This window comes from Lucilia sericata, unplaced genomic scaffold, assembly GCF_015586225.1.
Source record: "Lucilia sericata isolate MDLA Ls3-8-SP2 unplaced genomic scaffold, ASM1558622v1 Contig000360F_arrow, whole genome shotgun sequence".
In the NCBI taxonomy this organism is placed as follows: domain Eukaryota; kingdom Metazoa; phylum Arthropoda; class Insecta; order Diptera; family Calliphoridae; genus Lucilia; species Lucilia sericata.
The window spans coordinates 1-230000 of NW_023994379.1; the positions used below are offsets into that span (position 1 = coordinate 1).

The 230000-nt window shown below is 30.3% G+C and overlaps 6 protein-coding genes across 26 annotated transcripts in view; 1 reads left to right on the top strand and 5 right to left on the bottom strand.

The window, feature by feature from the left end:
- Positions 1-8416: 8416 nt before the first annotated feature.
- LOC119604095 (G1/S-specific cyclin-D) lies at positions 8417-98572 on the bottom strand. 3 transcript variants are annotated; one of them, XM_037956548.1, is made up of 4 exons: positions 98409-98570; positions 96812-97968; positions 47271-47492; positions 8417-8656 (listed from the first exon to the last, which is right to left on the bottom strand). In XM_037956548.1, the coding sequence occupies exons 2-4, from the start codon at positions 97580-97582 to the stop codon at positions 8432-8434; spliced, it is 1218 nt and encodes a 405-aa protein (XP_037812476.1). In that variant the 5' UTR covers positions 97583-97968; positions 98409-98570; the 3' UTR covers positions 8417-8431. The 3 variants fall into 3 exon arrangements, with proteins under 3 accessions (XP_037812476.1, XP_037812475.1, XP_037812474.1); XM_037956547.1 differs by having other exon boundaries at positions 96812-97973; XM_037956546.1 differs by having other exon boundaries at positions 96812-98572.
- A 1740-nt stretch (positions 98573-100312) lies between these two features.
- Positions 100313-112473, bottom strand: LOC119604088 (protein lava lamp). Its single transcript, XM_037956533.1, has 6 exons — positions 112400-112473; positions 111752-112063; positions 101364-111546; positions 101190-101298; positions 100979-101127; positions 100313-100915 (listed from the first exon to the last, which is right to left on the bottom strand). The coding sequence occupies exons 2-6, from the start codon at positions 111809-111811 to the stop codon at positions 100824-100826; spliced, it is 10593 nt and encodes a 3530-aa protein (XP_037812461.1). The 5' UTR covers positions 111812-112063; positions 112400-112473; the 3' UTR covers positions 100313-100823.
- A 1803-nt stretch (positions 112474-114276) lies between these two features.
- On the top strand, positions 114277-116808 carry LOC119604086 (anaphase-promoting complex subunit 1-like). 2 transcript variants are annotated; one of them, XM_037956531.1, is made up of 4 exons: positions 114277-114752; positions 114821-115247; positions 115326-115533; positions 116143-116808. In XM_037956531.1, the coding sequence occupies exons 2-4, from the start codon at positions 115158-115160 to the stop codon at positions 116388-116390; spliced, it is 546 nt and encodes a 181-aa protein (XP_037812459.1). In that variant the 5' UTR covers positions 114277-114752; positions 114821-115157; the 3' UTR covers positions 116391-116808. The 2 variants fall into 2 exon arrangements, with proteins under 2 accessions (XP_037812459.1, XP_037812460.1); XM_037956532.1 differs by having other exon boundaries at positions 116218-116808.
- On the bottom strand, positions 116629-126354 carry LOC119604085 (L-asparaginase). 3 transcript variants are annotated; one of them, XM_037956529.1, is made up of 6 exons: positions 125984-126354; positions 119187-119475; positions 118890-119125; positions 118080-118829; positions 117829-118014; positions 116629-117759 (listed from the first exon to the last, which is right to left on the bottom strand). In XM_037956529.1, the coding sequence occupies exons 2-6, from the start codon at positions 119473-119475 to the stop codon at positions 117232-117234; spliced, it is 1989 nt and encodes a 662-aa protein (XP_037812457.1). In that variant the 5' UTR covers positions 125984-126354; the 3' UTR covers positions 116629-117231. The 3 variants fall into 3 exon arrangements, with proteins under 3 accessions (XP_037812457.1, XP_037812456.1, XP_037812458.1); XM_037956528.1 differs by lacking the exon at positions 125984-126354 and adding an exon at positions 125025-125578; XM_037956530.1 differs by lacking the exon at positions 125984-126354 and adding an exon at positions 119661-119777.
- Positions 126355-130863: 4509 nt separating this feature from the next.
- On the bottom strand, positions 130864-174142 carry LOC119604083 (protein retinal degeneration B). Of its 13 annotated transcripts, none has more exons than XR_005231457.1 (17): positions 155688-156410; positions 140090-140462; positions 139071-139215; positions 138814-139005; positions 138324-138752; positions 138015-138265; positions 137533-137562; positions 137335-137410; positions 136966-137256; positions 136249-136905; positions 136017-136184; positions 135808-135945; positions 135542-135690; positions 134664-135482; positions 134429-134601; positions 131546-132189; positions 130864-131080 (listed from the first exon to the last, which is right to left on the bottom strand). XR_005231457.1 is itself a non-coding variant. In XM_037956519.1 (17 exons), exons 3-17 carry the CDS (start codon positions 140165-140167, stop codon positions 133712-133714), a joined length of 3687 nt encoding a protein of 1228 aa, XP_037812447.1. In that variant the 5' UTR covers positions 140168-140462; positions 141750-141973; positions 155688-156410; the 3' UTR covers positions 133603-133711. The 13 variants fall into 13 exon arrangements, 10 of the variants coding, with proteins under 10 accessions (XP_037812455.1, XP_037812451.1, XP_037812447.1 ...); XR_005231456.1 differs by having other exon boundaries at positions 136966-137274; XR_005231458.1 differs by having other exon boundaries at positions 131546-132574; positions 136966-137274.
- A 3177-nt stretch (positions 174143-177319) lies between these two features.
- LOC119604092 (integrin alpha-PS2) overlaps positions 177320-230000 on the bottom strand; it is a 90935-nt gene continuing 38254 nt past the window's right edge. For 3 of the 4 annotated variants that reach the window (XM_037956542.1, XM_037956541.1, XM_037956540.1), the window contains exons 3-12: positions 224411-224535; positions 211194-211291; positions 197091-197217; positions 188025-188086; positions 187518-187566; positions 183712-183786; positions 181564-181958; positions 180620-181503; positions 178364-180554; positions 177320-178299 (exon numbers count right to left, since the gene is read on the bottom strand). In XM_037956542.1, coding sequence (XP_037812470.1) covers positions 178210-178299; positions 178364-180554; positions 180620-181503; positions 181564-181958; positions 183712-183786; positions 187518-187566; positions 188025-188086; positions 197091-197217; positions 211194-211291; positions 224411-224535 — 4096 coding nt within the window. In that variant the 3' untranslated portion in view covers positions 177320-178209. The remainder of the gene's footprint in view (positions 178300-178363; positions 180555-180619; positions 181504-181563; positions 181959-183711; positions 183787-187517; positions 187567-188024; positions 188087-197090; positions 197218-211193; positions 211292-224410; positions 224536-230000) is intronic. The other variant, XM_037956543.1, reaches the window with a different exon arrangement.

The following is a 230000-nucleotide window of genomic DNA, read 5'->3' on the forward strand; positions in this document are numbered from 1 at the left end:
AAGAAAAAGTCCTCAGATTCTGGCAAACTTCTCTGGAGTAAAACACTTGGATTCGTACCAACTTTTGCAACAAAAATAGAGCCTTAAAAAATCCCTAAAGGAAAAGTACTTAAATTTTGACAAATTTTCTTTAAGAAAAGCTAAACAGATTCTGACAAATTTTCTTAAAGAAAATGTACTTTTTTACAAAAAGTACTCGTATTCTAACAAAATATAATATTTTGACGAATTTTGGTACTAAGATTTTATCCAATTTTCTTATAGGAAAAGTATACAGATATTGAGAATTTTTTTAAGAAAAGTACTTCGATTCGGACCAATTTTCTTATAGAAAAAGTACTCACATTCTAACAAAAATTCCTATAAGAAAGGTACCAAAATTCGGACAAGTTTTCCTATTGGAAAAGTACCCGGATTCTAATAATTTTATTAGTGGGAAAAGTACTCAGATTCTAATAAATTTTCCTACAAGAAAAGTGCTCAAATTTGGTCCAATTTTCCTATAGGAAAAGTACTCAAATTCTAAAAATTTTTCCTAAAAGAAAAGTACTCAAAAATACCCAAGTTCAGACTAATTTTCCTATTGGAAAAGTACCCTCATAAATTTTTAGTAAGAAAAGTACTCAGATTCAGAGCAACTTTTCCTACAAGGAAAGTACTTAAATTTTAAAGAATTTTCCTATAGGAAAAGTACTCACATTCTGAATAATTTTCCTCAAATAAAAGTACTCTTATAATAAATTATTTTCTTAAGGAAAATTTTGGAAATTTTGAATAGTTTTGGCATCAAAAAATTGCTTAGGAGAAAGCAATTCATTCAATCATAATAACTTTAAACAAAATACCGACTTTAGATATTGATATTGATGTTTTGAATAAAATTTACATATTGCATGATTTCAGAAACAAAAGATTAAGATTTTCTAAAGTGTTGTAATCATTGTAACAAATTATCACTTACATTTTTTTTCGCCTAAAATCAAACAGATCATTCTTACTTCAGATAACTGGTAGCAAATTAGAGCCTCAAGAAAAATATTTAATTACAGTTAGTTATTAAGACAGCAAGAAAATCAGAACATGTTAATTTCTTTGGCAAATTATTGAAGCTTAAAAGTCTCAAATTTCAAATGCATAAAATATAAATTAACGAAAAAGAAAAAAATCGAGAGCACAAGAACTAATTCATAAAAACAGCACCCTCATTATGAATTAAAAAATATGACAATAAACTAAATAAAAAATTAAGCAAAAGGACACCTATTAAAAAAAAAAAAACAGTGATATCTGAGAACTACAAGTAGTAGAATCAATGTTGGAAAAAAAATAAATTTTTTCAATTCACTAACTTGAAATAAAAAATAAAATTTAAAAAAACACACCGCTTAGATTTTAGTATTCAAAGGAGTTTTGTTGTGTCTTGTGCTTTTTTTGTTTTTGTGTTTTTTTTTTAATTTATGGCGTTGAAAGGCATAAATTTGTACAATTTACGTCTTAATTGAGAAACTTCAAATGAAACCTTTAAAATCACTTCAGTTTATTTTTTCACTCTGATATTTTTCCTTTTTTTTCGAAATGGAACTTAATCGTTGCATTTCATTTCAATGTTTCGGTGTTTTTTTTTATATTTAAAAGAGTCTACAAAACAACAAAGAAATACTCTTTACAAGAGGCAGGCCACTATCTACAAAGCAATTCCTTCTACTCATTCCATAACGCATTTTTTCTCCTTTCTGTTGTAGTTTGCAACAACGTAAAAGTAATTTACATAAAGTTGAACTTTTAATAATATTTTGTATCGTAACGATGCGTCGACATGGTTAAAGGAAAAAAATAAATAAATTTCAGAGCAAAACTAAAGAAAAAAAAGGAATATAAGAAGCCCTTTTTAGGTGGCGCAAAAGGAATCCGGTTTTCAACTTTGGTATGTGCGTACCTTTAAAAACTACATACCTATAAATAAAGAAAAAATATATATTTTTACTAAAAATTGAGTTTGTTGTTAGTGGTGGTGGTGGTGTTGGTGTCTCAGCATGATCTTCCAAATAAATAAATTTCCAATGAAATTTTAGACATTTTTGTTGAATCTCAACAAAAACGTATTCATACAAACTCACATACACTTAGACTTTCATTGCAGAGTTCATTGAAAACCAACAAAAGCAAAAGCAACAACAACAACAAAAAAAGGAGGTGGTGGTAAAGGAGGGCATTTTGTTGTTATAGAATAATGGTATGAAAGATATGAAGGAGATTTTTTAATAGCATTGTTAATAATGTTAAATAATTCATTGTCGACCACCGCAATGTTTGTTGTATGGTGTAAGACAACTAAACTACAACAACAATAATAACAACAAAAGTCCTTAGCAAACAAATCTGAAAAAAAATAACATATGAAAACCCAGCGAATATTCTCATCATTCGGTTTCCTCCGATTAATTTTGCTTCAAACAAAAACCTAGTTTCGTACTAGGTTTCTTAAGAAAAAGTACTCCGATTCAGATCACAATTCCTTAGAAAAAGTACTCAAATTCTGACTACTTTTGTTATAGAAAAAGTACTCAGATTCTGACTACTTTTATTATGGAAAAAATACTCAGATTCTTACTACTTTTGTTATAGAAAAAGTACTCAGATTCTGACTACTTTTGTTTAAGAAAAAGTTCTTATATTCTGACTACTTTTCTTATAGAAAAAGTTCTCAGATTCTGACTACTTTTGTTATAGAAAAAGTACTCAGATTCTGACTACTTTAGTTAAAGAAAAAGTACTTAGATTCTCACTACTTTTTCATAGAAAAAGTACTCAGATTCGCACTACTTTTGTTATAGGAAAAGTACTTATATTCTGACTACTTTTGTTATAGAAAAAGTACTCTGATTCTGACTACTTTTGTTAAAGAAATTTTTCTTATAGAAAAAGTACTCAGATTCTGACTACTTTTGTTAAAGAAAAAGTACTTAGATTCTCACTACTTTTTCATAGAAAAAGTGCTCAGATTCGCACTACTTTTGTTATAGGAAAAGTGCTTATATTCTGACTACTTTTGTTATAGAAAAAGTACTCTGATTCTGACTACTTTTGTTAAAGAAAAAGTACTTAGATTCTGACTATTTTTCTTATAGAAAAAGTACTTATATTCTGACTATTTTTGTTATAGAAAAAGTACTCAGATTACGACTATTCTGACTACTTTTCTTATAGAAATGGTAGTCTGTTTCTGACAACTTTTCTTATAGAAAGAGTACTCAGATTACTACTATTCTGACTACTTTTCCTATAGGAATAATAGTCTGTTTCTGACTACTTTTCTTTTAGAAAAGGTACTCAGATTTTGACTACATTTCTTATAGAAAACGTACTCAGATAGTGACTAAAGAAAAAGTACTCAGGTTATGATTATTTTTTCTATTAGAAAGAGTACTCAGATTCTGACTACTTTTCAGTAGAAAAAGTACCCAAATTTTGACTACTTTTCTGATAGAAAAAGTACCCAAATTCTGACAACTTTCTCTATGGAAAATATACTCAGATTTATGGAAATTTTTCTTATAGAAAAAGTACTCAAATTATGACGACCTTTCTTGTAGAAAAAATACTCTGATTCTGAATATTATTTCAATCTGACTATTTTTCTTATAGAGAAAGTTCTCAGTCTCTGACTTGGAAAGTAGTCAGATTCTTTCAACTTTTTCTTCAGAGAATATACTCTGAACGGAACGAAAACTTACACGACTTCTGACCAATTTTCCTCAGAAAAACTACTTAGTTAAAGACTAGTAAAAATGATTACTCACATTTCCATTATAAATGTTTGCTGGGTTATGTAATTCTCAACAAAGTTACGATTATTTTTATGGTTTTCACAATTCTCTTCAAACCAAAAACCAAAAATATATAAAAGAAGCGGTTAGTTTTGTTACAAAACAACACAAAAAAAAACATAAAAAGGAGACAAATAAACCAAATATTAAAAGAGCAACTACCACAGCAGAAAAAAAACTTAATAAACGACCAAACATTTAACAACAGACTAAAATATCTTTAAGCATTTTCAAAAAGAAAACACAAAATCAAAGTGAGAAAAAAATGTTGGCAGACTAAAAGGAATTTTTGGATAATTGCTTTACATACATACGACTAAATAAATGTACGTTAGGCCGGGTCTGAGCCACCGCCGCCATGCCATACCCTTTTTACTTCTACTTTTTCATCATCGTCATCATTATGAATTCTTACGCATATTTTTTTTTTTATTTTTTTTTTTTTTGTATTTAATTTTATTTTTACACAGTGATCTCTTAATGTGACTCGGTGGTGTGTACATTGAGGAGATTTGCCCAAAAAGTAAAGTAGAAAAAAAGTTCTCAAAAGAAGAGGAGATTTTGAATGTGTGTAAAAAAAGGATTGCAATGGGCTTCAAGATATTCTTTTCTTAAAAAAATTGCACTTGAAATAAACAAGTTTTTTTTTCCTCCTTTATTAACCCTTGTAAGGGCAAAAGGGTTTGATGGGGATTAAAAAGTATAGAAAATGGGGTCTGAAAAATAGCTAAAAGAATTTGGTAATCAAGACAAGTTTTGGTTAAAAAGGGAGCCGATATCGTTAATGTCCTTTGAACTGAAGCGATTAAAAGAAAAGTAGTTTAGGTTGGGAATAAGAAAAGTTTCGATAGTTTGATCAATTGTAAGGAAATTGTCATATTTTTTTTAAAAGGAAGAGGAAACGTTCATCAGTTTCCTTATTGAAATCATGCTAATTGTGATCATTAATGAAAGTTTAAAGGATAATTTAATTATTTGTCATTTAAAGGTTAAACAAAATCTGCAGGTTTTAACGATTTTTTTTTGAAACAAACACTTCATGATAAAAGCAAACAAACACTTAATTCATGACATGTTTGAGTATGTATCATGTACATTTGTGTCGTTTCATTTTATTATTTTATATTTCTGTTTTTTTTTTTTTTTTTTTGTTTTTTTTTTTATTTTGTGTTTTTTCCTTTCACATATTTTTCCCACGACACTTTTTTTTACAAATATAAAAAAGGATATGGATCGTGATAATGTCGAGACTCTCATACAAAGTACTTTTTCATTTCTTAATTTTTTGCTTTTTTTTTGAAAAATTATAAAAAATAAAGAAGAAAAAATTGTCATGACAAACAATAAATGAAAAGATTTTTTAACTGTAAAACGAAACAGAAAAATCTTCAACAATTTTAATTTTCGAGAAAAGCAAACTATATAATTTTTTCATCTTCTACAGACGAATGGAGCAATGGAGTGGAGTATGTATGGTTTTTTTTATGCTGATGCTAATTAAAATAGTGTATGGAATGGTTATGTGTAATACAATCTGTGTGGCTGTGGATGGTGTTGATGTAATGTAAGTGTAAGCAACACAATGGACGGATGGATATGCAACATGTAACAATTCAAGCATTCAACTGCCAGCAACACACAACAAACGGCCCACACGAAGAAGACGCCAGCCAGACATAACAAACCATCACACCATCATCATCATCAACAACATCGATAGCAACCAACTACTTACTAGCTGGATGACTGCCACAGTAGAATAATGTTGTAATTGTAGTCGTATGCAGCAGTCATCATAAAAGTCTACCACGAATTTTATGAGCGATAAATTCCTTAACAAACAACACAAACACACACTTTCACACTTGCTACACATACAAAAGAATTAAAACTTATTTTTTTTTCTATAATTTAATAACCTTTGGTTAACCCTTTCATGGATTTCATAGTTTTCCATTTGCTTGCTTCTTCTAATCCGAGCCTAGATCAACATCTACAATACAAACAACCAATACAATCATAAAATGTCTTTATGTGTATAGATGTCGTGATAGTTTTATGCGCATGTGTCTTGTATATGGTAACCGCCTGTTTCCGGTGGCGAAATCGTCATAAAATAACACTTACAGTTAAGCCTAACTATGTATGTATGTGCAATTATGTATTTAATATTGAATGAGAATTTGTTGCACATTTTGTTTGTATTTTTTTTTCTTTTTTTTTTTTTGCATCAAGAAAATAACTTCACACGTTCAAATAAAGTTCAATTAAATCAACAATATTCTTAAATAAATTTTAATCTTTTTCTCATTCTTGTAGGCTCTTTTTATACATAAGTATAAGGAACATGTTACATTTTATTTACATAAAAGGGTTGTTCTTTTTTGTGTGAAATCAAGCATTTAACAGATGTTTAACGTATTTATTAACATTTCTTTTGCTATTTCGAATGTTAATAATTATAACAATAGGTTTTTTTGGATTAGCATTTGAATTGAGTATTTAAGGTGTCATTTTAATGAGATATTATAAGGGTCCACCCTTTTAATTGTCAGGAAGTGAAAATGTGTTTGTTGATTTAATGAGGGTATAAGTATTACTGTTGTAAATTGCATGTGAGTAGAGTAGTCTACTTATTAGAGAGATTCTAATTATTTTTCCCACAAAAATGTACTAAGGTTCTAAATACATATTCCAAAGTACTTTTTTAGACGTCAGTCCAATAGAAAAAGTGGTCAGAATTGTGATCACTTTTCTGAGTATCCGAGTTTTTTTTTCTGTAGGAAATTAGTCAGGATCTGAGTATTATTTCGATAGGAAAAGTTGGCAGAATTTGATTACTTTTTCTATAAAAACGTTTTCGGAATGTGAGTACTTTTTTTATAGGAAAAGTAGTCAGTATTTTTTTATAAGAAAAGTTGTCATAATCTGAATACTTTTTCTAGGAAAAGTTGTCAGAATCTGAGTAATTTTTCTTTAGGAAAAGTTGTCAGAATCGGAGTACCTTTTCTATAGGAAAAGTTGTCAGAATCTGAGTACATTTTCTATAGGAAAAGTTGTCAGAATTTGAGTACTCTTTCTGTAGGAAAAATTGTCAGAATCTTAGTACTTTTTCTATAGGAAAAGTTATCAGAATCTAAGTACGTTTTCTATAGGAGAAGTAGTCAGAAACAGACTACCTTTTCTATAGGATCAGTAGTCGGAATCTGAGTGCTTTTTCTATAGGATCAGTACTCAGAATCTAAGTACTTTTTCTAAAGGAAAAGTTGTCAGAATCTGGGCACTTTTTCTATAGGAAAAGTTGTCAGAATCTGAGCACTTTTTCTATAGGAAAAGTTGTCAGAATCTGAGCACTTTTTCTATAGGAAAAGTTGTCACAATCTGAGTACTTTTTCTATAGGAAAAGTTGTCACAATCTGAGTACTTTTTCTATAGGAAAAGTTGTCACAATCTGATTACTTTTTCTATAGGAAAAGTTGTCAAAATCAGAATACTTTCTCTATAGGAAAAGTAGTTGGAATCTGAGTACATTTTCTATAGGAAAAGTTGTCAGAATCAGAATTTTCTATAGGAAAAGTTGTCACAATTTGAGTACTTTTTCTATAGGAAAAGTTGTCAGAATCTGAGTAATTTTTTTAAAGGAAAAGTTGTCAAAATCTGAGCACTTTTTCTATAGGAAAAGTTGTCACAATCTGAACACTTTTTCTATAGGAAAAGTTGTCAGAATCTGAGAACTTTTTCCATGGCGAAAGTTGTCAAAATCTGAGTACTTTTTCTATAGGAAAAGTTGTCATAATCTGAGCACTTTTTCTATTGGAAAAGTTGTCACAATCTGAGTACTTTATTTGTAGTAAAATCGGACAAAAACTAATAACTTTTTCTATAGTTAAATTGTGAAAACTTTGCCCATAGCAATGTATTAAAAAATCCAGAAATTTATAACTACCGTACTCAAGGTTGGATTTATTAATTATACACCATACTAAGTAAGTAACATTTGTAAAGTGACCAAATGAAAACTAAGTCCAAAGGCTCGTGAAAAAAAAACTGTATAAAAAAGCTAATATTGATTTAAAAAAGAAAAAAAGAGGAGGAAGAGAAAAAAACACAGTATAAAGCAGAAGAAATGATCTAAAGTCAATGCTAAATACAAGTAATTGACATACATTTATTGACAAACAACCAAGGAATGTGGAGTTTTTTTTTATTATTAGTTTTATGTATTTTCCTTTCCTTTTGCACTCTATCACTTAAATTCTTTAAATACAAAGTAAACAGTAAGTGTGTATGTACTACAAAAGATTACTTACTCACTCACTTACTGGCATAAGGCCCAGTCAAGGAGAATAGATGCAAAAATGTATGACAAATTTTCAAAAGAAGAGTTACTACTAGTAAGACGAAGAACGTACTTCAAAGCAAGACAAAATTGATTATTTAAGCAGTTAATCAAGATCATAAAAGATTCTATTTATCTTTTGTTCAGTATGTGTGTCTTTGGTTTTTTTTTTTAGTTTAACAAGTATGACAGAGAACGTTAAGTAAATAATTGTAGTTAGTATATTTTTTCCTGGTCTTTGTAAGGTATTGTTTAAATAATTAAGTTAAGCAGAGTGAGTGTAGTGTTGAGTTTTAATATGTGGTATCGTCTTACCTTTGGCTGCTAATGATATGAAAGCTTGTGCATGCTGTCGCACTTTATCCAAATCTAAATCGGGAAATTTTGAACTTCTTATAGGCAGGCGTATTAATAATAATTCCAAAAAATCCAATGGTGTTACACTCGATAAATCCCAGCCCAAACGACTAAGGACATAAAGTTCCCATTTCTGTAAAAATAAAGAAAATGAATTAGAATTAATAAATGAGTAAAATTTTTCAGGCTCGAGTTCGAAACCAAGATACTTAATGATAAAAGTAGAGATTTTTATTGCAATATATTACTTTCAAATAGGGGATCATTGTATTGGAAATTTTCATCGGGGTTTTTCCACCACTTCACTTCATCATGAAGTCATAATTACAAAAGTCTTATGTATTCTTGTACATAAGGGTAGTTTAATTATTTACTCCCTCCCTCTTTAATAAACAAAATTTGTCATAGCAAAAGGTGACAAAATTTTGTTTTTCAGTTTACTTTAAAAATTATTTATGGGTAGAGCCATAAATACCCTGATTTGCGATAAGAGTGCTAATAATAAATAAAATTTTTTTTAAATAAATATCATGAATTTGTTGGGTTTTAGTAAAACTACTACAAAAAAAATTCTAAAAATTATTTGCAATTGTAAATTCTTTGCAGGAAAAGTAATACAAAATAATAAAACCACATTCACACACATATTCGAAAACGAAAACAAGGTTCGCACATTTTTCTTATATTATTATAGGGGTCTGCTATAAATAATAAAAATATTGCACTTTATGCCAATTATTAGTTCTGGTTATCGCTGTATATGATTTATAATTAGAAAACTTAAACATTAAAATGTGTTATAACAAAAAAAATTTGAACCGCACCTCCTGCTTAAATGATGGTTTTTACTTTTAAGTCAAAAAACAACAACATGAACATGATGGAATGAAGTCATACTCATCTAATGTGTGTTCACATTAATATAAAATGTATATTAATAACTTCATTTAAATGTATAAATTATAAAAAAATTAAGTTGTTGTGCTCTTATGGAAAATGTTTATTAGAAAAACGCACTTTTATTTTCAAAAATGCTGGAGATGTTTAAAATTGTGCTTTAAATAAATTATGAGTTCAAAAATGTTACACGTTAACCCAATTTAATCATAATGGAAATGAAAATAAACATGTAAGTGGGTAAAGGAAAATTTAAAATGCGTTTTAAACAGGGGCTGAAAAATTACTTTTTCATTTGAACATTTTGCAATTATTATAGGGGTATCAAAGGTTTATCAAACAAAAGTGGCATTAAAATAGAAGAAAAATTGTTATGAATTTATAATTGGAAAACTTATTTATGTAAATAATAGAAATATTTGAAATAATAAAAATTTTTAGTGACAACAAAATTTTTGAACTATAGACTAGACTATGGACTAGTTCATAGACTAGACTATAGACTAGACTGTAGACTAGACTATAGACTAGACTATAGACTAGACTATAGACTAGACTATAGACTAGACTATAGACTAGACTATAGACTAGACTATAGACTAGACTATAGACTAGACCAGCGGTTCCCACCGTTTTTTACTTCGCGGACCCCTTGAGGAATTTATTTAATTTCACGGACCCCCATACATATTTTGATATCTTATTGTTATAAATAATTGTTCATCCGAAAATTGTCTTAGTCCTGGTCCATCAACCCTATAAAATATTCCCGTACATTGAGAATATTTAGTATTTCGGAAATGTTTTCAATTGCATGTTTTTAAATATAGAATGACTTCTAACATGATGTTTAATTTTATGATCGTGAAGGCTTTCATGTTCATTTCTCGTCAAGGCAGCGAAAAGGTTTCCTTATCAAGTATTGTCGACATGTGCTTAAAGAGTCATGTTTCTAATTTTTTTTGCGATTGCATAGGAGTGAGCTGAGTATGTAAGCAAAGTTTTCGGGAAAATATGTGAAAGTTAGACTTCTGCGATGTTGTTGCGGAATGCGTTACCCACATAAAATATGACCTGAACTCTTTGCGAATGTACTGTGAATTTGGATCTTAAATTTGAATTTTAAAATACCTACGAATTATTTTATTGCGTGGTTTTGACTATTTACGCAAAACGCTATGAATTTTCTGATGTTGATTTAATAATATTGGACAACAAAATGATGTTAAAATCTGTGTATCACGTCGGAATGGAATATTTATATTTAAAATTAACTAGATTAACACTTTTGCTTACAATTTAAAAAAATATTGTGAAATGTGACCTAACTTCATATTCCAGGATACCAGTATCAGTATTTAATTCTAAGGCAAATCATTATCCGTCTGATATAAAAACATTTATTTCGATACATATACATTTATAAAAATTACAAATCACGTAATACTTTACTTTATAAAAGTGAAACAATAATTTTGTAGGGCCTAGCTTCATCCTGATAAACGACCGAAACAATAAAATTCAAAAAGTCACCAACAAATCTGGGATTATTGAATAAAAATTGTGTATTTTAGTATTTATGAAAAATTTGGAGATATTTTTAATATTTTCTAACATATAGAGAATATTTTTTATTCATGATTTTTTTCGTTCGTCTTCGCGGAACCCCCTACGATTTGCTACGGACCACTAGGGGTCCGCGGACCCCCTTTTGGGAACCGTTGGACTAGACTGACTAGATATAGACTAGACTATAGACTAGACTATAGACTAGCTATAGACTAGACTATAGACTAGACTATAGACTAGACTATAGACTAGACTATAGACTAGACTATAGACTAGACTATAGACTAGACTATAGACTAGACTATAGACTAGACTATAGACTAGACTATAGACTAGACTATAGACTAGACTATAGACTAGACTATAGACTAGACTATAGACTAACTATAGACTAGACTATAGACTAGACTATAGACTAGACTATAGACTAGACTATAGACTAGACTATAGACTAGACTATAGACTAGACTATTAGACTAGACTATAGACTAGACTATAGACTAGACTATAGACTAGACTATAGACTAGACTATAGACTAGACTATAGACTAGACTATAGACTAGACTATAGACTAGACTATAGACTAGACTATAGACTAGACTATAGACTAGACTATAGACTAGACTATAGACTAGACTATAGACTAGACTATAGACTAGACTATAGACTAGACTATAGACTAGACTATAGACTAGACTATAGACTATACTATAGACTAGACTATAGACTAGACTATGACTGACTATAGACTACTATGACTAGACTATAGACTAGACTATAGACTAGACTATAGACTAGACTATAGACTAGACTATAGACTAGACTATAGACTAGACTATAGACTAGACTATAGACTAGACTATAGACTAGACTATAGACTAGACTATAGACTAGACTATAGACTAGACTATAGACTAGACTATAGACTAGACTATAGACTAGACTATAGACTAGACTATAGACTAGACTATAGACTAGACTATAGACTAGACTATAGACTAGACTATAGACTAGACTATAGACTAGACTATAGACTATAGACTATAGACTAGACTATAGACTAGACTATAGACTAGACTATAGACTAGACTATAGACTAGACTATAGACTAGACTAGACTAGACTATAGACTAGACTATAGACTAGACTATAGACTAGACTATAGACTAGACTATAGACTAGACTATAGACTAGACTATAGACTAGACTATAGACTAGACTATAGACTAGACTATAGACTAGACTATAGACTAGACTATAGACTAGACTATAGACTAGACTATAGACTAGACTATAGACTAGACTATACTAGACTATAGACTAACTATAGACTAGACTATAGCTAGACTGACTATAGACTGACTATAGCTAGACTATAGACTAGACTATAGACTAGACTATAGACTAGACTATAGACTAGACTATAGACTAGACTAGACTATAGACTAGACTATAGACTAGACTATAGACTAGACTATAGACTAGACTATAGACTAGACTATAGACTAGACTATAGACTAGACTATAGACTGACTATAGACTAGACTATAGACTAGACTATAGCTAGACTATAGACTAGACTATAGACTAGACTATAGACTAGACTATAGACTAGACTTAGACTAGACTATAGACTAGACTATAGACTAGACTATAGACTAGACTATAGACTAGACTATAGACTAGACTATAGACTAGACTATAGACTAGACTATAGACTAGACTATAGACTAGACTATAGACTAGACTATAGACTAGACTATAGACTAGACTATAGACTAGACTATAGACTAGACTATAGACTAGACTATAGACTAGACTATAGACTAGACTATAGACTAGACTAGACTATAGACTAGACTATAGACTTCTAGACTATAGACTAGACTATAGACTAGACTATAGACTAGACTATAGACTAGACTATAGAGCTAGACTATAGACTAGACTATAGACTAGACTAGTAGACTAGACTATAGACTAGACTATAGACTAAGACTATAGACGTAGAAACTATAGACTAGACTATAGACTAGACTATAGACTAGACTATAGACTAGACTATAGACTAGACTATAGACTAGACTATAGACTAGACTATAGACTAGACTATAGACTAGGACTATAGACTAGACTATAGACTAGACTGTAGACTAGACTATAGACTAGACTATAGACTAGACTATAGACTAGACTATAGACTAGACTATAGACTAGACTATAGACTAGACTATAGACTAGACTATAGACTAGACTATAGACTAGACTATAGACTAGACTATAGACTAGACTATAGACTGTAGACTATAGACTAGACTATAGACTAGACTAGTAGACTAGACTATAGACTAGACTATAGACTAGACATAGATAGACTAGACTATAGACTAGACTATAGACTAGACTATAGACTAGACTATAGACTAGACTATAGACTAGACTAGACTATAGACTAGACTATAGACTAGACTATAGACTAGACTATAGACTAGACTATAGACTAGACTATAGACTAGACTATAGACTAGACTATAGACTAGACTATAGACTAGACTATAGACTAGACTATAGACTAGACTATAGACTAGACTATAGACTAGACTATAGACTAGACTATAGACTAGACTATAGACTAGACTATAGACTAGACTATAGACTAGACTATAGACTAGACTATAGACTAGACTATAGACTAGACTATAGACTAGACTATAGACTAGACTATAGACTAGACTATAGACTAGACTGTAGACTAGACTATAGACTAGACTATAGACTAGACTATAGACTAGACTATAGACTAGACTATAGACTAGACTGTAGACTAGACTATAGACTAGACTATAGACTAGACTGTAGACTAGACTATAGACTAGACTATAGACTAGACTATAGACTAGACTATAGACTAGACTATAGACTAGACTATAGACTAGACTATAGACTAGACTATAGACTAGACTATAGACTAGACTATAGACTAGACTATAGACTAGACTATAGACTAGACTATAGACTAGACTATAGACTAGACTATAGACTAGACTATAGACTAGACTATAGACTAGACTATAGACTAGACTATAGACTAGACTATAGACTAGACTATAGACTAGACTATAGACTAGACTATAGACTAGACTATAGACTAGACTATAGACTAGACTATAGACTAGACTATAGACTAGACTATAGACTAGACTTAGACTATAGACTAGTCTATTGTCTTGTCTATATTCTAGTCCATAGTATGTATAATATTGAATATAATTTTTACACTTGTTGGAAATTTGCTTAAAACCTTCAAAATTTACAACGCTGATGTCAGATTCGATATATGTTTTAACACAAAACTATAACTATTTTTTTGTTCTCCCCTCAAGAAGCGTGTTTTTCAAATTTTTTATCGTTTAAATGCAAAAAAAAACTAAAACAATATTTATTTTTTCTCTACAAAGTTGCAAGCGCCACTGATAATAAAATAACAACAACAAAAAAGAACATATAGAAAAAGAAAATAAATATTAAAACGTATTTTTTGTACTTGTAAAAATATACTGACAAGATATATTGTTGTTTTAACATGCTTGAAAGTTAAATTATTACCGGCAATATACTTAACTTACTACTCAGCTAGTAAGTCAGCAAAGCAAGCAAGCATATAGACGAAAAGAAGATATGGTGTTTTTTTTTATATTTTAAACATTATACTAAGTATAAATAGTTGTTTTATAATGAACAGAGAGCAAATAATTAAATAATAAAGTATAATTGGCTGGTTATGGAAGTTGGAACAAAATATTACACATTTAAAGAGGCGGAATGAATGTTTAGAAGCATTTAGACATGTGTGAACTCTTTAATAATGATACAGATTTATAATTTAATTAGTTGCAGAAAAAAAATTAATTTTTTAAACGTATTTGCATTAGATATTTTGTATAATGTGAGCAGAATTTACGAACTTATATAACGTATGTAGTAAAATGTTCACGTAAAAACTTCAGCCCTTGAAATTCCTTCCCATCAATATATTTTAATTCCTGTTTATTTATATTATATCGTTCTAATTGAAAACCTTATTAGAAGTACCTATATACTTGTTATAGAAATTTTAAAATTTACGCATTCCTTTACCCTCTAATTACCTGCAATTCGTTGCACCTGAGCCATTGAAATTGTAGCGTAGCAGACAAGTAATCGTTAAATAAACTTTGAAAAATAAATAAATGAAAAAAATACTAAAGAATTTATGTTCAATATAACAATTGTATTTGTGTTAACCTTGAATAGTTCTAAACACTTGAAAAACTACAATAATTTGCAATTATGTGGCGCGTCGTTAAATATTAGTTTTTATTAGTTATATTAAGTAATTCAATTATAAATGATATGAAAAATTAAAAAAAAAAATAATAATAATAAATTTGTAAAAAATTTGTAGGTCTCTTTGCTCTCCAAATCGGTGATCTAACCCATCAAATTTTAATTTTAAAAAAATGCCAAGTAATTTGAAATCCCTTTTTATAGGAACAGATTTAATTAGTTAGAAATACACCTTGAACTCCACCAGACCTCTTGTGCCTTTACGAGTGTCTCTGGTGGGAATCGAACCCACGACCTCCGGTCTAACAGACTAGAACTCTAAGCCACTGAATGAACAGACTTAGGTTATGATAAAATTCAAAAGTAATCCATTCGGAACAACTTCTTTCTATAGAAAAAGTTCTCAAATTGTGATAACTTTTTCAATTGCCATATTGTGACAACATTTTCTATAGAAAAAGTTCTCAAATCGTTATAACTTTTCTATAGAAAAGTTTCTGAAAGTTCTCTCTTTTTCTATAAAAAAGGTTCCCAAATCGTGAACGTGAAAATTGAAACAATTTTTTCTACAGAGAGAGTTCATAGATTGTGACAACTTTTTCTACAGAGAAAGTTCTCAAATAGTGACAACATTTTCTATGGAAATAGTTCCTAAATCCTGGATAGTTTTTCTATAGAAAATGTTCTCAAATCGTGACAACTTTTTCTATAGAAAAGGTTCTGAAAGGCCTCTCCTTTTCTATAAAGAAGGTTCCCAAATCGTGACATGTTTTTCTATAGAAAACAGTTCCCAAATTGTGACAACTTTTTCTACAGAGAAAGTTCTCAAATAGTGACAACTTTTTCTATGGAAATAATTCCGAAAAAGGTGGAAAGTTTTTCTATAGAAAAAGTTCTCAAATCGTGACAACTTTTTCTATAGAAAAAGTTCTCAATTCGTGACAAGTTTTTCTGTAGAAAAAGTCCTCAAATTGTGACAAATTTTTCCATAGAAAAAGTCCCAAATGTGACAACTTCTTCCGTAGAAAAAGTTCTCAAAAAAATTTTCTTAAATTATGACAAGTTTTTCTATAGAAAAGTTCTCATATCATGACAAGTTTTTCTATTGAAAAGTTGTCAAATCGTGACAAAATTTAATATAGAAAAAGTTGACAAAAGTTGTCAAGTGGTGACAACTTCTTCTGAAAAAATTCTCCAATGGTGAGAACGTTTTCTAATGAAAAAGTTTCAAATTGTAACAACTTTTTCTATAGAAAAAGTTTTCAAATCGTGACAAGTTTTTCTATAGAAAAAGTTCTCAATTCGTAACAAGTTTTTCTGTAGAAAAAGTTCTCAAATTGTGACAAATTTTTCAATAGAAAAAGTTCCAAATGCAACAACTTCTTCCATAGAAAAAGTTCTGAAATTGTGACAAGTTTTTCTATAGAAAAGGTTCTAAAGAAAAAGTTCTGACTAGTTTATATCACTTTAAACTAACTACATTGAATATAATGACTCATGCTAAAGAAATTTTTTAAACTTTACAACTTCAAGTTAAAAAAAGAAAAAATTAACACTAGTATTAGAAATATGACGTAACTGGAAACTATCTATTAAAAACTAATAATAATTTACAACATTGTGGTAATAAAAAAAGAAATTCTTTGAAATATAAAAATTTTGTTTATTTCTGTTTCTCTCTTCTAATTCAATTGAAACCGGAAATGAACATCACTTAATTCATTGATCTTTATAAGCCGCATTTACCACATAGTATAGTATAAGCTGGTGCAGCATAATAATTTTTTGTGAATTACAAAAAACAAACGAAAAAACAAACGCTTGTTTGTTTTAATACGTAAAAATATTTAGCATTTTAAACACATGTCATACGATTGTCATAAATTCAAATACAATTCATTGCCACGATCATCAACAACGTCATCATGTTGATGACGATCATCATCATAATCCTGCGTCTACTACTACGACTACTTCTACTCCTTTCAACAACGCTGTTATCAAGTCATAAACATACAATTTGTTAACAGACCACAGCAGGCCGGCCGGCCGGCCTTTGTCTGGTAGTAGCTTTAGAGGATTTTCAAGTGTGTGTTTTGTTTTTAATATTATATTTTAGTTTCTTTATGATATTTTTCTGTGTAGACTTTTGTTTGAAAAACGTTTTTGCCATAAAAAACAGCCATAAATTTAAAGACTTTGTATATTTTATTAGATTTGTTTAATGGAGTTATTAATTTTGTATATATTTAAATAAAATGTTTAAAATAATATTTAAATGACCATTTAAAATTAACTATTGTGGTGATAAATTTTAATAAGGTTTTTTTTATTAAATATATGTTGAAGTGTTAATAATAAAATGTTGTTAAATTATTTAGTTATAGGTAGTTAATTTGTAAAACAAACTGATATTTCTAACAATTTAAATAGATTTATTTCAAAAAATGGCAAAGGTCCCAAGACATGTAAAGAACTCAAAATCTAGGAACAATCCCTAACAACCACATTCTAGAATTCGCCTATTGAAAGTCTGTAAAACTAGACTTTTAGGAAGGAAACAGACTAATCAAAGATTAGGATATACATTTGAAAACATTAGCATACTTTTGGGATTTGTAGTCTAACTAATGCAAGCCCTTTAAATGCTGAATACTGAGCTCATTTCATGTCTATTTTAAAAGTATCTTGTCAAGCCTAGATCCAATACTTACGATTTTCAAAGATCATTGGCTCCAAGATCCAACTATTAAATGTCATTAAGCGGTATTTTGCAAACTTAACTAGATCGAATGGTAACGATCATTAATTTTAAATTTTAAAAATATAAAACTACATAAATCGAAAAATACCGATCATAATCTTCAACTTCAAAATAAAACAGATCAAAGATCCATCATTTAAACGTCATTAAACTGTAACTTTGTACTTAAACGTGATCCATCATTTAAACGTCATTAAACTGTAACTTTGTACTTAAACGTGTTCTTTAGATTAATATCAGGATCATCAAAGATCATTGGCTCCAAAATCCAACTACATATTAAATGTCAATAGTAACGATCATTAATTTGAATAAAAATGTAAAACTAAATCGGAAAATACCGATCATGATCTTCAACTTCAAAAGAAATGAGATCAAAGATCCAACTTTTAAACGTCATTTAACTTTAACTGTGTACTTAAACATAATCTTCAGATTAATATCAGATTTAAACTAGATCGAACATTATTGATCATCAAAGATCATTGGCTCCAAGATCTAACTATGTATTAACTATCATTTAACTATCAAAGATCCTACTTTTAAACGTCATTAAACTGTAACTTTGTACTTAAACATGATCGTTAGATTAATATCAGTTTTAAACTAGATCGAACATTATGGATCATTAAAGATCATTGGCTCCAAGATCCAACTATTAAATGTCATATAAATATCTTAATACTTGTAAAAGTCAAATCTAGATCGAATACTTACGATCGTCAATGTAAAACTAAATCGAAAAATACCGATCATGATCTTCAACTTCAAAAGAAATGAGATCAAAGATCCAACTTTTAAACGTCATTTAACTTTAACTGTGTACTTAAACATAATCTTCAGATTAATATCAGATTTAAACTAGATCGAACATTATTGATCATCAAAGATCATTGGCTCCAAGATCTAACTATCATTTAACGGTATCTTGAAAACTTAAACTAGATCGAACAGTACCGATCATTAATTTTAATAAAAATTAAAAATACCGATCATTATCTTTAACAAAAAAGAAATGAGATCAAAGATCCAACTTTTAAACGTCATTAAACTGTAACATTGTACTTAAACATGATCATTAGATTAATATCAGATTTAAACTAGATCGAATCCTTACAATCATCAAAGATCATTTCTCCAAGATCCAACTAATAAATGTCATTTAACGGTATCTTTAAAACTTAAGCTAGATCGAACAGTACCGATTATTAATTACAATAAAAATGTAAAAATAAATCGAACATTTCATGTTTATTTTAAAAGTATTTTGTCATTATTCTCACTTCAAATCTAGCATAATTATTATAATATCTTTTTAATTTAGAGATTCTTTAAATATCTATGGGCAAAACTTTTCACACAGGTTTTCAACCCCTTAAACCAAAATACTGGTTTAGTTTGCAGCTTTACACAATCATATTTAAATTATATACCTACGGACAGACAGACATATGTAACAACTTGTTAAGAAGCCGTCATGTATTTTGCACTCTGCTTAGATTTAACATTATGATTGTTATTATCAGTAAAATATGCCTGAATGTCATAAAAATATTGATTAAAAAGGAGACCACAATTAAGTTTGCTAAAGACTTAATGACATGAAATGCTGGGACTATTTAAGTTTATATTTCAAATATATTAAGTTGTTGCCTCATAACTTCTTTTTTTTTTTTTTTGTTGTTGTTTAATATTGAAAAATACCGCCCAAAAAATTACTATACTTTAGATCCTTTGATTATTGGCCATAACACCAAACATATAGCTTTTACATCTTTTTCCTTTTTTAACACTTTGAATGGAGACAAACAAAACAAATCAAAAAAGAAAAAAAGCCGAGAAGAAACAGCTCTTTAAAAATATTTTCCCATAAAAATATCCTCCTTCGAAGGCAGCTAAATGGATATAAGTGTGCATGTGTATGTGTAAGTAAGAGTGCATATCTTATCATGTGGACTAGTCACAGGCTCTACATGCAAACCAGACCAGTCTGACAAAGAACATCGGCAGTAACAGCAATAACTACAACAGAAACTTTGAAAATTTTAACGACAGACATTTTTGCATGTTCAGTTCAAGGCAGAGTAATAGTGGCAATGAATCCAAAGTTACGTCGTAGCCATTGTACAATAAAAAAAATAAAAAGAAAGAAAGAAGGCAGACGGACGGACAATATACACAAGTGACGTGTTTGGAATTCTTAAACGGTTTTAAGCGACGAAATTGTACATATACATAGTTTGCTTTCGTTGTCGTTTTATTCCGTTTCTATTAGTTAATTTTCAGTTTTTTTTGTTTTTCATTTCATACATGAATTTATGAATGAATGTCAGAGTCAAAACCACTACCACAACCACTGGCACCACATCATTATCATCTTCATCACAAAATACAACATGATGATCATCTGCCACTCTAGCCAAAGAGAGAGAGAAAACCATCACCATCATCATCATAATGATGAAATTTACATTCATTTAAGTAGTAGATTTTTTTTTCCTGCATGCAGTAAAATATTTATATGTTGCATGTTGTACATACAATATTGTATCAAGTCCGAAGGGCATCTTTCGTGTCGCTGTTCTCAACAAGTCTAAATTTATTTCGCATAACAAGCTTGTTGCAATATTTGTTCATACCAGTGAGTAAATGAGTGTGTGTTTTGTTTCTATAAGTTTAAGTTTACATAAGTTCGTTACATGTTAAAATTATTCCTCATGTTTGTTTATTTGTTTTTTAATTCTTGTCTTCATTCTTTCTTGCCATCACTAGCACCACCGCCACCAACCACCGCCGCCGCCGCCTTAGCTTTCTTAAGTCAACCACCACCATGATGATCGCTATGATCATCAGCACCACTTCACATACATACATATGTGCCAAGCAAGACAAATCAACAGCAGAATAATATTTTCGCCAAAGTCCTACTTCTCCTCCTCGGTCTCTCCTTTTTTTTCGCATATTCACAGACTCTGTGTGGCGGCCAGTTTCTGTCAGTCGTCATCGCTGTCTTCATCGTTTGGCAATTCATGCCTAAATTGTAGAAGAGACGTATGAATGGTGTATATATTTGTGATTTGCATTTAACAACATCCCAACTGCACTATGGGACTAAGAGAGAGGCTTAACATTCCAAAGAAGAGTCAATTTTCATATGTATATCTAAAAGTCAATTAACAAAATCCGGAAAATTAGATCTACATTGATTACTTATGATCACCAAAGATCATTGACTCCAAGTTTCAATTGTTAAATGTTATTAAACGGTATTTTGGTAACTTAAACTAGATCGAACAGTACCGATCAATAGTTGCAATAAAAATGATCTTTAATTTCAAAAGAAATGAGATCATAGATCTAACTTTCATCACATTTAAACTACATCGAATATTATTGAACATCAAAGATCATTGGTTCCAAGTTCTACCTATTAAATGTCTTTAAAAGTTATCTTGGAAACCTAAACTAGATCAAACAGTACCGATCAGTAGTTTCAATAAAAATGTAAAACTAAATCGCAAACTACCGATCATGATCTTCAACTTCTAAAGAAATGAGATCAAAGATCCTAGTTTTAAACGTCATTACACTATAACTTGGTACTTAATCATGATCTTCAAAAAATAATACCCAGATTAATATCAGATTTAAACTAAATTGAACTTTATTGATCATCAAAGCACATTGGCTCCAAGATCCAACTATTAAATGTCATTAAACGATATATTGAAAACTTAAACTAGATCAAACAGTATATCGAAAATAACCGATCATTATCTTCAACTTCAAAAGAAATGAAATCGAAGATTAAACTTTAAAACGTCATTAAACTATAACTTGGTACTTAATCATGATCCTAAAAAATAATAATAATAAAAACGTAGATTTATACTAGATCGAACGTTATTGATCATCAAAGATCATTGGCTCCAAGATCCAACTATTAAATGTCATTTAACGCTATCTTGAAAACTTAAACTAGATCAAACAGTACCGATCATAAAAATGTAAAACTAAATCGAAAACTACCGATCATGATCTTCAACTTCAAAAGAAATGAGATCAAAGATCCTTGTTTTAAACGTCATTACACTATAACTTGGTACCTAATCATGATCGTCAAAAAATAATACTCAGATTAATATCAGATTTAAACTAAATTGAACATTATTGATCATCAAAGATCATTGGTTTCAAGTTTCTACTATTAAATATCATTAAACGATATCTTGAAAAATTAAACTAGATCAAAGAGTACCGATCAGTAATTTTAATAAAAATTTAAAACTATCGAAAATAAGCGATCATGATCTTCAACTTAAAAAAGAAATGAGATCAAAGATCCTTGTTTTAAACGTCATTACACTATAACTTGGTACTTAATGATGATCTTCAAAAAATAATACTCAGACTAATATCAGATTTAAACTAAATAGAACATTATTGTTCATCAAAGATCATTGGGTTCAAGTTTCAGCTATTAAATATCATTAAACGATATCTTGAAAACTTAAACTAGATCGAACAGTACCGATCAGTAGTTTCAATAAAAATGTAACACTAAATCGAAAAATACCGATCATGATCTTCAACTTCAAAAGAAATTATATCAAGAATTCAACTTTTAAATGTCATTAAACTATAACTTGGTACCTAATCATGATCTTCAAAAAATAATATGTACTCAAATTAATATGAGATTTAAACTAGCTCGAACATTATTGATCATCAAAGATCATTGGCTTCAAGTTTCAACTGTTAAATGTCATTTAACGATATCTAGGAAACTTAAACCTAAACGATCAGTAGTTTGAAAAAAAATTTAAATCTTAATCGAAAATTACCGATTATGATCATCAACTTCAAAAGAAATCACATCAAAGATCCAACTTATAAACGTCATAAAACTGTTATTTGGTACATAATCATGATCTTCAAAAAATATTAAAAAGTTATATAAAGTTCAACATCAGACTTAAACTAGATCGACTTTGACGATCATCAAAGATCATGAATATCAACAAAAATAAAAGGAAATTCCAGATAAAGTAATACAAATCAATATGTATCTTCAACATTAAAACTGGATCGAACTGCATTATAAATAAATGATCTCATTGTTGATCATTGTTGAGAGGTATCCGAAACGAACGAAACTGAGGATCGGAAAACCAAAGGTTAGCGAAGAACCAATTGAGATGAAAAATTTTCATAATTTTTTATATTTGCTGCAAAAAACCTTCATCACCGCCCCACTATGCAACCACATGACAATTGTCATATAAACTTTTCTTAGCAAAATAAAAAGAGAGGACAGCAACTCAAAAAAAACTGCTTAATAATAATGAAGTAGATAGAATATTAAGTATTCAAAACTGAGTATGATTTGCGGTGCAAATTAACATATGTTTCTTTTTTTTGCAAATTTTTTGTTGCTTTCTTCGTTTTTGGAACTTGCAACGATTCGTTTTTTTATGATTAAAAACAATTTTGCACAACAAAAGTTAAAGTGAAGGCAAAAGACGACGGACGACACAGGATGTGGAAACAACATATATTCGTAGATTTTTTAAAAACCAAACTTAAATGTATATTGAATGAAATGGTTTTCAAACTGGCGGAATTCTCAATGTAACCATAATTTAACAATAAAAAAACACAAACACGGCAAAGATGATGTTGATGAGTTGTGTGGCTGGAGATGATATTGAAATAAAATAGTAAAGAAAAAAAATTTAAAAAATAAGTGTGTAAATCTTAATTCATGCGGACACAACAAAACTCAACCACCACCACCACCACCGCCATCACCAACATCATTCTTCGCCACCACAATGCCTGTAAGGAAGGGAAAAAAAGTTAATATTACATACCGTACCCAATACAATTATTTTCAGAAGCTATAAAGAGTAACCAACCACCAGCATCCCATCATATGTGTACGAATGTTTGAATGATCTGTGAATAGTCATGTTAAGTTTGCCTTTTTTCATACATTTAATTCATTTTAGTTTTTTTTTATTATTATTTTTTGGTTTTTATTTCTCCTAAGAAGGATTGTCTGGGAGGGAGTTTTGGCTGGCGGTGGTTTGAGACACAGAGAAATTTATTTTTTATTTTATTTTTCAAAATGCATATTCATCATCATTTTATGTTTAAATTCTTTTTGTAAATGATGTGTGCATAATCTTTGTGAGAGACTAGAGTTATAGATCAGATACTGTGTGTTAGCTCAACAGACGGACGCTGGAGCAGACTGTCTGTTATAGTACCTTGTTTGGCAATTGAATTTTCAAAACCATATAAAATTTACACTTGTGGTAAATGGTATTTTTTTTTATATATCTGTTTTTAATTTTATGTTTTTCGCTGCTAAAAAAAAAAATTTACCTCATTCATGGAATAATTTAAGATCAATTACAATATAGTTTTGCTTGTAAATGTCAAATACAGCAGACAATCCAGGTTTCCAGACTAAAATATTTTGTGTTTTTTTAGAAGATTTCTTAAAAATCGTTTAATTAAGATAGTGTGCTGAATTGGTAATTTGAAGGTCGTTTTTGTTTGATTAGTTATTGAGTGTAAGATACAAAAAAACATTAAATCTGTAATAAAATTTTAAGTCTTTACAAAACTATAATCCAGCGAAAAGTGTAAAAACCTACGATTTCGTTTTGTAAAATGTCAAAATTTTAATAAATAAAAATCTATATAGAGACGCTACTAGTCGATTGAAAAAAAAGAATGGCGTACTTACGCAATCAGATCAGAAGTATGGTAAGTACGATTTTTGATTGAAGTACGGAACCGTTAAGTACAAAAAACCTTATTTAAGCCCTTAGGGATAGTACAATGTATGAACTTATTTTGAGAATTTTTGGTTGAATTTAATTTCAAATGCATATATTTAATTTGAGATTGAATTAATCCCGTAATGGGCATGATTTGTACAAGATTCGTACTTGATTTTAGAAATAACAGTGGCTCAATGTGAAGTGTCATAAAAAGCTGTACAAAAGCTGTACATAAGTAGACTTCGCCTATCAAAAGGGTTACACAACTTCAAATTTGATGTTTTGTATTAAACTTTGCTTTCAAAGAGGCAGAAACGAGAGAAAGAAGCTTACGGGATATTTAAATACACCTATTAATTGGCGTTTAGCTATATGTCATAGGAGATCGAATATCAGATATTCAATCCTCTTTCTTCGTCCGATTGAAAGTCTTAAAACAAGTGGATCGCACGATGTTCTACAACATCATACTTAGAGATGGATTTAATTTGAGATCGATTTAAGAATTAATCCCGTAATGGGCATGATTTGAGCAAGATTCGTACTTGATTTTAGAAATAACAGTGGCTCAATGTGAAGTGTCATAAACAGCTGTACACTTCGCCTATCAAAAGGGTTACAAGACTTCAAATTTGATGTTTTATATTAGACTTTGCTTTCAAAGAGGCAGAAAAGAGAGAGAGACGAGAGAAAGAAGTTTACGGGATGTTTAAATATTCAAATACACCTATTAATTGCTGTTAAGCTATATGTCATAGGAGATCGAATATCAGATATTCAATCCTCTTTCTTCGTCCGATTGAAAGTCTTAAAACAAGTGGATCGCACGATGTTCTACAACATCATACTTAGAGATTGATTTTTTGGCTTGGGAAAGAATAGAACTTCTGGTAAAAGAGCAACAGCATACCGAACTTGCATATCAAAGCAGTTCGGTCGGACAGTCCCGAACTACCTTTTTAACCTACCACTTAGGGTTACACCTAGTCACTGCGCCGAGGAAGTCAATCGTCACCCCATCGATTACAAAGAGACAAACAAAAAGCTTTAGTTTGTTTTTTAAGTGTCCACTCTTTCGCTTACAAAGGTTACACTAAAGTAACGATTATCTTCACCCTCTTTTACAAAGAGAATGCATACCGAACTTGCATATCAAAGCAGTTCGGTCGGACAGTCCCGAACTACCTATTTAACCTACCACTTAGGGTTACACCTAGTCACTGTGTCGAGGAAGTCAATCGTCACTCCGTAGATTACAAAGAGACAAACAAGAAGTTTGTTTTTTAAGTGTTTACTCTCTCGCTTACAAAGGTTACACTAAAGTGACAATTATCTTCACCCTCGTTTACATAGTGAATGCATACCGAACTTGCATATCAAAGCATTTCGTTCAGACAGTCCCGAACTACCTATTTAGCCTATCACTTAGGGTACCACTAGCCACTGTGCCGAGGAAGTCATCCCATAGATTACAAAGAGACAAAAAACAGCTTTAGTTTGTTTTTAAAGTGTCCACTCTGTCGCTTACAAAGGTTACACTAAAGTTTACAAAGAGTACATCCGTGACGAAAGACTTAGAGCCAGCCAGGTGGTTAGACGTTAGTGGAAATCACTGTCTTTTTCGAATGCATTGACTCTTGATCGAACCGCAGGGATACATTTTCAAAGCTTGTGCTCAAAGTCCTCGAGAAAATGCCACTTCTTATAGCAGTTTTATGAAATTAGAAGAAAAAAACTGTCTAGTTCTTTGAGGCCGATTCTCTATCTAACACTCCATTCAAAAAAGAGCTACGGCCAGGAATCTGAGTTTCTGACTGCCGTATTCTTTCCTTAGTATATTTCCTTTTTGAACCTGTCTACCTTGGTATTTTACAACTGGATCTTGATACTAGTTCCATTTTGAATATGTATTAAAAACCCGTTTCTACAAATTCCAACAAAATCAAACGATTGTTCTAAAACCAAATATATGACTCATGCAAAATATGAAAGAAACATTAAAAAAACGATTGAATCAATTTATTAAAATAAACTGTAATAGAATCCTAACAACAACTCTCCCCCAGACATAAGAAATCTGTAATAATACAAGGAATTTTATTTTCATTTAAACAACAAACAACATGTTGCTGGCAAAAACACAACAAATGGAATTTCATTGATGAAAAAAACAACAACGAACAAGAGCAACATACATAAATAAACTACAATTATAAGTTCCTCTGTTATATGTGTCTGTTAAAGCTAAAGGACCTCACAAGAGTATAATGTGTGGGCCAGCACACATACTACATTAATACATATACTTCACTGGAACAACAAGACTCTCAAGATTCTCAAAACTCCACAGCAGACAAAGCTTTAGAAATTGTGTAGATTCACATTCTGTCTGTGCCACCACAAATAAAATCTACACCATAATCATCAGACATTGAATGGGTCTGGGAGGAAAAACGAAAAATGTTTATAATCAGTAAAAATATGAAGCAGTTTAATCAAAACCAACGAAACAAAACTAAAAATCTCCTCGAAAATCCTCATATTTAATGTAAACAATGCAACAAACAACAGCAACAAAACACTAGTTATTATAGTTATATGATCATGATGATGTTGTTCGTTCTTCTTATGTAATCTACAAAATTTTTATGGATTCAACAAACTTTAAAACATTGTTCAACACTATATACAAACTCCACCAGATACTCTTACTGAATCAGGGAAAAAAACATTATATCTCGTATATTGTCAAATACTTAAATAAACATTGAAAAATTTAAAGAGAAATACAAAATCGAATCTTCAGCAAAAATCTTCAAAGGGAAAGGTTGTTGTTGGTGGTGGATTCATGTTTTTTTTTTCTTCTTCAAAATCACTGGTAAATCTAAACGCCAGTTAGTATTAAAAAAAAAAATAAATAAATAAAATATCTTGTGAATATTGTACATTTCACAGCATACAACAAGTAAACAAAAATTTACAACAAAAATATGAGTGTTCAATTTCGAAATACGATTAATCGGTTAGGAATAAAACCGATTAAATTTTATTATAAAAGATTTAAAGGTAAAGGTTTTAAAGATCCCCTCTGCGATCTATCGATCATGTTGGATCGGTGAACCATAAACATGCAAACGATAACGGAAAAAGTATTTACATTATGATCACCTCTAGCAAGATCGATCGCTCACTGAGTGACTGCAAGATAGACATTATCGATCAATAGCTTAATGGTTGATCGAACCTGGATTCATTACAATTGATCGTGCTTTCAAAGCAACGGTTTTAGAGATCTTCTTTGCGAGCCATCGATCATGTTAGATCGGTGAACCATTAACAAACTACAACGGAAAATGTATTTACATAATGATCACCTCTTGCAACAACGATAGCTCACTGAGCAAGATAGACATTATCGATCGATAGACCACTTGTTGATCGATTGTGGATTCTTACAATTAATCGTGCTAGATGATCGATAGAGGAAAAGCTTGCTGATTGGCTGATCGAAAATAATTTGTCAAAAATCTTTCGAACTAATTACACACTTCAAAACTAATGGACCTAAACTTTAAAAAAATCAAGCCAAATCGAATAACAGTTTTTATGAGATGAGATCCGCCTGCAGGATCTATCTATCAATCGGTCCCTTGTTTTTGTTAACGGAAAAATTATTAATATGATGATATGATTGACCTTTTGTAAGATCGATTGCTCACTGAGTGAGGGCAAGATAGACATCAGCAATCGATAGCTTGCTAGTTGACTAGTTGAACGGTGATTTCATAAGACTTTAACCCCGATCTTGGTGGTCTTTTAAACATCAAAAGCACAACGGTTAACGTTTTTATCAGCTCTTTTAACAAGTTAGATCGCACGCTTAGAGAATAAAAACAAGATGGACCGAAATTGATGGTGCTAGATGTTCGAACGATAAAAGAGCTTGTTGACTGACTAATCGGATAAGGATTGGTCAAAAATCTTTAGAACCGTTTACGCTTTTCAACTCAAATGGAAAGATCAAGATCAGCTCCCCTTGCAGGATCTGTCTATCAATCGCTAACTTGCTGTAACTGTTGTTAATGTGTCGGTAATCTTTAGAACCGAATACCCTTCTTAAACTTAATCGATTTAAATACTTACAAACGACAACGGTGAAAATGTTAACGAAATATACCCCGCGCTTACTCGATCAATCCAACGATCACTCGTTTGTTTGCTGGTTATACTTGGCTTGAGAAGATTTAAAAATTTTAAATTGTATTTACTTCAAGATTCTTTAAAGTAAAAACCCTACAAATGCCGACAAATTCATTGGAAAACGAGTAAAAACAGAAAGAGGTACCATGTCGAAACTAACATGATCAAAAAATATGAGAAACAATAAACAACAGCGAAACTTAAATACCCCAACAAACACTCGCACACACAGAAAATGAGTAACGCAAAACAAAAAGTAATAAATGGTAATGAAAAAGAAATCAGCAGGGCTAGTCCACCAGGAGTGTAGAGCCAACAGCATCCCACAATTAAACAATAAATGAGAAGAATGTATGAAAAAATACGAAAAAATTTCAACACAATTTAACACTCGATGTAATAGCTAAGAGAAGGAAATACGAGTGAAAATGAATTATTTGCGCTAAATTAATTCTGAAATGTAATAAGAATTCTTGGGCCATAAAACAGAAATTTCTTAAAGGGAAGAGAATCTCAAAATTCTAGCAAATATTTTGTCTTAGGCAGATAAAAATTGCATTTGCCCTAGTTTTTATTAATTGTTATGAAGTAAAACTACAATTACAAATTGGAAAGATCGAGTTTTCGTTTCGACACATCCAAAGTATAGATTTGGTCATCCTTAGGTTAAAATGTTAGCAAGTCAAAATCATCAAACTTGCAGTAGTATTGAGTCAAAATTTACTAGGAGTATGGGAAGAGTTCTTGAACTTTCATAAAGTTGATCCTAAAAATGTAAAACAATTACGAACCCATAAACCTAAAACACTCACCTACCTCCCTCTTCATTAAGAAACTAATGGGAGGAAAGGACTGACTGACACACAGACAAATATGCAAACTGCTGTATTTTTTTGTTTAGCTGTTCATTTCGTTTAATTCAGTCGGTCACCATGTCCATAAGCGATGTAGTACAAAACAAAATATAAACAACAAGTAAGTTCCAGGAATTTGATCATCATCAAAACACTGGTATGTATATTGCTAGCACGATGGACGACAATACGACGGTCACTACGGCAACAACAAGTTAAGATACTTAAAAAACGCTTTAAAAGCTACATCAGCAGCAGCAAAAGCGACAGACAAACCAAAAAAAAATCAAGTAAAAAAATCTTTTCGGTTTTCGTATAAAACGTAATATTACCTAAGAATAATGTACGACGACAAACTTAAGAAGAATCACAAGAATACGATACGAATACGATCGACAGAAGCAGCGTAAACAGCAACAACAAATATAACACAAGTTATATAGCAACTACAACATGTCGAAGAACAACGAGCGAACGAATGTATGAACGAAAGAAAAAAAATGAACTTCATCAACAATAAATGAACGTATAATCAATTTAACGAGTGTAAAGTTACGCGCTTGGATTAGAGTGACCAGGAGAGCGAAAGTTGGAAATTGATCGTGTGTTATATTTTGCAACATTTTCATTTACGAACTAAAGGCCTCTCTGACTGCTGAAATTAAGGCCGCAAATATCATTCGAACCCTAATTGATTCATTAATGAAGTCAAGATAATATTTACTACTGCAACGTTAAACTCGTGAATTAGAGGGATCAAAAGAGTATAATATGATCAATTGATCATAGTAATAACTTTGAAATCTTAATAAAGAAATAGACTTATCGATGTTCAGGTATATTCATATCAGATCTTCAAAAGCCCCTGATATCATACCAAATCTTGAAGTTGGAAATTGATCATGTATTTTGCAACATTTTCATTTACAAACTGAATGTCTCTCTGAGTAATGAAATCAACGACCGAGATCAATTTTACTACTGTAACGTTAAACTCTTGGACTAAAGGGATCAAAAGAGTACAATTAGAAAGTAGATCATAGTAATAGTTTTGAGATCTTAATAAAGAAATAGATTTGGCGATGTCGAGGCATATTATCAATATCAGTTCTTCAAAATTCCCCAGATATCATACAATATCAAATCTAGAAGTAAGAAATTGATCATGTGTTATATGTATTTTGCAACAGTTTCATTTACGAACTGAATGTTTCTCCGAATGCTGAAATTAACTACCAAAATATCATATAAACCCAAATCGATCCATTAATGAACTCAAGATAAATTTTACTACTGTAACGTTGAACTCTTGGATTAGAGGAATCAAAAAAGCGCAATTAGAACGTTGATCATAGTAACAGTTTTTAGATCTTAATAAAGAAATAGATTTAGCAATGTCGAGGCATATTATCAATATCTGTTCTTCAAAAGCCCCAGATATCATACGACACCAAATCTTGAAGTTAGATATTGATCTTGGGCTATTAGAAAATTTATCATAGTAATAGTTTTTAGATCTTAATTAATCATTATTAAGCTCAAGAACAATTTTACTTCTGTAACAATAAACTCTTGGAATAGAAGGATCAAAAGTTCACAATTATAATGTGGACCATAGTAATAGTTTTGAGATCTTATTAAAGAAATAGATTGAGCGATGTCCAGACATATTCTTAATATCATACGGCACCATACATATATTGAATGTTTTCAAGTAAACATTAGTGAGTTGCTCTAACAAAATTCATCAAAATCGATCTATTAAGGATCGCATAATGATCTAAAATACACGACAACCTCAGTTTTCGATATATGTATATAAATTTCTTGGGTGCTAAGTTCCTTACGTGGACAACATGTATATCAAATGAAAGCTATTTAAAAGGGCATTCTAATGAAAAGTCTTATAAAGTTATGATTATAACTCCTTTTCCACGAGGAATCAATCATGTAAGTAGTTCTTTGTCCTTATGACTTTGAATAGCCAGTTCTAAAACTCAAAGCATCAAGGCTTTGTGATCTATTTGGTAAAAAAAAATAACAGATCCTTTGATCTGGTCACCTTAATATTTTCTGCATAAGTACATATGATCAATATACAACGATTATACTTAATGAATAACAATGAATGGATTCAAAAACCTAAAAAAATATATAAAACAGCAAAATAATTCAAAATGCACACAATACAAAAGCAATCAGATGTTGTGGGAAACCGTTTAATTTGTACGAAAAAAAAAAATAATGATAATAAAAATCCAACACAAAGATTTGGGAGGATGTGGACATTTATAAAAAAATAAAAAATTGTATATTAAAGTTAATACAACGAAAGCTTTATAAAAATGCAACAGAAGCATATTAATGATAAAAATTTTTAAAAAATTTTAAATATTATAAATTAAGTAACGGTTATTAACTAAGAAAAATTTTAAATAAATAAAACATTTTAAAACTAGAAAAAGTTTTTTACAATACTTCAAAATTAATAAAATTTTATTTGTATTAATACAACATCTTTCAAATTAATCTTTAGCAGCAATTTGACGTGTAAACACGAAAAGTACCCCCAAAATTATTGACATGCCATTTTATATTTCTTCTCTTTTTCTCTCGGTTTATCGATTTACTGATTAAACAACCAAGCAACCCCCAATCCATTCTGATTAAAATTAAATTTGCAACAAATTCGTTACCTTATCGCGTGTGTTTCGGTTACAAACATTAAATTATCGTAAGAATTTATTAAATGAATCCAAAAAAAAATAACTAAAAAAACTCCAGAGTGTGGACGAAAAGGAAGTTATAAAAATATATATTTATAAAACAATAACAACAACAACAACAAAAATCAAAAACCAAGTTTTTAACACAAGACTACAAAGTCAATAGCTAACAGTGGGTAGCGTTGGTGAAAAAAATAGGAAAATTAATCTTGATAAGATGTTGAAATTCCAGGAACTAGTTACCTGATTGTTTACTAGGTATAGAAAAAGGTTTACATTATTTACATTTAAGAGAAATAAACAGATCATGCTAGTTACCCGAATGTTTACTTGGGTATAGAAACAACAAAACTAAGATGTTACTGTTCGCGTGCATTAAACTACATCGAAACCCCAGAAGGTTTCAAAAAGGTTTCTATTGATTTCTTTTGAATATGGACTAATTTCAGATCTAAACATTCATATACAAGACCCTAAGGATTAAAAGTTCATTTTGGATTTCTATAAATTTTCTTCTCTCCAACCCACTGTACAACGACAGTCTTTAAGTCAGACTTTTGAGATTTTTTTTTTATATTTTATTTCTTTTAATGATGGTCAATGTTTGCCATGATCACAACATGCTAAAAGTTTGCACGATTTATGTGAGGCGGTATATTACACAGAGAGACAGAGACGCTGCTCAATTGAAACAAAACAGCAACAACAGTAGAATCAGCAGCCACCAGCCAGCCAACAACTACAAAAATCTTAGCAAGATTCCAAAAAAAAAAAATACATAAAAAAATGTGTGATTTACAAAACCAAAAAAAAAACGTTCTTTAACTACATACGTGCCCTTCAAAAAATGTTTAAAGATTAACAACAACTAAAAAGTTATTTTTTCTTACAAAAAAAAAAAAAATATTTCCAAAAATACGAAGAAACAAGAGTAAATGACTAAAGATGTAGAAGTACAAACTATAAACGACTGGGCCGGCCGTACCTTTATTTTCATGCACATACCCTCCAGATATCATTTTTAAGTTTTAGCTTAAAAAAAATCATCTCTTAGCAAAGTGTGTACACGAAGAAATTTGAGCATTTTATGAGAAATAAGTTCCTTTCCCCAAAAGCTTTAAAAAGTACCTTTTTAGCACTGAAATAAGTTACGGATTTAGAATTCAAATCAACCATTATATGTATAATTATTATCTAAACATCAATATTATGGTTATTGCAATTATATTTCTAGTTCACGCAACCATGCCATCATAAATAAATATTGCAATCATATGTATGATTACAACAAATATGTTGTATGTGTTTGTCGCAATCATATTGCTCTTAAAGAAAGTTATCACAATTTAAGAACAACATCTAATAGCATTCGCAATCATTAAAATGATTGTCACAAATATATAAACGTTTGCTGTAATCTTAAATGATTGCAACAATCTATATATGATTGTAGTTACAATAATATTGTTTAATTTCTTATAAGAATGATTGTAGAAACCACTATATTTTTCTCTGAAATAATAAATATTTATAAAATGTACCACAACAATTTCCCTCAATATTTCATTGTAATTAAAATGTCATACATTCAATTAAACTATAAAACTACTCTATTTAATTTTATGATTCGTTAAGTATTTTATGGGAATAGGCAGATAAACAACATTAGCAAAATACCCACACCATATAAAATATTGTATTAAATCCCAATTTGCATATTTTTAAAATTAGTTTGTTTGAATAATTTGACAGTATTTTTCCAGAATTTTGTGTTTTTTTTTTGCGTTACCAAACTATTTAACTAAATGCTAAATTTCCACCGTAAACTAAAGAGTTCATTAACCGTTTTTTGGTATTAAATTTTTTTCTTTCTACTTTTTATTTTTTGAATAAACATTAATAAGTGTTTGAGCATTTCAAAATAAACGTCCATGCATGTGTAGTTGGCAAAAATAATAAAAAGAAGTTAAAAAAAAAATATAAATGAAATAAAAGCTAATAGAATATTTAACGAAAAAGAATTTACCACAAACTATACGGAAGTGTAAATTATTTAACAGTTAAAAGAGAAGTTGTAAATTAGAAAGTACTCTTTTTCGTTTTAATTGTTTGCATAAGTTTAAACAAAAATTTATGGGAATAAGCAGCGCTAATAATAGGAAGTTTTAAGGGGATAGAAGGGGTTGTGAGGGGGTTTTATCTTTTTTAACAGCTTTTTTTACGTTTTGATAGTAGATTTTAGTTTAATTAGTTTGCATAAATAATTTAAAGTTTGCATAAATAATTTAAAGACTAGACTATAGAGACTAGACTATAGACTATAGACTAGACTATAGACTAGACTATAGACTAGACTATAGACTAGACTATAGACTAGACTATAGACTATAGACTAGACTATAGACTAGACTATAGACTAGACTATAGACTAGACTATAGACTAGACTATAGACTAGACTATAGACTAGACTATAGACTAGACTATAGACTAGACTATAGACTAGACTATAGACTAGACTATAGACTAGACTATAGACTAGACTATAGACTAGACTATAGACTAGACTATAGACTAGACTATAGACTAGACTATAGACTAGACTATAGACTAGACTATAGACTAGACTATAGACTAGACTATAGACTAGACTATAGACTAGACTATAGACTAGACTATAGACTAGACTATAGACTAGACTAGACTAGACTAGACTATAGACTAGACTATAGACTAGACTATAGACTAGACTATAGACTAGACTATAGACTAGACTATAGACTAGACTATAGACTAGACTATAGACTAGACTATAGACTAGACTATAGACTAGACTATAGACTAGACTATAGACTAGACTATAGACTAGACTATAACTAGACTATAGACTAGACTATAGACTAGACTATAGACTAGACTATAGACTAGACTATAGACTAGACTATAGACTAGACTATAGACTAGACTATAGACTAGACTATAGACTAGACTATAGACTAGACTATAGACTAGACTATAGACTAGACTATAGACTAGACTATAGACTAGACTATAGACTAGATATAGACTAGACTATAGACTAGACTATAGACTAGACTATAGACTAGACTATAGACTAGACTATAGACTAGACTATAGACTAGACTATAGACTAGACTATAGACTAGACTATAGACTAGACTATAGACTAGACTATAGAGACTATAGACTAGACTATAGACTAGACTATAGACTAGACTATAGACTAGACTATAGACTAGACTATAGACTAGACTATAGACTAGACTATAGACTAGACTATAGACTAGACTATAGACTAGACTATAGACTAGACTATAGACTAGACTATAGACTAGACTATAGAACTAGACTATAGACTAGACTATAGACTAGACTATAGACTAGACTATAGACTAGACTATAGACTAGACTATAGACTAGACTATAGACTAGACTATAGACTAGACTATAGACTAGACTATAGACTAGACTATAGACTAGACTATAGACTAGACTATAGACTAGACTATAGACTAGACTATAGACTAGACTATAGACTAGACTATAGACTAGACTATAGACTAGACTATAGACTAGACTATAGACTAGACTATAGACTAGACTATTCTTCATTCCCATTGTGCAGATCATAATATGAACTAAACTTCCTATAACTTAATATCAAGTTTTAATGATTCAAATATTCTTCACATTAATTTTCAGAACTTAGTTCAATATAGACAGCAATTTTGCACTTTTTTAACAATGACATTGATAACGCATTTTTTTCACACATCTTCAGCATTTGACAACTGCGTAACAAAATACATTTAATTAACAAAAGAATCATAAAAATTTATTCATTAAACATAATTGTGTTATACATTTTTTCACAAGCTTTTAAAGAAAATTGTATAATGAAAAATATGTGCGTACCAAAAAAAGTAATATTTCACAAAAAAACATTAACAAACATTTGTGGTTTTTTATGATTATTTTACTTAATATAAAAATCTACTTAAAAAAAATTATTAAAGACTACAATATTTAGACAACAGAAAATAGCAAAAAATTTAAACTAAAAACTAAATGTACAACAAAAACCAGACATCGACAATGCCTGATAATGAGGAACAAATGAAAAAGTAATGTTTTAATTTTGACTGTTTCATGGTATTCATTCACAATAAAAAAAACTAATTTAAAAGTGAAACAATAACAAAAAAATATACCACACGCACATGCGTGTAAACTTGTCTAATAGTTTTGCCAAAAAAGAAAAAAATTGCTGTTGTTGCTGTGGCGTTTGTATGAAATTTTTGTATTAGCTACAAACAGTTTCATGGTGGGACTGACAGACGAACATAGGGGCTAAACGTCGTAGTTATATGACTTAAATCAAGGTTTTTGTTTCTTCTTTAAATATTCAAGGGGTTTGTATGAAATTTTTTTCGGAGTTTTTTTTAACATATACATATATTTGCGACTTGAACTTGGCCTTGGGCTGGGTTAGAGGGGCTCCAACCAACAAAACATTTAGTTAATAGAATGAATTATTTCTGTTGTTGTTCTTTTATTTTCATGTTTTAATTTATTTTATGAATTACGACTATAATAATTTTTAGTTAAGCATTTTTTAGTTAATTAATGTTTATTTGGTGCTATTTTTAAGAGGGTATACATTTTTAATGATTAGTTTCAGTAATATTTTAACTTGTAACACACACAAAACAGACGTAGGGTACATTGTAATGTAATTTTAATTGTATGTAACCTACAGCATAATTTTTAACATTTTATTTTAAATAGAAAAACACACGCACATTTTTTGTATAGACTTTTTTTTAATTTATTAGCAGCGGTTCCTGTATGTTGAAAGAAAAATTGTGCCAAATTATTGTTTTCTATTATTCTGGATATTGTTTTAAACTGGTTAAAGAAAGTGAAAAGAAACAAGTAAGAATATATAGTCGGGCATGTCCGACTGTATGATACCCTACACCAATACCATACAATAGGCTTCGTCTCTGGGTCGAAAAAGAGTATGTGTCAAATTTTATCAAATTATCTCGGAAATTGCGACCTGCAGCGTGCTCACAAGATTTGCATGGACACAAAGACGGACAGTCGGACGGACAGACAGACAGATAGCAAGACAGACAGGCATACAGGCAGACAGACGGACAGACAAACAGACAGACAGACAGACAGAAAGAAAGACAGACAAAAAAACGGACGGACAGACATAGCTTAGTCGACTCAGAAAGTGATTCTGAGCTAATTGGTTGTTCAAACATTACAAATTATTAAAAAAATTTGAAAACTTTTCTACTTAATTTTCTAATAAAATGTTTTCTTGCAAATAAACAAAACAAACCCAGCTTTAAATTTAAAAAATTCCTTAAAATAAACTCTTAAAAATGACAAGCATTTGATCAAAGTACTTCAAATTCCTTTAACAATTATTAGACACTTTTTCTTAATTCCTTCTCTAACTGACACGAGTCTCAATTAAGCTTAAACATACACATAAAAAAAAAATAGTAAATAACTATTTTTTTGTCAGGTTTCATTTTTCTCGCCATTTATAAATAAACATTTTTGTTTTGCGAAAAAAAAATCCTTGAGAACCATCAATATTTTGTTGATATTATTTTCAAAAAAAAAACTAAAACGAGGAAAAAAACACAAAACATTCATTATGAACAATGAAAACATTCCAGCTTTCAAAAAAATTAAACATACAATGAATAAATACATAGGGTAAAGTAAAGTAGATGAGGCAGCAGCAGCATCGTTACAAAAACAAATTTTTAACATTGTTGGCATATTGTTGAAATAACAAAACAACGAAATATTTAAGCGGAAAAAATGCTTTTAATGTTCCACTACTACGACAAAGCAAAAAAAACAAAAAACAAATAAAACGACGAGTCCTTGAAACAATATAAGAATTAATTTCAATTTTGCTAAAAAGGCAAGAAATGCTGAAGATGAACACACACACACATGTAAAGTGCATTTAACTGCGAATGCATTAAAATACGAATCCACTACACACCAACCATGCAGCAGCAGTAACTAACCAATCAACAACATTTTATTTACAACAACATTATCATCAACAGCAGCATAATTTCGTTTGCAGCATCACTTCGTCGTCATCATCATAATGCTTTAAAAATTGCACGATCAGCAATTTTAAACGATACTCTTTAAAATTGTTCGTTTGTCTACTACAACAACGACTACTACTACTACCACCACCAGCACAACTACTAACACCAGATTCAGTCAATTTTGCTTAGTGTTTCGCTGCTCTCCTGTGCACATTGACACATTTATTTAGTTGTGGTAAAACTCCTTGCAACATTTTACTTATAGTTGAAGAAAAAAAAAAGAGATCTTGTGAATTGATGACAATGATCATGATGATGCACTGCTTTAGGTTTTTAGGACGATTTTTAGTGTTAGTGTTTGTTTATATGATCGTTTTTTTTTTTTTAGTTTTTGTGTCATGATCTATAGGAATTTTTGTTTTTAAAAGGATTGTGTGCGAAGAACATCAATAATATTATATTGAAAATAGTAAATTTAAAGCAATGGGAATATTTTTGTGGCTTGGTATGAAGATCATCATCATCATATGAGTATATTGTTTAGTGATATTGTTGTTTTTGTTAACAATCTCTATTTTTGGTATTGTGACATTGTTAAGTTAAATCTAGTGAAGAGAAAAAGATTATGAACGAATTGTGTATCACTCTACTTTTTCACAAAAAAGGAATTAAGTTGTTCTATCTCTTTCTCTCCCTCTTTATTGAAACATTCTCTACCTTTATGTGATCACTATAAAACAGTCATCACCAGAGAGCTAACTTGATGCTCTCTCACTGCCTTCATTTGTGAAAGCAACAATGTAGGAAAACTCTTAATAGAGGAGCTCTTTGCTTAGCTTTGATATAAAGATCAACTTTTCTCTGTTTATATTAAGATTTAAATACACTCTCTCTTTTTTTAAATAGTTTTTCAAAGAATTATCTTTTCTTCTAGAATATTTTCAATAAAATACTTTCTATAGAGAGAGCACGCTTTTTCGTAGAAAATTTTCTATAAATTCTCTCCTAATTATTGTGTAATTTTAATAAAAAAATTTACATGATCTTTTTATAAATAAAATGTAAATAACACCCAGTTATCATTTTGACAACCACCGTTGTAATATTGATAATGCATTGTTGTCATTGCAACAACGCATTGTTGTCATTTCGATTACGCTTTGTGTCATTTCGGCAATGCATTATTGTGATTTCGACAACAAATCGTTATCATTTCGACAACGCAATGTTCTGTTTGACAACATAGCGTTGTAACTTTGGTAACACATTATTATTTTTTGTTTGTTTTGATAACGTCGTGTATTTTTAATAATTTTGTTATTAATTTGACAACTATACGTTCATATTTTGACAACGGATGTTATTGAAAAATTATAAACACTTTGGTGTCAATTTGGTATCAGGCGTGTATAATTTTAAAACGTCTTTTCTCTCTCTGTTTACAAATAGATTGATCATTTCTCTATTTCTGATGAAACTTTTCGATAAATACTCTCTCTAGAGAGAGAGATAAATTTATTATACTAAATTGTCTCTTTGCAGAAGTATAGATCCTTTATAGTGTTTTCTTATTAATTCTCCATTTTTGTAGAAAATTGTGGAAAATTATCGTTATATTCTCTCTTCAGTGAAAAATGTTGATGCATTTTCTTTTTTATAGAAAGTTTTTGATCAACTGTTGCTCTATAAAGTGTTTATTTCTAACATTTCATACACATTTCATACATTTCTCTCTTTATTCTCTCTCTTTATAAACTTTTAAGAAAGTTTTATCTTTTAAGAAAGGTTTCGTTCATTTCTCTCTTTAAAGAGAGTAAAATTTCTTCATTTATGAATATACAGAAAATTTTTGAAATTTCTCTCATTTTATAAAAAAATATCGTTGTATTCTGTCTGGAATGACGGATTTAGGTATATCATCTTTTTATAGTAAGTGTTTGGTCTATTTTTTCTCTATAGATCTCTTTTTTCTAACACTTTCTTTATACAAATTTTCTCTTTTGTAGAAAAATTTTCTTTTTTTATAAACTTTATCTTAAATAAGAAAGTTTTCGATCAATCGTAACTTTCTAGAGAGTAAAATTTCTTCTTGTACGAATATATTTTATAAATTTTTTCTTTTCGTAAAAAAATTGTGGATGTTGCTCTCTCTCTCGCTTAAAATACGATCGGTATATTATATCAATATTGAAGGATCTTGGTACATCCTCTTCTTATAGAAAGTTTTTGATCAAAGGTTTCTCTGTAAATCGCCCTTTCTTGCACTTCCTTCTTACAAAGTTTCCCTTTATATGAGTAGAAAATTTTCTCTTTATAAAATATTTTGATATTTTCTCTCTTTTAATAAACTGATTAACAAATTCTCTCTCTTTTAAAGAAAATGTCTCTCTTTTATATGAAGATCTTTATTATTTTTTTTCTTTAAAGAGAAAATATAGAAAAATTTCCAAAAATTTTCTCTTCGTACAAAAAATTTTCGATGAATTCTGTTTCTTTAAAAAAAATTTTATAAACTCATTGACTTTATAGTATTTTTTTTTTTTTAAATTCATTAAATTTTTCTTGCAAAAGATGAAATTAATACCCAATTTATTGCTGTACTATAGGGTATTGTAAATTAAAAGGATTCTTCTATAGATTCAATAAAAATTAAAAATAATACAATGATTAACAAAAAAAAAAAACTTAAAGCGAATGAATTGAGAAAAATCAACTACTTAAAAAAAATCCCACTAAAAAGTATTTATGTTGTTTTTTTTCTTCATTCCTAAAGATATTTTTTAAGAGATACAAAATCAGATTTATATGTATACGCCAGAGTGGACAACGTCGGTGGTAGTGGCAGTAATGGTTTCGTTATTTTATTTTTGTTTATAACTACAACAAGTATCAGATGACCAAAAAAATAACAACAACAACAAAACAAATGCAACCAACCAAAATACAGGCTTCAAAACAGCCTCATCCATCGTCATCAGTCGTTGTAGTCAGTAGTGTCTGGATTGGATTGGAATGTATATGTGTACTCATCGTCGTATCATTATCCTCGTTGCTGCTCTCCATTCAAGATTTCATGTTGTGTCTATAGTTGGTCTAAAAGGAAATAGTTTTTTTTTTACAATACTCAATACCAACGACCTTGCAAAAGAAGGGGTGACATGTCGGAAGTCCAACACGAACGATTTAATAATGATAAAAATCAAGTTTTTTTCCTTGGAAATTGTAAATACTAGAGAGCAGACGACAACAACGACGACGACGACGACAAAGGCATGAAATTCATTGTTGTGTTCTTCTCACATACATAAAAATAAAGAAAATTTTAATTGAGACTCCTTTTAAGAAGTTCATGCATAAATTTAACCCATTATGTGGCTGCCGGTCCCATATCAGGTGAATATTTGCAATTTTATAAAATTAATTATAATTTTTATTGCTAGAGCCAATGATTGGACATTGGATTGATGTTATACATACATATGTATATAAAAGAGAATTAAAGTTATGTACAATTAAATAGTAATATAAGTAATTGAAATGTTTTTCATTCCTATCAGGTTTTTTTCAATAGAAATCTATCGTGTGAAGTTAAATTAGTATGGCAATATCTTGTTAAATAAGCGCCATTTTAATTGTAGTTTTTTTCTGAACTGAATTATTTGATTTTAATTTATTATTAGACATTATCTTTAGAGTAGTTAAGTTTACTGTTTACACTTGATTTTAGTGATTTTGATAAATAAGATTCCCTTCATTTTGTTTCATTATGAGTGATCGATCATGTCACCCAAAGGATCATTTAAAATAAGATCTTTTTTTAAATAAGCAAGATCACTTTTTTTGATTTTATTATTAGATGCGATCACATTGGTAATCATGAGCTTTGTAGAAGAGAGGATGATCGCAAAGCTATCGAGGATGAATGATCGTAAAAGAAATATTTCATTTTGTTTTATTATTGGACCAACTAGATGGGTAATCATGACATCTGTAAAAGACTCTCTTAGGTCGCCTCTCTTACCGAAAACTCGATCTTTAAATAATCACAAGAGTGATCATATAAGTTAAGGGCTTATTTAACGATTCTCACTTCTGCCAAAGACATATGAGTAATTTGGATCTCTCCTTTTATGGGTTAATAACAAATAACTAAGATATATTACCCCCCCCAAAAAAGAAAAACTAAAACAAAAATCCTGGTAAAACAAACCACATACCACATCATTTAAAAATGAAGAAGTGTAAGATTTTTGTTTGTATTTTGTGACTTAAAGGAAAATTCTAACCTACCTACGCCTTTAGCTCAACTATAAGAAATTCATGTGTTGCATATACATGCGGCAGGCATTACATTATCGCTTACAACAACATGTAGTTTGGTTGGTTGGTTAGTTCTATTAGTTTGTTTGTATGCAGACACTGCAACCAAACACAAATCAAAAATTACCCTCAGGAATCTCAGTCAAAAAGCTTCGCTTACAGAAATACTCAAAATGCAATGAACTTAAAGGATTTGAGTTTATTTTTTTGTAATCGTCTGTTTGTCCACATACACATACATATGTACAAAGCAAAACGAACTCAAATGAAAATAAACATGAATGTAAGAATTAAAATGAAAATAAATATTATGTTGCATTTTTACCTCCCGCTGCTGTATGAAGCAGGAGTGTGCCACAATAGACTAAAAGCCAAGAATAAAGACGACAGACAGACGGACAGACAACCAGACGGACGGACAGACAGACGCAAGAGCCTTTCGTAACAACTATAGAAGCAGTAGAATGTGTAATAAACTTAAAGCCTGGGAAACTAAACTAAAAGCACAAACGGACACCGTGTCTGGAGCAGTTCTTTTAATACACAGTCAAATAAACTGGCAGACAGACGGACAGACAGACAAAAAAAGGAATAGACTTTACATTCTTCTACATAAAGCTAAGGAATTCCAAAAAATCCAAAATGAAAAGAGAATCTCATTCTTGTTTTTGTTTCTGGCAAAAGATGTCTTGTTTTACTTTTTTTCGCGTTCAGTTTCAATATATATTTTTTTCTCTTCGTTGTAGCCTTTTTCACTTTACAAAATCCAATTTTGTAAAGCTAGTTTTAAATAAAAGTGGAAGTGAAAATGATTATGTATGAAGTACGTCGTTGTTGTTGGAGTATATGTATGTTTTTGTAATATTTCTCTTAAAGAAAGACAGACAGACGGACACTTTTACTGGCTTTTAGAACTATAGCTTTATATGGATAAAGGTGTCGAGCCGAGTATATGTTTAGACACGATTCTTGTTTAACCAAGGCAGCCAGCCAACCAACCAACCAACCATCCAACTAAACCAGCCATATTAAGTGAAATCTTTAACGTTGTCGTCATCATCATCAGCAGTTTTCAGTAACTTGGCTTATATATCCTTATAATGTCTCATCCAACAAAAAAACCAAAATCATTTCTACGTAGGTTGTATTCACAGTCTATGCGAATGTGATATTGTTGAGTTTGTTTGTAAAGCCAGGGCAAAAGCTTACAACAGCAGATAAAAGATGCCGACTGGGTGAGTTTCGTTTATAGTCAGCAGGCAGGCAGGCAGGCAGACAGACTTCTTCTTCTCATAGATAGTTCTGTTGGTTTTTTTTTTCTCTTTGCTTTTCAATTTCGATTTTTGTCTTATTTCATTTTCCTTTCATTGCTTAGAGTTTAGTTACTTTGAAGATGTGTTGTTTGTCTGTTTGACTGTCTATCTGTCAGTCGTTGACTAAATAAATTTTAAACTCAACAAAAATGTGGTTCCAACAAAACAAGGGCATCAATAAAATATCTTAAATATTTATTAACCCAAACAAGTATGTGGGGAAGTATGCCAATTAGAAGAAGTACTTGTTGTAAGTAAGCAATTGAGGAGGATAATTTTTTTGTAAGTTATTTAAGTGTTAAAGGAAATTTATTGTTTAACTTGAAAGTTACATTAAAAGCTTTAAAAAAATGGGTTTCCAATAAAACATTACTAAAAATTAAAGCTCTAGGTTTTATAAAAGTTTATCCTTTGCTTAAAAAAGCTTTTTTTATACAAACGTTCCATTCAAAAAACTAAAAACAGTAATTTAAAGCTTTATCACTACACAAAGTTTTCTTCATTTCACTGGAGCTTTTTTATACTAAAAAAATTGTTCATGGAAAAGCTTTTCCTTAAAAGAATTAAAAACTACTACGAATGTTTTCCACGAGACAGCTTTTTATTAAAAAAGGAGATTTTTAACTGAATAAGGTCCTTCATAATAAAATGTGCCGAAAAAGAGCTTTTGACTGAAAAACAGCTTTACATTAAAACAGCTTTTTCGACAAAAAAAAAAAAATATTTAAAAAAAGAGCTTTTTCATTAAAAAAAAAACTTCTTAATATCATTACATAATTATTATACATCACTGTTTTAATATTTTTATATCGAAAAGAAGTTTTTTAGCTGAAAAAGAGCTTTCATACTGAAATGAGCTTTTTCAAAATAAAAGAGCTTTTTACTGAAAAGGAGCTTTGCCACAAAAAGTGATTTTTCGGCAAAAAATTGTACTTTCAATAAAAAAAGCTTTTGTAGTTTTTACAAGAGTCATTTCAATAAAAATGATTTTTTTTAACACAGAAGAGCTTTTGCACTAAAAAAGGAGCTTTTGTATATAAAAAATAAACTTTTTTATTTAAAAAAAGAACTTTTTCAATACTAAAAACTTTTTCATTAAAAGAGTTCTTCAATAAGAAATTTATTTCAATAAAAAAGAGCTTTTTCAATAAAAACAGCTTTTTCAAGAGAAAACAACTTTATCAATAAACAATACCTTTTTCAATAAAAAAAGGTTTTTCAAAGAATAAGAGCTTTAAAAGCGTATTTTAAATGAAAGAAAGCTTTTTCAATAAAAGGGAGCTTTTTAACAGGAAAAAGCTTTATCAAAAAACAAGAGCTTTTTCAATATAAAAATGTTTTTTTAATATAAAAAAGCTTTTTCAACGAATAAGAGCTTTTGCAATAAAAAGTGCCTTCGAAATAAATAAAAAATTTCGCTTTAACTTTACAGCTTTTTTAATGAACAAGGGTTCTTTCAATAAAAAAGATTTCTATCAATAAAGAGAGCTTTTTCAACAGTAAACTGCTTTAATAACAAACAAAAACTTTTTCAATAAAATATTGGTTTTAAATGAATAAGAGCTTTAAGTGAAAGAGGGCTTTATTCAATAAAAAATAGCTTTTTCAACACGAAAAAGCTTTATCAATAAACCAAAGCTTTTGCAATAAAAAGTATTTTCTAAATGACAGAAATTTTTCTCTTTAGCATTACAGTTTTTTTAACGAACAAGACCTTTTTCAATAAAAAAGCATTCTTTCAATGAAAAGAGATTTCTATCAAAAAAAGAGAGCTTTTCAACAGAAAACAGCTTTATCAACAAATAAAAACCTTTTCAATAAAGTAAGGCTTTTCAGAGCTTTTTGAACAGGAAAAAGCTTTATCTGTAAACAAGGGCTTTTGCAATAAGAGCTTTTGCAATATACAAGTGCCCTTTAAATGAAAGAAAGCTTTTGCTTTAACATTACACCATTATAATTCTGTTTACGAATTACATCTTTTAGATTTTCGAACTATTACCAATATTACTATTTTCCAATGTATCGAACATTTTTTCAATAGCTTGTATAAAATATGAAAATACAAACGAACAGAACAATAATAAAATGTAATGATATCCAATTTAAAGTTAAAGTGTTATAAAACACTCTAAACATGCATCAATATCCACGTGTAAAAATGAAATGCCCTTAAGCACTACAAAAAATTGTAACATGATTAAGATCATGATTATCATTGATTATAAACATTGCTGGCATTATTAAACTGAATACCCCTAATACATTATTATACTTTACGTTTGCGTTTAACTATAACCACAAGAAAGGTGGTATCACGTTTATCGGAAAAAATTTTAGACACAATTCTAAAGATACATTAAGCAATTTAGTAGAAAGAGGGAGCATGAACTGGAAAAAGCACGTACTTTGTTACTGTTTGCATACTGAAAGGGAAACATGGCACAGCAACAAGTCCAGAGAACCGGAGTAAAAAGAACTCTTGAAACTCTTGAAAGGCTTAAAAAGGCTAAAAAGACTATAAAACCAACAAACACTAACATTAAGTAAATAACAACAAATATTTGTTGCAACAAAGTAATGCCAGCAATAATACAAAAAATCAACAACAAACAAAAAATATCAGCAGCAGCAGCAACAAATAATAAAACTATTAAAGGTACATAATATAAAAGTCGATACAAAACTGATGTGTTTGCACGTACAAAGTTTTAACCCAACAAGTCATTCCATTCTTGTCTTTTTGGTATAAATTCTTTTCAGAAATTGTTTCTTCATATGTACTTATAAATAAGTATTCAATATTTACCTAGATATTAAATGTATAATACAAACAAGAGTAATTTTTATTTAATGTTGGAGTACTTACGATTAAATCGGCTTTATGAATGCTATTGTCGGTATAAAACACCAATAGTTCAGCGGATAAGGCACGACAACTGGGTTCACGTAATTTGGAGGCAAGCAGGAGACAGGCAGCGGCTAAAATTTGTAAATGTGTTTTACGCACCGTTTTCGTGGACAAAAATCGATCCATATAATTGAGGGCCAAGAGTACAACCTCTTCTTGACATTTTTCTTCAGCACAGACCTACAAAGAATGACATGAAAGCAAAGACATAGAATTATAATAACGGTTAAGTGGTTTTTGAAATTAGTAGAAAAAAATGTTATATGTTATATATAGCGGAAGTTTGTAAGAAATTTTTTTTCAAGTTTTTTTCATTTTGTTGATTTTTGCAATTTGTAGTTTAAGTGTTAAAATTCTATTTCTTTTTTTTTTTTGTGTGTGTGTGTTTGGCAAGACAACAATAGAGGTTTTCTTCTCATTACTTGGTAATTATTTGCTCGGTCTCTGTTTGTTGTTAGTCTGTCCAGTATTGCTGTTTGGTATAAGTATGTCTGTCTGTCCTAGTTTTGTTTGTTTTTATGATGCTGGGAATCCTCCCAAACTCACGACAAACATTCACAGTTTTACTAAGTTGTAGCAACCAAAGTCATTAACACATAACAAATGTTGCACGATGCAATGTTGCAACCACATGTATGTATATCAGCTGGAAGAGTACAGTGGTGTAAAACAAGGAAAAAAGGAATAAATTACATTTTTAAAGTTATGCTCCGTATAACATAATTTCTAGTAAATCCCTGAGCTTATAAAGCTTTAGATTTGTTAATTATAAATGGTCCTACGAGCCGTTTGGCAAGAATCTTAATTTCTTCACATGCGAAGGACCATATAGACAACTTATTTACAAATTTAATGCTTAAAGGCAAAATGCAGAATATTATGTTAGTTAGACATAAGAACTATAACTATTATGATCCGAAGGACCATTTGAAATATGTTTTTTTTTTAAAAAATTAATCTTTTAAAAACTAAATTTTTAACTAAAATAACTACATAGATCACTGATAATTACTGGAATCTTTAACACTTCAAATTCAAAAATTCAATATGGTCCTTCGAACCCTTAATACTATTCACCTGAAACACTGTGCAAACCAGAAAAAAACCAACCAACTCTATACAATTTTATAATGTAAATGTTTAATTTTCCCATTGCAATTCTGTTAGCAGCAACCGTCTATTTCAACTTCAATGACTTAATAGACGAGTAAAGACTAAATAGTTTTTGAGTTAAAAGTTGCACAAGCAAAATTGCCACAAAGAAAAACGAAATGAAAAAATGCCATATAAAACAATTAAAATTTTCATTGCACTTAAAACCATTCCACACCCAAGAAGCAACAACTACAAGACATAAAAAAACAATTACAACTTTAGAAAAAATAAAAAAAAAAACACAGAAATAAAGCCAAGACAAGTGTTTGAAACTCATACTTGTCCACAGGTTGGTAATTAGTTTCTAAGGCAAAAAAATGGCAAAAAAAAAAAAAACGAAAGAAGCTTTAAGAATAGAATTCGGAAGTAAAGTACAACTAATGTTTATTTAGTGGTACCTTAAATGGTGCACAAATAGCAAACTGCTCAGCCAGCCAGTTAATCAATTAAAGTTTTCTGTAGTGTATTCATAAGCAGGAAATTGATTTCTTAACGCTATTTGACCAAAAACATTTTTCCACTTTTTATTTCATTTCTATAAATAAAAGCCGTAACAGAGAGACAGACAGACAGACAAAGAAGAAAAAAAGCAGCAGCAGAAAACAATGTGGTTAAAAGTCATAGTTAGTGGTCATAATTGATTTGGTATAGACAGACAAAACAGCAAAAAAATAAATATAGTTTTTCAACACCTTGATTATTGGTGTAAATGACCATACCGTATAACAAAGCAAAAATAATGATTTGATTTTAGCTCTTATATTTTTTTCTTCTAAAGTTGCTTATTATTTGCACAATTAAGCGTTTATTTGAAACGTTTCGATGCTTCTAAAGTTTAATGACATTAAAGTAGATTTCAACAAGATCCGATCCCCTTTTTTAGTTTCAAATCGTAGTAGGGTTCTTCTATATACATACATATGTATGTATGTTGCAAAACATTGATGAGTTTGCTGTCGTCTGCATGATGTGAAAGATGGCAATGATCATGTTGTTGCTCATAATCATCAATATCTCCATGTGAGTGTAGAAAAATTCTTACAACACCTTGTGTGTTATTAAACACAACACTTGTTTACCTTTAATTAATTAATGTTGTAATTTATATAAAGATCGCTGTTGATAATTAAACAACAAGAAAATTGTGGCGAGTAAAAAAAAGAGCGAAATTAGATATGAAATGGAAACTTATGAAATGGTTTAAAAGCGATTGCATTTAAGAGAAGGAGAGAAAGAATAAGGAGTATTATATAATTTTCTTACCAAAAAAGCTTTAAGTTTTTAACAAGTTTTTTACAGGAAACTTTTTGTACAAACTTTTCTTCTTCTTTCGCTCAAAATATATTTCTCACTAAAGAGCTTTTTCACTAAAAAAAAGAACTTTAACGCTAAAAAAAAGAGTCTTTTCACTAAAAAAGCTTTTTTATTAAAAAGAACATTCACGCTAATAAGAGCTTTTTCATCAAAAAGAAGGTTTCGCATTGAAAAGAGCTTTTTTACTAAAAAGTGTTATTATTTAAAAAAATCGACTTTTCACTAAAACATTATTTTTGCTAAAAACAGCTTTCTCATTACAAAAAGCCTTTCCAGCAAAATACTGAACTAACTGAAAAAGAGCCTTTTTATGAAAAGTAGTTTTTTACATGAAAAATGTTTTTTGAAGAGCTTTTTTTTACTAAAAATATCCTTTTCACTAATAAGTGCTTTTTTACTAAAAATAGTTTTTTTTAAGCTTTTCACTATAAATATAATTTTTACTCTACAGCTTAATCACAATGAACAGCTTTTTTTTGCTGAAATATTTTTTTTACTTTTATAATAAAAAATGGTTTTCATCGAGCTTTTTCACTAAAAAGATACCTTTTTCATAAAAAAGTTTCTTTCACTAATAGGAACTTTTCCACTAAAAGGAGCTTTTCCGCAAAAATTATTTTTTTTATTAAGAATATAGTTTTCACTGTAAAAATTTGTTCATTAAACGAAGCTTTCCCTCTAAAAAGAGTTCTCTCACTAAAAAATGCTTTTTCATTAAGAGCTTTTCCGCAAAAAAATAGTTTCTTACTAAAATGGACTTTTCACTGAAAAAATATTTTTCATTAAACAGAGCTTTCTATCTAAAAATAGCTTTTTCACAAAAAAGAAGATCTTCTCACTTAAACTAGGTTTTTCATTAAAAAGGGTTTTTACACTAAATTAGAGCCTTTTTAATAAAAACAGCTTATTCATTAAAAAGAGCTTTTTTATTAAAAATAGCCTTTTTCATTAAAGGAGATTTTTCATTAAAAGGAGCTTTTTCATTAAAAGGAGCTTTTTCATTAAAAAGAGCTTTTTCATTAAAAAAAGCTTTTTCATAAAAAATAGCTTTTTCATTAAAGGACCTTAGTCATTAAAAATAGCTTTTTCATTAAAAAAAGAACTTTTAAAGGAGCTTTTTTATTAAAAAGAGCTTTTCATTAAAAATAGCTTTTTCATTAAAGAAGCTTTTTCATTAAAAAGAGCTTTTTCATTAAAGAAGCTTTTTCATTAAAAAGAGCTTTTTCATTAAAAGGAGCTTTTCCATAAAAAAGAGCTTTTTCACAAAAAAAGATATTTTTCACAAAAAATAGGGTTTTCACTAAAAATTGTTTTCTCTCTAAAAAGAGCTAAAGATATTTTTCATCAAGAGCTTTTTCGCAAAAAAAGTGTTTTATTATTACAAAACAACTTTTTACTAAAAAAAGCTTTCACATAATAGAATAAATAGATGCATTTGTCAGCAAAATATAGTAAGTTAAGAATCTATTTTTTTATATTACAATTTTGTCAAAATTTCACATTTCTGTTTATCAACAAATCATTTAATTTGACTTTTAAATTTCGTAATTACTTACTAAATTAAAAATTAAATAGAACTAACTTAATAAAATTTTAATAATAACCACTATTGTTTCCCTAATTATGTGACAAATTGTTTCAAACAAAAGACTTAAAATAAACAGCTTAAGCATTCTTTGTTAAAAAAAACTTAAGCAAATTGTTTGATCTTTAACAAAAAAAGAGGTATTGTTAAAAAATATTTTAATAACTTTAACAAATTAACAAAATTCTATACAATTTGTAAAGTTGTTTTTTGTAAAAGTTCAAAAAAACTTAATTTTATCGCCAACACGTTACTTTGCCGTTCCCAACTTAAAAAAAAAACCAAAACAAATTAACATTTATCTAATAAAAAAACCATTCACCATTTAAATTTTAAATAAATCTTTTGCAAACATAAAACTATTTTTATATAAATTCTCTCATCATCAAATATCTATTATTTTTTCGAAGAAATATCTCTTTATTAGCAAAAAGAAATGTGCAAAAAAAAAATTCAAATATACTTATAGAAAATATTGCGTATTTAGTTTTTTTATTAAATGGACTTAACCTTGAATTTTGCAAAAACGCACAGAAAATAAAGAAGAAAAAATATATATATTTTAATTTCTTAATTTATTATAGAAAATAAAGTACAAAAAAATACGTATAGGAAATCAAACTCACTGGAGTGTTATTCTATTAGTTGTTCATACGTTCGATAATTATATTTGGAAATTCTTTATGTTTTTTGGTCAGAAATTTAAACGCAAAAGCAAAAGAATATAATAATGCGTGTTTGTATAACCAAAGTGGGTTTGTTTTTTTTTTTGTTTTGTTCTAGACAAAACACCATTAAAGTATAAACATCAAATAAAAAATATCTTCTATTTTTTTTAATAAAAATAATTAATAGTTTGTTGAAAACTAAATGTTTGAAAAATTAGCAAAAAAAAAATAAAATACACAAAAAAGGTCTAAAACAAAAAAGCACATACAATGAAAACTGGTTCGAAAGTCTAAAAGAAGCTGCTTAAGAAAAAAAGTAAGAAATATTCGTAAGAGAATGTAAATTTGCTAGTTAACAGTGGGATAAAAGTGAAAAAAATGTTTAAAGAATTGGGAAGAAATCTTTAAATTTGGATTAAGGGGTAAATTTTTATTAATAAATTAATGTTATCAGATTTGTTCAATATTTCAAGAATAACTTGCTGCACTCGACATTTTCTTCCTTGCCTACACCGATCAGCGATCAAAATGGCGTCAAAATGCCGGAGGTACTATAGTATATCGAAAAGGGATTCCAGAATTTATACTTATAGTCAAACTGCAAAATCCCTGATCACTGTATACCCCACAACTAAACTTTTCCTCTTACCATGCATCTCATATTACCTCCCCCTTTTTGGTGTAATTGCAATTCGGGAGAAAAGAGGTTTTACGAGAACCTCTGACGGTACTTTAAACTAATAGCTATAAACTCGACCTTTCGTAGGAATGATTTGAACTGGGGTCGAACCAGAAAGTCATATAACCTGGTAGCACGGCAACCGATAGCCCATAGAGCAGAGTTTCGTACTGAATTATCCGTGGCTGTGGTTTAAACCCAAAATCGCGAGAAAAGACTGATACAAGGTCAAATCTATATTTCGGGATAAGTTCGGTGCAGTAACCGAAGAATATTACAGATACCCCGAAGGGGAGTGATTGTGGGGCTAAGCGTTTAAAATGCGTTGATGTCAAATGTATGAAATGCTGAATGAATGAAGGGGTATACGGACTTAGTCCAACCGTATAACTAGAATAAGACTTACCACAGAGTATTCTCTGTCTTTGGCTTATTTGGTGGATTCGTATTTCGGAGACCATCCCAAATGCGTGATTGTAAACGGAAGTGACATTTTCGCATCTCGACTGTTACACAACGAGGCAGTAATGTTCAGAGTGTGCAAATTGCAAAGGGGCTGTGGTGAGCCGTCTAACAGCTCACCCTGTGGTTGTAAAAATACGACCGTGAAATAAAGCCTTCAAGGCAGGTGTTCACGAAAAGCATTTCGACTTATCCAAACTTATTCATGAATGTCGATATTGCCGATTCAACAGAGACCATCTCATCTACGTGTTTGTACACGGAAGTGTTGTTTTTGCAACTAGGAAGTTACGCAACGGTCAGAGATTATATAGCTCGATTACTTGAGCAAAGTGCTTGTACATGGAACATCGGAACCATGTACAAAAATAGCCACCTGCGTGTTTATAGCAAGGCTCAAAGTGGTGGTAGTCAGATGTCTAACAGTTCACTCTGTGGTAGTAAAAGTACCAACGTGAAATAAGGCTTTCATGTCAGGTATTCACGTAAAGTATCGTCTCTAAACGAGATCCAAACGAGACCATCCAAACTGCGTGGTGGTTGTAAACGGAAGTGATGTTTATGCAACTCGGAAGCAATGCAACGGGGCAGTAACGGTCAGACATTAGACAGCTCGATTACTTGAGCAAAGTGCTTACACCTAGACCGACGGAACTATGTGTTCAAGTTACAAAAAGCTTTTCGATTCATCTAAACTTGTCCAATGAATGCCGTCAACCGTTTCTAAACCACGCGGCGAGATCTTCAAACATTAGCTCAAAATGGGTCAAAGTTCACAAGGTTTTACACATTATTAAAAACCGTTTGACATTTGAGAATTTTAACGTCAAACCAGTTTCAATTAACTATATAAATCTAACCTAATTATAATTTAAATTTCTACCACAGTGCGCAATAGATTTCTATTGACTTCTTGAGAAGTTGTTAAACGTAACTTCCAAAGAATTTGTTTTATTACTGAAAATGACAATCAAATAACATCATGAACTATTTTAAAATAAAGAGTAATTGTTTTTAACTTTTTATTAAATAAAATGGTAATCATTTCCTAAACAACCAAAGACAAATTATGAACTTTCACTCTTGAAACTTAAACCTTGACCCTTGGAGCTTACAACAAAAAAAAACCCAAGTTACTCAATAGAAACTAAACAAATTTGTTACCAAAAACATGCTTACAACATAGAATTTTTTTTATAAGTTTATTGTCTTGTTGTATCACAGGAAACCACTGGTAAATTGTTTGTCACTTAAAATAAAATATTTTTTTATGACTTGTTTGACACTCTGTATATCCCACAGTTTAGTTGGATTTTTAATAAATGTCTTGTTAAGAAAAAAAATGTTGAAAAAAATTAAAAAATGTTGAAAAAAATCTGCTCGAAAGGTTTTATGATTTAAAATGTTTTCTTAAGCGTAAATGAATGAATGTATAAATAAACAATTCAATGACTTGATGTTTAAGTTGTTGAAACTTCTTTAAAGTTCTGCGAGAGTTTATTACTTGATTTTTAAGTTATTTCTTCTTCTTTAGTTGTTAAAGCTGAAGAAGTAGTAGTGAAGAAAAAAAAAGTTATGGATTGGTTTCCCAGGGCGTCTTCAATGATTTTTTATACGCACGAATGGTTACAATGGGGTTGTTACTCGCGCAAACATCAACTACATACAAAGTTGTTATAATGATCATTAAATTTTTTTGCAGAATTTTTTTTTTTAATTTGTGTTTTACTTAAGTGTGACATATGTATTTTTTCAATTTTGAGAAAAAAATAAAAAAAAAATTAAAAAGTATGAGAACTTTTCATAAACAAATCACACCACAAAAAGCAAAATGATTCCATATAATATGAATAAACCGTAGCATCATCAACATGCTGATGCCATTCCTCTTTAACATCTTCCACTCACATCTTATCTTAATTCATTAAATTTATGAGAACTAAATAAAATTTAAAGCGAAAAAAAAATTCAAAAAAAAGAAAAAGTTCGAAATTTTTAAACAGCAAACAAATCTTTAATAAGTCACATTTATCAAATGTTCTTCTTCATATCTTTCCTTTCTTTTTTTTTTAGAGAGAATTTATTAAACTAAACTTTAAATAGATACTTGAGAAAATTTTGGATTTTTTTTTTTGGAAATTTCTGATTTCGAAATTTGTTTGTGTTTTATTGGGCAAAAACATTTTGTAAATTTTTACTTCCGTTTTTAAATATTTCTTAAGATGATTGAAGGCGCCATTAAGAAATGAAATTTAGAAAGCAGGAATATTAGCATTTCCCAAAGTAGTTCACAGATTCATTTAGTTCATTTATTGATGATTTACGTTTTAATTACATGTCCAATTTGGCCAAAAATTAGTAAACAAGTCCCTATATACTTTACTGTCGCCTAGTAGCCTGTTTGGTGGTGAATTTATTTATAACTGTTGCCTCAAGAATAACTCTACTTATAACTCCACAAATATGGTTGTTTGATTTAAAATTGTGAATTAAAAAAATGTTATTCTTCTACGAGATCCTGTACACTTTATTGTATCTTAATGGTCTCCTCCCCGGAGCATGTTACCTTTATGATCTTCCCCATCTTGGGGGAAAAGAAGTGCTATCAATTACTTTAGTCTTCCGGCACTATGAACTGGTGATGTCAAATGTATTCTCGGCCTTTCCTTGAAATGATTTGACCTGGAATCGAAGCAGGAATCCGGTACCAAGGGAACCGGTAGTCCACAGGGCTGAGTTTCAGACTTTGTCTTGTCCCGGTTATTGGAGAGATCCCTTTAGGGGGCACGTGGTGAATGTGGTTAAAAGACTAATACACGGTGAAGTCTATAATTCGGCACTGGTTCGAACAGAGACAACAGATATCCCGCAGAGGAACTCCCGGGGATATATAACCTTGATGAAAGACCCCATCATGGTGTGATTGCAATCCCGGGGATTAGAAGTGCTACCAATACCTCTAGTCTGCCGGGACTATAAACTGGTGATGATTAAATGAATCCTCGGCCTTTCCTTGGAATGATTTAGGGTCGAACCAGAGATTATGTAGTTTCTTCGGGCTTTACGTAGGGGCTGTGGTCGGTTAAAGGACTGATGCACGGTGAAATCTATAATTCGGGATAAGTTCGGTGCTATTGCCGGAGTCAACAGATACACCATACAGAGGAATGAATGTGGGACTAAGGGTTAGAAATGTATTGGTGTTAAGTGTTTATGATACATGATGAAGGGATATACGCCCGTATACCTAGATTGAGTGTGTCGGATGAATGGGAAGTGTGCTGGGTTAAATGATGATTCATGGTTGTTAACGGTAGTGATGTCTTTACAGTACTAATGGTCTGAGATTAGATAGCTCGAGTACTTGAGCAAAGTGCTTGTACATGGACCGGCAGAACCATGTACAGGGTGTGAGATACACAAAAAGGCGTTGGTAAGTCGTCACAAATGGTCATCCTGTGGGTGAAAAAGACCACCGTGAAAAAAGGCCAACACGGCAGATGTTCGCGTAAATCACTTCGACATTCATCCCACAAAGATGTGACTGTGTGACTAAGCATTGGCAATGAGATGGTGTCAAGTGTATATGATCCGGGATGGATGCAGGGGTATGTGGTAATCACCCATCCATATGTGATCGACTCGCATGAATAAAAATTCTTTCGAAATATTCAATGTTTGAGTGGACACACAGGCACAAGGAATGTAGAGCATGAGGAGATGACAGTGAAACCCTGAAGCACTTCCTTTATCATTATCAGGCTTTCGTCGAAATTAGATCCAAATATCTTGGGAGTAATATTATTCCAGATATAACATACCTCACTAACAATGATTAGAAAATCCTTAGGAACTACATCCAGGAAACTGAGATTCTGAACATCGGACGATAATACCTTTATTGATCACTATATGAGGCCAAGAATGTGATTATATACTTCGAATTTGATATAGTGTACATCCTCCTATCAACCTAACCTATCATATCAACTAAACTGCCCAAACAATAAAATTTAAATTGTGAATTGATAAATACATATATTTAAATAAATTATCAATAACAACACACATCAATGCAATTAAATTATAAATGTATTTTAATTTATTAAAAATTAGCAAAAAAAAACAGAAACTTTCAATTTTAAACATTTAAAAACAATCTCATTTTAATGTGGACTTTACTCACTTCTCAAAAAAAAATCTATAGCAAAAACATATAGGGTGCTTTAATAACGACTTCCTGACCGCCTCACAAAATTTTGTCTCACTTTTATTAGCAATTTATGGGATTTTGATGGCGCTGTTATGGCAAAATAACCATATACACATACCTACGTACCCACTTATATAAATATTTTTATTTATTTTTATTTTTTATTACTTTTTTGTTTTTTTTTTTATTAATGAACCTTATCACCCGATTGGGTTTATCGCTTTTAGTTTTGCTGCACTATACACTATTAAGGCTGATCTCCTTGGTTTTTCTTGTTAATCATCATTGTGATCTTTGTGCATTTATTCTGTACTCACTCACTCTCTTGTCTCATCTTGTCATCATTCATTTTTAAGTCACAGAAAAAAAAACAATATTCATTCATAAATAATAATATTAAAAAAAATTAAATTCATGTGCATCTCATAAATGTTGTATTTATGTGAAAAAAAAATATATAACAACAACAAGCTGTAAAACAAAAACAAACCAAAAAAAATGTCTCAATAATGTACAAAAAGAATTTTTAAAATTTGTGGTTGTTGGGTTTTGGGTGCCGAAGTTGAAGTTATAGTTTGGGATACAACAAAATTGTTTACGGGTGTTTTTTTCTTTTCTTTTCTTGTGTTCTTTCAAGTAAATGTCCCCTGACTTGATGTTTTCGTCATCATCACCCATGATGACAACAATCATGTTGGAAAATATGATGGTAGTAGTTAGCAGTATTGGTGCTGGTGGTGGTTAAGTTGACTGTAAAAGCAATTATGTAGCGGCAATGAGTAAAATCCTTTGTTTATGCTTAAATAATACACACACACACACAACGACATATGACCAGACAGACGGACGCATGCAAACATTAAACTGATCATAAAAATATATGTCATCAGTGCAAAATTGAAGAATTGATGCGTCCGTTTGCCAGACGACAAGATACAAAATAAAAAGTAGTAAAAAAAATTAAACAAAATTTTTCTTGCAAAAAAAAATCCGAAATTATGAATGAATTTAAATTTTTGAAAACTGTTGGAAATTGCGACAACTCGGTTCGAAGGACTAGGGAAAAGTTAACTAAATTGGAGAAGTTCCAAAATAATTCTTCAACTTCCAGAAACATTGTTTTCAGAAAAGAACTAATTCCGGAACTCTTCTAAAGAAGGTGAATATTTTCTTTAAAGTAATTGACGATTGTGTCAAATTCGTATAAAAATCATGGATCACAGAACTATTTCCAGAATCTTTCTATAGAACGCTTCTACAAAACCAGTTCCGAAAAGATCTCCAGTTTAAACAAAATCATTGGTCTGAACAGCAAAATAGAAAAAGTGCCGGCTTAGTAATGAAATGTTCTAGAACTAGTTTGTAGAACTAATATAATTTTTTTCTGTAAAAAATCGAAATTTCTTTAAAAATTCGAAAATTCATAGCGAAATTCATTTACGAAAATTTTAATAAAAAATAAAAATTTCACTTAAAAATTAGAAAAATCGCTAACAATCCAATATTTTTTCATGAAAAATTCAAGTTTTCACTTAAAATCCAACATTTCACTAAAAACACGAAAATCTAAATTTCACCAAAAATCCTATTTTTTTAACTATAAAACCGAATATTCCACTAACAAAATGAAATTTCACTAAAAAAATTCAAAATTTTCAAGCGAAATTTCACTAAAATATAAAAATTTCAGTAACAAACTTTTCTCTAAATTTCGCTAAGATTCAAAATTTCACTAAAATTTGGAATTTCGCAAATATCCGTTAAAAACGAAATTTCACAAAAAAAATCTAAACTTTTACTAAAAATTTAAAGTTTTCAACCGGAATTTCACTAAAATACTAATTTTAGAAAGAAATTAAAATTTTAAATATCGCAAAAAATCGAGATTTCACTAAAATTTTAAATTGCACTAATATCATAATTTCACTAAATTCAAAATTTCACTAAAATTTGGAATTCGAAATTTAAGTAAAATTTAAATTTTATTAAATTTGAAATTCAATTAAAATTCAGAATATTAGTAAAATTTGAAATTTCACTAAAATTTTAAATTTCACTAAAATTTTAAATTTCACCAAAATTTAACATTTCATTAAAATTTGAAATTTTACTAAAATTTGATATTTCGCTAAAATTTGATATTTCGCTAAAATTTAAAATTTCACTTAAATTTGGTATTTCACTAAAATTAAAAATTTCACTAAAATTTAAAATTTCACTAAAATTTTAAATTTCACTAAATTTTAAATTTCACTAAATTATGAAACTTCACTGAAATTTTAAATTTCACTAAAATATGAAATTTCACTGAAATTTTTAATATCCCTAAATTCTAAATTTTGCTTAAATACGAAATTTCACTCAAATTTGGAATTACACTAAAATTTTAAAAACTCTAAATTTCACTAAAATTAACATTAAAAATTTCACTAAAATTTAGAATTTCTATAATATTAAATAAAAATATCATTAAAATTTTTAATTTCCTTAAAATTCAAAATTTCAAAAAATTATAAATTTCCTTAAAATCCAAAATTTTTAATTTCACTATAATTTTAAAAATTTTGCCAAAATTCGGAATTTCGCTAAAATCGAAATTATAAAAATTTCACTGAAATTTGAGATATCACTAAAATCTAAATATCAAAAATTTCACTGAAATTCAAGATTTCACTAAAATTTGGAATTCGAACATTCGAACGAAATTGTAAATTTTATTACTTTTTTTTATTCTAAAATTTATTCCTTTTAAGCATTTCACTAAAATTTCGAATTTCACTAAAATTTGGAATTTCACTAAATTTTAAATTTCACCAAAAATTTTAAATTTCGTTAAAATATAAATTTAGCTTAAATTCAAAATTTTAGAAAAATTTAAATTTTACAAAAAATCAAAATTTCACAAAAATACGGAATTTCACTGAAATTCGAAATTTCACTAATATTTGAAATTTTACTAAAATTTAAATTTTCGCTAAAATAAAAATTTTACAAAAAATCAAAAATTCACAAAAATATGGAATTTCCCTGAAATTCGAAATTTCACTAATATTCGAAATTTCACTAAAATATAAATTTAGATTAAATTCAAAATTTTACAAAAAATAAAAATTTCACAAAAATATGGAATTTCACTAGAATTCGAAATTTCTCTAAAATTCGAAATTTCACTAAAATTTGAAATTTCACTTAAATTCGATATTTCACTAAAATTCGAAATTTCACTTAAATTCGATATTTCACTAAAATTCGAAATTTCACCAAAATTCGAAATTTCACCAAAATTCGAAATTTCACTAAAATTCGAAATTTCACTGAAATTCGAAATTTCATTAAAATTCGAAATTTCACTAAAATTCGAAATTTTGAAAATATTAGGAATTTCACTAAAGTCCATTAAAACCCTATTTCACCACATTTTCACTACCACCCTCTTCATTTAAACCGCTGTTTTTTTGTTGTTCTGACCAATTTTCAGACTCACTGTACTGCTCTCTATGTCAAAAAAAGCTTTTCTTAAAAAACCTAAAACCAGTAGTGTTTGTTTAAATAATTTCGCGTTTGACAATATTATTAAACATTGATGCAAAAGAGATAAAGTTTAATTTTTTTTCTTGCAAATGTAGTAAATATTTTTTTATTATTTTACCCTTAATAAACATTACGCCAAAAAAATAAGACAGACAAGACAGTGTGTGATAGATAAACAAGACTCATACTACTACTTAAACGAAACTAAAACTCTGTCAAAGTCTTATTAAAAAATAAAGCAAAAAAAAATTGTGTCTCCACCAATGGCTGAGGAAATGCTGTCAATTATATGGGGTTTTTTTGTCTTGCACTGCATTTGATCCGCACAATTTTATTAAGCATTTAAATAAAGTCGTCTCCTTCATTTGAACAACAACAAAAAAAGAGTTTGGTTTTGGTTTTTTTTTTCTTTACTACTTTTCAGTTGTTTATTATTGTTCAACAGTTCGTTCGTATCAATTAGTTTAAATAAAGTTAAACCTTAGTTCCGTTTCGGAAGGAAGAAAAATCAACAACAACAAAAAAACAAAATGCAAACAAATTATTGTTGTCTAAAGATTGACACATGGTTTTTGAAAAAAAATTTTAACACAAAAAATGTTTTGAATTTATCTTCTCTACCGGAAATGTATGATTTTATTAAACCTCTCTTTTGGGAATTTTAAGAGTAAGTGGCTGGCTGGCTGGCTTTATGTGCGTTTCAGACAAAGAATTAATAAAATGAAAAACGAAAACTTAGTTTATAGTTCACCTTAAATCAAATTAAAATTATATGTCTGAAAAAAATCTAAGAAAAAAAAAACAAAAACATATTTAATAGACCCCCCCCCCCTTTTTCTGAAGATATTAAACCTAAAACTTATATTAACTAAGTTTTGTCTTTTAATAAACTTTTTTTTTAAAAAAAATTACGTCACATTGTTTGTGAAACGCAAAAAAAGTTAAGTTTAAAGTAAAAGAAGTAAAAATAAAACTTTAATTGTCTCAAGACATGCAATTTTTTAAGTATATAAAGCTTTTTACAACCAAGTTAGTTCCGACCATAGCTAGATCAGGTAGCTCAACAATAAAATTGTTGAGAATTATTTATAATATTTATATATAAAGTGTACTTAGTTAACTTGACTTGACTTTAAAGGTGGTGGTTGTTTAGAAAATGAAAACAAATTCTTAAGAAAAAAAATTATTAAAATAGTAAACAATAAATAATAAAAAAAACAAAACAAACAAGAATAAAAATAAAAAAACCTTATTACAATTTTATAAAAAAAGAAAAAAAAAAAAACTAATTTGTTTGTAAACAAAATTTCAACATCAACCGTTTGTTATTGCGTCCCTCACCCATCACCCCATTTTTTTTCAAACATTTACAGCAAAACACTGCGTCTGACCGTTGTTAATTTCAAAACTTAGCTTTGACAAAACAAATGTAGAGTAAAGTACAAATTGTTGTTATACTGTTGGGTCGGTCTGGTTAGATAGATGTAGTGTCAAAAGCCTCACTTTTAGAGTTAGTAGCTATTTTAAACTTAATGATTTAGCGCCAGCAACAAATAATAATAGAAAATTTTTTTCCAACATATGTCATATGTTTACTTGTAAAACAATTTTTTAGCTGGAAGTAATAATGGAAAAAAAACTACCAGTGATTTAAACAAATTAGCTATAATAAAATTAACTTTAATAAGATTTTTTTATTGGAAATGTGATAAAACACGAATATTTAACTATAAAATGCCTACTAAAACGTGCTTTCGTGAGATTTGTGCTTTCGTCAATGCAAATCCGCCTAATTGAGCAACAAGTAAACTTTCAGATTTCAGTTTCTAGGGGAATGTTAGTATTTAATATTGTAATAATAAATTTATTTATTTATTTTAAGCTGAGTCATCTTATATTTAACGTAGTTAAATATTTATTGTTATTATAATTAAAATATAATTACTCATTTAGTTTAGTTTGAATTGTTTTAACAGTTGGTGGTCGTTTTAAAAATTTACATAAAGATGTTATTAATATTTTTTTTCTTAAGCCCCTGTGCACTAGTGTCTACAATCGGAAAATTGCTGTTAATTACTTAAAACTATTTATGGCAGGTTAAAACAGGATATATCACTTAATAGGTGTAGAAGAACCGGTTTTGATCTCTTGGAAACCAGGTACTTTGGGGATGATTCTTTTTTTTGTTAAACAAGAAAAATTGTATTAATTATACTCTACACTACTTTGGTGGGGAGGGTAATGGATAGAATCAATGGTCCTATACCCACTTTTAAGTGTACTAATTGGCTCAGTCTGAGTCGATTAAGTCATGTCCGTCCGTCCGTTTGTCTGTTTGTCCATGTAAACCTTGAAATTTGTTACACATATTACATTTGATGCAAGGACGAATGGTTAATATCAGTCCATTATCTCACCTAGTCCCCATACAACCGGTCCGCACCACTACGCGTAAATATGGTACTGCAAAATTCCATAAATGATCGGTCCTTGTTTCACCCTAGTCCCCCTACCAACACTTGTCTTTCAATGATATTCGGCAAAACCAAATTTTGTTAGGATCGATTCATATTTTAACCAAGCCCCCATATAGCTTGTTTCAGAAAATCAGAATTTCATATCGCTAGAGAGTGGCAAAAAAACCTCTCTCACTGCTTTGTTTTTTAAAATTTAAGCTCTCTTTACAAACAAGCTCTCTTTGCGAATAACAGTTCTAGAATAGATCAGCAAAAAGCTCTTTTATATAGAGTCTAGATCAGATATCGCTAGAGTGGTAAATATGCTCTCTCAGAGCTTTGTTTTCTACATTTAAACTTACAGACGTATGAAAGCAATATTACAAACGAGCTCTCTTTGCCGATTCCGCTTCTAGAGCATAGAGCAGAAAAAAACTCTTTTATATAGAGTGTAGACCAGATATTGCTAGAGAGTGATAAATAGGTTCTCTTACAGCTTTGGTTTTTACATTTAAGCTTACAGATGTATGAAAGCAATATTACAAACAAGCTCTCTTTGCCAATACCAGTTCTAGACCATAGAGCAGCAAAAAGCTCTTTTATATAGAGTCTAGATCAGATATCACTAGAAAGTGGTAAATAGGCTCTCTCACTGCTTTATTTTCTACATTTAAGCTTACAGACGTATGAAAGCAATATTACAAACGAACTCTCTTTGCCGATACCGGTTCTAGAGCATAAAGCAACAAAAAGCTCTTTTATATAGAGTCTAGATCAGATATCACTTGAGAGTGGCAAATAAGCTTTCTCAATGCTTTGTTTTCTACATTTTCTAGAGCATAGAGCAGCAAAAAGCACTTTTGTAAGTTTTCTTGCTTTCTCAAAAATACCCTTTAAAAAGCTTTGTCACTCTCTGCTGATGCCTGATCTAGACCAGCGATAGGTAAAGACTTTTAGCACTCTGACTGGTTTTATATGTTTTTCTACATGTGTGACCATGTATACGTTTGGAATGAAGAAATCGAAAAGCTCTAGGAAAGATTTATGCGTTTTGCAGATATAGAGGATCTTTGGGTGGCTCTTCGGCCCCTCGTTTAAAGTGTAAACTCTAGCAAACGAAACTGCTCCAAATTTCAATTTCTGCTGAAGTCTGATCTAGTTCTGCAGTTCGGTTGGACGTTCACAAACTACCTATTTAACCTACCACTTAGGGTTATCAATAGCCCAGGTTTTTAGAAAGTTAATAGTCACTCCATAGATTATGAAAAGACAGCCGGAAAGCTAGTCCAAAGTAGTCAATGCACATTTTTGCTTAAGTTTGTTTTTAAGTGTCTACTCTCCAGATTACTTGAGGACTGTAAAATGACAACTGTCTTCACTCTCATTTACAAAGAGTACATTCGTGACGAAAGATGAATTATAACCAATCAGGTGGTTAGACGTTTGTGGACGAAATAACTGTCTTTTTCAGAAGCATTGAGTCTTTGTTGAACTGCTGGTAGTATAAATTTAAGTAGAACCTAAGTTTAAAATCATCTTCGGCTTGAAATCATACAATTAATGCTGTGCTTGCAAGATTCTCCTGATCTTTTCTAACTCTTATTTATCTTGACAAGATTTCTACTTTCGAGTCCATAATGTTGTCTGTTCATGATTAGTTTTTTCTAATTCCATTGAAACCCCATAAAAGAGGGCTGGCTATTCCCCTATTTGAATTAGTTTAAACCTTAAACGTAATTTAAGTACTTGTAACTCATTTACAAAACTTTGATCATAATTAAAAATGAAATGCAAGCAATTTAACCATGATCACTTTGATCACACAATCACAAACCAAGAAGTAGAAGAAGAAGAAAACGTAGAAGTAACTAATTAAATATTAAAAGTTATAACTCTTTCTTTCTAACCACACATTTATCTTTCTTTTTTCCCTATAAACACAAGTCCTCCCCTCTTTCAATAACGCTAATTTGTTTGCGTTTTTGTTTGCATCTAAATCATGTATTCTTGGTTTAATAACCCTGTTTCATAACTCTTTTTTTTTTATATACATATAAACAAAGTTTTTGTTTTTATTTCCCTTACAACTCCCATGCAAGTCAAGAAGAGATAAGAGTTTGTCCCCTCTCTTTCTTCACAGCTAAAGAAATCGTTGTAGTGTTGCAAAAGGGTTTTTTTGTTATTACTGAAAACCGTGTAAAAATCATTTCGACCAGCACAACCAACCAGCGAGAACAGCAAGTAATAACTTTATGAAAAGCGTGCCACATATACTTTTGGGATTTTCTATATTGTTTCATACTTAATACTTTTGAGTGTTAAATATACTACAACTACAAAAAAAATGGGGAAAAAATGAAATAATACTAAATAATTGTTACACAAAAATTTCTTCAATATCAAACAAACAGCAAAAAAAACTAAAGAATTAAATGCACTTGTAAGTAGAATGAATGAGGGGTTTTTTTGTGTTGCACATGCATGGCATTTTTTTCAGCTTTTTTTTGTGGCTAAATCATTATTGTATTGTATTTATTACATTTGTAGCTGAAATGTTTGTAAAACGATAATAAACCTAATGAAAAGTTGCACTTGAAATAGGTGCCCACTTGACGGTTACCGACTGACTGAATGACGATGATGGTGGTGGTGGTAAGTAGCAAATTAGCTTTTTGGAATATTTCTTTGCGAGTTGCTGCTGCTGTTGCTGCTGAAACATTTTACGCGCATGCAACAAAGCGTAAAACAACGATGAGTTTAGATTTTTAAACACTATTTCTGTCCAATTGGCTGATTATCTCCCAGCTGCCTGGTTGCTGTAACTAACCTACCCCACGATATCTTTACTTAACCAACAATCTTAACGATCAAGACAAGCAACAATAACAAACAAAGCGACTAAACTCAAATAAAATGTTTAATGAACAATTTTTAATTCTATTCTTAAATGGAATTTTCAGTTACAATTATGAGAGTTTTGATCGTTGTTGTTTTGTTGGCTGGTGGTGGTGATGATGATGATGATGATGATGATGATCGTGTTGTTGTAGAAAAAAAAAACAATACCAACTTAAAGTTTCGGTCATTGACACTCGTTCGTTTACAAGTTGCCTTTAGTTTTTGTTAGAATATGGAAAATTTTAAAAAGAAATTAATATTTCTATTAAGAAGATTTTATTTTTGTCAACTTTTGTTTTCATTATTAATCATTAATATGTATGTGTTTTATTGTTGTTAATTATTAAGCATTAATTCTTTAAATGGAGAAGCTTTATTAAAAAGAAATTACTCAAAAATAGCTTAATGTTTAAGACGACTTTTGCATACACTTCTTTAATTTTAAAAATAATCGAGATAAATGTAAATTCCATTTCATATTTATTATCACACTAATTCAAAAAAAAATCGTCCTACTTTCTAAAACATAGTCCAGGGCTTCGTAGGTTATATTTCGTTAAATTTTGCTTCTCTTTCCCGATTAGTAGGACGTTTCGATCTTGGCAAATATTGTCTTTTTAATCGTCTCATTGTGGAGAGTTAGGGATCCACATTCCATTCCGAAATTCCAAAGGTTTAGAAACCTATTATCAATCCTTAAACCTTCTGTAAACATTTCCCTCAATAAAACGATGGTGTTCGATCACTGCTTTAGAGAGGAAGGCCAAGAGCTTTCTTACAAACTTAACTGACTTACTGAAAACTCATTTGTCAATCTCTGCCTGATCTAGCTATTCTCTGCGTGATTTTTCTAGATCAGTTATCGGCAGATAGAGATCACTGCTTCAGAGAGATCAGTATTTAAAGGAATGCCAAGCTATTCTCAATCCTTAAATCTTCATTAAACATTTCTTTCAATAAATATATGGTGTTCGTTCACTGCTTCAGAGAGAGCAGTATTTAAAGCAGGCCAAGAGCTTTCTTATAAACATAACTGACTTACAGAAAGCTCAATTGTAACTCTCTGCCTGATCTATCTATTCCCTGCCGGATTTTTCTAGATCAGAGAGATCACTTCTTCAGAGAGATCAGTATTTAAAAGAATGCCAAGAGTTAGGGATCCACATTCCGTTCAGAAATTCCAAGAGTTTAGAAACCTATTCTCAATCCTTAAATCTACATTAAACATTTCATTCAATAAATCGATGATGTGCGATCACTGCTTCAGAGAGAGCAGTTAACAGACTTAACTGACTTACAGAAAACTCATTTGTCACTCTCTGCCTGATCTAGCTATTCTCTGCGTGATTTTTCTAGATCAGTTGTCGGCAGAGAGAGATTACTGCTTCAGAGAGATCAGTATTTTAATAAAGGCCTAGAGTTTTCTAATAAACTTTCCAGCCTTAAAGCTTTCGCGTGTACATAGGCTCAAACATTAAAAAAATATAAAGCTCATTTGTCACTCTCTGCCTGATTTTTTTTAGATCTGTTATTGGCAGAGAATGTCAAATGAACGTTTTTGTAGAACGAGCATCAGCAGAGAATTACAAATGATATTTTTGATAGTTTTTAATAGACAAATTTTACCCCTAAACTTCTTTTAAATGCCGTGTAAAAGATATTTTGTTCTTAATGGACAAATTTTACCCCTAAACTTCTTTGAAATGTCGAGAAAAAGATACATAGAACATCAAGGTATCGACAGAGAGTAAATTAAATGATCTTTTGTAGTAACAAATGAGATTTTTGACATTTCTTAATGGACATTTTGTAATTCCAGAACTTCTTATAAATGTCAAAAAAATCTGTACAATTTCACAAAAAAAGAGTTAAATTCAAAATAAACAGAAAAACGTAATTCTCTCTACTTTTTCCCTCTCACTCTTTCTCTCAGACTAGAGAAGGAAAGGATTCACACCATGATCTCCAAAGATGTTAAAACAAAGTTTATATAAAAAGATTGAAGCGAACGTAAAACAGGTAGATTTTTACAATAAAGATGACCTTAACAAAAACACTTAACAAGAATCATTAATTACATAACCAAAGGGTCATTATGTACAAATATATCCCCAAGCAAACAAACAAAATTTCAAAAAAATAACTGAAATCTATAAACCATTTGTTTTAAGTATGTATTACAAACTCTTTAACAAACTTAATACACTGTACCAAATAACCATAACGGATCTTCATGATCATCATAATAATAATAAATACATTTGAAAATAAATTAAGTAAATGGAATTTAAATTTTCTGTTCTTAATGTTTGTTGTATTTGCCAAAAGAAAGAATATTCGTTCTGTTTTCAAACCAGACATGTCTTCTGTTAAAGTTTTTTTTTATTTTCAATTTATTATTCATAATTTCCATTAAATGCTGCTTCTTTTCTTTTAGCACTAAACTTTGAGGATTTCATGTTTGTAATTCATTTCATTTCAACTTCCGCAAAATGTTTGAGGAAAGAAGTAGAAGAATAAGAACAAGAAAACAACAACTTAAATGACTGTTAACTGCAGCAACTAAAGTTATTAAGTGTTTAAATATTAAAAGAAACGGTTAATTTTGGCAAATAAAAAAAATAATATAAAAATCGTCTGATCATTGCTTGATATTTATTATTATACTTTTAATTTAATTCTTATTTTGTAACATGTTTTAGTTTAAAACACGCTAACTACTAGGTATTAAATACTTTTTTTAAAGAGTTTTTATGTCTGCTGTAATGAAAATGTGACAGCTGGTTAGATAAAGCAAAAAAAAGAAGAAAAAGGAAAAATATATAGAGAATTTTCAAGAGCACCTAATGAACACCACAAATGGGTGATGAAAAGCACTGGAGCTGTAAGGCTACAAAAACCAAATACAGACATTTGAAGAGTAATTGATTTCTTAGAATTAAGATAAAATTTAAAAATAGAGTTAAAGAACATTAAGATTTTTATTTAAAAATTATAATAACCCCCTATATACGTATATTGACTAGAATTTAATAATAGATTTCAGACAATTAGACAACAATTGCTGCAAATGATAATTACATATTGAGTAAATGGGGGTTAAATGAGTAATGATCATCTAGTCATGGATGAAGAAAATTGCTTTAAAGTTTCAAATTTACTTAAATGTGTTTAGGAGTGAGATGGTTATAACTAAAATCGCTATTGATCTCGACTTTTACGATCTCTGTGAGAAACTATATTCATCAGAGATAATTAATGATCGCAATTTGTGGCAAAAGTATTCTCTCTTTAAAAACGACAACCTGCAAAGATCAGAAATATTCCAAAGAGCTCTCTTACCATCATCTATAAAAATAAACAAAACCAATTAGAGAGCTCATTTGCCTCTCTCTTTGCCTAAACTAGCTTTCTCTACTTTATCAACTCAACTAACAATCTACTTCTCGAGATCAGGCATCGGCAGATTGTTATGTTTTGATGTGTTTGATGACCTAGAAAAATCATAGATCCATACTTTTTTAAAGGATGACGCTCAGAACATTATTTTTGTAATTACTAAAAAGCAGATCCATGACATCTATTCTAGATCAGACGTCGGCAGAGACCAACAAATGAGCTTTCTGATTGATAAATTACATTTCTTAATGGACAAATGAAGAGCAGCCATGGGACCATACTTTTTCAGTAGATAACGCTGAGAACTTTATTTTTGTAAATGCTAAAGTCATTGATCACTTTAGTCGATCTTAAAATGAATCTATTTTAGATCAGGCATCTGCAGAGAGCAACAAATGAGCTTTTTTTGAGCTTGATAAATGACATTTCTTAATGGACAAATTAAGAGAAATAATGGATCTATACTTTTTCAGTAGATAACGCTGAGAACTTTATTTTTGTAGTTGATCCTAAAATAGATCTATTCTAGATCAGGCATCGGCAGAGAGCAACAAATGAGCTTCTTGAGCTTGATAAATAACATTTCTTCAGGGAAAAATTAGAAAAAATCATGGTTCCATACTTTTCCGGTGGATAACGCTCAGAACTTTATTTTAGTATATGCTGAAGTCATTGATTGATTGATTTAGTCGATTCTAAAATGAATCTATTGTAGATCAGTTATCGGCAGAGAGCAAGAAATGAGCTTTCCTGAGCTTGATAAATTATATTTCTTAATGGACAAATTAAGAGAAATCATGGATCCATACTTTTTTAGTAAATAGCACTGAGAACTTTATTTTTCTAAATGCTAAAGTCATTGATCACTTTAGTTGATTCTAAAATGAATCTATTCTAGCTCAGGCATCGGCAGAGAGCAACAAATTAGCTTTCCTGAGCTTGATAAATGACATTTCTTAATGAAAAAATTAGGAGAAATCATGTTTCCAAACTTTTTCGGTGGATAACGCTGAGAACTTTATTTTTGTAAATGCTAAAGTCATTGATCACTTTAGTCGATCCTAAAATGAATCTATTTTAGATCAGGCATCGGCAGAGGAGCCATGACTTTAGTTGTTCCTAAAATGCTCGCTCTTGTCGTGACTGACAATGTGTGCTCTACTGAAAAACCTTTGGATCGAAAAGATGCGATCACCTTGAAAACATTGACACGATTATTTTGAAATTATGAATAACTTGATATTTGGAAAATTCAAGTTTGCACCGAATATAGAGACGATTGATATAAAGACATCTGAAAAAATGAGATCTTAGAAGATTGATACGATCTTTTGATAAAACAGCCAAGCCTCAATGGAAATTGGGCTCATCTTTTGGAATTCGGTCCCCAATATCATGTAATTTTGAACCATTATGCCAGCAACTATTGAAGAGTTTATGTGTAATTCTTCAAAATGCACTAATTTTGTGTTACACACTCCTGGCCTTAGAATTTTATGTTCTAAGTCAGAGATTTTTTAAACAAAAATCTCAAATTTTTTCTTATTTTCAAACCGGTTTCAAAAACTTCTGTAAAAGAAAACATTATTAATTAACGTCCTTTTTGTCTAGCTTAATAACATTTAATGTAAACACTTTACTAAACATTTTAACAGGTTTAATTGTCCAGAAAAAAACAACATAGACCGTTTACATCTCCTGTCTCTCTCTAGCTCCTTTAACACCTAACAAATCTCCATACATATTCCTTTTTTCTCTATTATACAAACAAACATTAACCTAAACAAAAAGATAACATGAGTTCTTATGGAATATTTTTCAAAACCTTGGAACATCATATCAACCCCCAAAAGAATTTCAAGAAAAAAAAATCATTATTATCTTAAGACTTAAAGAAAATATTTGAGAGACACAAACAGAAAACAAATGAATATTTATTTCACGTAATGATTTGCTGTCAAACTACAAAATACCACCAAAAACCGAAACCTTCAAAATCAAATTTATAAAAAAAAAGAAATAAAACCATCAAATAAAGTTAAATTGAAAGAGCAGGAGAGCAAGAGAATAATTAATAAACCTGGTGGTGGTGTTAAACACAAAAAGAGTATTTTTAATTTAGGTGTTTAAAAATAGAGGCGAAACCACGTGTTTTCTTTTTTCGATATGGAAAAAATATTCCCCCAAATGCATTGTTGTTAGTTTTTTTCCCTTAATGTTTTTTTTCAATTTAAAATGCAGAGAACCAAAATTTGAAAAAAAAAATTAAACAGTGAATGAAAGAAATAAATATTTACTGTAGTAGAAGCAGCTATGAAGCATTTACTAGCTGCTTACAAGTGGTTTATTAACACAAAATATTTTTTTTTTGTAGTAAATATTTACATGTAAATAATCATGTAAAATTTGTCTGCTTATCATTCTTTTTCGAAATTTTTTGTTATTTTGAAAAATGGAACAATTTAAAATCTAATTGTGGCAACAACTGTCAAAATTTTGCCCCCGGCTTTTAAAATAGTTGGTTTTTTTCTTCAACATTATTATGCATTTTTTTTGTTTAATCATCTTCATCATCTTTTAAATAAATACAAGTAATAAAATCAAATCTTATCTTTAGTAGTTGAAGTACAAATACTCTGCTGCCCTTAAGGCTAGATTTTTAATTTTTTTTTTTTTTTTTTTTGAAAATCAGGGAAAATTGAAAAAATATAACAATTAAGACAAACAGAGGGTGTTCCAAAACTGAAAATCAGTATTATAAATCTAATTTTTATCATTTATTATAAAATTGTAGAAAAATTATGTTTTATGGTTTCTATTTTAAGAACTGTTGAGATTTGTAGAGTTTGTGGTTCTGATTTATAGAAATTTTTTTATAACAACGAGGGTCAATATTTGTGCTTTAAGATAAGGGAATGTTGTTTGAGACAATTCAAATTTAAAAAAAAATCACTGTCATGTTTTTAGGTATAAAAGGAAATAACAAGCAATTGATCTGCATTTCGATTTCGAATTGAAATGTTCTCCGTTATGTAACTTTAATATTCGGCTTTTTCATTTGACGCTCTGTCGCAACTACTAACAAAAATGGTACTGCGATCGTAATGCCGTGATCGGTGCTGTGATCGTTATGTTATGTTGAATTTTACCTTAATTCCGAGAGATGGAGAGATGTATTTCAATACAAAGGTTAGTTATGCTAAAGTCAATAAGTCAATTTTTGGACGTTTAAGATATTTTTCAAAGGGGCTTTGTATGGGAGTTAGAGTCAAACGACGGCCGATCATTATAAAAATCAACATGGTCATTTATGCCTATACAAAACTTAGTTGTGGCAATTTTTGGAAAGATAGTAGTATATTTGACGTAGTTATGAGTTAAAAACCCCAAATCGGAAGGTCAGGTTGTATGGGGGCTAGGTGAAATAATGGACCGACTTTAACCATTTTCAACAGTCATCTTTCTTGTGCCGAAAAACTCGTATGGTCCAAATTCTATCAAATTCAGTTTGCGCACAAGATTTACACAGGATTGACACGATCATTTGATAAAGCTAGTCAAGCCTTAATCGAAATTGGGTTTATATCAAAACATAAGGTTCAGAGGATTAAAGTCAGACAGTTGAACAGAGGTTTTTATTCAAAAGCTTTTGAACCCCTAAAATGTAAACAAACTTCTTCCTCGGTAAGTACTCAATAATCAAATTTGGCTCTCAACTTTTCTTCTCTAGTCGAAAAACGATTTTGACTTTAACCCAAAATGTAATATTGAGAAGATCTGTAGAAAAAGATCACCTACTGGACTTTATCAAGTTTTTTATTCAAAAACTTTTGAAACATTTAAATATCAACAAACTTCTTCCTGGGTAAGTATTCAATAATCAAATATGAGTCTGAACTTTTCTTCTCTAGTAGATAACGATTTTGACTTTATCCCAAAGTTCACCTACTAATCCAATTGAACAAATTAAGTACTTTGCTTTCATTCTTCCCTTTCCTCTCTCTATTTAACAAAAAGCTCTAAGCTTTACCAAATTTGTTTTGTGTTAAAATTACATATTGTTCATTCTGTTTGTATTTAATTGTATTTATTTTAATAATAGTATTTGTTACCATCCGAATAATTCAGCGCACATGTCAACACTTTAACCATCATCACCCATCATCAGAACGCCAACTAACAACACCTTCACTTCACTTTGGACTCAAAACAATGACAAAATGTAACAACAACATTATCCAAAAACTATAAAGATATTAGAGTCAATCACATCCGACTCAAATGATACCCTAAAAATGTGATTTTCGAAAAGTTTGCAACAACTTTCTTAATGTCGAAACCTTGAAGATACTTATGGAAGTAAAAGAAGACAATACTTAGAGGGGAAAAAATATACATGTCAGGTACCAAATTGACACCAAATTACAATCCGTTGTCAATAGTGAGCTTACCACATTTGTTAACTTTTAGACAACGAATGTGTATAAAATTTAGATTTCGCCAACGAAATGTTGCAATATTGACAACGTTGCGTTGTCCACTACTAGACCGATTTTATTAGATTTTAAGTCAGTTGTGGACTTTGAATGGAGATTATATTTGGAGGTAGTGGTTATATTAAGAACGAGATGTACTAGACGGTATAAGTTCTGGATTCTTAGGATTAAGTTATATAGAGTATTTTGGCCCAAATTTGGATATATCTTTATAGTTTAACCTCAAGGAGGGAAATCGTTGGTTAAGTAAGAAATTTGGCTAAAGGTCCATTACTTGTGAATCTAACATTCATCAGTTCATAAACTATAGTTGCGTAGGGTATAAATAACCAAAATAAATGATGCCCCCACAACAAATCTCATGATTAAAATGGAAAAAAAGTTTTAGCAAAAAAAAAAAAAACAAGACCAACAAAAAAACGCGTATAATAAACGCCCACTAACATAAATCGCAATAATTGTCTGTCATTTCATTTGTTGTTTTGTTATTGTTTTATAATTAATAATAGCAAAAAATATGTATAAATAAAGAAAGAAAGAAATGTTTTAATGTTAAACATTTTTTTTTTTTGTAAAAAAAGAAACAAAAATCAATTACAAACAATTTCAAGCAAAATAAAGTTTTAAGATTTTTTCTTTGTTTCCTTTCAATGTGTGTCCAATTTAGCTAAAAAATTGTTCTAGCATATGTTGGCATTTGTTTTATGTGTGTTTTGCTATACGCTGATCTCTACAGATGCTATTTGGTTCATGATCTTGTCTATTGGGCCTTTCTATATATGGTTGATTTGTTTAATTGTTGTTGTGGTTTATGTTTTAAAACAAAATTATTAAAAATAAATTTCGAAATCATTAAACAGCCAAAAAAAAAAGAAATATTAATAGTCTAAGGCCCAACATTTTTTTCCAATTTATTTTAACATGCCCACCAACCGAACACGTTCTATAATAATAATTATAAGCAATTATTTCAAATTTTTTTTTACACAATTTCAAATCTATTGGTCATTGACCTAAGGAAATTATTAACAAAATAATAATAATAATGAAAAATAATTGTCAACTTGTAATGTATAAAGTATTTTGATGTTTGTTACCCCTTAAATTTTTGATTGTACATATGTACATATATAATGCACCTTTTTATGTACATATGTACATATATAAAAAGAAACTATATCATGTGCTTATGTTTAGAGTTGTTTTTTTTAAAAGTGTAAAGATTGTTATTATAGTTTTTGCCCCTAATGTTTGTTTTTACTGTTTTTTTTAAGCCTATTAATTTGGTATTTCCGTTGTCATATATTTTGTAACAATTTATTATACATTTTATCAATTATTTACTTTATTTATAGGAAAATACTTTAAAAATATCTAATAATTATAGGTGTTTTTAAAAATTTTAATTATCATCGAATTTTATAGAAAAACTCTAAATTTTATGTCAATTTTAAGAATGAACATTGAAACATCCCCGCTTACAAAAATCTCGCTTAAAATAACTACTTATTTAAGCAGTTACTGGTAAGCGAGCGTGGTTAATACTCGCCTCCAATGTCATCAGCGTATTAAAATAATGTGTCAAATTACTAATGAAGAAGTGATAAAAAGGTCATTACTTTTCAATGTAAGTTTTTGCTAAAATCTTTCCTAAGTCAAAAAACCTGTTAGTAATAGTTCAGATTTTTATAAATTTATCGAACGCAGATCTTTGGTTTCAACAATATTAATAATAGATATTGTTGAGATCTTTGATAGACTACTTTATACTGAACATCAAACAAGTTTTTAATTCAACTCATGGCATCGATTTTGAATTAGTCCTATTACCCGTTTTTGAACCGTATTCGTGGACAATTTGATCGAAATTTGAAATCGAGAATGAGAAATACATCGAGAATGAGAAATACATAGAAAAACCATTAAACAGCCAACACTAAGAGCTTTTGATCGAAAAGTACCAATTTCTGTTGGACCTTTCTGGTCTTTTTTTAACCAGTATGGTTTCCAATTAGACCCAATAAACTGATTATTGAAGTTTTTGTTGTTTCAGTTTTGATAAGTTTGAAGGTTTTCTAACTTTTTACCAGATTACGAAATATTTTAATAACGTTTATTGGCCAAAATCGAACATGTCTGGCGAGTCAAAGTTCATATTTCTGGGTTGAGTGATTGTTATTGTAACAGCTTAGATGTGATCGATAGTTATATGTATATTGGGGAAAAACGTTTGATTGTTAATGCTATTGCTGACTTGAGAATCTTTGGCAAAGTATGATTCCGAAGTATGATTCCGAAGTAACAACGCTATGTTGTTAAACAGAACATTGTGTTGTCGAAATCACAACGATGTATTGGCGAAATGACAACAATGCGTTATTGCAATGACAACGATACGTTGACAAAATTATAACTGGATGTTATACACATCCGTTGTCTAAATGTTAACAAATGTGGAAAGTTCACTTTTGACAACGGATTGTATCAATTTCGGTACTTTTCTATCTGTTTTTCACCTCTGTGTAGATCTGGGGCAATCTATGGATAAATACTATTAAATCAAAGATTTCCTTGATCTTAATGAAAATCATATTGAAGAGGAATATCATTGGTTTCAATATAAGAGAGCAACTCGTCGTACAAAACAAACCGGAATTGATCTGTTTACGGAAAGGTGTTCTATAGGAATTATTTGCCTTTTTTGAACTTCAAATTAGCCACTTTTACGTGTTTTCAAACCATTTAACTATGAAAACGTTATGACCACAATCGAGCCTTTAAAAGCAATGATAGGCCGGAAGTTTGGAAAATTTATAACTCCCGAAAAACTTTTTATTTCATAATAGTCGATATTTTGCGTTTATACCTTTACTATTAACCCCCATTTTCACCACCTCCGGTTATCGTTTAACTGGTAGTTAAGAAAATTTTTGTATGAGAACTGTCAATATATCTTAAAGTTAAATCATAACTGAACCTGATGAAAATGGGGGGTAAAAGGTATAAACAATGATTTTAGGAATTTATATAAAGACAAAATTCATTGTAAATTAAATTTAAACAAGTTTAATTCTCGAATTTTTAAGCCTAAAGAAATTTGACAACACCGCCCCTATTTCTCACAAAAAAAAAACGCTTAAACATACAGTATAATATTTTTATACTCTTATACAAAAAAATAAATAAAATAAAAACAAATTATTTAAAAAAGAAAACACAAAAAAAAACTAATAAAAAAGGAAGGAAAAAACTTGACTCTTAGCAGAGAATAAGCAAAAGAGACGAGACTTCTGTAACAAAAAAATGTTAGTAAGGTGACAAAAAGCTGTAAAGAACCCAAGATCATTTACCAATAAAGCATTTTTATTAGAAATGTATTCCTCAAGTCTCTCCTCTTTAACTTACTCTATAATAAAAACGAGTACGTGAAACAAAACTGGTGCTGCTGACTGGCTGATTACGCATTGAATGTTGGTATTTTTTTTTTTTTTTGGCAAAAACAGAAACCCAAATAAATATTCAAAAACAAAATTAAACAGAAAAAAAAAATCGAAGAAAATAAAATTAATAAGAATAAAATACAATAAATGAAAAAAAACACACACAAAAAACAAAAAAGTAAACACACAAAGCAAATACAGAAAAGAAGTAGAATGTCGGCTAACAAACACAAATTCAAAAGCAAATAATGCTTGGCGACAAGAGTGCAAAAGCAGAAAACAAATGCAAAAGCAACAGCAACAGCGACAAAAAACATTTTATGCGCGTGTAGCACATTTTGTGTGTGATCGAAATTAAATTGATTAGACAAGCAACAACAACAATAATAACAACACGAAAATAGTGTGAAACATTTTTTTCGTGTTTCGCTTTTTTTGGGGAAGTTTTGGCCTTAATTCTTAAGTACTAAGGAGGGGGAAAAGGGGGCCAGAGGTGTGTTGTACCATGCAATATAAAGGAACAGCTGTTTTTCTTAAGACATTAATGTTTTTTTTTTCGTATAATAAGAAAAAAGAGAGGAGATCGTGTATGAGCGAAAGAGAGAGAGAGTGAGAGGTAGACAAAAAAAGTGTCAATAAAAAAGCAATGATACATTTTTTTTATAAATTTAAACTTTTATTGATAAAAAAAACCGTGTGCTATTCAACATGTAGTACAAAAATTTTTGTTTGTTTTTCTTTAGGAAAATCACTTAACATTTTTTTTCTAGTTGTTTGTAATAGATAAATAGTGGAAGAAAAATAAATAAATAAACAGTAGAGGGCAAATAGAAAGCAAGAAGGTTTATATGAAGCAATTTTTTAAGGTTTTAAAGACTTAAAAGTTTCTATTTTTATAAGATTTAAAGATGAGTTCACATTCTTGTTTAAAAGCTCTTTTCTACCTATTACATTAAGGTAGCTACAACTACAGGCTGTTCCTAAGCTTAAAACTTTAGTCACAGAACAAGTTCTGTGTCAATTACCTTTTCTCTACAGTACTAATACTTATTATTCTAATAACGTTTTCTTTCGTTATCATTTCCTCATACCTTCCTCTAATGCTAATTATTTAACCAGCACTGTTTTTCGAAATTGTAACATAAAATTTTTGTTAGTTTTATCACTTTTACTTAATTTTCAAAATTCCAACATACAAACATTTTTCCAAAGCATTTTGTTTAATGTTCCTAACTTTTCAGTTTGTCTACGCATGAATGAATGACGTTATTAGTACAAATTCAAGCCAAAAATACATTCATGAATACAAGAAAAAAAAACGAATGTGTCATGTAGATAATTTTTTTTTTTTGTGTATAAACTGAGTAAATAAAATGTAGTTTAATAAAATCACTAGATTTAAACAAAAAAAATATATTTCCAAAAAACTCAGACGAGGGCAGGGCAGCATATGAAGTAACCGAAAAATTTACGTTTGTATATATAAATTTGATGAATTAAACTGATATCAAAGTGTGTGAAAGTGTGCGTATAGAAGAGCTGCAGGTAATTTTAGTAGCAGGTTAATGTACTGTCACAAATTCTAACCGCCAGCATTTAAGAAATGTTCTAACAAAAAAAAGAAATTTGTAGAGTTAAGGATGAGTAAACAATAGTTATAAGAGACAATTAAATAGTAGAATATTTTATAGAAAACTAGGTTAGATAGAAAAATACCTAGATAATTTATAAAAGAAACTATTTTTTGACAAGTGTCAAATCATTTTGTAATTATTTTTGATATCAAATAGTAAATATATCATTATCGGTAATTATCAAAGTATTTACTGCTCAGAAAGAAAATAAGATTAATATCGTTATTTTCCTTAGAAATTCTTAACAAACAATTGGTAAGATTTTGTAATCGAATATTACAGAATTTTCGTTACAATTTCAAATTTCCTTCATTTGAACCAATATTCTTAAATTAAAAAAAAAAGATATAGATTTTTTTCAATAACTTTAAAAATGTTTGTTCGATTAATCGAATAAAATCGGATTTGGTTTTACGAATAAATCAAATTTGTAATAAAATAACACCTTCACTAAACGTTTACCAGAATTTTTGAAAAAATGTTGTTCGAATAATCGGGTAATCGTTCGATTAATCGAATAACCGTTATTTAGTTTTACGAAAAATCATTCAATTTTGGACGACTATTTCAAAAAAATCAACAAATTTATATTTTTATTAATTCTTTCACGTTTACTAGGATTTTTATAAATATTTTATTCGAATAATCGGTTAATCGAACAATAGGATTAAGGAATAGATACTCATTCAAAATAATATTATGTACTTCAAAAAATTTTGTTGAAATAAAATGTTAAGGCTTTTTAAACTATTCAGCACTTTTTGTTACGATTAATAGTATTTTATTCGAATAATTGTTCGTTTAATCGAATAACCGTCTTTTAATTTTACGAATAATCATAAAATTTTGGTTAACTATCTAAAAAAATCAGAAAATTTATATGTTTATTAATTCTTTGACGTATATAAGGGTTTATAGAAATATTTTATTCGAATAATCGGTTAATCTAACAATAGGATTAAGGAATAGGTACTCATTCAGAATAATATTACTTTAAAAAATGTAGTTAAAATAAATTTGTAATGCTTTTTAAACTACTCACCACTTTTTGTTACGATTAATAGTATTCTATTCGAATAATCGTTTGATTAATCGAACAAACGTTTTTTGGCTTTACGAATAATCGTGAAATTTTGAACTACTATTTTGAAAAACATCACCAAATTTATATGTTTATTAATTTTTTCACGTTTACTAAAATTTTTATAAATATTTTATTCGAATAATCGATTAATCATTCAATAGGATTAAGGAATAGGTACTCATTCTAAATATTATTTTTATTATTATTATTTCAAAAGATTTTATTAAAATAAATTTTAAATGTTTTGATACAATTAATCGGTTAACCGTTTAAACAAGTTTACGAATAACCGTTCAAAATGTTATAAAAAATTAAATAAAATTAATTAAGTTTATATTTTAGTTTAAATTTTAAGCATTCTACATTATTAGCGACTTATTTATGTGATTAATCGAGCAACCGTTTAATCGGTTCGCCGAATAATCGTTCGTAATCGTAGAAAAATTTATAAAATCTATATTTTTTAATTAATTTCTCAAGACTTATGCCATGTGTCACTTTTTTAAACGATTAATTGGAAACCCGATTAATCGTTTTTACGAATAATCGTAAATTTATAAGAAAATTTAATAAAAAAACACAAATTACCTACAAACTCGTATCTTTTAAGTTGTTTGCCAGTTTTTTAACGATTAATTGAATAACTGTTTAATCGGTTTAACGATTAATCATTTAACTTTTTTGAAATTTATAAAAGAAAATAACGCAAATTTATGTTTATATTAATTTAATTATAGTATTTCCCCAATTTTTTGTACGATTAATCGGTTAACTTTTTATTCGATTCAACGAATAATACTCCAAAATTGTAAAAATATATAAAAAAAAATTCTTAAACATTTTATTTAATTATTTGTAATTTTATGTACAATTAATCGAATCAAATTAATCGAATCGATAGTTATTCGTTTTCCGAATAATCGTTCAAAATTTTATAAGTTTTTAGAAAAAAATTCTAAAATTTATTTTGTTCATAATTTTGCTTTATATTTAGGGTTTTTTGTAAGTTTTTTATACGATTAATCGAATAATTTTTCATTCGGTTTTTCGAATAATCGTCAAACATTCTATAAATTTATAAAAAACAATATAACATAAATGGCATTTTTCACTTTACTATATATTCTGGCATTTTTTATTTCTTTTTCTTTCGATTAAAACCGAATAAATAATTAACCGATTAATTATTTATTCGGTTTAAGGAATAATCGTTCTGTGATTATTCGAAAAATCTCCAGGAAACTGTACTTTTAACAAGACTGCCTTGAATTTTATTACATTTATCACGTTTTAGTACTGATTAGTCGATTAAATTTTTATTCGATTTTTCGAATAATCGTTAAAAATTTTTCCATATTTTTTTGCAATTATGTATTGTTATTTTAAACTTCAAAACACTGTTTACAAAATGTGTTCTCATTTTTTCTTTCAAAACTTTTATCTACAGTTTATCAAATATAAATTGTATGTATTTTTTAAATAATTGTTTGTTTTTTGTTGTTGCTGTTGTTGGTTTTTTATGTTCTTTACGTTTTGCATTCGTTTGTAATCGCATCACAATTAAATTAATTTAAAATTATTATTAAATCATATTTAATGCAATTTTAGTTGCTGTTTTTTTTTTTTTTCTTTGCAAATTATCAACATTTTAATTTAATTTTACACTGACACTTGCAAAATGTAGAGTAGAGTTGTGGGCGTCAATTTTGTTAGTTTAAATTTTAAATGACAGAATAATCTAAATACAGAATACAATATTTCAATTGTTTTGTAATATGTGTTCATTCGTAACATGGTACCAAAAAAAATGAAAATAAAACACCGGACGGACAGGGAATAAGTATCAGCATCAGACACAAAGACCTAAAATTTGTATAAATTTTATATCACTGGAATGTGCTGAGTTTTGAGTAGTTGCTCCAAAAAAAGGAAACAAAAAAATCTGTGATAAAAATCATGTATTTGCTCATGTTTCAATCGTGTTTTCGTTGTCTACATTCCTCAGGTAACTTCATGCTCAGCCCATCATCATCATCCATTCATAAAACATCATCATTATTGTGTTTCTTTTTCCCAAAAAGGTGTCTTGTTTATTTTGTGTATTTTTTTAAGTTTTTTTTAGATTTTCCTTTGTGGTCTAAACTTGAGATTTTAACAAGAATTACACAAATTTTTAAGTCTGTTTAAGACTCCTATTACATATGTAGTTGTTGGTGTTAAACATTACAAGGATTTTTACTTTTTTTCTTTAAGCACTTGCTGCATTTTTTTGTTATTTTGGATTTTTGTTTTTGTAAATTTTTAAAATATTTTTTGCTGATAATTACACTTGAAACTCGTGCGTCAACGTGGTTTTTATTTTTTTATCTTAATCAAGTTATTTTTAGTTTTGTTTCTTAGAATTGATTAATTGTTGCTGGCAATTGAAATATAAAAATATACAAGTACATACAAGCTTTTCGTTAGAGCCGTTATTTAAATCTGAAGTTTAACGTAGAATTCCCCTTGAGTGTTTTATTGCTGTTATTTTATGCAACAAAACTTATGCTGCTTGTCGTATCAAAGAAATTGACCACAAAACCGCAATAAAAATGTTGGAATTTATAAAGGAAATTTTAACAGAAACAGAGAAGAAGAGGCAAATATGTTTATTTTTTTTCCAAACTCAATTATATTGTTCATGTTTAATTTGTTGTGTTTTTTTGTATTCAGTAATTTTTAATTTGCTACAAAGTTGTATATTTATGAAAATGTTTAGATTCATTGGGGAAAGGTGAGTTTGTTAATTTCTTTGCAGTTTATTGAAATATTTGTGTAACAAGTGTAAAATTATTTCTCATTTTATAATTGTTTTAATATCAGCTTGAACTGAAAGTATCTTATACAATATTTCTCCTCAATGTCTTAACGACTTATGGTAATGCATAGAGTAATCTATTGTCACTTTACCGTGCCCCTTAGTTATATAGTGGGAAGTGAATTAAGTAATCTAGGACCCAAATTATGGCATACGATATCGATCGAAATCTCCATTTAGATTCTATTGAGATTTCGATGTATATCGTATGCCGTAATTTGGGCCTAGAACTTTTTTCTATTACACTCTTTAGAAAGAAGCTACAAACAATTAGTCCAATTTTAGTTTACCGTTCCATTGAGTAGAAATGAACCCCGTTTGTTTTGGTAAAAATGAAAATGAAGTACATATATATTATTAGATCCTTAGATATCTAAAATGAAGTATATTTCAGAAACATTCGTTTTCAAAAATGTCTAGTATATAGAGCAAAGAGGTCTGAGGTCCCCTAGAGGTCCTTACAAACATTCCAGTAGGTCCCGAACGCAAGTACTTCTCATACTTTAAAAGTATGCGTTATAAAACCTACTCTCGGTGCCGGTTATTTTATTAAACTTCTAAAAGATCCTACAACTGATTTCACATAGTCTCAGCTATTCCAAAATATATTACCTCGTATGATAGAGAACAGAATCTTTAAGACAAAACTTTAGTTTTATAAAAATCGGCCCCTAAATGGCTGAGAAAGGAGCAGAAGAATACAATTATTACTGACATTACTTAACATATCCAAAGTTGACAAAATAGGAGAATTTTTCAGCTATTTTTAAAAACGGAAAATCCGAGAGAGTCTGTGACAATACCCTATTTTTCATTACTTGGTGTAGTTAAGAAATTTACATTTAAAACCTCAAAGAATTAAACAAGATATTCCTCAGTACCGGGTCTTCAGCTAAACTTCTAAAAGATTCTAAAATATTTGAACAAAACTTAAGTTTCAGACGGATAAATCAGTCACTGTTCCAAAAATATAGCTTCTTGAAATCGGTAAGTTGTAAACAAAGGAATACTACAGTTAATGATGTTACTGAACTTGCCTTAGGTTGACAAAAAGCCGGCATTTTTTCAGTTACATCTCAAATCGACAAGTTCGTAGAGACTCTGTCTATAATCAGTTACGGAATATCAGGCGTTTATATTACTTCAGAGATCTGTTGCAAAAGGTCTGAAAAAAAAGTAATAGTATTTCATATAGATCTTTTTTGTGGGAATTTCAGTCAAATTTGGTAAGAAAAATATCCAATTTTAATATAATTTTGTGATCGGTGCTTTAATGTCCAAGTTCGTATTTCAGAGATTAGTTACAGAATGTCAGAAAAATCTGATCAAATACGTTAATTCAGAAATCTGTCACAGAATGCCTGAAAATGACAAAAGAACCGAAAGAAACGGATCGTGTTCGGTATTTTAATATCCAAAGTTTATAGTTCGTTGAAATCGTTCAGATGCGAATGCTACAGTTAATGATGTTACTAAACTTGCCCAAGGTTGACAAAAAGTCGGTATTTTAATAAAATTTTGAGATTGCCACAAGTTCGTTTAAGTGATCGGTTATAGAATGTCTGAAAAATCGGAACATATTTGCTAAATATTGAAAAAATATATCCTCTTCGCTATTTTAATGCTAAAAGTCGGAACAAGTTCATTTAAGTTCAATTCAGAATACCTGAAAACTAAAAATTTAAACCCCACTAAAACATGCACAGATGTTAAACCACAAAGAACCAGTTATGTAACTAGTTTTAAGACAGTTCTCTTTTCCTCGAAGATGGATTTCGCAACAAGTTCATTGAAATTAGTTCAAAGAACTATAATTGACAAAAACTAACAATTGAAACCCAACCAGGAGATCGACACATGTTAAACCCCAAAAAACCACTCACGTAACTAGTTTTATGTCAGTTATCTTTTCCTCTAAAGTGTTTGTCTGTCAAACTGACAGACAAAAAACTATTAACAATAATTCAATAATAAAAAAAATTAATAAAATAGACATGTTGCATACTAATAAAGTGTGATGTGTATGAGGGTGGTCCACATTTTATGGCAAATATTATGAAACGGCATGATCATAACAACAACAGAGAATTATTAAGAGAGTGAGTGCATCAATAGAATAGACAATTTCTGAGCACCAACCTGAGCAAAAAAGAAATATTGCATTTTCATAATAAAAAACAAGTAAGAAAGTATAGTCGGGCGAGGCCGACCATATGATACCCTACACCAGTTATTAATAAATGTGATTTATTTTTCATAGTAAAGCATTTATTTTCAATATTCCCTTGTTCCGATACATTTAAGCAATTTATGGATGAAAAACTAATTTTCTGAAAGAGGCTTTATATGGGGGCTAGGGGCAAATATGGACCAAGCCCGATAAAATTTTGTGAATATATTTATATTGACATAATATTTTATTGTGCTGAATTTCATCGCGATATTTGTGTTTATAAGTTAATTTGGGACATTCAAGTAATTTTCTTAAGGGGACTTTGTATGGGAGCTAGGGTTAACTGGGGCCCGATCTTTATGAAATTTGGCAGGGTCATCAAGAATTCTATAAAACTTAGTTGTGCCGTATTTTATCGATATATCTGTATATTTAACATAATTATGAGCTCAGAAGCCCTTTTCGGGGGGTTCTGTTCTATGGGGGCTAGGTGAAATAATAGACCGATTTTAGCCATTTTCAATAGGCTTCGTCCTTGGGTCAAAAAAACGTCCCTGCCAAATTTCATCCAATTATCTTGAAAATTGCGACCTGTACCTTGCGCACAAGGTTTACATGGACAGCCAGCCAGCCAGACGGACGGACGGACGGACATAGCTTAATCGACTCAGAAAACGATTCTAAGCCGATTGGTATACTTTAAGGTGGGTCTAGGACGAATATTTTTGTATGTTACAAACATCAGCACAAATCCAATATACCCTCCCCACTAAAGTGGTGTAGGGTATAAAAATCATAAAAACAATAACAAATTGCTAAAAAAAAATCTTACAAAATTTGACAAAACAATTAGATCAGCAACAACAAAAACAAAAGAGAAACATAAACAAAAACATGATGTTATATTTTTGTTTTTTCTTTAACATACTCTTTTTTCATACCATGTTGCCAATATTTTATAAGAGATTGAGTAATAATTCAAGTTGAAGGTTTTTTCTTTGCCGTTTTTCGAATGACAATGTGATGACTTTTTGTGTTCATATAAAATTTTTAGCAAAAAAAAAAAAAAAAAACTCGTAAGTTCAATGGCTTTTGCTAAAATAAAAAAAAATAAAATAAATATAATTTTATATGTAAAAATTTTAAAATGGCTGTATATGAGTTGAATTTTAGAAAGAATTTCAATTTCTTGTTTTAGTAAAAAATAACAAATAATTAAGTATTATTGTAAAATAAAACAAATTGAGACATATAGTCAGCAAAAAAAAGAACAAAATTGAAAAACAATATTTAAAAAAAAGTAAGTCATTGACAATAATGAAACAGTATTAGGGCTAAGAAAAGGTAGGGAGGGGAATATTGTATGATACAAGAAAAGTATATACCAGTTTTTGGTGTAATAAATTCCATATAATAAAAGACAATTGTATACAAAAAAAGTAAATTAATAAAAGCTCTAGAATTACAACACGTTTCAACAAAAAAAACAAGCAGAAAAAAATTTTAAATATTTTAATTAAGAAAACTTAAGTTCAAAATTTCCTTTAATGCGCATTTAACAAAATATGTAATAATAACCTTGAAATTGAAAAATATTTTCAATATTTTATTACAAAAATATACAAGTCAACGAACATATCCTTTTTGTTAACAACTGTACCTTGTTTTGTTGCTCTCTTGCCTACAAAAAAATATTTGTATTTTAGTAGTTTTCTTAAGTCATACATCAAACGTTTTGAGACAACAACTACATATAACAAACAACAATAATAATATGTTATTGTTGTTGTAGTAGACCATAAGTTCTTTTTGAAAACGTTAATGAACCTTTTGAAATGTATTCTTTGACAGTTGAACGTTTGCTTCCCTTTGCTTTCTTATGCAAAAATTTCAACAAGGATATTTCAAAAGGATCTTCAATATACACACCGTACATGGTATTAAAACCCTCGCGTTGTGTGTTTAGCAAAATAAGAATTGCAAACAGTTTGTTGTTGTTTTTGGTTCTTTTTAAATACCTACAGTTGTATTTTTCCTTTTAAATATAATAAAAATAAATTCTTAAAGAGAGTGAGAGATAGAGAGAAAAAAAGGAAGTTTGTGTTATGAATTTTAAGTACAAAATATAAACGTTCAAAAATAAACTGAGTCTTAAAGACAGGTAACAAAAAAAAAACTACCACTTTTTTTAAACCAGCAGGGCCAACACAGAGAAAGAGAGGGTAAAAATGATCGTGTAACTAGTTATAATCTCTTTAGGTGATATTTTCTTTTATAGAAATAGAAAATTCCTTAAGATAATAGTTAGTTAAAGGTTTTTTAAGTTTGTTTTCATTATTTTATTTGAATTATTCATTTAAAGGGAATCTAAGGAAATGAAAAAGAAATTTATTAAATCCTAACCTTACTTTATGCAAATTTTCTTAAAAATCGTTTATAAATTGTTTTTTTCAAGAATTATAATTAAAGATCGTGTTAAAATTTTATAATATTATAGGGAAGAAGTAGTAAAATGATTTAAAGAATGAGGATCTTCATAGTTAGTGAAGTTAATGAGAGATAGTTAAAACTGTACTTAAAAACGATCAAGAGCGAAAATGTAAGAGAAAGATCATGGCACATCGGTGACAAAGATCATTTTAGGTCTAACTATGACTTAAACTTAAGATTTTTTTTTAATTGTCATTAATAGGTTAGGTTAGGTTAGGTTAGACTAATAAGAGGATGTATACTAAATCAAATCCGTAGAAATACCCCTAGGCTACTATCGGGCTCATGGAAAAGGTTTGTTGGTTAAAAACAAAAACCTTATATAGGGATAAATGGACGTAAATCCTAAGAATTTTCCATAAACCTAATAATATCACTCCCAAGTTATATGGATCTTGGGATAATGGCAAAGAAAATATTCCAAAATGTCACTATCCTAGAGAATAAAACAAATATCAAAACAATTAATATAATATCATGACAATGTGATTTTGTTATTATAGTTTAAATAATGATAATAAGTAATATAAAGATAATATTACAAAAAAATTTTATAAAATTACAGGTACTTCTGATAACTTTGTTGCAAATACATGTACTTCCCTTACAACTTTTAAACAAGTTATTTCCTTAGAATGTAAAAGTATTAATATTTTTATCAAACTTTATACTAAAGTGATGTCATTTAATTTAACTTGAATTTGTTTCTTTTTTTATAAACATATTTATTTTTATTAGAAAAATTTTGCAAAGTTGTAAAATTCTAAATATGTTTGTTATTTTTTTATATTTTTCTTATCAGATTTCCAAGACAATTCTTTAAAAATTCTCACACAACAACTCTTCTCCTTAACAGGGTAGCCCAGCAAACATAATCTTAAAAAAAAGGAAAAACAACTCAAATAACCTACTAAAAACCATAAAACAAACAAACAAATACCCAGTAGTTTTGCAAAGGGGTTGAGTAATCTCTTTAAGATTGAATTTTATCCAAAAGTAGCCCTATAGTACAACTAAGAAATATAGAGAAAGTAGTTACTTAATACACCACAAGTAATCTATTAAAGTAACAGTAGGCAAAGTAAAAGATGATTTTATTGCTTTCCTCCTAAGAAAGAATAGCATTAACCACAACTTTACCCTAAGTGATAGGTAAAATCACCCATTCGGTACTGTTATCGTAAACTGCTGGGCACTACTGCAAATAACGTCTTGCTCTTTAAACATTAACCATAAATATCAAGGGGGCAAACTGTAATAACTGTTTTAGTGGGGAGTAAAAGAGCTAAATTTGTGTTGTTTTATTTTGTTTTGCATATGTCAAACTAAGAAAAACAAAAATAAACATTTAATTTTAAAACATATTAGAGACGAACAGACCAAAGACCTCGTCTGTCTTTACAACCCCTTGCATTTATTTTTTATTTGCAACAAAACAACCACTGTTGTTATTTATTTCTCACAAATAAAATGCAAAAAAGAAAACGACAGATGCAAGTAGTGGTTTTTCTTTTATTTACTTGAAAGATGTTGTTGTGATCCACAATTGAAAATATATTGAACGAATGTACGAAGAACTACTTACTACTACAGTAATAATAATAATAAACACGCAAAAACAAAACACACATGTTGCTTCAAAACCAACAACAACAGCAGCAACAACAATAATATTAAGTTTTACAGCAAAAACAAAATAACAACACCTTTTCCTCTAGTTGTCATTACACCATTTAATGGAGTAAACTATTCACAATTTTACTCCCCAAGAAGTTTAGACTTGATGTAAACAAAAATTTGTTCATGCAAAGGGTCGCTTTAATTTGTAGATCAGTGCTAAAGAGGCTTTGCTTTTCATCGGAACAGTTTTTAGAAACGACCAAACCGAAATTGTATATATTTTATTTGCCAGATTATCGATCACACTATAACAGAGAATCTTGATTCGTGGATCTTACTGATGAATATCAGTTGGGGTCTGTTTTTCTGCAAAAAGTCCTTTACACACAAATTCTTCAAATTTAGCTGCTTTTCATAATTTCCAAATGATTAATTACTGACTCAAAACCATTTTTTTAAATATTGTAAAGAATCCGTTTGAATCATAATTTACTTTGAGGATTTGTGATAGATCCATACAAAATGTTCTGCGAAATGCACTCTTTTTACGCGAAAGTAATTGCTTCCACAACAATTGGATCCTCACTGTGAAACGATCCGAGTCATACTTGACCAAAGATTGTCAACTAAGAGAGAGTTGTATAAGTCGAAAGAACTATCGGACACAGTCTTCTTAATCGATGAACATGGAAACTGCGGCTCCTGATGAAACAAAATTTCCAGGGATCGTGAGAACTGTTTCTACAAAGTTCGTCGAAGAAATAGCTTCGAAGTTTTAATACGAATGCTTTTAAATTTTAGCACATCTTAGTTCTTTAAATGGAGAACTAGTGACTCCAAAGAATTAAGTTTCATTTCTGAGTTACATATTAGTATATTATCTAAAGAGATTTATACATGATCAGGGGGATTACTCTGTAACTCGATTTGAAAGCAAAAATTATCTTTCGAATCGAAATACGGAGTAAAACCACAGCATTTAAAAGCTCTTGACTTCTGGGCCCAAATTACGGCATACGATATCGATCGAAATCTCTATAGAATCTAAATGGAGATTTCGATCGATATCGTATGCCATAATTTGGGCCCTGAATTAACTTAAGTATATTATCTTTTATCGCGAAAGAAAGCATTTGAAGTTAACGGAATTCTAACGATATTCTCAAAAGCTTTTAAAGTTCAGAAACTTTAGTACATTTCTAGTCCATGCAATAAATAAAAAACTTCAAGGCAATGGTGTATGGAAGGCAACGAAGAAAAAAAAACCCTTTTACTTTTTCTTAACAGCTTCCCTTAAAGAAACCAACAACAGCAACAACAAAACGCATGCAGTTTTTTTTTTTAATAAAACTTTAACAATTTCTGTAATCAAGTATTTAACAGGAGAGTCTGTCCTTATTGTACAATTGCAGCTGCTGTTTATTTTTGTCAGTTGACTTTTACTTATAATTTGTTTGAAATGGTTTTTAAATATAAAAGAATGACGCTATTTAAGTATTAAATATATAAATAGCGTCATTTTATAAATTTATAAGCTATAAAGAGAATAAGCTTTAAAAGCTAGCAAGAATATAGGCCCCTAGAGTCATTCTAAAAAGGGATTAAGTAATTTGTTAATATTTTATAGAGATTCCTTAAAGTATTAAAAGCTTTAAATTTCTCAAAGTAAAGTTTAGAAATTGATCAATGCAAAATTTAAGCTGTTTATTTTTGATAATTTTTATCTTTATAAATTTTTTTATAGAATTATTCCAGTATTTCTGCACCCCCTTCCTTTAAATAATATGCATTAGATTTATTATCAATTTTGTTAAAGTCTTTTTATTTCAGACATTATTATTTTTAGTCTATGACTACCCAAAACAACAAAATTTATAATAAAGAATACACCAAAAAAAAACTATTCCAGTACAAATTATTTTTAACAAAATTCTTCTTCGGTGTTTTCTAAAATTAGAAATCCAATTTTTTGCACTCAAAGATAAAAACAAACAAAAAACATTTGTTGTTTTTCTATGCAAAATCTACATGGAAATGAAATAGTTTCTTTTTTCATGAAAGAGAATTTTTGAACTAAAATAAATAGATTTTATTAAAGCAAAAAAAGCATTAAAGTTAAATGACAAATTTTTCCTGACAAATTTGCCCAAAAAATAGACACATTAGTAGTGACAGTTTAAATACAAATAACAAAAAGAAAATGATCACATGACAAGTTAAGGTGGCAGAAGTCAGCAGAGAATATATAAAATCGAAATCGAAAAATGTGTGAGTGTCTGCTATAACAATAAAAATGAATGCATAAAATTGTTGAAAATAAGTTGTTTTTTCCAGATATTAATGGATGATGAAAGATTTCTTTTTAATTTCGTATAATTATATCAATCGATTCTGATCCTCGTGATCTATAAGTATTTTCCTTATAATTGCTCTAAACATTTATTTTGAGTTATTTAAACTATTAGTAGGTCATTTAAAATTTGCTGATTTTATAATGAAACAATTGTCTTATATTCCTAGATAAGTTGTTAACGTCTCATCTAAATTTCCATAAGGGAAAGTTATCAGCTCGTTAGTGGACACACTGTAGAATTTATGTTAATTTTTTAGCAACTATTGAATAATTTTGTACATCAAATGGTGTCAATATATAAAAGTGATTAAAATTAAAAATGTTAATGCATTTATTAGATTGTTTTACTAAAGTGTTATCAAAAATTGATTTGGTTTTTACACAGAAAAGGAAATAAAGTTTCAAATAACAATTTTGGCAAAAAAAAAATCTATAAAAAAAGAACTAACTTTTTTTTAACTTTATATTACAGGTTATTTTTATATTAAAAAACAAAGATAATATAACTGTCTTAATTATTTATTACTTTAGACATCCATATATATATAAATATTTGTGCCTAATTAACAACGTATACGGAAATATCTAATATTTCACAACAATATGACATAAATTTCCAAACATTAAGGCTGGAATGAAAATGTAGACAAAATGCTGATTAATGGCATGAAAATTTACTATACTACTATAAACGCAATAATATATTAGCAACAAAAACGTATGAGGAATAATCATTTGTTTGAGGAGTTCACATATTTTTTTTTGTTAAATATTTTGTGAGGATTTCCAAAAGATTATTTGGAAATTTGCCATTTTTGTTTTGTGGTCTAACAGCAACACAAAAAAAAAATCACACAAAAAACAAAAAACCAATTTAGTTGTTGATAAAGAATAAAATGCTATAATTAACCCCAAAATATAGAACTCATACATATTTAGTAGTGCAAAAAAAATACAAAAAGAAGAAAAAAAAAAATAGTGTCACAACTTAAAACACAAAACAAATGAAGAAATAACAACAAAAAAAACTTAAAATAGCTAAGAAACAAAAAAATGGCAAACTAAAATGTTTTTTCTTGGTTTCAAATTGATTGACAATTATAAATAGCAAAAGGAAAAAAAAAGCTAAACTAATAATACAGTTAAAAAAACAATATGTTAAATGTTTTAAAAGTCTGGTTGTTTAATAAAGATAATTGTTTAAACTTATTTTTTTAATACTTTTCTGTTCACTCTAAAAAAAAAAGATGTGAAGAAATAATAAGTATAAAAATTTCATTATTTTCAATAAAAAAAATTTAAACTTTAAACATATGAACAAACTACTACAACGATAAGATTAACAAAAAAAAAACTACATACTATATACAATTTTAAATACAAAAAATAAGCAAAAAAGTGCTAAAAACTACGAAATAAGACGATTGTAAAGAAACTCACACAAATGTTAAAAACGTGTTTGACGTTTTGAAAGATTAAATCAATATTTAACAAAAAAAAAAACTATATAAATGTATATAAAAGAAATAAATGTATTTTAGTTGTTGAAGTATATAGGAAAATAATACTTAATTATAATATTGATTTAAAGTTTTAAGTTACTGGATAATTTAAATTACAAAACGAGTACTTATGTCTGGCACATGCAGCAGAGTTAATAGTAATTAAAGCTTACATGAGAAATTTACAATGACTTTGCGCAAACTCACCGGCATAATTAAACAAAGAGAAAGAGAGAAAAAGTGTTAGTCACAAATTATTGATTATTGCACAGTGGTTTTAGTTAATGTTTAATGAAAAGAAAATATTTTATTTCTGTATGTTAGTATGGAAGTTTTTTTGAGAAAAAAAATGTGCAAACGAACTAAAGCTGAACTAAAGCTGAAACTAGAACTGACCTAGAACTTAACTAGAACTGAACTAGAACTGAACTAGAACTGAACTAGAACTGAACTAGAACTGAACTAGAACTGAACTAGAACTGAACTAGAACTGAACTAGAACTGAACTAGAACTGAACTAGAACTGAACTAGAACTGAACTAGAACTGAACTAGAACTGAACTAGAACTGAACTAGAACTAGAACTGAACTAGAACTAGAACTAGAACTGAACTAGAACTAGAACTAGAACTGAACTAGAACTGAACTAGAACTGAACTAGAACTGAACTAGAACTGAACTAGAACTGAACTAGAACTGAACTAGAACTGAACTAGAACTGAACTAGAACTGAACTAGAACTGAACTAGAACTGAACTAGAACTGAACTAGAACTGAACTAGAACTGAACTAGAACTGAACTAGAACTGAACTAGAACTGAACTAGAACTGAACTAGAACTGAACTAGAACTGAACTAGAACTGAACTAGAACTGAACTAGAACTGAACTAGAACTGAACTAGACTGAACTAGAACTGAACTAGAACTGAACTAGAACTGAACTAGAACTGAACTAGAACTGAACTAGAACTGACTAGAACTGAACTAGAACTGAACTAGAACTGAACTAGAACTGAACTAGAACTGAACTAGAACTGAACTAGAACTGAACTAGAAACTGAACTAGAACTGAACTAGAACTGAACTAGAACTGAACTAGAACTGAACTAGAACTGAACTAGAACTGAACTAGAACTGAACTAGAACTGAACTAGAACTGAACTAGAACTGAACTAGAAATGAACTAGAAATGAACTAGAACTGAAACGGATTATGAACCAAAATCTACTCTACAAACTAATCTATTAACAACGATACCAAACCACTGTCTCCTCAAAGCAGCAGTAAAATTTGTTACGAAATCTAATAAATTATATAAATAATTTTTGATATTAACTAAATACACCAACAATGATGAGGCATTAATAATATTTTTACTTTTCTAAGCATCCTATATATTAAACCTCCATTTATAGAGGAGAATTTTTTGTGCAAAAACAAATTATTATATTATGCACAAAATTTATTCACAGAAAAACTAAACAATATTTACATCAAAAAAAAAAACTGTAAACAAAAAATAAAATCACCAAACAACAGACAATTCCAACACGACTCTAGACGTAAACATCAATGAAAAAAATAATTTTCTTTACAACGTACTAGTGATAAGTTGATTTGTTTTATTTTTGTATAGAATATATTAAAATATAATTTTATTTTGCAAACAAAATAAACATAAATATTAATTATTTACAGGAATTCCAAAGCATGTATTAAATAGAAATATGCAAGTAACAATTATAGTTGTCAGCGAGAGTCATAAAAAAATGAAATGTATTAACAAATTACAACAGAAAACTGATTAGAATTTTAAAGACAAATTTGTAGAAATTTAAAAATATTAAGGGAAACCCACTTTGCAAAAAAACCAAAAACTTATTAATAAAATATTAATATTAATTGTTAAAGTAATTTAATATAATTTGTTTAAAAATCTCATTAAAGTTATGCTCGTGTTTTATTATTAATAATAATTCTATTAAATTAATAATTATTTTTCTTTTTTTGTGTTCAGGTGCATCTCTCGTGTTTGAAAATATGTTGATTTAACTTGATTAGCGCAGTGGCGCCTTTAAATTCGTTTAGTTGGCAATTTCATACAAAAAGACCTTCTCACTTATTTGTTCAATAATTTATTTATTTAATAAAATTTTATTTTTTGTTATTAAATAAAAATGTTTCTATTCAAAGTCAGCATTTTGTTATCATTATTTATAATTTTAAGAAAACATGACTTTTTTCATAGAATTATTAATGTTATTAATACAATAAAGTTTTTAATAGAAAAAACACTACATTTATAATCTTATAGCTCTTACTTCAAATTTCAAACCAAATGCAATAAGATTTGCGTCATAACGAAGTTGTGAATTCTATAATTAATTGTTTGTGGTTTTTTAAATGGTTGATTGATAGTTGTTTTTTCAAATTATCAGAAAATTAATAGGATTTGCTGGCAAAATACTTTATAGATCCCTGATATATTTCTTAGAAATTTCAGTTAGATTTCGAAAATCGAAAGGTTTCTTTTGAGAAATGAAAATGGAAAATATGTTAGTAACTGGTACTGATTATTATGACGTATTTTAGAACTAGAACTGAACTGAACTAGAACTTAACTAAACTATAACTAAACTAAACTAGAACTGAACTAGAACAGAACTTGAACAGAACTAGAACAGAACTAGAACAGAACTAGAACAGAACTAGAACAGAACTAGAACAGAACTAGAACAGAACTAGAACAGAACTAGAACAGAACTAGAACAGAACTAGAACAGAACTAGAACAGAACTAGAACAGAACTAGAACAGAACTAGAACAGAACTAGAACAGAACTAGAACAGAACTAGAACAGAACTAGAACAGACTAGAACAGAACTAGAACAGAACTAGAACAGAACTAGAACAGAACTAGAACAGAACTAGAACAGAACTAGAACAGAACTAGAACAGAACTAGAACAGAACTAGAACAGAACTAGAACAGAACTAGAACAGAACTAGAACAGAACTAGAACAGAACTAGAACAGAACTAGAACAGAACTAGAACAGAACTAGAACAGAACTAGAACAGAACTAGAACAGAACTAGAACAGAACTAGAACAGAACTAGAACAGAACTAGAACAGAACTAGAACAGAACTAGAACAGAACTAGAACAGAACTAGAACAGAACTAGAACAGAACTAGAACAGAACTAGAACAGAACTAGAACAGAACTAGAACAGAACTAGAACAGAACTAGAACAGAACTAGAACAGAACTAGAACAGAACTAGAACAGAACTAGAACAGAACTGAACTAGAACTGAATTAGAACTGAACTAGAACTGAATTAGAACTGAACTAGAACTGAACTAGAACTGAATTAGAACTGAATTAGAACTGAACTAGAACTGAACTAGAACTGAACTAGAACTGAACTAGAACTGAACTAGAACTGAACTAGAACTGAACTAGAATATTACATATAAACAAGACTTACCTCCATCATCCATTCAGCGACAATTTTACGCATGGGGGGCGTAATATCCTTTTGTACTGTCTTAAAATAGGTGCATATGGGTTGCGGTCTCTTCTCCTCCGCCTTAAGAGCATTTTCCAAACAACGATCTGTTAAAAAGGTGGGATCCTCTGTAGCCGTATTAACATAATCTAATGAACGATTAATGAGATTATTGGCATAAACTGTATTTTGTTGTTGCTGCTGTTGTTGTTGTTGTTGTTGATTATTATTGGCTGATGTAGAGGGATTGTTGGTGCTGCATAAATTATCAACAAATTCATTGCTATCCTCATCACATTGCAATTTGGAAGAAAGGCAACAGTTGTTATTAGCCGAAATGCTGCTGCTGCTACTGGAGGAAGAGGTGGAGGAGATGGTGGAGCTTGTGGAGGATGTTAAAGGATTATTGCTGCTACTTAAACTGGAGCTGCTGCTCGAGCTACTGCTGGAATTGTAACCGGAAGAATTTGTCGATGAGCAACTTGTCGTTGAGGATAACAACGACGAGCTGCTCGAGTACAGTGATGGTGGTGAGGTAGTTGTTATTGTAGTTGTGGTAGTATTATTATCATTTTCATTGATATTGCTATTATCTCTAAGAAGTGCTGTTGTTTGTATCTCTTGATCTTGTGCGGGATGTTCTTCATTGGCTGCTATTACTAATGGGGATTTATGCGGTAAGTGTTGGTGTTGCTGTAGTATTTCCGTTTCATATTCATGCATTATATTTTCGGTACACAAAAGGTCCATGATTGTGTTTATTTAAAAATTTTTTGAAATAAAACGGTTATTTCTTTTTTTATTTAAACTATTAACAGCAGCTCTTTATCAAATTAGTTTCAACTTTTTTTTCTGCATTAACCCTTTTTTTTTGGCAAATTCACTTTAATTAAATTAGTTTTGAGGTTAAAAACGAAGCGTTTTTTTCTATTATTTGTAATCTGTTTTTCCTTTGCTTTTAGTTTTTTAAGTTATTAACACTTTTCAATTTATTTCATTATAATTTATTTTATTATTACAATTTTCTTAAAAATTCTATCACTATTATTTGCCTTTTTTAATTTTTTAATAAATTCAACAAGTTATTCATGTGTTTCTTTATATTGAAATTCTTAATTCGCATACTTTCTTTTGCTCTAAACTTCCAAAAAACAATAATAACAACAACACGCACGTTAAATGAGTAAAGTAAAAAAAAAAAACACACAAAAATTTGTTATTGTTTTTATTGTTTTTTTCTTTGTACGCAAAATAAATAACACACACACACTTTTTTAACGGTGGGTTAAGACAGGGGGAAGGAACCGTTTAGTTTGTTTTTGCTTCTTTTTGTATTTTATTATTTTTTGTTTTTGTTGTTGTTATTTTTTTGGGAACAATATTTATTTCGTTTTATTTAATTTGCACTCTTAAAAACGTTGCCAAATTTCGACAAATAAACAGCAATAATTTAGGTAATTTTTATTATTAATTCAAGTACATAATTTAATAAAATTACCGTTATTTAAATAACCTTTTTTTTCAACAATTAATTAATTCAAATAAAAACGTTTTTAGCTTTTTATAATCTGGCTACCTCTTTTGTTATTAAATTTGCTGTTTTAAAAATAATAACTCTTCAACTGTAATTCCAATACTTCAAAAACACTTTATTATTATTGTTTTAAACACCACACCAGACAAATCTTTCCTTCCACGCAGTCGAAAAGAAACAGAACCAACAGTTTGTAAATGTGCCGGCTATTTAGGGAGAGAATACAAAGTTGTTTCGAGGAGAAAAAATGACGGCGCTATGTTACTGATCTTGGCAGCAGATTCTAATTAGTGACAAACTATCTGGCTACCTTAAACATTAAATTAATGTTTAGTTTTTTTAAGTATCGCATATAATTAATAATAAACTGTTTGCTTATTAAATTTTGTTAAATAAAATGTAAAAATAATGCATTTTTCTTTTAATCTAGCAAATAGTTTTGTTTTTAACAATTTTTATTTAAATTTTCATTGAAAATTATGTTATTTATATTCTTACCTGTTAACCCACTGCTGGGAATTGAAATCTCCCTAAACATATGATTACATGTGCACATATGATCGAACTGAACAGCTGTTGGAGTCATAGAAAAAATGTTTATTTAAAGTTTGTTTTAATATTTATAACTTTCTAATTATTTAATTTGCAAATATTATTGGAATTTTAACATTATTTCCTTTTTATTAGGTAATTTAAACATGTTTTCCGTTTTGTTTACATTTAGCTAAACATGTGGTTTACTAAGGCTGCCATATTTTTCATTTATAAACAAAGCGTTATCGGATGGCACAAGGGAAAGTTTTTGAATTGAAAAAGACGTTAAAACTAAATATTCATAGAAATTATAAAATTTACTTAAAATTTATTCTAATTGTTGAAATCTCGATCTCCTTTTTTGGTTTAAATTACAAATTATTAAAGCTCGTTATATCAACCTCCGGTTATTGTTTAATCGGTAAATAATCTACCGGTTAAAATAATTTTATATGATAACTGTTTATTCGTTTCGTTATGATAAGATATTACCAAACATTGAAAAAATTGTATTTGTGATATCGATCAAACTCCTCCCTTTTTAATTTAGATGTTTTTTTAGAAAAAGGGTATAATGATTTGAGGGTTATAAAGAAATTTTGATGTGTGAGAAATGAGTGATTGCAAAATGAGCTTCAAAAAAGTCGATTTTTTTTTTTAATTTATAAAAAGTAGTCTTTTCGATTAATTAATTTAATTAAATTAATTTGCAAAAGCATATTTTGTCAATCTTTTACAATTTGAAATTGTTGTTTTTTCGATACTTTCGTACTTTTTGCTTTTTTGGCCTTTTTGACTTTGCTCACTTTTCAAAGTTTATGTTAAAAATATATTTTCCAGGTTTTCAAATAAAAAAAACAATCTTAGACATTTATTTACAAAGTCGACTTTTTTCGTAATAGAAAATCGATTTATCAACCCTTATAAACTAAATTGTCGATTTCGTTAGCAGTTGATCATTCGAAAGTCGATTTGTAGAAACCCTACTTTTAACAGTTATGTAATGTTATAATACACCTAATATGGAAGCACCTGTATTGGCATATAATTCGCAAGAGATGGCAGCACATGTATATACAAATGGGAATCCACCGTTACTATCGCATTGCCAACTTCATTCAACAATTGCTTATAACTAATAATGTAGTTTTTAATGGAAATTTGATTTTTTATTAAAAATTAAATTTTGCACCAGATATTCAACTTTTTATATAAAAATAAATTTTTACCCAAAACTTATTTTTGTCTAAACAAACTATTTTTAAATAAAAATTCGATTTTTCCCAAAAAAATTACTTACTGCAAATTTCTAATGTTTTATTGAAAATTAAGTGAAAACATTGCTAACATTTGATTAAATTAGTTAATCAATCCACAACTAATTAAAAAAACAAACAATATTTATTATTTTAAATACTTATTGTAAACATTTTATTATTACCAATGTTTAATTGCAAATATTTGTTTATTCAATAGCTATATTTATGATATTTTTCACTAAATAACGAGTTTTAATTAGTTTTTTTTTCATCATCACTCATTTATAAATATTTAGTAGAATATTTTTTGTGATTTTTTTATTTATTAATTATACATATAAACTTATAACTTAATAAAAATTATTACAAGAAAAAATAATAAGTTTTCTATAATAAATTGAATATATAAATGATTGCAAACAAATTACTTAACAAAATTATTATAGAATGCAAGTAATTGCTTGTTAATCAACAACAACAAAATATGTAAAGGATAGTAAAATTAATTTAGTTAGGAATTAAGACAATGATACGTTTTATCTAATATTTACACATTCACATTAAAGATATCGGGAACTGAACAAATATGGAACGCAAATTTTAATGCTTTAGAAATTAAGGTACGGATTTAAATTTGTTGAGGGATAATTGCAACGAGGACAATTTAAAATCCAGATGGCGAACCACTAGTATTTCCGCCCTTACTGCCCCAAAGCCAGTTTAGTAAGACAGTGGAAGGTGATTGATTTGTTTGAGCTAGAGGCCAAAAAGAAACGAATTGAAAAAATCTATTTTAGATTTAAAAAATCAGTTACTTACATAAATCGCTTCCAATTAATTCAGAGACGGCAGCTGGTGGCATTTTGGCAACATCCTGTTGTAATTTCTCAATTTGGCGTATACGTTGCTCACGTTCTTCCTTGATAATCTTGTCTTTGGAATGGCTGACAGTTTGTAGCTGGGAAAGTCTGAAAGAAAAACAAACAAAATAAAGAAAAACATCCTAAATACTGGAAAGTATCACTCTTACTTTTCATTCAAATCATCTTCAGCCACAATGCCCACAGTCGAACCCGCAACTGAGGTATTGGCTGCATTTTCAGAAGGTGAAGAGGTTGCGGCTCCTGCTGCAGCCGTAGCTGAAATTGGACAAATGATAAATCAATCACTTTCTAACGAAAACATAAATACTAAATAACTTTACCTTCAGTTAAACCTCCTGTTTGAGTGTTTTTCGCTTCCAACTGCCTCAAAGTATTCGACAGTTTCAATTGCAGTGTATCTCTTTCGGCTAAAAGATTGACAATTTCCAAAGTCATTTCCTCACAACGCATATCACGCTGATGCAGCATATACATGGCCAAGTCTAATTCAGATTTGGACACCATTGGCGCTTCGACAGCAGCTGGTCGGCGATTTTCCGAGAAAGCTGTTACCGAACTGTGTGAAGAGGTGTCGCGTAGTTTGAAGGGATCATATTGTGCTGCTAAGCGGGCATACTCAGCCGAGCGTATGGCCAATTGTTCTTTGAGAGTGACTATTTCAACTTCTTGGGATTCCAAGGCAGCTTGCATTTTTTCTATAATAGAATCGGGATCTTCAGATCGCAGGCGCAAAGGTGTGCCATCTTGTGAGGCTTCAGCTGAGGTGGTACCCGAAGCGGTGGTCGATTCTGTAGCGGTTGTGGATGAGGAAGTGGTTTCTACTGATATAACTTGAGGTCCTGTTTCGATGGCCAGGTTAGCAGCTTGATTATTTCTTAAAGCTAAGATTTCTTCCTTAAGACGTTCCTCGCTTGCTTTGAAATCTCTTTCTCTTTGAGCCAAATGTTCTTGCCACATTTTTGCTATTTCACCACAGCGCTGTTCCACAATGGCTTCCCATTGACTATTTAGTGCCACAAAATCAACTGAGGCGGCTTCGGGTTTGCTATTTTCACCAGAAGATTTTAACGATTCTACTGTTCTGCGCAACTCGGAGATTTCTATGTTTTTGGTGTCCAACTCCAAAGTAAGAGTCTTCATTTTATCCTCTAATTGCAGGGATTCTAAAACATGATTATTAAGAACCTGTAACTCTTCTTCCATGTGTGTTTTCTCCTCTTGCATAGCCTTTATTTGAGCTTCTAACTCCTGCACTCGCTTGTCATCCTGTTGAGTGATTTGGGTTTCCTCCTTGTTGGCTTGCATTTCTTTGGTTATTTGCAAAGAGAGATTATTTTCCAATTCGTGTTTATCCTCTTCCAGATGTTTGACTTGCATTTTTAACATGTGTATTTCCTGGTTTTTGGTGAGTATTTCCAAGACCAACTTCTCTGTTTGATCTTCATTCATTAAATCGTTAATACGTTGTTTCAAGTGTAAAATCTCAGATTCTTTTTCCTGCAACATGGCCGCCAACTCTTCATTATTGCTGCTGCTGTTGCCGGCTGACTTTAAGTACTCATTTTCTGCTGTTAAATTCTGCAACTTCTCCTCCAAAGTTTGAATGTCCACCGAAGGTGTTTGCGCCAATTTCAGTGCCTCATTTTCCTTTAACAATTGATTTGCTTGCTCTTCTATAGTTTGCTTTTGTGTGAGCAACAGTTCAATCTCCTGCTTCATTAAATCAATACTTTGCTTTTTCTCTTTACAACTGACTTCATCAATCTGTTTCTCTTTTTGCTCTTTCAGTAGTGACAATTCTGCCTCCAAGTCAATTAGACTTTGTTTGGTGTTATTGAGAGTGTCTCTGAGGGTTTCCACTTCTTGCACTAATGTGTCAACTTCAGCTTGAAGTCTCTTCTCATTGGCTTGCGACAGCGACAATGTTTCAGTTTGGATCTTATATTCTGCTTCCAATTTGTCTTTATTGCTCAGTAACGTATTGTAGGTTTCTTGAAGATTTTGCAAATCAAGTTTAAGATTGTTTATTTGATAAGTTTCAGCACTTTGTTCTGTAAGTTTAGCTTCTTCTAAGGTCTGCACTTGTAGACGTAATGAAGCTACTGTTTGCTCAGCTTTGGTGGAGTTCATCTTCTCCTCTTCCAATAAAGCCTGCAACTCTAATCTATCGCCAGTGAGATCTTGCACCTCCAGGGTCAAGGCGGAAATTTGTTTTTGAAGTTCTGTTAAAGCATTTGGTGAAATATTTTGTGTTTTCTCCGCTTCTTCATGTTTGCTTTCATCCACTAATTGTTTTGGAGCATCCTTAGGTGTATTATCTTCATTACCCCAATCATCTAAAGTATTTAATTTATCCTGCAGTTCTCTTATACGAGCCTGATACATTTGAACCTCCATATCTTGACGTTCTTTCATCTCGGACATGCGTTCATTACCGGCGGTTAAAACATCGATTCTCTTTAGCAATTTTTCCTTTTCTAGAGTGAAACTCTCTTGTTGTTTCTTTTGCTCCTCCAGTTGTGTTTCTAAGGTTTTTATTTGACTCTTAAGTTCTTCTTGTACTAGATCATCAAACATGGAATTAGATTCCATGGAAGCAGATTTACGATAATCTTTATTTTGGGCCACAGACTGAAGTTCATCTATTTTTACTTTGTATTCTTTAAGTTTCTTCATAAGTTTACCCGACTTGACATGCAATTCTTTCTTTTGTTCTTCACTACGCTCTAAGGAGAGTTGTAGCTCTTGCAAACGTTCATTTAGATCTTGCATTTGTAGTTCCAATTGTTGTTCTCTGGGCACTAAAGAGACAGGAGCACTTGATGTGGTAGAGGCAGTGAGTTTAGCAAAATGTTCAGCTTCTGCAGTGGCTTCTGTGTTACCCCACGAATCACCCCAATCCTCACCCAAATCAAGAGCAGTTATGGGGGTTTCTTGGACAGCTGGCTGAGACTTTTCTTGAGGATGACACAAATAGGCCTTCTTGGGCACAATTATTTCCTCCACAACAGGTTCAGTGGATTGTTGAGGTAGAGTAAAGACTTCGAATTCGGGAGCTGGTGCCGAATTTCCAAAGAACATGTCCAAAGTAGGTTGTATCTTTGGATCTTGGAAAGTAGGCACAATTTGACTTTCCAAAATAGGCATAGTCTTCTTAAGATGTTCTTCATTTTGTTGCTCACGTTTGATACGAATTATTTCTTGATCTTTATTCTGTAATAAACTTTCTAGGGAGCCCACTTGATTTCTCAGTTCATGCAATTCATGCTGCTGAGCAAGCAATTCCGCTTGATGTTGCTGAAGCTGGGCCAATTCCGCTTGAATTCTTTGCAGTTCACTTTGGGAATATTGCAATTGCTGGTCTCTCTCTTGGTAACGAGCTTCCAAATCTCTTAACTTGTCTTCATATTCCGATTCTCTTTGATTGCGTGTGGCCAATTTGTGCTCTAAATCTTGAGCATGTTTTTCCAAATCGGAAACATTGCGTTGTAAATCTTCGATGGTAGGAGGTTGTTCTAGGGAACTTTCATTAGCTGATTCCGCGGTATGGGATGCTTGTATCAAGTCATCGAAAGGTGACCTAACAGCTGTATCTGCTGTAAAGAACATAGGGGGAGCGGGAATAACATCTGTAGGCTGTGATTCAGTTAAGGCAGAGGCTACACTTTGCAGAGTTTGTAGATTTACTGCATCCTGTTGGCGTTCTGTTAACTGACTTTGCATTTCTTGATTGGCATCATTAACGACATTGAATTCAGCCTGTAAATTGTTCAAGTCCTGTTGTAGACGATATATTTGCTGATTTTTGTCTTGCAGTTCTTGGTTAAGGCGTTCAATTTCGTTGCTGTTATTATCACTTGTAGGCAATTGGTTGTTTGTTGCGTTTTGTGAAGGCAAGCCAAAGGCTAAGGCAAATGGATCTTGTTGATTTGAGGTAGTTGAACTTGCGGCTGCTGCTGCCATTTGCAATTGCAAATTCTGGCGTTGATAGTTCTCTATAATAGACTCCTTTTCAGCCAAAAGATCTGTCAATCTCTTATTTTCAGTTTCTATGAATACCTGGTCATCTGTTTGGTTCTGGCCGACTTGCATGCGCAAGGTATCCAACTCTGCTATTTGAGTACGTAAGGCTTGCAGTTCACTTTCATGGTTGGAGGATAAAGTATCAATTTGATGTCTCAGATTCTCAATTTCTGTCTTATCTTGCATGGACTGCATGCGTAGTTCTTGCAGCTCATAAAGATCTTGTTGCGAATTCTCGGTTTGCATACGCAACCAAGATGATTCACGCTCCAGCTCGCTCTTAGCTTGTTCTATGGTATTAAGATTCTCTTGTAGTCTTAATATGTCATTCTGATGGACGGCGCAATCATCTGTCATACGCTCTAGCTGTTCGGATAGTTGTCTCTTTTCAGCATTTATTTTATCTAGCTGTTCGCTGAGTTCACACTCAAGTTCATCGAGCTCTGTAACCTTAGCCGCCAACTTTCCATCATAAACAGCCTTTTGTCGCTCCATATCGGCTTCAGCCTTTGTTAGCTGTTCTCTTAAAGTGTTTAATTCTTGATCATAACTATCACTAGCTGTAGACTTAAACTCATCGAATTCTTTTTCCAATTTTTGATACTGAGCCTGCATTTGATTATAATCGGTTTGGAGTTTACGATAGTTCTCTTCTATGACTTCCTTCTCACTTTGTGAATCCAGTAAACGTTGAGCTATGACTTCATCATGTTCGGAAAGCATATTGAGACGATATACTAACTCATCTTCTACCTTAAGATGTTCCTCGGCTTTAGTTTGTAACTGTTCATCCATAATATTAACTTTACGTTCCATGGAGGCTCTACGTTCTTCAAAGCCTGAAACACATTCTTGCAAACGACAGATCTTTTCTTTGAATGTATTATTCTCCTGTTCGAGGGTTTCTATGTACGACATATCCTCTTGTAGTTTGGCTTGTATGCCATCGTGCAGGGTTTCCAAGCGGGTTATAGTTTCTTGGAAATTGGCCTTCTCACTATTGTACTTTTCATTTAACTTATTGTAGGCTTCCTGAAGAGCTTCTAGTTCTTCTCTTACCGGCTGCTGTATGGAAGCATCCAATTGGTGTTGAGTAGTAGGCGAAAGTATTTCTTCTTCTGGACAGGTCGTTAATTTTTCTTGTAAATCTTTAAGTTGTGCCTGCAATCTTTGGATCTGACCGTTGCGTTCTTTTATTACTGCTTTGGATTTTTCAAATTTCAAAGATTTTGCCTTCAATTCTTCGGTTACCACTTGTAATTTGTTTTCCAATTCGTTGTTTTGATGGCTTTGTTGTGAGCTAAGCTTTAAACTTTCTAGTTCTTTAGTTAACTCAGAAAGCTTCTGTGAATTTTCATGATCCTTTTCTCTTAGGGCCATTAATTCGTTCTCTAACTCTTCCATAGTATTTTCGGCTCTTTCAAGTTTGGCAGTCTTGTCTTGTAGGACTTTGTTTAAGTTCTCGTAGTCAGCATTCTTCACTGAAGACTCATTACCCCAATCGGTTAATTGCTCTTGAGCTGCCATCAACGATTGTCTTAGTTCTTCTATTTCCTTCACTTTTAGTTTCAGATTTTCTTGGGTACATTGCAGTTCTTCCTTTAACTGATCTGTTTCATTAAAATCGCCCCAGTCCGAAGTGAATGAGGAGTTTTGTTGGGCTGCTTTCAAATCTTCCTGAAGTTTATGTATGGCTGCTTGAGCAGCTTCTAAATCGGCAGCTGATTTATCTTGAAGTTGTTGTAGGTTTAGTTGAGTTTTTTGAAGATCTGATCTTAGTTGTTCGACTTCAGTTGCATCCACGGAATGTACGGCAGCCAATTCTTTCAATTTCTGGGTTTCTGAGTCTCTATCGCTTAAAATCTGTTTGAATTCATCGATTTCTTCTAATTTTTCTTTCATTTGTTCTCTTAACAAAAGCAATTCATCTTGCATACTCTGAATCTCCAAAGATGTTTGTTGTTGCACTTCTTCCAATACAAGTTCCTTTTTATTCAACTCCTGTTGTAACTCTTGAACCTGTTGTTCCAAAGATAACTTGACATTAATAATGTCTTCCAATTCTTTGGCTTTTTCTTGCATTTGCTGGTGGGACTTTTGAAGTTCATCTTGCAGTTGTACATTTTTACTGTTAAGAACTTCTACTTCTTCTGCTTTATTGTTAGTTTGAGCTTGAGTTTCTAGTAATTTCAATTTGCCTTCATAATCCAAACATTGTTGTGCTTTCTTTTTCAAATTAGCGGCATATTTCTTTAGTTTATCCAACTGTTCTTTGTTGCGTTGCTCTAAATCTTTCACCTTTTGTTGCAAAGTTGTTAGGGAAGACAACTGCTCGAGTTGTTGATTTAGTTGTTTTGTTTGTTGTTGATTAACTAAAACAAGATCTTGATGTTGTTTTTGCAATTCGCGATGAGTTTGTTCTAATCTGGACAACTCCTGTTTATTGTTATCAAACAGTTCCTGTAAATAGGAAATTTCATCTTCTTTTTCTATAATTTTATTGGCATTTTCCTCCATTGTCTTGTAAAGATCAATGATTTGTTGATTGAGCGTGTCAATGGTTTCTTGTTTGTTGGACAACTCCTCAACTTGCTGTTGCACTAAGTGTTTATTGATTTTCAAGGATTCTTTAAGTTTTTCACATTCCTTTTGTAAATCTTGTGTTAGCTCTGTACCCTGTAGGGCAGATGTTTGTTTGAGTTGTGCCAGTTCTTGTTTTAATTCATGAGCTTTTTCTTCATGTTGCTGTAACTCTAAAAGTTTAAGATTCATTTCGTGTTCATGCTCTTTGTAAGCCTCTATAAGCTGTTGTTTTTGCTCGTTCACCAAAGTTTGCAATATTTCCATTTCTTGTTCATAAGTATCACATTTAGCTTCAAGTTGTTTGCGTAGTCTGGTTAATTGTTCAACTTGTTTTTCATGTGTCATTTCTTTGTCATTGATAGTGCGATCAAAGTCCTCGGCTACCTTCTTAAGGCTGGCTACTTCTGTGGCAAGTTCAGTAATCTCAGTTGACTTTTCATCCAGCCCTGTTCTAGCTTCGTACAGTTCTTGTGTGAGATCTTCTACCCGAGATTGTAGTTCGCTTAATTGTGCTTCATATTCTTCAATTTGTTGTAGGGATTGTTGCAATTTTGCATTAGTTTCATTGTTTATTTCTTTATCTTCTTCGTTTTGTATGGCTTGTCTTTCTTCGGAGAATCTATTGTCGGTTTGGTCTTCTTGTTGATCTCTAGCCTCATCCAACAAACGGCGCAACTCTTGTATGGTGGCTTTAAGTTCTCTATTTTGTGCTGTTAATTGTTCATATTCGGCCAAAGCTTTACCGTTAGGAGCTGTTACTGCCACCACCGTTTCAACAACCGTTACCGTCTCCACAGCACTGCTGGCTTCCTTAACCTTTTGCAACAACTCGCTGAGTTGTGAATGGGCGTTTTCTGCCTCCTTGGCTAATTTTTTGGAAACATTAAATTTACTCTTTTTATCGTTGGCCTTGCGATATGCCTCTAGTTCTCCATAAAGTTTTGATAAGGATTTTTCACATTTTTCAAACAAGGTCTCACCATTATCCAAAGCTGCCACCACCTCGGAAGATTGCTGCAAAGATGTTAACTCTTGCGATAGTTGTGCTTTTTGGTTTTTAAAGTCTTGCATTTGCAAGTTCAAAGCTTCCTTTTCTTTTGTTACATTATTCAACTTGGTCTGCAATTCATCGTAATTTTCGACTTGTTGTGTGTACTTAGTTTCCAAATCTTTCTTTTCTTGTGTTAAATCTTCTATGCGTTGCAAAAGTTCATGATTTTCCGTAGTTAAAAGTTCCATTTTCTCCAATACTTCTCTTCTTTCTGTGGTGAACAATTCAATTTTGTTCATTAGCTCAGAACTTTCTTCACGTAATTTATTTAGACTTTCGGTTATTTCGGGGCTTATTTCGGTTTGCGTCAGTTCATTGACAGCCTCCTTGTGTGAGGTTGTCTCCTCACTGGAATCACCTAAACGTTTGTTAAACTCTTCCAGTTCTTGTTTTTCCTGTTGTGTTAATCTTTCTACAATTTCTATAGATTCTGCTGAAGATGAAGATTTGGAAAGTTTTTCTACCTTATCCAAGAGTTCTATGTTTTCATTAAGATAATGTTCTAGTTTTTTATCCAGCTCATCCTTTTGTTTATTAATTTTTTCGTTAGTTTGCAAAGATTCTTTTAATTTCTGTTCGTTTATTTCCAAGTCTTTGCGTAGAGCTGTTAATTCTTCTGTTAACTCCTTGACTTGTTCCTCCAATTGTATTTCACTCAGTTCGGAGGTAACACGGGATTGTTCTCCTTGCTTTAAGGACTCCAATAAAACTTCCTTTTCTTTTACCAAAGTTTCTAATTTTTCAATTTTTTCTTCGCATTCTTTGTGCAGATTTTCTTTAGTGGCGGCCTCTTCTTTGGTACTATTCTGGGAAGTTTCCATTTGCGTCAACTGCCATTGACCTTTTTCATCTTCCAATTCGGTAATCTTTTGCTGCAATTTGTCTTTTTCTTTATTCAGTTTTACTACCTCGGCATGCAAATCGGAACCTTTTTTCAATTTTTCTATTTGTTTTTCAGTTTGTTTACATTTTAATTTCAGCTTAATCATGGCCTTATTAGATTCATCCAGCTTCTGTTTCAATTGTTGATTTTCCATTTCCAGTTCTGGATTGTTAGAGTCCTGGTTGGAGGAACTGCTAGAGGAGAATAGTTGTTTGGTTTTAGAAGAATTTTCCAATTTTTCCTCTAAAACCTTGAAATTGGCATTTAATACATTCAACTCTATGGTCTTTTCCATTAATTCCTCTTCGTATTTCTTTTGGGATTCTTGGGATTTCAGTAGATCCTCTCTTTGAGCCTCTATGCAGGCTTCCAAGCTGGCTAGTTTTTCGGCTATAGAACTGTCATTAACCTCCAATTTTTCTTGTTCATTTAAGGTTTCTTTAAGTTTAGAATTTTCCGTTTTTACCTCTAATAATTCGTCCATAAGTTCTTGTATTTGTTTGGCCATTTCAGCCTTAACTTGGCTGTCGATATCGGTCGATGAGGTAACTGCTGAAGAGGAGGAAGTTGTTTGTGAATTTTTATTATTGTGCTCTAACTCGGCACATTTTTCTTCGGACAATCGTAGTTTCTCTTGTGCCACTATAACATCAGCCTGCAGATGTTTGATTTGTTCTTCCAACTCGGTGCATTTGGAAGTCAAATCACATCTAGTGGTTTCCAAAACATCATTAATTTCATTCAACTCTTGTATACGTTTCAATTGGGTTTCAGTTTCCTGTTTTAGTAAATGGTTTTCGTTTAATATATCCAGGGTTTCGGCCGATTCTTTAGATTTGAAAGTTTCCAACTGTTTCTTTAACTCTTCTATTTCGCTTTGAAGGTGTGAGGTGGCATTTTCTTCAGTTGCATCTGAGGTAAATACTTCCAATTGTTTGCTAAGTGTTTCCAGTTGCTGTTTTAGTTGTGCATTTTCTTGATTTAATAAATCAATTTGTTGCTGCAAGTCTTGTTTATTGTTTTCGTTGTTAATTCTTTCTATTTGTAATTTTAATTCTTCATTTTCTTTTAATAGTTTAGCATTTTCCTCGGAAGCCTCAAAATCTGTTATTTCTCTACTGTTTTGCAACTTCTTAAGTTCTTCCTTGAAGCTAGTTTCTTTAGCTGCAAACTCTTTTTCTTTTTCTTGCAAAGACAATTCTAAATCGGATATTTTGCCTTCTAGTTCATTAGTGTTGCTGGACACATTGGCTGAAATGTTGCGTTGATTGTTTTGTTTTTCCTTGTCCAGCTGCTTTTCTAGAAGACGACAACGATTTTCTAGGAATTTTATGCGCTCTTTTTCCAGACTAAAGTTTTGACTACTTAAGTCTGTAGCAGATTTGTGTCGTTCCCGACTGACGGGTGTGTAGTGGACCAAATTACTTAAATCTGACATAGATCTACCCAATTCGGTAGTATCCTCCAGACACTGTTGGGTGCTTTCGAATTTATCTTTTAGCTGTGAAACCAATTGCTCTAAATGCTGTTTACTCGAGGCCTTTTGAGCCATACGCAATTTATTTTGCTCCAGCTGTTGTCTCATTAGAGCAATTTTTTCACTGCTTTGTAGGGAGTAGGGTATGGAGGGAGTTTTAGCTATGTGCGTTGTTGACGGTTTCGAAGGTGTTGGATTGGGTGTAGGATTTGGTGTTGAGGCAAAATTGGGTGTTGGCGATTGCAGGGGAAATTGTCCCTGTGAAATTGACAACATATTTGCCTGATCCTGAGCCACAAAAGATAGCTCGGCTGAGGGTGTTTCTGTCGTCGTGTAGGTGGAAACATTTAAACCTTGTTTACTTTTTGCTTTTGATTTCAGCAGTCTTTCCGCTATATTTTTTACTTTTTCTTGGGCGGCTGATTTACTTGAACCATGGGCAGCTCCCGATTTACGTACTAGTTCCTTAAGGGCGGATATTTTTTCCTAAAAAGGAAGGAAATTAATAATGCAAACGGTTTATAGAATATTATTGACATAAGTATAAGTGGATTCGGGAAAAGCAGATACATAGAACTTATTGTCATAAAAGGAATGTTTAAATGTTCCAAAGGGAAGCAAAATTTGGCTATCAAATCACTTCAAACTTATGCCAATATAGAAAATGTTTCTTAAATTCACTTTCACTTACCTGTTGTTGTAGGAAACTTTCCTGTAATTGTTGTTGCTGTTCGTTCGTATCGGACGACATGGTAAACTAATGTATTTTGTTTATTATATCGTTAACTAAAACTACTTTAGGTCTGATCTTGCAAACACTCACGAAAAATAAAAAAAAAACTAAATTCCTTAAAATGTGCTAAACAAACATTTACAATTAATAAAAATAATCAATGTTAAATGTTTTTATCTCTTGTTATTGTTACTATTTTTCTATTGTTTTCAATAAACTCGTAAAGTTGAAGATTTCGTTGGCTGCTGAGTCTGAACATTGGTACTTGTACTAGAATTGAAAAAAAAGAACAAACACCCAAAAACGTTATTAATACAAAATGCAAATTATCACCTAAAACAGATTAAATATTCAATATACGGAACCAAATCTTTTCTTTTATATTTTTACAACTATGATCACATCAATTAAAACAAGAAAACTCAATGCCACGGAAAAAAACATATGTATATCTGACGTGTTCGCTTTTCACTTTTTCAATTCATGTTTTTGCTTGGTATAACACAAAATTTAACAAGAACTTTATATTTTCCTGATAGCATAGATGAAAAAGTTTATTTTTCTTCTGTTTTTATTAATTTATAACAATTTTTTATTGTAATTTACCATAAATTTTTATAGAACAAAATTTATTTAAGAAAAAACACACAAATTAGTCCATGTCAGCAAATTACTGGGTTGTAAAAATTTAGTAGTAGATAAGCAGTGTTTACAATGTAGCGTTCTATAAGGGAAAAAGTCGACTTTATGATCTTTGAAATATTTTCAAAGTGCCTTTTTCGATTTACATCTAATAATCTATTTACCTTCCTTATTTTTTTGTTTAATAACGTCTTATCGGTACTTAGACCTAATTCTCTTTTAGGCTTTTTTAAATTCTGAAGACCCCAGATGTATAGAATAATTCTATAAGAAATACTTTTTAGAAGTTTTGTATCAAAAATCAACAAAATCATCCGTAACCAAGAGAGAATTTTAATTTTTTTTATAGTTTTTTGGAAATACCTATAATTTTTGATAATTCAAAGATGTGTTCAATAAATTCAAAGATGTGTTCAATAAATGATTATGACTCAATCATAGGGTTCTATAAATCGACTTTGGAATAATCGAACAATCGACTTTTTGTCGAAAAAAGTCGAAAAGTTGTTTTAAAAAAGTCGATAACTCGACTATCGTCTGTGAAGAAAGTCGAAAAGTCGACTTTGTTAATAAAAGTCGAAAAAAGTCGAATAAAGTCGAAAAAAGTCGAAAAAAGTCGAAGAAAGTCGAAAAAAGTCGAAAAGTCGGAAAAAGTCGAAAAGTCGAAAACTCCAAAATTGTAGAAAAAAGTCAAAAATAGTCGAAAATTTTAAAAAAGTGGAAAAAAGTCAAAAACTCTAAAATGATCGGAAAACCCCGAAAAATGTCAAAAAAAAGTCGAAAAGTCGGAAAAAGTCGAAAACTCCAAAATTGTAGAAAAAAGTCAAAAATAGTCGAAAATTTTAAAAAAGTGGAAAAAAATCAAAAACTCTAAAATGGTCGGAAAGCCCCGAAAAAAGTCAAAAAATAGTCGAAAATAGTCAAAAAGTCGAATAAAATCGAAAAGTCGGAAAAAGTCGAAAAAAGTCATATTTTGGGAACGTAAAATTAAACAATTTCTTCAAACTACGAGAGGAACATTATCAAAAACATAATTGTAGGATAATATGACATAAAATATAAATAATTAAAAATAATCAGAGCTTAATTTTCGACATATAAACTTTTCACATTCAAAATATAATTAAAACTTTTATTTTTAGAGCACATTTTAAAAATTTTAACAGCATTTATTCGTTTTTTACTGCTAATTTAATGAGCATAAAACTATTTATATATTTTTTTGATTTCTCAGCTTATTACTTACCTCCTTTTAACATTTTCTACATAATTTGCATAAAAAATTTTTGTTTAAACATTAATAAATTTTATTTATTAACCATTAACATGAAATAATTTAAATTTAAATACTTATTCAAAACTAAAGGCCCAAATAAACTATACAAGCGGCTTATCAAACATATTTTTTTCACTCGCACATACACTACACAAACATTGCTCGTACAAACACCGATTTTTTCACGTTTTTGTGGACTTGCAAAAATACAGATGACAATTTTTCTTAGAAAAGTAAATTTTGTGAAAAATTTGTTATTAATAAATATAAAATATACAAACGGTTTGAAAAAAATTCAATATGTTTGTGTAAAAATCAAATTTTTTAAATTTTTATACAAACAAACAGCAAGCATTTGTACAAACACGAAACACTCTCATACACTACACAACAGGCTTGCACAAACGTAAAATATTGGTATGTTTGTCAAGCCGCTTGTGTAGTCTATTTGGGCCTTAAATAACACACTTAACCGATTTTTTCCTGCTCCATTTCGATTACAACATTTTACCATCTCAGAGAAATGCAACTCTGTACTTAGTTACCGTTATCAACAAAGTAAATTTATAAAGTAGACTCAGTAGAACAGCTGACTATTTTTTTTAAAACTCACTTATGGACGAAAATGTCAAAATTGTTTACGTTGCAATTTTTGACAGCTTCAACCAAAGACTTTTATGTCAAATTATTTGCCATATTTGTTTTAGTGGAAAAAAATTAAATTGTGTGTTGTTTTATAAAAAATAAAAATAAAAGTGAAAAAACTTGAATTTTGTGTGGTTTATGTACTAAAAAATTATGAAAAGGTGTATAATTTGCAAGAAAATTTCCAAAAAAGGAAATGGGAGCTTTTTTATTGTCCCCACAGATGAGAGGAGGCGACGAAAGTGGATGGAGGCTTGCAAGATGCAACTCCCGGCACCTGCTTATGTGTGTATGGACCATTTCTCTCCATCAAACAAAACCGGGAGACACTACATTCGAAGATGAGTTTCATTTGTTATCACCAGTACACCCTCTGCAGCCACAGTTTTCCAATAGGTAAGTAGAAAAAGATTTTCTATATTAAGATAACTTTAAGAATTTAATCTGAAATATTCTACTTTCAGAAACAACTTTTGTTTGGGTCTACGTGATCCTGCCGTTAATCGTCTTACTTTAGTTTATAGTTCGGGGAAAATCTTAAGCATTTGTTTAAGTCTCTTGCCTTCAGAACAAAACATCTTATGGGATTTTCAGCTGTTATGCATGATTATAGCAGTAACACTGCTACATCGTTTAGTGCTGAAGATCCAAAGAAAATAAAAAAAAATGATGAAATACATTCGGGTACCGAAGAAGATTGACAATTTATGTTGTCCATTCTAGATGGATCGGATAATAAACCATCAAAAGAAAATTATTCACAATGTACAATATTGATACTACGGCTTGTTTATTCATACAATGCTGGCGATATTTTATAGTTTTCATTTACTCTATGAGGACTTTAAATTGGACGATATTATGCATGCACATTTGTTGCCATTAGCCAAGGTGAGCCAAGCAAAGTTAGCCAGCAATTTAATTTCAAATGAATATTATAAAATATTTGGTTTTATTTTCCTTAATTAGTTTCTGCATCAATTGGCCTACGTAATGCAATTACAATCTTATACTTTTCGTCATGCTATGGATTTTCCTTTGCTGGTGAAAAATTGTTCCAAGACTTGTATTTTAACCGAACAGCATGGTTCTCAAATGTCTTACAAGGAACTTTCACAGGTGCAAGCTCCTAGTGTTTTTAACCAACTGAATGCATTGCCGTATAATTATGTGGAAGGTAATAATAATAATTGTACTTTTGCTACACTAAGGGGGTTATTTCGTAAATCCTTTGCGTTGAACGCATCACCTACACTTCACATTCAAAAGTGAACACTTTATCATACGGAGCTACTCGATCGCGTATTAGGTGAAATCTGTATTCCAACTTTATTGATACATTGGAGCACCGTCACCGAGTTCTATCGATATTACAATGGAGTGACTTTAGCTATGTATGTATATGAAGATTGTGTAATGTTATCCAATCGCCATTCAGCTACAAAATCTGGATAAAATTCATATATGGATATAAGTGCTCTAATTTCAGAGAATGAGTTTCATTGTAGTATCAATAGAAATATATACCAATTTGCGTCCTTTCCCGTACGAGGTCGAGTAGCTTCAATATCACAACTTTTCCATAAAGATAGCTGTTACATGTACATAATTTATTCAATAAAATTTCAAAGCGAACGCCTGAATAAATTAGGTGTTCGATTTGAAGTTTCAAGTGTGTATTTTTCAGGTGATGCGTTTTATAAAATATAATTTTTTATACATTTTTCACAAACAATCACCTGCCATAATGAAGTGTTTTACAAAATACAAATTTAAAAATTGATAGGTGAAGTGAGGCGTAGGGATTTACGAAATTATGCCCTAAATAAAAGTTCAAATTATTCGCAAAATATGAACATAGTCACGGAAGACTCCTTATCGGCTCGTTGTCCACCCTCTAAAAGTGGCATATCACAAATGGAAGGTGCTTTAGATGATGGCATGGATAATATAGGTACCAAATTCTTAAGTCTACGTTATCCGGATGATATGCGCATAACAGATAGATATTACACAATCGCCTGGAACTTCTGATCATGAATTTATTGAGGAGCAAGAAAAACAATTATTTACATTGTGCACTCGTACCATGACTTTACCTTTGGGTAGAGGAGGTATGTTTACTTTAAGAACCAACGGAATCAATGCCAATACCAAAACTATGTCTAACCAGCAAGAAACCTATTAAAGGAACCACTGTTGAAATGCAGCAAATTGAATTCCAGGCCAATATGAGTTTATGGCCAACATTTCATAATGGTGTAGCAGCTGGCCTGAAAATATGATCAAATGCACGGGATGTACCCTCCACCTGGATTGTTTACAATAAGCCAAAACGACCAGCCGAGAATAAGTGAATAAGTCCAGAAGTAGTTTCCATATTTCTTGGAGAAAAAATACTATATTTCTATTAAATGTATGTCAAACTTAAATAAATTGCTGACACATTTTTTATTTATTTGCATTTTTATTTATTCTTAAACTAAACTAATAAAATGTCTTTTACTAAAATATTATTTTTTTGTGTTGTTATCAAAGAAAATTTTTGTAAACAAAGATCATATGATTTTGACAGCAAAGACCTTAAACCAAAAACAAAATCGTTTGTGGTTTTTGTAAATGTTGTATTTGTTGTAGAACTGTCGCTACTTTATTAATTTACTTTGGTTATCAATAGTAGTTTTTTCTATAGCAAAGGAAAGTGACAACAGGAAAAAGTTCTTGTCTACAATAAAATATATTTTATACCTATTATATCTTTAAATTTAATTAATTTAAATGTTTGTGTTTTGTTTATATAATATATGCGTGTGTGCAAAAGTATTTAATTAATAGTGTTGTTGTGTGTTTTTGTTTGTCCTGCAAATTTTACAACTCATTGTGTAGCAAATTTATTCAGTATCACAGCGACATCTTGCTGATCAGCCTTCAGAGCATAATCTAAAGCGGTGAGTCCTAACATATCTGTTTCATTAATTGTATCCATATATTGAAGTAAATATTGCACAATTTCTTCATGGCCATGCAAGGCAGCCACATGTAGTGCTGTACGGCCGGAAGGGTCTGGTTGTGATAGGTCGGCTCCGGCCAATTGATAAGACTTGAGGCGAGTTAGAGAACCTCTGGCTGCAGCGGCACATAGTTGTTCACCCACTGCTCTAGAGGAACCAGTTAAATGAGCACCACAATTTATAAGCATTTGTATAATATCATGATTATCATTAGTAATCGCCTCTATTAGAGGGGTGCGTTCATAGCGATCTCTTATGTGCACGGAGACACCATTTAATAGCAGATGTTTAACCACTGAAATGTTGCCTTCGATACAGGCCAAATGTAAGGCAGTGCGATGATCTTGATTCACACCCGATAGATCAGCGCCATAAGCTTTTAGGTTATTGATCTAAAAGACAAGGGGAAATGAGGAAAATTGTTTTTATTTGTGTATTAAAAAAACATGTTATTGTCAAACCTTTTGTAAGTCTCCGGCTACAACAGCGGCGTTCATCATAGCAGGAAATAGAGTAGCGCCCAGCTGGCTAAGTTCTTGGGGTGAAGATAAATGCAAAGATCTGGCCACAGCATCCACTAGATCGTATTCTTCCATTTTGGGTCCTGAAGTAGAAGTCAGTTCTCCTCTTAGATTTGATTGTATCATCTGTAAAAAGTGTGTGAACAAAAGTTTAAAAAATACAATTGTACACAATTGTTTTAAGCTCTCACCTGTTTCTTTATATCCAAAGGCCATTCACTTTTACCCAATACATAAGACAACTTAGTCAAGGCCGCCTCGGGGGTCATATCAAAGCCGGGCAAAACACCCAGATCAAATAATACTTTTCCTGTCTCATAGATTTCCGACACCGAACCAGTAGGACACTGCGTACAATTTACTATAATCACTCCCCTTTCGGAGGCCTCCTTTAATTCCTTAAGCAAATCTTTACGATTATCTGGTACATTGCCAGAACCAAATGACTGCAAAACAACACCCTTCATGGGTGGTGCCAAAAATGCTCTAAAGGTTGAGGTAGAAATACTGGGAAATATGCGCAAAATGCCCACATTTTCATCCAATTCAGAGTGTACAAAAAATTTCGAAATCTTACAGGGTCTAAAGATTAATCTATAATCAACATCCACATTAATGCCAATACGAGCTAAAGGAGGAACATTTGGCGAATCGAAAGCATCCAAAGAACAGGAGCTTACTTTCACAGTACGATTGCCGCGCATTAGTTTATTGCCAAAGAAAACACAAACCTCGGGTATAACATAATTGCCAGCAATTATTAAAGCCGAGGTAAAGTTATCTTTGCCATCGGTGCGTGTCTCAAAAATGGGTATTTGAGAACCGGTTATTATCACAGTTTTGCCGAGATTCTCTAACATAAATGATAAGGCTGAAGCAGTATAGGATAAGGTATCGGTGCCATGTAAAACCACAAAGCCATCAAAGAATTCATAGGATTGCTAAAAAGAAGAAGATATACAATGAAATGTGTTTTTCTTTGCCTAAGAAATTTTACTTACATAAATATCATTGGCTATTCTAGCCCAATCGTACATGGTCATATTGCTAGAATCCAACAGAGGTTTATATTCTGTTATTTGATAAATAACACGATTACTTTCACCCTGCACATAGGGTAAAACCAATGGGGCCATAGAGGCCGACTGACCAAATCTTTTCTGAGCATATTCCTCATCATGCATATTGGGATATTTGCGTATACGTTTTACCAAAGCATTGGGTATAGGGGCTAAAACTGTTAAGGTATGGTGATTAAAGTCTTGTTTCTTAATAGCTTTCCTAGAGGCTTTACTTACCATTTCTTTCATTTCTCACCATTCCTATGGTGCCTCCCGTATAAATAACCTTAACTCTGGTCTCTTTAGTTTCGGCCGGCATTAGATTTCCCTGACTTGTATTACGTTTAAGAGAAGAACTTTTTGTGGGTGATGGTGGTACTGGTGGGTGGTCTATAGAGGAGGTTGTTGTTAATCTCACATTCATAGAAAGTCCCCTATCATCGGTTTCATCTATATTCGTGTGTGCGCTACCATTACCATTCGTTTGAATATTTATGGGTTCACTGTGACCGTTTTGACAAGACATCTGAAAATTATATGATAGTTAATTTGCAATTAGTACTGCTCGTGTTGTCCTAAGGCTTTTCAAAAATATTATAATAGTGTATTTACACTAAAATAAAAACCAATTAATTTTGGAAAAATAAAATGGATAAAAACTGAACGTTACTCTGAATGTTTTTGAAAACTTTATTAGAATTTTGCACATACATTTGTAAATTTGGAAAAATGTTCCTTTTATTTAGTAAATTTTTTTTAAATAATTCATTTAAATTTATTTACATGAAAAATTTATTTTGAAATATTATTAAAAATTAAAAAATTAATATTTTTTTGACATTTTCTATTACTCATTATATGTAGGTATATGAAAGCTTAATATCAAGAAAACACAAGGTTCCAAATTAAATTTTTATTCGGTTTTTGATAAAATTCCTTTTGCTAGTAGTACTTTTCAACTTTCAATAAGAATTGAAATTGATTATTTTCAAAACATCGGGTACTAGTAAAATTCTATTTAACTGTAGTGTTTAATTCGACAATAATTATAGTTGTATATTCACAAATTAATTGATAAAAATATTATTGAATTAGTAAAATTAGATTTGAAATTTATATCATTAATATAGTAATTACAAGTACGTGTCACTTTTGTTCACAGGATGTGAGTTGTTTAAATCGTTCTATTTAAAAGGTCTGTATTGTAAGGTATTCTATTTATGCATTTTAGGCTCATTTAGGTAACACACTGGAATTTCTAGTGATTTGGACAGGGTTCTCAATACTTTAAACTCTATAAGTGTACTTTTTGTCATTTAAGCTCTGCTATCAAAAGGTTTAAAATCCCTGAGGCAAAACAGCGCCTTAGTCCTCTAAATTTATGTTAAATATTTTTTAATAATAACAAGGAAATAGGAAACTTGGTATTGTTTTCTAAACTTATTGCCTTAACTTAAAGTTAAATTTATTATATAAATATTACTCATTTGACCGTGAAAAGTGTTCTTTATTAAATATTAAACTACATAAATAATTTTTTTAAACTGTTTAAAAAAAGTTCAATTCAAAAATTGCATTAACTTTTAAAGAAGTACTAATACGCTAATTGATTTATAAATGTGTGTGTTGTACGTTTGTGTATTTTATTTATATTTCCAAAAGTGAAAACTTATTATTATTATTATTATTTATTAAACAATAAATAGACAAATAATTTTTAAGTGCTAAAAATATTTAAACAATATTTACCACCAACTATAGAATGAAAACAATGCTTTAGCTGTTTTTTTGCATAAATATCATGTGAGTAATTTGAGTACATGAAAAATAAAGTAGATCAATATCATTTAATAGTCATAAAAAATTGGTGTTATCTTTTATAATGATATATGCTATATATAATCTAAATAATATCCTTTATTTAACATAACTCCTAAATTAGTGCAACATATGTTGTAAGAATCCTTGCCATTGTGTGCCGATATTTCTGTAATACTGCATTTTGCTACTGCATCCGGTACTATTTGCAAGATACAAAATTATTAGTTTATTTTTTTTTTAATTTGTTACACAAATTTAATTTTATTAAACCTGGACCCTGTCTGTTTTATTTCTCATAAGATTTAATCAGTGTTGCCAATTTTTGTTCACCATTTTCCGTCAAAAGCAGCTAGAAAACTTAGTCTTGGTAAAGACCAGACTATACTATAAACTGGACTAGACTATAGACTTGTCGATAGATTGGACTATATACTAGACTATAGACTAGACTGTAGACTGGACTGTAGACTAGACTATAGACTAGACTATAGACTAGACTATAGACTAGACTATAGACTAGACTATAGACTAGACTATAGACTAGACTATAGACTAGACTATAGACTAGACTATAGACTAGACTATAGACTAGACTATAGACTAGACTATAGACTAGACTATAGACTAGACTATAGACTAGACTATAGACTAGACTATAGACTAGACTATAGACTAGACTATAGACTAGACTATAGACTAGACTATAGACTAGACTATAGACTAGACTATAGACTAGACTATAGACTAGACTATAGACTAGACTATAGACTAGACTATAGACTAGACTATAGACTAGACTAGAGACTAGACTATAGACTAGACTATAGACTAGACTATAGACTAGACTATAGACTAGACTATAGACTAGACTATAGACTAGACTATAGACTAGACTATAGACTAGACTGTAGACTAGACTGTAGACTGGACTGTAGACTAGACTATAGACTAGACTATAGACTAGACTATAGACTAGACTATAGACTAGACTATAGACTAGACTATAGACTAGACTATAGACTAGACTATAGACTAGACTATAGACTAGACTATAGACTAGACTATAGACTAGACTATAGACTAGACTATAGACTAGACTATAGACTAGACTATAGACTAGACTATACTAGACTATAGACTAGACTATAGACTAGACTATAGACTAGACTATAGACTAGACTATAGACTAGACTATAGACTAGACTATAGACTAGACTATAGACTAGACTATAGACTAGACTATAGACTAGACTATAGACTAGACTATAGACTAGACTATAGACTAGACTATAGACTAGACTATAGACTAGACTATAGACTAGACTATAGACTAGACTATAGACTAGACTATAGACTAGACTATAGACTAGACTATAGACTAGACTATAGACTAGACTATAGACTAGACTATAGACTAGACTATAGACTAGACTATAGACTAGACTATAGACTAGACTATAGACTAGACTATAGACTAGACTATAGACTAGACTATAGACTAGACTATAGACTAGACTATAGACTAGACTATAGACTAGACTATAGACTAGACTATAGACTAGACTATAGACTAGACTATAGACTAGACTATAGACTAGACTATAGACTAGACTATAGACTAGACTATAGACTAGACTATAGACTAGACTATAGACTAGACTATAGACTAGACTATAGACTAGACTATAGACTAGACTATAGACTAGACTATAGACTAGACTATAGACTAGACTATAGACTAGACTATAGACTAGACTATAGACTAGACTATAGACTAGACTATAGACTAGACTATAGACTAGACTATAGACTAGACTATAGACTAGACTATAGACTAGACTATAGACTAGACTATAGACTAGACTATAGACTAGACTATAGACTAGACTATAGACTAGACTATAGACTAGACTATAGACTAGACTATAGACTAGACTATAGACTAGACTATAGACTAGACTATAGACTAGACTATAGACTAGACTATAGACTAGACTATAGACTAGACTATAGACTAGACTATAGACTAGACTATAGACTAGACTATAGACTAGACTATAGACTAGACTATAGACTAGACTATAGACTAGACTATAGACTAGACTATAGACTAGACTATATACTAGACTGGACTAGACTAGACTATAGACTAGACTATAGACTAGACTATAGACTAGACTATAGACTAGACTATAGACTAGACTATAGACTAGACTATAGACTAGACTATAGACTAGACTATAGACTAGCTAGACTAGACTAGACTAGACTATAGACTAGACTATAGACTAGACTATAGACTAGACTATAGACTAGACTATAGACTAGACTATAGACTAGACTATAGACTAGACTATAGACTAGACTATAGACTAGACTATAGACTAGACTATAGACTAGACTATAGACTAAGACTATAGACTAGACTATAGACTAGACTATAGACTAGACTATAGACTAGACTATAGACTAGACTATAGACTAGACTATAGACTAGACTATAGACTAGGACTATAGACTAGACTATAGACTAGACTATAGACTAGACTATAGACTAGACTATAGACTAGACTATAGACTAGACTATAGACTAGACTATAGACTAGACTATAGACTAGACTATAGACTAGACTATAGACTAGACTATAGACTAGACTATAGACTAGACTATAGACTAGACTATAGACTAGACTATAGACTAGACTATAGACTAGACTATAGACTAGACTATAGACTAGACTATAGACTAGACTATAGACTAGACTATAGACTAGACTATAGACTAGACTATAGACTAGACTATAGCCTAGACTATAGACTAGACTATAGACTAGACTATAGACTAGACTATAGACTAGACTATAGACTAGACTATAGACTAGACTATAGACTAGACTATAGACTAGACTATAGACTAGACTATAGACTAGACTATAGACTAGACTATAGACTAGACTATAGACTAGACAATAGACTAGACAATAGACTAGACTATAGACTAGACTATAGACTGGACTATAGACTAGACTATAGACTAGACTATAGACTAGACTATAGACTAGACTATAGACTAGACTAGACTAGACTAGACTATAGACTAGACTATAGACTAGACTATAGACTAGACTATAGACTAGACTATAGACTAGACTATAGACTAGACTATAGACTAGACTATAGACTAGACTATAGACTAGACTATAGGAAGACTATAGACAGACTATAGACTAGACTTTAGACTAGACTATAGACTAGATAATAGACTAGAAGAATAAACTATAGACTAGACTATTAACAATTATCGGAATTAAGGTGAAACTCAACACCGATATATTATTATAAAAACTTAAAGTTAAAATATACTCGTAATCGGATTAGGGTACCATCCTATGATCGACCATGCCCGACTATGCTTTACTACTTGTTTAATTACAAATTTGTATACACAATTTTTTTTGATGATAATGAAAAATGAAGAAGTAAAATTTACGTATGTTTGCTAATCATAATATGTTAGTATTTTTCTATTGTCTGGCGAATATTTTGTTTGAATTATATATAATTTGACCAAGGTAGGTAGGTGTGTAGGTATTTGCCCACGATTTGATAAGAGATTTTTTCTTTCTTAATTTAGCATGAATGAATTATTGGCGTTTTATATGAAAGGAATGTGACTAACTTTATGATTATTACTTTTTTCAAGAGGATATCATTTTAGAAAAACAAAGAAAAGATCGCACCTCGAATTATCCCTAATCAAAAAACATTTATTCTTCAAAAGCTTTATTTATTATTAAGACGTTCAGTCGCAGTGATGTAGTGCTTCGGTTCTTAAATTAAAATGTTCTGATTGCAACTAATTTCTGTTATAGCAGTATGGCAAAGTCATTCCATACTTGTCTATTAATTTGGTAGTGTAGTACTATAACAATCTCTTTACTCAAAATGATGACACATTAACAAATTATTTCACTTAATGTTTAATTACTTTTTGAAAGTAAAATCGAATAAAGTGTGTTCACATTTACACACAATTAGTAGCAATTTCTGTTGAAAAGCCTCATTAGTGTAAAATTCCAGTGTAAATAGATTTTTTTTTATTTCACTGATAACCTGTCAATGCAAAAAATAAAACTGACCCTTACTAATTAAGAGGAATTATCAGCCCCTTACTGCAGTAAACAAAAATTTTGAATACATAACAAAACACTCCTACGAAAATCAATATTTTTCTAGACGATTTATCCTACTTACTTTTTAATAATTTTATCACTAAATAAAAGATTCCACAAATTTGTTTATTTAAAAGAACACACAATTTTGCTGTTGTTTTACTTTCTTTTTATTCCACTTTGCGGTTTATTTTTATTTTTTTATGTTTAATTTTATTTATTTTTCAAAACACATGTATTTATTTAATGTGTTCGTACAAACTTTTTTATCTAATATTAAAATTTCAAACACGCTTTTTTATCTTTTATAAGAAAAGTTAGAGTAACTTTTAGTTTTAATTTAACTTGATTTTATTTTAATTATTTAAACAATTGTTATTTTCATTAACGTAGTTTAAATTGTTCTCCCTTAATTAACTTCAAAAAATTATAGCCAAAAATTTGCTTAAACTTTTTTTGTGTATATTTATTTATATATATATTAGATATTTTTTCTAATTTATTTTCTTTTTGCACTTGTTTTTGGCAGCCGAAATATTTTACGCACACCCAATTTTTATTAATTTTCATACAATTTTGAAATTTGCGTCTTAACGGAAGCACTTTAGGAATGAAACTGAATTCTCAGTTGTAGTAAAGCGAAAGTATAGACCGTCTGTGTCCATGACTAGAGCACAACCACCATATGTTCTTTCAAATGTTAAATGTTTTAGTACACTGGACACTAGTAAAACGGCTGAAGGGAATTGTGTGGAAAGAAGTAATAGACAAATAGAATATATCTATAGATGATAAATAGACTGATAGGTAGATAGATAGATAGATAGATAGATAGATAGATAGATAGATAGATAGATAGATAGATATATATAGATAGATAGATAGATAGATAGATAGATAGATAGATAGATAGATAGATAGATAGATAGATAGATAGATAGATAGATAGATAGATAGATAGATAGATAGATAGATAGATAGATAGATAGATAGATAGATAGATAGATAGATAGATAGATAGATAGATAGATAGGTACAAACTTTTTTATCTAATATTAAAATTTCAAACACGCTTTTTTATCTTTTATAAGAAAAGTTAGAGTAACTTTTAGTTTTAATTTAACTTGATTTTATTTTAATTATTTAAACAATTGTTATTTTCATTAACGTAGTTTAAATTGTTCTCCCTTAATTAACTTCAAAAAATTATAGCCAAAAATTTGCTTAAACTTTTTTTGTGTATATTTATTTATATATATATTAGATATTTTTTCTAATTTATTTTCTTTTTGCACTTGTTTTTGGCAGCCGAAATATTTTACGCACACCCAATTTTTATTAATTTTCATACAATTTTGAAATTTGCGTCTTAACGGAAGCACTTTAGGAATGAAACTGAATTCTCAGTTGTAGTAAAGCGAAAGTATAGACCGTCTGTGTCCATGACTAGAGCAACAATCCACCCATATGTTCTTTCAAATGTATAAATTGTTTTAGTAAACATCTGGACTAGTAAAACGGCTGAAGGGAATTGTGTGGAAAGAAGTAATAGACAAATAATATATCTATAGATGATAATAGACTGATAGGTAGATAGATTAAGATAGATATATAGATAGATAGATAGATAGATAGATAGATAGGATAATTAGATGATAGATAGATAGATAGATAGATAGATAGTCGCTAGATAGATAGATATTATATATATATAGATAGATAGATAGATAGATAGATAGATAGATGATAAGATAGATAGATAGATAGATAGATAATAGATAGATAGATAGCTCGCTCGCTCGCTCCTAGCTCGCTCGCTCGCTCGCTCGCTCGCTCGCTCGCTCGCTCGCTACGCTCACTCGTCGCTCGCTGCTCGTCGCTCGCTAGGTAGCTCGCTACTCGCTCGCTCCTCGCTCCGCTCGCTCGCTCGCTCGCTCGCTCGATCGCTCGCTGCTCGGCTCCTCGCTCCTCGCTCGCTCGCTCGCTCGCTCGCTCGCTCGCTCGCTCGCTCGCTCGCTCGCTCGCTCGCTCGCTCGCTCCGCTCGCTCGCTCGCTCGCTCGCTCGCTCGTCTCTCTCGCTCGCTCTCTCGCTCGCTCTCGCTCTCTCGCTCCGTCGCTCGCTCTCTCGCTCGCTCGCTCGCTCTCTCCTCGCTCGCTGCTCTCGCTCGCTCGCTCGCTCTCGCTCCTCGCTCGCTCCTCGCTCGCTCGCTCGCTCGCTCGCTCGCTCGCTCGCTCGCTCGCTCTCTGCTCGCTCGCTCGCTCGCTCGCTCGCTCGCTCGCTCGCTCGCTCGCTCGCTCGCTCGCTCGCTCGCTCGCTCGCTCGCTCGCTCCTCGCTCGCTCGCTCGCTCGCTCGCTCCCTCGCTCGCTCGCTCGCTCGCTCTCGCTCTCGCTCGCTCGCTCCTCTCGCTCGCTCGCTCGCCTCGCTCGCTCTCTCGCTCGCTCGCTCGCTCCTCGCTCGCTCCCGCGCTCGCTCGCTCTCTTTTGAGGGAACTATATGCTAAAAAGGACATGATTCCTTAATAACATTACCAGCCTGAGGTCCATTGTTCTAAAAGCCATTTCGAAAGTCATAAATATGGTAAATGTATTTGATGTCATTATAAAATAAGTTTCAAGTCAATTCCTTTGAAAATTTAAAGTCACATTTTGGAACGTCCAACACGCATTGGTCATAGAACATTATGTAGCGAGCAAGTCCACCGAAATATATCAAGAAATCGACTCGAAAGACAAATTATGTTGATATCACGAATTCTATGAAATGAGACCTCGCATTATTTTTAAAGCTTAACAAGTGTCAAAGCTTCTATTACTAATGTAACAATGAATAAAACATCAAAGCTTTCATGTTAATCCAATATGTTGGAGAAAAAAGTTCTTCAATTCAAAATATATTTTTCTATATGATCTTCTTTGTGTGGTACAACGAGGGACAGATGTTTTTACCAACTATTTTAAGTCCCAGCTGCAAAACATTCACTCTCTTTAAATGTAATCTCCTCACTTTTGGTCATAGTATATCTGCGCAAGAATGATACATATTTTGTTATGAAGCAATGTGTAGTATTTTAACAATTGTATTTCTACTACGTTTTGCTTACACATTCTTACAATATTGTTGCTTTTTTTTCTTACAAAATATTTGAGCCTTTGTTTTTTTTTTTTGTTTTTTTTTACCGGCTCTTTCCTAAACAATATTGCCAAAACTTTGAATAGAATAAAAATTAAAACAAGCTCTCACTTAGTGTTGTATCAGTGAATGAGAGATGGTTGTGTTTTTAGTTGTGCTGACGAAATGTTAGAATTCAATATTGAAATTGAAATCTAATAGAATTGTTTGCAGCCATAGAAAATAGTTTGTTACATATTTAATTATCGATGAATTTTATTATTGCATTTGTGAATAAATTAAATGTCGCTAATTAGTTGCAGTTTGTAATATAATGTAATCTTCTATAGCAGTTGTATTGAAGATATTTAAGTATTAACATAAATATGGGTGTATATACTACTTGTAATACATATGTACTCCTATGTTTATAATACTTAATCGATAAACACAGGGATAAATTTTCAAATATATAATTCAGGACTAGTGAGAAGTTTTCCTGTGAAATTTTATGTTTGTTCGCAACTATAAAACTATAAGTAAAATTTAGGAACGTGTGCAGCTAGTAATTGTATAAAAATTCCAACATTTGTCAGTTTAGGTTGCCTTTTCAATTAAATTCTTATTTTTGTTGAAGATGTTAAAATTGATAATATTATTTTTAGAAAAATCATACTAATAGTATAATAAACACTTTTCCAATCACGAAATCAATAAATGATGCAGATAGAAAATATTTTTTAACAATTATATTAACTTTGTTAATATAACTTTGTTAAAATCTATAAAGTTATAATTAAAAATGTTAAATAGAATTATTGAAAATTGTCTACTTACTTTGTTTTCCAAGTTTCTTATAAAATCAATTTATTTCCTAATTAAATTTTTGCATAAATGCACATTTATTTTTTTAGCTTAATTGTTGTTTTAATAATCGCAATAATTATATTAATATAATTTTTCTGACACATAAAGAATGTTTTTTTTTTTTTTTAATAATTACATCAAAAAATGTCTGTATTTGTTTCTTTCATTTAAGAAAATTATAAAGAAAACTAAATTAGTATTATTGTTTTATAATATATTTTTGCTAAATAACATTCTTTTAGTTCTTTTGTAAATATTTTAAATGCCAGCTTTTAACTGGATTATTTTTTTTTGTTGTATGCTGAGAGTACAGTGCTTTTTAAACAAATCTCTCATAAAATTTTATTTTCATTTCAATATTTTGTCTTCAATATTTTGTCTTCAATAATTTATTTGCATTTGTATTAAATTTTCTTAATTTGTTATTATTTTTTTTTTCTTTTCAACAATGCCCATAATAAATAATTAAGCTTATATTTAAATTTAATGTTTAATTTACATTTGTTTTAATATCATTATCATGAAAATATATGTATATTTTGTTTTAAATTTTTATAAATTTATTTTCTTAAACAATATTTTAAAAATATTGTTGTTTGTTTGTAGTTTAAAGTTTATTAAAAAAATACTTTTTTGTTGGGTTATTTTAAAATGAAATCTTTTGTGAGTTTCGGTCTAAAATTGTTTTCAAGTAGTATTTCTCATTGCAAATTTTCTGTTAGTTTTCTTTTTGTCAGTTTTAATTGATGATTTCTTCCAAAAATATGATTTCTTTAGTTTAAATATTTTTATTAGATTTATTTTTTATTTTGTGACTTTGTTGTACTATTTTTACCATGCATTTTCTCTCAGGTAATATGGTGGGTCAAAAATATATAATAGATACTAAATTTTATATATTAATTTCTTGTAAATATTTAGGGATTTTAATGATTGAGTTTGAAATACAATGATCACTATTTTATACCATTCTAAATATCGAAATAGAAAACAAATTTCTTAACGTAAATCAGATTGACTTTGTTAATTTAATAAATTAAAGATTTTTTATAACTAAATTAGAATAGTTTATATATATATATATTTTTAAAACAGTGGATGATAATGGAATATTTATTTTTAATGATTTAATGTCAATATATAATTAATATAATTTTTTAATTTATTACAGTTGCTGCACGTGAAAATCACGTCACAACAAATTACTGAACTTTGGAAAAGTTCAGGGGTAAAAAGAAATAAAAAAAGAAAAAAATTACTTGTTCTTGTTAAATTTAAACTAAAATCCCTCCAAGAATTAAAAATTATGAATATGTATTACCAAAACCAAATATTTAAACATGAATTAATTCAAAATTCTACTAACCATCACACTTTAGAAATTTTTAAGGAGTAAATAAAAAAAATATGAGGGATTTGTAAAACATTTTCCATTATTTTTCAATTGTTAACAACATATTTAAACTTTTCATTATCACCACTGTTTTAATTTAAAGAATTTTTATTGAAATTGCGAATTTCAAAAATAAAATTATAAATTTAACTGTTTATAATTCTATGTTGAAGTTTTTGTATATCACATGTAAATTTTAGATAATCGTATTTAACATTTTAATATTTATTTCCTTTAAAAAAAAGAATTACAGAACGGTTTTAAAGTTATTTTTAACAAATTATTACAGCATTTTAAAGGGCAAGTTTTAGTATAAGAAATAGTTTTTTTTTTATAATTTTTTGCCAATGATATTTTAAGCTACAATTAATTAAAATAGTTATTTTTTTGTTTTCATAACAAGAAATTTAATAATTTGCTAAAGTTTTGGAACAATTTTTATAATTTAATAATTTTACAATTTTTTTTATGGCTAACATCAATTTATAGTACTTTTTTTACTTTCTGTTCTAGAAAAAGGGGATTATCTTGTTTTCAATATCTTTATTTAGTTTTTTTTTTTTTTTTTAATTTAATAAATAGTTTTTAGAATTTAGTTTTAAATATATATTTTTTAAATATTATTTATATTCTCTTATGATTTGTAAGCATGTATTGTTTTTTTTTAATCTGATTACTTAGTATTTGTTTCGGTTTCTGTTTGAGTTTTTTTATGTAGTTTGTAATACCATCAAACAACAGGAGGAAACAGTCTTTCTAGCCAGGTACCTATAAGATGCAAATGCAAAATAGTCTTTCAATACATTTTCTGCAAATAAATCAAGGATTTTTTTCTTTCACGCACATATTTTTATCCAAATAAATAGAAATTTTATTTTCAAGTAAAGAAAATTATATTTATATTGCATACTTTTTTGGTTGCAGTGCAATAGTAAAGATCAAAAAATGTTAAATATATTTATGTTAAAATAGAAATCATGTCTATATAAAAGAGAAACATAATAATTAAATCAGTTACTCATAGTAGTTTGAAAAGCCTTTATTAACTATTACCTAAGCGAATACAATGTTTTTATAAGTTCTCATAATGTTTTATCATTTTTAATCTTCACTGTTTCAACACCTTAAAGTATGCAACAGATGTTTTCATTAATAATTTACCGATTTCTATTCTAAAATTATAAACTATAAAATAATAAATAATTTCTTTATTTTTTTTAATTTTGTACTTACTGCGTGACAATGTTAGACGATGTCTTTATTTTCTTAATTGTTCTTATAGTTTTAATTGAACAATAACAATTATTATTAAAGTATTAATTATTTCGCATTTTGTTTATTTGGAATGATGTATGATTTCTCCAGCTATATTTTTGCATTTTTTAATGTGAACGATGTGTTGAGTTTGTTTTTTTTTTTTGCTTTAGCAATGTTGATGTTTTTTTTTATAGTTTAGTTAATTCTGGTTAAATACGAGTATATTATAGTTTTTGATGTTTGTTTTATTTTGTAATTGAATAAATTGCAATGATATCTCAGCTATTTTGATGTGTATAGTAGGCATATTTCAATTAATGGAACAAACGTCTCTCTAATAGTTAACGTCTCTCTAAACTGCTTTATTTTAACTAATGGAACTGGAATTTCTGTATTGTTATAACAACTATTAAGTTATAACTGCTTTTTAATCATCTAACAAAATGATTGTGGTGGTTGGTTGTTGATGGTGACATGGTAATATTCCCGTCAACAGGATCTTTTTTTTTTGATGACTTTGGATCGTTTGGCTTTTTCACTTTCAGTTTTATTGGTGACTAAAATAGGTTTTACGTTTTAAGTAGCCACTGCGTATTGGCGAAGATAGACCGGTCTCGTTGCTACAAGTGGTAGGTTGGAGGAGTAGTTAAGGTTGATGATGGAGAGGATTTTTGCGGTTAGTTGTGTTAGATTGGTGGGTAAAGGATTTAGGATATTAATAATATAATATAAGATGATTAATCTTGTTTTTTTATATTTGTTTGTTTTGTGATTATTCAATATCATTTGGTAATAATAACAACAAGTGATTGTTCTACTTTATAATTTTGTTTTGTTTCTTTTTTGTTTTAAATTTAAGTTTTGCTCTTTTCTTTGACAACATTTATAATAAATACTAAAAAACGGAAATAAAAAAACTTTTCTGGATAAACAACTCGGCTTGCCTTTTCATATGATGGTGGACCTCAATATTTGCAGGTTTAAGCGTCCTGTTGCTCATGCAGCCTAATAAATTTAATATGGTGTAGGATATTTTTTAAACAATTACAGGGAGTGGTGATGATAGTAGTGTTAGAGGGTGGGGTGTTTCAAGGAATTGTTTTATGAGTTAAGGATTATATGTTTTTAAGGGATATTGTGCAGATGTTTTGAAATTGTGAGGGTGAGTGATCATTATTGTTTAAAAAAAAGAAAAGAAACGATAAAACACAAAAAAGAAAAAAAGTGAACGTAAAAATTAAAAACATTTCAAAATAATCAAACATTTAGACATATAAAGAAGGGTGTGTTGTAAGAGGGACATAAAAACTAAAATTTTAACATTAGCATATTGTAAAACTGTTTAGATTTCATTAGATCTTTATTTAAAGAATTTTTTGGAATATTCAAATGAGATCATTTTGGAAAAACGAACTCTTTAGGAAAGTACTTATAAAATGAATGTGACTAACTTGGAACTAAAACCTTATTAACAATAAAGAGTGATATTAACTAACATGTTAAATGTTTTTTAAAATGTTTGGTAGATCATAAATGGGCCAGATGATTCATGTACATATATGTATAACATCTCTAATTTCAAAGACTTCTAAGAAAGATTCTTCCTTGAACTAGTAGTACAAGCTTAATTCTATACTGATTATTTCTCATACATTAGTAATCTCAAAGTAGGAAAGTTCTCTCTAGTTAGATAAGATTTTAAACCGTTTAAGGCAAATTTTGGATAAATAAAAGTGAGATCATATTGAAATCTCAGTAGATTCGTTAACGGAAGAAATAAGAGATTAATTTTGCATTCCACATTCCCTATATAATGCCTAAATGACACGTCTCATCTCGTTTAATAACTGTGGAAGTTTCTGCCAAAATTTATTGGTTTTTATGTCTTCTTCATTCCATCACAACCCTTCTCATATGAATGTGTTTAAATAAATATTTATATATGTAAAAGAAACAATTGATTATATATTATATACATACAATATTATGTACTATTCGTATATTATTTATAAATATTGTTAATAATGATTAATCAATTTAAATTGTTAAATATTTGCATTTAAATTCAATTACAATAGATATTTATAAAAAGAAAATAATGTTCGTTTAAATATTTTATTCAATTTTCTATAATTGTTTTCTTCAAAAATCATAATCTTCTTCATCTTCATAGATTTGCAAGTTGTTGGTTGTGTTAGTTTTATCGAATGCATTGCTGGTTGTTTGAAATTAAAGTATTTGTTTAGGTTTTGCCAAAAAAATATAAATAAAAATTTAAAGAAATTATTATAATTGGTGTTAGTAGAAATAAAACAGAAACCAATAAAAATTAACAAATCAAATTGCCAGTAACTATATTAACTAAAAAAGCTTTATTAGTAAATTAGTTAAGTAACTAAACCAGCTTTAAACCAAAGATAAAATTATGAATTCGTGTATTAGAAAAATTAAATATCGAAAAAAATAACTCAAAAATTATTTACATTCATTTATACATACAATTTTAATTAATGTGCTGCTGCAGATTTTGATTTTAAGACAAAATACATTTATAAATATACATACATACATATATTTTGATTTATATTTTTTTTTACATTTTAGTAATTACAAATTACTGAGGTTTTAATAAACATAATAACTTGAATTGAAAATAAGTAGGTCTTTATTGAAAATTGTTAAATAAATTATTCATCTTTCACTTATCTATAACAATTCAAGTTCTTATGATTTTTTCTTTTGTGGACTGAGGTGATTTTATTATATACATACGATTAATACTTGCATCAATAGTATACTCTACTACATAAACTTGCCGATACATAAATATATTTCATTAGAAAAATAATTGAAACTTACCTTCTACGTCGAGGATTAGTAGTTTGTCCCGGTAAATTGAAACAACCGCGTGGTATAACCATGCGAGCATTGCCTTTGGCGGGTCGAGAACCGCCCACAGCTTGCAAAGCCGATAAATGAGCAGCATAACCATCATTTAATACTATGGCATTGGTTTGTAATTTTTTGCTCACCTAAAGCAAATAATATTAAAATAAAAATTATAAGAAAAATTTTGTTTAAAAGAGAAACTCACTTTTCCCACTATAAATATCTGATCTGATCTTAAACCCACATTGGTATAAACACTAATATCTTTACTGCTACCATAAGCGGCCATTATTGAGATTCCATGATTTTGCACCAGATTATTTAGATAAGCAGTTTTATGACCCAACGGATCAGTGGAAAGACCATCGGCAAACGATATTAGACCATGAGGGAAATTATGCTGACTCAGCCAGGAAACAACACGTTGCTGTTGCATATCCGGTCTACCGGTTATGTAGATCAATAAATAACCCAATTCCTGCCAATGACGGCAAACATCTACTGCCCCAGCTCTTACTTTGGGATCACGTCCGGTCACCGACATTGAGGCGGTAAATGAGCCATCTATACTAAAGACTACACATTCCGTTAAGGGTGGCACCACCGCTAAATAACAATCCACTGAAGTGTGATCTCCTCTCACTACCATTTTAATGGGATAAATGCCATAACCGAATGCTACATGTTCGGGAATGCTATAGGAAATCCGACCAGTTTTATCGGTAACCTCTGTACTAAGAAAACTCCACTCGCCAGCGGGTGGATCTTTCATTATGTGTATATCAACTTTTTCGCCATGCAAAGTGATCATATCCAAAGGACCATACATAAAACGAGCATTCAGACGTTGTTCACGTCCCTCTAAAACTATCACATCATTGGCACGATGATTGGCTGCTACATTTTTCAATTTTACCGAAGTACGTTTGCGTATCCATTTCTCTCTCGGTTGGCCGGGATTAAAGTGGACAGTTTCTTTGTTGTCCATGGATGTAACATATGGAATGCCTTCAAATTTACCAATCTGAAGAAAATAAATAACGTTTAATCTCCATGGAATACATGTATTAAAGAAAAACTTACTTGTCTTAATATAAATGCTATAACATCAGCGCTTTCCCAGTAGCTGGCATGGAATAAATGTGGCAAAGCATTGGCTGGAAAGTTACTTAAACCTTCTGGGCAATACATGGCATAATCTAAACGTTTCGTACCCCACCATTTCATTTGTACTGGAAAAGTCAAAATAAAGAAAAATAACATTTCACAGTTGTATTAAGGGTTATGTTGGGCTTACAGAAACTAAGGGATTTTAGGAGTTTCTAAATTCTACTAGCTAGCAAACTTACATGAATTAATGGTACTTAATGATACATTTTCTATAAGACCGGATACTGTACTTTGCATGGAAGCATCTGATAAACGACGACCGCACATCATGTTGTTGGAGTCATTAAAATGTTGGGGATTCGATTGGATGACCTCCACTGTTTTAAAAAGGAAAAGAAATAATAAATTTTACTTGCAAAGCTTTAGTTGGAGATATAAAGAATCTTACATAAATGCAATGGCTGACCATTCCCCAGTGGATATTTGGCATAACGGGGTACATTAACCGGTGCCAGCATGGAAAATCTGGCACTTAGTAAAGGTTCTAAACGGGAAGCCGTTGGATCGGTAGGATGGAACATATTATAAACCTGATTACAGTTGGGACGTTGTAGAGCTGGCAAGTAAGAAAATGTACACAAACTGAAGACATTTTGAAGTGATTTTTTTGGGATGCTTACCAGTTTTAGAATCATGTAATTTTTTAGCTGCCAATACTATAGATAGTGGGGAACCAAACATAAAAAAGTCACCCACTTCAAAGTCTAGTTTTGCATGTTTCGAATCACTCGAGGAAGAGGAACGTCTTCGGCGCGGTGAGGGTGCCACCAATAAACGTTTAGCATCCAATTCAGTATCATCAAAACGTTCATCATCATCTGTGTTGCGTGAGGAACGACTGGTGCCATCGTTGCCATTAGTGCGACACAAAGCCTCATAAGCCAACAAAGAACCCATAGAATCTCCCAACATTACAATTTGTCCAGAGAAACCATGACCTTCCTCTGATTTAAGAAATTCTTGGTAAACAATATTAGCTGCCTGTACGGTTTTATTGACAGTGTCCTGAAATTCTGGTGATGAGACGGCCAGCAATGGTATGGCGCCAATAGGAACATCCGCTATATTGGGTATATCGGCTGAGGGCGAAGAATCAAATGAATATGGACTTAAGCTAGACAAAATGCCCAGAGCATCGGTACAAATGGATGGACATGGCACCATTTTAATGGTTACATGGGTTAATAGGCTCGGAAAATGTTGACGCATAACAGACTCAAAAGAACCACGAAATGTGGTGACATCAGATTTTTTGGAAGTCAATTCACTGGTAGCATCTTAATAGAAAGCAAATATATAATACAAAGAACTATATTTGGCAGTTTTAAGGTATTTACCCAATACACTTCCAGCATGTACTACCAATATCAAAATGGTGGTGGAACAAGATGGTGTGCCCGGCGAACCAGGCGGTGATATATCATGACCTCTTTCCACGCTTTGCGATGAACGCAATTGTCTTCTAGTACCCCTCTCCGAGGCAACACGCATTAGGAAATCTTGATTAAATATACTATCCTCCTGTTTACTCTTGCCTTGACCACTACTATGCGGCGGCGGGCTATCGTCTGGTTCACCCAACAATTCCAATGAACTCCATTTCGCCAAAGAATTGCTGTCATTTGTATCTGAAATTGGAATTTCCTCTGGTGAGATATGAAATTAAAAATGCAAACATGTCTATTATAAGTTTGATAACAACTTACCCACACAATCGAAAAATTCTTCTTCCGAATTTGATTTCGAATCAACTTCCAAACGTTCCATACGCCAATTAGCCACCTGTAATGTGTATTCAATCATTTTAAGTAAACGTGTTAACAACTACTGATGTGTTAAATAAATTTCAGTGTTAATTTACAAACATTAAACATTCAAAATTTACAAAAAAAAAAATAACTTACGTTTTTACGCTTAGCATTTTTGGCATGCTGCTAAACGAAATGTAGAGTTATGAGCAAAAATATTTTGTAGAATAATTTTGCATTTGCAAGGAAACGTTAAAAGAGACGGCGAAATAAAGAAGATAAGAATAAAAGAAACCGAAAAGAAAATAAAGTAAAGTAAAGAAACCAAAAAAAGAAATAAGAAGACAAAACATTTTCCAGTCACCAGTCATACATTTTAATCTCTCACCTTTGATTGATCGATTAAAAGAATTTTGATTCGTTTGGAATTTTTGTTTTCACATTTATGAAATTTGTTTTTGGCAATATGATTGGGAAGATTTGTCCTAGAAAGTGTTCTTCCAAAATCCAAATTTCATAATGCTTTTTTTTCATAAAACAAGTTTTTTTTATCAAGTTTAAACACGGATACAAATATCATGCCACATTAAACAGATTTAGCGGTCAGAGAGCTATTTATATTAATCTTAAAATCTTACCTGTAACTCAAAACTATGCGCAGATCCTAGAGGTGAGTGTAGACCGCCAGGTTTTGAGCCAGATTTCGATTTAATCATTTGTATACTTTGAGAACGAGATCTTTCGCTGGAATTATTTTGTTCGGGTACTTCTTCATCATCCGAAGAGACTTCTTCGCTGGGTGGTTGCTCTGTAACAACGGGTGGTTCTTTAACCACACGTTCCTCAGTATCTGCCGAATGTGATTCCAAATGGCCTTCAGAAATGCTTTCTATAAATGTTTTAAAATGTTCAAAAATTAATGTTTAAAGTTTGAACTTTTCTTATACCTTCTTCCTCCTCCTCTTCTTCACCACTTAAATCACCACCACCCATTTTACGCGCCAATGCTGCTTGGGTTTGTCTTTCAATTTCTCTAATATCTTCAATGGTTAGACCATGCCATTCATCTTGCCAGGCCCAGGCTTGACGATGGGCTCTTAACATTGTTTTTCTTAAAGCTACATCATGTATGAATTTTTCCAATTTAGTTTGCATGCCCCAGTAGCGAAATTCTACGCGACAAATTTTATAGGCACACATCAAGGACATATTACGAGCTGTGGGTTGTTTTTTACCCTTTACTTCACGCCAATACTCTTCCAACCAATCTTCGCCCAAAGGACCTCTGCCGGTTTTTTCCGACACATATAATTTAGGATCCTCTTCTTTGACATAATCACCGCCAAACAATTGATCCTTGACAATATCAATGCAGTCTGTGATAATATACAAAATATAAATATTTTTTAGTTTTAATTTTTTTCGACAATAACTTACCGATTTCCCTATTTCTTAATTCACTACCGGTTAATTTAAAGACATTATCCTGATAGCCATTATCAGGGAAATAATATGTTTCTATATCTAAGGAGAATTTTTCCACAAATGGACAGGTGTAACGTGTACGTGTATAGGGATAAGCATTCCAGGCTTCTTCTTCCACTGTTAAAGCACTTTTAGGCAGCAGACCTAAAGTTATAGATTTGTGTTTATATCAAAATTTTATTTTATTAATGTCATTTAGGTTTTCTTACTTTTAATCCAGCCTGGCAAATGACTGCCAACATGATAGATCTTTTTGGTGTATTGTCCTTTACCACCCGGTCCATCATCGTAGGGTTCATTTATAATGATTTCAACTCCACTGCCTTCGCCATGACTTTCTTCACGACTTTTTTTCTGCAAAATAAACAAGTGTTTAATCATAATTTTTCGATTTCTGAAAGAAATTAAGAGATCCAAGGAAATATGGATTGATTTTGAACAATATAAAACTGTGCTCAAATAAGGTCCTGCATACATCCTCAGGATTCGTTGTTAGTGTTTGAAAATAGGTATAAAGTAATATAACCTAATACATATAAATAACTATGGAGTATTGACCAGGGCCAAATTATGGCATACGATATCGATCGAAATCTCCATTTAGATTCTATTGAGATTTCGATCGATATCGTATGCCATAATTTGGGTCCAGGATACAAACAAGATTATAGACCAATATTAGCTGCGACAAGAATGCAGACTGAGCTGTAGTTGAGTCTATTGATTAACGTACAGTCAAGACCATAAACTAAATTATATGTATCCGATACTATAGAGTCGAGTCTATACATTAATATATAACCAAGACTTTGGACTCATCAAAATATATAGTCGCGACTAATCTATTTATGAAAATATAACCTAAACTATATATCTCTATACTCTCGTATAGATTAATCTAAACCAGAGTATATTTGATACCATAGACCAATCTATAGTCGAGACTTTAGACCAATCTATAGTGGTGTCTATACACTAATCTGAAGTCGAGACTTTAGGCTCATTAATAGTCTATACTATTATCTAATAGTTGAACCTATAGACTAAACTATAGACGAGAAATCAGCTAAACTATAGAAGAGCGTATAGACCAATATATAGTGGAGACTATACTACTCGTACCTACAGTCGGGACCATAGAGAAGTTTATGAAATTCAGATTATTTTTAGAACTTAAAAGTTTTAATGAGATTTCGTAACTGGTATTAATTATATAGCAAATACTTACCGCTATCATATACAGCTGAGCTATACGATACTCCTCCACCGTGAGCGGCAGTGGGATGTGATACTCCTTAATCAACATCTCTTTCTATTTTAAATAGACTAATAATGATGATCAGCGTGTGTTTAGCGTATTGATTTTATTAAAATGATTTTAAAATGTTGTTTTTGCATTTAAAATTTTTTGCTTAAATCAACAACATGTTGTTCATATTTGTAGCCTTTTCGTCTCTTCGCCCCCGATCAAATATATCTTGTATTAAAATCTGTTCTTTTTTTTTTATTTTCCTAAAAGTAGCAGATTTTATTTTTAGTGGCCGCTGTTGTTTCTGCTCGTGTTATCTTCTCCAGCAGTGAATTAAAATTTATTATTTAAACTGAAAATAAATAAAAATTTATTTTTTTTTATTTTAAAATTACGAAATTACTTAACTAAAACAACAACTATACTGAATAGTAAATGATTATATATGAAAATGGTCTGGCTTTTGTGAAATTCTTTAAAATGATTTTCACCGATTTTTCTTTAGCAGTTTTTGGTTTTTTTCGCTAGCAGGAAGACAATTGAGAATTATATACATGAGGTCACCATGTTGGAAGAAAAGAATGAAAATAATATTGTGCATTTTAATGGTTTCCATTAAAGCTTTTGGGGATATTTAGTTTAAATTTTCTATCGTAATATTGCTTATACCTTTGTAATAATACGAAGGTGGTATGAGAAATCTTTTTTAAATCAAAAAGCCCTAGAGATATCAACTTCTTGAGATGCACTTAATATGATGAATTCTAATTGCAAATAAAAGTTAAATTGTATCTTTGCAAGCATTCATATTTTTCTTATAAAGTCACTGAGTAATTCCTAATTCAGCTATATACACTTAAAATCAGAATCTTATACAATATTTAGTTTTTGTAAAAAGCAATTAATTCTATTGATCTATTAATTCTGCCCTCGTAATACTAGCTGTTATTTTCATGTTTTGGTCATGTTGTCTCCACTGTATATGTATTTGTCATCTAGTTATTTCTTTTTTTTTTGTTTTTAATATATATTTTTAAGGTTTTTTATCATGTTGCGTTGTTGGTTGAACCATAAAAATGGCTTTATTTCCACAATTACTTAATATCAATTCTATTGAGGCATGTAAACGTAACTCTCGCACAATAATGTTTAATACTTACTGTTTAAATGCCACAGAAATATAAAAATTGTAATAACAGTGCAATACGCATTGCTTTTATAAAAATGTATAGTGATGGAGAAAAGTTTTCAAACACTTATTTCTTTTTAGTCTAACTTCTCGAAAACTTAACATTTTGTAAGGGGACCCAGTTCTCTTACAAAATCTTGAGTCATAAGATGATGTTCATATCACATGATTATGTGAGAAACGAGATGGATCTCATGTGGTTTATTATCACAACTTAAAGAATATTCATAACTTTCTGGGTCTCTATTGCAGAGAAAAAGATTATTACTTATTTTTGGTTCCAGATGGAAATCTCTTAAAATATAAAGAAGTTCGGGATGAAATTTGTTCGGGTTAATATAAATTTTAGGATATAAAGGCGGAAAAATTAATAGCTTTCATACTTATCTAATCGCAACATCAAACATAATTCTATCATTATACTCAAAAACTGATTTCAATAAATCGTACCCAAATCAGCCTGCCCGGACATGTTTCCTTGATGATAGACCGCATCTTGGTGTATTGCAATCCAGGGGAAAAGAGGTGTTACCAATACCTTTAGTCTGCCGGGACTATAAACTGGTTTTTACAATTCACTGCCTGGCCTAGTCTTTGCATGAATTGAAAAGAGGTCTAACCAGAGCACCAGTTGCCCACAGGACTTTTCCTGGCTGGTCAGTTGGTTGAGGTTCCTTCGGGATCCACGTAGGTTAAAAGACATACACGGTGAAATATAATATTCATGATGAATTTCTGTTATCGTTCCTAGATGCTAGGAGCGGTACAAACTACAGAGCATGACTGTGGATTAATAAAATGATGGATTTGAGCTGATAATGCAAAGATTGGGAATACGAGGTGAAGTTTTTCTGGTGTTTTTTGATGTTTACTCTGATTCGATAGAGCGTATGGAGTAATTGATGACGAAAGCGAAAGGAGTAATTGGCAAGACGAAAGCGGAGTTGTGGTGTAAGGTCGTCACTGCCCTTTTTTTAATTTATCGGCGATTTTCCTTCATGGTTGAGTGTGTTAGAGTTTACTCTAAAACATACTCAACTCATTACTGTGGGTCTTTGTGGCCCTAGGTGCTGTTGTCGAATCAACAGAGCCATCTCAGTAGTGTGATTGGAGCGGTTTCAGAAGTACAATTTTTCTTAAAACCAGTAAAAAAAACTATAGTCCATTACGTTTCCGTTAAGTAAGAAAACATAATTTAAGTCTTTTTGGGTCAAAGTAATCATTGAGATAAAAATAAAAAAATTTAATTAATCCCAAAATGGGTTTGATTTAAGCACGATTCGTACTTGATTTCAGAATTGATAATTACGATGTTGAATTGAGAATGAATGCATTTTTGATTTAAGTAAACTAAAGAAATATTCTCGAAATAAGGGTTAGTTGTCCTAATCATTTGATTTAAATGTGGAAATTTAAAGCCTTGAAGTATATTCGTTATATTATAAGCGAATCTCGCAATCCAACTTAATTTTGACAGATTACGTTTTCTTATACTTAACAACGCAACCTAATAGATAGATAGGATTTCGAAGAGAGTTTGAACAGCCTTAGTTTATACCATTAAGCCATCCACTATACAAACAGCATATCATAACTGATTCTCTGATGAAGAGATTCCAATCTATTTGACAGATTATATTTGTTTGATAGAATTTATTAGATCAAGATTTTCCTAGAATTATGGAAGTTTACAACAATTCACCTGAACTGTATAGCTATAATGATGATCTCCTTAATTTAACCAGGAGAAAAGTAGAATAACAAACTGATTCTCTAATTAAGAAATGATTGGACAAAATATGCCTCCGTAATAGCTTCAGCAATTAATGTTCGTTCAATGTTCGAACCACCACAACAATGTTCCGAGGAACTAGTTCTAGAAGTAATGACGATATCACTACTTTCAAGGTTGTGGTTCTCTTTACACTCGTTCTAGAACAAGTTCTAAAATTTGTTCAGGGAATATAAATTATTGTTGAAGAATTTAAGCAATAACTGATCGTTAACTTTTACCACCAACTGTTGGTGTGAGTTTGAAAATTGTCTCCACTATCGTTTGTTGATGATTTTTCCATTCACTGTCACATTATTCGAAACGTATTTATTTATTGTTATTTCTAGTTATTTTTTTTTTTGTCGCATTAGGAATATTTTTGTTGTTGTTGTAACTATGCTTAAGCACGAAATTACTAGAGAAAAAATAAAATAGTATGTATAAAAATAAAATCAATGAATTTAAGTATTTGTCATGCAATGTTAATTGAACATTGTACTCATCATATATATTTCGTTAATATTGACATTTTTGGAACAATGTCAGCACAGTATTTCTCTTGTCATATATCACATTACAATCGATATTGAACGTTTAAGTTTAAAGAAATTTTCATTATATTTGAATAGCGGAATAGAAAACATTTGTTAAATGTTTGTGTTTTTATCAGGGACATGATGAATCTTGTAACATGATGAAATAATTTATAAATTTACACAAAATCAAAAATTTTCAAATGCATAATTTAAAATTTATTATAATTTATTTACATACATAAGTTAATCGATGTTAAATGCTTAACACAGCTAGTTCTTAAAAAAATATCTAACACCTCATAAATGTTTTTAATATTATTCACACCAATCATATTTATGTAGTTATTTTAATATTTATGAAACATAATTTATTAATTATCTAATTTTAGCCTTACTAATTTTATTGTGAGTTTACTTAAATTTAAAATTTTTATTATTATTTTTAGAATATTAAATTAATAACCAAAGACTGGCTGCCAGTCCATTGTTTATCCTAGAACAATATTGGGGTTCTTTTTTCACACTAATGAAAATAATAAAACATTGTGTTTTACATTCTATCACTTGCACTCACGTTCTATATGTTCAGCTGCTGAATACAGTGATAGAACTACTTAAAACAATAATGTACTCTTCTGGTACTATATTATTCCATTATAAAATGTTATGAAGATTTATGAGGTTAAACCGAAAAGGGACTTTAGAAGTCAAGAAATAGTTTTCGTGATCGTTTTCTTGTAAAATTTTTTACATATTTCTCTATTTTGTATAGTATTTTACACAATCCTTTCAATCCTTTTCGTCCAATTGCATTTTTTAACACAAAATAAATCAAAAAAAAAATTTGGGATCTGTTCAAACTTTTCAGATTCATGAACTCGTTTTCAGGAACATTGTTGTTATTCTGAAATATTTCTAAGTATTTTTTTTTTGAAATCAGATCTTTGGCATTACCATTCTAAAGAAACTAGTTTAAGTACGGGTCCAAAAAGAACCACTCCAGATTCATGAATAGTAGAACTCGTTTTCTGGAACATAGAAGAAACTAAATCATTGGCATAGCTTTCTAAAAAAACTAGTTTAAGAACGAGTCCAAAAAGGGATAATAAGGGAACTCGTTCTCTGCAACATTGTTGTGTTTCTGAAGTACTTTTAAGGAACCAAATCTTTGGAAAACTTAAATTATTTTAGTTAATTATGGGCAAATATTTATGGACTACTATATTGTTCATATAGCTAGCCCAGCAATAGCTTCTCCAGACAATTCTATTTTCAAGAACTTTTTAACGTTTTATGGTCTTATCCTGTATGGGTCGAAAAGGATGAGTCTTTTTTGACGACTCACCGCCGTCCTTTTGTGTATCTTACACTCCGTATCGCTGTCCACGTACAAGCACATTGCTCAATTACACGAGCTACTACTCATTACTTCCGTTTGCAATCACGCAGATGAGATGGCTTGTCTTGAGTCGGTAACAACCCCTAGAGACGTAATCGGTAGACCGAAACACGCATCTATCAAATAAGTCTTGTTCTTACGCACAGAAAACACACTATGGTACATCTGGTATGAACAGAGTAAATCCTGAACATACCCGGACAAGGAAGGAAAATTCTTCACTTGTATAATATACCTTACATCCATTACGGAGAAAAACATCAGAAACACTTAATCTAGGTATGCGTGTATGATAAGTCATACATCCATCCGTATCATCTACACTTGGTACCAACTCATTTCCGCAGTCCTCTGCGGGGTATGTTTTTGTTGTCTTGGCATTACCTAACTTATCTCGAATTATAGACTTTACCTTGCATCAGTCCTTTAACCAACATTTTCTTTCCGCGAATTATGGTTTAAACCACAGTCACTACGTATACCCCGAAGGGACCTCTCTAATAACTGGGACAATGCAAACTCTGAAACTCTGTCTTGTGTGCTACCGGTTTCCGTGGTACTAGATTATGTGGTTCTTTGGTTCGACCTTATGTCAAATCATTCCAAGGATACCTTTGATCACAACCATTTTATAGTCTCGGCAGACTAGAGGTACCAGTAGCGCCTCTTTTCCCCCAAATTTCAATAACAGCAATATGAAAATCTTTCATCAAGGTAACATGCCCTCGAGAGAACTTAGTGGGTAAAAGTTTGATTGTTTGATGAGCTGGATGTGCTATTCTGCTGAAATCAAAAAAACTCCTTTATTATGACTCTGTTATGTCCGCCGTTTGCCGAAATTATATTTCGTCTGCTTTCGCCTGCAGCACCCACATTTTCATCGGTACGACATTGATATTAATAACTGATATTCACTAGCTAATCAATCTCAAGAAGTTGTTGCACTCGAAGTGCATCGAGAAATAAATGAGCAATATGTTATTACCAAAGTCGTTTAAAGGTAAAATTTCTCATTTTAGTCCTTACTGAAACATGATTCGTGTGTAAAAAATCAACTTGAGTCTTTTGAGTCAATCAAAATTTTGATTTTTGGCTCAGGAGCATTATTGAACTTACATATACATACATACATATGTATATCAATAATATAACATTTCAATCTGAAGCAGTGATTTTTATCTAGCAATCAATGCTAGAATCGATATCAGTGATAAGTGGTTCGAACTTATTGTGCTACACCTTGTATGAAAGATTTCATTGGAAAGCTGGGCAATCGTGCAATATCTCAGCCATCTTGATCATGCGATTGAGATCCATTACATTTATTTTTATGAAGTAGCTTTTCTCAGTTTATGAAAATAAGTTAGAAACGTTAAGGCAACATTAAAAGCTTTGCCATAAATTATAGAAAATATCAGGAACCATATAGAAAGTGAATTTGTTAAGTTTCAGTTCTAGGCAATAGTCTTCAAAGATTCAATCGCTAAAAAGTTAATGTAACAAGGTTCCTTTTTATAAGGTAACGTTGGGGGCTTAGCTAATGGAAATAAGACATCATTAACAGAGTATTTCTCCACGGTATTATTGGTCCAAAAAAAGTTGGAATGGAAACAAGTAAAGATTGATAGAGCATACCAGTAATCAATTCAACTTGATGCATTATACTGAATCATGAATCAAGAATTGTCGACCATGATTCAAACATAGTATAGGCATGTGATATAATGATATTTCCTTTAACAACAATAGAAGAACTTTTACCTGTACCTTCGTTAGCATAAGTATGGATGAATATTAAACGACATCATTAATGTAACTAACACCAATCATTTATGTAGTATGTGTGTTCACATTGTAAAAGGAAAATACATCTAGACCACCAACACCACTTAGACCAAATGTATGTGATATGATGACACATTGCACCAGAACAATTATATATCCTTTACATCAAAGGATATGTTCCAGTTGAAGATAGTATGTGTATGTTCTATAGTTAAAATAGAATATGAAAAAAAGAAGACAATAAGAAGAAAGAGAGAAAAAAAAGATAATGTGACACCACTACCGTTTAACAACTCAGTGTATTGGTTAAACTTAATGACAATAATATCCTGCAGTTTTAGGATTCAGTTGTGAAACCGCTACGGATTCAGAACGGATTATTCAATTCTTCTTTAAGCAATTTGGTTCTTGAATAGAACCTTATTAGATTTCTTTCATAGATTGCCTTGCACTTCTAGCAAGTAGGTTCCTTGCAGTTAGTGTAACTGCAGGGCTACTACTATTTTCTTTTTAAATGTATTGTTGGTGACATTGTTGCTTAATATCAACCTACTTTTCCAGCAATATAGTTTTCTTTGTTTGTATTTAGGTTTTACATACATGTGTACCAGCAAGTAATTATTTGCATTCAATTATATGACCAATAAAAACACAAACATAAGTGTTTTAAGCAAAAGTGTCATTTTATATAGTCATCGTAGTAAGGGAAAGGAAGCCTCTATTGTGAACTTAAAACAAGTAAAGTTTTGCAGTATGATATCATCTTTGCTGTTTAAGAAAAATAGTTTAATTATGAACAGTGCTAGCAGGTGCAGTTGGAGTAATATATTTATAAAAATTTTAAATTGAAATTGAAATGAAAGGAATTGTCACAAAACTAGTGTGTAGGATGGTGCTTAGAGGGTAGATACCGATTCAGTTACGGGGGCTAATTGACCGCTATTTCTAAACTAATTTAAAGGGACTAATTCGAAATCGATACTAGAATTCAGTTTTGCCTGTTTTAATATAAATTTAAATTTCCTCTATTTTACTTATTTCCATTGGCGTTCCTTCCTTTTAATTCTAGTTCTTTTTTGTGTATTTCCGATCATCATGCAAGGTTTTTTTGTAGTTTTAAAGATTTTATCACTTTTTGTAACTGCATACATTACACATGTAATTATGTATGAATTTGTTCTTTGAAGTAAAACACACATACATAAAAAATATTGAATATTGACCCCTATTATGACAAATTATAAAATGCAAAAAACAAATTTGTAAATTGAACTTTTTAAATATAAAAAGAGACTAAAATGTGTGTCAAGTAGAAAATCAGAAAAATCGATATCTTTATAATATCGTTTGGTTTATTGGGATGTGATTATTTACAAATTTTAAAAATGTATTTAACTGGGTTTCGAGCAGTAGGAAATACCGTCCAGAAATTTGATTACTATTAAATTCATTTAAAAGATTTAGGAACCGTTATGGGGATTATTCAGATATATCGCTGGAACTAATGAATACTTTGCCTTCTATATATGTAAGAAAACCTTTAGGAAAAGGTGGGGTCCCAAACTATACATTGTACACTGGATGTACACCGCGGTCATTAGACCGCATATGACCTACGGGACTCTTGTTTGGTTGAGAGCGGTGGATACCAAGACATACCTCTCTATTTTAAAGGTACAAATCACTGGTTCTATGAACTCCATCCGTCAGGCCAATCTACAGATGATGCTAAATATAACTCCCCTTGATATATACTAAATCTGCTCTACGACTTAAACAGTCGAACTGTCTGAAGCATGATCGTATTGGTCACGGCACAATCCTACAAAAGATAGGCAGACCAATCATGAGGAGGAAACGAACTACATAGTACGTACACTGAATTTGAATAGGTTATTTAAGACCAAAATACCGACAAGTGTGATTGGGTCGCTAATACTGTCCAAAGGGATGACGTGATTTCAATCTACACTGATGGTTCAAAGACAGAAAGAGGCACGGACTTGGGAATTTTCTCCGGTAAACTTGCTCCTCTATTATCTCTTCGACTACCTGACACCTATACGGTCTTTCAGGCTGAGATATATGCCATCGTTACAGCCGCGAGAAGAATCCGGTAACTGAATCTCGAAAATTCGACTATACATTCTACTTGGACAGCTTGCATCAATCAAGGCTCTTAACTCCAACGTTATTAAGGCGCCATGTCTTCTCAATTGTATTCAATCGTTGGCACAACCGACATAACATCACGTTGGGTTGATATGGGTTCCAGGACATGAGGACATCCGGGGAAATGAAATATCTGATGAATGCGAAACCAAAGCGTCGTTCCTAGACATGATCCTTGAGTAAAGGGATATTCATACTCCCCTGGTGACCTTATCAAAATTGATAGATGACTTTGAGTGAGACGGAACTAAGGTGAACAAATATCACCATTTGCATAATTTTGAGACTGCTCTGGCCCACTCTGACAAAGGATAGAACTATGACTTTCTTGTTTTTTAGTAAGAACTCGATAAGGCCTCTCACGGGTAAAATTACTGGGCACTGTATGATTGGACATGTGTCGGAACATATGGCCTACCCATGTTATAGCTACTGTAGAAGTTGTTTGGATGAAAAAGAAGAGGCATCGTTAAAACACCTTCTATATTACTGCCCAGTCTTCCAAGTGCACAGACTACTCTATCGTGGTAGACCTATTTTCCACGATCTGGACTTTCTCAGAGATGCGTCACTAGTAAATATAATCGGTTTTATTAGGAAACACATAGTCAACGAAATTCTCCTTTATGTATAAACTCTCAACATAAGGGAATGGTAATTCGAAGGGTATCACAATGGGCCAAAAGGCCTCCAAGTGAACTAACTAACTAGCGAGCAACACACGTAACCTAACCTTGGACTCAATTTTCTCACTCAAACACAGAAATCGGATGAAATTTCACGCTCGATGTAAAGTTTGTTTATATGTATTACAAACATCAGACTAAACCCATAATATCCTCCAGCTATAGTGTGAAAGCTTATAAAAATAAGCATTCTCCATTATGCAACCTTTCAAAACTTTTTTTTAATACATAATTAAAGAAGGAAATTAAAAGGATTTACACTTTTATTAGGTTTACTTTATGATTCTTTCTAACTTAATGATCACTTTAACGTTGTTAGTCCCAATATTGTTTCCAAAAATAAACAAAACATACTTATTTATATATTTTATTCTAATTATTTTCTTTTTCCCTTTTATACACATTTTTTTCTTGCCACTTACCATAAATCTTGACCCAACACTTTGCAACGACAATTAAAGGCAACAAAGCCCAATAAAACTGAAGGAGAAGGAAAAACTGAATTTTTATAGGTTTATTTTCTTTTTTTAGGGTTTTAATTTTGGTAAACATGCACAGGCATGTAAATAATCCCCAAATGTAACCAAAAGAATAACAAGTAAGAGTGTTATATTCGGCAATGCCGAATCTTATATACCCACCATCAAACCTCGTTTGACTAGAATGAAACTTACTTATGTCGAACTTCATCTATATACTCGTATTCTTTAGGCCAGTTATAAGCCCTAAAGTAATTTTCTGAAGGGGACCTTATATAGGGGGTGGGGTCAATTATGGGTCGATCCTAATATAATTTGGTAGACAGAATTTGGTTCGTATTAAATTTATTTGTGTCGAATTTCATCGCTACACTCGTATTTTTAAGCCATTAATGAGCGTTGCAGTCATTTTCTAAAGGGGACCTTATATGGGGGGTAGAGTCAATCATGGACCTATCCTCATAAAATTTTTTAGATAGATTTTGACTCGTATGAAACTTACTTATGTCGAATTTCATCTATATACTAGTATTTTTAAGCCAGTAATGAGCGTTAAAGTAATTTTCTGAAGGGGACCTTATATGGGGGGTAGGGTCAATTATGAACCGATCCTCATAAAATTTTGCATAATGATTTTGGATCATAAGAAACTTCCATATGCCGAATTTTATCGCTATATTCGTATTTTTAAACAAGTTATGGCTGTTAAAGCTGCTTTTCGAGGGGCCACTTGTATGGGGGCTATCAGAAAATGTGGACCGATATTGCCCATTTTCAATACCAAACAAACCTTACCTGTTAGAAATATTTATGTAAAATTTCAACCCTCTAGCTCTTTCCATTGGGACTCTATCGTGCTTGCAACAGACAGACAGACAGACGGACGGACGGACGGACAGACATGGCTAGATCGACTTAGAATTTAATGAGGACCCAGAATATATATACTTTTGTGGGTCTATGACCAATATTTCGATGTGTTACAAACGGAATGACAAAATCAATATACCCCCCATCTTTTTTGATGGTGGGTATAAAAAAAGTAAATAAATGAAATTGAATGAATTGCCTTGCCCATTCCGCCCGACAGCCTGCTGCCAAACTATTTTAAATGGACGTTAAAAGTAGAAGTTTTGATAGCCAAAATAAGTGTATGACAAACATTTTAGGGAACACACTCTCTCACTCCTTTGGACATTTTGCTCATACAGCACTGGGGATCCTAATACCAAAATAAAACGCAAACAAATAAACAGCGAAGAGCATACTTTGCCAAAAATCATTAAAAAAAAAAAACAGAGAAGTGAACTGGTATGATAGCAGAGTTTTTAAAGAGTTTATTTATGATATAGTGATTATATGGGAAATCGATGATTTTGTTAATATGAGACATTTTGATCAATATTAAATTTTGAAAGCTTAGTATCATGTCCTGTAAAAGCAAAAATAGAATTTGTGTAGTTTATTATATTTTGAAACTATTTAGTTAATCGATTAAGTAAATATTTTAAATTTGTTTCTTTTATATTAACATAAATTATTTACTCATGTGTGTAAACAATTAAACAGAAACTTTTAGGTTGTTAGTTAGTTTGATAGAAGGATGTACATTACATCAAATTCGAAGAAAACGCCTTGGGCTTCACCGGACGCTACTAGGCTATATAATAAACTATATACTAGACTTTGGACTAGACTATATACTAGACTTTGGACTAGACTATAGACTAGACTATAGACTAGACTATAGACTAGACTATAGACTAGACTAGACTAGACTAGACTAGACTATAGACTAGACTATAGACTAGACTATAGACTAGACTATAGACTAGACTATAGACTAGACTATAGACTAGACTATAGACTAGACTATAGACTAGACTATAGACCTAGACTATAGACTAGACTATAGACTAGACTATAGGACTAGACTATAGACTAGACTAGACTAGACTATAGACTAGACTATAGACTAGACTATAGACTAGACTATAGACTAGACTATAGACTAGACTATAGACTAGGACTATAGACTAGACTATAGACTAGACTATAGACTAGACTATAGACTAGACTATAGACTAGACTATAGAATAGACTATAGACTAGACTATAGACTAGACTATAGACTAGACTATAGACTGACTATAGACTAGACTATAGACTAGACTATAGACTAGACTATAGACTAGACTATAGACTAGACTATAGACTAGACTATAGACTAGACTATAGATTAGACTAGACTATAGATAGACTAAGACTATAGATAGACTATAGACTAGACATAGGACTAGACTATAGACTAGACTATAGACTAGACTATAGACTAGACTATAGACTAGACTATAGACTAGACTATAGAGACTAGGACTATAGTACTAGACTATAGACTAGACTATAGACTAGACTATAGACTAGACTATAGACTAGACTATAGACTAGACTATAGACTAGACTATAGACTAGACTATAGACTAGACTATAGACTAGACTATAGACTAGACTATAGACTAGACTATAGACTAGACTATAGACTAGACTATAGACTAGACTATAGACTAGACTATAGACTAGACTATAGACTAGACTATAGACTAGACTATAGACTAGACTATAGACTAGACTATAGACTAGACTATAGACTAGACTATAGACTAGACTATAGACTAGACTATAGACTAGACTATAGACTAGACTATAGACTAGACTATAGACTAGACTATAGACTAGACTATAGACTAGACTATAGACTAGACTATAGACTAGACTATAGACTAGACTATAGACTAGACTATAGACTAGACTATAGACTAGACTATAGACTAGACTATAGACTAGACTATAGACTAGACTATAGACTAGACTATAGACTAGACTATAGACTAGACTATAGACTAGACTATAGACTATAGACTAGACTATAGACTAGACTATAGACTAGACTATAGACTAGACTATAGACTAGACTAGACTATAGACTAGACTATAGACTAGACTATAGACTAGACTATAGACTAGACTATAGACTAGACTATAGACTAGACTATAGACTAGACTATAGACTAGACTATAGACTAGACTATAGACTAGACTATAGACTAGACTATAGACTAGACTATAGACTAGACTATAGACTAGACTATAGACTAGACTATAGACTAGACTATAGACTAGACTATAGACTAGACTATAGACTAGACTATAGACTAGACTATAGACTAGACTATAGACTAGACTATAGACTAGACTATAGACTAGACTATAGACTAGACTATAGACTAGACTATAGACTAGACTATAGACTAGACTATAGACTAGACTATAGACTAGACTATAGACTAGACTATAGACTAGACTATAGACTAGACTATAGACTAGACTATAGACTAGACTATAGACTAGACTATAGACTAGACTATAGACTAGACTATAGACTAGACTATAGACTAGACTATAGACTAGACTATAGACTAGACTATAGACTAGACTATAGACTAGACTATAGACTAGACTATAGACTAGACTATAGACTAGACTATAGACTAGACTATAGACTAGACTATAGACTAGACTATAGACTAGACTATAGACTAGACTATAGACTAGACTATAGACTAGACTATAGACTAGACTATAGACTAGACTATAGACTAGACTATAGACTATAGACTAGACTATAGACTAGACTATAGACTAGACTATAGACTAGACTATAGACTAGACTATAGACTAGACTATAGACTAGACTATAGACTAGACTATAGACTAGACTATAGACTAGACTATAGACTAGACTATAGACTAGACTATAGACTAGACTATAGACTAGACTATAGACTAGACTATAGACTAGACTAGACTAGACTATAGACTAGACTATAGACTAGACTATAGACTAGACTATAGACTAGACTATAGACTAGACTATAGACTAGACTATAGACTAGACTATAGACTAGACTATAGACTAGACTATAGACTAGACTATAGACTAGACTATAGACTAGACTATAGACTAGACTATAGACTAGACTATAGACTAGACTATAGACTAGACTATAGACTAGACTATAGACTAGACTATAGACTAGACTATAGACTAGACTATAGACTAGACTATAGACTAGACTATAGACTAGACTATAGACTAGACTATAGACTAGACTATAGACTAGACTATAGACTAGACTATAGACTAGACTATAGACTAGACTATAGACTAGACTATAGACTAGACTATAGACTAGACTATAGACTAGACTATAGACTAGACTATAGACTAGACTATAGACTAGACTATAGACTAGACTATAGACTAGACTATAGACTAGACTATAGACTAGACTATAGACTAGACTATAGACTAGACTATAGACTAGACTATAGACTAGACTATAGACTAGACTATAGACTAGACTATAGACTAGACTATAGACTAGACTATAGACTAGACTATAGACTAGACTATAGACTAGACTAGACTATAGACTAGACTATAGACTAGACTATAGACTAGACTAATAGACTAGACTATAGACTAGACTATAGACTAGCACTATAGACAGACTATAGACTAGACTATAGACTAGACCTATAGACTAGACTATAGACTAGACTATAGACGAGACTATAGACTAGCTATAGACTACACTATAGACTAGACTATAGACTAGACTATAGACTAGACTATAGACTAGACTATAGACTAGACTATAGCTAGACTATAGACTAGACTATAGACTAGACTATAGACTAGACTATAGACTAGACTATAGACTAGACTATAGACTAGACTATAGACTAGACTATAGACTAGACTATAACTAGACTATAGACTAGACTATAGACTAGACTATAGCCTAGACTATAGACTAGACTATAGACTAGACTATAGACTAGACTATAGACTAGACTATAGACTAGACTATAGACTGACTATAGACTAGACTATAGACTAGACTATAGACTAGACTATAGACTAGACTATAGACTAGACTATAGACTAGACTATAGACTAGACTATAGACTAGACTATAGACTAGACTATAGACTAGACTATAGACTAGACTATAGACTAGATATAGACTAGACTATAGACTAGACTATAGACTAGACTATAGACTAGACTATAGACTAGACTATAGACTAGACTATAGACTAGACTATAGACTAGACTATAGACTAGACTATAGACTAGACTATAGACTAGACTATAGACTAGACTATAGACTAGACTATAGACTAGACTATAGACTAGACTATAGACTAGACTATAGACTAGACTATAGACTAGACTATAGACTAGACTATAGACTAGACTATAGACTAGACTATAGACTAGACTATATAGACTAAAAGAAAGTAAGTTAGAACTCTTAATGACTAGAATTTATATATGTATAGTCCTCCTAGGGGACCTCTAAATTAAAGACTTGATATTTTGCCCGCTGGATTCTGACACCAATACACAAACAAATTTATACTTGAGTGTTACTAATCTGGTTCTTTAATTTACTTTACGTTCTGAGTTTCGCACAATTTCTACACTTACGCTCTGTAAAATGTTGTTGATATTGTTCCGTATTGAATTGTTGTTGCAGTAATTGTTGTTTTTCTGTTATTGTTGTTGTCGTTGCTATCGTAATCCAATTTATACGTTAATTTTTTCACTATTTGGTCTTGTTGCTTTTGTTGTTGTTATTGTGGTTGTTGTAGTCAATTGTTGTAGATACACGCATGTGCCAAAAATATGTGGGCAACAAACAACAGCAGCAAATAGTAGCAAACAGTAAAAATGAAAATTTGAAAATATGTGCAGAAAAAAAATAAAACTAATTTTTCTAATAATTTTTCATGAAAATTTAGGTTTTTTTCTTTCACTTTCTATGTTTAAACCACAAGTTTAAGGACACAATTATCTAATTTTTTTTCTGTATTTTTTTGTATTTTCACTAGATTTTTTTTTAATTAGATTTTTTTATATTTTTCTTAAATATTGGTAATTTTTAAAGGGTTTTATATTAAAATTTTATTATTTTCTTTTTTTATGTTTGCAAAAGTAATAAATTTTTATGGTTTTATATTTATTAACAATTTATGGAAGCCATTAAGTAATAACTATTTGCTTTTTAACAAAAAATTGTCCTTTTATCTTTGAAATCTTTTTTTTTCTTCAATGTTTGTATTTTTCAAGCAAATTCCGTAACTTTTTCCCGTTTGTTAAGTTTTTTTTTCCAACTTGCACCATACTGTTTGAACCCCCAAATAACACTGAATAGAAAATTTGTTTGTGCAACATGAGATACTATACTATTTTGTATTTAACTGTAACTGAAAGTTTTGTGAGCAGCAGCTAACAGGGTTGCCAAAAGGTGGAATTGTTTCCATTGTAGAGGAATGTTCCAAAATTCGGAAGAAAGCTGGAAATACTGGATAAATATTCTTTAACACTCTTAAAAGTCTATAAATATCAAAACATTGATCTAAAGTTTTAATTATGAGTTTCTGTTTGGCTCAAATTTCAAAATGGCTACTACACTATCTTTAAAAATAGCGTGGATTCAAATAGTTATCACCCTAAGATCAGTGAGAGCCATTTTGTTTCAAATATTGATATGGATCAAATACGACAGCTCTACTTTAACTTGATCTTCACTTTCAATCGAACTTAATAATGAAAATTTAAAGTTTTTTAATAACAACAGATTATCATGAACCATTTTCCTTAGGTCCGTATTAATCGATAACGAGTTGAAGGGATTGCAGTTCTAGTAGAACAGTACTAGGTGTTCTAAGTCGAATTCTGCATGCGATATCTGAGAGACCAAAGTGTAAACTGTATACGTGAGGGTTGAAGCCATCTGATCCCTGTAAAGCAATAGGTTTACTCTCGAAATAGTGGAACCTTTGTGGGAATATTTACAGATAGCACAGAACAAATGTTTAAGCCAGAGACCAAAGAGACTTTTATAAGGAATTAAGCTTCACGGAATCAGAATCTGGTCTCTGAATTTTTTCTTCGCATTTTCGAGATATCATGTCCAGACAGCTTCATTTATTTCATACATATAAAACTATGGTCTGTTAGACATTGACGCTCTATGATCTAAAACAGGAGTTACGCTTAAGGGATTTATTTAATCCCTCGGGCTGCCATAAATACTAATATTTTTATTGCTTCTAATCTATGATGAAGGTCTAAAAATATAGATATATCTATAGACCTAGTTCTCTAGATTTGGCTGTAGATTTAAGGTACTTGAGAGTGGACTTTAAACTTTACTTTGATAATTCCGAAACCCCAAATTTTTGAAACCCCACATAATAAAAACAAATACAGTTTGGCAACTCTATATAAACAACCCCTAAAATTTTAATTTGTATCTATGCTCCCACAAAATGTATCCAGTATACTCTCTCACGAACACATCAACACTGGGTCTCCATATTTAGAGAATTTTCATTATTTTCCCTCTAAAAATTTTATGACGTCATATACTGCGTGGTGCTCTACTCTATTCATGACAAAAAAATAAACATATTAACAAAATACGTCATTAATTTTTGTTTGTATTTATATGAATTGGATGTAAAGTGTGTTTATTGTACTCTTATTTTGAAAAGAAAACAAAAAAAAAACTTTTGACAACATCTCCCCTTTACTCTCATACACAACAAGTTGCAGTTGTATGTTTTCTTAGTGTATTATTTTTCGTTTTGGGGGTGGATGGTGGATACTTGGGTTTACAAAATAATAAATAATAAGCTTAGAAATGCTGATGCTCATCTAAATAAATAATTGTTTTCAAATATTGCTAGTGCCAGTGATGAAAATATTGGCACTAGCTATGAAACCTATTCATATTTTTTGACCTGCGTCGGTTCATTAACGATCATAACTCCCATTTAAGGTCCACTTCTGAAAATTAATGAATTAGTGATATCGGTTTCAGGTGTGGAAGAACAAAAAAAGTACTAAATTATTCACCTGGTTTTGGTTCTAAGTAAGACTTGGATTCCAAGTTCTAAAAGTTACACCATTTAGTGTAACGAAATGAGATTGAAGAATCCCACTTTTATGCTCCTTTTGGTACTAAATTATTCACCTGATTTTGGTCCTAAGTAAGACTTGGATTAGGAGTTCTAAAAGTTACACCATTTAGTGTATGGAAATCTGCCAATTAGCAATAATTATACAAAATTAGATTAATGAGTTTGAAAATTCCCACTTTTATGCATCTTTTGGTACTTTTTCTCTCCCTAGGCCGCAAAAAAAAGTACCTTTTTTATCAACTAACTAGTACCAGTTATTGGTAATTGTTTTTCCTCATCACTGGTCTAGTATCTAGAAAACCTTAAAACTCGTATGTATATGAAATATATATTTTTATACACAAACACAAAAATTCAATTGTTTTTCCAAGTGACGTCACAACACAATATCGCTGCTATTGCCTTAATATGATTTCGGCTTCTGGCAGTTATTTATTCTAGTTGTTATTGTTGCTGACGCTGCTGTTCTATTACATGTATTTGCGATGATTTTTTTAGAAAAAATGTTGCTTGTTTTTGATGGTTGGCTGGTTGGTTGTTACTGTCGCTGACAATCTGCTACAACAACTGCCAACACTGTTATTGCTATTGGGTATGATGACGATAATAAAAATGTATGACATTAAATTTTTGTCAAATGTAATAAAAAGTTGAAAAATGTTGTTGGAATAAGTAAATAAATGATTGAGAAGGGTAATGATGTTAGAAAAATCTTTGTATTTTTTTATTATTCTCAAAATTAAAGTTTTCGCTTTTTATTATTTGATTTAGTTTAAGTCTTATTTTTTATTTAATAGGTCGTCATCTGACCTTCAAATCGTGTTCTGATAGTGAGGGTTAGAGAAGTAGCAGTAAGGGGAGAGTATTGAAAACAAGCACTGTGTTATCCACCATCAAAACATGGGTTCTAAATTTAATGTGAATTTCGGAAAGTGGTCCTTTATTATTATGGATGAATGACATGGGACAACGAAATTTAAAAACCCCGAAACCTAAAGATATAGAATTGAACTTCGCGAAATTTAAAAACCCCGAAACCTAAAGATATAGAATTGAACTTCGCGAAATGTAGCCTCATTTCTCTATAGCATCAGATTTTTGAGATCTTGTCCTAAAATTTTCTCATTATTTGAGTCGTTATAACAGCGTGGAGACATCTAAGTATATGTTATCTGACAGCTCAATCTGTTGACTTTAAAATAAAGGCTTAATATCATCGATATCTTCTTCCATTTTCGATGTATTAACCTAATACTTGAAATAACTATTAATTTAAAAATCCTCTATTTTACGACAAAACTTCAATAAACGATATCTCGGCATCCTCAAGACAGTCAGATATAAAGAACTTATATAAAACTTGTTTATGCCTTTCAATATTTTTAGGTCAGCTGTGAACTGTAAAGAACTTATATGGCGCCAGCAACTTACCTTTTCCCATTTCGATGGACATATATTCAGATCAAACTGTCATCAATGAATATTCAGATTGGAACTGCTGTTCGATCGGTGTTATCTACTTAGAAAACGATAATTCGGATCAACTTCTGATTGACTTCAAATATAGATATATATCTCAATCTCTTTATAAGAAAAAGCACACGAAACTTTGTGAAAATTTGAAGACATATTTTGCCGATACAAAATTTGTGGACTAGCGGAGATGAAATATTTGAAGTGATTTTGGTCGTTTGATCTTTTGCAAATTCAGATTCCTGCATAGGACTAATGTGCTGTCGAACATGAGATTGATATCCGGGTATTGATATAGTATAATCGAAAAACTATCACTTAGTATGTTCGATAACGAATCGATGTTGACGTTCGAAACTATTTGAATTTCGGTTCAAGAAAATCGAATCAATTCTAGTTAATATGAGAAGTCAATAATAAAGATAAACGTTTTCTTTCGAACTAAATTAAACGATATGGGAATCATTTGGTTCGAGCATTATCGTTATAGACGGTTTCAGAAGTACGATAAGTACGTTTTTCCTTTAGTCAAGTTAAAAATACTTAATTTAAGTACGGATCCCTTAAATACGAAAAATATTGAAAAGGATTGAATTGATTCCCAAAATGGGCTTGATTTGAGTACGATTCTCACTTGATTTCAAAATTCAAAACATTTCAGCAAGGATTAAGTTACACTGAATCCGATATACATATCTCGAGGAAAGATGAAGATATAATAGAGATTACATATTTATTTTAAAGACAACATATTAGACTTATTAGACATATCCGCACTCAATTCTATGTATCCGCAGCCGTTTCAGAAGTACGATAAGTGCGATTCTTCTTTAGTAAAGTTCAAAATCTTAATTCAAGTATAAATCCTAATTTAAGCTTTTTTTTGGGTCAAGATTGAAAAGGATTGAATTGATTCCAAAATGGGCTTGAATTGAGCACGATTCTCACTTGATTTAAAAATTCAGAACATTTCAGCAAAATCACTTATATTAAATATGGCGATAGCTATATTTAATATAAGTGATTGTGCTATTCACTTAATCACGTCTTTATTTTAGAGAAATGATGTAAATTCTTTCGATTTTCTTCTTCTGCTTTCATTTATAGGATTGTTACTTCATATTTAGCAAAATAAAAAAAAAAAAAAAAAAAACATTTGTGATTTTTTATTTATCTTCTTTCTTTAACATACATATTATTTGTCTACTTATTATGGTAATGTTTTGTACATATAAATATAAATATTATTCTATACTTTTATTGTCACTCATATGTATGAAATTTCATTTAAAGATTGTATAGATTCGTTATGCATATAGAGTAGAGGAAGGAGAATTTTTATAGATAAGTATACGAAAAAACTGTATTACAAGAGGATTTATAATTTTAATTTCCTTTTATTATTTATTTATGGAATTTTTTTTCTAAGGAATTTTTTTATATTAGGTATAAACGAATTCTTTCTTCCTATTTTTATACCCACCATCAAAAAAGATGGGGGGTATATTGATTTTGTCATTCCGTTTGTAACACATAGAAATATTGGTCATAGACCCACAAAAGTATATATATTCTGGGTCCTCATTAAATTCTAAGACGATCTAGCCATGTCTGTCCGTCTGTCCGTCTGTCCGTCCGTCCGTCCGTCTGTCTGTCTGTCTGTCTGTTGAAAGCACGATAGAGTCCGAATGGAAAGAGCTAGAGGGTTGAAATTTCACATAAATATTTCTTATAGGTAAGGTCTGTTTGGTATTGAAAATGGGCAATATCGGTCCACGTTTTCGGATAGCCCCCATACAAGTGGCCCCTCGAAAAGCAGCTTTAACAGCCATAACTTGTTTAAAAATACGAATATAGCGATGAAATTCGACATAAGTAAGTTTCTTATGATCCAAAATCAATATGCGAAATTTTATGAGGATCGGTCCATAACTGACCCTACCCCCCATATAAGGTCCCCTTCAGAAAATGACTTTAACGCTCATTACTGGCTTAAAAATACTAGTATATAGATGAAATTCGACATAAGTAAGTTTCATACGAGTCAAAATCTATCTAAAAAATTTTATGAGGATCGGTCCATGATTGACCCTACCCCCCATATAAGGTCCCCTTCAGAAAATGACTGCAACGCTCATTAATGGTTTAAAAATACGAGTGTAGCGATGAAATTCGACACAAATAAATTTAATACGAACCAAATTCTATCTACCAAATTTTATGAGGATCGACCCATAATTGACCCTACCCCCCTATATATGGTCCCCTTCAGAAAATTACTTTAACGCTTATAACTGGCCTAAATATACGAGTATATAGATGAAATTCGACATAAGTAAGTTTCATTCGAGTCAAACGAGGTTTGATGGTGGGTATATAAGATTCGGCATAGCCGAATATAACACTCTTACTTGTTTTATATGCTATTTATCATGAAAATAATCAGGTTTAAGGTGTGTTTATAATAAATTTATAAAATTGCTAGCGTAAATAAAGAAGCGCAAATAAGGCTGAGGTGTCTTAATTTGCTTAGGCTTGATAACCCAGCAAACATTATGACAAAGATTTCTTAACTTATAACTTTTGAGAAAAGCTGCTGAAAAGTATAGAACATTTTTCGTATTGTAATTTATATAATTGTTTATTGGGTTTAGAATTTTATGCTTAATAGTATACGCACAATTGGGACGAACAACGAATTTTTCGGAACGAATATTCGTCGTCAGAAATAGAACACACTTGGGTATATGAAAATGTACATAATCATTGCGTATGACGAAATTCGTCGTACGTAACGAACTATGCGATAGGTTTATTTCTATTTCTTACGCAGACGAACGACGAATTAATTGGGGGAAATTGTTTTAAAACCAATTCCGGTAGCCCGAATTTGCTGAAATTTGGCGGTTGTGAGTACAGCTAATGACAATACAATATAATGTTCGAATATTCGAAATTATATTAGAAAATTCGAAGTTATGTTCGAAAAATTTTTTATGCTCTTAAAATAATCTCTGGGTCATAAAAACTAAAAACTAAATTTTCGAAAATTCGAACTTAAGTTCGAAAAATTTTTAAAGCCATCAAAACCAGTTCTCGTGGCCCGAATTGTCTGAAATTTGGCAGTCTGGAGTACACTTGATGACACTACAATGCTATGTTGGAATATTTAAAATAAAGTTCGAAAATTCGAAGTAATGTTCGAAAAAATTTTGAAGCTGTTAAAATAATCTCAAAATTGGGGATATTCACAAAAATATAATTTTAGTTCTTTTCGAGGCCAATTTCTTACATTTTCTAATTTCGAAATAATGTTCGAAAAAATTTTAAAGCTGTTAAAATTATCTCAAAATCGTGGAAATTCACAAAAATATAATTTTTGTTCCATTTTCATACTTTTTCCAATTCCGAACAAACAAATTTTGAAACGAATTCGCAGTACGAATAATTTGATTGTGTTCCATTCGACGAATTTACACAACGAAATTTTGTCGACTAGTTCGTCGTGCTATACGAAATTCGTCGTTCGTCCCAATTGTGCGTATACCATAAATCTTAGCGAGATTTACGTGTGAATATTTTAATGTTTAAAACATTTGTTTTTGTCATGGTTGTATCTTATTTATTTGACAAGATAAATGTATAAATATGTTAACTAAATAAATGATGACATTTAAGTAATATTGATTGTTTTAAATCATGTTTTCAGTTTAACTGATATCTTATAACATGCTAATCTCTTGCTAAAATTATACACAATTTATAACTTTTTATTAACAATTTACAATAATTACACCGTGTGACAATATTATAAAAAGTGAATATACATACTTTGGTCTAGTGGAATTACATTTTGAGAATTTTAAGTTTGATTTAAGCTCATAATTGCTTTAAGATAACAATACGATTGTTTTAAGAATGTTAAAGATTGAATTAATACCAAAATGGGCTTGATTGGACCTCAATTCGCACTTGATTTCAAAATTCAAAATATGTAATTTTTAATGATGCGATGAACTCGCGATTTAGATTACGTGGACAGTCACTTTATGTAATTTTGTCACACTGTGTAATTATTATAATTTAGTTTGTATTTAACCTATTTGTTGTAGTTTGTTTGTAATTTACATTTTATTATATTTCAAAAATATTTCATTTCGATCATAAATTATATTTTTTCCTCAGGCTTTATCTATACGACCTAAAAAAGTGCACTTTCATTTATAATTTTACTTTATCTCGGTTATTAAATGAGATAATTTGACAATATTAAACAAAATTATACTAAAATATTACTAATGCTGAGATAAAATCGCAATAGCGCAGTTAGAATATTATTGGAATTTGTGGGTTCTGTTTTATTAACTTTTAGTAAGGAGTTTCTTTAAAGTGCTGAAAATAAAACGATGTTATATTCGGCCCAAATATCTTACTACAAAACCATCATAAACCTTCTTCCTTCTAGCTCTAATAGTTTCTCAGATATACGAATTTTTGTATCTGGGGTGACAGACTCCCCAAATAAAAGTCCGTCCATTTTTCTCTCAAATGTTCAAATGGATGTTAAAATTCTTCTCACAAAATTTTAAGATTCTAGCTCCAATAGTTTCCTAGATAAAGGAATTTTTGAATTTAATTTATATGGGAAGTACCACATTGGAATGATTTGGCATGGGGTCTAACCAGAGCACCATATAATCTGGCACTACGTGTGGCCGGTTGGCCGCAGGACCTAGTCCTGACCGGTCAATTGGTTGAGGTTCATTCGGGATCCACGTAGTGGCTGTGGTTTAATACCCAAAATCGCGGGGAGAGAATGTTGGTTTAAGGATTGATATATCCTATACCTAATGGGTTGGATAATTCTCTCTTCGAACAGGTCTGTGTACAAAGTAGGATATGCTGGATTCCTGAACCCGATCGGTATTTCTTACCGGTCGTGTAGTGGGACGCCGGGATATGCTGGGGAGTTGTCAGGTTAGTATTCAATGGTTGCCTGTCATCCCGTAGAGTGATCTTTATGATCATGGGAATGGAACTGTTGCGAAAATTGGTGAAAGATCGGGAAAGTCTCCATATATTGAAGATTAGTACTGCTTTAGTATGCCTTTTTACGCTTCGGGGAAGTTCTTCGGTGCTGTTGCCATCTCAACAGGATATATTGATACATACTACGCGACTAATTGTCGGGGCAATTATTGGAATTAATCGGTTTATAAAAGAGGGATCGTGATCCATTTTGTTGGGTACTTCGGACTACCAAATATGTCTCTAGGTGCTGTTGCCAAAACAACAGAGCCATCTCAGTAGTGTGTATGCGCGGGCTTAAAGAGGTTAAGGAATGCACTGGAATGGGTCATTAGATGATGGGGATTGCATTTTAAATATTGCAATCTTTCCGATTTGCCGGAAGATTGATTTCACCTGATGTTGGGACTTGTCAAACCCTTCTATTGACTTTAGACCATGATTGCTTTTTCCTTGTCGGGGTTTGCATTGGGATTGATCCCATGCTGCCTGTCATTCCGCAACGGGGCTACTATGGCAATAGATTAGATAGCTCGAGTTCTTCTGCAAAGTGCTTGTACATGGACCGGCTCAGCCATGTACAAAAATTGCCACCTGAGTTCTTCTTCTTCTATATATTCTAATGGATGCTAAAGGTTTTTGTGCAAAATTTTAAGATTAAGATATACAATATTTTCCAGATAAATTCATTTTAGTATTTAATTCATATGCTAGTCCGCCCATTTGTTGTCCTAAGCATTCATGTTGATGCTAAAGTGTCTCCGAAAAAAATATTTTCTCAGATATACTAATTCAATATTTTCTTTATATGGGAGGTGCCACACCCACTATAGCTAGGCTGCCCATTTTATGCTCATTTATTCATATGGATGTCAAAGTTGTCCATATAAAATTTGATTTGGACTGTAGCTCTTGCAGTTTCTGAGATATGCAGTTTTTAATACTTATTTCGTGTGGGCGTGGCACGTTGCCCACTTAACACTTTGACGCAAAAAGCAGCCTATAGTTCTTTTCAGCCATACTCGAAGAGACTGCGAAAATTTCCGAAAAATCGGTCTAGCCGTTTAGCAGTCTATAAAGTCCAAACAAACACACATTCATTTTTAAATAGATTAATGAATAAATGAGTTATAGAAGTCATGCATACGTAGAACGCTAAGACTACATAGTGAGTTATACTTGAACATTTTTTTAATCTCATTTCTTACTTAATTTATGTAATTAACTTTTTTTCTATTATATTCTGAATTTTGAAATCAAGCACAAACCGTGCTCAAATCAAGCCCATTTTGGGATCAATTCAATCTCTTACATTCTTAAATCAATTTTAATTTTTAAATCGAAACGAAAATTCTTTAAATATCAAAGGATACGTAATTGAATCAGGTATTTTGTAATTCGTTAAAGGAAACCTGTAGTTCTGAAACCACTCTGGATTTGCTTTGACTACGGATTACTCAATTCTTTTTTTGAGTGTAGTTTCTAATTAAAGCAAATACAATATCTAATATCAAAGCAGATGAAACAACAAAACATTTATTAATTGAGCAAACAATATTAATTAAAACCATAATTAAATAAATAACTTAATTGTAAATCTCTTAATAATTGTCTTTTTTTTGAAAAATCAAAAATGAAACAAACAATTATTATTACGTTCATAGTATACCTAAACTGCTTGGTAAATTTTTATTAAAAATATAAATTTAGTTAGAATTTGTTGTTTAACACATTCATCTTTGATTTATTGTTGTTGATTTTACTTTGAGATAAATGCAAATATTTTTGAAAAATATTTAAATATTTTAAGTAAATAAATGTAAATAAACTTATTCACTCTCTGTATTTAAAATTAATTAAAATATTTCATGCATTTTGTTGAGAATTTGTTGTTTTTTTTTTCACTAAAAATAATGGACTTTGTTATCTGGCAGATTAGGAAATGTCATCAATCATTGGGTTTTACATTTATATATAATTTTTGAGCTATAGTATACACCTATAGAAATTAAATATTTGTTCAATTCACAATCAAGTTGTATATTGTACCTACTAAAGTGTAGTAACAGGGATTGTGAACAGATATTTGCAGCAAGTCATAAGTTTATGTTCTCAATGAAAAAAAAAAAAAAACAATCAAAACAAATATACATAACAATATCAAAAGATAAAAAAATCAAAAATATTAAATTAATTAAACATGCGAAGTAAACCAAATTAATTTCTTTGAATTTTCAATTCTTTTATTTTCTTTATTCCACATTTTAAACTAATAAATAAACAGTTTTTAATAAAATTTAAGTTTTTTTGTTTTGGTAAACAGCTGTTTGTTTTTGATTTCAGTGTTACCACTTTATCGTTTTTTTATGCTAAAATCATTTGAATTTTTTGTTTATATGTTGAAATAAACAATTGGCAACACTAAATTTTCTTACAACATTCGAAAAACATATGAAAAATTGTCGTAGGAGTTGTATAGAGCTTTTGCATAGAAAATACCAACAACATTGTTATGACTATTGTAGCAGCTGCTGACATACAACGCAAACAACGCTACAACATCGATTGTGAATTGAACAATTTTGTCTTTAAAATTGTGGGGGAGAAAGAGTAAGAAAGGAAAGTTTTAATAAGTTATTAGGCAAACATTCAAAAATGCCCTGAAATTAAAATACTTTTTATATTTATTATTACATAAGCAATCAGTTTAAATGACCTTTGATTACCATATTATAATATTCTTGTATATTGTATTATTTTTTTTAAATATCTGCTAAAATTTTTTATGTTTCATATTTTGCATTTGTTTTAAATTTATTTATAGCATTTATAGCTTATAAAACTATTTTAAATGATAAAAAACACATTCACTTGATAATACTTTCTAATCATGATAGCATATCGAAAAAAATATAGAATTTTTTGAACTGCACGTTTTACTACTATTAATTTCAGTTAAGCAATTACAGTGAGGTTCATAACAATATTTGCAATCAAATCTATTACACCAACCCTAGCGACAAGGGAACTGAAACAGAACTTGACACTTGATTGGTTTTATGGGAAGAGACTCTATAGTCTAGTATATAGTTTAGTCTATGGTCAAGTCTATGGTCTAGTCTATAGTCTAGTCTATAGTCTAGTCTATAGTCTAGTCTATAGTCTAGTCTATAGTCTAGTCTATAGTCTAGTCTATAGTCTAGTCTATAGTCTAGTCTATAGTCTAGTCTATAGTCTAGTCTATAGTCTAGTCTATAGTCTAGTCTATAGTCTAGTCTATAGTCTAGTCTATAGTCTATAGTCTAGTCTATAGTCTAGTCTATAGTCTAGTCTATAGTCTAGTCTATAGTCTAGTCTATAGTCTAGTCTATAGTCTAGTCTATAGTCTAGTCTATAGTCTAGTCTATAGTCTAGTCTATAGTCTAGTCTATAGTCTAGTCTATAGTCTAGTCTATAGTCTAGTCTATAGTCTAGTCTATAGTCTAGTCTATAGTCTAGTCTATAGTCTAGTCTATAGTCTAGTCTATAGTCTAGTCTATAGTCTAGTCTATAGTCTATAGTCTAGTCTATAGTCTAGTCTATAGTCTAGTCTAGTCTAGTCTAGTCTAGTCTATAGTCTAGTCTATAGTCTAGTCTATAGTCTAGTCTATAGTCTAGTCTATAGTCTAGTCTACAATATATTCGGTTTGATCATATTTCCATTTTATTCTTAATCATTTTCAAAACTTTCGATCAATTAGTGACAAGGAAACGAAAAACATTTAAAACATATATAATTTCAAGTGGTTAATTGGTTGGTACCCTTCTTTTGTTTATTTATTTGATTATTCTTTTTTTTGCAAATTTTTTTTTGTCAAACAAAAGTCACTTGACAAAAACATTATAAAAAAATAAAAAAAAAAAAAAACAAATTGGAACAAGAAAGAAATTCCCAAATTTATGTCTAACACGATAATGTAGAGTTATTATGGGGTAATTTAAAATAAATAAATTTACTTATCGTGCAGACGGGCTTTTGTTATTTATTTTCATTTCTTTCTTTTAACATTTTTTTAATAAAAAAAGAACAAAAGTCTTAAAAAAAACTTTTTACAACTTTAAAATTCCCTGTTAAAGTTGTTTTTTTTTTGTACTTTCTAAGACATGCGCATTTTTAAAGGTTAAAGTTCATGGCAGGAAGCTGGCAACAGGATGAAGAGAAATATGTTGCTGCACATTTCATGCAAATCACACTTGATGAAAAAATAACAACAAAAACAATAGCATACCGTAAATCACAAAATTAAAGTCAGGAAGTAAGTCTTTTCCAAGCAAAGCTACTTTTATATGGGTTTGTTTAAATTTTCTGTTTAGTAGTAATTTAAAAAAAAATGTTTGCTTTAGTTTTTTAATATTTAACAAAATAAAAGTAGATAATTTAGTTGAACGTGTTTGCCTATAATTGATCAACAACATTTACAGAAAAATGTCCACTAACTTGTAATCAAAATATTTAGTCATTCGTTAAATATAAATATGTACATTAAACGAGTTAGATGTAACTGAATACAAAAACAATTGCACAATTTGGTTTTAAAAAACATATGTATAGGAAAGTATAGTTAATCACGCTCGAATATATGACACCATAAATTTCTTACAAAAATGAAATAAGAAAAAGACTAGACTATAGACTAGACTATAGTCTAGATTATAGACTAGTCTAGATTAAAGACTAGACTATAGACTAGACTATAGACTAGACTATAGATTATATTATAGACTAGACTATAGACTAGACTATAGATTATATTATAGACTAGACTATAGACTAGACTATAGACTGGACTATAGACTAGACTAGACTAAAGACTAGACATAGACTAGACTATAGACTAGACTATGGACTAGACTATAGACTAGACTATAGACTAGACTATAGACTAGACTATAGACTAGACTATAGACTAGACTATAGACTAGACTATAGACTATACTATAGACTAGACTATAGACTAGACTATAGACTAGACTATAGACTAGACTATAGACTAGACTATAGACTAGACTATAGACTATACTATAGACTAGACTATAGACTAGACTATAGACTAGACTATAGACTAGACTATAGACTAGACTATAGACTAGACTATAGACTAGACTATAGACTAGACTATAGACTAGACTATAGACTAGACTATAGACTAGACTATAGACTAGACTATAGACTAGACTATAGACTAGACTATAGACTAGACTATAGACTAGACTATAGACTAGACTATAGACTAGACTATAGACTAGACTATAGACTAGACTATAGACTAGACTATAGACTAGACTATAGACTAGACTATAGACTAGACTATAGACTAGACTATAGACTAGACTATAGACTAGACTATAGACTAGACTATAGACTAGACTATAGACTAGACTAGACTATAGACTAGACTATAGACTAGACTATAGACTAGACTATAGACTAGACTATAGACTAGACTATAGACTAGACTATAGACTAGACTATAGACTAGACTATAGACTAGACTATAGACTAGACTATAGACTAGACTATAGACTAGACTATAGACTAGACTATAGACTAGACTATAGACTAGACTATAGACTAGACTATAGACTAGACTATAGACTAGACTATAGACTAGACTATAGACTAGACAATGGAGTAGACTATAGACTAGACTATAGATTATTGTCTACTATAGACAAGACTATAGTCAACGTTTTGCTTTGAGTAGGAATTACTCAATTTTTTAGCGTAAGAAGGCAAAAATTTTACTTGCAAAGTTTTCGGAAAATAAATTAAGTATAAGAAATACAAAAAAAAATTAGTGCAAGTTTTTATTTGTGGAAATATTTCTGATGCAAAAATGTCTCTATTGTTCATTAATTTATTTCAATGTTTTTTCCCTAATACATAGTTTGTTTAAATAGTTAGCAGTAGTTCAGTGTGACGAAGTCAAATAGTCGTTTATCTAATCAATTTCAATCGTTTTCAATTAAGTTCAACTAATCAGTGGATAATATTCTTATGCGGTAAAAGCAAGTGCAAGGGGTTTTGAATGAGACGTTTGATAAACACATAACAAGATCAGTTTTGTGTGTTATTTTCTTTATTGTTGTTACGTTCATGGGAACTTAAAATAATTATTGTTTATTATTTTCTGGAACAAATCGCAAGAGAGAATGAATGTTAATATTTATCTCCAGAGTATTTAAGTTTCAATCAATTCAAGAGTTATGTTTGAGATCAATGATCAATAGATTGATCTCAATTTGTAATGAAAGACTAACATTTATACGAAATCTAAGCACGATTTTCTGGTTGCAAATATTTCTTTAGAAACTGCCTCTTTAACGTTCCACTTTATTTCTGATTTCCCAGTAATTTTCCTTTATTACATTATATTACGCACCTTAATAAAATCTTACTCAACTAAAACTAAATTAACCTTTTATATCCAATTAAAAAATATAAATAAAATGTTTCTTTAATTTGCTTTCAATTTCAAGTCAATTATAATTACATTTTTTCCACAGTTGCTTGAGCATTACCAACTAAAAAAGAAGAGAATAAAGTAAAAAATTTACCCAACACAACATTGACCGACCGACCGAACGACCACCAACCCCAAACCCATGATTGTGTAAAAAAACATCAAGTGAACTTTGTATCCATATTAAACCTTGACCTTGCTCCAGTAACAAACAGCACAATTTCAGTTTTATATTTTCTTCTTCTTTTGTTCCAATAAAAACAAGTGCACTAGTATTGAGTAAACTAAAAATCCATTTCTGTTTTTGGTAAGATCATGATAATTTTTATGGTCACTCTAAATTTAGTTTGTTTTTTGTATTTGTTGCCAACATTTTTTATGCTTGAGAGACCAGAGAGTTTGAAAATAAAATAATATTTAAATGCGAGCAATCTTCAGGTGATTATAGATGAGTAAAAACTACTGCTATGCGGGCAAAGTGCACAAACAGAGACAAATAATTCAACGAGATGGAGATAAGTCATCTATACAGTCAACTAACCATCCAGCCAGACAGTAACGTAACGTTGAATGTTTGATTTTTGTTTATTTAGTGTTGGGTTAAATTACAGAGTTGCCGGCTTTGTGGGGATTGCAAATACAAACAGGGAGGGGAAATACTCAGCAGTTTGACAAAGAGTCAATTCATTCTAAACAGTAATTTCCTATAACATCTAACCACCTGGTAGGTTATAATATGTCACGAATGTACTCTTTGCAAACTAAACTGAAAACAGTCGTTTTTTAAGTGAGAGTCGTCACTTTACCGCATCCAAGTAATCTAGAGGGTATACAAGTATCAAAAAAAAAAAACTTTAGAGAACATAACTATTGTCATTTATTGACGCTGTAAACCATGACGAGATAATGGACAATGCTTTTCACAAAGCTCTGATTGAGGTTTATATTAGAAGAACTACTAAGGATTTCAACTTTGTACGAACCTTTCTTTTTTACTATAACAACTTGAATTGAGTTGTGAAGATCGGTAAGAGGCCTATTAATCCTTCACTTAGAAATTGTCTCATCTTGAGGCATGTATCCAGTCCAGAATAGCCTGGTATCCAGCACAGTTTTAATTAATAATACCAAAGAATGCATCTGGTTCGATCATTTATTTATCAGATCGATCATAGGCCTAGTGTTCAGCAGCATTAGTCTACAGCAACTCCTACCTAAGATTAGGCGATACTATGGCCCTATTTAATAGCTTGCTTTGGTTCCACAAAGAGGCGTCAAGTCACCCATGTTAGAAGCTATTCTCAGGAATAGTATCCATCACAGCGTTATTTAATGGTGTGCAATCCATTAAGATATGTCAATCAGTCCATGGCAACTCCCCAACTGATAAATTGTATATTTTAATTGTGCACCAATTTCACTATTCGTCCAGCTTAACTCTGGATCATCTACAAAGTTTATGGGATCTAATTTAAGAAACCGAGCCAATATGTTTTCGTTTTTGAATCCTACTCGATAAGCCTTCTTTCAATACTAAAAGTAATAATCCCAATTCAGCTTTTAAGTTGGTTATGCCCTATAAGCGAATTGAAGATTTATGATACTCATCTTCTCTTAGGACAAGTTTCCAGAAAATGGATTTATTTTAATAAATCATATTACCTACCAACTAAAACCTGGATCAGTCCTCTTCCGAAAATCAATTAAACGAATATTGTTCATTAACAAATAACCATATACTGATAAAATTCTTCACAAATGTGTTTTGTATACATACAAATCATTCTGTGAAATATTTCCCGGAACGACCCATATTGGTCATAGCTCCCATATAATGTCCACTTCCGAAATTCGCTTAATCGTAAATAACTCATGAATTAGTAATGCTAACATGGCAAAATTATACTCCAATATGCTTTTTATATATGCAAATCATTCTATGAAATTTTTCTCGGGTCAGACCATATCTTAGCTCCCTTATAAAGTCCACTTCCGAAAATCACTTAATCGTAAATAATTCTTCAATTAATAATGATATCGGGATATTTTGACTATATGTCAAGTCATCATGTGAAAGTTTTTCCGGATCGGTCCATAATTGGTCATAGTTTCCACATAAAGCTCTCTTCTTTAAATCAGTACTTAATTATATTAATTATAATATAAATTTCAAAATTTATAAAATGTAAATTTTTATAAATATTCAACGTCTTAATAAAAAACTAGATTATAGAGTATATAGAATTCGGTATAGCCGAATATAGCTTTCTTACTTGTTTGTTATCTGTACCCCATCGGTTCTAAATTTTGAAAATGCATTCAGTTTAGCTTAGCTGTTGAAAGAAATTTCTAGTTAATTTGTTTTCTATTAACATGTCTAACATTTAAAGATTTGCACACTTGAACATAATTAATACTTAGTTATCGGCGTTATCGCATATTATCGATTAATAAATTGGAAATGAGATAAACTTTTTTCCAATCTAACTAACATAAAAATTAATAAGCATAAGGGAGATTTTATGAGCTTTTAACTGATAATCAAAATGGGTTTAATGATTATTTAACACGTGTGGCATCTCTAAGGGGGGTAAATGTCTGTGGTAGTGAAGATAAATAAAAGAAAAAATATTCAATAGTAATATATACGTACAAACAAATACAACAATTACGATTAAACTAGATTGTAATGGTTATTAAAACAAAAATAATAAAAACAATAGTTAAAGTAATTTCGAGCAATAGTTAAATGGGATAAATACACTTTAAGGTAAATAAAATGTTATTTTTGTAATTTACACTTACATGACATTTAGCAACAATTATTTAACAGCTGCTGTTTTTAGTGAAAACAAAATTATTTTTATATTTTGACTTTTAAAATGATTTTTTGCACAAGAAGATATTTTTTTTTATTTTTTATAAGGGATTTATGATTTGTATACAAATATTTTATTTTCTTTTGTTTGTTACAACAAAAAAAAAAAAAAAAAAACACTTTTCGGGTGAATATAAAAAAAGCTTAAACAAATATAAACAAATTGTAGTATTTTTTTATATAAATTTTGTTGTTATTTTTGCCAATTGTCTAAAATTGTACAATAAATAAGAAAAACGGCGTGCTTTTTTATTTTTCAGGGGCTTTTCTCCAACAAAAACACCAATTTCTTTTTTTTTTCTCAAATTTTCATTTAAATTTATGGCTTTTTCATTTTTTTTTCACAATTTATTTATGAACCACCGAAGACAAAATTTCTTTTATTTAATTTAACTTTTTTTGGTTTAAATTAATATATTTCTTCTTTTTTTTTGGGTTTTATTTTTTCAATGCTAAATTGATTTCAAAAAAAGTTTTCTGCAAAAATTTTATTTGTTGTATTTCAACACAATTACACCCGTTTGTTTATAATTTTTTTCGCTTACGTTTAGTATTTAGTTTTTTCTGTTTTTTTTTTTGCGTGCTCTCCCGAACGCAGCAGCGTTATGACTGATTGTTTAACCATGAAATTTGTTGATTCCATAAGATATACACAAACAAATCCACATGAGCTCCCCGAAAAACAGAAACAAAATGCGATACACTAATAACGACAAACAACTATAGTATCTGCCAGGCATGGAAAATTCAGTACATTAGTACTTTTTGATATCGAAAAAAAATGGTACCCCAATGACATTTTCGGTACTTTTTCTAACATATTGTCTAGTCTATAGTCTAGTCTATAGTCTAGTCTATAGTCTAGTCTATAGTCTAGTCTATAGTCTAGTCTATAGTCTAGTCTATAGTCTAGTCTATAGTCTAGTCTATAGTCTAGTCTATAGTCTAGTCTATAGTCTAGTCTATAGTCTAGTCTATAGTCTAGTCTATAGTCTAGTCTATAGTCTAGTCTATAGTCTAGTCTATAGTCTAGTCTATAGTCTAGTCTATAGTCTAGTCCATAGTCTAGTCTATAGTCTAGTCTATAGTCTAGTCTATAGTCTAGTCTATAGTCCAGTATATAGTCCAGTCTATAGTCTAGTCTATAGTCTAGTCTATAGTCTAGTCTATAGTCTAGTCTATAGTATAGTCTAGTCTATAGTCTAGTCTATAGTCTAGTCTATAGTCTAGTCTATAGTCTAGTCTAGTCTAGTCTAGTCTAGTATGTAGTGTAGTCTATAGTCTGGTCTATAGTCTAGTATGTAGTGTAGTCTATAGTCTGGTCTATAGTCTAGTCTATAGTTTGGTCTATAGTATGGTTTATAGTCAGGTCTATATTCTGGTCAATAGTCAGGTCGATAGTCTAGTCTCTGGTCTATTCTATAGTCTAAACTATAGTCCATACTATAGTCTAATTTATAGTCTAGTCTGGTCTATAGTATAGTCTAGTCTATTGTCTAGTTAATAGTCTAATCTGTCTAATCTATAGCCAAGTCTATAGTCGAGTCTTTAGCCAAGTCTATAGTCTAATCTTAGTCTAGTTTATAGTCTAGTCTGTCTAATCTATAGCCAAGTCTTTAGTCTAGTCTATAGTCAGTCCATAGTCTAGTCTATAGTCTAATCTATAGCCTAGTCTATTGTAGGGTCTATAGTCTATAGTAGGGTCTTTAGTCTAGTCTATGTTAGGATCTATAGTCTAGTCTACAGTAGGGTCTATAGTCTAGACCATAGTCTAGTCTAAAAAGTACTATTCTTGTTATAAGTTAGTACTATTTAAAAATTACAATTTCCCATGCCTGGTATCTGCTCCATTGTTTTGGCGCTCTCTCTTTTTGTCTCTCTTTCAATGTCATAGCAGAGGTGTTGTACATTTTGTTGTTGCTAAACCTCTTTATAAGTATTTTTGCTGGGGATTAATGGTTGTTGTTTTCTTTTTTTTGTGTTTCTTCTTAAACATTATTTTGTTTACCTTTTTTTAATGAAAGTGTTAAATAAGAGAGTGTGGGGCTATTCGTGAAAAGAGAGCTTCATGTCGTGTTTACTGTTATATCATTTAATTTTAACAGTTTATTCAATCAACAAGTGCATACAGTTATTGGGGGAAACAGATAATCGATAAGTTTTTTTTCTTAGAGATGGCAGAGTGGTGTCATTGTTGGTGTTCATAAGAAAGGGTTTTGTCTGAACTAAGTTGTTAAGCAGAGTCGACGTATTGTTTTTATCTTTATGTATTTTTGTGATATAATTAGATAATTTTAAGGAAAAGATGAATAATTATAAATTTATATTTTCGTTAATAGAGGGAGCCACTAACGTCAGATAATATGAATTAAAAATAACTCTGATACTTTTTCGAAATTCGTTTGATATTAGGTTTAATCGGGTAGAAAATGATATTTTGGTACTTTTTGGAGCTCATGTAACTTAAAACTACAGTCTGATAAGTGGCAACTGTCGTAACTAGGCTTCCTTCGGGCCCACTGTGTGCTCCTTTAGCTGTGTCTTTGGCAAGAATCGAACCCACTACTTCCAGTCTGACAGACTAGAACACTTACCTTATTAACCTACTAGAGGTTCACAAAATTTCATAAACAAAACATAAATTGTCGAACTAATGTTTTGAAATTCGTTTTCAAATAAATTTTGTAAAACGTACAAAACTTTTAGAGTTATGTAATAACTTTCAGACCCTTTAAGAAACAATCTCCATTTGACTAGATTTTTAATATTTTTTTATTGTTTTTTTTTTTTTAATTTTTTTTATTATTATTTTAAAACTTAGTGGGTTAAAAGAGCAAAATTAATTATATATTAAATAAAAACAGACTGCTGTTAATAAGTACGGTAAATAAATTAAAATGAAAAGCTTTACACATGGAGAAAAATATTATTTAATTTTGTACAAAAAAAAAAAAAAAAAAAAAATAAAATATTTTAAAATTTCAAACTTTGCTGGAAAATTTTACAAATTTTAAATAAAAAATCCATTTTAAAATTAAACAACTAAGCAGAAAATGTTTTTTATTGTTAAAAAAACTACATAAGTATAAAAAAAGTGTAATTATTATAACAATTTTATGTTTTTAAACTTATTTCTGACTTAAAGTTTATTTACACAAATTTTAAAATTAATAGCAGACTGAAGAAAATTAATTATTGGTTAATCATAATTAAAAATTAATAAACAAATATGAAGTTTTTTTTTGTAGATTTTATAATTATTAATAATTTAAATACATACACACACACACACTCACAGAAAACATACATACTTAATTAAAAAAAAACAGGACAAAAATATACATTAAAACAGGGTTAAAAATTAAATTCAAACTCATTCATACTTTACTTTTACACAGACATACACACACACACTGTGGCAGATAAAATTGCTTATAAATTAAAAAAAAAATCTTTAATTATTTTAATTAAACCTTTTAATGGTTTAGTTTTACAAGTTTTTTGTTATTAAAATGATTTTCAGTAGTTGCTTTTAAATTTAAATTTTTAATAATATTAGTTTTTGTTAAGTTTAAGTTGTTTATAAATAGTTTAAAATTGTTTAGCACTTTTAGGTTTCTTATAATTCTCAACAGTTTTATTTAAAAAAAAATCTATTAAATAATTTTATTATTTTTTAGTTTTTATATTAACAATTTGCAAAAATAGTTTCTTACTCTTTCATATTTTTTTTATTAATGATAATATTATAAGAAATCGTTCGTTTTTTTTCTATGGCAAACATTATTTATAAAAAATCGTTACTTTTCTTTCTATTATATATATTTTTTTTGGTGACTAGGAGCCGTTAGTTTTTTAATAAAAAAACAAGATTATTTCATAACAAGAACTTTTTTTCAGTGTAAACTGTAGCGGGGAGTTTTCCATAAGAGTATAAATTAATTTCTTTAAAACTTTTTATAAAAGAGTTAAATTATTTGTTTTGATTATTGGTTTGTAATCTCTTGTACGCCATCTTGTTCTTTCGAAAATTTCTTTCTATTACTAGTGTTAATAAAGGCAATTATTTGTTGAATAGAAAAACTCTTAGAGTTTGTTCTATAAACTGTAGTTGTAAGCACTCTTTGTTGCAGCAACATTTACAGATGTTCATCGGCATGATAACCGTTACGTAAGGGTTGACGTTCCATAGAGTGATCGGTGGGACGATTACGATTGAAGAAACCACACTGTAAGAAAAAAATATTAAAAATTAATTAACTTTAAGAAAAAGTTGTCAAATAAACCACTCACCTTATAAAGCAGGAATATTAAGAGCAACAATATCAAAGCACCAGCACAGGCCGCCAACACTACCACCCACAAGGGCACCACATCAGGTACAGGTGTAGGCTCTGGTATGGCCTTATAGAAAATCTCATGTGTGCGTATAATATCATCTTTGGGCTCACCAATGTATGGCAGTTTGGTGACATGTGACACCGCCATAGTGGAAACATTTAGAGGTACATTACTCGCTAGCTTTTCCATGGTGTGGGCAACCATACGTGTACGTATGGCTATCCAAACACCATCATCTTTGCCCAAATTACGGGCTACACAACGTAATGTTTCACATTTGGCAGCCTTGCAAGGTGAATTCATATCGATTTGTGTTGGCTCTGCCACTTCGGATTCTTCACGACGCACTCTTCGTAGAGGTTGGGAAGACGAAGAGGAGTGAGACCATTTCTGTGAGGACTGGGCACCTTGTTGTGCTCCTCCTCCTCCTGTTTGGCTATTGTAGTCCTCATCATAGTAATCTTCATTTTCAAGACCATAATAGGGTTTACTACCACCATAACTAGAGGAAGAGACCTGATGATAATTGGCATTGGTTTGTGGTGTACCACTGGAATAGGTTTGGTGATAATTGTAGCTGCCTTGTTGGGGTTGAACGCTGTGGGTGCGCAACTCTTGTTCCACATTGCCACGGTTAAGGGCTCCTAAATCTAAGGTGCCAGCCTGGAAACCGCGACCTCCCACGGCAGCCTTTTCGAAATTGCCATCACCAGCCGCGAAATCATTGTAAGTAGCAGCACTGCCTACACGATGATTTTGTTGTTGGGGTCTGTAAGCATTACCTGATGACGTAGATGAGGAATATTGCACCCTCTGAGGGGCTCCCGATGTTACATAAGTTCTTTGATATTGAGTAGAACCCTGGGGACTAGCCATTTGTATATGACCTCGGGCATTATGGGCACCCATTTGAGCTTGACCTTGTCCCTGTTGGAACTGTTGTTGTTGTTGACCCGAAGCTGCACCAGCTTGTTGGTAATTAGCCGAGGATTGTTGGGAGTGTTGATAGGTCCTAGGTATGCTGTCAAGACTGGTAACATATTCGGTACTACTTTCCACCACATGAGGCTGGCCACGTTCATCATAATAGACGGAACTATTTTTAGTTTGTACCACCACCGAGGGACCACTACCGGTGCCAGTAGAATTCCAGGACCAAGCCCAACTACCACCAGAACTACCACCACCCTGAACATTGCTTTGGGCAGCAGCATTGGCACGTTGCGAGTGCACAAAGGAAGCATCACCCGAGGCCGCCTGTTCATCTTCTTTCTCCAAACGTATAGTTTCCTCCTTGCTCAATTGTTTGCCTCTACCGATGGCTACCACATTAGCACCACCCTGATTTTGACCATGGGACTTTTCAATAAAAACTTTGGAACTTTCGTAAACACCTTGACTCTTAATAACAGCACCTCTCTCCTCCAGATAGGATTTACGTACCAAATTCTGATCCAATTGCAAATTCAAAGCATTAACATTAATATGAGGATCACATTGGATATTGCCATGGGTCTCGGGTTGATTGGTCATATACATAAGATAATCACCGGCAGCGGTCTGATAGGGATAATGAATAAATACAATGGCCTCATCGATGGTGGAGGGACCCTTGTTAAAGATATTATACAAATGCACGACCTGGGGACCCAAATCCTCTTCCTTAGTGGCATTTTCCACCGGTTGATAATCGGAAGCCTTGTATAAAGCAAAATCAGGCAAGGAGGTGCCATCAATGGCCAAATCAGTCTCTACCCAAATGCTAATGCTCTTGCGTATAATATTATCGAAATGAGAGCCGGGTTTCTCAAGATTTGTCGAATTAGCTTCCATAAAGAAATCATAACTAGGAGCCATGCCTACTTTTTGGGAAGGTAACATAATCACCTTAAAGTTGGACACTTTCTTGGACTGCAAAGGATTGCCAATGTCGCACTTTAAAGTGTAATTGTTAACCTCGGAAGGAGCAGTACAGGTAATGGGTGTATCGGTTTTATCACCAATCTGTTGGATTTTCTTAAAGTCCAAATCCTTAGGCATAACCATGTAAAAAGCAGCCTCAAAAGCATCTTCATTCATGTTGGAAATCAAAACCTCAATCGATAAAGGTTCGCGAGAGCCCAAAAGATATTTGTCAACAGTCCTGAAGTTGGAAAAAAGGTTAAAATAAGAAGAGTTTGTTTGGGTACTAGATTTAAAAATACTTACTTAATTTCTAATCTAAGATCAGGTTCACAAATATTATCAGCACCACAGTTCTTTTGTATATTAATGGCATCTCTTTGTACAATTTCACGATTTTGATCAATGACCGGTTCCAAAATACCACGTCTACGTCTTACTAAAGGAGCTTGTGCTCTGCTAGAACGTAAATTATAACGAGTCTCCACTTCTAGGGGAGTTAATTTATCCTGAACATTATCGATTAGATAAACGGTTTCATTGCGACAGAAATTCTTGCCAGCAGCCAAGGTAATGGTCATGTTGCGTATATTACGTCCTTCATCCAACAAGAAAAACATGCGAGGATTTTTAGGTTTCTTGGCATCCAACACCCAGGAAACATCAAATTCCAAAACATTGGGCAAATATTCGCCAGTATAACTCCAGCAAGTGGTTATAGAGGTACAAGCTACACGTTTGCCATCACGCACTGTCTGACAATGTTTCTCCTCAATATTGATGAGTTTGGAGGGACTGTCGAAAGAAGTCATGGCATTGACGGCAGCTACAGGACGGGATTTGAATATGAACACTTGATCGGAGGCATAAGCACCTACAGCCAAATCGGGATAAGTATTGCCATCCATATCCAAACCACCGGACAAGGCAAAACCAAAAGTACGAGGATAAGGAGCACCCTCTACAATATCTTCGGATTTGATGATTTGGGAAGGTTTGGCCAAAGGACCATTGGCTGAACCATGGAAAATATAAACAATACCACGACCAAAAGGACCATCATAAGGAGCTCCCACAGCAAAATCACCATAACCATCACGATTAATATCACCCAAAGTGGTCAAAGCTAAACCAAAACGTCCCTTGGTATTAAAGCCATCACGTATATGTTCGGTGGACCAACGGGTGCGCTGAAAAATAATATATATTGTTAATCAAGATATAAGATATGTAAAATCCTTTAAACTTACATCATTTGTACTGGTCTGCAAAAGAATATAGACACGACCCACATCATATTTACCCTCAGCATTGCCAGGTTCACTATACATGGGAGCACCTATGATCAAATCATCCAAACCATCACCATCCACATCGGAAGTAGCCATGGCATAACCAAAATATTCACCAATTTGACGACCAGTTATATTAAACAAATTCACCATATTCCATTTGTTAACAACAATCTTGCCCAGCAAACCAGCACCTCTGGGCATGCCAATGGCAATATCCTCAGCACGATCACCATTGAAATCACCAGTGATCATAGAATAACCTAGATACGAATCATCATCTGCCGAACTACTTTCGGCTGTGGAATAGACTTGATTTTCGGGTCTGGTAACATCATACGAATAAGTTTGACCTGAATAAATAAGACAAATGTTAATTTCAAAAAAATTCTATTGCTAAAAGAGGAGTTTGAAAAAGTATTTTATTAATTTAGCAGTTAGTTGGTAATAAAAAAGTGCCCATAACCAAAAAATGACTAAAAACTACAGCAACAATACAAGACATTAACATGCAGCAGAAAAATATTTAGACATTTATTTACCAGTTTGAGAGAACATATACCACACTTATGATTTATACAGCTAGAGGTTTAAACATGCCTTAATACGTAACATATCAAATGATGTAAATATTAGGGGTTTGAGAAAATTATTGGCCTGTTGCTAACATTAATTAATTTATAGTTTAAAAACCTTTAATGATCAATTCTAAACACGATTGCCTTGGAAATTTTTTATGTTTTTTTAACAGGCCAATAACTTAACTTTATACCTAATAGTTTATGAATTATGTTTTACATGTAAATATTAATTAATCCCTGAAATAATGATAATATTTAAGGATAATATAATGGATAAATGATAATGATTTAATAAATATTTAAATGTGTGTCGTAATGTAGTTTTTAAATCAAACCAAAGACCAAAAAAGTTTTTCTTTTATTCTTCAATGAAACAATTCCAAATGATCATGAGATAATGAAAATGTTATTATATGATATTGAATGATCTCGTACCATTCCGATGATATGATTTTTTTTTTAATATTTCGTTTCTTAATAAAAATGCTAATAAAATGCTTAATTGTAGTAGAGAGAAATAAGCTAAATTAAAAAGCTCAGCCTCAGCAGCAGGCGTACATACGATTGTAGCTTAATTTATGATCTTTGACGTACTGATCGAACATAAATACAACTGAAGTTGAACACTTTAAACAAACGGGTCAGTATATATAATGCAACAAGTTTGATTTTCAGATTGTTTTTTTTTTAGAAAAGCGTTTTTTTATATATAAAAAATTATAAATAATTTAAAAATATTAAGAACACACCATTACACGAGTAAAAGAGAGAGAAAAAGCATAAATAAAACTTAAAGAAAATTAAACTTAATTTAACTAAAGCTTTTTTAAGAAATAAGCAGACTTGGGGAATAATGATGACATTTTTACATTACTTCAAATGTAATTGTAATTGAAGCTTTACTTTAACAATTACTTTTAATAAAAATTGGATAATAACCAATTACAATGGCCTTTAATTGTAATTGAGCAATAATCAATTCTTATTATTTGTAATTATAATGAAATAATTTCCAATTACAATTTTTCCCTTATAATTACATGTAATGGCTATTGGTCAATTGCACATTACAAGTAAATGTAATTGATTATTGCTCAATTACAATAATCAATTACAATTGTCCAATTCAATTATTATCCAATGATAATTACTCATAATTGTAGTTAAACAATAAGCAATTACAGTTACTTGTAATTGTAAATACAATTATCACATGTAATTGTGCTTAGTAATGCATTAATTACAATAACAAATAATTGTAATTAGTTATTGCTCAATTACACATTACCAATAACTGTAATTGACCAAGTAATGAATTACTTTATGTAATCATTAACCCCCCAAATCTGTAAATAAGTCAATATAATAAATTGATTTGATGATAAAGTTTAGAAATATACAATGTAATTGATTTTTTTTTTTTGGTTTTTAATCGTTTTAATATGCAGTTTTTTGTTTTTAATAAATTTAGCAGACCATTTTCTTTTGAATTGATTTGTTTAATAACGTTGTTTATTTTCTTTACCTCCGGTACCGAAAGGTTGATAAAATGGCGGCTTATAGGGGAAGGTTGCATCTGGCGATACTGAGTAGGCTTGTCCTTTAGTTGGATAATGAAGTTTTTTTCAACATTATTTTTTTAGAGTTTTTTCGTATTTTTTATTTTAATTTAAAGGTGATTAACAACACATTACACACATTTGTTTATATTTTGTTTGTTGGGAAATTATTTTTTAGATTAAACAAATTTAGACAGTTATGCGTATTTGATTTGTATTTGTAGGATAGTGCAGTAGTAGGTAGAGTTTTATAAACACGAGCAGTAAACAAGAAAGAAATATTTGAATATTTTGATTAATATTTTGAGGACACATTTTTAAGCAATAAATAATAATAGATATAATTATAAATAATTTACATTAATACATACAATTTATATAAAGTTTACAATAAAAAAAAAGAAAAGTTGAAGTTTTTAAATCTTAATTTTAAAAGTATTTCTATTAAATGATAATTCAAAGTTATAGTTTTCTTCTCTAAATCGACCGATTTCTAACGCTTAGTAATGCTGAAAGTAAGTAGTAGTTATTACTAAGTAAGTGAATAAGTAATGTAAGATCATTACCATATTATTGCTAAGATTGTCGTTTTAAATTCTTTTCTATTTGTAATGTAGTGCTAAAGTTATTCAACAAAATTTAAAGATAAATTTGTAATTTTTTTATTGCAAAAACTTCAACTTTCCTTTTTTAAAAAGTAACGTACAATTCTCGATTTAAACATCAAAAAATAACAAAAAATTCATATTTATAATAGAATTTTAAAAATAAAATAAGTGGAAGCTTTTATATAGACTCTCTAAATGAAATTTAAAAGTTCAGTTTTACAAGCTTAACGCCACCCCAACGCTAGAAGTTTAAGGTTAAACTATTGATTAATTTTTTAAACCAGTTTAAAACATGTTTTACAATTATCTGTATTAAGAATTAAAATGGGCGGGGTCATAAAGTGGGCGTTACACCTCTCTCAATTATTTCGAAAAATATTGAACTGATAGTATCCGAACATTGCTAAATTTAAATAATTAAAATTTATTTAAATATTTTTTAGAAATAAAAATGGGCGTGGTCTTAATAGTGGGCATGGTATATTCTATTAAAATTATAACTTTTAATTAATATATAGAATAAATCGTTTACCAAAATTCCACCCAAGTAATTTGATTTCAATTTTACATTATTTATATAAAAATGAGCGGATTAAAAATAGTGGGCGTGGCACTTACTACAAAAATAAATAGTTATTATTGAATATTTTAAATGTTTAACTATTTAATAGAGATGTTTTTAAACAGTTTTGACAGTTTTTACTAAATTTTTAGTAATAGAAATAAAAGTGGACGGAATATATATTCAAATAGTAGGCGTGGCACTTACTACAAAAATATATAATTGTTATTGAACATTTTTAAATGTTTAACTATTAAATAGATATGTTTTTAAAAGTATTTAACCATTTTGAATAAATCTTTAGTAATAGAAATAAAAGTGGCCAATTTCGAATAGTTATTATTGAACACTTTTATATATTCAACTATTAAATAGAGATGTTTTTAAATGTATTTAACCATTTTGACTAAATCTTAAGTAATTGAAATAAAAGTGGGCGGAATATAAAATAGTGGGAGTGGTACTTCCTATAAAAGTATATAGTTATAACTGATAATTTTTAAATGTTTCACTATTAAAATAGAGATGTTTTTAAAAGTATTTAACAGTTTAGACTAAATCTTTAATAATAGAGTTAAAATTGAGAAATTATATATTAAAATGGTGGGCGTGGCACTTACTACAAAAATATATATAATTGTTATTGAACATTTTTAAATGTTTAACTATTAAATATAGAAGTTTTTAGCAGTATTTAACCGTTTTGATCAGATCTTCAGTAATTGAAGTTAAAAAGGCGGAATATATAGTGGGTGTGGCATTGCATTTGAAAAGTTACTTTTTTTTATTGACCAAATTTATGACACTGGTCTCTTCAAATGTTATTTATTAGAAGTTCGTTCTTATAGTAAATCTATTGAATTAGATTATCTAAAACCACTTATAGAAACATTTTAATTCAAACATAATTATTCAATAGATCATGTACTCCCACTGCATATTCCGCTTGAGAACAATTTGGAATATTGTCCTGAAGATCATTTGATGAAGTCATATTCAATTCAAATCAAACATAATCCTCAAGGATTATTGAGGCCATTTATTTGATAGAGCACACTTAGGGAATATTAGTATTGTTTTTAAATCTGATCAGTATTTTTATTAAAATTTAGCTTTGGGAACTTTACTGATAATTTTGAATTTTGTTTGGATTTGGCTCCAAATACCGATCTAATAGGATTGTTTAAAAACTTCCATTTATTTTATGTGTTGAAAAATATATTTAATAAATACTTAAAGCAAACGTTAAAAGCATAACTATATAAAAAATTTTAAAAATTATAAAATACTTAAAAGTAATAATAAGAAATAAGAACAGAATTTTTTACAAAAATATTAAAAAATAATTAATAATAAATAAAAATAATTAAAATATACTGTGGATCATTTGAAAGACTGCAGAATACTTCGAATTATTTGCTAGTTTAAAAATAAATACTTGAAGAAAAATCGACTTAAAAGTAAAACTACAGTAGGCCCTATTTCAAAGCTCATAAGAACAGCCTAAAAGTAGGCTACAAAAGTTCATTACAGAGCATCCTTAAAGTAGATAATTATATCTTAACTCTTATTATTTTAAATTGCTAATCATTTTGAAAATAATTTTAGTAATAAAGACTTTTTTCAAACATGCATGTTCTAGAAATTACTTAAAACTGAATAATTCTTAAAAATTTAGATTTTTTTTAAATTTAAAATTATTATAAATTTAACCAACATTTATAGCTAAACGTAAAAGAAGGAGAAAGAACACACAAACACACACTTGTACTTTTTCGTTCACGAAAATTCTTAAATCTACCAAATAGAAGGAACATGCAGCTTTTTGTTGTTCTTACGAATACACAAAAAATATCCTTGACTCCAAAAATTAGCAACAAATAAAGCTTTGATCACACTTAGCAAATATTTAAGGAAAAAAATGTAAACACTATTTTAAAAGAAAAAGGTTTTTAAACAAACATGATATCAGAAATTGCTAAAAATGTGAAAACATACTAAAGAGATAATTCCAAACTATATCTCAAGTGTTGAATGAAATATAAAGTGACTACATAGTTTTCTTCAAATATTTGTTTAGTGTGAACACAGCTTAAGACAGATAAATAGATTTCTTTTGATATTTTATATCAACCAGATACTTAAGGGGTTTTTAAATGTTGTTCTTTAAAAGCATTCCAATATAGAAAGACAACAGAAAACAACACGGGGTCTAATAAAATCGTAGGAAAAAGGAAGGAGTTACAAATAAATAAGAAAAAAATAGAGATAAACAACATTCGTATTAGATTAGAATTTACGTTACAATTAGAATACACATTTAAATTGCCAAAAATAATTTTACTCAATGATTTTGTCTAAAAGGGATTTTTTTTTTGGAAAAAGGAAAGGTTTTACTAGTTTATATGATATAAAAAGAATATTAAAAAAACAATAATACAACAATATTTATTGGTTTCAATATAAATTAAAATAAAAAAATCTACTGGTTTTGTAAAAAATAATTAAAAAAATATATAAACGTACAATATTTAAATAAAACTAAATAATACAAATATAAAAAATTACGAAAAAAAAAAGAAATAATAAAAAAAGAACCTACCTTGCCAATACCAACTACCAGGAGCACCAACATATAAACGATCACCTCCCTGAAAATTTACAAAAAAAAAAAAAAAAAAAAATATTTAAATTTAAAAAAATTTTCTTTGTCAAAACTCAAATTTGAATACAATGACTATTTTTTTAAATAGAATTGTTTGCAAAAATACCACTACCAAAAATCGTAGTGTTAAATAATGTTTTTTTTTTTTTTCTAAAAATACAAAACCAAATAAAATTTATGCAAAATTTTAAAAATTCTTAACACGTTTGCCAACACTTTAATGTTTTATTTTTTTTCTTGTGGTTCTGAAAAAAACTGTTCTTTTGTTAAAAACGTGTTGATTTTTTGTAAGTTCTTTTACTTTATTTGGAGTATTTGTTAAGTTGGAGTGTTAATGGGAATTGTTTATTTTTGGCAATCTTGTTAAATTTCTTTTTTTGGTTATATTTTTATGGTTTCCGATGTATAATGGTTTATATATGTATGTATATTTTTAATACTTACACCACTAGCAGCGGCACTGAAACCAGCCTGGCAATAACCTTGACGATGATAACCCCAATTATCTGAAATTTTTGAAGAGATAAAAAATTTGTGATTAATAAAATGATTTAGAGGGATATATTTAGAGAGATTTATGTATAGTAAAATACTAAAAAATATCGATATAACGAATCTTACTTTAATGAAAATCTGATATAGCGCATATAACTGAACTAGAACTGAACTAGAACTGAACTAGAACTGAACTAGAACTGAACTAGAACTGAACTAGAACTGAACTAGAACTGAACTAGAACTGAACTAGAACTGAACTAGAACTGAACTAGAACTGAACTAGAACTGAACTAGAACTGACTAGAACTGAACTAGAACTGAACTAGAACTGAACTAGAACTGAACTAGAACTGAACTAGAACTGAACTAGAACTGAACTAGAACTGAACTAGAACTGAACTAGAACTGAACTAGAACTGAACTAGAACTGAACTAGAACTGAACTAGAACTGAACTAGAACTGAACTAGAACTGAACTAGAACTGAACTAGAACTGAACTAGAACTGAACTAGAACTGAACTAGAACTGAACTAGAACTGAACTAGAACTGAACTAGAACTGAACTAGAACTGAACTAGAACTGAACTAGAACTGAACTAGAACTGAACTAGAACTGAACTAGAACTGAACTAGAACTGAACTAGAACTGAACTAGAACTGAACTAGAACTGAACTAGAACTGAACTAGAACTGAACTAGAACTGAACTAGAACTGAACTGAACTAGAACTGAACTAGAACTGAACTAGAATGAACTAGAACGAAAACTAGAACTGAACTAGAACTGAACTAGAACTTGAACTAGAACTGAACTAGAACTGAACTAGAACTGAACTAGAACTGAACTAGAACTGAACTAGAACTGAAGAACTGAACTAGAACTGAACTAGAACTGAACTAGAACTGAACTAGAACTGAACTAGAACTGAACTTAGAACTGAACTAGAACTGAACTAGAAACTGAACTAGAACTGAACTAGAACTGAACTAGAACTGAACTTAGAACTGAACTTAGAACTGAACTAGAATGAACTAGAAATGAACTAGAAATGAACTAGAAATGAACTAGAATGAACTAGAAATGAAACTAGAAATGAACTAGAAATGAACTAGAAATGAACTAGAAATGAACTAGATAGAAATGAACTAGAATGAACTAGAAATGAACTAGAAATGAACTAGAACTGAACTAGAACTGAACCAGAACTGAACTGGAACTGAACTTGAACTGAACTGGAACTGAACTGGAACTGAACTTGAACTGAACTTGAACTGAACTAGAATTGAACTAGAATTGAACTAGAAATGAACAGTGTTTGACAAATTTGACAGATGTTTTTTTATCTATTTTATTTAGATAAAATTAAATTTTCAATAATTGCTTACGTAGACGATCGGTTAACGATCAAGATAAATTTTATTTAAATTCCTAAATTTACCAAACTTTTTAATACAGAAACAAAGAATAATTACAGAAATTTCAGTAAATGGGTGGCCACTGTCTATTAAATAAATGTCATATACCTTCGAAGAACTATTATCTCGTTACCTAGACTGCACAACGATCTTTTAACTCGACACCCTTATAATTTTCGCCTTTTTTTCCACATCAATAAATTTCTCTACAAAATATTACTACAACATTCTATAAATTTAAACAAAAATAAAATGAAATATGTTCGGTAGTACATTTCATTACTTTATTATTTACAAGTGTCCAACAGATGTCAAAACTCTTTCTTTTTTTCTGTAACACAATTTCCATAGAAACACACCCGCACGATCTTTACATAAAATGAAAAAAAAAAAAACACAAGGAAAAACTCCCTCAAAAATATTTTCTGTATAGGAATGAATAATCATTTCTATTTTTAGTTATATTTTCTTTTATTTTTATAATTTTTTTGTTGAAAATTTTCCAAACGGTGGCAAATACAATATTATTTTTGGAAGCTTTACAAAATAATTTTATTTCTACTTAAATTGGAAAAAATAAAAACGCAATTGAGTACTTTTTTTTTGGTTTCATTTTTGAGATTTTTTTTGTTTAATGTGAACACCTCATAAAATGTTTATTAAAAAAACACAATTAAAATCATTTTAATTTTAAGGATTCTCTTGAGGGCAAAAATAAATTAAAGTATTTGTTACAATTTGTAATTTAATATACCTGAGAGAGACAGTTTTCAATTAAATGTAAACCGAGAAGAAAGGGAACTTAATAATAAAATAATAGTTTTTATGGGGACATTTAAAGAGATTAGCATTTAGTAAATTTTGTTTGATTAGTGTTACAATTTGTATAGAAGTAATGACTAAGCATTACCTAGTAATGCTAAAAGTAATGCGAGTGTAATTTGATTTGTTTGGTACTTTATGGGTTAATTTTAAAGAAAATCTCTGCTAATTTTTTCCTGTTTAACATTTTACTAAATACTAATAAAAATTCACACAACTATTTTAAAATGTTTGCTACCAAACAGTAAGAAACGTCTTGAGAAACCCCTTCTTTCCAACATTCCAACATTACCAACAGCAATAAATACCAACTTAACGCATTAAATATTTCAAATCGAATCAGTAGAGAACAAAAAAAAAAAACAACAAATATGAAGTATTTGTTTGAATTTAACTTGAAATTGTTTGGCGGTTTGAACGTCATATAGACAGCTTTAAAAGACAAACTGCCATTTATTTTCCTCAGTCCAGTCCCTGTGACCATTATAAGTAATTTTTTTGATTTTTTTTTCACTTTTGATATATAAAGTAAATGTCACCAGAAGAGGCTAAAAAAGTGTAAGGTAATGTAACAAGAACTAATTGAAATTCTATACGGGGGCGATTTTATTATGAGAAATTACTAGCTTCTTAAATGTTTTCATTTTCAAGAGGTTTTTTTCGCCAACAAAATACGACACAAGGAAACTGAATCAGAGAATTAAAGAAAAAAACACATACACCACAAACCGTTTAAGTACACAATTTACACGATTGGCTAGTCGGGAGCTGAAAATAACAGAACGCAAAATGTTGAACCACTATATTGTTGTGTAACTTCAAAGACAAATCAAAAACATAAAGAGGTGGTAGAGTGAGGGAATGAAACCTCACTTTACCAGAACTAGAACCGAACTAGAACTGAAGTAGAACTGAACTAGAACTGAACTAGAATTGAAGTAGAACTGAACTAGAACTGAACTAGAACTAAACTAGAACTGAACTAGAACTGAACTAGAACTGAAGTAGAACTGAAGTAGAACTGAACTAGAACTGAACTAGAACTGAACTAGAACTGAACTAGAACTGAACTAGAACTGAAAAAGAACTGAACTAGAACTGAACTAGAACTGAACTAGAACTGAACTAGAGCTGAACTAGAACTGAACTAGAACTGAACTAGAACTGAACTAGAACTGAACTAGAACTGAACTAGAACTGAACTAGAACTGAACTAGAACTGAACTAGAACTGAACTAGAACTGAACTAGAACTGAACTAGAACTGAACTAGAACTGAACTAGAACTGAACTAGAACTGAACTAGAACTGAACTAGAACTGAACTAGAACTAACTGAACTAGAACTGAACTAGAACTGAACTAGAACTGAACTAGAACTGAACTAGAACTGAACTAGAACTGAACTAGAACTGAACTAGAACTGAACTAGAACTGAACTAGAACTGAACTAGAACTGAACTAGAACTGAACTAGAACTGAACTAGAACTGAACTTGAACTAGAACTGAACTAGAACTGAACTAGAACTGAACTAGAACTGAACTAGAACTGAACTAGAACTGAACTAGAACTGAACTAGAACTGAACTAGAACTGAACTTGAACTGAACTAGAACTGAACTAGAACTGAACTAGAACTGAACTAGAACTGAACTAGAACTGAACTAGAACTGAACTAGAACTGAACTAGAACTGAACTAGAACTGAACTAGAACTGAACTAGAACTGAACTAGAACTGAACTAGAACTGAACTAGAACTGAACTAGAACTGAACTAGAACTGAACTAGAACTGAACTAGAACTGAACTAGAACTGAACTAGAACTGAACTAGAACTGAACTAGAACTGAACTAGAACTGAACTAGAACTGAACTAGAACTGAACTAGAACTGAACTAGAACTGAACTAGAACTGAACTAGAACTGAACTAGAACTGAACTAGGACTGAACTAGAACTAGAACTGAACTAGTTCAAAATCTCGAATATTTTGCGTTCCTAAGAAGTTAATCCTCCATGACTTCCCTTCCATCTGCTCCAAATTATTTGAAAAAATCGGATACTAATGGGCTTCGACGTTTATAAATAATTTCGAACGAATATTGTTGAAGCCCTTGAGACAATGCTTCTAAGACAAAAGTGGACGATAATTTTTTAGACCTATACTAGAGCTCTTGCTTTAGATGTGATCCCTAAAAAAGTCTTACAATTTTCAGTTGAGTTTTCTATAGCCTCTCATCTGTATAATTGGCCCTAAAAAATTTCTTTAAAACTAGGTTTAGGTAACCGAAGCTTAAACCATTTTTAAATTGAAACCGAATAAATTTACTTCCTAACTGATCTCGTCCCAACATCTGTCACCATTTCGGACACTAACCTTCCCCTGTTAAAACTAATTTTTTTGCTCTTCAATTTGTTGCTGTTGTTTTGTCAAGCAATTCAAAGCAACAGCAACAACAACAATTTTAGTATGTTGCATGTTGTTGTTTATTGTACTTGTTACTTGCGGTTAGGCCTGTACCTACGTAAGAACAGCGACAAATACTATACAATCCGCTGGAAAAAAAAGCAGTCAAATAAAAACCTTTAAAACAATTCTAAAACTGAATTTGGTATGACATATTTTTTTCTTATTCTCTTTTTATTTTCTGTCCATTTGAGGTTTTTGTTGTTGTTGTTGGATATATATAAAATTTTTTTCAACATTAATGCGGTTTACTTGACTGGGCAAATGTTTAAATTGAAACACTTCAGAGACAAATTGTTATCGTTTAATTTGATCTGGCGCACGATCATTGTAAAAATAGGTAGTAGTAGCAGAGCGTAGTATACATATGTATGAGTAAGTGTGTGTTTTTAACTTTGTTATTGCTGCTGTTTGTAGAAGGACTTTTCAGTTTAACCCTTGACAATAGGTATTTTTAAAAGCTCTAAACACAAAGCAACACTTTTTACTTTTGTATATATTTCTTGTAAGTTATTGTTGGAGTTTTTTTTATTTAGCAAATGTTTTAATTCCTTAGAGAACAATTATCCTTTTATGGTCACAAGTGGAGGCACGCATATGGAATGATTAACAAATTGCTATTCAATTTGGTATTTATTTGTTTAAAATTCTATTTCTCTTAAGAAAATATTTTAAATGTTAAACGTTGCGTATTGAGTTTGGAGATGTGGTTAATGTAAACGTTGTTGAGAAAATATGTGAAACATTAAAAACAAATTGTTGCTGTGTCTTAATAGTATTGGGAATCCTTTAAGGCATCAGAGTTTCTGAATGTTTTTTTTTAAGTTTTATTAAGGTAAAGTTAGTTCCCTAGAGGAAAGTGAAGTTACGCAGTCTAGTCTATAGCAGTGATGCCAGGAGATTTTTTTCAGAAATCCCTACGCTTATGAGAAAAAATCCCTTTTTTCCCTACACCCACTTTTTATTTTCCCTAAATTTTTCCCTACACTACTTTTTTCCATTTTTTTCCAAGTTTATCTTAAAAAAATACAAAAATAACATAAAAAACTAAAATATTAGCTCTGTTTTATAATATACATTTATTAATTGAGAGATTTATGGCAGTATCACGATTCGATGTTAAAAATTTATTATATGTGCCCCCAACAAAAAAAAATCATAAAATTTAATATAATTATTTTAAATAAGGTTTACTTTTTGCGGTTTACTTTTATAAATTTTCAGAACATTAAATTATTTTTTTCAATCCTGAGTTACTGCATTAAGTCCCCGACTACTCTATCTATAAGGAGTCAGAATATATCGCCCTACAGGAATGGCATAATCCAAAAAAGTCGTTTCAAGAAAAATGGATATGAATATTTAATGACATTTAACTATTTTTTTTGATAACTTTTAAACAAATCAAGGGATTTTAAAAATCCAAATTCAGATAGTTGAGGTTAATATGTTTCTCATCTAAATTGAAATTAAATTTTTAGTTGTCTAATATTCACGAAAACGTGGGTTTTAGTTTTTACGTTTACAAAAAGTCGATTTCACATCGAAAATAATAGACATATTAGAAATTTAATAAATCTATATGAAAGATTTTCGTATGTCGCATGTTTTGTAGACCTCAGTTCAAGAATCCCGAATTTTGGATTATACCAGGCTTGTAGCGATATATAGGTACACATATTGTAGAAATTACAAGCGGAATTTTTACTAACGATACACTTATGGCAAATCTTTAGGTGAAAGATTAGCGATTAAATTAAAATTAATCCTCGAAAGATGTTTTTGAGTACTCAATTAGTTAATTTGGTTTGCAAGTTTAAGCGCCCAATGGAGGTGGTTTAATCTTAAGCACGAAATGTAAAAGTGTAAACAGCTGATGCAAAAAAATTAATAAAATTTTTATAAATATAAACATTAAAATGTTCTATTTATTGATTAGTATAAATTATGGACACTTCAAAATACATTTTTTTGTTTTTAATTTAAGTTTTCATTAATTTTCATATTAAATTTACAATTGTTTTCTTCTTTTTTATAAAATATGCATTGTTTTGATAACAAACAGTGACATTTTCTGTTGTTTTGTATGGCAACACTGCGAAGTTTAATCTTGTACTCAAAAACATCAAAGGGGATTAACATAAGATTAAATTTATTTTTAGATTAAATAATCTGATTATTAATTGGCATTTGATTACCATCTCAAAAACCCGCTCTTAAAAATTATTTCATTTTTAATTTTAAAGTTTAATACATGAAAGAGTATATTTTTAGTTGATAAAAACTATGAAATTGGAAAAATCCCTACAACTTGACAATAGTAAGAAATCTTTCCCTTTTTCCCTACACGTGAAATTTTTGAAAAAAATCCCTACAAAAAGGGAAAAATCCCTACACTTGGCATCACTGGTTTATAGTCAAGTCTATAGTCAAGTCTAGTCTATAGTCTAGTCTATAGTCTAGTCTATAGTCAAGTCTATAGTCTAGTCTATAGTCTAGTCTATAGTCTAGTCTATAGTCTAGTCTAACTTCAAAGTCTATAGTCTAGTCTATAGTCTAGTCTATAGTCTAGTCTATAGTCTAGTCTAGTCTATAGTCTAGTCTATAGTCTAGTCTATAGTCTAGTCTATAGTCTAGTCTATAGTCTAGTCTATAGTCTAGTCTATAGTCTAGTCTATAGTCTAGTCTATAGTCTAGTCTATAGTCTAGTCTATAGTCTAGTCTATAGTCTAGTCTATAGTCTAGTCTATAGTCTAGTCTATAGTCTAGTCTATAGTCTAGTCTATAGTCTAGTCTATAGTCTATTCTATAGTCTAGTCTATAGTCTAGTCTATAGTCTAGTCTATAGTCTAGTCTATAGTCTAGTCTATAGTCTAGTCTATAGTCTAGTCTAGTCTATTCTATAGTCTAGTCTATAGTCTAGTCTATAGTCTAGTCTATAGTCTAGTCTATAGTCTAGTCTATAGTCTAGTCTATAGTCTAGTCTATAGTCTAGTCTATAGTCTAGTCTAGTCTAGTCTATAGTCTAGTCTAGTCTAGTCTATAGTCTAGTCTATAGTCTAGTCTATAGTCTAGTCTATAGTCTAGTCTATAGTCTAGTCTATAGTCTAGTATATAGTCTAGTCTATAGTCTAGTCTATAGTCTAGTCTATAGTCTAGTCTATAGTCTAGTCTATAGTGTAGTCTATAGTCTAGTCTATAGTCTAGTCTATAGTCTAGTCTATAGTCTAGTCTATAGTGTAGTCTATAGTCTAGTCTATAATCTAGTCTATAGTCTAGTCTATAGTCTAGTCTATTTGGAAATAGATCTTTTAAACCGCCTTTCGTCAAATTCAAACCGATCAATAGATCCTTCCTATAGTCACATAAATTTCAATTTGAACTGATAACTTTGAATAAAAACAAATTAATTGATCAATAAAATGTTGCCGAAATATATTTTCAGAATGTTATGTTCCACTAAAATATTCGCACGACCCGTAGCAACACATAAATATCGGTCGTGAACAATATTATTAAATACCAGCTAAAAGTATATATTAGGGTTCTCTAAACATGTATTTGGGACCTTTTTGGATTGTAAGACGATCTAGCCATGTCCGTCTGTCTACTGAAAATACGATAGGGTCAAAATGAGAAGTGCTAAGGGGTAATTTTTGACTTTAACCCTCTTAGAATAGGACTAGTAATATCCCTAAGAAGATTTTTATGAACCAAAATATATTTACCAATTTTCATAAGGATCGGTCCAAAATTGATCGGTTCTACCACCCATATAGATCTACGTAGAATAAATCTCTTTATTTTTAATAAATCGTTTAAAAATGAAGGCATTAAAAGAAAGTCTACAAAAACTATTTATAATGAGAAGTAAATCACTCTTTGAAGTTCTAAAGAATTCGGTCCATAATCGACCCAAGTCACCGTAATAGGCCTCCTCCTTAATATCGAAATAAAACAAGGTTTTGAAGATGGTTATTATTTGGGAAGGTATTAAATTTCCAAAGCTTCCGGGAATATCGAAATTTACTATAAATCAGGAACATATCAAAATAATATTTCTACTTTTAAAAACAATCTATAAACTACAATTTCAGCGACAGGCGTCGCTGTCATTTCAAATTCTCGGGAAATGTGTCAAAAAATATGATGGTTACTGTTTTTGTGACAATATCAATATTTTGTAGATTTTTTTTTTTTGAAAAAAAAAAAAAATTAATGCTTTTCAAAAATTATTTATACATAATTTAAATAAAAATAGTTTTTTATTTATAAAATAAATTTACATAGAAAATACTGTTCAACTTACTTGTACGACATGGTGAGACTTCATTGAAATGCGTAAAGTTTCTTGTGGTAAAACACGTACCAATGGGATCCCAGCGTAAATTCTTTTTTGGTGTTATGGTATGGAAAACATAACGTGGAGCACAAGCCTGTAGAAAAAGCATAAAATAAAAAAAGATTTTAAATAAATATTTTCAAACATAAATAAATAAAATCACAATTGAAAAAAGGGGAAGAAAAGACAAAAAAAACTTTAAAACCATGTTAATAAAAGTCCACAACAATAAAACTACCAAAAACAATAAATAAAATATTTTTTTTTAATAAAAAATCATACATGATCACATCAATTGAAATCATAAAGAGAAAAAGATACGACTGAAATAAAAATGATTCATGCAATGAATTGCTGCTGAATACGTGGTGGATATATTCAATAGATAGATGGATGGATGGATGGTTCGTTGGTTGGATATATGTTTGCCTGCGTATTTAAGGTAACTCATGGACTCTCCATGAAAAAAATCAAAAATTTATACAAACAAACATCATCAATGTACACTTATATGACGAAGGCAACCTGTCAACCAAATATGGTCACTTTAAGGCCGGGCAGCCAGGCATTTAGTTGTCCATCACACACTGCAGTAGATAAAAAGCGTTGAAATTCAGACAAAAAGACTTAATATATATATTTTTTGTTTATTTTCCGTCTTTTATTTCAACTCTATAGCGCAAACACTGGATGATGCACTGTTAAATCCTCCTGATCCCTCTACATTTTTTTTTATCAGGTGAATGTTTAAGTTTTCTTTTTTTGGTATGAATGTTGTTTGGCTCATAAAACAATTACTTTTACAAATTTATACATAAAAAGAATTCCTTTATCTTATTTTATTTAGTTTTTTTTTCTTTCTCTCTCTTAAAGTTGTTTTGAAATATATTTAAAGATATCTTAGAACAATGGCTAGTGTATGTTGATTGTTGGTTGGTTGCCTTTGAGAATTTATTTTGAATTTCAAATTTATTTATAATACAACGAAAATCTGCCATCGATCGAAAAAAAAACTTCTTAACTTTCAAAGTAAATAACTTATTCGTCTTTAAACTTAGATTTTAAAGTGTTTGCAATAATAGGGTTTGCCAAAAAGTCGATTTCTTCAGTTCTAGTTCAGTTCTAATTCAGTTCTAGTTCAGTTCTAGTTCAGTTCTAGTTCAGTTCTAGTTCAGTTCTAGTTCAGTTCTAGTTCAGTTCTAGTTCAGTTCTAGTTCAGTTCTAGTTCAGTTCTAGTTCAGTTCTAGTTCAGTTCTAGTTCAGTTCTAGTTCAGTTCTAGTTCAGTTCTAGTTCAGTTCTAGTTCAGTTCTAGTTCAGTTCTAGTTCAGTTCTAGTTCAGTTCTAGTTCAGTTCTAGTTCAGTTCTAGTTCAGTTCTAGTTCAGTTCTAGTTCAGTTCTAGTTCAGTTCTAGTTCAGTTCTAGTTCAGTTCTAGTTCAGTTCTAGTTCAGTTCTAGTTCAGTTCTAGTTCAGTTCTAGTTCAGTTCTAGTTCAGTTCTAGTTCAGTTCTAGTTCAGTTCTAGTTCAGTTCTAGTTCAGTTCTAGTTCAGTTCTAGTTCAGTTCTAGTTCAGTTCTAGTTCAGTTCTAGTTCAGTTCTAGTTCAGTTCTAGTTCAGTTCTAGTTCAGTTCTAGTTCAGTTCTAGTTCAGTTCTAGTTCAGTTCTAGTTCAGTTCTAGTTCAGTTCTAGTTCAGTTCTAGTTCAGTTCTAGTTCAGTTCTAGTTCAGTTCTAGTTCAGTTCAGTTCTACGTTCAGTTCTAGTTCAGTTCTAGTAGTTCAGTTCTAGTTCAGTTCTAGTTCAGTTCTAGTTCAGTTTCTAGTTCAGTTATAGTTCAGTTCTAGTTCAGTTCTAGTTCAGTTCTAGTTCAGTTCTAGTTCAGTTCTAGTTCAGTTCTAGTTCAGTTCTAGTTCAGTTCTAGTTCAGTTCTAGTTCAGTTCTAGTTCAGTTCTAGTTCAGTTCTAGTTCAGTTCTAGTTCATTCTAGTTCAGTTCTAGTTCAGTTCTAGTTCAGTCTCTAGTTCAGTTCTAGTTCAGTTCTAGTTCAGTTCTAGTTCAGTTCTAGTTCAGTTCTAGTTCAGTTCTAGTTCAGTTCTAGTTCAGTTCTAGTTCAGTTCTAGTTCAGTTCTAGTTCATTTCTTAGTTCAGTTCTAGTTCAGTTCTAGTTCAGTTCAGTTCTAGTTCAGTTCTAGTTCAGTTCTAGTTCAGTTCTAGTTCAGTTCTAGTTCAGTTCTAGTTCAGTTCTAGTTCAGTTCTAGTTCAGTTCTAGTTCAGTTCTAGTTCAGTTCTAGTTCAGTTCTAGTTCAGTTCTAGTTCAGTTCTAGTTCAGTTCTAGTTCAGTTCTAGTTCAGTTCTAGTTCAGTTCTAGTTCAGTTCTAGTTCAGTTCTAGTTCAGTTCTAGTTCAGTTCTAGTTCAGTTCTAGTTCAGTTCTAGTTCAGTTCTAGTTCAGTTCTAGTTCAGTTCTAGTTCAGTTCTAGTTCAGTTCTAGTTCAGTTCTAGTTCAGTTCTAGTTCAGTTCTAGTTCAGTTCTAGTTCAGTTCTAGTTCAGTTCTAGTTCAGTTCTAGTTCAGTTCTAGTTCAGTTCTAGTTCAGTTCTAGTTCAGTTCTAGTTCAGTTCTAGTTCAGTTCTAGTTCAGTTCTAGTTCAGTTCTAGTTCAGTTCTAGTTCAGTTCTAGTTCAGTTCTAGTTCAGTTCTATAGTCTAGTCTAGTCTAGTCTAGTCTAGTCTAGTCTAGTCTAGTCTAGTCTAGTCTATATTCTAGTCTATAGTCTAGTCTATAGTCTAGTCTAGTCTATAGTCTAGTCTATATTCTAGTCTATAGTCTAGTCTATAGTCTAGTCTATAGTCTAGTCTATAGTCTAGTCTATATTCTAGTCTATAGTCTAGTCTATAGTCTAGTCTATAGTATAATCTATAGTCTAGTCTATAGTGTAGTCTATAGTCTAGTCTATAGTCTAGTCTATAGTCTAGTCTATAGTCTAGTCTATAGTCTAGTCTATAGTCTAATCTATAGTCTAGTCTAGTCTGTAGTCTAGCCTACGGTCTAGTCTATAGTCTAGACTGGACTATAAATCAGACTATTTAGTCTATAGTCCAGTCTATAGTCTAGTCTATACTTTAGTCTATATTCTAGTCTGTAGTAAAGTCAACTCCCAAGGTCTGGCACTAAATCTGCGATAGTTCCCTTTCCCTCAAAAGAAATTTCTTTCGCAAACCCTATTCTCTTAACTAAAATCATGATTTACAACAAGTAGAAAAATATCTGCCGAAATAAAAACACACGACTAAAACGAATTTTTCTCTTACAACAAATCCCCCAAAAACCGTTTAAAAAAACAACTGTTAAAAATCTTTTAAAACAATTTTCTTACAATTCATTCAAGTTTTTGTTTGTTTTTTATCTCGACTTATACATATATTTTTTTATATTTTAAATGGTCATATTGACCATTTTTGGTAAATAATCGTTCGTATCGAAGTGGAAAAAACATACTTGAACAATTCACCAAAAAAAAAAAACTACAAATCTACTGCAAATATCGTATGTACTTGCACAAAAAAATTCAATTGTGAACCCACCAAAATACATATTTATACACAAGTATTTTGCAATTCGCAACTACTACACCAAAAGCTGTAAAAAAACAAGGAACCTATGATCTAGGGGTATATCATTGTTATCGTTGTTGTTGTGGTTGGCGTAGATATTCTTGTCATCATTGTCAGTTTTAAATGGAGAGCTTAAAAACGTAACCAGATCCAGCAACAATAATAACAACAGCATCTACAATGATCGTAATAGCAGGGCAGGTATGGCAAATTGATCTTTTTATTTTGAAAGATCTTTTTCTGTCTATATCTAACAATTAACTTGAAAATTTTTTGGATCTGGTTTTAAATTTGTAAATTATTTGTTCGTTTGTTGATTGAACTTATATTTTTAAAATCCCTTTATATCTCAAGGATCAAAATATTATACAAACGTTGGTTAGTTATGTTATTTAAAATCCAAAAAAATTACCCATAAGTGATTAAGATCGTATATAAAAGACCCTTGGTTACTTCGATTTTAGGTGATAAATACTTTTGTATTTGAAAAATATTTTCAAGGTTAATGTATTTGTGGATTGAGCATTTTTCTATTACGGACTTATATAACAGACTATAAGCGAGGCATTACTAAACTACTTCCATGTTAGTTGAACTGTAAGTAGCAGTCTTTATAAAGTATGATAAAAGTTGATATTTCCATGCCTGGCGATAATACAATAGCTTAAAGTTGAAGATCATTTATTGTAGTGTATTCTGGCAACCGATTCAGTAGAGAAAACAAAGTTTTTGTAAAAATATCGTTTTATTGAAAGCCAACAATTTTTTTATGCACCTACAATATAAAGCCATGAAAACAATCACAAGAATTAAAGATATTTGGTTTACAAACAGTAGGGCAGAAAAAAATAGCGGCTTAAATATTGCCCTTGCTCTTAAAATTCTTCAAATAACAAGTAGGAAAGTATAGCACGTCTAGACCGACACCGGTACAATGGTAATGTTCATGATAACTGTTTTAAAATTTTAGCTCGATATCGACATCTTCAAATAATTGAACTCGAAAAAATAAGTAAAAAACAATCAAAAATTGTCATGTTCATACTATTTATGAACATTTCTTATTCTGAATGAAATTAATAGTATTTATTAAACAATTCAAATATTGGATTATTCTATAAGACATTCAATCGAGATATTTTCCATTTAAAACAGCAAAATCGGTTCATATACATGAGAGATATAACATTAATTCCGAAAACGAAAATTGTCATGTTCATACTATTCATGAAATTTTCTTATTATGAATGAAAATGGTTTTTGGACAAAAAGCCGATTCAATTAATAGTATTTATTAAAAAATTCAGATCTAGGATTATTTTATTAGACATGATTTCGAGATATTTTCCATTTAAAACAGCAAAATCGGTGGCCGACCCTACACCAGTTATGAATATAACATGTGATTTATTTTCCATAATAAAGTATTTATGATCAATATAACCTTGTTTCCGATACACTAAAGCAATTCATGAACTAAAAACTAATTTTCTGAAAGAGGGTTTATATGGGGGATATGGGCAAATATGGACCGATCCCCGTAAAATTTTGTGATTAGATTTATATTTATATAGTATTTATTTGTGTTTAAATTCATCGCGATATTAGTGTTTATATGTGAATTTTGGACATTCAAGTCATTTTCTGAAGGGGACTTTGTATTTGAACTAGGGTTAAATGAGGCCCGATCTTTATGAATTTTGTCAAGGTTATCAAGGCCTGTATGAAACTTATTTGTGCTGCTTTTTATCGAGATGCTGAAATACTTAACATACTTATGAGCTCAAAGGCCCTTTTCGGGAGGTTCTCTTGTATGAGGGCTAGGTGAAATAATGGGCCGATTTTAACATTCCTCGGACCAAAAAAAGCGCGTGTACCAAATTTCAACCAATTATATTGAAAATTGCGACATAAGGTTTACATGGCCAGCCAGACGGACGGACATAGCTTAATCGACTCAGGGAGTGATTCTGAGCCGATTGGTATACTTTAAGGAGGGTATAGGACGAATATTGTTGTTTGCTACAAACATCAGCACAAACCCAATATACCTTACCCACTAAAGGGTAACAAAACAATTCCGTCCGTCATTTGTGCTAAACTTTTATCCTATACTGTTGCTTAACCAAAATAAAAATTACATTGAATTGTTATGAATTTTTAACTGCATTCAATATTAAATAAATCGATTTTCTGTTGACATTAAGAAAAAACTATTATCAAACTTAACCAAAAAAAAGTAAAAAAATTATAACAAGACTCTATAATCAAAAAAGGCTAACTCAAAAATTACCAGTTTTCTGTTTAAACAAATTAATAACTTACTTTCCTTTATAATAACTTAACTGATGTAAACTTATCATTTGCCTTCAAAAACTCATTTTGTTCCAAGTTAGAGTTAGCACTTTTTGAATATAAAACTATAAAAAATTCTTTTTCTTTCACCATAAACACAATGATGTTTTAATTTTTGCATTCAATTGACATTTTTTCTAAAAGTTCAGATTTAATTTTTCAAAAAATGTGCACTCCTAGCAGTCGGCATATTTTCATAGGTTTTGCTTTTCAAAGAAAATTGTCATGTCACGTTGTCACATCAACGTTAATTTTAATGTTAGTTGTTTGCCTTCCTGCTTTTGTGCAGCAGCAGCTCCATATAAGGATTTGAATTTGCCACATAAAATTTAAATATTTCTTTTATTGATTTTGTTTTTTTTTTTTAACTGAATTCTGTTGTCATTTTTTTGTTTCATGCCATTGTCTTGTTATTCCTCCCTGTTGTTGTTTATGGTGACCAGTCATCTTTGATCATATTAATCCATTAGCGGCTTGTTATTGTCTTCCATTGAAGCCTGTCCTAACTTCTTTATAAAGGAGTGTTTTTTGTTTCTTTATGCAGGGGTCAAAAGTCAACACGTTCGGTTTAGATTCTTTTTTTCAAAAGTTTTTTGTATTGTCTTATTTTTATTAAAAAAAGCCAATAAAGGTATTGAGTTTTTTTTATATTAAACTGTATTTTAGATTTTATTTAAGATGATGTCATTTGATATTGTTATTAAGTTTTTCTCTTCTATCGTTATTTGTTAAATGACACTTTTTTTAAAAGATTGTTGCAATTTTGGCGTCTGCTGTTTTGGTGTTTTTTTTTCATAGCCATATGTTGTCTAATGAAAAATATATAAAAATTTAGCATGACTCCTCTAACAGTTTGTGTCCAAATAAAGGTGTTAAATTAATAAATATTATTATAGTAATAAAAATCTTAAAATTTTCGTTTAAATCGAGGATGCTAAAACTCTAAAAATTTAATAAATTATGAGTTACAACACCTGTTTCTGGTTATAGCAATATTTCCATAATTTCAAAAGTCACCAAATTTTCCTTAAGCTCCCCTTCACATGACTTTTCAATTTAAATCTCTTTTTTTTTTTTGGCTGCATGTACCTCCCATCATCTATTTGTTGTATTCTGTGGTAAATGTGACTTTTTTGTGTTTTGTTTTGGATTTGAAAACACAAGCCATACAACAAAACAACAAAACTTATGACATTTGATGAAGTTTGACAGCCTGCTGTGTGACGTTTGAATGACACAATAAGGCGGAACAAAACATAAATTTTTAAAACCACATCAACAAAATGAACATTTATAATGTTAAATACACAAAAAATAATAAATAAACAAAATATTTATTACAAAATTTAAATTAAACACTGTGCTACAGAGAAAAATTTGGAAAAAATTTCTAAGATTTTTGTTAAAGAAAACTGTCGCACATTATAATTTTTTTTTCAAAGAAAACTAAATTAGATTATAGTCCACACTAGAGACTAAACTATAGCTAGATTATAGACTAGACTATAATCCAGGCTATAGACTGGGCTGCAGTCCAGGCTATAGACTAGTTTTATAACCCAGACTATAAACTACACTGTAGACTTGACTAAATTAGACTATTGACTAGACCATAGACCAGACTATAGACTAGACTGTAGTCCACACTGTATACTTGACTGTAATCCACACTGTATACTTGACTGTAATCCAGACTGTATACTTGACTATAGTCCAGACTATAGACTAGACTATAGTCCAGACTATAGACTAGACTATAGTCCAGACTATAGACTAGACTATAATCCAGACTATAGACTTGACTATAGTCCAGACTATAGACTTGACTATAGTCCAGACTATAGACTAGACTGTAGTCCAGGCTATAGACTAGATTACAGTCCAGACTATAGACTAGACTATAGTCCAGACCATAGACCGGATTATAATACAGACTATAGACTAGACTAGACTATAGTCTAGACTAGATTATAGATTATAAACTAGATTATAGACTTGATTATAGCCTAGACTAAAGACTATGATATAGTCCAAATTATAGACTCGGCTATAGACTAGACTATGGACTAGATTGTAGACTTTAGTCAAGACCACAGGCTAGAACATAGAATTGACTATAATGTGGACTGTATTCCAAACCATAGACTAGAATATAGTCCATACCATGGAACAGACTAAAGAATTGACTATAGACTAGACTATAGACTACAGAATTGACTATAGACAAAACTAAACTAAAACTATAGACTGGACTACAAATTACACTATAGTACAGACTGTAGACAAGACTATAGTCCAGATAATAGAATAGATAAAAGGCTGGACACTATAATTCAGACTATAGACTATACTATAGTCCAGACTATATACCAGACGATTTATATTTATTATATACTAGACTATAGTCCAGACTTTAGACTAGACTATAGTCTAGTCTATAGACTAGACAATAGTTCAGACTATAGCTCAGACTATATACTACACTATAGTCCTGACTATATATCAAAATTGTAATCCTGATTATAGTCTAGACTATAGTGCAGACTGTAGACTAGATTGTAGTCCAGATTATAGACTAATCTATTGTCCATACTATACACTAGACGGTGGTCCAAACTATAGTCCACACTATAGCCTAGGTTATAGTACCGACTATGGACGTACCATAGTACACACTATAGTCCAGAGTATAGACTACAGTTTAGTCCAAACTGTAATAATGACTGTTGACTAGACTATAGTCCAAACCAAACACTGGTCTATACTCCGCACTATTAGATTATAATCTAGTCTATGGCCCAGAATATAGTGTAGACTAAAGACCGGACTATAGACTAGACTATTGGTTATAAACTAACCAATAGTACAAACAATAGCTTACATATCCCATTGTGTGGTCCAGTATCTAATCTCTTATGATTATTTAACATCATATTTAAACGTTCTTAAAGAAGATTACACTAAACCATTCATAACTTTCAATTTCTTCAAAAGAATAGAATATTAAACACATGTTTTCTTAAAGTTTAACGATTAAATCACAACAACCATGAGCTAAATAGATTATATAGGTGGGCTTTTCTAGTCTACTTTGTTAGGTTATAGAGTTTTCTAAAACAATTACTGGGTGGGTGGGCTGATTGAAAAACAATTTTAACGCTTTTATAGGCATGTACGAGTAAAAGGTGGGAGTTGTGGGATTAACACACAAGTAAAGTTTTTACCACGTATGTATGACTATTGAAAAGTCTTTAGGGGCTTAAGTTATGACTGGTAAATGTTGTAATCTTAACAAAGAGTGAATGTGTATGTGTATAACCATAAAGGAAAATATTGTTTTCACTTTTCATTAAGAATCTAAAAAACAAACAGAAAAGTAAAAAAAAGAAAGTAAAACAAAATCATTGTAATCATTAAATTGTTTGTTTTGTAGTGGAAGAAGAAAATATTAAATCTTATTGGGTCATTTGCAGTTGACTGGTGTCAGGTCAGTGAGGAACGACGGACAGTCTGTCAGACCAAAACTGTTTCAAGTCAACGCGTGTGTGTCTTGCCACATTAAGGTGTGTCCCCCCGACTGCTTAAAGCAGTTTAAATGTTTTTTTAATTGTTAACGATTTAACTATTGGTTTTGTTTACCTGCTCTCATTTTCACCGGAGTATATTGGCTAAAACGTCTGCAGAAGGGAGTGGGGGGGTGGTCAAATAGTTAATAGTTAATTTTATTATTTTTCTTTTGCCTCGTGTAATGAAAGCTCAATTAACAGACAAGTATCTCATCATCATGGTTCACATTATCACAGTCATTAGGGTTTCATGACATGCAAGTGAAACAGCTGACTTCTCTGCTTCATTTCAATTTTTATGTTGTTTTTTAATCACGGCAAAATGTAAAGTTCTTTAAGTTTGTTATAAATTTAATGATTTTGTGTTCGATTTTTTCGTTTAATTTTTATTATTAACCTGACCTTCAATTATACAGACACAGGTTGTGAAAAAGAGATTTTTTTGCTATTTTTTTTATTGGAAATAAACGTAAGTTATAAAAATACTTGGAGTCTTGTCTTGATTTTATGGTCATTTCTTTTTAGTTTAGTTTGTATATTTTGTGTAAATGCGCCAATTTAATTGAACAAATTGGTTTTTTAACTTTGTAACTTGGTGATCTCAACTGTGTTTTTTTTTGTAGTCATAAACTAGCTGGTAATTTATTGTATTAAGTCTATAGTCTAGTCTATAGTCTAGTCTATAGTCTAGTCTATAGTCTAGTCTTATCTAGTCCTATAGTCCTAGTCCGATAATCTAGTCTATAGTCCTATCTATAGTCTATCTATAGTCTAGTCTATAGTCTAGTGATAGTCTAGTCGAATAGTCTAGTCTATAGTCTAGTCTATAGTCTAGTCTATAGTCTAGTCTATAGTCTAGTCTATAGTCTAGTCTATAGTCTAGTCTATAGTCTAGCTATAGTCTAGTCTATGTCTAGTCTATAGTCTAGTCTATAGTCTAGGCTATAGTCTAGTCTATAGTCTAGTCTATAGTCTAGTCTATAGTCTAGTCTATAGTCTAGTCTATAGTCTAGTCTATAGTCTAGTCTATAGTCTAGTCTATAGTCTAGTCTATAGTCTAGTCTATAGTCTAGTCTATAGTCTAGTCTATAGTCTAGTCTATAGTCTAGTCTATAGTCTAGTCTATAGTCTAGTCTATAGTCTAGTCTATAGTCCTAGTCTATAGTCTAAGTCTATAGCCTAGTCCTATAGTCTATCTATAGTCGAGTCTATAGTCCTAGTCTATAGTCCTAAGTCAGAGTCTAGTCTATAGTCTAGTCTATAGTCCTAGTCCTATAGTCTAAGTCTATAGTCTAGTCTAGAGTCTAGTTCTATAGTCTATTCGATAGTCTAGTCTATAGTCTAGTCTATCAGTCCTAGTCCTATAGTCTAGTCTATATAGTCTAGTCTATAGTCTAGTCTATAGTCTAGTCTATAGTCTAGTCTATAGTCTAGTCTATAGTCTAGTCTATAGTCTAGTCTATAGTCTAGTCTATAGTCTAGTCTATAGTCTAGTCTATAGTCTAGTCTATAGTCTAGTCTATAGTCTAGTCTATAGTCTAGTCTATAGTCTAGTCTATAGTCTAGTCTATAGTCTAGTCTATAGTCTAGTCTATAGTCTAGTCTATAGTCTAGTCTATAGTCTAGTCTATAGTCTAGTCTAGTCTAGTCTATAGTCTAGTCTATAGTCTAGTCTATAGTCTAGTCTATAGTCTGGTCTATAGTCTAGTCTATAGTCTAGTCTATAGTCTAGTCTATAGTCTAGTCTATAGTCTAGTCTATAGTCTAGTCTATAGTCTAGTCTATAGTCTAGTCTATAGTCTAGTCTATAGTCTAGTCTATAGTCTAGTCTATAGTCTAGTCTATAGTCTAGTCTATAGTCTAGTCTATAGTCTAGTCTATATAGTCTAGTCTATAGTCTAGTCTATAGTCTAGTCTATATCTAGTCTATAGTCTAGTCCTATAGTCTAGTCTATAGTCTAGTCTATAGTCTAGTCTATAGTCTAGTCTATAGTCTAGTCTATAGTCTAGTCTATAGTCTAGTCTATAGTCTAGTCTATAGTCTAGTCTATAGTCTAGTCTATAGTCCTAGTCTCTAGTCTAGTCTATAGTCTAGTCTATAGTCTAGTCTATAGTCTAGTCTATAGTCCTAGTCTATAGTCTAGTCTATAGTCTAGTCTATAGTCTAGTCTATAGTCTAGTCTATAGTCTAGTCTATAGTCTAGTCTAGTCTATAGTCTAGTCTATAGTCTAGTCTATAGTCTAGTCTATAGTCTAGTCTATAGTCTAGTCTATAGTCTAGTCTATAGTCTAGTCTAGTCTATAGTCTAGTCTATAGTCTAGTCTATAGTCTAGTCTATAGTCTAGTCTATAGTCTAGTCTATAGTCTAGTCTATAGTCTAGTCTATAGTCTAGTCTATAGTCTAGTCTATAGTCTAGTCTATAGTCTAGTCTATAGTCTAGTCTATAGTCTAGTCTATAGTCTAGTCTATAGTCTAGTCTATAGTCTAGTCTATAGTCTAGTCTATAGTCTAGTCTATAGTCTAGTCTATAGTCTAGTCTAATAGTCTAGTCTATAGTCTAGTCTATAGTCTAGTCTATAGTCTAGTCTATAGTCTATCTATAGTCTAGTCTATAGTCTAGTCTATAGTCTAGTCTATAGTCTAGTCTATAGTCTAGTCTATAGTCTAGTCTATAGTCTAGTCTATAGTCTAGTCTATAGTCTAGTCTATAGTCTAGTCTATAGTCTATCTAGTAGTCTAGTGTAGTCTAGTCTAAGTCTAGTCTATAGTCTAGTCTATAGTCTAGTCTATAGTCTAGTCTATAGTCTAGTCTATAGTCTAGTCTATAGTCTAGTCTATAGTCTAGTCTATAGTCTAGTCTATAGTCTAGTCTATAGTCTAGTCTATAGTCTAGTCTATAGTCTAGTCTATAGTCTAGTCTATAGTCTAGTCTATAGTCTAGTCTATAGTCTAGTCTATAGTCTAGTCTATAGTCTAGTCTATAGTCTAGTCTATAGTCTAGTCTATAGTCTAGTCTATAGTCTAGTCTATAGTCTAGTCTATAGTCTAGTCTATAGCTAGTCTAGTCTAGTCTATAGTCTATAGTCTAGTCTATAGTCTAGTCTATAGTCTAGTCTATAGTCTAGTCTATAGTCTAGTCTATAGTCTAGTCTATAGTCTAGTCTATAGTCTAGTCTATAGTCTAGTCTATAGTCTAGTCTATAGTCTAGTCTATAGTCTAGTCTATAGTCTAGTCTATAGTCTAGTCTATAGTCTAGTCTATAGTCTAGTCTATAGTCTAGTCTATAGTCTAGTCTATAGTCTAGTCTATAGTCTAGTCTATAGTCTAGTCTATAGTCTAGTCTATAGTCTAGTCTATAGTCTAGTCTATAGTCTAGTCTATAGTCTAGTCTATAGTCTAGTCTATAGTCTAGTCTATAGTCTAGTCTATAGTCTAGTCTATAGTCTAGTCTATAGTCTAGTCTATAGTCTAGTCTATAGTCTAGTCTATAGTCTAGTCTATAGTCTAGTCTATAGTCTAGTCTATAGTCTAGTCTATAGTCTAGTCTATAGTCTAGTCTATAGTCTAGTCTATAGTCTAGTCTATAGTCTAGTCTATAGTCTAGTCTATAGTCTAGTCTATAGTCTAGTCTATAGTCTAGTCTATAGTCTAGTCTATAGTCTAGTCTATAGTCTAGTCTATAGTCTAGTCTATAGTCTAGTCTATAGTCTAGTCTATAGTCTAGTCTATCTATAGTCTAGTCTATAGTCTAGTCTATAGTCTAGTCTATAGTCTAGTCTATAGTCTAGTCTATAGTCTAGTCTATAGTCTAGTCTATAGTCTAGTCTATAGTCTAGTCTATAGTCTAGTCTATAGTCTAGTCTATAGTCTAGTCTATAGTCTAGTCTATAGTCTAGTCTATAGTCTAGTCTATAGTCTAGTCTATAGTCTAGTCTATAGTCTAGTCTATAGTCTATCTATAGTCTAGTCTATAGTCTAGTCTATAGTCTAGTCTATAGTCTAGTCTATAGTCTAGTCTATAGTCTAGTCTATAGTCTAGTCTATAGTCTAGTCTATAGTCTAGTCTATAGTCTAGTCTATAGTCTAGTCTATAGTCTAGTCTATAGTCTAGTCTATAGTCTAGTCTATAGTCTAGTCTATAGTCTAGTCTAGTCTAGTCTATAGTCTAGTCTATAGTCTAGTCTATAGTCTAGTCTATAGTCTAGTCTATAGTCTAGTCTATAGTCTAGTCTATAGTCTAGTCTATAGTCTAGTCTATAGTCTAGTCTATAGTCTAGTCTATAGTCTAGTCTATAGTCTAGTCTATAGTCTAGTCTATAGTCTAGTCTATAGTCTAGTCTATAGTCTAGTCTATAGTCTAGTCTATAGTCTAGTCTATAGTCTAGTCTATAGTCTAGTCTATAGTCTAGTCTATAGTCTAGTCTATAGTCTAGTCTATAGTCTAGTCTATAGTCTAGTCTATAGTCTAGTCTTTAGTTATTAATTCATTAATAAATAAATCGTTGAACTACAAAATTTCTATTCTTGCTACTAGTACTCACCACAACTAAATCGTTATCACGACTGGTTGCCACTGTTGCACCCAACCATTGATATGACTTGCGATCAATCACATCGCCCTGTGTATTACGATTATTGCCTGTAAAATAGAAAACACAAACAAATTTAAATAAATTATTTTCAAAATGTAAAGTTTAAAAAAGAAAACACTGAAAACTAACAGAAAAAAAAGAAAGAATCTACTAGACAATTAATCAAAAACAATCATAATAAAAAATAGAAAGAATGGCTCAATTAAAAAGCAGTTAAAACAAATTATAAATATAAAATAAAAACAAACGAGAATTATGGACTCATCATGTAGTATCTAGAGAGTCTCTAAAATAGTTATTGTCATCATCACAATTGTGATCTTCATTATCATTATTTTCATACTCATGTGTTGGTTTTTTTTCAGATGATGATCAGTGAATTACAGAATATTTATAAAGTCAATAAAGTATTTTTTAAATAGACAGAGAGACATTTATATAAATTACACCATTTCCGAAAACCAACAGAAACTTTAAAAACAATGTTTTAAAAATCTTTTGTGTTTTGTCCCTTAAAAGAGACTATCCTTCTTGATCTATGTATCATAAAGAGTGTAATCTATGAAACATTATTTTTCATCTAACTTTGGAAATGGTGTTTTGTTATTATTGCTATTTTCATAAATCACGGTGGTTGATTTAAAATAAAGGAAAAAATAATTTATTATTATTATTTTGTATGATTAAAATGAAGCGGAAGTTTTATAATGCGTTTTATTTAAATTGAAACTAAAATATGAAAAAAAAAAATAAATCTCACACACAATTAAAAGAAATTAAGAATTTTTTATATACAATTTGATTTTGAAATTATGATGATGATAAATATATATATTTTTTTTAATATTTTGTGGTGTATTTACATTTTTTATTTAAGTTGTAGTGCAAATAATTCCATTTTGTATTTATTTTAGGATTTTCATAATTGCTCCATTTGCATACCTTTTAATCTGATAAAACATTTATTTAAATCTGTATTGATTTTATTAAAAAATTATGAAATTATATTTTGTAAGAAGAGAAAAGAGAGAAGAAATTTAGTATAAATAATTATTAGTTAAAATAATTAATAATTTGAAATTATATCAAATGATAAGTTTGTATTACCTCTGAATTAAAATATATGAATATTTATATAATAAAGATACTCCCCTATTGTGAATAATATAGAAAATCATATTTCTCCAAGCCCCAAATTTCTGACGATCAAATGATCGATTTATTATTATCTATCCATAAAGAATTGAAAAACTATTTTTTGCTCAAAATTCAAATCTTGATAAAAATGTTAATTTTCGCTATTAATTTAAGAATATAGACGGCAATTATAACTGGACACTGGGTTCTAGGCTCTCCTTTAATGAATACTCTCTCAATTGCAAAGACAAGGAAAATAAATAGACAGTCTTCCCCCTTCTCCGCGAATGCTCTTCCCTAGCCGCTAAGAGAAAATGTTTCCTTGGTGAGATATCTGTGTCAAAACTTAAAAACCTCCTGAGATTTCTTAAGGCTACAGGCTAGATTTAAAACTATACAATACTACATCTGATGAGTGCAGTGATCATGTCAAAACGGAGTCCCCTACGACTGTATTTGACTAATCGAAATTTTGCCAAAAATTCAAAATTCTACTTAAGTCCAAAATTTTAAGAAAAAATCAACATTTTATTGTAAGAAATATCACAAAAAAGTCGAAATTATAACAAAAAATATTGAATTCGAGATTTGAAATTATAACAAAAATTCAAATTTTTTATCAAAAATTCTAAATTTTACTTAAAAATCAAAATTGTTTTTAGAAAAAATTTGAAATTTTAAAAATTCACCAAATATTAATTCAATTCGACATTTTACAATTTTTACTAAGATTCAAAATTTTTACCAAAATTTATCAAAAATTAATTCAATTCGACATCTTTAAAATTTTTATCAAAATTCAAAATTTTTACCAAAAAATCAAAATTTGTATTAAATTACAAGAATTTACCAAAAACTCCAAATTAAAAAAAAAATGAAATTTTGAAAATTCATCAAAAATTAATTCAATTCGACATTTTTAAATTTTTACCAAAATTTAAAATTTATATCAAAATTAAAAATTTTCATCAAAATTCAAAATTTTTACCAAAAAATCAAAACTGTGTTCAGTTTTGATTTTTTAGTAAATTTAAATTTTAAAAATTTAAAACAAAAATTTTAAATTTTACTTAAATTTGGAAATTGAAACAAAAATTTTAAATTTCGCAAAAATTGGAAAATTCTAAATTACAATTTTAACAAAAATTTACAATTTTAATAAAAATTTACAATTTTAACTAAAATTTTCAAATTTAACTAAAATTTACCAATTTCTCAAAAATTTTAAATTTTATTAAAAATTTTCAAACAATTTCGAAACGAAAACAAAAATTTAAAATTTCACAAAAAATCGAATTTTAAATTTTAACGAAATTTCAAAATTTAACCAAAGATTTCACATTTTACAAAAAAGAATTAAAATTTTGCTAAAAATTAAAAATTTTAATAAAATAAATTTATAAAAAATTTTAAAGTTTACCAAAAATTTCCCAAATTTTTTAAATTCAAATAAAAATATTAAATTTCATAAAAATTTTCCTAAAATTTCAAAATTAAACATTTTAGCTAAAATTCGAATTTACATTGATAGATACCAAATTTTACAAGATATTTGAAATATCATCAACAATTTTTAATTTCGTAAAAATTTTTAAATTTTTACAAAATTTCAAAATTTTACCGAAATTTTAATAAAATATCCAAAATTCACAAAAAAATTTTAGATTTTATCAAAAATTCACAGTTTTTCAAAATTTTCTAAATTCAAATAAAAATATTAAATTTAATGAAAATTCAAAATTTTCTTGCAATTTCAGAATTAAAAATTTTCACAAAAATTCGAAAATTTATAGCAATTTCAAATATTACAAGATATTTGAATTATCACATACAATTATTATTTTCATCAAAGTTTTGAAATTTTTACAAAACTTCAAAATTAAACCGAACTTCAAAATTTTATAAAAAAATTCGAAATTTCACCAAAAAAATCAAAATTATATTGAATTCGAAATTTAAAATTTTATCAAAAATTTTAAGTTTAACCAAAAAATTTAAATCTCAAATTTCTATAAATTTCTCTAAAAAATAAAAAATTTCACTAAAATTTCAATATTTTAAAAAATCAACTTTTAACTAAAACTATAGTTTTAACATTTTATGGACATGAATTTGATCTTCTGCTGATCACTGATATTATGTTTAAAAAATTTAATTAAATTTATCACAAATCAAACTATTAAAAGGTCTTGACATTATTTAACTAATTCTAAATAATTCAATTAAGATCTAATTCAATTATTCAAAGAACAACATTACATCATGATTTAAAACCTAAAAAAACTTACATCATGACTAGTCCAACCATTTAAAAAAACAAACATATTTTTATAAAGAAAATCAACGGAAACTTCTATCATTGTTTATTAACTTCAATCTTCAATACTCATCATAAATCTTTTCTCTGTTTTGCTGATATTTTACTCTTTGGCTCTTCAATTTTATTTATTTTTTGCATAAATTCTATAAATTTCTACTGCAAAGTCATACTTTTCTTGTTGTGCTGAATTAATATTTTGTTCAGTCAATCTTTAAGCGCTGCCCCACCAGCAGCAGTCGCTACTTATACATACTTCCTAAATGGGATGGATGGTTGTGTGGATGGGCAAACGGTTTCCGCTTTAAATAAACTCGTGAATTGAAATTCAATTGGCTGAAAACGCCAAAACGCCTGGAATAATGACGAATGCTGTTATTATCACTTAAACAACTATTTATATTTAATAAAACAATTCATGTAAAAGACAATGACGACAGTGATGACAGCAACAGCAACGTTGGAGACGGCGACCGATCACGACAATGACGGCGGCTAATAATGATGACAACGTTGTCGATGCTTTTTATGAGTAGATGGCGGCTTTTGTTACAAAAAAAAAAAGTTAATCAGTCAAATCACGTCAGTGTAACCAACAAACAAAACAATGAGAAAGTGCAAACATATTTTTTTTTCTAACATTTACACACACACACACTCTCTGTTATGGTATAAAAACATACAAATTCATTGATCAATTGATCATTTACATTTATTAGGATCATCCATTTAACCAGCAATATTTATTCTTGTTAGTTTTTGTTTTATTGATTTGACTTAACAAGTCTTGGAATATGGATAACTCTCGCACCCAGCTCAGCGTGAATCAACATAACAACAAACCGTTTACAAGAATGATCATCATGATTATCATGATCATTAAGGCATAATCTTCTCATATTGTTTTTAAAAGCAGGGAGGGAAAGTTGAGATAATTAAATGTTATTTTAAGGAGAGTACTTTCTACAGGCACCATATAAGGTACTATTTTCTCATTTGCAAGATCACTTGTCCATTTTAATGTATCTAAGAATATTGAAAGATATTGACATGAAATTCTCCCAAATAATATTCTGAAAATCTCTCGAATCCCATCCTTGCTCTAGGTGTGATTGTGCGGAAGAGTCTGATGATCACTTGTCTGAAGATCACTTGTCCATTTTTATATTAAGAAATATCTAAAAATATTGAAAGATATTGGAGTTAATTTATGTTTATATATCTCTATCAATAGTATAAAATTGCTCTGAAAATAATTTCAAAATTCTCTACATTCCCATCCCTGCTCTAGGTGTGATTGTGCGAAACAGAGTGTTTAAGGAAACAAAGTATGGATGGTGGTATTGCAGTGTTAATATTGCCGGTTGGTTTGCTTAGCTGTCTGTTACTTAAATGCAGTCAATTTTGCATTCATTAACACATTCATCTTGTTTTTTTGTGCACCAACCGCTTTTGAATGTCGTTTAAAATTTTAGCTTCACTTGATTTGTTGTCCATAATTTAACCATTCATTTGCTTACGCTTCTGTTTGCAGACGTATTCAAGCGTATGGAACAACAAAAAAAGTGTTAATGTTTGACACGATCTTATCGTGTCTGACAGGGAAGTGGTTGGAAAAGTTTTCTTGAGGAGAGGTGGAGAATCTAATGTGTGCTAATAATTTGAATTAGTAACTATTTTTGGGGACTAGTACGTAAACTGACCTATTCCAAATAAAAATGTTCGGTTTTCTTTCTTCATAATCAACTTGATCCTTTCGAAACTGTAATTTGTTTTCATTAGATTTCTTTGTTTAAAAATCAACGATATTCGGTCAATTCAGAAACGATCTAGATCGTAAAGAGCATATCATAACAGAAAAGAAAGGAGTATAATTGAATTGAACCATTGTTCTACTGAAAACTTTATATTGATGATCGATAATGATCGATTAGATCTTTCAAGTTGAATATCGAGAAATCAAATCGAGCAATTTTCACACATTGCTTGTCAGGAAAAAATGAAGAAACATTTAATTGGTCGATAATTTTACTACAAACTCGATCATCAACTGTCTGCAAACACTTTTGTGAAGAAACGTTAAAAATCGATTTGTCTTCTTCATTATTTTTCTTTGTTTAAAGATCAACGATATTAAATTCAGAAACGATCCTGAGCGTAAAAAGAATATCATCATAACGGAAAAGAAAGAAGTATAATTGAATTGATCGATTGTTCTACTGAAAACTCTATAAAAGCTTTTTCTGATCCTTTTGGTGAATCATCGATAATGACCGAATAGATCTTCCAAGTTGAATATCGAGTAATTAGTAGATATTGCTCCTGTCAGAAAAAAATGAAAAACATTTAGTTGATCGATAATTCAATTACAAATTCGATCTTTCTTTAAAGATCAACGATATTCAATTCAGAAACCATCCTGAGCGTAAAAAGAATATCATAACAACAAGAAAAGAAAGAAGTATAATCGAATCGATTCTTTTAATGAAAACATACTTTGATCTTTATGATGGAAGATCGATAAAGATCGATTAGATCTTTCAGACAGAAAAGAATGAAGAACCATTTAATTGATCGATAATTTTACTACAATTTTGATCATCAATTCTCTTCAAACACTTTTGTGAAGAAACGGTAAAGATCGATGATATGAAACAGTGAAGATAGAAGAAAAGAAGATCGTTATTCGATCTCTCTAAAGGTGAAGATCATCCGACTCTGGTCGGCCAATCAATAATCGAGCTTTGAGGTGTCTTTTTTGGGAGTTAAGGATAAAGATCAATGATCTGTAGAGAGATCGGCCAATTCAATTTATTAATAGATAATCATATGTGTTTTTCGAATGACTGGTTAATTGGAAATAATTTGGTGTCAACGATTCCAATCGCAAGGGAAAATATCGTTTATCAGAGAAAAGAAACAAGAAGTATTATGTTGATCGAATAAATTTCTAAACCATGCTTGGTTATAGAGATGCTAGAGGTTTTGGTGATATGAATTGAAAAGCTTTAAGCTGTCAATAGATCTTCTTAAACTTTCTGAACTGATTATGGAACTGTATTGAAATCTTGTACAAGTTTTTCTAAGAGAGACTGAAAACTAACAAGAACAATTGAATTCACAAGCTGCGCTACTCCTAAATTTGTTCAAGAAATTGAATTCGATAAAGATCGAATAATGCAGACAAATGTTTGATCAATATTATTTGTCTTCTTCTCGAAACTAGTACCTAAAATGTTCTATGTTTAAGAAAATCCAAAAGAAAGATCATTTGCTCCTTTTTCTCCACCACCACTCTGAAACTACTCGATGCACTATTTAAACTTTTGTTTACTTATCTCGACTTAAAGCAGCCTAAGCAGGCAGCAATGATCATCTCTTACTCTTCTTTTTTTTTCATTTAGTAAAACCATAAATATGTTGACTATTACCCACCGAGTAATAACCATGAATTAGCGTATTTATAGCACTTCATGAACATGACCATTAGCATGTGAAAAAAAACACAACAAAACTATTATAGACACTGACTTTACAAAAGAAAGACCAAAGAAAGAATAAAAGTTCTACGTTCTTCCTTGCTTAAGTAGCAAAACTATTGGTGCTGGTGGTGGTGGTGGTAATACCTCCTAAGATAATGATGATGCACTCGGTCGATCATTATTTAATTTATAGTTTTTTATTTGCTGACGATCGTTGGTGATCGTAACTATTTTGCATGCTACTGCATACAAAGTGCTTGCGGAATGGAATATATTCATATATGGAGCCATCATCATCATCATTATTATCTTCCATAGACAAAACCATAAACATTTACTGCAGTCTTCACGGCTGTAGACAAGATGTTCTGCATAAATTTACATTTTACGCACATTTTTTTTTCTTGCCTTCCTCTCTCACTTGCCTCTCTCTAAAAAGTTCTCTTAAAGGGCTTTCCATAAATAATTTCCCATTGTTTCGAAAATATAGAACTTTTTGGGAAACAACTACCAAGTCAACAGTTTGAAATTCTTATTCAAGTTTTTGTTATTTTCCTATGGAAAGACCTATATTTTTAAAACATTTACTTAAACATCTAAGACAATATGCAAACAACCAGACTTTTTAATTCTTTTAAAAGTACATACATTGTGAGGTACTTATATTTAGCTGTTGTTGTTTATGTTTGTGTAGAAAATTTCCTCTTTAGCAAATGTTTTGCAAATGATTCTTTCATGTGGTTCTGTGCGTTTTCTGCTCCGGCCCATCCATTCAAACCAAAACATTCCCATCAGACATTCACTCATTCCGCACGGTACTTTACTGTGGGTACATTTTGTGGTCTTGTTGTGTATTTTTCTTTTTAATGGTGAAGCGCACGCGCGGGCTTTCATCATCAATCGCGCATTAGCCACAAAATTTACAAAACATCCAGCAAACAAGCGTATAATTTTATTTGCACATCCGCACACAGGCCTGCTCCAAGAGTCATTGCAAAAGAAAAAGAAAGGAGAAGAAACTGTTGCAAAAAACTTGCCACAATTTGTTTTTTTTTATTGTTACGGTTTCCATGATATAAACAAAATAAAACAAGAAAGAACCACAAAATGTGTTTCTCCAAAGTGTATGGCCAACATGTTTTTTATGCCTAAATATGGTGGAGTATCATCAATTGAGCAATATTTTTTTCGGTTTGGCAGAAGTTTAAGTAATGAAATTTGTGTGATGACAGGAATTTTGAATGGCGAAATAATGTTGAAAGCTATGAAAATTGTAATTGAATTCTTTAACAAAATATTAGAGGAAAAGCGTTAAAATTTTCTTGTATTGGGTAGCGCAGAAAAATTTAAACACCAAAATTCAATTAGTTCGATTTAACACTAGTTTTACACTGCAGTTTTAGAGCAACAAAATCTCAGCCGATCTGCAACCTTATACGAATTAGATCACCAGATCATCCACCTCGAAGCGGGGATCATGCCAGAAAAGTAACAAGAAGAATTGACTTGATCGAATGATCTTTTCTGTCTAGTTGTCGTAATGTCCGAAGTTTTGTCTGTGTGCCTCTATAAAGATCGATGCAATATGAATTTGATCACCAACAGAGGATCATCAGTTCATCCAACTCTAAGCAACGACTTGATCGATCATGCCAGAGAAGTACCATGAAGAATTAACTTGATCCAACTATCTGCTCTATCTAGTTATCATAATGTCCGAAGTTTTGCTGATGTCAATTTAGAATCATTGATGTACAATTTTAACCTTCTTTGTGGGCCTTGATAAAGATCGATACTATGTAGTCAATCAATAAAACTCAGCCGATCTGCAAACCAATATGAATTTGATCACCAGATCATCCAATTCGAAGCAACCACTATTTCCTTTTGCAATATAGATCATGCCAGAAAAGTAACAAGAAGAACTGACTTGATAGAATGAACTAGACAAAAATAGTTATCATAATGTCCGAAGTTTTGCTGATGTCAATTCAGAATCATTCATGTACAATTTGACCTTCTTTATGGGCCTTGTTAAAGATCGATGCTATGTAGTCAATTAACAAAACTCAGCCGATCAGCAACCCAATATGAATTTGATCATCAACAGAAGATCATCCACTTTGAAGCAGCGACTTGATCTATATTGCAAAAGGAAATATCGATCATGACAAAAAGGTAACAAGAAGAAATGACTTGATTGAGCGATCTTTTCTGTCTAAGTATCATAATGTCCGAAGTTTTGCTAATGTCAATTTGGAACCATTGATATATATTTGACCTTCTTTGTGGTCTTCGTAGTCAATCAATAAAACTCAGACGATCTTCAATCCAATATGAATTTGATCACCAACAGAAGATCACCAGATCATCCAATTCAATGCAAATACTTGATCTGCTCTGTCTAGTTATCATAATGTCCAGAGTTTTGCTGATGTCAATTCAGTTCAATTCTTTGTGGGCTCGATATGTTGTCAATCAACAAAACTCAGCCGATCTGCAATCCAATATCCAGCTATACGCCATAAAATACTAGATGACCAGATTTGGAATGAAACCGTATTTCAATAACTTACAATTTGATCATTTCTTGTCAACGATTCCGATCGTAACGAAAAATATCGTTTATCACTAAAAAGAAACACGAAGAGCCGAGTTGATCGTTTAAATTTTTAAACAAAGTTTGGTAATCGTGATCTTCGAGATTTTGATGTTGCCAATTGGGAAGTTCTGATCTTACATTTGATCTTGTTAAAGATTCTTTATTATAGATGGATATTTGGGCAATCTTGAGATGATTCAGAAACTTTATTGGAATCTTGTTCAAATTAATCTAACGGAGACAGAATGTCAATAAGAATTATTGAGTTGACTTGCTGCGGCTCTTCTAAAATTTGTACAGGAACCTTATTAGATTAAATTTGATGTAGATCGATGACGAATTTTAGATCACGAAAGCATTTTAAATATACCATCTGAAATAATAACAAGAGTCTTAGAAATGTAAAAGATCAATATCGGATACTTAAAGGAAGTATCGATCCTGGTGTTTAACATATAGAGATGTAAATTTATTTCTTTGAAGATCACTCCATTGTAGATAATAGAGAAATGATCCCGACATTTAACTACTGATCTTTTATTCTCATACTTTAGTAATCAAATCAAATATCAATTGTTTTGATATCAATGAATCTGGATATAAAGTTCTGGAACTGGAAGTCAAAGATGTGATTTTATGATCATAGCTATACGAATAATTCGAAAATGATTGTGATATTTAAATATTCCATGATGATATTAGTAGGATAAATACTCCAAAGCATTAGATTTGAGTTGAAGCTATGCTCTACTACTAGCCTAGACAGATAAAAGAAAAATCCTCACAATGAATTGAAAAATTATGATCAAGAGTAAGATCGTTTTGTAACCCTTTGTAAAAAAAAAATTAGATATTCAAAAACCTAATCTTTGTCAGAAACTTGAATCGAAAAAGAAAATCTATATAATTTTCTAAAGCAACTTATACCTTAGAACTTCTGTTGATATTCCAGATACGCACCACAAATTCTGAAACCAACAGAACCAACAGCACCAACAACATGATCGAGAAATAACATATGCGGAAATATGGTAATTTCGAACATTTTCTTTTTTTTATAGAGAATTTAGAAATAGACATTTATAGTTTTAGTTGTTTTTTTATTTCTCTAGTTTTTTTGATATAAAAGAATGAACGTAAATGAATAAAAAAATATCTACAAAGGAAAACAACATTCTTCTTTATGATCTTAGCAAATCGTAAATGTAAATAATGTTGTTGTTGTTGTTGCTGGTTGAGCCATAAAGAAAAATAGCATTCTCTAGCAATGGTCAGGTAGTACTTGCAGTTGTAGAGGAATTACATTTGCTGGTTACAACATAAATAATTTCCGTTTGCAGCAAATTTTATTTGTAATAAGTTGTCTATATTTTTAAGGTGAACTAGTTTTGCCCTAAAAAAAATTCAACATCAAACAAACTTTGTTAGAGACAAAATACAAAAAAAGCTTAACGGCAAATGATCGTATGCGGTAGAGTGCCATAATGCGTAGGTTTGGAACTTAAATAAACACAAGTTGTCACTACTAAATATTTGTCTATTGGGGTTTTGTTTTTTTTTCTTCTATATATTTTTTTTTGTTATTTCAAATGCATATGTATGTATGTGGGTTGTTGGAGCATTGAAAAACGCCCAAACATTTGTACGAAAGCTGCTTTAAACATATCAACTGAAACAAATAAATATTTTATCAAGATCATCTATAACATGTCACTCACTTCTTTTTCCTCTCTAGAGATCATCATCATCATCATTCAATTGTGGCATATTCACGTTAATAAAGACATTTTTATTTATTCATTGACATTTTAGCCAACATTTAGTTTGACTTTTTGAATGAATAAAAACAATAACAAATTTAACTGAATAGAAAAAAAAAGCTTAAATGTCATTCACTTGTGAATGCATTGGAAATAGAGAAGAACTTGAACAAATTTGTTGCTATAATTAGGATAAGAATCTAAAACACTAGACAGCCCTAATATTTCTTTTTTAATTCTTCAAAAAAAGCATAATCATTTAGTTCTGCCTAGACACCCAGCATGGGAATTATTTAAATTTGTTTCTTTTTTAATATTGATCATTCATCTTGGCATTATTAACCACCTGAGTCTAAGGTCTGATTTGTTTCGTTCTAATTTTTTCTTGTTTTTTTACACCTAGAGAAAAATATTTCATATTTATGATGTATTATGATCACTGAACCACATTTTTTGTTGTCGGAAACATATTAATATTATTACTAGGAAATTAACAATGTTATGTTTACTATAATAAAATTTCTAGTTGACATAAATATGTATATCATATTAAACTTATGATTTAAATAGCTACTGGAATCATATATTTGATTACAGCTAAAAAATATATATACCAGACAATCATTTAATGATTGTAGATACTCTTATAAGAGACTCATCTTAATATGAGAATAACATATTATACATATTTAGTATTCGCAATTATATAAATTATTGCGTTAAACATATATTTGTTTATAGGAATTATTTAAATCCAAATTTGTTTCTTTTTAATATTGATCATTCATCTTGGTTATTTATATATTATAAACCACCCGAGAATGAGACTGAATTGTTTCGCCGTTGAACTCCTAGTTGTCGGAAACATATTATGTTAAATATTAACATTATTACTAGAAAATTAACAATATTATGTTTACTATAATAATATTTCTAGTCGCCATAAACATATCATGTAAAATTTGTGTTTTAAATAGTTACCGGAATCATATATTTGATTACAGCTAACAAATATGTTTGTTTTGAACATCTACAGAAAAAGTATGATTAGACATGACGACATCAAGCTTTTTATTTGGATTGCTAGACATTTAACAATATTATGGTCACTATAATAATATTATTAGTTGTCGGAAGCAAATTATGTTAAATTTTTTACATTATTCATAGAAAATTAACAATATTATGTTTGCTATAATAATATTTCTAGTTGCCATAAACTAAACATGTTAAATTTATAATTACAGCTAACAAACATATGTTTCTGGCAATAACGTTATAAATTTGAAAATTATAGCAATAAAATTATTTTGTTTGGAAGAAATTTAATCATATTTTTAGTTCTTGATAACATGATATGTTAAATTTTAACATTATTACTAGAAATTTAACTATATTATGATTACTGTAATAATATTTCTAGTTGCCACAAATATATCATATTTGATTACCAAATAAATGTATGCTACAAGCAATAATTTCATGGTGGTTGATGCTATTATAAACTATTATAAATAACATATAATGTTAGTATCCTCAACCATATATATGATCAACAATCATATAAATGATTGCGATAAACATATATTTATTTACAGTTATTATAACTATAATTTCTTTAGTCATTTTAATCATAAAATTAACATAATATATTTAAGACAACTACAGTAATAATTGTTTTTGTATTTTATATTATGTTTAAATTTTCTTTTAATAACATTCAAATGTTTATTATAACCAAATTATTTCTCTTACTGTAAACATTTCTCTTTTTCTTTAATAAACTTAATATATGCTGGTTCTTATGTTTTTTTTTTTTGTATTTTTTTCTATATGTTATTAAGTTAATAACATTATTAAATACTTACTTGACGAATCAAATTTCACTAAATTACAATCACCATCGTTCATGCCGCAATTGAATACGGCACCGGCTTCTATAACACCTTCTTGATATGAAGAGGTATCAAATTTAGGGGCTCCGACCACCAAACTGCAAACAAAAGAAAAAATACAGCGAAAACAAAAATTAGTTAGTTGTTGAGAATAAATTGGTTAACTTTGGTTGTACATGCCATAGTTTTGTAAAAGCAAATAAGATTTAAAAAAAAACTGTTGCGCCTCTTTTATTCATTACTCATTCCTGAAGATCATATCCCAAGAAATTAAAAATATTTAATATTTAATTAATATGTTAGTGCCTTTAATAAATTCATCCAATATTTGCTTAATTTACCCGTGTATTTATTTTTTTTATTTAATTAATTTAAAGTTCATTCACCAATTTCTTAAAAAAAGTCGCAATTTAAATCATTATTGCTGTGTTTAAATATAATTTTTGACTAATAAAAGAATTTTAAAAAATTTTTTTTTGCAAAAAGAAATGTGATTAAGACCATAAAAATGATATACAGCAAGTAGATAAATTTATTTATTTTAATTGTTTAGATAAGCTTTGTTATTTTAAAGAATTTTATAAAGATTAATCATAAAGTTGAAAATTATTTAGGTAAATTAAAAATTTTTATACTAAATGAAGTCATTAAAAATTTTAATAGAAATCAAATCTGTTAAAAATTTAACAAAAGAAGACAATTTTACTCGATCAAGAATAAGATCGATATGACAACCGAAAAGTTGGATGATCATTTCGTCATATAATTTGATTTCTTATTAGAAAATATTATCAACTAAATATAATTTTTAACTCATAATTTGATGGCATGTCTGTGATCATTTAATGGAATGATCAGATAGAGAAGGGAGTATAACTCAAGTTTTAAATAATACAACCAATTTTCAAAATAAAAAAAGAAAATTGAGATCGGAAAATTGCGATCAGTTTTACTCGATCGCCATAACTGGGTTAGAATTACCGCATACATGATCGAAAAAGCTTTCAATATCGAAATTAAGCTAAAATTTACAAGAATTCTGGTTCGATATCGATATAATCATTAAAAGGAAAATTACGATAAATTTCTAACGATCACGTATGCTGTAATTTGTCGCCTGTTTGTTTGTCTGAAGCTTGAAGAATATTGCTGATTTAAATTTCCGATTTATTTTTGTTGAAATTTTTTTTAAAAATTTAAAATAAAATGCTTTTATCCCAAATAACTGTTTAATTAGGTCATTGTTATTAATATTAAATTTAATATTTGTCTGGAATAAATTTTTGAATTTTCTTCAAAATTATTATCGCTTTAATATTTAAAAGGAACTTTCATAAAATTGCAAAAATCTTAAATAATACTAATTACCCAGCAAAAACTTATATTGAAAAGTTAGGAGTTAAAATGCTAAAATTTACTAGTCTTACCTATGGTGTAGTCTGTAGTCTTTACAATAGCCTAATCTATAGTCTATTGACTATAGTCTAGCCTATAGACTATAGTCTAGTCTATAGTCTAGTCTATAGTCTAGTCTATAGTCTAGTCTATAGTCTAGTCTATAGTCTAGTCTATAGTCTAGTCTATAGTCTAGTCTATAGTCTAGTCTATAGTCTAGTCTATAGTCTAGTCTATAGTCTAGTCTATAGTCTAGTCTATAGTCATAGTCTATCTAGTCTAGTCTATAGTCTAGTCTATAGTCTAGTCTATAGTCTAGTCTATAGTCTAGTCTATAGTCTAGTCTATAGTCTAGTCTATAGTCTAGTCTATAGTCTAGTCTAGTCTAGTCTATAGTCTAGTCTATAGTCTAGTCTATAGTCTAGTCTATAGTCTAGTCTATAGTCTAGTCTATAGTCTAGTCTATAGTCTAGTCTATAGTCTAGTCTATAGTCTAGTCTATAGTCTAGTCTATAGTCTAGTCTATAGTCTAGTCTATAGTCTAGTCTATAGTCTAGTCTATAGTCTAGTCTATAGTCTAGTCTATAGTCTAGTCTATAGTCTAGTCTATAGTCTAGTCTATAGTCTAGTCTATAGTCTAGTCTATAGTCTAGTCTATAGTCTAGTCTATAGTCTAGTCTATAGTCTAGTCTATAGTCTAGTCTATAGTCTAGTCTATAGTCTAGTCTATAGTCTAGTCTATAGTCTAGTCTATAGTCTAGTCTATAGTCTAGTCTATAGTCTAGTCTATAGTCTAGTCTATAGTCTAGTCTATAGTCTAGTCTATAGTCTAGTCTATAGTCTAGTCTATAGTCTAGTCTGTGGTCTAGTCTATAGTCTAGTCTATAGTCTAGTCTATAGTCTAGTCTATAGTCAAGTCTATAGTCTAGTCTATAGTCTAGTCTATAGCCTAGTCTATAGTCTAGTCTATAGTCTAGTCTATAGTCTAGTCTATAGTCTAGTCTATAGTCTAGTCTATAGTCTAGTCTATAGTCTAGTCTATAGTCTAGTCTATAGTCTAGTCTATAGTCTAGTCTATAGTCTAGTCTATAGTCTAGTCTATAGTCTAGTCTATAGTCTAGTCTATAGTCTAGTCTATAGTCTAGTCTATAGTCTAGTCTATAGTCTAGTCTATAGTCTAGTCTATAGTCTAGTCTATAGTCTAGTCTATAGTCTAGTCTATAGTCTAGTTTTCTAGTCTATAGTCTAGTCTATAGTCTAGTCTATAGTCTAGTCTATAGTCTAGTCTATAGTCTAGTCTATAGTCTAGTCTATAGTCTAGTCTATAGTCTAGTCTATAGTCTAGTCTATAGTCTAGTCTATAGTCTAGTCTATAGTCTAGTCTATAGTCTAGTCTATAGTCTAGTCTATAGTCTAGTCTATAGTCTAGTCTATAGTCTAGTCTATAGTCTAGTCTATAGTCTAGTCTATAGTCTAGTCTATAGTCTAGTCATAGTCTATAGTCTACTATAGTCTAGTCTATAGTCTAGTCTATAGTCTAGTCTATAGTCTAGTCTATAGTCTAGTTATAGTCTAGTCTATAGTCTAGTCTATAGTCTAGTCTATAGTCTAGTCTATAGTCTAGTCTATAGTCTAGTCTATAGTCTAGTCTCTAGTCTAGTCTATAGTCTAGTCTATAGTCTAGTCTATAGTCTAGTCTATAGTCTAGTCTATATCTAGTCTATAGTCTAGTCTATAGTCTAGTCTATAGTCCTAGTCTATAGTCTAGTCTATAGTCTAGTCTATAGTCTAGTCTATAGTCTAGTCTATAGTCTAGTCTAGTCTACAGTCTAGTCTATAGTCTAGTCTATAGTCTAGTCTATAGTCTAGTCTATAGTCTAAGTCTAGTATAGTCTACAGTCTAGGCTATAGTCTAGGTCTATTCTTAGTCTATAGTCTAGTCTATAGTCTAGTCTATAGTCCTAGTCTATAGTCTAGTCTATATTCTAGTGATAGTCTAGTCTATAGTCTAGTCTTATCGTCTAGTCTTATAGTCTAGTTACTATAGTCTAGTCTATAGCTAGTCTATAGTCTAGTCTATAAGAGTCTAGTCTTAGTCTATTCTATAGTCCTAGTCTATAGTCCTATCATAGTCTAGTCTATAGTCTAGTCTATAGTCCTAGTCTATAGTCTAGTCCTAATAGTCGAGTCTATAGTCTAGTCTATAGTCTAGTCTAGTGTCTATTCTATAGTCTAGTCTAGTGGTCTATTCTAGTGTCTAGTCTAGTGTCTATGGTATTTGTAAGTCATTACTAAACTCCTTCTAAGTATTGCAGTCAGTATATGTGGGACATTAAAGAGTAAATTCTTGAGTAAGTACAAGTCATACCATGTTTTTGCTGGTAACTAAGAGCATAATTTTATGTTTAATTCTTATTTTGTTTAAAGATTAATCATAAAGGAAATTAACAAAAAAAAAATTAAAAAAAAAAATTAAAAAAAAACAACACAAATCTTGAAATACTGCCAATATTAGAAATTTATTATCGTCACATTTTGATTTTTTTTTTGTTTTTTTAAAGCAATAACAATATTGTTTGTTTATGCAAAAAGTAAATGAAAAAAACAAATAAAAAAAAATTTGAGTTTTTTCATTCGAAATTTTCAAATCATTACACAGATTGTATGGGTTTCTGGGGACAAGGCGTTAATGCCACGCGTTTATTTCACATAAATTTGTTTTATTTTCATACAAAAAAGTATAAAAAATAAAAAGAAATACATATAATTTAAATAACAAAGAAAATAAAGCATGAATCATACCCCCAAAAAAATAAAATAAATTAAAATCTATTTAAATTTACTATTAAATATTTGCCGAAATTTTGTAGTTTCAAAAAACAGCTGGCGTTTAAATATTTTGTTTTATTGTATTGAATTAAACAGTTGAATTTATTAGTCATTTAAAGTAATTAAACCAAAATGAAGTAATTAGTGATTAAACACTTTCCTAGAAAAAAAGTATTTAAATTAACACTTTAAATATTTTATTAGTCATATTGATTAATTAATAAAACATACAAAACGTTTTCAAAAAAATATGACTTCATTTAATACAAATGATTTCATGATGATAAAAAGATTTGAAATTTTTAAATATTTTAAAAGAAATTTCGATCACCATATTTCAACAATTTCAAATTTTATTAAACAAAATATTTATTCAATAATATTTTTAATTTTTTTTCCATTTCTTCTCTTTTCACCAGCCTCCATCTTGTTTGCTTAAGTAAATTTTTACTTTTTTTATTATTATATTTTTTTGAAATTCTATGTTCTACTTTTTTTTGTTGAAACTTTTTTCAATTAATTATTTTACACTCCTCTAGAAAATAAATATGTATATATCGTACGTACGCAAAGAATTTTGCAATAAATAATTGAACATCATGTAAATTTCTAAATTGTTTATACTACAATCAAGTGTATTGTTTAAATTATAAATAAAAAAACAACACTATACCTACATATCGAGTTGTTGTTGGGTCTAGCACACTATTTGCTATTACATTCCTATTAGATCGTGTAGTAGTTGTTTCTTTTGTTTTTCAGCTACAGATATAAATTGATAAACAAACTTCTACTAAATTTGTGGCATTTTGTTTATTTGTTTATCTTCTTTTTTTAAATTTAAATTTAAAAATTCCACGAACTTGTAATTTTTTTATATAGTTCTGGTTTTCTTAAAATCTATTGCTCAATATAAATGGGGAAAAATTAAGAGAATATATTTATGAAGTGCATTCAGTTCATTTTCAATAACGAATTCAATTGTAATTTAAGACGAGAAGAAAATAAAGAAAATATTATGTTTTTAAGCAGAAAATTATTTATTCGAATGTTGCAATTGAAAATTGTATATAATTAGAGGGAATAAAAAGTCTTTAGTCTTTAATAAAATTTTTCCTCCCACCTCGGATAGATTTTTTTTGAAGTCATATCAATCATTGAAATGATCAATTATAATCTGCGAAAGCTATGAGACCCAAAAAAGCTCTGGTAAAGTTTCACAGCACCTCAAGTTTATGGTCATAATGGTAAAGGGATCTATCTATCTATCTATCTATCTATCTATCTATCTATCTATCTATCTATCTATCTATCTATCTATCTATCTATCTATCTATCT

Excerpts from the sequence above, each read along its gene's own strand:
- LOC119604095 (XM_037956546.1), bottom strand. The coding sequence starts at position 97,582 with ATGGACCTTTTGTGTACCGAAAATATAATGCATGAATATGAAACGGAA. Across the intron at positions 47,493-96,811 it reads TCGCTGAATGGATGATGGAG|GTCTGTGCTGAAGAAAAATG; the intron begins GTAAGTCTTGTT and ends CATTCTTTGTAG. Across the intron at positions 8,657-47,270 it reads TTCATAAAGCCGATTTAATC|AAATGGGAACTTTATGTCCT; the intron begins GTAAGTACTCCA and ends TTATTTTTACAG.
- LOC119604088 (XM_037956533.1), bottom strand. The coding sequence starts at position 111,811 with ATGTCGTCCGATACGAACGAACAGCAACAACAATTACAGGAAAGTTTC. Across the intron at positions 111,547-111,751 it reads AAAGTTTCCTACAACAACAG|GAAAAAATATCCGCCCTTAA; the intron begins GTAAGTGAAAGT and ends CTTCCTTTTTAG. Across the intron at positions 100,916-100,978 it reads ATTAATTGGAAGCGATTTAT|CTCAAACAAATCAATCACCT; the intron begins GTAAGTAACTGA and ends TTTGGCCTCTAG.
- LOC119604086 (XM_037956531.1), top strand. The coding sequence starts at position 115,158 with ATGCTGGCGATATTTTATAGTTTTCATTTACTCTATGAGGACTTTAAA. Across the intron at positions 115,248-115,325 it reads ATTTGTTGCCATTAGCCAAG|TTTCTGCATCAATTGGCCTA; the intron begins GTGAGCCAAGCA and ends TTCCTTAATTAG. Across the intron at positions 115,534-116,142 it reads GCCGTATAATTATGTGGAAG|GTGAAGTGAGGCGTAGGGAT; the intron begins GTAATAATAATA and ends AAAAATTGATAG.
- LOC119604085 (XM_037956529.1), bottom strand. The coding sequence starts at position 119,475 with ATGTCTTGTCAAAACGGTCACAGTGAACCCATAAATATTCAAACGAAT. Across the intron at positions 119,126-119,186 it reads GGTGAGAAATGAAAGAAATG|TTTTAGCCCCTATACCCAAT; the intron begins GTAAGTAAAGCC and ends ATACCTTAACAG. Across the intron at positions 118,830-118,889 it reads GAATAGCCAATGATATTTAT|CAATCCTATGAATTCTTTGA; the intron begins GTAAGTAAAATT and ends TCTTCTTTTTAG.
- LOC119604083 (XM_037956518.1), bottom strand. The coding sequence starts at position 140,167 with ATGTTGATTAAGGAGTATCACATCCCACTGCCGCTCACGGTGGAGGAG. Across the intron at positions 136,185-136,248 it reads ATTACATGATTCTAAAACTG|CTCTACAACGTCCCAACTGT; the intron begins GTAAGCATCCCA and ends CTTACTTGCCAG. Across the intron at positions 133,785-134,428 it reads ACTAATCCTCGACGTAGAAG|CAATGCATTCGATAAAACTA; the intron begins GTAAGTTTCAAT and ends TCAAACAACCAG.